At 35.7% G+C, this 235730-nt stretch overlaps 18 protein-coding genes and 1 non-coding gene across 27 annotated transcripts; 9 read left to right on the top strand and 10 right to left on the bottom strand.

Moving 5' to 3' along the window:
* Nucleotides 1-1722: 1722 nt before the first annotated feature.
* LOC131928896 (GMP reductase 2) lies at nt 1723-6290 on the top strand. The gene is made up of 7 exons (XM_059285057.1): nt 1723-1838; nt 2323-2442; nt 2595-2678; nt 3106-3279; nt 3582-3770; nt 3966-4168; nt 4621-6290. Exons 1-7 carry the CDS (start codon nt 1752-1754, stop codon nt 4817-4819), a joined length of 1056 nt encoding a protein of 351 aa, XP_059141040.1. The 5' UTR covers nt 1723-1751; the 3' UTR covers nt 4820-6290.
* Nucleotides 6291-10099: 3809 nt separating this feature from the next.
* LOC131928653 (protein disulfide-isomerase TMX3) lies at nt 10100-71886 on the top strand. The gene is made up of 14 exons (XM_059284731.1): nt 10100-10165; nt 10860-10899; nt 11543-11582; nt 11751-11920; nt 12206-12286; nt 12394-12508; nt 12664-12738; nt 12937-13003; nt 13135-13312; nt 64642-64695; nt 68195-68384; nt 68531-68599; nt 68737-68944; nt 69673-71886. The coding sequence occupies exons 1-14, from the start codon at nt 10126-10128 to the stop codon at nt 69720-69722; spliced, it is 1377 nt and encodes a 458-aa protein (XP_059140714.1). The 5' UTR covers nt 10100-10125; the 3' UTR covers nt 69723-71886.
* LOC131928633 (fibrinogen C domain-containing protein 1) lies at nt 28572-53475 on the bottom strand. 3 transcript variants are annotated; one of them, XM_059284707.1, is made up of 4 exons: nt 53242-53475; nt 41869-42720; nt 30308-30640; nt 28572-30124 (listed from the first exon to the last, which is right to left on the bottom strand). In XM_059284707.1, exons 2-4 carry the CDS (start codon nt 42641-42643, stop codon nt 29805-29807), a joined length of 1428 nt encoding a protein of 475 aa, XP_059140690.1. In that variant the 5' UTR covers nt 42644-42720; nt 53242-53475; the 3' UTR covers nt 28572-29804. The 3 variants fall into 3 exon arrangements, with proteins under 3 accessions (XP_059140690.1, XP_059140704.1, XP_059140695.1); XM_059284721.1 differs by lacking the exon at nt 53242-53475 and adding an exon at nt 51731-51846; XM_059284712.1 differs by lacking the exon at nt 53242-53475 and adding an exon at nt 43287-43419.
* A 1205-nt stretch (nt 71887-73091) lies between the features above and the next one.
* LOC131928698 (putative RNA polymerase II nuclear localization protein SLC7A6OS) lies at nt 73092-76856 on the top strand. The gene is made up of 5 exons (XM_059284789.1): nt 73092-73356; nt 75230-75757; nt 75868-76189; nt 76338-76421; nt 76637-76856. The coding sequence occupies exons 1-5, from the start codon at nt 73213-73215 to the stop codon at nt 76711-76713; spliced, it is 1155 nt and encodes a 384-aa protein (XP_059140772.1). The 5' UTR covers nt 73092-73212; the 3' UTR covers nt 76714-76856.
* A 415-nt stretch (nt 76857-77271) lies between these two features.
* Nucleotides 77272-83399, bottom strand: LOC131928840 (geranylgeranyl transferase type-2 subunit alpha). The gene is made up of 13 exons (XM_059284986.1): nt 83317-83399; nt 81950-82060; nt 81669-81793; nt 81367-81554; nt 81056-81253; nt 80846-80929; nt 80676-80758; nt 80098-80212; nt 79677-79842; nt 78979-79067; nt 78599-78727; nt 78097-78405; nt 77272-77867 (listed from the first exon to the last, which is right to left on the bottom strand). Exons 1-13 carry the CDS (start codon nt 83317-83319, stop codon nt 77656-77658), a joined length of 1812 nt encoding a protein of 603 aa, XP_059140969.1. The 5' UTR covers nt 83320-83399; the 3' UTR covers nt 77272-77655.
* A 259-nt stretch (nt 83400-83658) lies between these two features.
* On the top strand, nt 83659-96287 carry LOC131928709 (deubiquitinase OTUD6B). Its single transcript, XM_059284799.1, has 10 exons — nt 83659-83765; nt 88429-88571; nt 88744-88860; nt 93433-93570; nt 93680-93699; nt 93847-93892; nt 94310-94418; nt 94836-94897; nt 95080-95186; nt 95422-96287. The coding sequence occupies exons 1-10, from the start codon at nt 83666-83668 to the stop codon at nt 95519-95521; spliced, it is 942 nt and encodes a 313-aa protein (XP_059140782.1). The 5' UTR covers nt 83659-83665; the 3' UTR covers nt 95522-96287.
* Nucleotides 96288-96685: 398 nt separating this feature from the next.
* On the bottom strand, nt 96686-104964 carry LOC131928582 (lysine--tRNA ligase). 3 transcript variants are annotated; one of them, XM_059284651.1, is made up of 16 exons: nt 104807-104888; nt 102106-102395; nt 101841-101967; nt 101083-101245; nt 100894-100987; nt 100599-100681; nt 100176-100279; nt 99910-100035; nt 99625-99744; nt 99020-99182; nt 98388-98561; nt 98177-98262; nt 97999-98084; nt 97644-97770; nt 97309-97452; nt 96686-97023 (listed from the first exon to the last, which is right to left on the bottom strand). In XM_059284651.1, exons 2-16 carry the CDS (start codon nt 102255-102257, stop codon nt 96928-96930), a joined length of 1845 nt encoding a protein of 614 aa, XP_059140634.1. In that variant the 5' UTR covers nt 102258-102395; nt 104807-104888; the 3' UTR covers nt 96686-96927. The 3 variants fall into 3 exon arrangements, with proteins under 3 accessions (XP_059140634.1, XP_059140639.1, XP_059140648.1); XM_059284656.1 differs by lacking the exon at nt 102106-102395 and having other exon boundaries at nt 104807-104964; XM_059284665.1 differs by lacking the exons at nt 102106-102395; nt 104807-104888 and adding an exon at nt 102673-102715.
* A 5315-nt stretch (nt 104965-110279) lies between these two features.
* On the bottom strand, nt 110280-124769 carry LOC131928562 (methyltransferase-like protein 17, mitochondrial). Its single transcript, XM_059284633.1, has 15 exons — nt 124619-124769; nt 116221-116419; nt 115985-116116; nt 115642-115756; nt 115138-115219; nt 114805-114878; nt 114616-114707; nt 114459-114532; nt 114060-114167; nt 113700-113768; nt 113527-113574; nt 111307-111402; nt 110976-111042; nt 110752-110869; nt 110280-110495 (listed from the first exon to the last, which is right to left on the bottom strand). The coding sequence occupies exons 1-15, from the start codon at nt 124751-124753 to the stop codon at nt 110330-110332; spliced, it is 1575 nt and encodes a 524-aa protein (XP_059140616.1). The 5' UTR covers nt 124754-124769; the 3' UTR covers nt 110280-110329.
* LOC131928571 (uncharacterized) lies at nt 121778-123437 on the top strand. The gene is made up of 3 exons (XM_059284644.1): nt 121778-122003; nt 122191-122296; nt 123315-123437. The coding sequence occupies exons 1-3, from the start codon at nt 121828-121830 to the stop codon at nt 123336-123338; spliced, it is 306 nt and encodes a 101-aa protein (XP_059140627.1). The 5' UTR covers nt 121778-121827; the 3' UTR covers nt 123339-123437.
* Nucleotides 124770-125050: 281 nt separating the features above from the next.
* Nucleotides 125051-135104, top strand: LOC131928899 (DNA replication complex GINS protein PSF3). The gene is made up of 3 exons (XM_059285071.1): nt 125051-125176; nt 132755-133029; nt 134428-135104. The coding sequence occupies exons 1-3, from the start codon at nt 125062-125064 to the stop codon at nt 134665-134667; spliced, it is 630 nt and encodes a 209-aa protein (XP_059141054.1). The 5' UTR covers nt 125051-125061; the 3' UTR covers nt 134668-135104.
* Nucleotides 135105-136558: 1454 nt separating this feature from the next.
* On the top strand, nt 136559-142014 carry LOC131928671 (tetratricopeptide repeat protein 5). The gene is made up of 10 exons (XM_059284754.1): nt 136559-136617; nt 137474-137606; nt 137738-137949; nt 138172-138319; nt 138438-138529; nt 138659-138712; nt 139227-139373; nt 139509-139723; nt 139864-140008; nt 140739-142014. Exons 1-10 carry the CDS (start codon nt 136573-136575, stop codon nt 140856-140858), a joined length of 1311 nt encoding a protein of 436 aa, XP_059140737.1. The 5' UTR covers nt 136559-136572; the 3' UTR covers nt 140859-142014.
* A 578-nt stretch (nt 142015-142592) lies between these two features.
* LOC131928680 (regulator of microtubule dynamics protein 1) lies at nt 142593-157995 on the bottom strand. The gene is made up of 9 exons (XM_059284766.1): nt 157836-157995; nt 150867-150957; nt 150317-150564; nt 150130-150219; nt 149960-150015; nt 144364-144451; nt 143989-144019; nt 143311-143444; nt 142593-142731 (listed from the first exon to the last, which is right to left on the bottom strand). The coding sequence occupies exons 1-9, from the start codon at nt 157953-157955 to the stop codon at nt 142681-142683; spliced, it is 909 nt and encodes a 302-aa protein (XP_059140749.1). The 5' UTR covers nt 157956-157995; the 3' UTR covers nt 142593-142680.
* Nucleotides 154253-155912, bottom strand: LOC131928688 (uncharacterized). The gene is made up of 3 exons (XM_059284778.1): nt 155687-155912; nt 155394-155499; nt 154253-154375 (listed from the first exon to the last, which is right to left on the bottom strand). Exons 1-3 carry the CDS (start codon nt 155860-155862, stop codon nt 154352-154354), a joined length of 306 nt encoding a protein of 101 aa, XP_059140761.1. The 5' UTR covers nt 155863-155912; the 3' UTR covers nt 154253-154351.
* A 1666-nt stretch (nt 157996-159661) lies between the features above and the next one.
* On the bottom strand, nt 159662-176863 carry LOC131928624 (protein LSM14 homolog B). 2 transcript variants are annotated; one of them, XM_059284694.1, is made up of 10 exons: nt 176573-176863; nt 171681-171850; nt 170180-170342; nt 169843-169932; nt 165522-165824; nt 165191-165379; nt 164920-165070; nt 164620-164810; nt 162508-162581; nt 159662-161840 (listed from the first exon to the last, which is right to left on the bottom strand). In XM_059284694.1, the coding sequence occupies exons 1-10, from the start codon at nt 176733-176735 to the stop codon at nt 161817-161819; spliced, it is 1518 nt and encodes a 505-aa protein (XP_059140677.1). In that variant the 5' UTR covers nt 176736-176863; the 3' UTR covers nt 159662-161816. The 2 variants fall into 2 exon arrangements, with proteins under 2 accessions (XP_059140677.1, XP_059140685.1); XM_059284702.1 differs by lacking the exon at nt 169843-169932.
* Nucleotides 176864-176929: 66 nt separating this feature from the next.
* LOC131928770 (transcription initiation factor TFIID subunit 4) lies at nt 176930-193495 on the top strand. Of its 3 annotated transcripts, none has more exons than XM_059284908.1 (15): nt 176930-177000; nt 177491-178156; nt 179677-179835; nt 179928-180165; nt 180371-180492; nt 180951-181040; nt 183951-184175; nt 184343-184632; nt 184870-185045; nt 186829-186959; nt 187127-187252; nt 187400-187456; nt 187682-187798; nt 187914-187961; nt 188050-193495. In XM_059284908.1, exons 2-15 carry the CDS (start codon nt 177608-177610, stop codon nt 188158-188160), a joined length of 2439 nt encoding a protein of 812 aa, XP_059140891.1. In that variant the 5' UTR covers nt 176930-177000; nt 177491-177607; the 3' UTR covers nt 188161-193495. The 3 variants fall into 3 exon arrangements, with proteins under 3 accessions (XP_059140891.1, XP_059140883.1, XP_059140875.1); XM_059284900.1 differs by having other exon boundaries at nt 176936-177202; XM_059284892.1 differs by having other exon boundaries at nt 176936-178156.
* Nucleotides 193496-194577: 1082 nt separating this feature from the next.
* Nucleotides 194578-205790, bottom strand: LOC131928553 (BTB/POZ domain-containing protein kctd15-like). Its single transcript, XM_059284621.1, has 4 exons — nt 205653-205790; nt 204171-204642; nt 196016-196204; nt 194578-195614 (listed from the first exon to the last, which is right to left on the bottom strand). Exons 2-4 carry the CDS (start codon nt 204338-204340, stop codon nt 195182-195184), a joined length of 792 nt encoding a protein of 263 aa, XP_059140604.1. The 5' UTR covers nt 204341-204642; nt 205653-205790; the 3' UTR covers nt 194578-195181.
* Nucleotides 205791-209214: 3424 nt separating this feature from the next.
* Nucleotides 209215-217900, bottom strand: LOC131928543 (small nuclear ribonucleoprotein-associated protein B'). The gene is made up of 5 exons (XM_059284610.1): nt 217770-217900; nt 214585-214848; nt 214004-214196; nt 212016-212105; nt 209215-209687 (listed from the first exon to the last, which is right to left on the bottom strand). The coding sequence occupies exons 1-5, from the start codon at nt 217770-217772 to the stop codon at nt 209641-209643; spliced, it is 597 nt and encodes a 198-aa protein (XP_059140593.1). The 5' UTR covers nt 217773-217900; the 3' UTR covers nt 209215-209640.
* A 2102-nt stretch (nt 217901-220002) lies between these two features.
* Nucleotides 220003-234374, top strand: LOC131928525 (ADP-ribosylation factor-like protein 2-binding protein). 2 transcript variants are annotated; one of them, XM_059284604.1, is made up of 7 exons: nt 220003-220166; nt 229365-229440; nt 229786-229844; nt 230277-230383; nt 230858-230943; nt 232269-232365; nt 232708-234374. In XM_059284604.1, exons 1-7 carry the CDS (start codon nt 220148-220150, stop codon nt 232828-232830), a joined length of 567 nt encoding a protein of 188 aa, XP_059140587.1. In that variant the 5' UTR covers nt 220003-220147; the 3' UTR covers nt 232831-234374. The 2 variants fall into 2 exon arrangements, with proteins under 2 accessions (XP_059140587.1, XP_059140580.1); XM_059284597.1 differs by lacking the exon at nt 220003-220166 and adding an exon at nt 224129-224181.
* Trnag-ucc (transfer RNA glycine (anticodon UCC)) lies at nt 223381-223452 on the bottom strand. Its single transcript has one exon. It is a non-coding gene; the product is annotated as a tRNA-Gly (tRNA).
* Nucleotides 234375-235730: the final 1356 nt, after the last annotated feature.

The following is a 235730-nucleotide window of genomic DNA, read 5'->3' as shown; positions in this document are numbered from 1 at the left end:
TCAGTTTAAAGTTCACCACAAAAACCAGTTTTGATACATGCCAACAACTTGCCATGTTGTTTCTAATCTTTATTTAAACCAATAGCTGTAATCCCTGTTTGTCTTCTGAGCAGTATCTATTAAATTATATAGCAAACTGCATGTGTTTGGATACATTTTTAAATTCAAGATCATTCAAACTAAACCTTGCGCTAATTTACCTGTTTTATAGGACTTTGCGCTTAGCTGACTTTTATAGGCCAACTACTAAATTAAAACTGAGGAGCATCTCTAAAATTTAAATACTATAACTATTAGAGATAACAAGCTATTTGCTTCATAATGGTGTAGCAATGTATGAGGAAACAATTGTTTATGACACACGTGAAAATATAACCAGTTAAACATATTTTACACGGAGTGGGCTAGCGGTAGAGAGCTGGACTGCTAACCAATAAGTCTCGAGTTGAAATCCGGGTTCAAGTCAGTAGACCGTCCTTGAGTCCACCCAACTCTGATGGGTACCTAACTCACATTAGGGAAAGTAAAGGCGGCTAGGCATAGTGCTGACCACACAATCTCTTCATATGCCGAGGTCACAGAAACAAGTGAACTCTACTTCAATTGCCCTATAGACCGTCAGGTTTGAAAGGGAACTTTACTTGTTTTACTTTACACAAATTAGTTTAAACCTTAACTTAAATATTAATGCTGAGTTACAATTAATTTTAAGTTCTAACAGTTGCCTAGTTTTTTTCAGATTTTTATAGGTTACAAAAAACTTCATAAGATACTAATTGCATAGACTTTATAATTTTCATAAATTTATGAAAAACAAGATTATTTTGGTTTCAGTTGTGGTTATTTTATGGGGTGTGTAAATCCATTTTGACATTTTAGGGCTGATCTGACTGTGAAGATGTGGGTGGGGATGACAATCAGCTAAATATGGACAACACATTTTGCCTATATTACCATACCTTTTTTTAGTAGTAGCAATAAAAAAGAATGTAAGATTGCTAAAAATACAAAGTAGGCCTACAAAACATGCGAAAAAAGCAAACATTTTTGCAGACTTTTATTTAACTTGCTTCCTCGGTTATCCATCATGGATCAAAACTGCCGAGCTAAACTTCTATCACTTCTAACAAGACTCGATGACAATGCAATCTGACATCAAATTTAACTTAATTGGATGCCTAATTTATATTGTATGAATTAATTAAAATTTCCTATATAAAGTAATATTTAAGGCAATAGTTTTTAATCAAGCAACTCTATTGTAGCTCTATTAAAAAATTTAAAGTAGGGCCTACTGAAAACAAAATGCATTGAAAAATGTTTAAATAACAATTTTAAGTATGTATTAAAAAGGAGAACATAAATTATTTTCTATAGAGATATAATTTAAATTATATTTAAATAGCTAAAGAAAAGTGTGGGTCCCTACTAATACCACTATATTATCTTTACTAAAATTTAAGAAGCAACCCACGCTTTTCTTTACTAATTTGAATAGTAGTATATTTTATTTATCTAAAGAAAACAATTTATTTTCTCCTTTTTTTGTGCATAATTATATAAAAGCATGTTATTTAAACGTTTTTATGCATTTTTTAAAAAGTTGTAATAATGCGGTCTAACTAATTCTATGTTAGATTCTAGTACTTAGCACACTTTTACTTTGTAGTTTGGCCTGATACACAGCTTTTTATCTGGCAACTAGAATCTAAGAATCTTGTACTAAGAATCGAGTAAGAGAATCATCAAAAATGCCGCATATAGATAACGACGTCAAGCTCGATTTCAAAGATGTCCTTGTTCGACCAAAGCGTAGTACTCTTAAAAGTCGGGCAGATGTAAGTAAAACTGCTACTAGATCTATCTAAATTGTATTTTATTTTAGATTGCGCAGTGACTAAACTGTAAATGCCACTGGGCAGCGTTGCCAAGTTTAGTTTACTGTTTAGAAATTGTGAAATTCTAATAGAATTAAGTCTAAGATTCACTTAATGATGAAACTAAGACTTGACTAAGAGTTAAGACGTGTTAAAAAATGACAAATATTTATTAAGAACTGGATAGACTAAAGATTACAACATATTGTGGAATTTAATAAAGTTAATAAAGACAAAAATGACTAGATCTAAATGTGGTTAGTTAATGTCATTCACCTCAAGTAGCCTAAATGTTTGTTTATTTTACTTTTTTTGATGCCATATTAAAATTAATTGACTAATTATACTAATTGCTAATTGGTGATATTTTATTTCAACATTTACATACTTCTGAGATTGCTACTTACTACTTACTCTTAATATTGTGAATGCTTATTTTTTCTAGGTTGACCTCACACGATCTTTTATTTTCCGAAACTCAAAAAAGACTTACACTGGTATACCTGTCATTGCTGCTAACATGGATACAGTGGGTACCTTTGAAATGGCCCAAAGGATGGCTTCGGTAAAGTAGAATTTAAGTTAACCATTTCTGTCTTTCTCATTTTTTATTTTATAAAATGTTATATCATAATGATCTGATTAGTAAATAATTTCTTTCCAAATTTGTTGATTCCACCTTTTCATATTTAATACTAAATTGTTTACTCATTTCAGCACCTAATGTTTACCACTATACATAAGCATTACACAATAGAAGAGTGGAAAGAATTTGCTGAAAAAAATAAAAGCTGTCTACCGGTAAGGGCCTTATTTCTGTGGCTAGTTTCTGAGCAACCAATGAAAGTAATTTAAATATGATAAGAAAATTAAAAATAATTGAACATTCTGTTGTTTTATTCAAAAATAAGTTGGAAGAAACTGCATAGTAATAAAAATGAAAATACTTATTTTCATATTACAATTTGTTATTACTAAAATATTCCAAAAATGAAGCACACTTAGATTCATTTAGGGTCCTGTTGACCATCTTTGATGGCACTCTTTTTTTTTTTAAATTTAAAAGTATAGGCCCTATTTTTTGTTTATAACAAAAAATGTAACAACTAAAAAGGCATTTTTTAAAAAGGAAGCAAGGATTGCAACAACAAAAACTAATTCAATTAGCAGTCTTTCCTGTAAGATTAAATATGCTGGGAACAACCTTCTTTGCTTTGCTTGCTTTTAGTTTGTGGCAGCAAGCTCTGGTATTGGTGATAGAGACTTGGAGAAGTTAAGTGCCATTTTGAGTGCTGTTCCTGATATCACCTACATTTGTATTGATGTTGCTAATGGCTACTCAGAACATTTTGTTCAGTTTGTTCGAGATGTTAGAAGAAAATATCCAGAGCATACTATAATGGTGAGAATATTTTAATTAATTTTTTTTTATAACTAAGCAACATGTTGTTTTTGGTTTCATTTACATGCCTTTATTTCAATCTTTACTTTTGTATATAAAGGATTAAGTCAAGTAAGTCATATGTTTCCTAAATATTGAAAAAAATATTGAATCCTATTTTAAAACTTAGAATTTTCTGACTAAACTATTTTTTTTTACTGTTAATGTTATTAACCATGTTTTATCTCCACTTTCATTAAGATTGGTATTTTTCACAAATTGTAATCTAATCTGTTCATGTTTTTTAATTGATGACACTTTAGGCTGGTAATGTTGTGACAGGTGAGATGGTTGAAGAGTTGCTCTTGTCTGGAGCAGATATTATCAAAGTGGGCATTGGTCCTGGCTCAGTGTGCACTACCCGTAAAAAGACTGGGGTTGGCTACCCACAAATTAGTGCTGTTCTTGAATGTGCTGATGCTGCACATGGACTAGGAGGACACATAATCTCTGTAAATTTTATTAGAACTTTAGTATTCATTGAATAAAGGTCCATACTCTTGCACAATAATTTAAAGTTAAAAAAAAAGTTTGGGTTACTGTGTTTAATTAAAGAAAAGTAATTTTCATACCAGATAAATAATTAAATTTTAACAGTGTTATTAAAAAATTATTATTTCAAACAGTTATTTTCATATTTCATTCAGGATGGGGGCTGCACATGTCCAGGTGATGTGTCTAAGGCCTTTGGTGCTGGAGCTGATTTTGTAATGTTGGGCGGAATGCTAGCCGGCCATACAGAATCAGGAGGAGAAATTATTGAAAAGGATGGCAAAAAATTCAAATTGTTTTATGGGATGAGCTCAGCAACTGCTATGAAAAAACATGCGGGTGGTGTGGCAGAATATCGGTATGATAATATTGTGGGGAACAGGTCATTACACCCTCCAAAAAAAAATATTCAAGGAGGTTAGGTTTAAATTAGTAAATGTATGGATGGGGATATGCTTTTCTTTACCCTCAGCTAATTTCAGGCATTTTATAAAATGCAGGGACTTCTCTTACCAATATCACATATAATAATTATTCTCAGAGGGGTGGGTATTATCCCAGACCCAGTATTATGGTTGTGACCAGTTTAGCTACTATAGAAGAGTTAAAGTTTTTGAAAATATAAAAGGTAATAGGGCAGTTTTGTACAGTGTTTAAAATCCATTAAATTTAATTTAAAGAATTTGTTAACATTTAACTCTGGACCATGTTGTTTGACAGGTAAAATTACAAAAAATATTTACATAACAAGCTTCACTTTTATTGTAAGAAAATACTTTCAAATATCTTTTAAATTTTTTTTATTTTCAGAGCATCTGAAGGCAAAACGGTAACAATTCCTTATAGAGGAGATGTTGAAAACACTATACAAGATATTTTGGGTGGTGTTCGCTCAACATGTACCTATGTGGGAGCATCTAAGCTTAAAGAACTTAGTAGGAGAACAACCTTCATAAGAGTGACTCAACAGCTAAATGAGGTCTTTACTCCTATAACTACTGAGCATTGAATCTACCAAACATTACTTTCTCAAAATGAGTAGACTAGTTGATTGAGTAAAATAGAGAAGGTTTGCTTGTGTTTTACGAAAAAGATTTGCCCTCTCCCTTGATGACTTAACTTTTCAATCTGTTTTACTAATTTTTCCCTATGAAAAATATTGATGTTTTGTAATTCAATAGTTTTGGGGCATTAATATTGAGCATTATTGTAAACCTTTAAGTACTGTAGCAGATGGGGCATTAAATCAATCTGTAGCCAAGCAATATATTTCTAATTATGTAGGAATGTTACATTAAGCAAAATGGCAAATTCTTACATCATCATAGAAGCAAAATTGCTCATTTTTTAAAATTATTATTAAAACTGAAAACAGGTAGGGTGGTTTCTTAAGGCATTTTAACATTTTATTTAGCATTTTTTCAGCATTTAACCTACTGCTGAAAGTACAAACAAAACAATTTGAATAAAGAATTTTTTTGCTAAACTTCAAAGATTGTAATGTCTGAACAGAAAAGTTTCAATTTTTAACTTTACAGCATAATTTTAAAAATTGAAACTGCTTACAATTCATTGCTTTTTTTACTGTATCAAAAATATTAAAATTGTTTGAGATTCAAAAGTGTAAAAAAAAAAACCCACTACAGCTGGAATGATTTTTTCCTCTTTAGTGGTTGTGTGTCTTTTTTTTTTCAAAATGTTCTTCAAACATGTAAACGGTTGATTAATAATCTGATGGGTTTCTTTTTCCATTAGAAATTCTTTTTAAAAAGAACACCATTTGTGTTTGGTTTCTGTGTGCCATTAACTTATTTCATAGTAACTTCTTTTCTTTGTTTTTGTTAATTGAACAAATTTGCTTTTTAAACAAATTATATAGATTAAACATAAGCAATTGTCTTGTATTAAAAACAGACATTCCTTGCTATCCTGGAAAGTTAGAACAAATGATACTTGGCTCATTTGTAGGTAGAGTAATGGTTAATTTGTGCTAAAGCATTTTTGGACAAGTTTGTTTTTGTAAAATATTTTTTCAAATGTTATTCCCGGTTGCTTATACAAGAAATCTAAGAAATGTGATATATTATTACCATCATTAATAACTTTATTAAATTTATTTGTGGTTTATAAATTTGAACCATCTGATATGAGTAGCAGCGTTTCATTATTTTAAATAAATGCTGTTTCTTGTTTACTGTAAACCTTACATCACTTGTGTAAAGACTAGTTTAACTAATTACTTAGTTCCGACCATTTCTAAGCTGTGCCAGCTATTGTTTATACATGTTCATTTGTTTTTCACTGGTAGTGTTTTTAATTTAATCTAGTTTTCTCTGTTAAAGATACTTCATACTTGGTAATAAAGGAATATGGTAATTAAATACCATTTTAAAGCTAAGCTTATCAAACAAAATTTGAAATTTTAAAATTATATATTTGTCTGCATATATTTTCCCTTACAATAAATTCTTTACCATCAAGCAGCCGTTTCATTTTTTCAAAAACAAGTATAAATTAAGCAAAAATGTTAGTTTTTCCACGAATACATACAAATGACATCCTAGGCTATATGGTTCCTTTAGTGGTCATGATCATATTCCATTTTAGTCCTTGTACAGAAAAAAGTCCATGGAATAACGTGACTCTGAAATTGGAATATAGGGTGTTATGTTCTGTTGAATAACTCTTCCTGAACAAAATTAATCTCTCTAAAAGTCAACTCTAATATTCAAGGTTCTACATGTTATAATTACAGACAAGACAAAACACATGAGTGGTGCATAAAAAAAAATTCATAAAAAACGTTTTAATAACAAGCTTTTATGTAATGATGCACTAAAAAGTAGAAAATAAATTATAGACTACTATTTAAATAACTATAAAGAAAAGCGTGGGTCACTTTTGTATCTATTGGATACCTTTACTAATGTTAAGGAAGACACCCACGCTTTTCTTTATAGTTATTTAAATAGTCTATAATTTATTTTCTACTTTTTAGTGCATCATTACATAAAAGCTTGTTATTAAAACGTTTTTTATGAATTTTTTTTCAGTACTTTACATGTTTTATTTACAATAGAGTTACATGACTAAAAACCATTGCGCGCCTACTGAACATCACGTTCAGTAGGCGCGCAATGGTTTTTGAACGCAGCCATTACGTGATGGCGCAGCTATTGAAGGTGATGACGCGTGTGGTGTGGTTGGCTAGACATGCCTACTAATTCGGTCCAAATTTTTATTAATTCATAAAAAATTAATTAGGCATCCAATTAAGTCAAATTTAGTTTCAGATTGCATTGTCTTCATTTCTTGACCCACGTGCCAACTGTGAATCGTATCGGTCAAGTAGAATTGTCCGAATTTTCACTCCTGCGTTTCCGTCAAGACAGACAGAGGAAGTGAGTTAAATAAAAGCTTGTAATAATAAAAAAGCTACAGACCTTTACCAATGTCCCACCTTAGCCAAACAACAGATCATGTTGTTAATCTGTTTCAGTATATCAAGTTAATATTGAGGATTGTGTAGTCACAACAACATTTGCCACATAACACAGCATGTAGTTTTAGTCATTTACTTCTTTCACACTTTCCCCAACTCAGCAATGGGGGGGGGCAGTGTTTCTTCCAGACTTTTTTCTACGGGGGGGGGGGGGCAGACTTTCTTCGGCGGGGGGGGGGGGGGGACACTGTTAAAAGTATATATTTTCTACATAAGTTATATAAATTTCATTTCGGGGGGGGGGGGGGGGGGGGGGGCGGGTGAGTAGAATTTTTTTGCCTCCCCCGCCCGAAGAGATGCCTGGAAGAAACTCTGGGGGGGGGGGGGGGAGGGGAGTCCGTTCAAGGGGCTTACAGCCGACCATAATCAATTTTTTTTTAACGTTAAAAAAAAAAAAATCCCGAGTCCTCTTTCTCTTACAATCAAACGGGATCCGGACAAAAGGCCGACGTGGACAAAAGGCCGACACGGGCAAAAGGCCGACACGGACAAAAGGGCGACATGACAAAAGGCCGACAAGACAAAAGGCCGACATCCAAAAGGCCGACAAGACAAAAGGCCGACAAGACAAAAGGCCGACAAAAGGCCGTATTTTTCTTTTACAAAAAAAAAGTGTTAGTAAACGTGTATAAATTGAATTCGCTCCCTTGAGCGTTTGGAAAAAATAGTTGAGACCATCCCAGCTTCGGTACTGATGGATAGAAGCACATGGCGCTTTGTTGTCCCTTTTAAGTTCCTTTCTCAGCCCACCCCTCTCCCCTCTCTTAGTCTTACAATTAGCTAATAGGTAAATTAATTAATCGTTTGCGAACTTCCTAGCTATATATTCTCAACTTCTCGCATTTTATCAGACACTAGTCAGCGAATATTACTTTAATAGCATATTATTAATTAGTTTGATGAAGCTTATTCATAAAACAAGGAAAAGACTATTTTTTAATCGTATTAGTACATGAATTAATTGAACTTTTATAATCAATTAATATTAATAAAAGACGACATTTAGGGATGAGGGTCTAGTTGTGAGTCGTCAAAAAAAAAGCATGATGTCATTTATGAACAGAGGCGTAGCGACCCTTCCCAGCGCCCGGGGACAACTTTTCGATTTGCACCCCCCTCAAGATTTCGATTTGCACCCCCCCCCCCCCCCCGCTCAAACTTTCGATTTGCACCCTTCCCCCCCTCAAACTTTCAATTTCTCAACATTTCAATTTATTTTTCAAACCCATTTTGGCGCCCCCTAAGGTCGGCGCCCGGGGACATATGTCCCCCCCCCCCCTCGCTACGCTACTGTTTATGAATGCCCCTTAATAAATCAGAGGGTTTTCCTCTGTGTGAGCTGTGCAAATACAGCTGTATTATGAACATCGTGTGTCTGTCTTTTATGCATTACTACACCCTTCATGCTTTCGCAATAAAAATTTTGGAAGTTTTTGAGTACACTCCCGCAAAGGTTTCTATCATAGACCTAACATTTTTTTTAAAAATATTGAAGTGACGGCTTCCTACGAAAATGTGCAGTTGAGCGCTGCGAGATCTCCAGTGGCTATCTTAGCACCAGTGGTCCGCTTATATAATTCAAAGTTTGTCGGTATTAAACATGTAGTCCAGTCAAGGCACGTAATCGTTCTACTTCATTTGGTTTCTTTGATTTCTTTGCGACATATGGTGGTAACACCACCTTTCTGGTTATCCTTTATACACTCCCGTCATCTCCAGTCGCATGGGCCCCATTGTTCACCTTATAAGGATAGCAACTTATTGCATGTGGGCGATGATCATATGATGCAACGGCTTTTGACTTGGTTCTTTGATGATTGTCTCACCTCGTTGACATAGAAGGAGCTATAAAGGACACAGTGTTTCTTCCAGACTTTTTTCTTCGGGGGAGCACTTGAAATTTTCGGGGGGGGGGGGGGGCTTCGCCCCCCCCCCCCCCCCGAAGAGATGCCTGGAAGAAACTCTGAAAGGACGAGTAGTGACCGCATTTCGCAACATTTAGGCGTTGATCCTTTGTGTTTAAGACACTCCCGTAATTTTCAGTCGGTTGGACCCGATAGTTCACCTTATAAGGATAGCAACTAAATAAAAGTTTGTAAAAGGAGTAAATGTTAAACAAACATTAAGAGAAAAGCAGAGTGAAGAGAGAAACTTCTCAAGAAACTTGGAGACAAAACATTAGAATTCTCAAAGTCAAAGCTCTCTAACGAGGCAATCATGCCAGCTGCAATTTGGCTCCTGACAATAGAGCTTTCTCAAAACAGCTCTAGATCTAGTTAATATAACACCCGTCAAACAATAGTGACAACGGGGGAGGGGGGGAAGGAGAATGTAGAAGGGGCAGTGGACACTGGTTAAAGTAAATATTTTGTTTGGAGAAGGGGGTAAACGTACTTTTTTTGGGGGGGGGGGGGGTAGCAGAAGAAATGCATGAATGAAACTCTGAAGCTCTCTTCAAGTATGGTAAGTAGTACTAAGTCTTACTCTTAAGGAGGGCTCCTAACGGGTCCTGTCATTTGGGTTACTGATAAAGCTTCGTTAACATAGTTTAAGACTCTAGATCTAAATCTAGATTAAAAAAAAACAACAAACTAAAACTTCTGTGCTAGGCCTGAGTTAAGCTAACCACAGGTTTAGTTCTAGAATCTAGATCTAGGGGCTTATACTTATAGACATAGTTAGGCCGGTCTAGATCTCGATTCACTTTCACTCGAAACTCTCTTAGTGTTAGGGTAAGAAATAAAACAAAACCCGGTAGGCTTACCCAATCGTTTTACACCGAATTATCTTCTGCTTGACAGCGATGTTTAAATATGGCTGCCTACACAACAGTTTTTCTCATCTTGATTTTTTGTAATTAAAAATAATTATCTTATATATAGAGTCTAGACAATAATTGTCTGCAATGCTTATCACTTAAAACAGATGTATAAGATTCTAGTACCCCATTCATTTCAGTTGCAGATCATCATTCTCAATATAAATAACTTGTTGGAATGAAAACTGTATGGACTGATGAACTCATCAGTCACATCAGTGAATTCAGTGACATCAGAACTCTGATGATCTGATTCTGAACTCTGAACTGATGTCAAACAAAATTTTCATTTTGTCATTGTCTCATTGATCAGTGATGACTGAACAGTGACAGAATGGGATGAATGACTGACTGCACGGTTGAGGAAGTGATGCTAAGAGAAGAATAAAAATTCCATTTAGATCTAGATTTTTTAGATTAATCAAATCTAATTCTAATCTAGGCTTGTATGAGAAGAATCAGATCGATGTAGATCTAGAAGTGGGTTGAAGAGGAATGGAAATTGTTCACCACGAAGTCTAGAATAGTCTAGATTCTACCTAGGTTCTAGAATCTAGATTAATCTAGATCTAGACTAGATTCACTAGATTGTCACTGTGCATAAGACTGTTAAGATTTAATTTATTATATAGGCCCTATATAATGTATATATATATATATATATATATATATATATATATATATATATATATATATATATATAGTATGTATACATTTTCTGAATTTTAGATATTGCTGTCTGCAAGTCTCAATTTGAGCTGGATGAAAGGTATTCATTACTTTTCCCTTTAAATATGTTGTACTTAGATTAACATATTTATCATAACAAAATAACACCTTAAATCTCATTCTTTATGTAATGTGAACTCAAACTCCATAATAACACAAACATAGCATAATTAACACTATACCTACACTCAACAGCAAACACAATCCTTAAAGAATCTATAAACCTGAAGCTAATCTGAAACCTTGCATGTCACTAACTATAACCGTATTTGTGTTTTTCAAGAAATTATCAATATTAAAAAGAGATTTGCTTCTATTGATTTTTTTTATGTAGGTTGCATTGTAAACAAAACATGAAGGATAGGCTAAAACAATGCAGATTACACAGCTTGCTAAATTATTACTTTTAAATACTAATACATATATTTCAATATAATAATATTTGGTTGAAAATAGGTGCTATATGTATAATTTATGGTAACACAAATATATATTAAAGGCATGCACATAAACATTCTGAACCAAAGATGTTATCAGAGAAGGCATCTCTTCAGGGGGCGGTAGTGTCCCCCAAAACACATCTACCACCCCAGAATGAAATATAATTTATATACATTAGCCCCCCTATATATACTTCAACTAGTGAAGTATTTGAATTATTTGCATTTTTAAAATATTTTCAGATTTTTAGAGTACCGTAAACATGGCATGTGGCTTGTTGAGGTAATGATCTGAGATACCATATTTACACTGTTAGCCATCTTGATATAATGTTTGATTATTGAGGCTTTCTTATTATTTCAATAAATAAGAAATACAAAAAGAAAAAGAAAAGGATCGCAGTATTCTCAGTGTTTGTCCTAGGCTAATTCTTGATAACTTTTTCCATAGTTTTATGCACCTTGGTGTGGCCACTGTAAAAAGCTGGAACCAGTTTACAGGGAAGTTGCTAAAGAGCTTACACAGACAAACAGTGAAGTTAAAGTTGGAAAACTGGACTGCACTAGATATTCTCAAATAGCATCTGAATTTTCAGTAAAAGGTTTCCCAACTATTATGTTGTGAGTATCATTCCTCTTAGTTAGTACTTTTAAGGCCATATGTCTAGATCATACAGTAGTTTAGTGACTAAACTGATAGAATAGTTAATAAGATTTATTTATACTAGTTTTTTAAAACACTTGTTCCAAATCGGACTAATGTCTAGTAACAAAATTTGAAATAAAAATCCCAGTGATTAAAGATGAGTTGAAAACCTAAACTTTTATCCCTTGATAATATAAGAGTAAATAAACATTGTTTTCTTTTTTGTTCTCTAATGTATGTATTGCTACATAATTTGACAGCATCCATGGAGAAAGAGTGTTCACACATAGAGGAGACAGAACTAAAGAGGACATCTTAGAATTTGTTTTACGAGCTCAGGGGTAAATGAAACAATTGCTGTAGTTAATAAATAAAACATTATAAATATACATAGAAATTCATTTTAAAAATGTATGATATTCTGTAAAAAAATTCCTTTATTTACCAGACCAACTGTTCGTAAACTAAGCAGTGTTGGAAAGTTTAATGAAGCTTTAAGTCAACACAGCGGCTCAGTCTTTTTCCTCTATATTGGTGATGATGACGAACATGAGGATCTTTACGTAAATATTTTAATTTTCTAAAGTTTTTAGCTTACATATTTCATTCACCAAAGCTAGAGTAAAGATTTAAGAGAATTTTCTATTGGATGATTTAAATATTGGCAAGTATATAGAGTTTGTTTCAACTAAAAAGGTTTACATTTTAAATTTTTCAGAAAAAGTATGTACATGCAGCAGATGTTTATGCTATTCACTCCTACTTTTTTTATGGAAAGAAGCATATTTTAGAAGTGAGTTGTTGAACTTTAATTAAGATTTAAATGAAAATGTAATAATTAATTACATTTTAAAAAGTAGGTTATTAATTATTAACTTTTTCATTTTTAAAACATTATTAAAATTTAAATGCACAACTGTTACATTTCTATGGGCTAAAGCTTATGATTAGAACAAACATAATTAATGATTTCTATTTTTTCTCCATACAGAATGTTAATTTAAAAAAGCACCCAACATTGGTAGTTTTCAAAGACAGCAGACACTATGAATTTGACCGTAAGTATGGAAATTAATGTTTACATATTTAATGGACCATTTTTTTAATATACTGTTAAGAATATTGCTAGGGAAAATAATCCAACAGAAAATGTTAATAGCACATATTTTACTCCCTTCACATTGCTCAGCACCTGATGGGATAGCAACTGCAGCTTCTATTCAACAATGGATTAATCGTGAGCGGTATCCGGCCTTCCCAAAAATGTCTGGACCTGGGCTGAATGAGATGGCCAGTGTGGCCAGGTTTCTGGTCATCTTAGCAACAGAACAAGAGGACTTAAATAACCCCAGCTCTAGCTCCTCAAGGTAGGACATTGCCTGTTAACAAGCATTTTTGTGTGTGTATCAGCAGCCATAACAGAATAACTGGCATGGTATGAATTATCTAGGCCTTATCTCTTTCAAAAGTTCATTCAAGTTTTTGTGTTGCAATAAAATAGATTTTTGAACAGTTAAAGAATCTTAATCTGCAAAAATAATAATTTAAAAAAAAAAATGTAATATGTTTGCCAACTCTGTCCTGATCTCTGCAGCTGTTGTTGTTAATGCACCTGTTTGATGATACAAAAAGGGAGGTGAATAATAAAAAAGTAATAATACATTTTTAAAAATAGGTTTAAGTCCCCTGTTTAAATATAAGTGACCAGTTTAAAAGTGTAATATTATTAAAGTACTTAGTTTTGTGAGATACTTAGCTAGAACTACCAGTTAATAGCTGTTGCAGAATCCACCTCCTTAAGCACAACCCCCACCACCTTTATGTATGAGCTTATCTTTCCAGTAGTTACATGGCTATTGACATACATCTTAGGTAGAACTAATGCTAGCGCTTACCTGCTGAGTTAAAATTACTAAATATCTTTCATAGGTGTATGAAAAATATTGACAAATAACATACATATTTATTGGGAACTATGTGTTGGTAAACAAGTTACTTTAGTTACTCATTTTTTTTCAGTTCTTCTCTACTTTGTATTTGGGGATTACATTATTACAATCTATAGGAGTATGAAATGGTGTTTGCATTTCTTCATTAAGCTACCAAATTAAGTAGTTTATTGTATTTAATAACAAAGGCTCTTCACTGAAAACGGGATTCAGATTTTAGAAATATTACCACTAACTTAGTTATTACCACTGACTTTGATATTACCACTGACTTTGATATTACCACTGATTCAGATATTACCATTGATTACAACTGACTCAGATATTACCACTGATTCAGATATTACCTCTGATTCAGATATTACCACTTAGTTAATATTACCACTGATTCAGATATTACAACTGACTCAGATATTACCACTTTGTTATTACCACTGATTCATATATTACCCCTGACTAATGATATTATTACTAATTTACATTGTGTTAATAAAATGTCCAAACATTTTTGATTGGGAAATTACAACTGTTATGTAGTAACCTACGTAAAGAGCTGACTTTAATATCATGTAGCATTAGTCAGACTGGTATTGGTTAATGTAAGGTTATGTCCAGAGTTACCTGGTGAATAAACTATGTGGTGTAGTTTCATTGAGATGTATCTCCTCATGCCTGTACCACTGGCTCTGGTCCAGCTTGTGCCCTACAACAGTACCACTGGCTCTGGTCCAGCTTGTGTCCTACAACAGTACCACTGGCTCTGGTCCAGCTTGTGCCCTAAAACAGTACCACTGGCTCTGGTCCAGCTTGTACCTTACAACAGTACCACTGGCTCTGGTCCAGCTAGTGCCCTACAACAGTACCACTGGCTCTGTATAATCTGGTCCAGCTTGTGCCCTACAACAGTACCACTGGCTCTGGTCCAGCTTGTGCCCTACAACAGTACCACTGGCTCTGGTCCAGCTTGTGCCCTACAACAGTACCACTGGCTCTGTATAATCTGGTCCAGCTTGTGCCCTACAACAGTACCACTGGCCCTGGTCCAGCTTGTGCCCTACAACAGTACCACTGGCTCTGGTCCAGCTAGTGCCCTACAACAGTACCACTGGCTCTGGTCCAGCTTGTGCCCTACAACAGTACCACTGGCTCTGGTCCAGCTTGTGCCCTACAACAGTACCACTGGCTCTGGTCCAGCTTGTGCCCTACAACAGTACCACTGGCTCTGGTCCAGCTTGTGCCCTACAACAGTACCACTGGCTCTGTATAATCTGGTCCAGCTTGTGCCCTACAACAGTACCACTGGCCCTGGTCCAGCTTGTGCCCTACAACAGTACCACTGGCTCTGGTCCAGCTTGTGCCCTACAACAGTACCACTGGCCCTGGTTCAGCTTGTGCCCTACAACAGTACCACTGGCTCTGGTCCAGCTTGTGCCCTGCAACAGTACCACTGGCTCAGGTCCAGCTTGTGCCCTACAACAGTACCACTGGCTCTGGCCCAGCTTGTGCCCTACAACAGTACCACTGGCTCTGGCCCAGCTAGTGCCCTACAACAGTACCACTGGCTCTGGTCCAGCTAGTGCCCTACAACAGTACCACTGGCTCTGGTCCAGCTTGTGCCCTACAACAGTACCACTGGCTCTGGTCCAGCTTGTGCCCTACAACAGTACCACTGGCTCTGGTCCAGCTTGTGCCCTACAACAGTACCACTGGCTCTGGTCCAGCTTGTGCCCTACAACAGTACCACTGGCTCTGGTCCAGCTTGTGCCCTACAACAGTACCACTGGCTCTGTATAATCTGGTCCAGCTTGTGCCCTACAACAGTACCACTGGCTCTGTATAATCTGGTCCAGCTTGTGCCCTACAACAGTACCACTGGCTCTGGTCCAGCTTGTGCCCTACAACAGTACCACTGGCTCTGTATAATCTGGTCCAGCTTGTGTCCTACAACAGTACCACTGGCTCTGGTCCATCTTGTGCCCTACAACAGTACCACTGGCTCTGGTCCAGCTTGTGCCCTACAACAGTACCACTGGCTCTGTATAATCTGGTCCAGCTTGTGCCCTACAACAGTACCACTGGCTCTGGTCCAGCTAGTGCCCTACAACAGTACCACTGGCTCTGTATAATCTGGTCCAGCTTGTGCCCTACAACAGTACCACTGGCTCTGTATAATCTGGTCCAGCTTGTGTCCTACAACAGTACCACTGGCTCTGGTCCATCTTGTGCCCTACAACAGTACCACTGGCTCTGGTCCAGCTTGTGCCCTACAACAGTACCACTGGCTCTGTATAATCTGGTCCAGCTTGTGCCCTACAACAGTACCACTGGCTCTGGTCCAGCTTGTACCTTACAACAGTACCACTGGCTCTGGTCCAGCTAGTGCCCTACAACAGTACCACTGGCTCTGTATAATCTGGTCCAGCTTGTGCCCTACAACAGTACCACTGGCTCTGGTCCAGCTAGTGCCCTACAACAGTACCACTGGCTCTGTATAATCTGGTCCAGCTTGTGCCCTACAACAGTACCACTGGCTCTGGTCCAGCTAGTGCCCTACAACAGTACCACTGGCTCTGGTCCAGCTTGTGCCCTACAACAGTACCACTGGCTCTGGTCCAGCTTGTGCCCTACAACAGTACCACTGGCTCTGGTCCAGCTTGTGCCCTACAACAGTACCACTGGCTCTGGTCCAGCTTGTGCCCTACAACAGTACCACTGGCTCTGGTCCAGCTTGTGCCCTACAACAGTACCACTGGCTCTGGTCCAGCTAGTGCCCTACAACAGTACCACTGGCTCTGGTCCAGCTAGTGCCCTACAACAGTACCACTGGCTCTGTATAATCTGGTCCAGCTTGTGCCTTACAACAGTACCACTGGCTCTGGTCCAGCTTGTGCCCTACAACAGTACCACTGGCTCTGGTCCAGCTAGTGCCCTACAACAGTACCACTGGCTCTGGTCCAGCTTGTGCCCTACAACAGTACCACTGGCTCTGTATAATCTGGTCCAGCTTGTGCCCTACAACAGTACCACTGGCTCTGTATAATCTGGTCCAGCTTGTGCCCTACAACAGTACCACTGGCTCTGGTCCAGCTTGTGCCCTACAACAGTACCACTGGCTCTGTATAATCTGGTCCAGCTTGTGTCCTACAACAGTACCACTGGCTCTGGTCCATCTTGTGCCCTACAACAGTACCACTGGCTCTGGTCCAGCTTGTGCCCTACAACAGTACCACTGGCTCTGTATAATCTGGTCCAGCTTGTGCCCTACAACAGTACCACTGGCTCTGGTCCAGCTAGTGCCCTACAACAGTACCACTGGCTCTGTATAATCTGGTCCAGCTTGTGCCCTACAACAGTACCACTGGCTCTGGTCCAGCTAGTGCCCTACAACAGTACCACTGGCTCTGGTCCAGCTTGTGCCCTACAACAGTACCACTGGCTCTGTATAATCTGGTCCAGCTTGTGCCCTACAACAGTACCACTGGCTCTGGTCCAGCTTGTGCCCTACAACAGTACCACTGGCTCTGGTCCAGCTTGTGCCCTACAACAGTACCACTGGCTCTGGTCCAGCTTGTGCCCTACAACAGTACCACTGGCTCTGGTCCAGCTTGTGCCCTACAACAGTACCACTGGCTCTGTATAATCTGGTCCAGCTTGTGCCTTACAATAGTACCACTTGCTCTGGTCCAGCTTGTGCCCTACAACAGTACCACTGGCTCTGGTCCAGCTTGTGCCCTACAACAGTACCACTGGCTCTGTATAATCTGGTCCAGCTTGTGCCCTACAACAGTACCACTGGCTCTGGTCCAGCTTGTGCCCTACAACAGTACCACTGGCTCTGGTCCAGCTTGTGCCCTACAACAGTACCACTGGCTCTGGTCCAGCTAGTGCCCTACAACAGTACCACTGGCTCTGGTCCAGCTTGTGCCCTACAACAGTACCACTGGCTCTGGTCCAGCTTGTGCCCTACAACAGTACCACTGGCTCTGGTCCAGCTTGTGCCCTACAACAGTACCACTGGCTCTGTATAATCTGGTCCAGCTAGTGCCTTTCACATCTTGTGTGATTAACACAGGCCACAAGCTGGAGGAACAGAATAAACAATTGTTAAAAAGTTGTGTTTAGGTATACTTTCTTGGTCTAATGTAAGATACAATGTTGATTTGCAGTTTTATTTCTGTCATTCAAATGGCAATTCTCTTTCAAATGTTGTGCCTTTCTTAAGGCAATACGTAAATGACTTACAGTTTACTGCCCCTTGTAACATATTGTCACTCATTAACTTTGAATTGCACTTTACATCTTTCACTGTTATCTTAGTATATATTTTAAAATGTTTCTGTCATACATAGGGAAATATAATGTGAAAATTTTGTGTACAAAAAAACAACAACAAACAACTTCTCTTTGTGAACATATAAACTTGATTATCCATTTAATAGGTGATACATACAGTAGCGTATAGCCTTTACATTGTAATGACTATAGCAACACATAGTCATTACATAATTTGTGATGAATATAGCCACAAATAGCCATTACTTAATTGGTTATGAATACAGTCACTTATAGCCATGAAATAATTGGTGATGAATACAGCCACCAAATGGGATAGCCATGTGTGAATAACCATGATTTGCTTAAACAATCTTTAGGAATGTTTTTGTGTGTGTGGAAGTTGATCAAGTATTGTTGTATTTGTTGACCCTGGAGTTTCCTACAACAAAAAGTTGTTTCATGGAAACAAAATGTTGTTTTGGATGGTGTGTGTGTGTGTGGGGGGGGGGGGGGGGGAAGCTGTGGGAGCCGAGGGGTTAAAAAAAGATTTATAGACAAAGATGGAAAAAACACATTTCAGCGGTATAAGAAACACAACTTTCTACTTGGAAAAAGTAAAAACTCAAGGATTATTTAATGGATTATTTGCCAGGAGTATGCAGCGAAGAAGGAAAGTTTTTAGGTAACCTGTCAGTAAATTTGTTTACCGACCCAGCCTGAAATAAGAAAGAACTGTTGCCAGTAGCTTTATCTGTAGGTTTTTTTTTGTTAAAAAAATCTTTTCAAAGGTGTATTCTGTTTCTACTGAGCACTTTCGAATTGGCTATTAGGGAGCCGGAATCGCCTTGCTCTTACCGAATTATTTGACAGTATTACGGGATCACCGATTTTGTTTTTTTCACGCCTGTCTGTGTTATGATTGGACAGCACTCAATATGACGGGGAAAACCCGACTCAGAAGTACAGGGGGGTAAAAACGTCGCGACCTGTTTTTATCATCCCAGGGCGTCACGCGGTTCATGTTTTCACGTTTTATAGCCCTCCCCCCTCCTCCTCCCTACACCCCTCCCCAGCCAATTTAGAACACTCACACGCTCTTTCTGTACTTGTTTTATTGTTATATGGTCATATGTGCTGTCGTATTCAGTGCAAGAGAATGTAAACTGTAGTGTGAGACACTGTATTTCGCGTTGTCCCACACAAACATTGAGTTTATGGTCTAACACCATCACACCATATAAAGAAGTGCCAACTCGTATGGCAACTTGTAGCCTCTTCTATGTTTAGGAAGCCGGTCTACAGGTGTGTGTGTGTGGGAGAGGATTGGGGGGTGGGGGTGGGGGTAAAGCTTTAGCACTAACGTAATCGAGAAAAGCAAGGTGAAAAACTAGTCTGGAAAGTGAAAGAAGTCGGTGACCCTAATAAAACAATATTTGTTGTCGAGGCTGCCAGGTAGCCCAACAACAATTCCCTCTCGACGCTGATGGCGCACTCTGCTTTTGATTATGTCGCTTGATGTTTATTGTGGTATGCAGCATTTATAGCTGAACGCGTTTCTTGGGTACACCAATATTGAAAATAGCTTTCTCAGTCTAATGTAAGATACAATACAATGTGACAATCATAGCTGTTGTTCAAATCATGTTCTTATAAATGGTCTGCACTTCTGGGGGTAGTTCTTAAATACATCATATCTCCACACATCACTGTATAACAGTTTTAAAAAAATCAAGTTTTCGTTATCCCCCCCCCCCCCAAGAAGTACAAAACGCCCGTTTACTTGACGTCGCATGTCCTTGATGTCCTTGTTAACCCTACCGCTTCTTGTAACTTATCGTCACAAAGACCTCCCGCCCCTCCTTGCCACCTGGGTGCGTGACGTCATTAATGGTCAACCCTAGTTATCATCTGTAAAATAAATGTCAGGTCTGATAGACCAATGTATATTGAATTCCGTTGGTCAGTAATAATTACCAGTGCCAAATCGGTATATATTGTACACAAACTTAAACAGCAGTATAGGCTTTTTTTACTTATAATTAAAAAAATTGTTACAATGTAGTGGTTTCAAACTAGCTGTCCCAAATATTTTCTAGTATATGGATTGATTAACTTGAGGCAATTATCAGCCAAAAGTTGTTAACATGTTTTTAGTTTGAGTTAGCACTGTAGGGGGCCACATGATTCACATATCTGGGGATTTTTGTAGGCAGCCCATTTTCTCTACAGTAATATTCATAAGACAAAAACCTTCCGAAAAACCCCGAGGAATGCTTGTTTGTTTAGATATGCTCTCACACAAAGATCGGTTCTCTCCTCCAATGCCAACAACAACAGCAATTGTGTAACGACTCTAGTAACGGCCGCCATTAAAACAAATAGTTTGAGGTTGTTAATTTTTATTTAAAAAAAACCCAGGAAATTAGTAGATGCAAATGACTCGATCAAATCAGATTTTATTTTCGTAATAGGTGTAGTTTTTTTAAAGTGTATTATTTAGCCAATATTATAATTATATGCGTAAAATGTTTAATTTGAATTGTACAAAACCTATCCACTATTAAATTGGTTTATTTTGAAATACTTTCTAAATAAATCTGTCTCTAAACTGGTAAGCTTAAAGGAAGTTTGCTGAAAAGAGTGTAGAACAGATGTGTTTCACCTTAGCGACCTGTATTGTTTTTATTTTTTTATTGCGTAAATAACTCCAGATAATTCGTTTCTAAAACTGTCGCGTGTTTTTGTTTTTTGCCTGAAGGATATTTCTTCGTGGCTTCTGTCGTTTCTTTGGACGGGCAAAAATGTCTGCTATGTCAGCTCAGTCCAAAAACCGGTATTTAAAGTTGGACAAAAAAAATTATGGTTCATAATTAAAATTAATCACCCGGAGTCTATTTCCTTTCAATTTTGCCTTACTTTTCGTTTTTGTAGCGACATGTAAAAAAAAAAAAAACTAGGTAAAACTGAAGAGCCGGAGTTAGCGGATAGAACGAGCGCAACATTAGCACGCCAGGACAAAAAGTTCCCAACATTTTATGGTGCGTTGCTTCACAAACAAATGCTGGGTAACGTGGGTAACAGAGTTCAACCTAGCCAGCGTTGCTGCTTTCTTGTAACAGCTGACCACTTGACCACTAACACGGCGTGACTGGTTGTCTCTGTTCTGTCATTTGGGAAAACCTTAGTGCTCCACAAAGTGTACTCCCCTATACCTTAGTGCTCCACAAAGTGTACTAACCTATACTTTAGTGCTCCACAAAGTGTACTCCCCTATACTTTAGTGCTCCACAAAGTCTACTCCCCTATACTTTAGTGCTCCACAAAGTGTACTCCCCTATACCATAGTGCTCCACAAAGTGTACTAACCTATACTTTAGTGCTCCACAAAGTGTACTCTCCTATACCATAGTGCTCCACAAAGTGTACTAACCTATACTTTAGTGCTCCACAAAGTGTACTAACCTATACTTTAGTGCTCCACAAAGTGTACTAACCTATACTTTAGTGCTCCACAAAGTGTACTAACTTATACTTTAATGCTCAACAAAGTGTACTAACCTATCTTTTAGTGCTCAACAAAGTGTGCTAACCTATACCTTAGTGCTCAACAAAGTGTACTAACCTATACCTTAGTGCTCAACAAAGTGTACTAACCTATACCTTAGTGCTCCACAAAGTGTACTAACCTATACTTTAGTGCTACACAAAGTGTACTAACCTATACCTTAGTGCTCCACAAAGTGTACTAACCTATACTTTAGTGCTACACAAAGTGTACTAACCTATACCTTAGTACTCCACAAAGTCTACTCCCCTATACCATAGTGCTCCACAAAGTGTACTAACCTATACTTTAGTGCTCCACAAAGTGTACTAACCTATACTTTAGTGCTACACAAAGTGTACTAACCTATACCTTAGTGCTCCACAAAGTGTACTAACCTATACTTTAGTGCTACACAAAGTGTACTAACCTATACCTTAGTACTCCACAAAGTGTACTAACCTATTCCCTATTGCTCCACCAGTCTACACCACCTTAATGCTCCACCGGTCTACTCCACCGTAGTGCCCCACAAAGTCTACTCCACCTTAGTGCTCCACCGGTCTACTCCACCTTAGTGCTGCACCAGACTATTCCATCATAGAGCCCCACAAAGTTTACTCCACAAAGTCTACTCCACCTTGTCTACTCCCCATACGGTCTCCACTAATGATCCTATAGTGGAGCAGCCACGACGTACATCTCTAGTTACCGAGTTCTGGGCAAAACCTTACAACCACATGACTAATTACCGTGGGACGGAAGGAACACAATCTTTTGTTGCTAGTTGAGAAAATCAAAATATAATTTAGGGTGTAAATAATACCCCTAAGCTAGTCTGCAGATGGCAGCCCAATCGGGAAAAGCGATACCAATTAGTGCACAGCTTACCGCGGACTTTGTTTGCCTTATTGTGGGGGTGGCTAATGCTTTCTCAAGGTGACTTGTTTACTTGAAAGAAATGTCGATTACTTCTAGCGAAATGAAATTCTAGGAATTCTAGTTTCTAGTCAATCGTGGCATATGCCCTATTTCCCGTCATCAGTCGAGTGATAGATTTATCGAGTAGTTGTGTTGTGATCCACAAATAAACCTGACACCCAACATTTTGCGCTACCCCCGTGTACTTGCACCGTATGACGCGGCTATCTGCCCGACTGTCTTGTCAGAGAACTGGCTCAGTCATGTTTGTTGCAACTCACGATATACACGTGGAACCCAGACCAGTAGCTGAGCTTGTCAGCCAACACTTGGAAGTTTGTACCCATCCCACAGAAATGTACAGCTTGCAAAAAAGTTCACTGCTGTTAAAAATACATTTTAGTCACATTTAAAAACATCAACGATAACATTTGAAATAGGTGAGAAATTGGCTTATTTTTACATTTCCACCACTTTTTTTTAAAAAACTTCAGAGCAATACCTTCCGCATTTGCCCTACTCTGTCTTGATTAGCCCCCCGTCTTTCAGAAAATATGTTGTATTTTGTAATTAGATATAGGGATATTGCTTTAAATCTCCTGCTGGAATTTCGCAAGGCAATTTAGCTAATTATGCAAAGAAAAAACTCAGTTATAAAAAATTCTTTTTTGTTTGTCGTGAATAAGAATGATAAACTGAGTTAATACTAAAAATAAGTTTCTAAATTTGGAATAGAAGGCTGGGGAAAACCCTGGTTAGAAACACGATCTTCTGTCGAACTGTCGATGTCAACTGGAAAGCTGAAATAATAAACATGATGTTTTTATGCTTGTCAAAACACAGCTCTGGGGAGGGGGTGTAGAGTTTCAATGAGAGTCCCATCTCCCTGACAGTCTCCTCGTAAATCACCGGCACTCTACCACCCATGGTTAGTCGAGTGCTCAAGGGTGAGTCTTGTACACAACTCACGGAGAAAACTTCTATAGAAGGCAGACATTTTAGTGGGTTAGGCCAACAACACATCTATTGGTGTCAGCATGCCAACAACACATCTATTAGTGTCATCATGCCAACAACACATCTATTGGTGTCATCATGCCAACAACACATCTATTGGTGTCATCATGCCAACAACACATCTATTGGTGTCATCATGCCAACAACACATCTATTGGTGTCATCATGCCAGCTACACATCTATTGGTGTCATCATGCCAACAACACATCTTTTGGTGTCATCATGCCAACAACACATCTATTGGTGTCATCATGCCAACAACACATCTATTGGTGTCATCATGCCAACAACACATCTATTGGTGTCATCATGCCAACAACACATCTATTGGTGTCATCATGCCAACAACACATTTATTAGTGTCATCATGCCAACAACACATTTATTAGTGTCATCATGCCAACAACACATCTATTGGTGTCATCATGCCAACAACACATCTATTGGTGTTTTTTAATGTTTTATTTTTTTTTCTTAGTTTTAGTGAGACTGAGACCATGTTTTGGCCGTTGGTTTAAATAAAGCAAAGACGATATTGTCTGTGCCTGGGTTGAACAAGGCGCTATCGCAACTGAGACCATAACGTTTATGTAACTGCCGTAAACGTTTGACAGTACAAAAAGCTCCGTGTCAGTCTGACATGGTAAACATGTCAGACTTTTTGCAGACTTGTTGCTTGCTATGTAAGGCACGGACAGACTGATGGTTGTACTGACATGTTCTAAAATCATTTTCAATGCCAGTTTTTGTACATCTGGCAGTTGTCTCCCGACACCCCGACCTCAGCCTGGGGCATTTTTATTGGCTCGTTATAGGGTTACCGCTGGGAACCGAAGTGCAACCCATCAGGGCTGTGGTGCAACCCATAGCATCAATTAAGGTTGTGGTAGCCTTAATGAAATCCTTAGCGTCTATCAAGATTATTGTTGGATAGAGCTATCTCAGTATTGCTTATCCATTGGATAGAGCTACCCCAGTGGTGCTTGTCCATTGGATAGAGCTACCCCAGTGGTGCTTGTCTATTGGATAGAGCTACCTCAGTATTGCTTGTCCATTGGATAGAGATACATCAGTATTGCTTGTCCATTGGATAGAGCTACCCCAGTGGTGCTTGTCTATTGGATAGAGCTACCTCAGTATTGCTTGTCCATTGGATAGAGATACATCAGTATTGCTTGTCCATTGGATAGAGCTACCTCAGTATTGCTTGTCCATTGGATAGAGCTACCCCAGTGGTGCTTGTCTATTGGATAGAGCTACCTCAGTATGGCTTGATAATTGGATAGAGCTACCTCAGTATTGCTTGTCCTTTATCTAATCCTACCTTTGGATGTATAGAGAGCTACCTCAGTATTGCTTCAAGTGCAGAATTTTTAACTTAAAAAGCCAATGTTTGTCTAGGGATAATTAGATTTTAAAAGGTTTATTGGCCGCGAACTCGTTTAAAATAAATTGACGTACAGTATTGCTCATTAGCTTTTTACCTATAACAAGGTGAGTTTTAGACACGTTTTTTTTAACTCTATTTTGTTTATATTTCACTAGACTAGTGCACTCTATTTTCTTTATACTAGACTAAACACGTGCACTCTATTTTCTTCTTTTATGTTTGGCTAGCTTAGTGCACTCTATTTCCTTTTGTATGTTTGACTAGACTAGTGCACTTTATTTTCTTCTTTATGTTTGGCTAGCCTAGTGCGCTCTATTTTCTTCTTTATGTTTGGCTAGCCTAGTGCGCTCTATTTCCTTCTTTATGTTTGGCTGGACTAGTGCACTCTATTTCCTTCTTTATGTTTGGCTGGACTAGTGCACTCTATTTTCTTCTTTATGTTTGGATATAAAGCAAATGTACTGATGGCTTATTTATGTGACCAAGTGAATGTAAAAGCTAAGGTTCCGTTATGTTTTTTATGAAGAAATTACAGGGTGGTGTAGTTAGCACCACTCTTCCTTAACAGTACAATTCAGTTGACCTGGAAACAAGTTTCAGTTGTAACAAGGACTTGACACTTACAGCCCCAGCTAGTCATAACGATAGAAACAAGTTGACCTGGGAACAAGTTTCAGTTGTAACAAGGACTTGACACTTACAACCCCAGCTAGTCACAACGATAGAAACAAGTTGACCTGGGAACACGTTTCAGTTGTAACAAGGACTTGACATTTACAGCCCCAGCTAGTCATAACGATAGAAACAAGTTGACTTGGGAACAAGTTTCAGTTGTAACAAGGACTTGACACTTACAGCCCCAGCTAGTCATAACGATAGAAACAAGTTGACCTGGGAACAAGTTTCAGTTGTAACAAGGACTTGACACTTGCAGCCCCAGCTAGTCATAACGATAGAAACAAGGTGAACGATGGGGAAACTTGCGGGCCATTTATTTCCAAGAACTTAGTATTTTAAAAGCTCTACACAGTCAGCTATTGTACACAAGTCAACTCAAGCATTGATTCAACTAGCACATTACCTAGTTATTCAGGCACATCTTTAACAAATAGAAGTTTACCTTGTCAATCATCCACATCTGTAACACCCATTCATATAGAAGCCAATCTCACCAGTCACAGAGACACATAAATGTGAGAGCAGATGACAAAATGTTGGCTGTGTCTGCACCATTTCATACCGTTATAAAGGCACTCAAATCTTCAAGCCGTCCACACGATGAGGTGTCCATGGGCTGACAATGATGGCTCGTTAAGTTAAACATTTAAAGCTCCTGACACCTGAACACGACATTAAGTAGAAACATAAAAGGCCAAGTGTAAACGAAGGCCAGTCACTGACGTAAAGGGCGTGTTCAGTTGACTGCCAACTGCACTGTTTGCCACCAGACTTATCTAGCTCCTTTATGACGCTCATCCACAGAATACATATTTGCATGGTGCATTCAAAAGTCTACATTCATCGTACACATGCTACATTCATTCACTACTTATTATTACTGTACCACAATATATATATATATATATATATATATATATATATATATATATATATATATATATATATATATATATATATATATATGTATATATATAATTAGTCAATACATAACAGATGACCTGATTACAGATATTTTATTTATCAACAAATGTCATAATAGCTGTAGAGAAAAGGCAGCAGTTAACTCAATAAATATAAAGCCACGTTTCTTACTTTGTTCATATATTTATATATCTTATTTATAAATTCAGTTTATTCTAATTTAGTCGACCAACTCACAACTTAAAATATTGGTTTTGTCTAATCGACAATTATCTACACCTACTAGTCAGTGAGCAGCATTCTTGAATGAATAATTCCGTAAATACAGCTCACCCGACTGACTTGCACAATTAATTTAGATTGAAAATGAGATATTTTTGCATTGTCATTTGAAACAAATGTTTCTGAAATGCTACAACGAAATCGCTGCATTAGAAGTGGGCTAAATTGAGTTAAAAGATTACCCGCAAATAGATGGAGAGGCCGACATTGTGAACTAATTAAAAGCTTTTAGTTATAACATCTAGTTTTATCTTCCAATCGTTTGACGTTTAAACGTATTTAATTTCACGCCCAGTGCAACATAAAGACAAGCAGTGTACCGCCTCGGTTTCACAATTGTCTTATCATTTCTTTACAAAGACCTGATTGAGAAAAACATAGCATAGACGCCTGTTTTACAATTGAAAGTCTTATCAATTAGCACTTCTTTCTGGTCAAACCTCGACAGGCATTGGCTGGTGGTCTGTGCTAGCTCGAGTCAGCTGACTCTTCTGTCTCATAGGTGGGTGGTCTGTACTAGCCCGAGTCAGCTGACTCTTCTGTCTCATAGGTGGGTGGTCTATGCTAGCCCGAGTCAGCTGACTCTTTATTGTCTCATAGTTGGGTGGTCTATGCTAGCCCGAGTCAGCTGACTCTTAATTGTCTCATAGTTGGGTGGTCTATGCTAGCCCGAGTCAGCTGACTCTTTATTGTCTCATAGGTGGGTGGTCTATGCTAGCCCGAGTCAGCTGACTCTTGATTGTCTCATAGGTGGGTGGTCTATGCTAGCCCGAGTCAGCTGACTCTTGATTGTCTCATTAGTTTGAACACGAGATGAAGGCGTCTTGTGTTCCCCGTACAACCCTTCTGCCCTGTGTCGGCATCCCAAGTGACTTCTCGAGAACCGTCGCTTTTATCACCACTTGAATTACTTCAATTATTTCACCTGGAAATACGGCGTTCAGTGCTCCAACAGCTGTGTATAGGCGATTTATCAGTGCCTTATGTAAATAAACAAGTGAATGTTGGGAGTTTTAAAGTCAAGTTGAAACCTTTGTCCATGTTCTATTGCACATTGCAAGTCAACTCCACCATTGCAAGCCAACTCCACCCTCATTCAAGCCACCCAACCACAATATAACCTACCCCCACCCCACCCCACGCAAGCCATCCCCACCCCCATGTGAGCCACCCAACCCCCATATAACCTACCCCCACCCAATCCTCTGCAAACCAACTTCCCCCTTAATTAAGTCACCCCCACCCTCATGTGAGCCACCCAACCACCATATAACCCACCCCACCCACCCTCATTCAAGCCATCCCCACCCCCATGTAAGTCCTCCCCAAAGCAAGCCATCCCCACCCTTAAGCAAGCCCCCCCCCCCCGCATCATCTCTATTTACACGAACCACCTGCTAGTCTCCATTCTTTGGTCTCCATTCTATCTTCTGCTCTATTTGTTTGACAACACCTCGTGCCTCACCTACAAAACACAAGCCCCCATAAATAAACCATGGAGTTAAAGTGCAGCGCATGGAAGCCCGCGCGTGTAAGCCCCGCGCAGTAAGCCCCACACATGTAAGCCCCAAGCGTGTAAGCCCCGTAGGTTAAGCCCCATACCCTAAGCCTCAAGTGTGCAAGCCCACACCCCCTTGTGTGGTGTAATGATGTTCCCTAAGAACTACATCCAGACAACTCGTTCTACTGGATGGGTTCAGTAGCGTCCTGAATAGCAACATCCGAACGTCTAAAAACAGGTTTTTAAAAGTTCAAGTGTATTGTAAGAAATGAACAATGTCAAATGTATTCAAATACTTTGACCCAGATGGTTGCAGGAAAAACATATTAAAAGTCGGGAGGGGAAGTCATCCAAGAAATTTACCTACCGAAAGGGAAGCCACCCATGGTCATAGACAGTTTGACATAAAAATATGTGCATATTCACAATATTTAATGAGCTAGCATTACACAAGACTTGTAACGACAGGACACCTGTCTTTTAATGCAGATTCTAATTTAATATAAAGCTGCATAATGGCCAAAAACTGCGTGGATTCGGCTTTGTAGAAAGAAACATTTTTCACTAAACTGGTATCATGGAAGAACTACACACAGTTGAACGGTTGATGAGTGATCCATACACAATGAAGTACGAGTGTCGTGAGCATTTCATGTCACGTGTTGTCTTCACCTTTCATGTCCACAGATTCTCTTCATAACACAAATGCTGTCCACGCACACCCGTCCTATGGCCATTTCACACACAATAGATGTACTCTACATCATAGAGCACCATAGCGTACTGTACATTTGTTATATAAACAGTCTAAAAGCGCACTTTACATTCTTACTTTTGTAGCCTAAAAGCGTACATTTTTTTTACTACAGCTGTTATATGATGCACGAGCAGTAGAATCAAACAACCAATCAGCCATTCGTTTGCTAGTCTAGTCACACGAGCGGAACACTCGCGGCCACTGAGTACATTGACAGGGTCTGCCGTCAGCTGACCACGTCCTATCTTTAGTTTCTATAGCAACAGGTCGACGGCTCTCTGAGATCATTTGGCAAGATGGGCTAGTCTAATTATCTCTTACCTATTGGAAACATGTGTAATGACTAAGTCTAAGAATTATAATTCAGCTGATTGCACTGTAACAAACACATTAGCTGACATAAGCGTCTAACTTCTGCAAGTCTTACACGAATACTCGTCTTCTAAAGACAAACATCGTCGAGATGGTAGATGAATATGTAAGCTTAATTTAGTGTACAAATACCCAAAGTATCTCTGTTTAATAAACTCATGCCTGTAGATGTTCAACTAAGCTAAGCATATGAGAGCTCGACTTGCTAGCAGTTTAAAACCTAGTGTACATGTCATTCGGGAATTCTTCTAATCGTCAGGATCAGGCTGTCCGACTTCTAGCGGACGAATTTTCATTTCCGATGCCTTGAGCTGCTCCCTCTTCCAGTGGTTCCAGGCCAGGCCCCTCCAGGAGACGTCGCTCCTGTTGTGGTAGGGTCCGTTGAGCAGGGCGAACCAGCAGTTGTCGAACCACCAGCCGGCCTCCCACTCCTGGGCACAGCTGGCCTCCCGCCGGGCGTCGTTGTCGCGGTCCGTGGTGGAGAACTTCTTGTTGTTGTGGTTGTGCAGGGAGTCCTGGGCGCTGCCGCTGAACCCTGAGATGTGGAGCCGGTACCCGTCTCTCTCACCTGCCGGACACAAGGTTTACACTGTTATAAATGGGTACATGATACAATCTGGCGTCATTAAGTCAGTGACAGAATTACTTTAAAAAATGTTAATTGCCCCATCGACGACTAAAATGTAATATCATTAATCAATTAACTAGTTGCACTTTTAGACTATTTCACTACCAACCGTCATTGACTCACCATCAATTTTAAAACTCGAGTAGATGGCGTAGACCCTGTTCCCTGAGAAGTCCCACAGGTCCACTCGCAGCTGGTACCGCCCCTGGTTGGTGAGCAGGAAAATGTTGTCATTGCCTAGCCAGTGCTCACCACTGACGTCACCAAAACCGGCCCTGTACTTGTCCCAGAGCTGGCGGAAGTCGACCGTCCCGTCCTTGCGCCGCTGTATGACCAGCCAGCCGGCGTTGGGCGAGTCCATGTCGCACCAGACGGGGATGGGGCAGCCCGTGTACAGGGGCTTGATGTAGTAGACGTCACTGCGCCGGTGGCCGGCCTCGTAGATCTCCAGGCAGTCTGTAAGGTCAAAGGTCTAAAGGTTAATTCTCTGCCCTCTCTATGGAAGTTGTTTACTACCATACACCTCGATATAAATACACAACAAAACATGTAAACATCACGTATGTGACGGGTACTGATACGTCAACATTACAAATACATTGCAAATAGTGGACACATACTCTGATACCAATCTTTAAAGACAGGTAGAATCTGACAGGTAAGCGTTAGTCTGGAGTTCCCTTAGATGCTTTATTTTTCTTTGCCTGGTTGGAATACGAGCATTGACGACTGTTACAGACAATTTAGTTCTGTTCCGCTCTATCACCGCGTTCAGTTTCTATTTTTAGAAAATCCTTGAGGATATAGATATATCTCGATCTCCCGATTGTTAAAGTGCACGAGTACCTGATTTGTGGGTATTATTCTTGGACAAGGGTGTAGGAAGTTGGAAGGTGCAGGCAGTGTAGACAACTAGATTAAAAAGTTTCTCAACTGGCGTATGGTTTCAGTTAGAAATCCCGTGAAGGAAAGTTAGACACGAAATGATGAAGGTATTTGATCACTCAAGTCGCATTAAGATAGAAGCGAGGAACATATGGCCAGGGGGATAGGATTACAGTTTCTTTCGGGCATATCTTCGGGTTGGGGGGTGGAGGGGGATGGAGGCACTGCTCATCCGAAACACGCCCCCCACCCCTCAAACGAATGAGAAAAATAAATAATTTCTACACCGCTGAAATATAAATGTTTAAATGCGCCCCCCCCCCCCCCCGAAAGTTTCAAGTTCCCCCCACCCCCCTAAGTAAAAATGTCTGAAAGAAACACTGAATATAAATTAGAAATAGTATTACCAAGAGACACTGAAGATAAGCAACTGCTCTAGCATATTATTTTTAGAATATGGTCAACACTAGATCAAATTACCTATGCTCTAAAGCCGTTTAAAGGAAATATGTTGAAGTTAATGTTTTAAGTCGGTAAAGGCACTTGTATATCCATTACACCGTTAATCTTCCCGGAGTTGGTTCATTGCTTCTAGTCAGCACCTTAATTAAGACGGCGAGAAGCTTGTAATAGACTTTCTCCGTCAGTCCTGTCCCCCCCCCCCCTCTCTCTCGTGAAGGCTGAGCCACACATGTGACGTACAGTGATGATTAACTTAAGGATTGGTTCAATCACTTGGGGGTATTGGCAATACCGACATTAACAACATTTTAAACCAGCTCGATAGGATTGTCATGAGTAAACAGGATGGATGTACATACACTCAAACATGTATATGTAATGTATTTGTTGTATGAAACATTTCCCTGAACATATCCAGCCCCTCCCTAGTTGCACAGTTTCCGAGTTCGGTCAACGTCAGCAGTTGTGGTCGACGATTAAACCTGGCGACTGTAATTCTCGTCTAGACGGTTTAATGATAGGACTGATTAGCGGTTCATGGGTTAGCCCCAACCATACTCCGCCTAATGCCGGTCTGTGGCCTCCTACACTTGTGCCATGAGTTGCTGTTGTTGTTGGCATAACTAACCTGCCAGGCTCAATGAAGGTTGTTGTTACAGTAGGTGTGTGTCATGTTCAGTCAAATGTCTGTCACTTGATTGTGTAGCCAAACACACGGTCACTTGTATTGAGACATTTCATTGGGTACGCTCTAGCACGTGACCGAGTCTACCTGTCACGTCTTGCAGTGAACTCTAGCACCGTATCACCGTATCACGTGACCAAGTCCTGTAGAGGTGGGTGGTGTACTCAGGGCAACCTTTCCTTCCGTGCACCGACGTTATTCCACCTGTGCTTACAATTAGCCAGGATGCACCAACTGTTGGTGGTTACTGCAGGCTTTGTCTTCTAATACAATCCCTGCCATCTACAGCAGGCTTTGTCTTCTAATACAATCCCTTCCCTCGCCAGGAACAAAAGGCCAGTTATACGACATGGTGCCCGCCTCAGTGGATGCTAGTTGTTAGGTTCTCCCTCCGTCAGTTTTATACCAGACCGGGGAGCTTTTGAATCTCTGAGCTTTTCAAAACCTGTTTAGGTGGAGGGAGAAACCTATTTTAGCAAACCATGGGTTAAATAACTGGAATTTGTCTAGCTTGTGAGAATGTATGAAATGGTCGCTATGCGAGGCACGTGATCCAGTTTCTATCAATGAAGTTAGACTAGACAAAACCTTTCCATTCACTGGCAACATTAGGCTAACGTCCCATCAAACTTCAGTGGTAGGTTGTGGCGACAAGGTGCAGAGGTTATGGCAGAGTTATGCTTCTGCCGCTGCCATCTAGAGGGGAGATAGCAGAGGTCTGACGGGATTAGCAAATACAGAATCCAATGGTGAGACAGATTGTAAGAGGGGCCACGCCAGATCCTGGATTTAAACCAGACATTTGGCTTATTGTGAGACTGGAGAATTGCTTTGGCTCAAGTCGGTCGCTTGCTTTAATAGTGCCACACTATATCCATAACGCTGAATGCTATATCTGACTCTGAACGCTGAATAGTTGCCTTGGCTAGTAGCTAGCCTGAGCTGGGCCACGCTATATCTGACTCCATAAGATGAGAACTCACTACAAAAAATGACTCGTTTATTGCTTAGAGCTATTTAACAAGCATACGGGGTTGTCATAACCCGCCCGGAACAAGTTGCTGACCTTGCATATGAGCGTATGATCTGAACCCACACAACCTCGCTAGATTCACGAGTTATTCAAATCGTGATCTGCATCTTCCAACGAGGATTTAAAAAAAAACAAGGACTGGAACATAACCAAAATTCTTGCCCCCATGGGGGTGGCTGATACGTTTCTCGCTTGGTGAGCCGTGTCCTTGGCTGAAATGTAAACACACACGCACCAACTACAAACCTTTGATACTTAATGGAGGTTTATCTCACGTTTTTTCAAACATTTGCTTTTACCGAATTATAGATTTTAATGGCGCGAATGTACTTTAAACACCCGCACGCATATACACACAAATAGAGAGAGAATTCAGAAGGGATAATGTAAGTAAAATAAGTCGATACTATAAGTCACGTGGTGTTGTAGATGTGAACATGACATTGTCTAGGCCAGTGGCTAGCATTTGTGGTAAGCTAGAGACGATTTACCGTCAAGTTGATTCATATTTTGGTGAGGTTGAGCAGAACTCACCGCCGCTACAAGTTGTGAAACCAGAGCTGTGGGTGGGGCCTGTTATCTGCCTCTAGCACCCAGGGAAATTATTTTTCCTGACCTCGCGGTTCGTTTTTTTTAAAATTTCCCCCTCTAATCCAGCAATAATATTTTGCATGCCTGGTTTCATACCATGACCTTGGGTTGTGCTATTTAAGACGAGCTATTTGCGTCTTTATGCTTTGAATTATTTTTTTTAAAGATGAGAACATTAATTTTGTTCCGAATGCAGGTATGGCAGCTAGATAAATGTCAAGGTCAGGCTGAATCTAGGGTGCTGGCAGTGACACGTGGTTGCACGTTTGCTGGTGTAGTCAACTTCATCATACAATCTCTAGCATCAACAGACGTTAATTTCTCACGTTAATCATCCTCTGGTGTGTGAGTCAGTTTTGTCAATCATCCTCTGGTGTGTGAGTCGGCACCGTGTCAAGCTTGAATTTAACCTGCGGATCCCCTTGGCATGACGTACACGACAACATAGGTTGGTTGAGCTGTTAGCGTGCACGGGCAATCTAGCGGGCATTGACATTTGGTCGCGTCTCCCCGGTTATGGTGACATTAGTACACCCGTCATTAGTGAGTCTAGAGCCATACAGAGCCGACTGTATAACAATGACCAGCATATGATTAACTTGTATACTTGAATGTGGATGAACAAGCTTTGATTCGTGTGGTCAGTGTATTAGCCTAAGGAACCTGGTACGTGACTCATATAGAAGACAATCAAGTACAGACGGAGGTCTTTGAACAGCCTGAACCCGTGCAGGGGACCAGCAGACCATCTAAAGACCAGTTTAAATTACAAACATGCCGCACGTGCATCGCGCGATGCTCACACAAAACTCGCTTTCTTTTGTTTACAGGTGACATATAAGCGTTTGCAGGTGAGCTGCTCGCCCAGCCAGGCTCAGTGACGTAGCTATATTTAGATGTGACCTGGGACATTACAGGACTCATGTTGGTACTTGGCCTAGTTTCTTGGTGTCTGGTTTATGTCGTACATCGAGAGAGCACCAGTTTACAGGGCATTTTTCATATCATAGCACAACTTTGTCAGAGGTCAGAGTTCATGTTCAAGTGATGTTTACAGAAGGTCAAATCGCTTTCCTGTTTCACGTTTAATGGCGATTGTCGATTTCAATGTTGCTTTCCCCCCACTCGATTCAAAATTGTCTTTGCTGCTTGTGATCGATGGTTCTTGGAGCCAACAACTTGAGCCCACGAGCACGTTCGTTCTTTCTTTGATATAACGAAATGGCTAGGTTTGCCTGTCGTCCCTCCTGGGACATAGGCCGCTGACAAGAGCTTTCCAGGCGTCTCTGTCCTGGGCTTGTCTCTCCAACTGTCCCCAGGTGTATCCAATCTTCTTGGTGTCATCTTCCAGGTCATTAACGAAATAAAGACGGATATAATGAAATTAAGACTGATACAACGAAAGAAAGACTGATAAAACGCAATCAATGCTGATTTTACGAAATAAAGACGGATACTAACAGGATAAAGACAGATACAACGCAGTGAAGACAGATAAGAGATTATTGGCTACAACTACCGCCTTACAATTTTATGCAGTCATACTTTAAAAATTCCAGCAGCAACGTCTTGCTTTAGTCACCGCCAGAACAGCAACGTCTAGCTTTAGTCACCGCCAGAACAGCAACGTCTAGCTTTAGTCACCGCCAGAACAGCAACGTCTAGCTTTAGTCACCGCCAGAACAGCTACGTCTTGCTTTAGTCACCGCCAGAACAGCTACGTCTTGCTTTAGTCACCGCCAGAACAGCTACGTCTTGCTTTAGTCACCGCCAGAACATCAACGTCTAGCTTTAGTCACCGCCAGAACATCTACGTCTTGCTTTAGTCACCGCCAGAACAGCTACGTCTTGCTTTAGTCACCGCCAGAACATCTACGTCTAGCTTTAGTCACCGCCAGAAGCCCTGGTCACGTGATGACATCTAGTACACAGAGGTTGGGGTGTAACCCAGTGGAAATGAACGTGGATTACACCCATGCTGACGACGTGGTATACATGCATGGTTCAACTCTAAGGGAAAAACTTGTGTTTATCAATACAGTTATTCCCCTGCTGAAAAACGGTGCGAAAAATCAAATACAAGTGTCTTTGTTAATAATGTTTTTTGAAGTGCTAAGATGTTGTAGGTGGTCCTATAAAGACGCCTTCAGAGAATTACGTTGCCGTCTGTTTTTCAATACCTGCTGCTGATTTATGCTTTTAGAGTGGCGTGGATGCCGGTATTTTTACGACCTGCACAGGGAACTAGTAGGCTGACATCAGCAGCAAGAGGGCGGGTAGTAGCTACCCGAGTGGCCTCGCTTTTCGCTCTGTTTAGCTCTATCGGCGGAACTCTTTTGTAAGCCGGACATGGTTTTACAGCTTGTTTACCTCGCGATATTACAGCTCAAAAGAAATTTCTTGTAATATCTCGAAATACGTTGCCATAACCAGCTTTGTGCAATGTAGGACCAAAAACGAGCTCTGTTTCTTGTATACCGCGCATTGGGCTGACAAGGTTACGTCCCCAACTCGTCCAAGAAGCGCTCCAGCTTCACACCTTTCTATTAAAGGTCACCTGAAGTTGAAGTGCTGTAAAAATATTTTGTTTAGACGGCTTTAGTGACTCTTTCAAACTTTGCTAATGAAGTAATGCACAATGACACCCCGTAGTTTACCTTGTGGTTAGTTGGGGGGAGGAAGACTGCACCGGCCAGACCAGACGACTGTACAAACATATCTCTGTTTGACAGTCAACATGCTCGCCTGCTAGGTTAGGCCGACCTTGTGGCATAACCGTTTTGTTCTCTCACTGGGGATATCTTTTCTCGGTTAGCTTTTCTTGCCTAGATATTTAGACAGCTCGAAAGCTGTTTTGTTTGGTAGATAGACGCGCTGTTCAAAAGCTTTTCTGTTTGATAGATAGACGCGCTGTTTAAAAGCTGTTTTGTCTGGTAGATATTCAGATGTGTTAAAGCTTTAATTACAAAAAGGGATATGCTTCTGTTGTCGCTCATTTTTTAAGCTGTAATTTTTTTCACGTCACTTGCCGTGTGTGAAGTCTAATGCACCTTAGCACAGTCTAGGTCTGGTATCAGCTCAAGTTTCCTGTCTGAATACCTGCATGATTCAATTGTCTGTGACTGCTGGGGGGGGGGGGGGTGAGTGGCGGGTGGGGCAAGGTTTAACCGTCAGGTAACACTACGTACAGTCTAAACAAGAGTATTGTACGGCAAAAACAACCCGAAATCACACAACCCCTACATAACCTGAAATTACACAACCACCACACAACCCCCACACAACCCGAAATCCTACAACCACCACACAACCCCCACACAACCCGAAATCCTACAACCACCACACAACCCCCACACAACCCGAAATCCTACAACCACCCAACTCGAGATCTCCCAACCACAGCCCCATTAAAGACCTATTTAAACCCCCAATGTGTTTGCATTGAGCGCTGTTAGCGACGACCTTGATGTTGAGCTACAGAAACCCGAGCTATTGAAATAACATTGGCCGTCCAGCTGTTGTTGGGAGGTCATCCTGCAAGGATGTAATGATCGCACACACCCCCTCTAATCATCTCTCACACCACTTCTTAAATGATAGATCTATGCTAGTTCAGACAATTTATCTAATTTTTTGTTTTATATGGGTTTTTTCCGCATCTAAAACTTAATTAACTTAAATTCTAAAACACAATGTGTGTACAATGTTAGTTGATCCTTCACTGTACCACAGCATTCGTACACTGTACCACAGCATTCGTACACTGTACCACAGCACTCGTATACTGTACCACAATGTTCGTACACTGTACCACAGTACCCGTACATTGTACCACATCACTGGTACACTGTACCACAATGTTCGTACACTGTACCACAGTACTCGTACATTGTACCACAGCACTCGCACACTGTACCACAGCACTCGTACACTGTACCACAGTACTCGTACACTGTACCACAGTACTCGTACACTGTACCACAGCGTATTATGTAGTACTAGAGCCCTTTTGGGAATAGGCATGGCCTGTTTCAACTGAGCCCACTAGCTCTGTGTATTGGTTCGTTCAGGTCGGCAGGTAACAAAGCCTGGTTGGCATGTATTAAAGCCTGGTTGGCAGGTAACAAAGCCTGGTTGGCATGTATTAAAGCCTGGTTGGCATGTAACAAAGCCTGGTTGGCATGTATTAAAGCCTGGTTGGCATGTAACAAAGCCTGGTTGGCATGTAACAAAGCCTGGTTGGCATGTATTAAAGCCTGGTTGGCATGTAACAAAGCCTGGTTGGCATGTATTAAAGCCTGGTTGGCATGTATTAAAGCCTGGTCGGCATGTAACAAAGCCTGGTTGGCATGTAACAAAGCCTGGTTGGCATGTAACAAAGCCTGGTTGGCATGTAACAAAGCCTGGTCGGCATGTAACAAAGCCTGGTTGGCTTGTATTAAAGCCTGGTTGGCATGTAACAAAGCCTGGTTGGCATGTATTAAAGCCTGGTTGGCATGTAACAAAGCCTGGTCGGCATGTAACAAAGCCTGGTTGGCATGTAACAAAGCCTGGTTGGCATGTAACAAAGCCTGGTTGGCATGTAACACAGCCTGGTTGGCATGTAACAAAGCCTGGTTGGCATGTAACAAAGCCTGGTTGGCATGTAACAAAGCCTGGTTGGCATGTAACATAAGATTGATTGCCCTGGTGACAGAACTTGCCTGTGACCTTTAGAGCTGGGACAATTGTCCATGACAGTCCTATTGTAGCCTCATATGGGGGATGGGGGGGGGGGGGGGTCGGTACTGACTGGGTAAGTTTATTATCGTGTGAAATGTCTTCTCTTGTTTCAAATTCTATTTTTATGTTGCTAATTTTTTGTCTAGTTTTAATTACATATTCAAATATTAAAAGTGTCTTTGGTAACTAAATAACATTGTCACCGTCTGATATTTGCTACCTGTAAATAACATTGTCACCGGTTGACGTTTGCTATTTTAAACCCAGAGGCATCTCGACACGGCAGCCTTTCGTTTCCCCCACCTCCTAACCAGATATATTTCTTTTAATTTTCAATGACATAAGCTACAAGCTTTAAATGGACTTCTTTTTTTCCCTCTGTTTCTGCGGCCCAGCTACTTGAGGTAGCCCCCCCCCCCCGATGTTACCCCCCCCCCCCGGATGTTACCCCGCCTCATACCTTGACCACTAGTACTTCTATCAACTCGCTGTTATCTCTCAGTAGAACGAGTAGAAGTAACATCAAATTGTGTCCCGTTGAAGTTTATTCAACTTGCCATATTTATTATTTGCTTTTAAGTCCGCTTCGTGCAGATTTGTCAAATGTTGGGCTTGGTGAAGTGAAGTAGTTCCCTCTAGGGGAGACAGGAGCAGCCCTATCACGTGACTAAACATTTGAAAACAAGATGATCTCCCCGCGAGCCTGGGCTCGAGTACCCACATGTGACATAACACGGTCTACATTGTTCTCCAACATGGCCGCCATCTTTCTAGACATGTCCGAGTGCTCGTCCGGCATAAGACTTTTAATTGGCTCTGATCATTAAGGTAATGATCAAAACAAATGTCTCGTGATGTAGACTATGTTTGTTGACGATGTACCGACTTTCTAATAATAGCGCCCCTTTTGACTGACGGCGGGAATGCAGACGTCATAATGTAGACGTCACCGAACTACAGAGAGATAACCATCTCGCCTAGCGGGGAACTGATACTCTCATCTTACGGTTGTCCTGTGAAGAAAGGAGTGCTTTCCCCGTAACAATATGTAGAATAACCTTTTAGAGCTGTTTCAAGCACGTTTTAGTGACGAAAATAATATGTTACTGGATGTTTCTAAGTCTTTTAACCACCGACACGTTATTTATTTGTTGTTTAAATTAACTATACACATTTACAATTGAAGTAATGCTATTTTAGGAATCAAGTAAGTGGGTATTACTCGTGTCAATATTGGCACACGGCATTGGGCCTCAAGTTACAAACGTGAAATACCAAGCTCGTGTTTACAACTATTTGGTACGTGAAACGTGCCACGGTGCTCAACAGGTGTTAAGTCAGGTAAGCCAACACTTGTTGGCACTGGCGAAAACAGGTACGGCGGTAATGGGAGAGGTGAACATTGGCTCCAAACACAACCCACCGCCGACAGGACAGCAAACCCAACCCACCGCCGACAAGACAGCAAACCCAACCCACCGCCGACAAGACAGCAAGCCCAACCCACCGCCGACAAGACAGCAAGCCCAACCCACCGCCGACAGGACAGCAAATCCAACACACCGCCGACAGGACAGCAAACCCAACCCACCGCCGACAGGACAGCTAACCCAACCCATCGCCGACAGGACAGCAAACCCAACCCACCGCCGACAGGACAGCAAACCCAACCCACCGCCGACAGGACAGCAAACCCAACCTACCGCCGACAGGACAGCAAACCCAACCAACTGAGGACGGAAACCAATGCGCGTCATCTTATACAGTTATAGGCTTGACAGTTAAACTACATCATCAACCAGTACAAGATTCTACTTGCTTTCCTTCTCTAAACGGCTTACGTTTTGGCGATGGGACGTCGTTGTTATATTGCACAATCTAGGTATCTTCACTGAGCTGTAACACGGCAACAACAGCCAGCCTACCTAGTTAGCTGGGATTAGATGAAGTATCTCGTCAGGCTACATCTTGCACCATTCATGTCTATATAATAAGACCGCACAATTTATGTCTAAGGCTACGCTCTATTGACTTACATTTACAGATCTAAAGCGACAGCGTATTGACATCATCCTAACTGCTAGAGGGGATTAATAATAATAGACTTCTAAAATTCACTTAAGTAGACGGCCGTAAAATTAAGTCATGGGTATTAAATGTGGCTTTCTCGAATAGTTTGGACGTAACAAAGCGAGACGTACATTATAACGTAATGTAAAACATGAGCTACACAGTGTAAAACATGAGCCACACAGTGTTAAACATGAGCCACACAGTGTAAAACATGAGCCACACAGTGTAAAACATCAACCACACAGTGTAAAACATGAGCCACACAGTGTAAAACATGAGCCACACAACGTTAAACATCAACCACACAGTGTAAAACATGAGCCATACAGTGTAAAACATGAGCCATACAGTGTAAAAACATGAGCCACACAGTGTAAAACATGAGCCACACTATAAAACATGAGCCACACAGTGTAAAACATGAGCCACACTATAAAACATGAGCCACACAGTGTAAAACATGAGCCACACAACGTTAAACATCAACCACACAGTGTAAAACATGAGCCATACAGTGTAAAACATGAGCCACACAACGTTAAACATCAACCGCACAGTGTAAAACATGAGCCACTGAAAGCGCTGTAATTGCTGTCTAAGAAGAAGATATCAAAGTTGGACTCACCTTTGTTGGGACCATAAAGTTTGACTCACCTGTTTACTGTTGGGACCACAAAGTTTGACTCACCTTTGTTGGGACCACGAAAGTTTGACTCACCTTTGTAGTGTTGGGACCACAAAGTTTGACTCACCTTTGTTGGGACCACAAAGCTTGACTCACCATGTTGGGACCACGAAAGTTTGACTCACCTTTGTAGTGTTGGGACCACAAAGTTTGACTCACCTTTGTACTGGTGGGACCACAAAGTTTGACTCACCTTTGTACTGGTGGGACCACGAAAGTTCGACTCACCTTTGTTGGGACCACGGAAGTTCGACTCACCTTTGTTGGGACCACGGAAGTTCGACTCACCTTTGTTGGGACCACGGAAGTTCGACTCACCTTTGTTGGGACCACGGAAGTTTGACTCACCTTTTTTGGGACCACAAAAGTTTGACTCACCTTTGTACTGTTGGGACCACAAAAGTTTGACTCACCTTTGTACTGTTGGGACCACAAAAGTTTGACTCACCTTTGTACTGTTGGGACCACAAAAGTTTGACTCACCTTTGTACTGTTGGGACCACAAAAGTTTGACTCACCTTTGTTGGGACCACGAAAGTTTGACTCACCTTTGTACTGTTTGGCCCCCTCCGTTATCCCGGGACACGACCTGCTGCCTGCACTGCTCTCTACCGCGAACTTCTTGCTGCTCTTGGTGGCGTCCCCTGTGGGCAGCTTGTGTGTGAGGACGTTGTTGACCTCGACCACGTCGAGTATGACGTTGGCCAGCTTCTTGTTCAGCGACTTGTTGATCTTGCGCTGTTGCTGCAGCTTCCTCTCCATCTGCATCATAGTCCTGAACACGCTGCTGAAGTTGGCCTTGTACGACTCGAGCATCTTTTCAGCGCTGCTCAGCATGGCTTCGTGTCGCGAGATGGTTGAGTTGAGCTCTCTGCTGCGAACCATCTCGTCCAACAGTTTGGCTTCCATATCTTTAACCAACAGACTTAAGTTCGATGCGTCTTGACTGTCGCTAGTTCTGCCGCTGCTGCTACGCGCGTTATCTGTCCTATAATCCGATTTCTTGTCGTGGTATAAATTATGTTGAATATTACTAAAAACTTGAGCATTTGGGTTTTGGAGATCTTTTTTGCTTCCGGTTTCCGACTTCCGGGACTGGAACTCGACGCCGTCGGCCTGAGCGGTGTCGCTGAGTGTTGGACACTTGGACACGTCAAACTCGTTGACGATGACAGTGTATGAGCAGAGGCTGGTCTGGGTGCTGGCCGACACGGTTCTCTCCCCTGAGCCAAGGGCCAGTACCCATCCTGAGAGAACTAGGCACATGGACATACATATATGCCTCCATCCTGGTAAAGTTGAGCTGTCCGCTGAATGTTCCATGGCTGAGGAATGGTTGATGATCCTGTACACAAACGTTCACCTCTCCAGGTCCTCTATTTACTCGCCTTCTATACCATCTGATCAAACGGGAACAAAACACAGTTTTAATAATTTACTGCAGTAAATGATTTTGTAAGTTTTGATTACATAAGAATATGTGCTTTTCAATCTATTGACATATTTAATTAGTCGTTAAAATTGAAGAAGATCGAAGATTACGGTAGCGATCACTCGATCAATTGGGTGAGCTGGGCTCACGGATGTTTGCAAAACGCCGAGTCTAAAAGGGAGCAATTGTTGTCAGTTAAGAGTTATCATAGGAAGCTTCTGATAGATTATTAAGCAGGTTCTTGTAATTCTTTAGGGTGTTGACTTAATACGCACAACAAAACAATTGAAATAATAATTCGGTTACTGGTTGTTTTTTACATTTAGATATTGAATAAATTTTTTTTTAACTTCACAGTATCTAAATACTAAAATCTAGGGAGAAAAAAAAAGTAACTATATGATGCTATCAAATATCAAGCTTTGAAATGCACACAAAAAATAGAAAATAAACATTTTCTCTAGTTATAAAACGAAAAATAAAAGCGATGTTCATAAAATGTATTGATATGATTTCTAGAGCGACCCAACTCACCTAGTTTAGTAGTATGTAATCTTTGAAATACCAAGTATGTAGCATAGATTACAGTAAATCGGTGGGATGGTGTATCAAGCTAGAAAGTGGTTGCACCAGTACACAAACTGATGATGAAAGTGGTTACACCAGTACACAAACTGATGATAAAAGTGGTTGCACCAGTACACAAACTGATGATAAAAGTGGTTGCACCAGTACACAAACTGATGATAAAAGTGGTTGCACTAGTACACAAACTGATGATAAAAGTGGTTGCACCAGTACACAAATTGATGAGGAAAGTGGTTGCACCAGTACACAAACTGATGATGAAAGTGGTTGCACCAGTATACAAACTGATGATAAAAGTGGTTGCACTAGTCTACAGCTATCAGCTAACGAGAGCAGTGAGGTATGACCCTAATCTGGTCGTGTGTTGGCTGTGTCTGAAGCAGCATGAAGATCTGCCCAGATACAGATCCTTGTGTGGAGCTGAAGCAGCATGAAGATCTGCCCAGATACAGATCCTTGTGTGGAGCCGCTCTGTCACTCGCTCAGTGACTATAGAGATGTTGTCATGCGCATCGTCCTGCTGTGACAGATGGCGTCACGTGGCTTTATACTGTCTGACATTGTCAGTTCACTGTCATTTGATGACTTATTCCTCGGGTAGATGTCACGTATAGTTGGGACCCTTTACTTATAAGCTAACCTCTCCCTAACAGATTTGGCTGTATACAGGCGATGCATACAGTTTGTTTTAAAGATTCTGGTGATGTAACAATGTTATTTATACAATAGTTATTCCTACACAATCACGATATTTTACGTGCATTATCTCACATAATACAACAGTTCTATTCCTCATCATATTTATACCAGAAATTTTACACCACATTGCAGTAAAACACAATTAAAACTCTACATCTGAACACAGCACACACACGCTAACCTATCACACACCCCTGCAGAACACGCTTTCAAAACACAGAACACATAATGCATTTTTATGTCAATTATAGGGTTAACGTTTTAAGGCCCCTTGATATCTTTACCAATGTATGACGCGAGCTTTAGAACATGCAAGTTATGACATTGATTTAATGGACACTTGATATCTTTACCAATGTATGACGCCAGCTTTACAATATGCAAGTTATGACATTGATTTAATGGACACTTGATATCTTTACCAATGTATGGCGCCAGCTTTAGAACATGCAAGTTATGACATTGATTTAATGGACTCTTGATATCTTTACCAATGTATGACGCCAGCTTTACAATATGCAAGTTATGACATTGATTTAATGGACACTTGATATCTTTACCAATGTATGACGCGAGCTTTAGAACATGCAAGTTATGACATTGATTTAATGGCCTCTTGATATCTTTACCAATGTATGACGCGAGCTTTAGAACATGCAAGTTATGACATTGATTTAATGGCCTCTTGATATCTTTACCAATGTATGACACGAGCTTTAGAACATGCAAGTTATGACATTGATTTAATGGCCTCTTGATATCTTTACCAATGTATGACGCGAGCTTTAGAACATGCAAGTTATGACATTGATTTAATGGACTCGACCTAATTGTTTTCCTTCTGTCTCGCCAAATTCCTCCAGGTATTTAGCAGGTATTTAGAGCAAGATAAAAACGTTGGTGGCCGATTCATATTTCAGTTTTTAAAACGTTGGTTTATTCAAGTCGGCCATAGAGAAGCCAACCCTTGAAGCCGTTACGTCACTATTTGATCGGCCCGCCCTAGACAACCCTGTGTTGTTTGATAGTTGCATAACGAGATCAACCCGGCTCTGGAATGTCTTGAAATTCCTCCCCTCTGTGGTGAATACTTGACTTATTGGGCCGGGACAAGATACACTTCTCGCTCGGATAGGAATAGGGAATGGATGGCCGTGATTGATATCAGTGGCGGAATGACAGTCTAGGTCAGACATCAGTGGCGGAATGACAGCCTAGGTCAGACATCAGTGGCGGAATGACACAGACATCAGTGGCGGAATGACAGTCTAGGTCAGACATCAGTGGCGGAATGACACAGACATCAGTGGCGGAATGACAGTCTAGGTCAGACATAAGTGGCGGAATGACAGTCTAGGTCAGACATCAGTGGCGGAATGGCAGTCTAGGTCAGACATCAGTGGCGGAATGACAGTCTAGGTCAGACATCAGTGGCGGAATGACAGTCTAGGTCAGACATCAGTGGCGGAATGACAGCCTAGGTCAGACATCAGTGGCGGAATGACACAGACATCAGTGGCGGAATGACAGTCTAGGTCAGACATCAGAGGCGGAATGACAGCCTAGGTCAGACATCAGTGGCGGAATGACAGCCTAGGTCAGACATCAGTGGCGGAATGACACAGACATCAGTGGCGGAATGACAGTCTAGGTCAGACATCAGTAGCGGAATGACAGTCTAGGTCAGACATCAGTGGCGGAATGACAGTCTAGGTCAGACATCAGTGGCGGAATGAGAGTCTAGGTCAGACATCAGTGGCGGAATGACAGTCTAGGTCAGACATCAGTGGCGGAATGACAGTCTAGGTCAGACATCAGTGGCGGAATGACAGCCTAGGTCAGACATCAGTGGCGGAATGACACAGACATCAGTGGCGGAATGACAGCCTAGGTCAGACATCAGTGGCGGAATGACACAGACATCAGTGGCGGAATGACAGTCTAGGTCAGACATCAGTGGCGGAATGACAGTCTAGGTCAGACATCAGTGGCGGAATGACAGTCTAGGTCAGACATCAGTGGCGGAATGACAGTCTAGGTCAGACATCAGTGGCGGAATGACAGTCTAGGTCAGACATCAGTGGCGGAATGACAGTCTAGTTCAGACATCAGTGGCGGAATGACAGTCTAGGTCAGACATCAGTGGCGGAATCACACAGACATCAGTGGCGGAATGACAGTCTAGGTCAGACATCAGTGGCGGAATGACAGTCTAGTTCAGACATCAGTGGCGGAATGACATTCTAGTTCAGACATCAGTGGCGGAATGACACAGACATCAATGGCGGAATGACAGTCTAGTTCAGACATCAGTGGCGGAATGACAGTCTAGGTCAGACATCAGTGGCGGAATGACAGTCTAGGTCAGACATCAGTGGCGGAATGACAGCCTAGGTCAGACATCAGAGGCGGAATGACAGTCTAGTTCAGACATCAGTGGCGGAATGACAGTCTAGTTCAGACATCAGTGGCGGAATGACAGTCTAGGTCAGACATCAGTGGCGGAATGACAGTCTAGGTCAGACATCAGTGGCGGAATGACAGCCTAGGTCAGACATCAGTGGCGGAATGACAGCCTAGGTCAGACATCAGTGGCGGAATGACACAGACATCAGTGGCGGAATGACAGTCTAGGTCAGACATCAGAGGCGGAATGACAGTCTAGGTCAGACATCAGTGGCGGAATGACAGTCTAGTTCAGACATCAGTGGCGGAATGACAGTCTAGGTCAGACATCAGTGGCGGAATGACACAGACATCAGTGGCGGAATGACAGTCTAGGTCAGACATCAGTGGCGGAATGACAGTCTAGGTCAGACATCAGTGGCGGAATGACAGTCTAGGTCAGACATCAGTGGCGGAATGAGAGTCTAGGTCAGACATCAGTGGCGGAATGACAGTCTAGGTCAGACATCAGTGGCGGAATGACAGTCTAGGTCAGACATCAGTGGCGGAATGACAGCCTAGGTCAGACATCAGTGGCGGAATGACACAGACATCAGTGGCGGAATGACAGCCTAGGTCAGACATCAGTGGCGGAATGACACAGACATCAGTGGCGGAATGACAGTCTAGGTCAGACATCAGTGGCGGAATGACAGTCTAGGTCAGACATCAGTGGCGGAATGACAGTCTAGGTCAGACATCAGTGGCGGAATGACAGTCTAGGTCAGACATCAGTGGCGGAATGACAGTCTAGGTCAGACATCAGTGGCGGAATGACAGTCTAGGTCAGACATCAGTGGCGGAATGACAGTCTAGGTCAGACATCAGTGGCGGAATGACAGTCTAGGTCAGACATCAGTGGCGGAATGACAGTCTAGGTCAGACATCAGTGGCGGAATGACAGTCTAGGTCAGACATCAGTGGCGGAATGACAGTCTAGTTCAGACATCAGTGGCGGAATGACAGTCTAGGTCAGACATCAGTGGCGGAATCACACAGACATCAGTGGCGGAATGACAGTCTAGGTCAGACATCAGTGGCGGAATGATAGTCTAGGTCAGACATCAGTGGCGGAATGACAGTCTAGGTCAGACATCAGTGGCGGAATGACAGTCTAGGTCAGACATCAGTGGCGGAATGACAGTCTAGTTCAGACATCAGTGGCGGAATGACAGTCTAGGTCAGACATCAGTGGCGGAATGACAGTCTAGTTCAGACATCAGTGGCGGAATGACATTCTAGTTCAGACATCAGTGGCGGAATGACACAGACATCAATGGCGGAATGACAGTCTAGTTCAGACATCAGTGGCGGAATGACAGTCTAGGTCAGACATCAGTGGCGGAATGACAGTCTAGGTCAGACATCAGTGGCGGAATGACAGCCTAGGTCAGACATCAGAGGCGGAATGACAGTCTAGTTCAGACATCAGTGGCGGAATGACAGTCTAGTTCAGACATCAGTGGCGGAATGACAGTCTAGGTCAGACATCAGTGGCGGAATGACAGTCTAGGTCAGACATCAGTGGCGGAATGACAGCCTAGGTCAGACATCAGTGGCGGAATGACAGTCTAGGTCAGACATCAGTGGCGGAATGACAGTCTAGGTCAGACATCAGTGGCGGAATGACAGCCTAGGTCAGACATCAGTGGCGGAATGACACAGACATCAGTGGCGGAATGACAGTCTAGTTCAGACATCAGTGGCGGAATGATAGCCTAGGTCAGACATCAGTTTTCTATACTGTAAGCTGTCATTAGCTGAGTTTGAAGATGTTTTATGAGTTGAACCTACCACTAACTGCCATAACCACTCTAGCCATAAACAAATTTCAAGATAAACAAATCAAGTCTGTCACATAGAAATGTTAACATTCCCCCGAAAAATAAAGTTATTAAACACAAATCGAGAACGGAAGTTATTTTTCTTCTGACAAGCTCACAAAGATGGGTCTACCTGTGACAGTGGCGTGGACAGGAGGGCTACAAAGGATGGTATAGTTCTACATGGTAGTGTCGTGCTACACTCTTAGTGCCCTGGTACACAGGTAGTGCCGTGCTACACAGGTAGTGTCGTTCTACAGTGGTAGTGTCGTGCTACACTGGTAGTGCCGTGCTACACTGGTAGCGTGCTACACTGGTAGTGTCGTGCTACACAGGTAGTGTCGTGCTACACAGGTAGTGTCGTGCTACACTGGTAGTGTCGTGCTACACTGGTAGTGTCGTGCTACACTGGTAGTGCCGTGCTACAGTGGTAGTGTCGTGCTACACTGGTAGTGCCGTGCTACACTGGTAGTGCCTTGCTACACTGGTCGTGCCTTGCTACACTGGTAGTGTCGTGCTACACTGGTAGTGTCGTGCTACACAGGTAGTGTCGTGCTACACTGGTAGTGTCGTGCTGCACTGGTAGTGCCTTGCTACACTGGTCGTGCCTTGCTACACTGGTAGTGTCGTGCTACACAGGTAGTGTCGTGCTACACTGGTAGTGTCGTGCTACACTGGTAGTGTCGTGCTACACTGGTAGTGTCGTGCTACACTGGTAGTGTCGTGCTACACTGGTAGTGCCGTGCTACAGTGGTAGTGTCGTGCTACACTGGTAGTGCCGTGCTACACTGGTAGTGCCTTGCTACACTGGTCGTGCCTTGCTACACTGGTAGTGTCGTGCTACACTGGTAGTGTCGTGCTACACTGGTAGTGTCGTGCTACACAGGTAGTGTCGTGCTACACTGGTAGTGTCGTGCTGCACTGGTAGTGCCGTGCTACACTGGTAGTGCCTTGCTACACTGGTCGTGCCTTGCTACACTGGTAGTGTCGTGCTACACTGGTAGTGCCTTGCTACACTGGTAGTGTCGTGCTACACTGGTCGTGCCTTGCTACACTGGTAGAGCTGGTTCATCCACTCACTCTGTTTGTTTTCAGACATCTCTCTTAAGGGGGGGGGGGGGGGAGGGATGATAGCCTCAGGACATGTCCACAGTCATCTCGGACCAAAATAAAATAGTATATACAATATATATTTTAACTATCCCCCCCCCCATTGTTTTTTAAGTCTCACCCCCCCCCCCTTGAAAACATTTTTGAGACGAAATTAGATCGATATAGGTTGACTGGGAAGGCCACACATCTTTGACAATAAACTAGATCTGGGGTCTCCAAACTACGGCCCGCGGGCCGGATGCGGCCCGCGAGATCATTTCATCCGACCCTCGACGATATTTTTGTCCACTGAATAAATGTTGTTAGAGGTGACTGAGGAGCTTTGCACAGAAAATTCAAAACAATTTGAAAATGTAGCTTTGGTTGCAAATACCATTGCCCGCCGTGTTGCAGACATTGGTGAAAACATCGTGACTCAAATAGCGAAATATGCAAGCAAGCTTCGCCATTTTTCAATTGCAATGGATGAGTCGCTGGACAGTTGTTCCACCTCAACTTCTTGTGTTCATTTAAATGGGGTATAGAAATTGGCCTCTGCTGCAGACATAACTAGTCATTTAAATTTTCTGAACATAAAACGGCAAGAGAGGGAAATCTAGTTTCTTATCTATACACCCACCTAAAGGCCTTCAGATTCAAACTTGTCATGTATTTGGAACAAGTACAGGCCAACAACTTGACGCACTTTCAGCAGTGCAAGTTATTTACGGCTGAAGCAACCAATAAATTTCCCACGTCATTTACATATGATCATCAAAGACCTCCAGCTGCAGTTTCAGTAGGTTCTCTGACTTGGATTCAAAGGCAGAAGAAGTGAGACTGCTTCAAAGCCCATTTGAAGCAAATGTGGCCAGTTGCAAAGATGAACTGCAGCTGGAGGTCATTGAATTGCAAGAAAATGACTTCCTTAGAGACACGTTCAAAGAAGGGCAGATTAATTTTCATAAGTTTTTGCACAAGGAAGACTTTCCTAATAATAAAAGTTCTGCATCAAAGTACCTTTCAAGTTTTGAAACAACATACCTGTGTGAACAAACATTTTCAAGAATGAAATACGTGAAGAACAATTTTAGAGCAAACTTGGACCTCGAGTGTGTTATCGACCCCCGAAAGCGTTTCTTCCAGACTTTTTCTCCGTGGGGGTGGGGTGGGGGGTAGGGGTGGACACTTGAAATTTGTAAATATATCTATATAAATTATATTTCGTGGGGGGGGGGGTAGACGTTCTTCGGGAGGGTGGGGGCGCCCCCTCCCCGAAGAGATGTCTTAAAGAAACTCTGGCCCCCGAACTGATATTTCATAGTTAATGCGGCCCTCGGACTGAAAAGTTTGGAGACCCCCTGAACTAGATCTACTTTCTATCTACACAGACATCACACTGCGTACTTCTGAGAAGTCAAAACAATTAAAATTAATGCCAATATAGTGGATATGGTAATGTAAATCTTAAACAGTTGTTCCAGCGTCTAAATAGATTTTTCAGTGTGAAAATAGATTCAATTGTCGAGACAGTGGAGGGTAGACAGAAGCAATTTATTACGACAAAAGTTGTCTTAACTGTAACTTAAATAACTTGCTATTTATCAGAAAAGGTATACATTTTAAAAACAGCGCATTACGACGAGCAAAAGTAAATTGTGGCATGTATGTTTAAATTGTTTCTCGTGTTTGTTTCACGTTGTCTTACCTTACAGTGACATTTATAATTACCTTTGAGAAATGTGCCTTGTTGTGTCTAGTCTTATGCGTGTGTGTCGTTTGTTGATTGCTTGTTGTTTTTGAGAAATGTGCCTTGTTTTATCTAGACTTGCCTTACAGTTGATCCCCATATATTTGAGTGAGTAAGGGAAACAATCAGGTGTAGACTTGATGTAGAACATGAGCAGTGGAGGGCGGCAGGTGAGTTGTTGCACTTTACAGAGAGGGGTGGGTGGAATGCGGAAGTGGTTTTTGTGAATGATTCAACAGTGATTCACGTTCTTCTACGTTTCGACAATTATACATAGCACAATTGCAACATTTATTTAGTCCATTCCTCTGTCCGTTTGTGTTTTACAGCAAATGTGTATTTTGCCAATTCCTTTATCTTTTTGTGTTATTAATTCTTAATAACATTTTTAAAAAGTCGAACAGCTGAATTTTGTAAATCAAATTTCTTATCTAACTAACCTAAGATTTTGACGCTGAAAACTGTGATCGTGATTACCAAATGTCATTATTGACACAGAATCGAAGGGTTTAAGACAAGTCCACCCATAGATCCCATCCCTGGCGCCTGCCTCTCGTGGTTTGATCTCAGCGCCTGCTCACCTGTTCCACGAACAATAGCACCATTTTTCCACCACTCATTGAGTGCACGTCTCTTGATGTTTCTTAAACCTCATGTTGCCCTAGACCGCACGTCTTGTAAACATTCCTTCTTTACCTGTGTCAGCGGCTACTGCCGTCAGTATACACAGGTTTGGGACGCCAACAAGAAACAATGCTATACACTTGACTTCTAGGGGGTAGGTCGGCTGTTACAGCAGGGTGATGGGACAATTAGAGACGTTTGGTGGCTCATGGGGAGTTGGGACATGCTGCATTCGTTTGTATAGAGGCTGTCAGTTGTTCGTTAATTAATTTGTGGGGAGGGTGTAATTTGTTCGTTAATTAATTTATGGGATGGTGTTTTTGTTCGTTAATTATTTATGGAGAGGGTGTCACTTGTTCTTTAATTAATTTATGGGATGGTGTTTTTGTTCGTTAATTAATTAGTGGGGTGGGTGTCATTTGTTCTTTAATTAATTTGTGAGGAGGGTGTCAGGTTTTCGTTAATTATTTGTGCGGAGTGTGACAGTTGTTAATTAATTTGTAAGGAAAGTTTGATTTGTTAATTAATTTGTGGGGAAAGTGTGATTTGTTATCTAAATGTGTATAGAAACTGGAATTTGTTATCTTAATGTGTATGAAAACTGATTTGTTATCTAAATGTGTATGGAAGATGTGATTTGTTATCTAAATGTGTATGGAAGATGTGATTTGTTATCTAAATGTGTATGGAAGATGTGATTTGTTATCTAAATGTGTATGAAAGATGTGATTTGTTATCTAAATGCGTATGGAAGATGTGATTTGTTATCTAAATGTGTATGGAAGATGTGATTTGTTATCTAAATGTGTATGGAAGATGTGATTTGTCATCTAAATGTGTATAGAAGATGTGATTTGTTATCTAAATGCGTATGGAAGATGTGATTTGTTATCTAAATGTACACAGTGGCGTGCTATGACAGTGGGTAAAAGCGGGCCTACAATTTGTTATTGGAGAGTTCTGCTGTGTTGATGTTACAAACTGATGCTGTCTTGTTTTGACGGACAGCACAGTCGATGCGGTACAGTCAGTGACGTTTAAGTGTTTACAATGACGGTACAAACTACAACGTTTGATTGTGGAACAACAGGAGAAAATTGTGCGATAGCTGCACAATGCTAACACCTATAACTCACACGACATGCCACGTGTAATTTTTGTCCCGGCATTAAAAAGTCTGGTTTGGAGCTGTGTACTTGTAACATCAGAACTAGCAAATACGTGACTGGTGTGGCACTCTGAATTAGCACACACAAAACTGACTGGTGTATAGCTAACACTTGTAACATCAGAACTAGCAAAAACGTGTCTGGTATATAGATTTAGCTAACACTTGTAACATCAGAAGTAGCAAAAAGTGACTAGTATATAGGTCTAGCTAACACTTGTAACAGAACTAGAATTAAAGCCGTCCTACTTGTGGCAAGTTTATAAACATAGAAGTTGTAAAGAAAAAAGAAAATATTACCAGCAATGCCGTCCTCCCGTGGTCGGTCTGTGGTGTTATCCAGTCAGCACTGAGCCAGTGGATGAATGGAGCCGATGCCATGACAGAAAGAAACGCTGATGGCAGCGAAAAAGCGCGTGAACCCACTGGGTGCACTGTCACCGCGCGCTGGCGGACACGCGCCCTGTCCGGCATTTGATACGTCAGCCCGCCCTCGCACGTTCGCCTCCCCCTCCCAGCGCCGTCTGGGCCGGGGAACTTGCAGTTTGCTGGCTCAGCTAAGTGGGGCTAAAGCAGGCAAATCTTAGCCCAGCAGGTAAACAGCGAGGGGTGAAGCCGTGGACAGGTGAAACTAAAATTGTCGGATCTGTCGCATGGTCCAATTCTTGCGTCATAGCCTCTGTGTCTTACGTCATCAAGACTAGTGTAAAAAAGACACGTTGATGTTCTTTACGAGAGTAGCGCACTATGGAAAGAATAGGAAGGCTGTATAGGCCTACTGGTCTAAATCTATTATCTTCAAACTATTTGATCACACCCTCACCTAAACTACCTTATCGTATTTGTGTGTGGCTAGCGTTGATTACACTTTCCGACATGCCGAAATGTCCACATCCGAGTACCTTTGCTGTCTCCATTACATGTAGCGTAGAATACTTTAGTTTTAATCAATCCACTTTCTAATGGACACGCCATCTGCTAACGCCTAACTAATTCAAATGAAAGATGCTGCCCTGGAGTTATTTATAGCCTCACAGAATTTAACTAAAATTAAAGTGCTTTTTAATTAGGCTGAGATAGCAACCTCCCCCATCACCCCTTCTCCTGTGCGTATCCCGTCTTCCCCGTGTTTAGCCTAGCTAGCCTGTTTTATTTAGCTACTAATTGGGACAAACATTTGGGGCAAACGTTTCAAGAATGTTGTTGTTGACACGTCTAAGTTATTGGTGGCTTGGGTGGAGCTGAAATATATCTGATACATCTAAAGTATCAGAGGGTTGGTGTGTGGGTTGAGCAGTAATATATCTGATACATCTAAAGTATCATTGGGCTGGTGTGTGTATAAAGTATCATTGGGCTGGTGTGTGGGTATTGCTAAAATATGGCATGAGTTTAGGACGGTGAACGGAAAAAAAAGTCACAGGAAAAAAAACAGAAAAAAGTCAGTTTTTGCTAGGAAATAAACCGGGAGTGATCTCCCCTAAACTTTCTCGAATATTCTTATATAACTTGGAACATAGACATGATTTTTAATTATTTAAACTTTTAAAAATAGAATAGAATCTCATAGAAAAAAGAATTGCACACCAAGCGAAAGCCAAAACAATATGTGCATAATAGTGCGCAATATTATTAGTACTTTATAAATTTACATGCGTTTTTTGCGAAATCGGAAATAGCGTAAATTAGTACTTCCGGTCAACGGAAATTACTCCAAATTTGATAGAAGGTAGAGAATTAGATCTTTTACTTACATGTGAAATTTCATTTATCTATCTGAAATAGTACTCAAGTTATAAGCTTTTGAAAAATTCAAAATAGAAAAAGTACCACTTCCGGTTTTCGGAAATCGCTCAAAAGTTGATCAGGATTACGATTTTGATAAAATACTTATATATGAAATTTCATCAACCTAGCTGTAACGGTACTCAAGTTATCGTGTTTACACACAGACAGACACACAGACAGACACACAGACATACGGACAAGATTGCAAAATTATGTTTTTCCGTATCAGTGAGGTGTAAAACGTCGATTTTATTTTTGCACGATTACAAGACTTTCTCTATACTTCGTATATACGAGAAAGTAAAAAGTTTACAGAAAAAAGTCACCAAGGACAAATTTTATAGGGAAAAAAGTCACAGAAATAAAGTCACAGAAATAAAGTCACAGAAAAAAAGTCACAAAAATCTTTTAAAAAATATTATGATTTAATTGTTGAGAATTATAAAATTTTGGATGTTTATTGTTGTGGGTTGCAGTTTTGGTAGCATATTTTTAAAGTTAAATGGCATTATGGTTTATGTGTTGTTGACGTTTTGCGTCAATGACAGTATTTGAACATTGTCCGCTTTCTGTTGTGGTCCTATGCTTTTTATGTAATGAGTGTTATAAATGTTGGTAGTAAAGGAAGTTAAAACTACTCATAACTATTGTGGCCGAGGGTAGCAAGTCAGATGAACTACGTTTTTTTTTCTCCTTACAATCGTTTAGGACATTATCCCCGCCATTACCCATCCCCTCGCTTTACCCATGTTAACTGCTGTTGAAAACATTACTACACATACTATCGGTACAGTGAGAAACCATGTCTGGGCCTTCGATGGCATACTAAACAGATAAATGAGCCAAATGCTGAATATGATTTGTTCCAGAATCTTATCCTCAAAAATATGCTTACCCGTATTTAGATTAGTTTTAGGATATATCAATAATCGACAATAGGTTAATATTCTAGTGCTGTTTGGGTTTTTTTTTTTGGGGGGGGGGGGTTAATTGATTTGAGGGGTACTTGATCTCTACTTAGAAAACATATTTTCAAAGACTAAATGACGAAAACGTGTTCGTCTGATTTTTGGTGACGTATTAAAGACCAACTGAAATAGTTTGTCGTCATGATCAAATGATTATTGACGAGCCTAGGTCATCGGGTGCAGCAGTGACGGCAGTGTGAGGACAGTAAACCAGTAGAGTGGTGCAGCAGTCAGTTGATTAGAGCCGGGGTTATCAGACGTGGAATTTGGCGCTTGGCTGAGAAACGTTGGGTGTTTACCTTTCTTCTACTGCCGCGGTACCAGCGTTAGTCAAGGCTCGGATTCCTCGGCTAATTGACGCGTCACGTGACATCATACATGCGATTACCTGGCTCATCCGGCAAGAACCTTTTTTATAGGTTCGTTTCAGTGCAGCCCCCTCCCCCGTCCCGCCCCCACCACATGTCCCGAAACTACAAAGAGACTATGAACGGATTATTCTATTTCTCCCTCACAAGTTTCACTATTGCTGCAGTTTTTTTTCTTGTCTGATATTTGCGCCTGCACACATACCAAAGTTTATTGGATCATGGTCTCGATAGTCTAACGTTGCTCCAGTCTTGGAATAGCCCATTGGTCGATGTATTAACCACAGTGATGTTACGTTTTTCCTCAGTGAATCAGTTTTTTCCCTTCGGCTTGTTTTAATAGTCTAGAAATTGGATTGGGGGCGGAATAGATTGCTGTCTTGAAGATAGAAATTCTTTCTACTGGGAAAACTGTTTTTAACACCGACCTTGAGATTGTAAAATGATATATGTTCTGTTCTCCCGTATAGCAGCTGGTAGCTTAGTTATACACATTTTTTTTTCCACTTATCTATCAAGCCTTTAATAAACTATGACCAAACTAAAATTAAATAAAAATTTATCTAAACTTTACCTTATTCATTATATTTAAGGTTTACTTAGCTCACTATAACCAAACTACACCAAACGTAACTTAAAACCTAAACCAAATTTCACATATCAAGACTTTAACAAACTAAAATATAACCTAGATACACGAAACCACATTAGACCAAAGTTAACAAAGATGATCAAAATTGATGGAGTCACCCTAGCAACATCCACACAACTGTAGAACGAACAACCCCGCCTCATAACCTTTTCAAATGTGACGGAAATAAAACAATTGCTGCAATCTTGTAATAAATATTTAATGCTCTGGCTGAAAGAAGATTACCTGACTCCCCCTCCATAATTTACATTCCGGACTGTCGAGAATTCCACATCTATCTTTATTAAAGCGCGTGGGCTAGTTGTAATGAAGGGAGGGAAGGGTCGCCACATCATCGTGAGCTTGATGTGTCAGCTGGTATTACCGACCCTTACGTTGGCTGCCCACGCCACACACTCACTCCACACAACCACCCACCACACACACACACAGAGCTATATTCTATCCTATACACATACCTAACACAACCATATCATTTACACTCTACACACACTCCCCACCTCCCAATCATGTACTATCCCCCCCCCCCCATTTTCCCATATGTTTAGCACATCCCCTTACATCCCCACTATCAGTGTTGTGGTCAAGTTTAGCGTTGTATCAGTAATAACATAGAAATTAAGCTTATGGTTAGGTTGGGGGTAGGGTGGCGTTGTATCCTTCATTAGATGACCCAGTCAGTCCATGCTGGGGTGTGTTAGGGTGGCGGTGTATGCTGGGGGTAGGGTGGCGGTGTATGCTGGGGGTAGGGTGGCGGTGTATCCTTCATTAGATGACCCAGTCAGTCCATGCTGGGGGTAGGGTGGCGGTGTATCCTTCATTTAGATGACCCAGTCAGTCCATGCTGGGGGTAGGGTGGCGGTGTATCCTTCATTTAGATGACCCAGTCAGTCCATGCTGGGGTGTGTTAGGGTGGCGGTGTATGCTGGGGGTAGGGTGGCGGTGTATGCTTCATTAGATGACCCAGCCACGGTATGCTAACACATATTTATAAACATGCGCATCGTCTCTAAACCAGATGTCTTGGATTATTTTAAACGGATCTGCACTTTGCTGTGGATGGGAGTGAAAAACTGATATCTTACGGCCAGACGTGTCTGCTTGCGTGTCTTACGGCCAGACGTGTCTTACAGTCAGACGTGTCTGCTTGTGTCTTACGGCCAGACGTGTCTTACAGTCAGACGTGTCTGCTTGCGTGTCTTACGGTCAGACGTGTCTGCTTGCGTGTCTTACGGTCAGACGTGTCTGCTTGTGTGTCTTACGGTCAGACGTGTCTGCTTGTGTGTCTTACGGTCAGACGTGTCTGCTTGCGTGTCTTACGGTCAGACGTGTCTGCTTGTGTGTCTTACGGTCAGACGTGTCTGCTTGTGTGTCTTACGGTCAGACGTGTCTGCTTGTGTGTCTTACGGTCAGACGTGTCTGCTTGTGTGTCTTACGGTCAAACGCGTCTGGTTGTGTGTCTTACGGTCAGACGTGTCTTACGGTCAGACGTGTCTTACGGTCAGACGTGTCTTACGGTCAGACGTGTCTTACGGTCAGACGTGTCTGCTTGTGTGTCTTACGGTCAGACGTGTCTGCTTGTGTGTCTTACGGTCAGACGTGTCTTACGGTCAGACGTGTCTTACGGTCAGACGTGTCTGCTTGCGGTCAGACGTGTCTGCTTACGGTCAGACGTGTCTGCTTGTGTGTCTTACGGTCAGACGTGTCTTACGGTCAGACGTGTCTGCTTGCGGTCAGACGTGTCTGCTTGTGTGTCTTACGGTCAGACGTGTCTGCTTACGATCAGACGTGTCTGCTTACGGTCAGACGTGTCTGCTTGTGTGTCTTACGGTCAGACGTGTCTTACGGTCAGACGTGTCTGCTTGCGGTCAGACGTGTCTGCTTGCGTGTCTTATAGTCAGACGTGTCTTACGGTCAGACGTGTCTTACGGTCAGACGTGTCTGCTTGCGTGTCTTACGATCTCTTGACCGACTGGTGCACCAACCCTGTAGTGGGTATCTTCCTTAGGGAGTACCTCTCCGTAGTGGATACCCTCCATAGGGCTCCATGGTGGTCAGTCACTTTTGTGGGTACCCTCCATCGTGGTCGGTCACCTTTGTGGGTACCCCTTCATAGCAAAGAACCTTTAAATTTAATATTGTATCTACCAGCTGATGTGTCGCAATGGCATACACGTCATATATCACCACCGATATATATTTTAACAAGGGGTCATCCATAAATGACGTCACGCTTTTTTAACGATTTTTACCTCCCCCTCCCCTCCGTCACACGTCGTCACAAAAAGCCCGACCCCCTAAAATGACGTCACACCTCAACCTACAACCCCCCCCCCCCCTCAAAATTGCAGTTGAGTTTTTTTTTAAACATCGATATGTTTCTAAAACCTTGTCTGAACTCTGTCAAAATAGAGTATTTTAATCAATTCCTATTACAATTTATTAAAACAGTTTTCTAAAACGCGAAATAACGTCTAAAGTTCGTTTTCTAACATTGCTTTTTTATAATGCAAAAGTGTGACGTCGCACCATCTGAAATCCCCCCTCCCCCTCATCACACAATGTCACAAAATTAAGGACCCCCCTCCCCCCTACGAGTGTGACGTCATTTATAAACGACCCCAAACCTTTATATATCTTAACCACCGCCAAACTTTGTTGAAACAGAATGTCTGGAAAGAGATTTTTCAAATGAGAATTTCAAAACTGAAATTCTTTTTTTAAAGATTTTTTGTTTTGTTTTTATCGGGTCTATTAGCTATTTTTCTATGCAATTTTTTGTCATTTCCTGCATTTCCCTGTACATTTTGTTTTGTTTTTGACACTGATATATTTTCTTGTGGTGGCTGAGTGGAGATTTACCATTCTCTGTGTGTGTGTCACAGAGAAATTGTCAAATATTTGCATTTCTAATTCGAACGGTTGTTGATGTAGAATTCTCCAACATTTCTATCTCTGCTTATCTCTCCCGCCTGAAGCAATTCTATTCCTGTGCCCGCATATGCTGCGATTATCAAACGCATAGTGTGGATATTAATAATCTTCAAGGATGTGGCTTCTCTCAAATTGTGTCCTAGAGCCTATCTGTGCCCCTGCCATAGATTTTAGGATATGGGATTAACATGTGTGTTAGTCTAAACTTTGTCTTATTTCATACAAACATCTTTAGTCTAACTTATTGTCTTATTTCATACAAACAACTTTAGTCTAACTTATTGTCTTATTTCATACAAACATCTTTAGTCTAACTTATTGTCTTATTTCATACAAACATCTTTAGTCTAACTTATTGTCTTATTTCATACAAACATCTTTAGTCTAACTTATTGTCTTATTTCATACAAACATCTTTAGTCTAACTTATTGTCTTATTTCATACAAACATCTTTAGTCTAACTTATTGTCTTATTTCATACAAACATCTTTAGTCTAAACTTTGTCTTATTTCATACAAACATCATTAGTCTAACTTATTGTCTTATTTCATACAAATATTTTTAGACTATGGCCTTGATCTCCCCTTTACATTAGGTCTGGGTTACCATAGTAACAAACTACTCAATCACCGCCCATAAAGCACATTCCAAGCAGCCAATCCTTAACTGACGATTGCCCTGTCTATTCGGCTCATTACGTTAGCTAGTACAAATGTTACCGAGCGGAAATGAGCAGATCACATGTGGTGTGTTGCCGTGCTAAATATGCTAGCACATTCTACGCCGTCCATGTTAAGACTTGTTTTTTTTTTTTTTACAGAAGTAACGTTTTAGTCATTGATAAACAAATGTTGTACACAGAATGAACGTTTATACAGGTAGTTATATCTGGTTATACACAGAGGTAGTGATAGTAAGTTTACACAGAGGTAGTGAAAGAGAGCTTACACAGAGGTAGTGATAGTAAGTTTACAGAGGTAGTGATAGAAAGTTTACACAGAGGTAGTGATAGTAAGTTTACACAGAGGTAGTGATATTAAGTTTACACAGAGATAGTGATAGTAAGTTTACACAGAGGTAGTCATAGAAAGTTTACACAGAGGTAGTGATAGTAAGTTTACACAGAGGTAGTCATAGAAAGTTTACACAGAGGTAGTGATATAAAGTTTACACAGAGGTAGTCATAGAAAGTTTACACAGAGGTAGTGATAGTAATTTTACACAGAGATAGTGATAGAAAGATTACACAGAGGTAGTGATAGTAAGTTTACACAGAGGTAGTGATAGTAAGTTTACTCAGAGGTAGTGATAGTAAGTTTACACAGAGGTAGTGATAGAAAGTTTACACAGAGGTAATGATAGAAAGTTTACACAGAGGTAGTGATAGAAAGTTTACACAGAGGTAGTGATAGAAAGTTTACACAGAGGTAGTGATAGAAAGTTTACACAGAGGTAGTCATACCTAGACGAGAGTAAGTGCGTGTTCTAGAGACTTGAGAGCCCAGATTGTGTCGCTTATAAGAATGTCTATGATAAGACTATTAAAATAATGTGTGGCTTCATTCATCTTAAAGTTATGTCAGTCTCGTGTTGATACCTTGTTTTAGATTGGTGTTTGACAGTCATGGCATTTTTTTTTTTGTTCTTAGCAAGCTGTCAACTTGCAAATGACATGAAATAGTATAGCCCGTAGTGTGTGGTTGTGTGTGTGTGTGTGTGCTGGGGTGTGTGTGTGTGTGTGCAGGGTTGTGTAGGTTATGTCATATAGGGAGTAGATGTTTCTTAGGGTGACGATAAAATTCTCATGAGCCTAAAGAGCCTCACAATGCGCCCACATAAAACCACATAAAAACCGCCACATGATGCCAGATTTCAATTAGAACCGAGTGGACTCAGTGATGATCAATGGTTTTGGTAGAATTTTAGTTTTCGTGTTTTCATCAACTTTACCGTGAGTTTGTCTCCCAACCCTGAGCCCTGCTGTCTGAACTGCTTCACCAGAGTTGCTGGCCCTACCGGAAACATTGTCGAGACGGTCGACGCTCTCTGCCCTGACGTAACCACGTCCAAGTAACTCCACCGCCAGCTGGGTGATGACAAAAATATTTCCTACAACTTGCACCTGCTGTCTAACGTCTCTCTGAAGGTCTGGCTGTGAAGGTGTTTGTTGTAGTGTAACTTAGGAATTTACGTGCCGTATTCTAAATCTCAATGTGTCGACAAAAAAAAAAAGCCATTTTTCGATTCCATGTGAAATAAATCTTTCTCGAATATTCTTATAGAACACTACGGGGGATGGCAACTCGGGATATAGATATGATTTTTAATCCATTTTTAATTACTTAAACCTTTTAAAATAGAATAAAAGCCTCGTAGAAAAAAAGTATTGCTCACCAAATAAGCTGTGTATAATAATGCTGAATTTTATTAGTACTTTATAAATTCACATGCGTTTTTTGAGAAATCGGAAATAACGTACATTTCTACTCCCGGTCGACGGAAATTACTCAAAATTTGACAATAGGCCGAGAATCAGGTATTTTACTTATATTTGAAATTTCGTTCATCTATCTGTAAAAGTAGTCAAGTTATAGGCTTTGAAACACCAAAAGTAGAATAAGTTCCACTTCCGGTTACCGGAAATCGCTAAAAAGTTGGTACAGAACTACAAATTTGATATAATACTTGTATATGAAATTTATCAACCTAGCTGTAACAGTACTCAAGTAATCGTGTTCACAGACACACACAGACATACGGACAGAATTGCAAAGCCCAGTTTTTTCCGCCTCGATTACGCATAGAACGCTGAAATTTTGATAAATCTGCATTCATTGTTTTTGCCCGATTAAAATAAGTCCCTTATGCTCCGTGGTGAACGGAAAAAAGTCACAGGGAAAAAAAAAACAGAAAAAAAGTCAGTTTTTGCTAGGGAAAAAAGTCACAGAAAAAAAAAAGTGGATGTGCCTGATTGCTCCTACCACAGTAATCCCCCCTTACGAACTAGTTGTATAATCCTGTCCCACCCAGCCTTACCCCAGCAACAATGTGCAGCCCGCGGCGGGAGAACTAACTTGCCAGCTTGCCACTCTGATGAAATGTAACTACGGAGAAAACATGGCACCCGATACTGTTGACCTTTGCGTAGCAAGTCATTCTCACCTGACGGCTTGAAATTGCTAGACTATCACGGGGAGCTTTTGGCCCCGGTACCTCGGCGCAGCAGGCGACAGGGAGCAGGCTCTGTTACACGCCATCACCAGATATTTGTCGGCATCTGCTACTGGACTAGTGGGTAACCCAGTACATTGGTGGGTACAACCCCCCCCCCGACTGAATCTTAGTCTTTTATTTTATTGGTAAATATTTGAGGACTGTCCACTACAGTTGGGTACCGGGATACCTTAAATTATTGTTGGTACCTGGATACCTTAAATTATTGTTGGGTACCGGGATACCTTAAATTATTGTTAGGTACCTGGATACCTTAAATTATTGTTGGTACCTGGATACCTTAAATTATTGTTGGGTACCGGGATACCTTAAATTATTGTTAGGTACCTGGATACCTTAAATTATTGTTAGGTACCTGGATACCTTAAATTATTGTTAGGTACCTGGATACCTTAAATTATTGTCGGTACCTGGATACCTTAAATTATTGTTGGCACCTGGATACCTTAAATTATTGTTGGGTACCGGGATACCTTAAATTATTGTTAGGTACCTGGATACCTTAAATTATTGTTGGGTACCGTGATACCTTAAATTATTGTTGCTACCTGGATACCTTAAATTATTGTTGGGTACCGGGATACCTTAAATTATTGTTAGGTACCTGGATACCTTAAATTATTGTTGGGTACCGTGATACCTTAAATTATTGTTGGGTACTGGGATACCTTAAATTATTGTTGCTACCTGGATACCTTAAATTATTGTTGGGTACCTGGATACCTTAAATTATTGTTGGGTACCTGGATACCTTAAATTATTGTTGGGTACCTGGACACGTGATTGTAGGGTAGCTAGCTATCTAGAATAGTTGTCATCTGTGCAGGGAATCGATGTAAGCCAGCCAGTGGTGTAGCGAGCTGCTAATGTGGCTGGCTGCTAGTTTTAATGGACCACCCAGAGTTGGCAACACTTGACTTTATGTGCTGAGAAATAAAAGTATTTGATGCAGTGAAGCATAGGCCTGGGTATACAGTTCATGTCTTTTTATTATATTTTTATTGTCTGATTTCATTTTAAACACAACATAATGAACTTCGATTCATTTAAATGGTCTGTATAAAGAATTAGATAACATTTTATTTGAACCAGACTAGCACAGTTTTTGTTGGCGGTTTTCTCCCCTCACCTGACAGCAAGCCCCCACCCAACCTTATCAACATGTTTGCAAGCATGCGATTCTACACCTCTTTAAATTACCATGTTTTCAAAATATTAGATAATGAATGCACGTAACTTACATGTGTGCATGTGTGCAGAGGGGATGGGAAGGGGGGGGGGGGGGGGTTCACGTAACGAAAGTCAGGCCAGGCGTGCTTCACATTTTTGTCGCGTTTTCTTCACGAACGTTGCTTCACAGGGCGTCATGATTTGTGCTACACAGCATGGCTGAAGGTAGTCTAACTACCACAGGACAACACGAGGTAGTCGTATTATCTTTTGTTTTTGTTGACACTAACACATTCCCTTGAAACAAATGGCCGACACTGATGTTTAGAACAATGTTCTAACACGACTTTCGTTTTACTTTGATAGTTGGTAGCGAAATCTCGAGGTGACCTAGGGTCATCTATTAGAACAACCAGCTCCTGAATGTGACAACATTAATGGTTCCGTCTATCTGGTGCTGGCCAAACTTCCTGCTTGTGTTGCTGGCTAGGTCGAGTGCTGGTTTTTTGCACGGTGACATTAGGCTGTTGTCACACGACACGTTCATCACAACTAACGCCGTCATTTCCGTTGTGTCATTTCAGGTTGTACAGCATAATGAAAGAGTTGGCCTTTGGACAGAAGGACAAGTTCCACAGGTTTGTCTACACATGTCTTTCTTGTTTAACTGGGCTTAACTTGATGTATGAAAGGCACGGTGACCTGCGCAGGCGTGTTGGTGTGTCAGGCATCTTGTCCAACATTCTACTGCACTTGTCCAACATTCCACTGTACTTGTCCAACATTCCACTGTACTTGTCTAACATTCAACTGCACTTGTCAAACATTACACTGTACTTGTCCAACATTCCACTGTACTTGTCCAACATTCCACTGTACTTGTCAAACATTACACTGTACTTATCCAACATTCCACTGTACTTGTCCAACATTCTACTGTACTTGTCCAACATTCCACTGTCCAACATTCTACTGTACTTGTCCAACATTCAACTGTACTTATCCAACATTCCACTGTACTTGTCCAACATTCCACTGTACTTGTCAAACATTACACTGTACTTGTCAAACATTCCACTGTACTTGTCCAACATTCTACTGCACTTGTCCAACATTCCACTGTACTTGTCCAACATTCCACTGTACTTGTCTAACATTCAACTGCACTTGTCAAACATTACACTGTACTTGTCCAACATTCCACTGTACTTGTCCAACATTCCACTGTACTTGTCAAACATTACACTGTACTTGTCCAACATTCCACTGTACTTGTCCAACATTCTACTGTACTTGTCCAACATTCTACTGTACCTGTCCAACATTCCACTGTCCAACATTCTACTGTACTTGTCCAACATTCAACTGTACTTATCCAACATTCCACTGTACTTGTCCAACATTCCACTGTACTTATCAAACATTACACTGTACTTGTCCAACATTCCACTGTACTTGTCCAACATTCCACTGTACTTGTCAAACATTACACTGCACTTGTCAAACATTACACTGTACTTATCCAACATTCCACTGTACTTGTCCAACATTTCACTGTACTTGTCCAACATTCCACTGTACTTGTCCAACATTTCACTGTACTTGTCCAACATTTCACTGTACTTGTCCAACATTCCACTGTACTTGTCCAACATTCTACTGTACTTGTCCAACATTCTACTGTACCTGTCCAACATTCCACTGTCCAACATTCTACTGTACTTGTCCAACATTCAACTGTACTTATCCAACATTCCACTGTACTTGTCCAACATTCCACTGTACTTGTCAAACATTACACTGTACTTGTCCAACATTCCACTGTACTTGTCCAACATTCCACTGTACTTGTCAAACATTACACTGTACTTATCCAACATTCCACTGTACTTGTCCAACATTTCGCTGTACTTGTCCAACATTCCACTGCACTTGTCCAACATTTCACTGTACTTGTCCAACATTCCACTGTACTTGTCCAACATTTCACTGTACTTGTCCAACATTCCACTGTACTTGTCCAACATTTCACTGTACTTGTCCAACATTCCACTGTACTTGTCCAACATTCTACTGTACTTGTCCAACATTCCACTGTACTTATCCAACATTCCACTTTACTTGTCCAACATTACACTGTGCTTGTCCAACATTTCACTGTACTTGTCCAACATTCTACTGTACTTGTCCAACATTCCACTGTACTTATCCAACATTCCACTTTACTTGTCCAACATTACACTGTGCTTGTCCAACATTTCACTGTACTTGTCCAACATTCCACTGTACTTGTCCAACATTACACTGTACTTGTCCAACATTCCACTGTACTTGTCAAACATTACACTGTACTTATCCAACATTCCACTGTACTTGTCCAACATTCTACTGTACTTGTCCAACATTCTACTGTACATGTGCAACATTCCACTGTCCAACATTCTACTGTACTTGTCCAACATTCCACTGTACTTATCCAACATTCCACTGTACTTGTCCAACATTCAACTGTACTTGTCCAACATTCCACTGTACTTGTCCAACATTTCACTGTACTTGTCCAACATTTCACTGTACTTGTCCAACATTCCACTGTACTTGTCCAACATTCTACTGTACTTGTCCAACATTCCACTGTACTTGTCCAACATTTCACTGTACTTGTCCAACATTACACTGTACTTGTCCAACATTCCACTGTACTTGTCAAACATTACACTGCACTTGTCAAACATTACACTGTACTTATCCAACATTCTACTGTACTTGTCCAACATTCCACTGTACTTGTCCAACATTTCACTGTACTTGTCCAACATTCCACTGTACTTGTCCAACATTTCACTGTACTTGTCCAACATTCCACTGTACTTGTCCAACATTTCACTGTACTTGTCCAACATTCCACTGTACTTGTCCAACATTCCACTGTACTTGTCCAACATTCCACTGTACTTGTCCAACATTTCACTGTACTTGTCCAACATTCCACTGTACTTGTCCAACATTTCACTGTACTTGTCCAACATTTCACTGTACTTGTCCAACATTACACTGTACTTGTCCAACATTCCACTGTACTTGTCAAACATTACACTGCACTTGTCAAACATTACACTGTACTTATCCAACATTCTACTGTACTTGTCCAACATTCCACTGTACTTGTCCAACATTTCACTGTACTTGTCCAACATTCCACTGTACTTGTCCAACATTTCACTGTACTTGTCCAACATTCCACTGTACTTGTCCAACATTTCACTGTACTTGTCCAACATTCCACTGTACTTGTCCAACATTCCACTGTACTTGTCCAACATTCCACTGTACTCGTCCAACATTCCACTGTACTTGTCCAACATTTCACTGTACTTGTCCAACATTCCACTGTACTTGTCCAACATTCCACTGTACTTGTCCAACATTACATTGTACTTATCCAACATTCAACTGCACTGAAGAACTCTGACTATGAGGTGATGTTAAGACCTTATAGTCTGATCACATCTGTCCGTTGATCAGGAAAGAGGGGAGACCACTTAGTTGGTATCCACCAAAACAAACATAACCTATCTCATTGAAATAAATCAATATTGGGGGTCGGGGGGGGGGGAGGAAGAGTTAAAGTTAAAGCAAATATTTTCAGTAGAATTTAATATAATTTTAAAAATGTCCTCGCTTGTGGGGGAGGGGGGGGGGAGGAGATGTCCGGGAGAGGGTGTCGCCCTCGGAGAGATGCCTGAAAGAAACCCTGTTCAGTACTAAGTCGGCAGTTTTGGAGCGAGAAAGTTTTGATGACATAATAAAGGATTAAAGGTATCCTTCAAAGAAAGCCCCACCTGCAGTTTATTAATAGAAACAAAATGGTTGTCTGACTCGTCAGACAGCACACTGACAATAAATACAATACAAACAGCCCTCCTGTATAGACGCTACACTTGTACATTGAGATAACATACAGTCGTTAAGTTTGCAGAAAAATGTTACGAAAACAGCTCAGTGCTGTGTTTATTGTAGTTGGTAATGCCTATCAGCTGGTCACGTGATTCATGCCACGTTTGGTGAAACCAGTCGCGTGGCAAGGGACGTAACGCGCTTTTTTTTAAAAATAATTATTTTTATCTCCCTTTGCAGCAGGTTTCAGTTCTTGTTTATGCTGGAAACCGAGACGGTCAACAGTATCGCCATGTCTTTCTTGCCCGTGCCAGTCCTGATGGTCATGGACACCACTGACCATATGTACTACATGACCCCGGCTGTTGAAAACCTGACTATCGCCACAATGGGAGATTTTCTAATCAGGGTAGCTGAGGGTAGAGAACAGGTTAGATAGATAAAATGCACCCTTAACAACATTAGAGTCAAAGTATCAAATGTAGCCCTAACCACATTTCATGTCTAGAGTCAAAGTATCAAATGTAGCCCTCACAATATATATTTTTTAATAACTTTAAAATAATACATTTCCAGGCATATGGTGGGACTGGCTTTTTGATGAGTTTAAGGAGAGTTGTGTTTGACATCGCATCACTGATTGTGGTAACCAGTTTATTATAGTCAAATTATTTAAAAGTCATGAAGCTAGAACTAATGTTGAAAAAGTTACATGTAAAAGTCCCTTCATTCTGTTTATATTTTGTGTTGCAAGTATTGAATGTTGTCCACTTGCTCCCCAGAGTATCTGGCAAGCCTCCCGCTGGCTGTTCCTGCTGATGTTTGGCCTGCCCACCCTGATCATCTCATTCATCTGCTACAGTCTGTGCTGTATGGAGGCTATTGATGACCTGCCTGATGAGGATGAGGATGGTGAAGAGAGAGACCAGCTTTACGATGCACCTCCTCCCCCTTTAACCTCAGGACCTGACACCCAGCCTCCCCCTTATGGTAACATTCACAGGCCTAAAATATGGGACCCTCCAGCAGAGTGCCTAAGCCCTTATGGCTGAAGTTTTATATCTAGTCATGAAGGGCCTTAACGCTGTAGACTTGAAACATCTTAGATATCATTTCTAATGATCCAAGTTTTATATCTAGTCATGAAGGGCCTTAATGCTGTAGACTTGAAACATCTTAGATATCATATCTAATGATCCATATTGTAATTTTGAGAAATTTTAATTTGAAAATGTCAAAATTATTGGTTTTCTACTTTTAAAAGAAATTATTTTTAAAAAGTTATAGTTATATAATGGGTAACTAATTAGAACTGGCAAACAGCCCAAAATTAATGTCCTACATTCCCTCATGTTATGTTGGGCCTTAAGTACAAAACTGAGGCGAAAAGCAACTAATTGAAACAACTCTTTTTGTCATGGTAGATCATATGCATTAAAATGTTGTTTTAAACCTAGAAAGATGTTTATTTTAACTAAATAATAGCACAGCAATTTTTATGGTCCTTAACATTACAGACAAAATTTGTAAATTCTGTTCATAAATTTTGAACTTTAGTTCAAGTAAATATAACATTGGTAATTTATAAATATGTCATTCTCAGTTATAAATCTATTTCTAACTATCTCAGTTTTCTTTCTAGAGCATTTGTTTTCATATCATTTATGCTTAACATTGGATATATATGAGCCGAATAAATCATTTTCAATAATTTACAGAAGCTATAGACTGCCCACCCAAAACTGAAGAGGAGAAAAAGAAAGAATAAATCCATGGATGAAAAGTGTGATCAGAATAGATGATGCTTTGATTCTCTCCCAGAACTTGACGCTATGGACTACAAGGCTTTTTTTCTATTGTAGAATTGTTAGGTACCATAGTCTTACAAATAGTCAAAAATTAAATCTTTTTTCATTGAGTAAATTTCATAGTGCCATTTCAAAATCCTATCTTGTACTTTGTTGGACAGAAATATTACTATTCTTCTGTAAATGCTGTTATTAAAAATATAGGCCCTATTTCTATTTTAACCACAGTGTAATGATCAGCTTTATGAATGAAAAATGTATAATTTTACTCCCATTATATTCCACAGTGTAATGATTAGCTTAATGAATGACAAATGTTAATTTTACCTGGGACAAAGATTTACTCATGTATAAGTCATTTTAAGAAATGTGCAATGCATTTAAATTATGATGCCAGCTCAACTACTGGCATAATATGCATCTGTGTTCATTCCATTATTTTTAGTGTTCATATTAATTGTATAAATCTAGACGTTTAAAATCTGTTTCCTCTTACTTTTTGTTTAATTTTTATCATATAAATGTATAGAATAAAACTTCCCATATATAACGGAGAAACTCATTTTTATCAATTATGCAGTATAAAAAAAGTACCAAAAAAAACTGCACTGGTCCTAAAATTAGAATGCTCATGTTTTTTTATATCTATTCAATGATTCCTTATTTATAAGCCAAAGAAAACTTGCCTCTAAAATATTTGACTGAAATATTTGTTCAAATTCTGCATTTGATATGATATCTTCTTGTGATGTATGAACCTACATATCCAACACTTTGTTTACAGGACTGTGATAGCTTCTGTAGTTAACACAGGGAATCCTGCAACAAAATAACTCTGAGAATCCTATCAATAGATATTTATTACAACAAAGAAACAAAATAGTATAACATGGGAAAACTTTTATACTTTTGGTAACAAGAATGTGTGCAGTTGAAACATTTTTGCTATCAAATGACGATAAGATTGAGAGGGTAAATGATTAAATTATTGAATTCTAGTGATGCGTACACGTCAGGTATCAAGTGAGATATAATATATGGATATTAAATGAAATATTAAAATTGTAATATCGAATTATCTTCTTGCAAATTCAAATAATAAATATTTTATTTTAACTTATATTATAATTAAGAAGAAAAGCAGAAAGCATAAATATAGTTTTGAAATGCATTTATAATCTAATTTAGAGTTAATTTTTATTTTTCAAGTTATGTTCTTAAGCTATTCAAAAGAGAACATCTACATATTTCATGTGTATTATTGTTTACAAACTTTGATTGGTCTGTTAAACGTGTCTGTTTTTCATGCAACCTTGTCCACTGTCCTCACCTGGTAAACTGCAATATTTTCATGTACAAGTGTGTCACATATCCATAGTTTTTCTTTACTCTGTAAGATGTTTCACTTCATTGGAGCAACTTTTAATCTATTTGATGCAAATTAAGGACAGCTGGAAGCAGGTTAAATATTTTACAACCACTCATATTTTTCTGGTAACTGAACTTTGGTAAAATTGGCATTTCTTTTCCGTTGCATGAAAATTAAGCAATATTTGAAGAAAAAACACAATAAACATGTTTTTAAAAATACTTTTGAGATTTAACTGTAATGCTATTTAAAAGTAACTAAAAATAATTGTAAAGCATGTTATGGCTACAAATATGAACCATTTTCTATTTAAAAAGAAAAAATGCTGATTTATGAGTATATAGACATTACTATTGTTGTTTCCAAAATTTTCAAAGCAATGAACAACTGTTTAGAAATATATGGAAATTTGATGATGCTCTACTCATTTACTTTATTTTATATTTAGGCAAGCAAATTTGTAATCAATCTATCATTATCTTTGACAGTGACAAATTCAAATAGTCATCCAATATTACATATGTTTCAAAAATGTTTAATGTTTTGCCAGATTTAGTTCATTGTGATTACTTTCTAACTCAATTAATTGTTACATGTAAGTGGCCTTCATTGCTTTAGAAATAATGTGTTATCTAATAGAATAGCACATAGAACAAGATTGTTGGAAACTATGATACATCTTTTTAAAAGACTGTTCCATATTCACATCTTAACGCACCTTTTTAATGTAACAGCGCATATATAAAAATAAAATTTTTAAAAATGTATTTGATACAACGCAACCCTGCAACTTTATTTTTAAACATTCTGTGCCAAACAGTTGTAGAATTCAGTGTTCAGTAGACAGTATTATAAATACATCTTACCTTTATTATTTTTAAACTAGATTGACTGAAAAATTGTACTCTTTTTTTTAAATATTTTCTTTACTATAGCCTTAACTTTTGCCTTTTGTGTTGTATTTTATGTTGATTTAGAAACTTCACTGACCAACAGTATTTAGATTGAGCATTAGATTGACAAATTGACTCCTAAAATGAGTACCTGGCTAAATGCTGACCATGCTATCCCATCATATGCCATGGCCACTGAAACAGGTGAAGTCTGTTTCCTTTGCCCCGAATAGGTACCTTACTTTACTAATAAATGCCAATTGATTAAAATATTTCAACATGTATATTTTTGTCTAAAAGCCTGCATACATTTTATGCAAAGCAGAATCATTTGTTTTTTAAAGGTTATCAGACAAGCAGATTTAAAAGAACATTTATAATGTAAAATTAAACAATTGTAAACAAATTATCTGTTTTAGATAGTTTAGTTTTAATGCATTTTATTTATAACAGTTCTCTTGTATTTTTTCAAAATTTGCATCTAATCATTAAATTATTGAATGTTAAATGTTCAAAAATGGTTTTTTTTTTTATCTCTCAGAAAAGTTCTTGTTTATAACAACTTCTTTTTTAAAAAGTCCCTTCAGTTGATTTAGTATTTTAACTTAAAATTTCTGGTAAGAAGGAGACATAAATGTATATGGCGTTTTTATCTTCTGAGTAAACTTTTTAAAACATTGAAACTAAAGCTTTAAAATTACTGATTGTTAATAATCTAAATCAAATTTACAAAAGTATAGAACTAAATTAAAACTAACCAAATTAAATAATAGAATTAATTATAAATTGTTTTTAAACTTAAATATTGACTTTCTCTTGCATCTTTACCATATCTACTAGTAGATCTACATAGATCTACTAAAAAGTGAAAAATAAAAAAAAGTGATTGAGATATGGATCAATTTTAAAGAAAAATATAAGCTTTGTTAAATGCACTGTGAAATCAGAAATAAAATAAAAACTTTCTTCTGTTATATGTCACTAAAAATTGCGTAAGGAATGTAATAAGCGACAAATGGTTTTTACTAAACGCTGTTAGCGTTATTCGGTTATTAGTTTTCTTCCGGTATTTAGTACAGCCATAGTATTTATTTATTGTGACAAAAAGTTTAACTTACTTTAGCCTAAATTTAATCATTAGATAGATCTAGATCTAGACGTCTATCTAAATCTAGACTCCACAAAAAGATGACTTCAGTTTTGCGAGTTAAACGAAGGATAGACGAAGATCCTGTCGAGGCTTTAATTGTTTCTTGTAAACGATTTCGTCATATTGAAGATCAAAATTTAGAGAAAAGTATTTTTTCGTTTGCTGGTACAATTTCTTCAAAGGTAACAATTACAAACAAAAACATTCATTTTTTTTAAAAACAATAGTTAAGTAAGTAAGACAAGACTAAGAGTAGTCTAGAATACTTGATCTAGATATAGATATTACTAGATAATGATAATATTCTAGATCCTTTACTAACTTAACAAACAGACTCATAACTTCATAACTTATGATGAGTCATAGTGAGGCCTATTCTTAACAATTAACAAAACAATCTAGTTCTAGAATCTAGAATTTTAATCTAAATTTATAATATTAGGTTAGGCCTAGGATCTCTTGGGTAATCTATCGTTTTAGGTAGATTCTACGTAAAATCGCCTGCGACTAGTAATGTGAAAAACAGGTGACTACTTAAATTTTAATAATTATTTCACATTTTTAGGAGGATTTATATTTTGAAAAATACAAAAATGTTTCCTCATTTCATAGGGTTGATTCTAAATATCATCCAAACTTTTCAGTAATAAATGAAGACTATCGATGTTTCCGACAGATGCAACCATGCTCATTTACTATAGCAGCCATCTTGCTTAAGTTCATTTTTTGTAAACTTATAGCGCGAGATTCAGGGGAAGGCAACTCTATTTTACAAATGGTTGCTGTTTATATAGGAAATCTTGCTTGCAAACACTGCTGTTTAAAGTTAATTTCTGGCCTATATTGATATATTTAGACATTCATTTAGGTTTATTATTCATGTATCTATAATATTTGACACAAATATATCACAATATACTTCTATTAAAACCTTGACAGTGAGGTAACTTTTTCGTACATTTATAGCCGCGGGGGATTTTATGTACCTAAAACGATAGATTACCGGATCTTGATCTAAAATAAATGAAATTTAATAAATAGAGTAGTGAGTAGAGTGTTATACATATATTTTATCTATCTTCTAGCAAAGTTCAGCTAATGTGTCAACACAAACTTTTGTTCTTTTAATATTAAGAATGAGGAAATGCAGACAAGATTTGTCTGTATTAATACTTTTAAAGTAAGGTCAAACAATACTGCAATTACTAGATCTAGTGAACTCTGAAACAGTGTAGACATCTTCTTAAACATTTATTTAAACTATTTTAAACATTAACAACTACCAAAATATTTGTTAATAGGCCTATATATATATAATTATATATATATATATATATAATATAGGCCTATATTTTTTTTAAAATACATGTTTAGGGTCAGGTGCTGGCCAGGGTAAAACTCCATTTTAGCGTATTTTATTCCCCGTTTCACGTTCGCCTTCAGTTGAGCGTATTTTTTTTAATAAATACAACCGAAACGCACAAAAACGTTAGGAAATCACTCTGCCTATTTGGAATATTGAATTTGTACTATTTAGATCTAGATTCTAGAAGAAACTGCATGATACTATAAATTAAATTACTTGAACTCACAATGACTTTAATTGCCCTAAGCTATGGCGTATGCTGATTATTTAAGTCAATGTGAACTCATGGTGAACCCTTGCCTTGACCATGTAGGGATTTTTCTCCCACCGACGATCACGCGCCATTTAATTAAACAGTAGGCCTATTGCTTATTTATAACATTTTTTTACCTTTTCTAATTAAAACACTTTCATTAAAAAATAAGTAGATCTATATCTATCTTTTAATGATTGTAATCCTTGTGTTTTCCTAATGTTTTTGTGTTTTGGTTTTATAATAAAATACGCTCAACCGGAGGTGAACACAAATAAAATACGCTAAAATGGAGTTTTACCCTGGCCAGTAATACTTATTAGTAGGCCTGTATAAAATGTCATTGTCAACCATTTTAATTTAAGATATAGTTTCTAACCCAAATGTAACAAAACAATCTTTTACTTTTAAACTCTTAATTTCCTTGGGTGATTAGGATGAACCAGTGTCAAGGCACATCAAAGAAGCAATCAGAAAGACCAAACTACATCAGCACAACAAAGATTTCAGACATACTCATCACAGACCTCAGTCAATTAATGACATTCGTTTACAGAAAGAACAAGCATCTAAGGCCTCACGGTTTCGGGTAACTTGTAGTAAAAGAGCATTAGATTTGGAGCTGTTGGATAAGGATCTTAACACAGCCTCCGCTGATGTAGATGTAGCAGGTGCTGTAGGAGAACTTTGTAGAGATTCTTTAGAACACAAATGTCCAGAGGTGGATAAAGAAAATAACAAAGATGATGGAAAAATCAAATGTGATAAAGATAATTGTAAAATAGACAAGTCTTCAATTTTAAACCCTACAACAAAGGTGCTATGTTCTAAAAACACTCATATTTTACCAAAGCATGAAGCGGGTGAAGGTGATAAATGTTCTTCCGACAAAGAAAATAATGTTATATGTATGTATGATGTGGAGAATGAAGAGGAGGATGACCTTCTTAATGCAAAAATACAGGTTAGTTGTTATCTTTTTTCTCTTAAGCTAAAATATTTGTGTTATAAATATTCACTCATGATCTTATAAAATTTGAGTGTAAAAACTTCATATTACAATTCACATTTCAGGAATGTTCTAGTGGGATAACACTAAATAATGTCTCTCTGGTGACTAAAAGAGTTATGTCCCCTCCTAAAAGTGAATCTCAGTTTGTATATGACCTCTACTATACACACCATGACCTGAGTCACTTTGACCCAGAAGCGGTTTTAACTGTAGAAGCTTTATGTGAGGAGTATGTCAATGATGAAAACCATGGACGTGTGGATCATGAGTTTGACAATAATGAAAGTGATGACAGCAATGATGAAAACAACTGGAGAAATGATTACCCTGATGAGGATCCACACTTTTTTGAGAATGAGGATACTGAATATGGGTATGCAGAAGGTGAGTGTGTTAAAACAATTCTTGATAATGATTTTATATATTATTATTTTATATTATTTCATAAATAATTGTAGGTTTAAATTTCTAACATTTAAGTATGTAGTTCCCTAGCAGTATTGTCTAAATGTGTGATCATTTTCTTGAGCAGACATGGTTGAGACCAACTTCTTGTGTGAAGATGACAGCGACCTCTTGACCTACTGGATGAGTACTAGATGTAGAGTGTCAGCTGGTCAGTATACCTTTGTTTACATTTCCTTTTAACTGTCATTTTGATGTTAATTGTTTGCCTTTTACATTTACTATTGTTAGCAATAGCATGCCTGATAAAATGGGTTGTTGAAACTAAAATCTTTTCTTTAGTTGACAGCGTAAGTACTTAAACCCAATATTCCATAACAGTTGTATCATGCACATTTTTTGATAATTAACATTATTATATTGTAGATGGGGAATCTGATAATGGTGAAGATGAATATGAAGATGACCATCAAGATGACTGTGCCTCCAGTGAAGAAACTTGAGCTGTTTGGATGACATAATAGTTTCTCGTCTTTTTTTCTTATTTTCTCTCAGTCTTTTCTATTTCTCTATGCAGATCTAATCACTGCTTTAAGTGTGGGCATAAATTATTAATGCTTTTTTAAACAATAAAAACTATGCATCTTATCTCCTTGTTTATAATCTTTTTATCCTATCACAAAAAATTTCTTCAATTTATCACTAGGGTGATAATATGTTTTGCATTTTAGTTTTAAAAATAGCATGAGCTAGTAAAAATAACTCTGAAATTTTTTTTTAAATAAATACTGAAATACAAGCATTCCAACATTTATTTATTTGATTACCTGGTTTAAATTATTCATCTTACATTTAATGGATAATATTGCACTATCCACTTTGACAGTTTGCACAAATAATACATATCTCTAAAAAAAAAGATTATAAAAAGCACAATTACATTTTGAAAAATGAAAATATGGTTTAAAACATGAATTCTGGTATCACTTTACCAAATTAAAAAATTAATTTTTATTCGTAAGGTATAAATAAAATACATGCAATAGGAATGGTTCTGTTCCACATACAATTGATTACTCATTTAAGCTCAACTATAAATATATATATATATATGAGCAGTTGTAATATTTCATAGTTTAATTCTCAATATTTATTTTGTATTGGTCAAGTTTGTTTACTAATTGAACTTTTAATTGATTACTGCATGCATGTAATTTGTAACTTAGGGTCTCAAGCTCACATACAAAATAACAATAGAAACATAATTTGAAATGCAAAGAAAATTCTTTGAAATATGCATAGACATGTGATAAAAATTTATTTTATACAAAACCAATTGTGTATGTATGATAAGTTTTCAGCATACAATCTATGACACAGCCATACTTTGTTCAGCTGAGACAAAAATTTAGTATATCTCCTTTACTAGTTAGCCAACAAATGGATTATGGTATTTCCTTAAAAGTAATAACAACAGAAGGTAGCATTTCTCTGATCCCTTCTATACTGAGATCGCTGTCACAGACAGGGTTGCCAGATAAATCTAAAAATGTTAGACCCAGGCAGGTCTTCAGTTGCTGGAGGCTCTCAGCTGTTGAGATATCTGACAGTTGGTTAAGAACTCTGACCATTGGTAATGGGGGTGGGTGGGTATCAACTGACCACACAGAAATTAGGCCATAGATTCAATCCAATGTTAATTTTTCAACTGATTGCGTGAAACCAGAGGACATTTGAAGTCAAGTAATAATTCAAATTTTCTCAAGTCTTAAAATAGTGGAAATAAGAAATCTATTTTTAAAACTTAAATATTACCTAAATAATTAAAAGATATTTAAATTATTATTATATTTAATCTAAGTGATTTGATCACACATTTATGAGCTAAACAAACAAAAAGCATTTGTTAAAAAGGATACAGTTATTTCTAAGAATCAGCTTCTCTAGTTTGCTCAGACTTTGCAGGCCTACACAGCTGTCAATGCAGTTGCTGGAAAGGTCCAAGCAGGTCAAGCCCTGTAAGAAGCTGAAGTTTTTTAAATCCCTCAAACTGTTGTTGGAAAGGTCCAGAGTGGAAACAAAAGGCAGCAGTTCTGTGTGGTAAAACTTTGTTAGCTTTTGGTTGTTCAGGATTATGGTGGCCGATGAGTCTGGAGCCAGTGAATCAATACATCTCTCCACAGCAAACTTGCTCCCTTTACACAATAAAAGAAATATATAATTTTTAATGAAAAAGTTAAACTATTTTATTTAAGAAGTATTAACTATGAACAAAGATTGATGGAACAAATGAAGAGACTTTCTTTGTGTTTGTTGCGTGGTGAGCCATATAAAAGCTATCATTGACACTATCCTGATAGCTGAGCTTTCCCTGTGACTTTAACTTACTCAAATCCTTATAATAGTTCATCCTTTTTGGATCAAGAGTTTGCAGTCTGTCTGTTTGGTTCATGATCTCATCATTGTACTTGACAGGGTCCAGAGACTTCATTAACAAGACACTTGTCAACAGTGCCCCTGTCAAAATTCAACGGTTTTAAAAATAAGAGGGATAATTGGAGAAATTTGTTTCTTTCTTTTTTTTTTACACTAATCTGTTCATTGACAAACAAATTAAAATTTAGTTTAAAAAGGATAAATTTAAATAATATTGTGACCGAAGCAATATGTTAAAAAGTTTCATACGCTGTCACCATTTACACTGGGAATGATGAATACATAGGTAGGAAGACATTTAAACCTGGATAGGTAAACCAATGCAGACTTACATTTATTGTCTGTTTCCAGCTCCATCAATTGGCGTACTGACTCTAATTCTTGTTGCAGAGTCTCAGCTTTCACAGCACTCAGCTCCTGACTAGATCATTTCAGAAAAAATTAATATAGTGTTACCTCGCTACGGGAAACATGTTTTATATACTATACTCGACTATTGATGGTCAAAAAACTGGAGAGCTGACCAAGTTACCAAGTGAAGAAGAGGGGGTAGGCTTAACACTTGAATGTTTCCCAGGGGTTAAGAACTTCATCTACTTGCTGAAGATTGGGATTTGAGTATAGTTTGAAGTTTAAAATTCAATTAACAGTTCCATGCCAGTGTACTAAACAAAATCCAACCAGGCTAAGATGCAGCAACTCCTCATAACTACATTCATAACTTGCATGTTTTGTTACACCTATGCCTCAAACAGAAGTACTAGATGTTCTGTCTAGTGTAAAAAATACTGCAACACCTGATGAAAGATACTGCAACACCTGATGCATTCATCATACATCTTCAGTGTCATCATTACTGCACAGCTAATTCAGTCATCTCTCTAGTTGATGATGTGTAACTACTAAAATAAGTAAAGCATCCCTACGTTGCAGATGCTAATTAACACCTGTCATAAGTGAGGGAGCAATGTAAATTGTTATCTTAACTTTTATTTTTCATGTGTGGTATAAAAATGTTACATTTCTTTACCTAAATCTACTTGTTTCCGAGCTATTTAAACTTAATATTTGATTAGTGCAGTCATTCTGTTTGAGTTGAAGGGAAGATGAGCAGACAGCAGAATCACAGTCAAATAAAGTCAGCTTTATACAGCAATCTGTCTTCTCTGGGAGAGTAACATTTTCAGCTATGTGATTTGGTTAAAGAAAACATTGAACCACTTCCTTCATCACATTGTTTGTTTTATCTAGTGGAATGTTTTATTTTCATGTTTACTCGATCTTTACTCAAGTAAAAATGTTTAAATTATGGTGGATAAAACAGACCTAAAGGTTTTAACTTTACTCACAAAAAAGGAACTTTGAGAACAGATATATCTATTTTATATTTTTAAAAAAAATTAAAGTAACTAAAAATTTCTTAAAAAAGAAAATAAAGATGATCAAATTGCAATGAAAGGATATCCACATGGTAGAGAACATATTGTTTCCCTCCTGGTTGTGCCAAGAAAGGTTTTCTAAATTTGACTCGTTACATTCCAGCAAAATATGTTCTTTCTTCCCAACCTAAGGAAAAAATGGAAATACAAGAATATAGTAGAACTATAGTAGCACTAAATGAAAAGTTTTATTATGGAGATATTTTTGCTTCACTTAAAGTTAAAGAACCTGTTATTAAATACTTCAAATTTGCAAACTTACCGACATCAATCCACTCAATTTAATATTTGTGTAAGAAGCACCTATTCCTATCTACCAAGCTGCTACTACACCAACACTAAATTCTTCAACTAACAGCAGCATCATGTCTACTGCTAGCGCCCTCTAGCCACATCTTATGTTTCCCTTGTTGCTTTATATACCCTATGACATATCTTTAGTGTCTGCCTGTTGGCCTGCGCTGACCTTAATTAACCTAGCCTTGTATGATCACAATACCTGAGTTAACAACCCCACAAATGGTACTGACCTGTACATGTTTAACAAATGACACAATACCTGAGTTAACAAGCCCACAAATGGTACTGACCTGTACATGTTTAACAAATGACACAAGAACCCTTTTCTCAGACCTTGACATCATAAAATAGTTCACCGCCTGTTTCTGTTCACCTGAATAGAGACCAAATTAAGACAATTTATAATAAACTACATACACTAGTTTTTAGGTTTTTTTTAATAGTTTTTTAAAAAGCTGACCTCTGCCCATCAACCAACGGTGATAAAACCAGTTGCTCTGATCATCAGGATCTGTAAAAAATCCGTTCTGGACAAGCTCATATTCTATAAGATGAAAACAGAAGAAGCGTATTAGATTATTGTGGTGACTGAAGGTATTTTATAGCTCAAGTTATGATAGAGTAGTCCACATTTCTAAAGAGCATGATCTTCATTCTTTTACCACTTTACCTTTAAGTAAGGCTTCTTCACTCACACCCATAGGCTGTGAAGGATCAGGGAAGAGGATTGGTAACAGTTTACTTCTGTAATGCCAAGATGAGTAGTTTGAAAAATTATTACTTATTTTGCTCATAGAAAATTCAAATTCAGCTTCTGGTGAAACATTGGATCTTTTGACAACAAATCTACGATAATCCCAGCAGTGAACTGTTAAAGAAAAAAAGTATACAATTATTAAGTTAAAGTTAATCTCAATAACAAAGTATTAAACATATTAGCAAAGGATTAAAAATATATTAGCTATTACTTTAGTGTCTTACAATTTCTCTCATCATACTGGAGGAACTGGTTACAGAGTTCAAGTTCTCTATTCCAGTCAGGGTCTGGCATGTTGTCCATCACAAAACATCGCTGATGCCAAGAGCCATAAGATTTTGGATTGATTTTCAAGCAAGTTTCTAAAAACTGAAGCTCAGATGAAAATATTTTCTGCAGCTCCTCATTGGACCTTTATAAAAATATACTTTTAATGTGCTGAATATGGTTTTATTTTAAAAGTCAACAATATGTAATGATTTTTTAATTAATTTGGAACAATCATTGAAATAAGCTTGATACTTACTTTGTTTTTTGGAACTCTAAAAATGTTTCTTTTCTATAATTCCAAAGTGTATAAAAATCTGGATTCACAACTAGAACCTCACCAGTTAGTAAAAGTAGCTCTTCATCCAGTTCCTTATTTTTTTTCTATAAGAAAAAGACATACTGATAATATTAATGTTAAAGCAAAGAATCAATAGAATATGGGTTCTTTCTTTTTCATAAAAAATACTTAGAAAATCTGGAACAAGTTTTTTAGATTTGTATTAGATTTTAGATTTATTATACAAGTTGCACCATCACCTTTTCAAATATTTTTGTTATTGCACCATTATATAATTGCAACTTCTTTTCTCTTTCTTTTTTCTTAGCTTCCAATTGCTCAGCTGTAGATTTTACTTTGAGTCTCCCATGCTGTAAAGTAATATAATTTAATTTGATGAATAATTGAAATTAAACAGCATTTAATAATTTGTAGTTTAAAATATAGGACTATAAGTAAGTAAAAACCATAGGTTAATAAAAAATGTATTCCTTTTATTTGCATTAACTTTAAAATATTGATTACAATTTTTTTTAAAAGTGGGATTATAACTTTGGGGAGTAGTGGGTAAAAAAATCTGATTTACCCAGCATGTATTTAGCCACAAAAGTAAATGAATTATTTCTGCTAGTCAACGGTATCCCCATGTTTAAGTTATTATCAGATAATATTCACCAAAAAGTTAATTTCCATGTCAAGCTTTCATAGCTATTATGATACATAAATTGGCAGAAATTAGTACTACCTACTTTAACTTTAGAGTAGCTTTAGTAAGAATTTAGGATACAAAAATAACAACACTAATGAAATGTCACACACAAACGATGTAGCCTTGGCTTATCTATATATGGGGACCATGCGAGGCACCACGTAAACACACGCCGTTACTCCCCCGCTCTCTAGGCATATAGCTACCACCCCCACCAGTCTGGTGAGCTGTGGTTAACACTAAATGTTTACAATCGTAGAGCCGGGTGATGGCTAATTAGTGATGGCTATTAGGGGCAGATAATTTAGTTTGTAAACTATTTGAAAATAAGGGGAGGTAATAACAAGTTCTGCTTGGTCTTTTCATTGTAGTCTGTAAACTGTCACGGACGGCTGCTTTTGTGAGGGCGGGGGGGGGGGGGGGTAATCAGCATTTACGAGCGACCAATAGTGTTTTAAAGTAAAAGATTTTCAGTCGCAACATTTGTAGTGTTGAATTCACAAATTATGAATTACTGACAAGTAGAAAATAAAACAACTAAATAGCGGTGTATGCTTTTACGGCATGGGTCAGCTCGTAAATAATATAACCGTATGTTAAGCATGTAGGCTATATACTACTATTAGATAACTACTATAATATATATTTCGAAGTGACTAGTCGGAAAAGCTTTTACCCCTAGCCTAGGCTGGCCGAGGCAAAGACAGATACTGGATACTAATAACTATCATACTAGAACTAATAAACTAATAACTAATAAGTTAATAATTTTTTTTTTTAAATTTATTTATTATTTTATTATGCCTACTAAACTACTAATCAGTGTTTTTGGTTTTCTCAAATGGAATTGTTTTACAACATCTGATAATATATCATTTATCTAATTATAGTGAAATACAAGGCGAATATTTCTAATACCATATTTAATTGAACTTGTTTTCAAGTTAATAAAAAGTCTCAGACTGCCAACTTGAGTAATAATGCGAACTTCTGATGTTTACGGAAGTGATTAAGCAGTACGGTGTCTATACTAGTTGAGTCATTAGTGTATACTATATTATATGAACAAAACCTAATACTTACATTTATACAATAAGAATAAGAATATATATAAAAATATAATCATTATAATTAGATAAGCTAAAAATTGTGATTCGGCGACAAAGCTTCTTATTTATTTATTTAATGTTGTATTTGTAAAATAAAAAACAAATGGTAATCACAATAGTTTTAAACACCGCAGAAAGGAAATACTTCCGGTTCAAACATGGCTACCTGCGAAGAGTCTTTAACTCAGCGGCTAGTAAATATACATACAGAGGATGACTTGCTAACGAAACATAAAAAGGAACGAAGGGATTTACAAGGTACATAAAACGACACATTTAACTCACACTAGTAGATCTATTCGGCTCTTCTACATGAACATCCACGGGGAAAATTACTAGGCCTTTAATAAACTTCTTAAATTTTAAACTGTAACGCAGTGTGTGTAACTGTAACGGTAAACTGTACTGTAACGTATCAGTCGTATCTTATTCGCCCCTTCACGTTCACCTCCAGGTGAGCGTATTTTAAAAGTAATTGCACCAGGTTATAGCTGAAACTCAGCAGATTTTGAAAATGTGGTTGCTTTGTGAAGTGTGTGTATTGAAATTAATATGGCAGGAAACAGATTCAACCCTCAAGCATCTACTTTTAGGGTCGATTTTCGCCAATTTTCAAAGTAACAAATATTGACATATTATATATCAATTTTGTTGCTTAACAATCGAGGAATTCAAAAATATAAAAATTAATAGCACTAGACATTTACATCACGTTCAAAATGTAGATTAACCACACTCACTCAACTGAGATTTTTTTTTACATCTAAATGTAGTGAGGTCCAAAAATCCACGAAATTCACAAAATTAACGATATAATTACACAGAAATGTCACTTAGGCATACATTTATTTGTAATTATGTCAAATTTTACAAAATATACCAGTTTATAGCTTATTTCTATAATTATTCTTGAGAAAAAAAACGACCGCCCTCCCCTTTAAAATTCTGGCTTTTAGAAACACTCTGGGGAAGAAAAAAATAACAGAGTTAAATATAGAAGGTCTATATAAAAAACATAATTAATAAAATATGTCTATATGCCAATTTTTAATATAGTTGCAGCATTTACATGGCTAATTATAATTGTTTAGTACTTTGAACATTAATTTAAAGTTACGACTGTCTGTGGCGTCATTCAAGTGTAGTGTCAGTGAACAGGGTGTTAGTTAGGGCCTGATACGATTTCATTAGAATTGGTAATGAACAGAATGTATAATTAGAACTGGCATATAAAAACAATGTTGATAATAAATGCAGTTGTTTTAATGCTACTTATAATAGATCAAAATGACAAACATAATTAAAACCTAAGAATCTGGAAGCGGTGACCTCATTTTACTGACACGGTTGTCAAATAGTAAGTGAATAGATCTAGATTTAGAATCTACGTAATTTTGAAAATACGCTAGTTCTAGAAGCAAAATCACTTTTAAAAACTGAAGTTAGTGATTAGATCTATAATGAAATTGAAATCAACAACTGATATGTAAGTATCTTTTGATTTAAAAAAAAAATACGCTTAGTTCTAAGAAAAAAAAATTCTATGGTGTACTCGATCCCTATCCCAAAACGTGCCAGCCATATCGCATGCGTAGTCAGCTACTCAGCTGCTTATCAAATTCATGAATTTTAAACTTATATAATAAAAGTAGGTCACCCTAAAAAAAAGAGTAAAATGGCTCCCGTTTTCACGACAGCCGTCACTCGATTCATAATTTACAGAGTTATAAAGTTCTACTTTCTTTTGGCTATAGATTTAAAGAAATATTAATTTGTTATTTCTCATGCGTTCCAACAATTGTACCTAATTTTAATAAACATTAGATTAGTAAGGACTCGATTCTTTTTAGAATTAGCCCTCGACACTATACAGACTATTGCGAAGAAACAGACTCGCGCGAATGTCGTGCGTAGGCTGGTTCAGTGGCGAAGGTTAGAAGCCAATTTGCGACGGAAAATTTTTACTTTGAAATAATTACATTATCAATTAATTTCGATTTAAAACAAATGGCTTAAAGTCAAAAGTAAACTAAAATTTAAAAACTTTGTTATTCGCAGTGTACTCAAGATTCTCGTGTTTTAAAGATAAGTCTAGTTTTACTACGTGTGCGTGCATGGTGCGAATACCGATTTTCCGCGACAGAAAATCATTAAAAATATAAAAAAAAGTATCTACGGCAAAATAATAATTATATTTTACAGAATTAAATAGATTTAACTTAACTGTTATTTAAATACATGCTTCGGAGTAAAAAATACAATTTTATATCCGTAAAAAATTAACTGAAATTCCCGCTTTCAGCGACGCCGATGTGTCGTAATTTTTGGCAGTCATTTTGTTCAAATTAAAGTAAAAAACGCATTCAAATATACTTTTTTTTACTTTTATAATTTACAGCAATCATTTCTAATGAAAAATCAATAAAAAAATAATAGTTATTTTTACAAAATATTATTTCTTACCTCATTAGTGCAGTACACGTACTTTCCAAGTAGATCCATTCCATCTAGATTTGCATACTTCGCATCCTTCGCCGCGGCACAAAATGTCATAAAAAACGAATTCCACAAAAATGTTGCTAACGAAGCTTGTAAAAACCTTGCTCTATTTATCAGTATAAACAAAATCCCCGAACGATGTCTGGTTAGAAAGTTTATGAACGGCGAAGACCGAATATGCATTTTGCGGTACCAATCTGTTTCCTGCCATATCATATTAATTTTAAATTAATAAGAGACAGTGGTAAAAACAAAATGTGAAAAATCACTCAAGAGCTCTGGGCAGGTTTTAGTATAAAAATTATCTCCCTTTATCCAAATGATACATCCTAATTAAACTATATTTCATTTCTTGTCACTTGAAGAAGTTTTAGTTAGTGTAATCTATTGTTTAGATACGTAAAATCGCCTGAGGCTAGTAATGTGAAAGACAGACGACTCATTACATTTTGGTAATAATTTCAGATTTTTAGGAGGATTTATGTTTTAAAAGTTACAAAAATGTTTCATGCACCTGTTTTTGAACAATTTTATTGAAACTTTTCAGTTTTAAATAAAAAACGATTAGCCATGTTTTAAACAGATGCAACCAAGCCGTTTACTTTAACCACTCTAATTTACAGGTGGCCACTGTTTTTATAGCAAAACTTGCTCTCAAACACTGCTGTTTAAAGTTAATTTCTGGCCTATATTGATAGATTTAGACATTGCTTTTGGTTTATTATTCAATTATCTATTATATTTGACACAAATATATCTGTATTAAAGCCATATTAATGAGTCACCTTTCTTTCACATTTCCAGCCTCTGCCTATTTTACGTACTTAAAACCATAGATTACCAAAGTTTGTTACTTGGTAGTTTTAGAAAGTTTAGGTAGACTCATTAGGTTGCCTACTTTAAACGAACATTTAATTTTATCCATATATGATGTCACATTCTTTTCCTTAATCCCCCACCATCATCACGATAATAAGATGATCATTAAGCTTGGTCAAGATAAGGTATACAAAACTATAGACTATTATTTTGATAAAGTATTATCACAATTTACTCCCCCTAAAAAAATTGAATTGCTGAAATAGTTGTATAGTTTAAGAATTATTTTTCAGAATGTTATCAAAAGCATGATCTCTTACTAAATTAATTTTTTTTTAAGTTTTTTTTTTTTAAAATCCAAAGTATCTATAATAATAGTTATGCTATTCTGTCACACTGTCACTCTATTGTTGGGAACGCTTTTACTATAGAAAAAACACAAGCAAAGTAAAAACTTTCACAGTAATACAGAAAATGAAACATATGTCACATGGAACATATAGGTAGAAAATAGTCTCTAAAGCCGGAAAAGTACACACAATAATATGACATCATTGATTCTCGAGTAAACATGCAATTAAAAACCATTAGTGTAATCATTAGAAGAATTAAATCCGAACACCCCCCCTCCCATGTATAGTGCCTCCCTCCCACAGAGAAAAAAGTCTGAAAGAAACACTTTCTCCATGATTGAGATTTAGCGGCCAAAAGTAGGAAACCGGTCTATATTATAGAAGTAGGCTCTACCTTTAGTCTGTATGTTTTACAAATGTGGCCAGTGTTCCTTTCAGACTTTTTCCTCCTTGGGGTACTTGAAATTTTCGTAGGGGGGTTGGTGGACTAAATTTTCTGGGGTGGGGTCGGACACTGGTAAAAGTATAATTTCTTTATAAATGCTATTTTGTTGAAGGGGACTGTAAACATGTTTCGGGGTGGGTGGTGTGGACTGAGCCCAACCCCCAGTAGAGTCGCCTGAAAGAAACTCTAAATGCGTCTTTTTGTCCTAGTTGAGCTTAGGTGCAAGGTTTAGGGGTATGACTAAGATTATATTTAGTACCAATGTGCAGTAACTACGTGTAGAATAAGCTTAAATACGGTTAAATGCAGATTCTGGATAAAAATCCGTTTTCAATTACATTTTTCTTTTCTGGTTAAATTTGAAGTTTAGGTGGTGATTTTGGTTTTGGTTTAGAGAAAAGAGACAACACTATCAACCTAGCACCTGTTGTATCTCTCCCTCAACGGGCCATTTATCTCGTAATAAATATTTAGAATCAAAACTTCTCACAAAACATAAAAACAGAACTTTAAGCAAAACAGCAATACCCAGAAATATCCATTAGCTGATATTTAAAAGGATGACACTTATAAGGATTTTTTATTTGCAGCTTAAATCTGGAACACACATCACAGCAGTTGATGTTGGTAGTTTGAACTAACTAAGGCAATCAGTAGCTATATATTTTTTATTGTTAATTTATGTCTTTCAAAATACCTCAATTTTAACACATACAAAAATGTTTAAATTACAGGGCATATAACTTATAAGCAGGTGTTTATACAATTTTGATTTTAAAATTTGGTGTATTTGTACATTTTTCAGCTCAGATTCAAAAGATCAAAAATGCTGTTCCAAAAGGTGACAAAAAGAAAAAAAAAGAATCAGTTGAACAAATTGCAAAGCTTGAGGCAGAAATGGATGCTAAACAAGATGAAGAGACCACCTACTTCAATTCAAGAGAAAGGGTCTGTTTTTATTTCCTGCTTTTGTGATTTTTATTGATAGCTTTAATGTTTTCTCTAAGATCTCAGAGGAAACAGCTAGAAAACAGTTAGAAATAGCTTAATATTATAGTTTTATTAACATCAACTTTGTCAAATGAATTAAGCTCAGGCAATTTTTTTTTTGTTATTTCAGACAGATCCAGTTGAGAATGAAACAACTAACCAAAATGATAATGAATTGTCAAATTCTGCTGATGATAAATCAGCAGATACAGTTCAAGGGAAAAAATCTAAAGCTCAAAAACGAAGGGTAAGTCAATGACTATGCACATAGGACAGTGCTAGTACAAATAAGTGCACAAAACATTTTTGTTTTGAATATAAAAATGTGCACATAAGATGTTTTTGTAAAAATATGAGTGGAGGATGGAAAGATGTTCTTGTTGATATAAATGTCTACCGATATAGTCCTACACTTTTGAAAACATCCTCCTTTAAAACCAGAGAACCCTAGTGCTACAGAATTATTATAAGACTAACAGTTTACTTGCTAATTGTTTTAAGATTTGATTGATACCTTTCATTTTTTATTATTTTCTTGTGTAGAGGGGAGACAAACCCACTAGATTTATAACTCTCTTGACTGACTATAGTGCATGCAGTTAATTCAAGAAGCTATTTCTTCTATGTCTAATCTTTTATTAACAGATGAATTAAAATATCCTGTAGATATAAGTGCCCCACATTTTAAAGATTGTGGGAAAAAGAGACATCTAAGTTTTTAAATGTTGAAAATTCTTGCATGTTAGTTGTTTTATTTTATTTGGTTTTACATAAAAGATAAGTAATTTTGATGTAGTCCCAGACTAATTTATCTCAGTATTTTATATCCTCTAAATATTTAATCCACTGGTACTACTTTATTTACTTATGTAAGCTTGGGACCAAGACAAAAATACCAACCATACAAAATGTGGAGCTAAGTTCTGACATTCCTTTTTATATTTTATGCTGATACAACCTCTACATTATAGCTGGCCTATAATTCTTGTACTCAGTTTATACAATAATTTTTGTGCAAGATATTGCTATCAGCGTTTCTTCCACTTTTTTTCTCGGGGGGGGGGGGACGACTCTCCCAAAATTATTTTGGATAATATTTAGAATCGTCCCCCTTGAATCCCTAGCAAAACAAAACCCCATGGCTCAGTCACCTGTTGGACTTGATGTGTTGTGTTTAATATAAACCCTCACTAATAATAAAGACAATCTCACTGTACTTGCTTGTTTTCATCATCTTTAGTCAGTGTTTATTTGTGGATGTAGCACTCATGATTGTGGCTTTAAAATCTTAAATCTTGTTGCTGTACACTACAATCTTTGATGCTTCCATGTTCTGGGCTTGACCCTTTGCTTACTTAAGTTTCTTAAATTTGATGACAAATTCATTTCTGCCATTGGTGATTGGGTTCATTTAATGTCAAAATATTGTTACGGAGGTGCATGTTTCTGTCCTAGATGGTAAATTAATAAACATCTGTGTGTACAGCTAAGTTTGGATTTAGCTGATTACTTTAATGCATCGACCAGAAAATCGTTCCAACCTGTTTAAATTTCCTGCACCCATATATGACCAACACTCAAGCATAATCTACACATGTCAGATACGATGCTTTGTTATGTATACTCTACTATAAGAGAACGTATAAATACCACTGGATTAATTTGAAAGACGTGTCCATTATCCAGATAATTTATGCCGGGTGTTAATGGCGTTACAACGGGTATGGGAGGGGGGGGGGAGATGGAGAATGTGACAAGAAAATTATTTTTTTATTTTAACAAGCTGGATTTTGTGAAATTACATTTTCCGGAAGGCGGGCAATTTTGTGACGTCAGATTAAGAGGGGGAACAGAGAGATGTAATTAATACAAATGTAAATGATTTTCTTGGCTGGTGACTCCTATCGAGGGAAAAGCAAAATGGGTTAATGACTAGTTAAAATTGTGAGCACAAACTTTTTAGTGCTGGAATAAATAAGGCATATACTGCAGGTAGTGTTTCTTTCTTTCAAACTGCAGGCTTCTCTTTCCCCCCCCCCCCCCCCTACACGCATTAGAGGACAAATCTGTTAAAAATCAGCGCTGAGCTCGGCCTGTGAGCTGTTCTATGTTTGAAGCATGATTGGACTGATTGAAGCCTGCGCTGTTACCACAATTTTTCAGGTTGCCATTTCCTGCTTAACAGCTGATATTGTGATCATTCGTTTGTGGTCGATGGTCTAACCCGTGTGGTTAGGTTTGGGATAGAAATATCGTTATCGGACTTAAATGCCGCCCTCTCAACTTGAAGGACACCAGAATGTTTCATAGTGCGAACTGGTACTAATGGTGTAGTTAGTAGTCACAGTAGTCACAGGGGAATAACTCTCATCTAGTGCCCTGTCTGCTCAAGCTTGATCCCCACCCCTATGGTTTCAATGAAAGAGTTAAGATCACTTTACAAATTGGAAAGAACGTAACCTATCAATGCAGATATGGGCAATTAAGTCTTGTACTCTTGTCACTGACGGCGCCTCTCCGTCCTGTGTCGGCTACACATAGAGGTACCGTACTCACGTGTTCTCTAGAAGCTAGCCATTGCTTGTATGGCTTGTCCAGTTCCAGCTCTATCTTTCTCAGTATGTAACGCAGGTCGGTAAACTCTAGCCCGACATGTTGCTGCGAGGGGTTTGGTGAACTCATTCTTTGGCGTCTAGGGGGGGACGTTACAACTGCAAGTTAAATCACAGTCCTCTTGACTTCTTGTGTGTTGGGGTTGTGTGTATGGCTAGTGGCTGTCAGTGTTGTGTGTGGCTGAATGTTGTCTTTTAGTGTTGTGTGTATGGCTGGCAGTGGTGTGTGTGTGGCTGGTATCTGTCAGTGGTGTGTGTGTGGCTGAATGTTGTGTGTGGTGTCTGTTTTTCGTGTGGCTGGTATCTGTCAGTGGTGTGTCAGTGTAGCTGTCAGTGATTGTGTGGTTGGCTGTCAGGGTTGTGTATGGTAGTTATCCACTATCTATATTTTTGTCCGCTAGTTTGTACAGGCAAGCAAACGTACTCAATCTTTACTCCAACTGACTATTGAGAGTTTGATGAGATTTACATACAAAATCTTAGATCATGTAGAAACCTTACTTCAGTAAGCTGCCGTATCTCATACACAATCATGTAGAAACCTTACTTCAGTAAGCTGGCATGTAAATGCCATACTTGACAAGTTGACATGTGTAGGCTATAAACAACAAATGTATTCTTACCCTCCTGCTCTGAGGACTAGTCCATTATCGTCCTGTCATTCGGTGATTAACGGCCGTCTAACCCCATTAGTGTCCGCCTGCCCGTGTGTCCAGAGCTTCTTTATTGGCACCGGTTAGCTGGCCAGTGCCAGACTAGCTAGGTAGACGAGATCGTTAATCCACGGCTCAATCGGTCAATGGAAGGGGGAGGGGGTGTAGTCGGGATATGCTAATCTAAAACCTATATCAGGTAAACACGTAAGGGGGTGGGTGGGATAGTTTACCAGTGTTATTACTTTCCAGAACTATCTACGTAATTGGGTAGATCTAAACGGTATTTGTGTTTGCAGACTTTTTTTAAAAACACTTTTTTTTTTCGATTTTAATTCTTTAGACTCGTATTCTCATAGAAACCTTCAACATGGATTTTATTTTTATTCGAAAGGGCGTCGTAGCATACTATTTCTGTGTTTTATTTGGTACTTAATTTCCACAACTATTTTTAGAATGAACACTTGCGTAAACAAAGTGTTTATTGTGTGGATGTTTGACAGCATTGACCGGCCAGGTTCAAGTTTGTCTGTCAGACAATCTGTGGACTTTAGCCAAGCAGTCGATTAATCTGATCATGTTTTTTGTTAATAATGTTTTTTTGTTTTATTACTAGATTTCTATACAATATGCCTCCCATAACTTGTGCGACTTCGCTTGTTGTGACTTTGTTGTCGGCTGCTAATGTGACCTGTCAAAGGGGTGTGGTGATAAACTTCGTACAAGATTTTAGCGCGTGCAACATTAAAACACAAACTTCGTTCAAGATTTAGTGCATGCAACATTAAAACACAAACTTCGTACAAGATTTAGTGCGTGCAACATTAAAACACTAACTTCGTACAAGATTTAGTACCTGCAACATTAAAACACAAACTTCGTACAAGATTTAGTGCCTGCAACATTAAAACACAAACTTCGTACAAGATTTAGCGCGTGCAACATTAGCACACAAACTTTGTACAAGATTTAGTGCGTGCAACATTAAAACACAAACTTGGTACAAGATTTAGCGCGTGCAACATTAAAACACTAACTTCGTACAAGATTTAGCGCGTGCAACATTAAAACACAAACTTGGTACAAGATTTAGCGCGTGCAACATTAAAACACAAACTTGGTACAAGATTTAGCGCGTGCAACATCAAAACTGCGTGTACTCTCGTCTTGTTGACAGTCGCTTCACGCGATTTGTCTTAGAGCAGATTGTTTCCGACCAGTATGGACAGTACAGTTGTTAAAATCTTTAAATAATCTTTTCTTTGGTAGTGACGTCGAACATTTCCTGATCTGCTGGAGTTGTTACGATGCCATTGAGAGACTCGCTTTGGTTACATCAAAACAAAAATCTCTAGATTCTAGATAGTTATAATAAGTAAAGTGGGAACCGCAATATAGAGTTTCATTCGAATGAGATTTGGTCCCCCCCCCCCCCCCCCCCGCAAATATCTTTGAAGGCCCATGGTTGTATGTGGACTTGTTACGTTTGTTTGTTTTATCAGCCTGCATCATTCACATTAAATGTGTTAGATTTTATATTATGATCCAATGAAGGACAAAAAACAAGCTAAAGGAAAAGAAAGAGAAGAAAGAATAAAGGAACAAGATGAAGAAAATAAACTTGGACCAAGGCAACAAGAGATGATGAAAATAAAAGCAATTTTAAAGACTAAAGGGCTGGTACTCCATGAGGTAAGCGGCTTGAAAAATGTGCCAGATTTTTTTTTCAACTTGAGATTATTGTGGGCATAAACTTTGGTTTTTACAAAACTAACAATTACGATTATTTTCAAACTAACAGATCCCTGCTGATGGCAACTGGTGAGTCCAAAAACAAGTTTTTTTTTTAATTTTTAAATTTTTTATCAGAAGAAAAAATATATGAAAATATTTGTGCTTTTTTAGTATGATTGACATTTCTGCCTCTCTCGCCTTGGCAACATAATATTTCTATTTTTTTTGTCATAGTTTATACAATGCTGTAAGTCATCAACTGCTGAGTCTTAAAATAAAGGTAAAACTTATTTACATTTCAAAAAAATTTCTTTACATGGATAAAAAAAAATATATATATATAATTATAATGATGAATTAATTGGGGGGGGGGGGGGGGTTGTCATGGTTGAGTGATAGAGCACATGGCTACTGACCCTAAAGTCTTGGGTTTGGTTCACTTTCTGGAGTCTGTAGGATGTTCCTAAGTCTACCCAGCTTAGTTGGGTAACTGACTAGCACTAACCTTCTTAGCTAAGTACTGACCACACTCCCTACATATGCTGAAGAAACTGATTGATTGAATGATTCTTTTTTAACTGCACTATGTGGTTGTTCAAATGTTTACACCTTTTAACAGATAGAGGAATCACTTTGTAATTTGTAAAAATGTATATGTTGAAAAAAACTAATGTTTAAGTTAATAAATTTTTTATAGTATAGCAATGAGGAGTTACGGCATAAAACAGCTGAATATATGAGATCTAACAAAGATGATTTTCTTCCATTCCTGACCCACCCTGACACAGGAGACATGCTGACACCAGGCAAGCCTTTCTTGATTCAGTATTTAAAGACTTTCTTACTGTAAAAGGGACGGTTGGTCAAATGGTTGAGCTTTTGACTGCTAACCCAAAAGTCTTGTGTTAGTATCCCACTGTATGGCATCCTTGAGTCCACCCAGCTTTGATGGGTACCTGACTCACGTTAGAGAAAGTAAAGGTGGCCGGACATACTGCTGACCACACTATCCCTTTTTTGCTAATGTCACTGAAACAATTAAACTCTACTTCACCTGCAACATGACCTGTATGGTTCAAAAGGGTATTTTACTTTTTTTTTAAACTATGCAATGAATGTCATTTAATATTTTTGAAAACATGTTTTTCTTTCATTAGTAGATATTTTCAACTATTTTTTGGTTTTCCTATAACTAATGAACCTGTCTAAAATATTTTTTACAGAAGAGTTTGAGAAATATTGTGATAAAACAGCAAACTCTCCCATGTGGGGAGGGCAGATAGAAGTAGGTTTTGTTCCTTTTTTTTTTGGTAACAGTGGTCATTGATAAGCATTTTATGAATTGATAAAATTAATACAATTCTTCAAAAGAAATTGTTTAAAATTTTAATATAATTTATTAGTTAGTTACAGGCCGATACTTTCCTAAATCCAAATAAATATTTTCTTTTCCCCATTTTATTTCAGTTAAGAGCTCTGTCTGAGGTGTTAAAAGTTCCTATTGTAGTCATACAGGCAGACATGCAACCACTAGTTATAGGTGAAGGCATGGAAGGAAATCCTGTTACTGTTGTGTAAGTTCTTTTTCTGCCTCTAACTTCAGTGGCTTGGTAAAGATGTCATTGTAAAACATTTTAGGAATGCAAGCTGTTTAAGGTAGTGCTTGTTTAAAATATTAAAGATGTATACTTGCCTGCACTGAACCCAACCATCTACTCAGTTGTTCCCCTATTATTTTTTTATAGTTTTTGGTATGATTCCAACCATGGCAACCGTATTATCATACATTTTTGTCTTATTTATTCACAGGTACCATCGCCATGTGTATCGTCTAGGAGAACATTATAATTCTGTTGCTGTGGCTTCTCAAAATGAGGATGATGACGAAGAAAACAGTGTATTAAAGTAAAATTGGTTCAGCAATTTAAAAAAAAACATATATCTTTCTGTGGAATATTGTTACATAGAATTCTTCAATTGACATCAGCCAAGTAGGCAACAGTCCACACGATTCTTTTAAAACTGGAAGGATGTTTTTACAAGTATGTAACAAAAAAATGATCCAGCTGTTGTACTTTGTAGATGAAAGTTTTTTTTACTATCTATACTGTAAGAAAAATATTGACATCCTGAAATAACTATGGATAGGAGAAGTAATGTTTGTTACTTCCTTATTTACCCAACTGTCTGTAAAATAATTAAAATTACATTTCAAAAAATTGTACTGGTCTACTGAAATACATTTAAAACTTCTAATTGTAATGCCACTAATTATTTTCACAGTGGAATGGAAGACTTATATAGTATTTTATAGTTTATAGTATTTTATTAAAAGCAGATGTAACGATTATCATTAATGTTGATGGCAACTGTAATCAAATTCAGGATTAGACTAGCAATTTCTCACTGATAAACAGCTATGGTTGCCATTGTTAAGGCGCACCAAATACAAGACAAAATATCTGTATATTTTATGAACAGTATTAACCATAGTTGAAAGAACGAAGTGTGGCAGTCACTCAATCTTGTAAAGCCCATTTTTATTTGTCAAGAGACTGTGTGCAGTCATAAGACATGTATACAAGGGCATGATGTGGACTAACTGTTGAGTTGGGACAAAAATATGTAATTGTATTCTGTTGTTTTATGTGAGTTAATACATTATTTTAACATTTCTCTTCTGAAAAAGATTTTGTTCAAATTTTTTAGAGTAACAAGCTCCTTTAAAAAATGCTGTACTTGATATTTCACAAGTACACATATGTTGTCATGACATGTAACAAAAATAAACAAACACAAATATTACAGGAGTTAAATATATCTTAAGATGGCTGTAGTGAACATATTTTTTAATCTAACAAAACTTGCATGATCTGTGGCCCAAGACATCTGTCAGTTCTTTGACTTAAAAGAATACATCTGTTTAACAGGTATGTCAATCTTATAGCAAGATTTGATGGATTAGCTGGGTACATAACTTGAGGTGAGTAATGAGAAAATCTGAGTTGAAAATTCATACTATTGGTAATTAGGTTTAGATGTCTAATAAAAAACCATATAAACAAGGCAGATGTGTGGTTTAAACATTAGGTTTATTAGATGTACATGGAAAACCAATTATGAAATTTAAAACTGATCTGCTAATATTCAATATGCTTCATTATCTTTAATTCATCAAGGAAAGCTATTAAAACATGTTTAACTTGTTCAAATACATTACAGAAAACTTGTGAAACAAAATTAGTACAAGCAACTTTTAAATAACATCTAAATAAACAAGACAAAAATGTGAGCATCTATGCATCTAGCAGTGCACTATGATTTGGCTGGGGTTGCTTCCCCTGAAGCATCATTGACAGTTCGTGGTTGGGTGTTCTCCTCTGGTCTCATGGCAGGGAAAAACAAAACTTCCTGTGAAAGCATTCAATCATTTCTGGTCAATTGTTTCATTTTTTTTACAAAACAAGAGGTGTTCTTTAAGCTAGCTATGGTCTGGTTCAAAAGCAGCATGTGAGTTTAAAGCTAAACTAATAGTAAGAAGTTTATGGTAGGACTTAAGCTAGGTGGAAATGCCTAGAGGGAAAATGTGGCCATAAGTAAGAAGAAATGCTTTTTCTCTGCTTGACATAGGAGCACTGCTCAAAATAGATTCCTGTATACAAGTGAAGAAATATGTAGGTCCCTTAAAGAATTTACCTTAATATTATTTTGGTCTGTTAAAAACATGGTCAGTCTATCAACACCAAGTCCAAGACCACCAGTTGGGGGGAGACCATACTCCAAGGCTACACAGAAGTTTTCATCAACGAACATAGCCTCATCATCCCCAGCAGCTTTATCCTGGTAGAAATAAAAATGTCTATTTATTTGTGAACTCGTTAAAAATAATGACTGTCACTTTAATAACCTTTGTTACTGTATGAAATCAAGTAATAAAACATTTGATATGATTGAATGTCATTAATGTTATGAGATGTCAGTGAGAAGCTTGACCAAAAGTGAATGTGTAAACAATGGTTGCCGACACTTACCTTTGCCTGCTGTTGGAAGCGATCTCTTTGTATAACTGGATCATTTAATTCTGTAAAGGCATTTACAATTTCTCTGTGCATCACAAAGCACTCAAAGCGTTCCGTTAACCCTGGAACTGACCTGTGCCTGTTTATAGAAACAAAATAGTACCTTTAGTGCTGTAATAAGAATTTTATTAATAGCTCCAACTTAATAAAATGATGGCCAAAAGTTTTTCTTTTCTTTAAAAAACTGCATTGAACACAACTGTTTTTCAACCAGTTAGCATTATTAATTTAAAAATCTGTTTTACGAAGTAATTAAAATGTTTATGGCCCCAAAACCAAATAATAATAATAAAAAAAAAAAACATACCACTTTGAAAGGGGGCTCATAATTTCTGGGTGCTCTATAATAAATGTTGGGCTGATTATTTTGTCTTCAATGAAGTGACCAACCATCTGATTTAAAGGTAAGAATATTTTTAAAATATTAATACAATTAAATGCTGAAATGTTAAATAAAATTGAGATATGAAAAAAAAGCCAAATACCTTGTCCAACAATCTTGCAGTAGTTCTCGGTGGAGGACACTCAACACCATTCTTAATAGCAAGTTCATCAAAAAATTTGCGAGCAGCTGGGGTGGGGTAGGAAAGAATGTCAAAGTTAGATTATGCTTTAACAAAATAAAAAACTGTAAAGCAACCTATACAGTATAAAAGTGTCTCCTAGTCCTGAGTAAATTATTAAAAAAAAACTTACATTCTGTTTGCAGCTCAGTAGCTGGAGGAAATTTAACATTCATGGCTTCCTCAAGGGCAGGGATCATTGGAATTCTTTTAAATGGAGGAGTAAAATCTATTTCATAGCCTTCTGTATCTGGTCCATCAGGGTGGTAGGTTATTTTGTACCCACCTGTCAACTGCTTTACCATCCCTGTTTACAAATATCAAAAGCAAACATTTCAAAGTTCCTAATTAAAAAATGTATCTGATACTTAAATTAACCTTATGTTATTTATGGTTTCCCACTTAAATTACTCATTAACTAAGGGATAATTCATAAATAAAATCACTTTTTTATTATTGTAACTTAACCCCTTCATTACAGAAAATTCCCCTGCAATGGTGTAACAATTCAGCCAACTCATCCCATTAGCTGAACTTTCTAACAGCATTTTTTTCTCTAACAATTGAGCTGGGTCAGCTTTATGTTTAATGAGCAATTTTATTACAATATGCAAAAGTCTTAAAGTCTTTTTAAAAATTTGAAACAGCAACAAAACAAAAAAAGTACTTTAACACACCAAAGTGTGAAATTACAAAAATGTCTATAAATAACTGTCAAATATAATTTTTTTTTGTATGATTTAAACATGACTAAATTTCACCAACCAGAGAGCATGCTTTCACAAAGTGTCATCAAATCATTGTAGTCAGCATATGCCATGTAGAACTCTAATGTTGTAAACTCTGGATTGTGTGTCAGGTCTATGCCTTCATTTCTGAACTGTTTTCCTATCTCATAGACCCTGTCAATACCTCCAATAACTAACATCTGCCAAGCAAAGAAAGAAACTTTGTAATAAAATTTGATTTGTTCACAAACTCTATTAAAACACATTACACAGAACTATGAACTAGAAAAAGTACAAAACATTTAATCTCATAAAAAATGTTTCAATTTTACTAGCAGCGCTTGAGTTTTAAAAAAACAACTCAGCAGGTAAATAAATCTTGGCATCTATCTTTATAAAATTCATAGTTCCACTGCGAATAACAATAGAAACAGAAGGTGGTCATAAAACTTAAAATACTCCACATCACAACGGTTGAAATGATAAAAATATACAAAAACAACCAAACACTTATCTTATAAAGAAATATATAGACATTGCTTTTAAAATGTTATATCTATTTTAGACAATGTATTCTAGATTCTATTTTTAATACGAATAACAGACATAACTATAACACAAGTGTCCAAAATTTTTAATTACCTTAAGATACAACTCAGGAGCGATTCGCATGTATAAATCTTGATTCAGATCATTATGATGTGTGATAAAAGGTTTGGCTACTGCACCACCTGGTATTAAACTCATCATTGGAGTTTCAACCTGAAAGGTATAAAATTTGTGTCGTTTTTAATACTAGAATATAAATAACTTAATCTAGAAGAATACCAAATGATGTTCATTAAAAAAAAATTGCTTATGGACAGTTGAACAGTGCTGAAAAAAACAATTGTAACAACACAATTAAGAAACCACAGTACTAATTACCTCTAGAAAACCTAATTCATCAAAAAACCTGCGTAAATAATTAATGATCTTTGCTCTAGTGATGAAGATGTTCCGCACAGGCTCATTAATCATAAGATCCAAATATCGTTGACGAAACCTTGTTTCCTAAAATATTTAATATATATATACCTATATATGCATCCAATTTTCACTAAAAAAGGGTTCATTTTTATTAACAACTGTGTTTAAAAGTAATCTAGCTCTTTTAAGACTAAATAAAGTTTATATCCCTTCCTTGAAGATACCTTATCTTTCACACCATAATAAAGATGGGGCAGCTGCCTTAAACAAGGAGCAAGAAGGGTCACTGTGGTTGGAACAATGCTCAATTCTCCTTTCTTTGTTTTTCCTACAAAAAATTGATTTTTTTTAGAAGTGATAATGTATATTATTGAATTTTATTTTTTACATAAAAGATGTAGCGATAATAAATCCAAGTCAGATACCATTTGTAAAAGGATGGATTAGTTTGTTTTTAATAATGGTATGTTATAATAAATATTATGGAAATATAATAATAATTATATAAGAACATATTTATTTATAAATAATGTATATTTTGAAATTTATGACTGCTTTAAGAAGAAAAATGCATGGAAATCTGTGAAATAACATTACTATCTAACAATTTCATTGCCAAATGTAGCAGATTCTATAATATAACTGACCTGGCTTTCCCTTAACACCAACAATATCACCTCGTTTGATTTTTTCAACCATCTTTTCATAAGCTTCTGGGCTTTCATAGTATCTACAATACAAGGTTCAGACGCAATTTTGTTTTTATAAAGTAAAATTTAAAAGTTTCAACTTTATAAGGTTTTATTTTGTGTAAAATAGAAATCACCAATTTAAACATAATAAATAAATAACTTTTAAAATACACAACAAGCCTAACATTCTAAATTGACTTGTATGACAATCACCTTAACAACAAATATACTTCCATTTAAAAGAACTTACTTGGCATTAGCCATGATTTGAATCTTCACACTTTCCCCTCTCAAATCATAGAATATCAACTTTGCACCAGATAACCTTTTAGCATGAATCCTTCCTAATAAAAAGTGCAAATAAGTGTTTAAAAGTTGAAATTGATTGGCAAAAAAAAAAAAGTTAACACAAATTTTTTAAAAGTCCAAATTTAATCACCTGCTACAGTTACAACCTCATCTAAAATTTCCCCAGAATCTATGTGATTGAATCTTTCAATAAACTCCTGAAGAGACATTCCAACATGGAATTTATGTGGGTATGGTGGCTCATTTGATTCTTTGAGAAGAGATACAGCAAGCGATCGCATATTGAAGTATTCCTGTAAAAAAATTAAACCAGATTTTTATAATATTTCTATAAAACATCTTTTGATTAAGGTTCTTTTTTTTACACCATAACCATCTATTTGTTGTTTCCTTTGCTAAACATTAAAACATGTATTAATATTTCTTCAATTAAAAAAAAATTTAAATGCTTAAAGTCGCTGGAACTTTTTTACCCCCAATAAAATTAAATTATAATCAAAGCCAAATTTAACAATTTTAATTAGTTAGTATTTCAGTTATATTTATAAAGTTCTTTCATTTAAAAAAATTAGCTGATTGTGATATAATAAAAAGAAAACTATTTAAACTTTTTCCGCTTCTGCAAGTATTTTCAAAATCTTATTACCAATGAGACTTCTGTTACCAGTGTAAATAATACATTAGTATTATACATTGTTGGGATGCATCAGAATGTAACACTAAGAAAACTTCAGACACACAGGACTGTAAGGGTTAATTAATTTAAAACTGAATGCAACACTAGACATTAAAGAAATATACAGTTTCAATATTTTGCATCTAAAGTTGCAACAGCAACAACTTTAAATGACTTAACATAAGTGTGAAGTGAATTAAATATTTACTCACTGTGGGGTCACATGTTTCTTCATCTTGATCTCCTTTAGCCTCTTTATTTTCAGCCACTGGTTCAGTTGCTAGTTTCTCTGTTTTCTTTTTGGCCTGCTTCTCAGCCTTTAACCTCCTCTTCAGTTCACTGATCAAAAAGTGAATTATATTTCATTATTCAATGAAGTTCAAAGTAAATACATGCATTTGAATATTTAGTACAGATAAAACCTAACCATGCAATTTTATTTTATTTAAAAGAGACTGAACTATGAAACAGCATTACCTAGGTTTGTTAATCTCATGGTGACAAAAAGCTATAGACTGTGATGAGAAATCTAATTTCCTGTATGCTGCAAACGCAGCAACATTTTTTAGCTGTGCCAATACAATATTATGATTGTGTAAAAAGGTTGTTAACAACTTTGAGCTCCACATTGGTAAAGATGTTATGGCAACAGGACAGAGAAAACTTTATTCACAACAGCTCTCAGTGTATTGGTAATGTTAAAACCAAAGAAGAGCATCGAAGTTCAGAATTCTTCTTTCAATAGAAAATGATGGCTTTGAAAAGTCCTGCCAAAATAGATACAAAATAGATCATTTGGACTATGAACTTTTTAAAAGTAATTCACAGATTAAGAAATAGTTCTTACTTTCCATGTAGGCTACAGTAAATACAAATTACTTTCATGTTTCATGTAATAAATGTAGTTGGGTCTATTATTTTTAATTAAATATTTAGATCTAGCTACTATTAATCCTTGCAACAACAAAAAAATGCATTCATTTTTCAGTCTCTTTCATAGTGATGTAAAGTAAATAAAGGTGAAGCTTTACAAAAGTTTACTACCATTTAGTATCACACATTTTTTTTAAATAACAAGTATAATGAGTAATAAGTTAAATGTGAATGTAATTAATGTTCTTAACCTATTTATACACAACTTGGACTATTGCCCTAAAATTGCAAAGCCTATTCTTGTTACAAAAAGTTGCATCATTTTCTTATAATCCTTAAAACAATTTGAAGTTAAACAATGTACCTAGGCCTACTTTGTCTTATATTTATATGTAGTACTTCCCTGTTATTAGAATATGGCCACACAATAAAAAGTCATAATTTATTCCATCTCAGGTTAATAAACAGCAAAGTGGCTTATTACTATACTATTCACAGCATAAAGTTGATTATAGCCTATTAAATCAAATTATAATAATAATATTTTTATAAATTTTTAGGCCCAATTTTACTATATTAAAGCAAGACTGTTGCCTTGGTATTGATCGCTGCCAGAAAGGGTCAAACCACTTTTTTAGGCCTACAAAATTGAGTTGTCATTTCATTAATTTCAAAGCTATGGGCTTATATTGTATTTAGTTTTATAGAGACAATTCTACAACTAAACTGATTAGATTATAACAATGAACCTTTAGTGTTTGCCATGTACTTTTTATCTGATGTATTTGTTCATTACACTGAGTATAAGTGGGTGGAGAGTAATTTAAGAACTAACGTCTTCTTAAATTTGATCTGTGATAGAAAATTAAATGCCCTGTAATAAATTAATATTAGGCCCTAATCATTAAAAATATTTCTGACACTGAAGAAAAATTTACAAAAATACCTAGGCCTAAATAATAACTTGATCGAGGCAACACCCAACTAAGACCCCCTCCAGAATAGGAAAAGTCTAAAAGTACAGTGAACTGAGTCTAAATAATAACTTGATCGAGGCAACACCCAACTAAGACCCCTCCAGAATAGGAAAAGTCTAAAAGTAAAAAGTACAGAGAACTGAATCACAACAACACTCCTTAAAATGCCTTAAATTATGTTACGTTAACCCACTGTAACAGTTAGGCCTATAGCCCTATAGATCTAACATCCTATTTTAATAAACATATTTTCAAAAAGCCTTTTGTAGGCTACTGATTTATTTTGATCACTAAAATTGGTATGAAATTAATGTTAAATAAATAGACAGGCCTTGGCCTATAGAATCTAATCTAGAATCTAGTGTCCTATTTACTACTTATTAATAGGAGACTAAGCAGAGGCATAGCCATAGCGACTTGAACCGGTGCCCAGGGCAGACTATCATTTTTGCCCCCCCCCATTTCTATATATATTTATTCCTGTCTGTGAACCCCCCCCCCTCATCCCCCCACCTGTCAGGTGAGCTGTGGTTCACCCCGAATGTTTAGTGACGGATATTAGGGGCAGATAATTTAGTACTAAACGATTTGAAATGACGGGGAGGTAACAATTTCTGGTTGATCTTTTCTTTGTCTGTAAATGGCTGCTTTCAATGTGCGGGAGGGGGAGGGGAAGAGGGGGGGGGGGAAGGACGGGGGGGGGGGGAAGGACGGGGGGGGAGGGATGGGGAAAGGGAGGGGGAAAGGGAGGGGAGGGAGGGGGAAAGGGAGAGAGGGAGGGGGAAAGGGAGGGAGAAAAGGGAGGGAGGGGAGGGAGGGAGGAAAGGGAGGGGGGAGGGGAGGGAGGGGGGAAAGGAAGGGAGAGAGGGAGGGGGGAAAGGGAGGGGGAGGGAGGGAGGGGGAAAAGGGAGGGAGGGGTGGAGGTGGTAGTGTTGAATTCAGGAATTATGAATAGCTGATAAGCAGAAAATTAAACGTAACCAATAAAACTAGATCTAGATCTAGATGACGGCGGCGTATACTACGTCGCGGGTCAGCTCGTTATTATTAATTAGACTAAGAGGAGCTTAAGAGAGAGTTGAGTTATTGCAGGAACGTTGCATCATCACTAGACTTAGACTTCTCTTAACGTTGAACTTGTTAGTTATTAGTTAAAAAATCTAGAAAATCTAGACCTCTACTTTTATTCTAGATTTCTAGATTATATCTTAGGTGACTAGTTTATCAAGTCCAAATTAAGTCACTCATTTAAGAATTTGAGGCTTTCATTAGAATCTAGATCTAGGTATTTAGATCTAGAATTATACAGTCCTATTCCCTCAACTTACTTTTTGCTGATAGATTTAGAATCTGTTGATTCCGCCATGATTACACGTGCAAGCGGGACAACCGGGTGTTAGTTTAGGCCCCAAGAAATCAAGTTAGAAGCAACGTAGGCTAGCCTAGCCTAGACCAACCTAGTAGATCTAGTAGGATGTATGAGATAGATCTAGATCTTGGCCTATAATGACGCTGGGCCCAGCTAGATGCAAGTTTACTAGACTCTAATATTTAATATTATTAATATTTTTTGTTGTAAAAAAATAAAAAACTGTTTCTAAATAATTGTTTTACTTTAAAACCATTTTCCCCGGGCAATTATGTACGACTGATCTAGAATTCCATTTTGTAGACTAGATCTACGAAATATTCTATTGGATTAGTTTTAGAGTAGATTCTAGATCAATCTGACTTTTGATTTCTCTAGCCAGTAAATTAGGCCTACTAACTAGATCTAGATATAAATCGAGTATTATGAAGCTTTTTATGCGTGTAGGTTAGGCTTAACTAAAGAAGGCACACCGTAAAACACGATACAGTAAACATCGATACTGTATTCGTTATGCCACATTATTTAAAACTGCGATACTTAATTTTTTCTCGGCAGACCTAGATCTAGATTCTAAATTTTAACTCAGCCCCGAGAACACGAGGAAGTCCACAAATCTGAATCTAGATCTAGAGTAGTTCTAGAACAGGCCTACTAGATCCATAATAATTCTCTAGATTTTAATCTATAATTTAAACAAAAATGTCTCTGTTACTGATGTTCTACATGAATGACGCAGGAGATAGAGTTTATACTTTAAAAGTAAGGAAGATCAAGATTTTATTTATTGGTAATCTATCGTTTTAGGTACGTAAAATCGGCCGCGACTAGTAATGTGAAAAACAGGTGACTCCTTACATTTTAATAATTATTTCACATTTTGATGAGGATTTATGTTTTGAAAAATACAAAAATGTTTCCTTGTTTCATTTATGTACCTGTTTTTAAACAATTGAATTAAAACTTTTCAGTAATAAATGAACACCAGCGATGTTTCCAACAGATGCAACCACGCTCATTTACTATAGCAGCCATCTTGTTTAAGTTTTATTTTTATAGACATATAGCGCGAGATTCAGGCGGAAGTCATTCTATTTTACAAATGGCTGCTGTTTATATAGCAAATCTTGCTTGCAGACACAGCTGTTTAAAGTTAATTTCTGGCCTATATTGATATATTTAGCCATTGATTTAGGTTTATTATTCATTTATCTATAATATTTGACACAAACATATCACAATTGTGACAATATACTTCTATTACAGCCTTGACAATGAGGTAACGTTTTCGTACATTAATAGCCGCGGGCGATTTTACGTACCCAAAACGATAGATTACCTATTTATTTAATATGGTAATCTATCGTTTTAGGTAGGCTACGTAAAATCGCCCGCGACAGTAATGTGAATGTGAAAAACAGATGACTCCTTAAATTTTAATAATTATTTCACATTTTGAGGAGGATTTATGTTTTGAAAAATACAAAATTGTTTCACTTAGAAATAGATGTAGGCCTACAAATGGCCTACATGTTTTTAAACAATTGAATTAAAACTTTTCAGTAGGCCTAATAAATGAAGACTAGCGATGTTTCCAACAGATGCAACCATGCTCATTTACTATAGCATCCATCTTGCTTAAGTTCCTATCCCTAATCCTACCCCTAACCCTCATTCTAGCCATAGGTCACTGCGCATGCGCAGAGCTATCTTTTGCCGACTAAGTGGAGACATTGGGGAGAAAAATCTTCTTCCGACTAGTCACTTCGAATATATTTATTATTTAGCCATTGATTTAGGTTTATTATTCATTTATCTATAATATGTTTGACACAAATATATCACAATAGGCCTATACTTCTTCTATTAAAGCTTTGACAATGAGGTAACTTTTTTGTACATTACTAGCCGCGGGCAATTTTACGTACCTAAAACGATAGATTACCTTTAATTTAATTAGATCTATTTATTCAACATTTTAGACTAGATCTAGATGATACTACTATTACTAATCTAGATTTAACTAGATCTAGATCTGGTAATCTATCGTTTTGGGTACGTAAAATCGCCCGCGGCTATTAATGTACGAAAACGTTACCTCATTGCCAAGGCTGTAATAGAAGTTTATTGTGATATGTTTGTGTCAAATATTATAGATAAATGAATAATAAACCTAAATCGATGGCTAAATATATCAATACAGGCCAGAAATTAACTTTAAACAGCAGTGTCTGCAAGCAAGATTTACTATATAAATAGCAGCCATTTGTAAAATAGAGTGACTTCCGCCTGAATCTCGCGCTATAAGTCTATAAAAATAAAACTTTAACAAGATGGCTGCTATAGTAAATGAGCATGGTTGCATCTGTTGGAAACATCGCTGGTGCTCATTTATTACTGAAAAGTTTTAATTCAATTGTTTAAAAACAGGTACATAAATGAATCAAGGAAACATTTTTGTATTTTTCTAAAACATAAATCATCTTAAAATGTAAATAATTATTAAAATGTAAGGAGTCACCTGTTTTTCACATTACTAGTCGCGGGCGATTTTACGTACCTAAAACGATAGATTACCCTAGATCTAGACTTTACTTAAACTTACTCTACTCTAGACGTCTAGTTTTAAGTCTCGTTACTAGATCTAGATTAGATTCTAGAATCTAGCTTAGAATCTAGAATAGATCTAGAATTCTAGATCCTAGCTAGCTAGAACCTAGATCTAGTACTAAATCTAGATCTAGAAAGGTACAATTACCATCTAATTGAATCTATCTAGATACACTAGAACTAGAATAGATCTAGATTATTTTATCTAGAAAGTTTAGCCTAGATTTAACTTAATCATTCACTTCATCTAAAGTAAGAGTATTCTAGAGTACATTATTTGTAGACCCTAAGAAAGCCTAATGACTCATGAGATGAGGGACTAATGATAATGCAATGGCTAATGTATTTTTGTTATTAACTACCAGATTTAACTGGGCCTAAATCTGAATTAGATAGCCTATCTAGAATCTAGTAACTATGGAATATGGATGTTGGTATATTGCATAAGGTGAGCCGGTAAGTTGAAAGAAGGGTGCAAAAACTGCCAGTCACATGAGATTTTGGATGATATTTCGAATTGTCAGGCCACATACCACGACGCACAGTGTTGTGTGTCGTGCCTTAACCAAAACAATCTCCCTTCGTATCACCAGCGATATTTAGGTTGATAATGCTATTTTCTCTAAACCAAAATCACCACCTTAATTCAATTTAACCGGAAACGAAAAATGACATTGAAAACAGATTTTTATCCAGAATCGGTACAATAATTTATACAAAATATAGTCATAGGCATATCCCTAAACCATGCACCTAATCTCATTCATGACAAAAGTCGCGTTTATAGTTTCTTTCAGGCAACTCTACTTGGGAGGAGGGGGCTCCGCCCCCCCCCCCCCCCCCCCCCCCCCAAAAACCGTGTCTACCGTCTCATTCAACAAAACATAATTATATACTTTTTCAGTGTCCGCCACCTCCCAGAAAATTCTACCCCCGTCCCCCAAAAAATTCAAGTACCCCCACCCCTCGCCGGGGAGGAAAAATTCTGAAAGAAACACTGGTGTTGCGCTTAGCCACTACCTGAAGAATTGCATGAAAGAAACTCTACACGCAAAACTACACTGAGGTGGGGCTTCGCCCCTACCCGTAAAATTGCATGAAAGAATTTCTGCACGCAAGCCACTTTTAAGATTGAACAAAATTGGCTTTTTAATTCAATGTTTACTCGAATCAATGACGTCATACTATTTTATGCATTTTCCCGGCTTGAGACAATTTTTTGCTATATACTCAATGTGACGCCATGTTTCGTTTCTGTTTTACTCAAATTTACTGTGCATGTTTTTATTTTGCTTGTTTTCTCTATAGCGTTCTTGTCAGATAGATACATAGACAGACAGCGAAACTATTAGTATTAATTAAAGAGACAATTTTACCTTGCATTGGGTGGGGGTAACATTCGAAATTCATCAAATTGGAGACCATCCAAATTAAATAATACCGGTGTTGCATGTGCTAAGCCTTACTTGTTGTATTTTTTCAAACATTTTGTTTTAGTTAGATCCTTAAATAAATAATGGCCAAAATAAAATAGTAACCAGAGCTTCTCGAACATTGATCATCAGAATTTAACACTCCTTACATAGTGGTGACTCATCTCTCCATAATACTTACTCCTTTACATATTTTTCAGAAAATGTGATTCAAAAAGAGTAAAAACATGGCAATGGTTTATTATGCTAATGAATAAGATTCTGCTTTTGTCGAGCAGCAATAAACCTCATCTCTTTTTTATTCCAACAACTTTCGGCTTTCATTTCAGAAAACAGATCCAGAAGGGAAGCCAAGTTTATCAGCACATCCAGCAAGGTTCTCCCCTGAGGATAAATACTCGAGACACAGAATCATTACTAAGAAACGTTTTGGGCTTCTTCCCACGCAACAGCCAAAAACGGTTTTATAATAGTAGAAGAGCACTGGTATTCAACTTCCTTTGACATTCAAGAATGTACATATATTAACATGGTCATGTAAATATTCAGCATTTCAACTTGTGGTATTCCATGTCAATAGATTAAATGTTCTGCAAAAGCATTTTTAATTTGGTTTGTTTTCTGGTTTGATTATATGTAATAAATCTGAGTGATCCAGAATAAGCCTAATTATAATCCGCAGAGGCACATCTGCTTAATTTAAGGTTGTTGGCACACAAAACTACAATAGTTCTAATAGTTGGCATGTCAGATTTTTAGCGCAATTTCCATTCTGGAGAATTGCGTTTATTAATCCGTCATTTCTGGATGTATGAATGGATGTGTGTCCGCAGCTGCTTTAAGTCGTATCTCCTCAACGAAGCAATATCGAGGACTAATTCCAAAAGCAATTATGTTAAGCAAGTTACGAGAATGAACATAGGCCAAAAAAATTCCGGGTTTCTTTCATGGATTTCCCGGAAAAGCCAAAAAACCTCGAAAAAATGCTTTTGGCCCATATCTCGGCAACCAGACCACTTAGCGACTTGAAACATGTACCAATCGATTCCTGCCATAATTTAGAACAATATTGCCGATGAAAGTTTTCAAAAATATTAATTAAAATTTGGACAGAATTAGTAGGCATTTTTATCCAACCACACCACACGCGTCATAGCGCTATGTCAAGAACTCAGGATTCTAAGATAATGGATACAAATTTGTTAAACCAATCTCACGTAGTTAAAAAGTTGGCGTTTTGAAATCGTGGTTTTTCTAAAAAGTGCAATGTTTGGGGGATTATCTGTAAAAGTATATGGCATTGACAAACTTAATCTTTTGAATTCAACACAAAGGCACAAGAGAACAGACTTTTTTTTCAAACCTCAAAAATAAGTACATAATTTTTTTTTGGAGCATGGTACATTTATTTTTAAATAATTCAAAAGGAATATCACATGTTAGGTAATAACCTTACTGGTATCATTGCTATTTGCTTCATCTATCTCATCATTGCTAATTTCTTCTATGTTCTCATTTTTGTCGGAAGGCTTGAGGGGTTCGTTGGATAGGCTAACTGGTAATAAATCACCTTGATCAACATTTCGACTACAACTGTAGAGATGCCTGGGGAAAAAATTTAAGTTTAGGCCAAAAAGCATATGTAATGAACTCCTACTGGTATGATGGTAACGTTGGCTGCAAAAAATATCCCTGGCCAGTTTGGTTGTTTTAAAATTGTTTGATTAAAATGTTCTACTTCTACTAGCCTATATAGGAAAAAAGTTTCATTGATTTGTGGAAATAATTTATCTCAGATGGGTGGGTTTTAGCAGTTGATCAAATGTGCCAGATTTTTAATAAATGTTATAAAGCTGCCTACTTTTCAAATTTCCCTCGAGTCACAACAACATGTTGCAAGTCCCCACATGGAAGACACAGGTGGAGATGTGTGTGTTTTGATGCTTTACTCTCTTGTATTACTCTTGGCCATGTTGTAGCTTCAATAGTAAATAATGCAATTTTCAAAAGTAGGCAATTTTGAGTTCTTGACATTCTAGGAATAATTTTTAAATTCCATTGTTATCACTCATAACCTAAACATACCTTTCTCTCTTGGTCCTCGCTTAAAAATCAGATATGAATATCTTGCAGTTTTTTTGGGATTTTCAGTCTAAATTAAAAAAAATTAAAATATTTAAAAACTTGGATCAATAAGATCAAATGCACAAAATTAATTAAATTATTAACCTGAGACCAATTTTGTCAGAATTGATTACTGAGCAAGTTACATTATCAAGCAAGTACGATCTCATCAAATTACATTAGTTAACTTTGGGACATGGACATCTTTCAATTACAATATAGAAAAAATTATATTGGAACTATGTTGGGAGTTCAAGCTAAAAAGGGCCACAAAAACCTGCTCAAAACTGACCAGTTTTATTGGGGTCAATGGCTGATCATGCAGAGTACATTGTGCTAGACACAGCTGCTGCCTAGCATTTTTAGGGCATGGTCTGTCATGTGGACACTGTTGAATAAATAGAATCACAACATTTTATAGCTGAGGCATTATTTTTAACTTAAATTTTAAATAACTAAACTAAACTTGAAGCAATAAATTGTATGGTAATCAGTAGCAGCCACTCCCCCAGGACCATTTTCAGGATAGTGGTGCCTTTTTCTGCGATTAATTAAAAAAACAAACAAAGTTCCAACTGCTAAATAGAAAAATTGCAAACTTGAAATTGTCAACAAATATTTTCCAAGGACAAGATTATTCCAAGTTCTGATGACTAAAGTTAGTTATAGAGGTCAAGTAGAAGATAGCAAAAACAGAGCATAGCGTAGACCAGTAGATTTGAAGGAGATGACCAATTAGGTAGCTCTAGGGGAAAGATGTAGAGTTAGGGATGATCATGGGAGCGTGTAGGGAGAAGTGAAGTGTTAATTGCAGTTAGATAGTGTTAGTAGAAATGGTAGGAGTCAATTTGATGTGTAAATAAAGAACTGTATTATTTATATTCCATTGGGCCATTCCATACTAACAGGCGTACACAAGAAGAGGTTATTCCCGCAGGAAGAATATATACCATATGCTCATTACGGAGCATTATAGTTATATATAGAATCAAACTTTCTACTGGTAGAACTGCCACTATCACATTTGGTACAGCAGCGGTTTCTTCAACTTGCACCCTCAGAGTTTGGGCTTTCTTCAACCTCACACAAGTAAGGGGTCATCCATTTATGACATCCACACAAAATTTTGGAATTTTAGACCCCCGTCCACAGGCGTCCTCTTTTGACGAAATACCACACCCCTCTCCCCTCATTGTGGACGTCCACAACAAATTAGACCTCTCAAAACATGCTAAAAATTACTTATTTATTTACATGCAATGTCGCGCTAACCGTTAGACCTACACACCTGACCAAGTGAGCACATACACGCCCTGGTATTTAAATATGTAATTGTAACATGGTTATTTTGAGTTTTTTACTTGAAAAAAAAATTGACTACATCATCTTGGGCTTGACACAAAAAAAATAATGATGTAGGCCTACTATGATATGGTTGCAATTGTTTGATATGTTTAAAAATAAACTTGAAATATCATGAATTGTTTTAAAAAATTGCCCCTATCACTGCCCCAAAAAAAATTAATTTTGCACGGGTGGCACCCTGCAGGGTGTGATGTGGCGCCTCGGTCTTCCCGTGAGTGCTATGGTGCCTACGTTCATTTTAAACAGTGAGATAGACTATGGATAAAATGGGGCATTAATCGTTCAATAACTTGAATCAGGCAATTGTGCCGGCCCTCCTGCAGAGTTCAATTTGCCCCCCCCCCCCCCCCCCCCCCCCCGACTATGCCTATGTCCATTTTTAACATTGTGAAAGACTATGCATAAGATTGGGTTTTAGAGTCGTTCACTAAATATTATCAGGCGCGTCCGTTGGCGCCCCAGGCTTTTTTGGGCGGTAGTGTAGGTAAACCCATGCCCCAACAAACATGATTCAAACGCAGGCATTGTTAACATCTAAATAACTCAGTTTTAGGAAACAAGGTCAAGCATGTAAGAATATAGGATAGGTAGAGCATTGATGAAACCCTCTTAATATATTTCGTCAGATTTTATTTGTCTTTTATGCATTGCTACACCTTTCATCTGATCGCCATGAAACTTTGGGAAGTGTTGAGAATATTCCAGGGGAGGTTTCTGCAGGAAAAAATTTAATTTCGCAGGGGCAGCTCCCCAGCAGGATGCAATTTGGTGCCCTATGTTATCCCGTTAGCGCTATAGCGCCTACATTAGTTTAAAACAGTTCGATAGACTATGGATAAGATGGGCCGTTTAGTCGTTAACTAAATTGAATCAGAAGTGTTTGCTGGTGCCAGACAGGTTGCAATTTGGCGCCCTGGGCTATCCCAGTAGTGCCATGGCACATACGCTCGTTCTTAAGAATATGTATAAGAAGTAGTATTATAGTCGTTCACTAAACTGAATCAGGCTCATTCGATCACGTCCCAGTAGGGTGCTATTAGCCCCGGGCTATCCTGGGACGCTAGTATACATATATTAAGAGAATAATTATTTGAATAAAAAATTTCAGAAGCTTAGCATAGAACTCAGTCAGGTATCAAATACTTACTGGTGCAAAAGCATGACCTTCAAAATCTTCAGGTTGGTCTGCTGACAGCTGTAAAAAAAAAGGTAGTTTGTTAAGAAGTTATATTTAACTTCAACACTAGGTGACTACTAGCAACAAAAGATGTTTTGCATATTTTTACCCAAATAGTGAGCTAAGCGGTTAGTAAAGCTTACCCATATCAGGTAATCTCTGGCTTCATTTATCAAGGTGAAGCCAGCGGTTGTGCCATACTCAATCAGAATCTATGAACAAAGAATTAGCATTGTGTTTATGTGATTATTTTGTTTTGCCAAATATAAAATCTGTGTTGTATTGCAGTTTTAGCTTATTTGAATATAAAAATAGATTAACCACTATCTGTTCAAGATGATAACTTAAAAAAAAAGATGGATTCTGTTGTGCATTCCTGTAGTGGTAGCAAACAACCAGATATAAGAACAAAATTTAATGAAAAACAGCTCTTCACCATGTCATGGTGAAGTTGAACTAATATCTTTTTGCTTTACATAAATGGAAAAAAGTAAAAGACAAACAAGATAGTTCTGTGTTCTCTCCCATAAATCTTGAACCAGTTTAAGTCTCTCCTGTTGTGAAGGCTGTTCTATAAGAATGTTTGTGCTGACAACCAAGGGATGTTTGTGCTGAAACATTTTGTGTAATTTCATCAATATAAAAAGTTATATTACATTTTAAAAAAACATGTATCTTCAAAAACTTCTTTAACTAGAATGGTGCAACAGAAATACTTTTAATAATATACATAAAATCTATTTTAAAAAAAAACTTTTTTTAAAGAAAATATCTACATTTCTTTCCAGAGAAGGAAAGCCCATCTCATCTCATATTTAGTCATACATAGGCAGTGATATTTCAGAGTTGTAATTTGAAATTCCTATCAATGTATTTTAGGGCGATAAAAAAAATTTAATAACCTCTTTTGCACTCGGTTCAAACTGCCTGAAATATACACCTGGAATACTCTGGACATGTAACTGTTCGTTACCATCTAAAAAAAAATATTTATATAAATGACTATCAATTTAAATAGTTTATAAATAATTTAAAATAAGAAATGCTGAATGTTAATACCTTGTAATAGCAACTGAGCTATGGTATTCATATGAGGAGATGAATCAATACAGTAATGTTCTCCAATAGTTCTCCATGCTTTGTCTGCAGCCCTTTAAATTAAATGACAAGAAAATTAGTTAAAATATAAGTTAATTTAAAAAATTAATGGATTTGCCAGGAGTACAAATACATAAGTTAAAAACTTACCAGATGCCTGCTCCAACCTTAGAGCCAAGATGATAGACAGATAAGGGTTTGAAATCTGGATCTCGCTTTGTTATCTGAAATTTTTAAAATTAACAACTTTGTATTTCTAAGTAATCAGTTTTGCAAATAAACTGTGACAATTGGGAAATAATTAGAGATGGTAAGGCAATCAAGCCTGAAACCAAAATTTTTCATACAAATCTCTGCAGTTAATTATGTTAAAAATTTGTTATTTAAGACTCAATGATTCAGTTTTCTTTTTATGCTATCAGCGAATAAAAATCTTGTTTGACTTGGTATTGTGACTAATGAGAAAGATTTTATTTTAATTACCTCAGTAAAACATTGTGATGCAGCAGCAAAATCTAATGTGATGGAAGACACCAAATATACATATGATGTAAAGGCATCATATCTGTAAGATTATGTATATAAACATTTAATATTGACATTTTGTGGCAAGCTAATTACAATCTAAATGCTTAAACATGACTACCATTTTTTTTTTAAAATCACTCCCATGTATGAATGATATCCCTTATCAAAACAAACTTTGAGACAAGTCACTGATCATTAGTTGCTTCCCTAAATTAATTCTATATAGTAACTGTATAGCAACTTTGAATGAATATTATAAAATTAATTTAACATTTAATTATATCACAACTATGGAATTCTGCATTATTATCAAAGATGCACACAATTCAAGGCCTGAAACAAGTAAATTTTAAAGAATTGGTCAAAATTTGATTGCTATATTCCACTCAGGCATACATAACTGACAGAGGAACCAATTTATAAAAAAAAAAAGCGGATTAAATAGTATGTTAGACTTACTGCATTGGTTTCCAATGATAAACAGTTTTTTTTAATCTTAAAAAAATCTTTCTTTTGTGGGCCTCTATAGCTTCTTTTAAAGAACTGCCAGATAACCCCTCAAATATGTTGCCGTCTAAAACATTGCCCATGAATAAGTTAATATAACAGTATAAAATAAAATGCTCAAAAGAAAATTGTTAAATTTAATTTTTAAATAGAATAAACAGGGTAATTAAATACAGATATCACTTTCTTTACATTAGATGTTTATGTTAAGAATGATATTCAAAGATTTGCAAAGATTTAATGAGAAAATTGAAAAATACAGTCATTATTAAAACTACAAACTGAGGAACTGCACCTTTTTCAAGTATTTTGCTCTCAATTTCCCTTGCTTTATCAGTTAGAACAGAATCACTAGGGGGAATCCGTCTGTGTTGTAAATACCTCAGTAGTTTCTCTGTTTGCACTGCAAGTGCTTTTACTGGATATTCTGAAAATGTAAATATGCTCTACTATTGTCTAGCAATGTGCTAACTATTTTACAACCTATCCTATTATTAATTTAAAACACTTAGTATACACAAGTTTACTCACTTTCTATTAATATTTTTATAGCTTTGACAAGTCTTGATGGTAAATTAGATTTTTTGCGGTTTATGACTCCTGGGTGAGATCTATAGTTAATATGGCCTGATTTGCCAACACTTTGCTGTTCCAGGTGTTCTGCTACTGATTTGTCAACTTTAGAATCTTTTGTTATCAGATTGCTCATGTACGTTCCATTAGACTGATTCTAGAAAATCAAGCAGTTTTGATTTAGATAGACTGAGACTAAAACAATACTTTTTAAAATGATACTTCTTTTATGACATCTTTTCATATTACATCAGGTATTGGAGGTCTAACACTAAAATTAAGTAACAAACTATTTTTGAAGGTACTTTGCTTGTAAGCACTTTGTTAAAATGACAATTTATTATCATAATTTTATAAAACAACGTGGGAAAGTCATCTCATAAACTTTCTCAAATATTCGTATATGACACTAAGGGGGATGGCAACTCCAGTTTAATCGGGGTATAGACAGGTAATTTTTAAATAAAACATTATCTCAAAAAAAAAAAGAATTACGCACTAAATGAACAGCAAACAATGTGTGTATAATATTGTGGAAAATTAGTACATTATAAAGAAAACCTTGATTAATTTTTCACATATATATATAACTTATAGGGTCTATATATACAGTGGCATAGCGAGGTCGGGTGTCACCCCCTCAGAGGCGTAGCGACTCTTCCCAGGGATAAACTTTCAGTTTTCGATTTGCACCCCCCCGTCAAACTTTCAATTTGCACCCCCCCCTCAAACGTTCGATTTGCATGTACTCTCGTCTTGTTGACAGTCGCTTCACACGATTTGTGTTAGAGCAGATTGTTTCCGACCAGTATGGACAATACAATTGTTAAAATCTTTAAATCTTCTTTTCTTTGGTGGTGTTGTCTTCTCCTTTCGAACATTTTTTGATCTGCTGGAATTGTTACGAGTTTCTTACATCAAAACAAATATCTTTAGATTCTAGATAGTTAGAATTGGAGTTTCATTCACATGACATTTGTCGTCCCCCCCCCCCCCCAACAAAAAAACCCACATTTCTTTAAAGGCCCATGGTTGTATGTGGACTCAGTGGCGTAGCGAGGTCGGGTGTCACCCGGTGCGGCACTTAATGGTAGCGACTCAGAGGCATAGCGACCCTTCCCGGCGCCCGAGGACAAACTTTCAATTTGCACCCCCTCCTCAAACTTGTCGGGATTTGCCAAATTTGCTCTTAAAAGACTATTTAACACTCGAATTAATCACTTAATTAAGAGGAATTATCATTTTTCTCTATATATTTTACTATTTTTGCCTTGGTGTCACCCCCCTAAATGGTGTCATCCGGTGCGGTACGCACCCCCCCCGGCCTCTGTATATATACATACTAGCTGCATCCCGTGCTCCGCCACGGTAAATCTTTTTTAAATGTACCAGCTTGGGAACAGGACAAAACTAAACACAACACAAACGAACGCAAAAAAAAAAAAAAAAACACAAACGAAAAAACAAACACAACACTCATAACATAAACACAATTTAAATGCAATCATAAAGGCATATTGCTCACAGTCTAGCCCGTAGCGCCAAATCGCGCCCTTTCCGGTGATTTGCACCCCCCTCAAACTTTTGATTTGCACCCCTGTCCCCCCCTCCCCCGCCCTAAAACTTTCGATTTCCACCACCCCCCCCCCCTCGCAAATTTTTTCCAACCCACTTTGGCGCCCCCTAAGGTTGGCACCCGGGGACATATGCCCCCCCCCCCCCTCGCTACGCCTCTACTATAAAACCCCTAGCTTGTTCGCAAACCGAAAGATAGAATAATAATTAGTAAACAGTATAAATAATAGGCAATATTTAAAATATCCGTGTTTTACCTACAATATTTCACTTTATCCATTCACGCATTTTTTCCCAGTACTTTAAATTTTAAAAATTTACAATAGAGTTTCATAACTAAAACCATTGCGCACCGAATGAACGTGATGACGCGTCTATAATAGTGCTTAATAGTTGATTAAAAATTATAAGTAGTAAACATTACATTCAGTGAATAAAATAAATAAAAAATAGCCTTTTATCAATCAATGCTAATTATAATATTCCAACAATAATGTACTCTTACACGTCTGCATAATTTGCATTCACATTTTGCTAATTATATTATTCCAACAATTATTCCGTCTTGCAGATTTTGCATTCACATTTTTAGCGTGAGTTCAATTTATTTTTAAAATACCTCCCTTGGCAAAATTACTAAACAGTTTAATTAGATTTTTCTAACCTACAGCTATTATGTTATTAAAATGTATCCACTTTCTCTAGGAATATTAACGAAAACGATATTTGACAATGATCCTTTTAATATGTTTTAGCAATGTGCATGTATTTAATATTCTCTTTACGTTATGCAAAATTGTACAAACAGTGGAAATTATAAAATAGCTCTATGTCGTTATATAAACAAACCCTACTCTAATACTTATAATAAGACACTGTGGTGCACTCAAAAGCACTGCATGGTGCATAGTTTACTTTTATGGTTCCAAAATCTATAGCGATGATGGACGGACAGACACAGCCCGCTTATATTATAGATATATATAACCTATAGGCCTATATATACACATATATATAGGTCTATATAAATATATATGTGTGTGTGCGCTAATGGGGCTTGAGCAAAAGAATGTATACACATTTAGAGTTTGTATTAGGTGACTCTTTCAGTATAACCTATGCGACTAAAGCTTGGATATTCGCAAAAACATGTGAAAAAATAAACTAGCCCAAATCTATCACACTTTAGTACACTTTAGAATATTATGGTACAAGCGGTAGGTGAAGTAGAGTTCACCTGTTTCATTGACCTTGGCATATGGAGAGAGAGCAAAGCTGGAATTATGTGATCATGCTGCTGGGTACAATATAACAAATTTAGCTTTGAAATAGCATTGTAAAATCTTAGGAGAACATAAAAAAACAGTTGACAACAAGATATGGGGTGGTGGACCACTATCCTGAATATCGCCAGGTATGAAGTCCTTTCATATGTAGTGTGTTACTGTAGTGTAGTAGAACCATGGCAGCAAGTGCAAGGCTTCAAAATACCCATTCATAAGAGTTAGACAGTGAGCAGGTGCAGCAGAGTTATGTAACTCTATGCCTGAGCTACTAAACTATAGTTTTCATTAATTTTACAAGTGAGTCTACATCTCCTTGCATGTCCATATGTTTAGTTTGTGAAACACACGTTTCAGTAAAAATAGTACAAATGACCCGGACTAATTTTTTTTTTATTACTGTTTGGCAGTGTTTGATCCATTAGTGCCTGATGACCTCGAATTTGCAACATACCGACATATAATATTAATAAATAATTATAAGCCCTATACCTCAAATTCATTGTCATTATGATGAGAGAAAATCAGTACAAATAATTTTGTACACGCTTGGAACATAATTCAGGCATTAAGTTTAGTTCAGGGTTAGGTTAATACTAAGATTAAGAAGAATTAGTGTTTTTCATTCATTCATTATTAGAAGCTAAATTATTAAAATGAAACTAAATTTTTATGTAAATTTTATAGGTAATCTATCGTTTTGGGTACGTAAAATCACGCGCGGCTATTAATGTACGAAAACGTTACCTCATCGTCAAGGCTTTAATAGAAGTATATTGTCATATGTTTGTGTCAAATCTTATAGATAAATGAATAATAAATCTAAATCAATGGCTAAATATATCAATATAGGCCAGAAATTAACTTTAAACAGCAGTGTCTGAGAGCAAGATTTGCTATATAAATATGAACAGCAACCATTTGTAAAATAGAGTGGCTTCCCCCTGAATCTCCCACTATAAGCTTATAAAAATAAAACTTAAACAAGATGGCTGCTATAGTAAATGAGCATGGTTGCATCTGTTGGAAACATCGCTAGTCTTCATTTATTACGGAAAAGTTTTAATTCAATTGTTTAAAAACAGGTTTATAAATTATGAAACAAGGAAACATTTTTGTATTTTAAAAAACATAAATCCTCCTCAAAATATGAAATAATTATTAAAATTTAGGGAGTTCACCTGTTTTTCACATTACAAGTCGCGGGCGATTTTAAGTAAAACGATTTTTATAAATTTATTAGCGTGTATTACGGCATCGTAATTTCTAAGGGCAACCATTTTGGAAATGGCGCTGACTTCCCTTTTCGCTTTTTGTCCCAGGCTTCCGCCACCGCCGCGCGTGAGTCTAAAAATAGACTAACGGCTTGTTCCAACCGGCATTTCGTTGACGCTCTCTGCCTTTCGGGTTTACTTGACATATTGGAAAATTTTTTGGCGGACGATATTTATTAATTTAGTTTTTCTTTCTTCGGAATATTGCTGTCAAAAATAGAGGTAATTTCATCATTTTTTTTCTATTTGAATTAGATTCCAGTTCTTTTTAAAATTTTGGTAGTTCGACAGAGTTTTGCAAATTTTCTTTAAATTAAGTCTGAAAACGGCTAATTTCCCACCAACAAGTCGTTTAAATGTACCTGCAAAGTCTGAATCGATAGCTTTGTAGCCGCCATTATTTTAAAAAGATTTCAAAAATATTGTATATTTAATAAGTTTTTTAAAAATAGCATTATTAAAAAAAACTATTTTACGAAAAAAAGTAATAAGGTTTAATAGTGTCATTAGGTAGATCTAGATTTAGCTAGACTAGACCTAGAATTTCTAGATCTAGATTCTAGATTATCTAGACTCTAGTCTAGAATCTAGATCTAGATCTAGAGATCTAGAAATCTAAATCCAGATCTAGATCTACGACTAGAGATTCTATCATTCTAATCTAGATCTAGAGTCTAGTCTAGATTCTTAGAATTAGATTCTAGATTAGATCCAGATGATCGTCAAGCTAGACTCTAGACTAGATCACTAGGAGAGGCTAGATCACTATCACTAGATCTAGATCAATTTATCATGAAACCTAGAATCTCTAGATTTCTAGATCTAGATTCTAGATGATGTAGATTCTTTATTCTATACATATTCTATAGTACAATTAAGTATAAGCCTAATCTAAATTATTTTAGAAGATCTAGATCTCTATTAAAAAATTAATCTAATTTTCTAGATATAGACTCTAGATTCTAGAATCTCTAATCAACTCTAATCTACTTTTTTTTTTCAGTCTGGTCTTGCAGCGCTTTGATAGAAATCTGAGTGAGAAATCATTCAGCCATCGGAATCACGGTTAGTCTTTCTGATAAGTGACAGTACTTTAAGTGATCATAATTATTTACCTAATTATTAATTATAGACTACTTTTAATTATAGATCTACCTATTTAGTGTTAAGTAATTAAATCTAGATCTAGTTCTAACTTACCTCTACTCTAAACTCTAAACAATAGTAACTTTTTACTAGACTCACAATTTTAAAAACAAATGGTTTTTTTTGTGTGTGAAATAAACCTAGTAGGCCTAGTCTATTTATTTTAAAAAACCTTATGCTTAGATATCTATATCTAAATTTTCCAAATGCATTTTCAGAAGTTCGAACGAGGAGATGGAGATGGCTGGGCCATGTCCTACGCATGAGCAAAAGATGACTCCCCCAACATGGCACTGGAAAACGAAAGAGGGGAAGACCACTGGGAACATGGAGGAGAGAGATGGAAGAAGAAGTGCAAGCTGCTGGCAAGACTTGGCATGAACACAAGTGGCTCGCCCAGGACAGAGTGGAATGGCAGGGATTTGTTGCTGCCCTATAGTCCACAGGGAGTGATGAGGATTAAGTAAGTAATTTGTAATAGACTACTAATGTAACAGACTTTTTTCTAACACTAATTGTTTATTTTAGTATACTAAGTCATGACTTGATTCATCAACTTACAGCTATAAAATACAGTTGCACAGAACTTCCTTTATAATTCATATTTTTCTACAATAAGTAAACTAAGAAAAGATACTAAATCATTGCAGAGAAAGCAGACACAGATCCAGTGTTGGAAGAGGAAGTATTTTACATAAAAGAAAAAAAAACAGATGTCAAAGCAGGTATTGGCTGGTGCAGAAACAGCATGAAAGGGTAAGTTATTGATGATTTCAAACATAAAATATGCTAAATTGCAGGTTAGGTTTCAAAGAACAACTGGACATCTTCAGCAAGAGAATTGAGAACCAAGATTGATAGTGTTAAATGGGAGATGGATTTGCTGACAATGACAGAGTATTGAAGGAGATAGATGATGCTTTAAGAGGAGAAAGGGTCAAGATCTCAGTAAAGAATGACATTGTTCATGCAGAGAATCTCAAACTGATTGAGGAGTTTGACAGGGTCATCGACACAAACCAGTTACAGCACAAAATAGACACAGACATTCAATCTCGAATAAAGCAGATGAAGAAAAAGTTGGAAGCTATGGAACGCAGAGATACTGAAAATTCCATCTATGATGTGTTGTCTGGATCGAATGTCTCAGTAAACCATCCCCTATTTCGTGGTGTTGACAGAAGCTGAAACCCTCTTTGTCAAGAATTGTGGGTGGTAAAGACCTGGTTGGTGTCCAGCTGACTGACAAGTGGGAGCTAGATGATCAGAAAGTGCATCGCTATTATGTGAGGATTATTAACAGAGTACTAGCTAAAAAGAACAAGTCTGTTGTCTACACTGTATGCTACTGGGCACCGGATGAGGATGAAGCTGAGGACTTTTGCCTACCTGCTGAATCACTAATAGCTGACTAGATTAGTAGTATCTCTGCTTTACATCCTAATCTGCTGTTAATCCTTGGACAGCATGATTATTAAAAATTTGAGCTTTAAAAAATAATTAATGTTTCATTTTAAATTTGCTTTGTTCCTTTGTTATATATTTTTATGTTTACAGTTACATGCAATGATTGCAATATTTATGTCTTTACAATATGTATATAATTTCTATTTTTTCAAAAGTGCACTAAATTTTTTGTTAAAAAATAAAGGTTGGTATGTAATGACATGGTATTATGTTTTTAATCTTTTTTTTTTATATTTTACTTATGGTATTCTAATTTGATACACAGTATAGTGTAAACAAATCAAATAACTTTTTTTTTTCTTTGCAGATTTTTGTATCTTTCCTGGACTGATGACTTTCATTCAACCTGATCATTTTTTAATTTGCATCAACTAAAACATGTTATATAAATCACTTTGTTGTACTCACACCTTAAACTTAAACCCATTATTACTTTGTTCTTTTCATTGATAATTGAAATTTATATGATTGCGTCTAAATCTAATAAATAAATATTTTTTGGAAAGCAAACCATTTTGGTTCTTTTTATTTTTATCTTTTGTTTTAATTTGAAACCAGGTCTTGTATAAGAAATTATACTGGTGGATCTGTCAGAGTAACACCATGTTTGCACTTACCACATGAATACTATACATGTCTAGAAAAAAACAACTTGCAATGAGTAAGCCTTCATATACATGTTCTGATAAAATAAGCTTATGCTGAAGTTTTTTCTCTAGACTTGCGCAATTCACAGTGCAACAACAGTTATTGGAAGTAAGCAGTCAATAAATAAATATATTTATTAGACACCAAATTACATATTAAATATTTAGAATGAATAAATAATCATAGTGAGAGATAATGGTTCCATTAATTAGTATCACTAGCTTAACTGATGAATTTTTATAACTTACTATAATGTGTTCAAGCAAGGTTAATAATATTGATAATCTATAGGCCTAACTATAAGAAGCAGCTGAATACCTTTGTAGAGGGCCTATATAAACTATATTATAACATTTTCACTATTTTAGATAATGGTATTGGTATGAAATTGTTGGTCATGTAGGGCCTTACACAAATGTTAAAATCTAATAATAAAAAAAAAAATATTTTGCTACTACTACATGGTGGTAATTCAAGTTTTCAGTAGGCCTATGCCTAATAATTTATTCAAATATTAATAGGCCTAGCTGTGTATAGTAAATATAATTTTGATAAGTCTAACTCATAATAAAATACTACATTAACAATTTATAGTAAAATGACGAAAAGTCCGAAAATATAATTTGACGCGTATGACGTCATCAAGTTGTGTACTACCAATATCGGAGACACTTTTTTTTTTAATGTAAGAGGAAAAATAATGGTGGCAGGTTAATCCAAATTTTTTATAAACACAAAAATTTTAAAATCGAAATAGGCTAAATAAACTTTTGCTAGACACACACAGAGTATAAAAAGTAGTTTCAGTAAAAAATTACGCGTCGATCGGTATCTTTTCCTCCAGAAAATAACGAATTTTTCAATTTTCGAAATACACGCTAAATTTATTTTATTTTATACTTTTATTTATTTTTATACTTATACTAAATAATATAAATATATAGATCTAGTATATCTATATACCCTTAATATGAAACATCTGTTTAATACACTCCTTAGACAACGAGTGTATGTTATGCATTGAGAACCTTGTTGAACAAAATAAGAAGGATGGCAACAAGAATTATTATACAAAGTTCGTCGCAAGGAGGCGGCCATTTTGCTAAAGGGAGGCTATTATAAATATTTGTAATTAAATAATCGACTACTCCAGCCCGGTAACCACTGCAGCACACTGGGCCTTTTAGTACTATCTTGATCTCTACATCTAGATCTAAATAAATCAGAAATATTTCGAAATTCAATCATCGTCTATCCAGAACTATATATATTTTATACACCATTAACTATATAACTATTTCATTTTAAATTATTAAATAGGAAAATTACATTTTATTTATGTTCATTTTATTCATGGTAGATCTTGATAATTTTGGACGAGTATTACTCCTCGATACCAAGTGAACATGGCGGCATATTCAGTTCATTCAGCCACCACAAACAATTATTTTAGTTTAGATGATATTTTGGCTAGTCAAGAAAAAATACCATGCACATTTAACATCGAAGTAGCATCCATGGGTAATTTTAATTTAAATCAAAATCTTTTAACATTCAAAAATTAAATTCTAGATCTAGATTTTAGATCTATTTTCTAGAGTGACAATCTGAATCTCTGAACCTGCGAACAACACACATCACATAATTTACAATAATTTTAAATTAGGTAAAATCTTAGTTTAGCGTCGTAAATTCGGCCAAAACTAGTAATGTGGGAGAGAGTGAATTAATGAATATGTCATTAAATATGAGTATATTTTCGTATATTTTAATAAAATATTATAAATAATTGAATAATAGATCACCATTGATGGTTAAATCAATTTAAATATCCTGAAATTAATTTTTATCAACCCTGTTCGAGATAGTAAATTTGCTATTAAAAACAGCAGCCATCTTAAGAAAATGTTATTGAGAGTAGCTTCCCTTTCATTTCTATTCATATGAAAATGTATTTAAATATGATCGTCTTGTTGTATAGTCCGTATTACAAAGCATTTTTTTAAATGTGAATTTCCTAACAAACAACTTTATTAATTCTAGAAGCATTGTGAGATGCAACTTGTATCCATGTATTAAATCACGTGTTTTCTTACTCAGAGGCGTAGCGACCCTTCCCGGGACAAACTTTTCGATTTGCACCCCCCCTCGAGATTTCGATTTGCACCCCCACCCCCCTCGAGATTTCCATTTGCACCCCCCCCCCCCCTCAAACTTTCGATTTGCACTCCCCTCAACCTTTCAATTTATTTTTCCAACCCATTTTGGCGCCCCCTAAGGTCGGCGCCCGGGGACATATGTCCCCCCCCCCCCGTCCCCCTCGCTACGCTACTGATCTTACTATTACTAAATAGTTGTGAGTTTTTTCTTATTGTTTGAATGTTCACTATTTTCATTTCAGGTTTTTCTTTTCATCAGTTAGTAATTCTATCGTAACTTATGACATTTTTTTTTTACTTCTCTTTACCTTAATTAAACCCCAACCTCCGTCATATTTTTGTCGTCAATGTCACAACAAGTCATAATGTAAAAAATTACGCTTCACTCTGCCTTATCTAAGATCTCTAACCATAATTTTGACAACATTAAATGTTTGTCATCATTTACATATACAAAGAGACCAAATGTATTATCCACCAACTTCCCTCGTAAAACATCATCTAAAACAATGAGCCCGTCCACCCCTTAAGCGCGTGTTGTCATTATGGTCGATCCCAAGTCTCCACCTGCCAGACACATTTTGGTTATCCTTTCTTGTCAAATCGTCAATATCAAGTACACAAGTGAGTGATATGGGGTTGTCCATAAATGATGTCACAATGATGTCACATATGATTTGCTACGGGAGTGAGTGAAGATTTGTGACGTCAACTCAGGCGGCTTTGCAATTTATGACGTGTCGGTCTCATGAAAGGAGGTGAACGGGGAAAAATACCTAGGTGATTGATGGAGAACCTCTATAATGCTTTGTTCAATCAAAATAACGATAAATAAGCATTAGTATACGTATACCTTGCTTAAAACACAAATGTCGCAAGCCTGCTAGTTTAAGACATTCGGCAAAACGTCCGCAACACATTATCCCCGTCAAAAAGGCTTGCCACCAAATGCCTGCCGACGAATAAGCCGTGTCTAATGCGGGGCGTTAGGAATACGGCCATTAGCATGGGCCACGTTAGAGCACCAGTAAGCTATCGCGCTTTGTAAGATGACGTAAATACTTAAATTCAATTTCGCTAAACTGCGCGAAAATTTAGTAATGTTCCATCGTTTGAGGAAATTTATTTTCTTGGACTTAAATTGAAATATGTTGACTCTTAATTTCCGAATATCACTTTTAATGTATCAAGATTCAGAACTATAATTTACTTTAATATAAGTGTCATCTTATCGTTTATTGTGGTTTTTAAAAAGCGCAGAGCAGCTACAAAATCGGACGGCCATCCTGTTTTCACCAAGCTTCTTTTGGAGCTTAATATGGGTAGTCTAGTTCTATACGGTGTGAGCTTAGTACATTTTTAAAGGGCCGAAAGTCTCAAGACAGCAAGCTTGCAGAAATAACTACGTACGTTTAAATGGACGAGTGATAGATGTGTTAGGGGCTGTTTAATGAACACCAACTTATGTAATCAAACTAAACGTCGCGAAAGCGTCAAAAAGGCAGTGCTTATTGTTTTTTTTTTCTATAAAATTAGCCTAACGGTCGGCGGTACCGCTACATGACGTCACGTGCGAGCGTTAACTCGGTGACGATGTGCTAAGTGGGGGAATGAAAAAGGTAGGGTTCAAGAAATGCGACTCGGCAAGCTTTTGACATTTCTTGACCTTTCTTAATAGTTTTTCGTCCCCACTGAGAAAATGGATCACCAATGAATGACGCGTCATACTTCTACAGCTGGTCTTTCTCCCACAACCATCCCGTTTTCACGAGAAAAAAAAACTGACCAGTCTCCAAAATCACATCCCTGAGTTCTACTCAACCTCTCCCCACCACAAATCACAATTTCTATCTGAAACAATATGTTCATATGTTTGCTCTGTAATAATGCACGCTGTCATTACTATCTTAAGAGCGACGTCATTTATGAGCGATCTAATATTGATTTGCTTACTGCAAATAAAGTGTTAAAAAGTTCGACCTCCCAACAATTGTTGTGGTCTTGGATGCACACTATTAAGTCTGATATGGTCTATTAGTCATTCATGTCAACTATATTTTAAAAAAAAGAAAAATTACTATACAGGGGGTCATCCATAAATGATGTCACGCTTTTTTTGACGATTTTTACCTCCCCTCCCCTCCGTCAAACGTAGTCACAAAAAGCCAGACCCCCCCCCTAAAATGACGTCACACCTCAGCCTACACCCCCCCCCCCCCCCTCAAAATTGCAGTTGAATTTTTTTTTAACAGCTATATTTTTTTTGTCTGAACTCTGTCAAAATAGAGTATTTTAATCAATTGTTATTACAATGTATTAAAACAGTTTTTTAAAACGCAAAATAACGTCTAAAATTCGTTTTGTAACATTGCTTTTTTAAATTGCAAAAGTGTGATGTCGCACCGTCTGAACCCCTCCCCCTCCCCCACAACGTCACAAAATTACGGGCCCCCTCCCCCCTACGAGTGTGACGTCATTTATGGACGACCCCCGGCATATATTAAAACAATACAAAACAATCATATTAAACCACAAAATCAACACAAAAGACATGCGAATAGACAATTTATTGTTTTTAAAACATGGCCGCTGCTTGTATTTACTCATTGTTGTCTCGAACGGGGTAGTTTAAAGTTTATTCCAGGATATTTATGACTGGTTTGGTCTTGGATTGTGATTTGGTATTCAATTATCTGTTATATTATGTAAAATATGACATAAATATGGCCAAATGAAAGAAATATTCATTAGTTACCTTCATCGCACATTACTAGCTAAGTTGGAATTTACGACGCTAAACTAAGATTTTACCTTAAATTATACTCATAGAGTCAATACTCACATGTCACATAGATCTAGAAACATACTGATACTCACACATAGCAAACAATTAGAGATTACATCTAGAATCTAGATCTACTGTAGTCCAGCGACTAGTCTAACTACTAGCTAGAGCTAAATCTAGAGTAGATTTCCTAACGCGGTCACACATAGCAAAAAAATCCGAACTCCCGATTTTCATCGGGCGCTATTTTGTACCCGTTTCACACAGAAACAAACTGAAAGTACCGTGTTATTCCGCTGCCATTCTACTCTAATATTTATAAGTCATTTTGTACTCCTACGCATAGTATTTGAGATATTCATGTTTTAGTGACGTGCCTGCTGCGATCTTTTTTTCCCCTTTTTTTCTTGCCGGCGGTCACATTTTCCTGTTGCGTAACAAGCGTAGTTTTTTACGTTTTGATCCAATTTTAATAGCTAAAATAAATAATTTACACCTTCAAACGTGTTGTTGATTGTATTATTAATTAATAGACTGCAAAACCAAATAAAAAACACTTTAATTAAATTTATTAACAACACATCACGGATGACCCAGTCATAACTCAAGGGACGCAATTTTAATAATCATAACAAAGGGACGTAACAATTACTAACAAGACAAAACCTAACATTTGCTTAGATATGCTTGTATATGGAGACACAAACTAGTTCTAGAAGAAGTAGATGATCGAAATAATTTAAAACCACAGAATAATGTATAAACTATACAGATTCTAGACTTAGCCTGAAATATAGAGCATCTAGATCTAGGCTAGTCTAGCTCAAGTCATTGGTTACGCAGCGAGGAAAACGACCCGAATCCTCAGCCCAGCTGCGATCACCCCCATTTGACCTCTCAGGTTGCTTTAGTAGCCTTAGCTATAGTATTTACAGTGTCCCACACATATGTAGAAGCTATTTATAGTTAACCTAATTATAAACAGCTTTGATTGGTTGGTTTTATTCGTCTCATCCCGGACCTAGTGCTTTCATCCGGGGGAACTGGGATCACCGGCTGACGTCATACCTCAACTTAAAAATTTAAAAACTTGTCTTCCAGAAGGAGAAAACAAAAGAATTTGACCTGGATATATTTAGAAATGGACATGCGTACAGCAGATACCGATAGTTTCGTATAAAGCATCCAAACAATTATTATACGAAGCGAAAAACGGGAATGTGATCGCAATATGGCTTTGACCGCGTGAGGAAATCTACTCTAGAATCCGACTTCAATTTGTTTTCATTCAGTAACTATTTGACATAAAAAAAAAAAGAAGAAATTATCATAATACTATTCTATATGATAATACTTTGAACTTTGCAACCATTCTACTATAATAATATTAGTAGGGTTATCGGTATCGGCCGAGTTCGTGGTAAAAACATGACCCGAAATCTCCCATTACTTTCTGATACCGGACGCACGAGATTTGGTTTTGCATACTAATAAGTTTTTAATTTATGGTAGGTAATAAATTAAGTTTATAAGGTCATTTCCTAATGTTAAATGAAAAGTAGAATGGTTTTCCAGTTGTTTTGATGGCTTAGCGATCTGATTGCATGCTGTCTCTGCTTTGGTCTTACAGCTGTATAAAGGTTAGCTTTAAATGCGTTAAAAATGCGATTTTTTTGACAAATTTCCATTTAGATATAGCAAGTTTCCAAAGCAGATACAGCTCTTTTTTATAGATATGATACTTGTTTTTGGATATTTTGACTGACATTAGTAAATACTCATTTGAAAGTAGTCACCGTATGTAGGTCACATTGCCCCCATTGACGCCAATGTTATATTTCTTCATCCCGATCTGCCGGCTTTTAGTTTTGATACACTAACAACAGCGTTCTTATGTAATGTACAAACAAATCTCCTACTTGTTGTTTTAAAAATATTTTAATATACCTGTCTTTCATTATTTCAACTCTAATTCTTCTAGTTTTGCTTGAGTAAAATTTTGCCGGCCATACTAAACAAGAGTCAGACATAGGTTAACTGTCTGTTGCTATACACTAGCTATGTGCTAACTGTAACTTTAAGTATTCAAGTTCTACTTACCCTTATTTATAGTTTTATATGCTGAAAATCAGAATTCATAAACAATAAACACATAAAAACATTGATCTGATAACTTCAGTTCACTTTTAACAAAATGGCTTAAAGATGGACCCTACTTCACCTGCCCAAAATAATAAGGCAATTATATGCACATTACAGTGTTCAAGTAATTTACTTTAGATTTCTGATTATGTAGCTCTTTCATTCACTGTATTTGTAGAAAACATTGCTTTAGAAACATTTTCATATTAGCACAGCAGTTTTATAACAAAATAGCTTAAAGATGGACTCTACTTCACATTGGTTTGTCTATTATATTTGACAAAAATATATCACAATATACTTATTTTGCTGGTATTAAAGTCACCTTTTTCACATTGCTAGCCTAGGACGATTTTACATACCTAAAATGATAGATTACCATTATTCTAAATCACTAATTTAAACTAAGTCGATGACAATGGTCAATAGACACAACCGAATATAGCAGAATCTGAAAATAGTCTCAAAATTATTCGAAAGGCCCATATATTTTAAAAATCATACACGATGTATTAAAAAAATATGGTTATAAAAATCTGTTTGATTTTTGTTGGACTTTTATTTGCACATTTTTTTTTTATTATTCAACTACATCTACTTATTTAAATTTTCAAAGTTTTTTTTTTTTTGTATCTTTTAGTTTAAAACTAATAATATCATGTTTCTCTTCTTTATCATCAAAGATGAAATTAGAATGTCATTCCAACTTTGTAGAATTGTTTGATTGTACTAATGAATTATTAATATTTTATTTATAAACAAGTTTGACTTGATGTATGAAAATGCAATTATCCTTTTTTTGTTGCAAAGATTGCCATGCATGACATTGAATTCTATTATTTTCAAAAATGGTAGTCAAAGATTATTTACATTTATTATTTAAGTTTGCTCAATGATACTGATGAATAAAAGAACCATTTTAGAACTGGGGCATTACCCCTGTACACTACACCCTCCCCAAAAAGCCATAGTATGAGATAATCCTTGTCAGTAATTGGTTCAAAACCTACACCCACCTCTCTGGATGTTATCCACTTTTCCAACAGCCGCTCTTTCTCTCTTACAAACTCTACTTGAGTTTGTTCCTTTTGTTTCTTTAAGTCCCGAAACTTTCTCCGATACGCTTCAGGCACCAATTCTTACGCTTTTAAGATCATAGAATTCATTAGCTGATAGTCCCTTTGTTGTTCCTTGGCCAGTGAGGTGAACATCTCAGCTGCTCTCCCAGTTAGTGCTGGTTGTATCATCATTGGCATTGTTCTGGGAAGTTATAATGGTAAGCTGTAACTTCAAATTGCGTAAAATATTGGTCGATATTTTTTCTTCGAACTTGGGGGTTAATTTGGCAACTTAACTGCCTCATAGTTCTGATTGTTTTCCCTTGGTGAATTGCCTTCCCTCTCAAGCCTTGCCAACTGTATTTCCTTTTCTGCCTCTATTTGTTTGATCTTTACTTCTCTATCCTTCAGTTCCAATTCTTTCTCTATCTTCATTCTTTCAAGTTCCCTCTCTGCTTCAATTTCCATTTGTTTTAATTTTATTTGTAGCTCGGCATCTACTGACTTTCTGATGTTGTCAGTCCGCTTTTTCTCCACCATTTTTTTTACGTTCTTTGCCAAGTGGTCAAAGCTCGAATCTTGTGTTGTGTGTGTTCAAATCCCTACGGGCCCCTAATTTGTTACTCTCTGCTTCTTATGCATTGTAGCTCGTTTGGGCCAGGTGTAACAATATAAATAAATACAATCCACAACGAGAATCTGTATCATAGGTGTATAATTATCATCAATCACAAGAAGAAAAACTGACAAGTAGGTACACAATGTTGACGCCACACCACATTGCTTCACACACTGCCTCGTTCACACACCCCAGTCATTTAGAGAAATGGATTGGGATAAATTAGCTGTAATATAAACCAAGGGTTGTTTTTTTTGTGATTCAGTCAAAATGAAATATTTAGATATTTCATTAAAAATAAATTTAAATTATATAACAGTCAGTTATCCTTTACAGGCTATCTGGATCAAAGTACAAAAGATGCAGACATTAGTGCTGGTACCAAGCTGGAACTTCCATTCTGGCTGGCTCGTTACTTGAACAGAGGGACAAGAAGCATTGTAGATTTAGAAACTCCCAAGACATATAGAGAGGGCTATAGACATATTTTTACAGCTGACCCTAATGTTGTCGATTTACACAGACTTGGACCTTATTTTTATTTGTTTGGAGGAAAATTACTTTCCTTAAACTTAGCAGATGCTGATGATATTGCTAATGTTCTCTTAAAGGTATTATATTTCACTAATCTTCTCGGATATTTTAATTTATTTTGACACAAGAAACATTAATAAATATAGAACTATTAATAATAAATAATTAAATAAACAATGTTCATGTTGCCGTTGCTCATTCTATTCTTTGAATTATTCAACTACTTATTTAAATTTTAAAAGCTTTTTTAAAAAGTATCATTTACTTTAAAACATGTTTCTCTTCTTTATCATCAAACATGAAACATGAATGTCATTCCAACTTTGCAGAACTGTTTGATTGTATTTATCTGTTAATTTAATTAAATGTAAGAAGAGATTTATTTTCTAACTACCGTGCCCGAAAGTATGAAGTAATATTTTAAGAGGGTTTCATCATTGCATTACTAATATAATAAATTATATTCTTAGATGTGTGACCTTGTTTTCTAAAATTGAGTTATTTAAATATGAACAATGCCTGCGCTTGGATCATATTTATCAGGGCATAGGTTGATCTACGCTACCACATGAAATCCTTGAGTGTACTTTAATCACTAACTGTAATAGGTAGAAGCAGAACACACTTCCCAGGTGTAAGAGACGTAGAGGGGTGCTTTCTGGAGCCCCCAATTACACTACTGCAGGGGCGCCGCATACGGCCCCTGGCTGCTTAGAACTAATGTAGTCGCCATGGTGCTCGCAGGATAACCTAGGGCGCCTAATAGCAGCCTGCCAGGGGCGCCGGCAAACACGCTTGATTCAATTTGGTGAATGACTATATCGCCCCATCTTATCCATAGTCTATTACACTGTTTAAAATGAACGTAAGTGTTATAGAGCTCATGGGTTAGCCCGGGGCGCCAAATTGCACCCTGCCGGAACTCAGGTAACCGCGCCTGATTCATTTTAGTGAGCTACTATAATGCCACATCTTATCCATTGTCTATCTCGTTGTTTAGAACAAACGTAGGCATAATTTGCTCACATGCAAGCCCAAGACACCAAATTTAATCCTGCAGGGGCGCAGGGGGGCGTGCCTGATTCGATATAGTCATGTCTTGAGTGTATAGCCTTTTTTTAAGCAAACGTAGGTGCCATAGTGATCGCAAAGGAGCCCGGGGTGCTTCAAGTTCAAGTCGCACAATTGATGGGGCGCCGGCGGTTGCACCTGTTGCAGTTTTACCGCTCAATAAAGTAGTACCCCTTAACCGCTGTACAGGATGCCAATTATCGGATGCCAAGTGCTAACATAGCCGCTCTGGAACTCTATATGCCAAACATGTATTGACAAAAATCTCACCCTCCCGGGCACCGCCCATAAGAAATTTAAATTTTTTTTTTCTGATGAAAAGTGTAGTAATGCATAAAAGACAGACGACTGACAGACATTGCTTTTTATATATATAGACGAGCATGTTGATTATATTTACACAGACATTCCAAGGCCGGTTTCGGCGCATTATGGATGGCTCACAAAATGCATTGCACACAGATATTACGACCCAAACAAGCTTACTTGATGAACAGGAACGGCAAATTTTTGCAGCTGGACAGCTGAGTTTCCATGATTTTCAAAAGTGGGAGAGTAGAGAATCTGAAAAGCTATGTACTTCTGTTATGGTTGCTAACCATAGAAAAAGGAAACGTATTGGCTTTATTTCACAATCAACATAAATGTTATCTTTAGTTAAATATTAAATTTCTTTAAAAATAAATCATTTTCATGAAATAAAAACAAGATTTGTAAATATTTTTGTATATAAATATAAAAGAATTTGAAAAAGAATTAATGTATTGATAATAATTATAAACAAATTGTGTTTTTAATAAAAATGTTCATAAATTGGTTAATAGAATTACAAAATATGTAAAGGGTTCTGTGGACTCTTTGCATGGGAAAAGTTAACCAACCAGTTTTATACTTATGCACATGCTTGTAACAATTCATAATGAATAATTACACTGTATGTTTTGTAGCAAGAAATGAGATGTTAATGTATCAAATACCTGTAAATTGTGTTCTTAATTAATTTACTCACTATTTTTCTGAGACAGGCAAGTAAATTGCATATAAATGAATGTTGCTTTATAAATAAAAGCAGTAATTTCAAGACATTCTATGAATTCTTTATTAAAGTAAGAGAGTTGAATTCCCACTTTATAAAACATGCTACTGATGACAAAGAGCTTCTTGATTCTTAACTATAGTGTAATGTTGGATGGGATTTCCTTCTACACAATAAAGTATTACGGGTCATCCTGTTATGCACCACATAGGCCTGCTTTTCTTTTTGAATTTTGCTTCCTTAGCCTTAGTCTATCCAAGAACAAATTACAAGGTATAAGTTTTCTCTCCTAGATGGGTTGCTATCCCCAGCAACCGAGTCTAATCTACCCTGGGAGGTACAAACTCAGGACTCTTCGGTTAAGCAACCATGAGCTCTACCAAACCGACGACACCAACAAAGAGCTTTTACTCTTAATTTATTTTGAATGTGAAAAACCTCTGTTGCCTAAAACTAAAAGATAAATCAAATAAATACTAAATGAAATGGTAGGACGTACATGGTTTTGATAGCAGTATACATTCAGTTATGAGTTATGCTGTGAAATCCAGCATTTGGAATACCGTTTTCTGCTTTATCTATGGGCAACCTTCCAGGATACTTGCATTATTACTGGAGCTTGACCTAAGAAATAGATAAATAGAAACAGATTTTGGACTAGGCCTCAGATCACCATCCTCACTTTTGATTGGTTATGTTTAGTAATCACCAGCTTACTAAGTTAGAAAAGCAATGGCTGCATTTAATTTGCTTAACATTACAAAGGAAATCAGTTGCATCATGTCTCATTCTGCTTATAATCTATCTGTAGGGCATAATATATATATACACAGTGTACAAATCAATTTTGTAAAAAGTGTTCAGGAGGCTTCAATTTTTTTTCCTTAACATTTTCTTGGTATAATGAATATGTGGAGCAATCTTATCAGATAATGGCCAGTGATGTCTTGGTGGACTTAGAACTAAATGGTATATAAAGTTAAATATGGGGGGGGGGGACATAAAGTTTGAGTTGTTCAGGAGAAGGGAATACCCAGTAGGCCTACATTTTAAAAAATGTGCCCAGGGTAGACAACCCGTTTTTATGTTTAGCCTAGACGCCAGTCAGCAAAGCACTGGATTGCTAACTCAAGTTCGGATCTCTGACTCGAGTTCGTAGCTCATCCCTGAGTCCACCAAGCTATGTTGGGTACCTGGCTCGACTCGTGTTAAGTAAAAATAGCTGGGCATTGTGCTGACCACATGAACACCATCCCTTGACTTGTGGTCAAGAAGCATGAAATCTACTCCATTTGTATATTTTACGTAATTTAATTCATTCATTAGGTATAGTTATGTCAATTAAATCAATAAAATATTTGGAGCTACAAACAATACAAACATTTTTATTTAGATATATTTAATAGGCCTAGATCTAGTAATATATAGCAACATCGACTTTACCAAACACTAAAATAGATCTTGAATCTAGCGTACGTGAGAAATCTGGCACTAGCTTACACATTGTTTAGAAATGGCTGCCAGTGAACGGGTTTCTAGCCCGACAGATACGGCCGGGGTAAGTTTTAAAATATTAAAATGAAATCGATATTATCTAGATCTAGATTATTTTTCGAATTAGCTACTTCATATAAAATTAATTTTTCGTTTTCTAATGTTAGCTGTTTAATTAGATCAAGTCATTAAGGTTACTGATAGGGTAGAGTACCGACAATCGGTAGATTCAGTCTTTCTTTGACTCTTTGAGTAAAATAAGTAAAGTTAAGTTCCCTTTCAAACCTTACGGTCTATGGGGCAAGTGGGTAGAGTTCACTTGTTTCTGTGACCTCGGCATATGATTATGAAGAGATAGTGTGGTCAGCACTATGCCCAGCCGCCTTTACTCTCCCTAATGTGAGTTAGGTACCCATCAGAGTTGGGTGGACTCAGGGACAGTCTACTGACTTGAACCCTGATTCGAACTCGAGACATACGGGTTAGCAGTCCAGCTCTCTACAGCTAGACCACTCCATCCTCTTTGAGTGTGTGGTGTACTTATATTTAACTGAATTCAAGAAGTCAACAGATAGATCTAGATCTAGTGATTCTCATTTGGAAAGTCAGAATTTTATCAATACAGATATTTAAAATAGTGAAAGCCTGAGGATTTGATCTTAACATATTGAAATAAATGTCCTTAACACAATTGAATTTGATCTACAAAAGAGATGCATACATTAAGTGCATCACTAATCATTTTCCTAGGAATTTATATGCCTACCTCAACTGAAATCTTAAAATTTTTTCTAATAAAAAAAAGTACACTAATTCTTAAAACAAGATTCTGCTTTGATTATCATGTAATATTAACTACTTTACTCTTGTTTATTTTTTACAGTAAATTTTCAAATGATTTCATTCTTTTGAATCTTTAGTCTTTAGTTGATGAACTTTACACATTTCGAGATCATTATATTGAAAACTTTGGACTTGATAAAGCTGGCTCAAAAGAAGAAGATGTTCGTAAAAAAATGGAAGAATGTCTTCAAACAATAGAAAAATTGCAAGGTGATCATTAACATCTGTCGAACTCATAAGTTTACTTTAAAATTTTGTGTCTGCAACTATAACCCGAAAAGTAATTTGCTACATTATGAATAAAAATATATGTATCTTCAAAAAGTTTTTTTTTGTAACAGGTGATATTAAAAACAAAGCACAGTTCTACTTGTTAAAAGGTAGAATTTTAAATGTTACTTCAAAATTCAGCCAAGAAGCTGAGGATGCTTTAAGTAAAGCTGTGAAACTGGATCCAAAATTAGTAGAAGCTTGGAACCATCTGGGTGAATGCTATTGGAAGAAGGAAGATATCTCTGCAGCAAAAAATTGCTTTACTGGTGCTCTTAACCATGTAAGTGTTAGCATTTAAAACTAGCTGTTATTTTAAAATAATTATATTGCTTATGTATTATGCTTACATTGTAGGGCTACATTTCACATGGGTTATATTAACTTCTCTTACAAATTTTTTTTTTTATTGTTTAATCTTACTAGTTTGAGATTAAGTTTAGGCCAAGAGTTTTTTAAGTTTGAAAAAATGTGTTCCCATAATATTTTTTTTGCTTTTACAAAGACAAAGAACAAGGTATCTTTAAGAAACTTATCAATGGTGCTTAGACAGTTAAGTGGACCTCCTTTTGAAAAAATAAAATTGATTGAAGAAAGTGTGGATAGAGCTAAAGAAGCTGTTCAGCTTGACATTACAGATGGAACATCTTGGTGTAAGAACACATTTTCTTTGCTGGTAGGCTCTATATATATATACATATGTAAGCTTTCAATTTTTCATGTTTTTTTTAAAAATATTTTAAATGCTTAGTTTTTCCTGTTTGTTTTCAGTGATACTAGGAAATGCTTACTTGTGTCAGTTTTTTAGTGCTGGTCAAAATCCAAAAGTTTTTAAACAGTGTATGCAAGCTTATAGTCAAGCTGTAAGTCTTATAATTAAATTAATATGTATTGTGATAATTACATTTCAATAAACTTATGTTCAATTAAATAAAGATTACATTTTGTAAATATAAATTAAGATCTAGTATAATTACACTTATTGAATCTAGGAAAAAGATCCAGTCACCAGAGGAAATCCAGATTTACATTTTAACAGAGCAGTGGTAAATAAAATGTGCTGTTCAAAGAAATAAGTGTTATTTGTATCTATACCTAAGGGATATGCATTTTCTATCATCAAAATTGTACTTACTACTAGTGTGTTGTTGGATTAACCATTCTGCTGCTGTTAGCTCTTATGTTGCCAACATATGAAAAATGGATTTAGAATTTTATGATGTGTCGATGTAAAGTTGTTGAAATAAATAGAATGTTGCAAAATGTTTTTTTTATCATTAGTAATATTAAAAACCGCAAGAAAAGTTCATCTATTTGTTGACTTTGCTTGAAAGAAAATTATTGCTACAAAATATAATGTAGTGAATACTCAGAAAAAACTTGCTAAGCATTTGCAAAAATGCTATACATTTAGTAATTGAGATTAAAAAATAATAATTTTTTTAAAACTAATTTTATATATATATATATATATATATATATATATATATATATATATATATATATATATATATATATATATATATATATATATATATATATATATATATATAATTACAGACTTATAAATATCAAGAGGATTACCAAAATGCATTAACTGGATTTAGTACTGCTGCACAGTTGGACCCCAGCTGGGTTGAAGCAAGGACTAAAGAGACAGAATTGCTTAACTTTCTTTGTGATATTCAAAGGATGATAGACCTTAAAGTAAATTGCTTGCACTATTATTTTGATTTGTTATTTATATTGTTTAGAAATCATTTTTTTAAAAGAATTTTAAAATAGAAAGTGTTTATGTCTGTGTATAAAGTTATAAAATAGCAGTTTTAAAATTTTGAACAGGGTAAAATGAGAGCAAAGAAAATGGATTCACTGGTTAAAAGTTTGGTTGACAGGGAGGTGGCTCAATATCAGTCATGCCAGTATATAAATACTAGTGGTAAAACAGTTGCTTTGACTTACTGCAAACTGTCGGATCTTCAACCTAAGGTTAATGAAGGGAAGATTGTCCTGGGCAAAGTTGTGTGTTCAATCAATTCTAATGACCCTGTGCCTTTGTATGTATTATTCTTAATTTTGTATTTGAAACTTAAATAAAAAGTAGTTTAGATTTTTTAAAAATTACTTTGTTACTTAAAAGAATTTTTTTCTATGCAATTATTCTTATGTCAGGTGTGACATGGTTTTTTTTTTCCAGCTCATTTTGCATGATAGATGAAGAACAAACATGTATTTGTGTAATGGTATATAATCTGGCTCAAGGTGCTGGCATGAAAATTGGTGATTCTGTAGCAATACCTGAACCACAGCTGAAGAAAATTAAGTTATCTCATAAAGAAAAAGTAAGAACTATTTTTTTAGGTTCATTTATTTCTAGTCATCCTATTCTGCTGTGATTACTTTTCTTCTACCTGGTTTTTTTCTATCTCCACCCACTCACCCTCTGTAGTTGCATAGAGAATGAGGATGAACTAACTTAACTAACTTAAAGACTGGAATAATACTCCTTTGCTGAACCATAATGACACTCACATAGTTCATTTATATCTTCTCCTTTAACTCATTTGTTTTGCAGAATCCAAATTATTTATAATATACATAGGTCATAATATTAATGGAGTGGCCATTTATGGTTGTGTATATTTTTTGTAGTATTTCTCCATTGCTGATTTTGTACTTATTAGAATATCTTTTTGTAAAAGCCCAAACAACTGCGTCTGAATAGCTATGCCAGTGCATTAAAAAATTTACCCAAAAAATGTATTAATTTTCCCAACATAAAGAAAAATGTTGCTGTAAAAAGTTACTTTTTTTTATATAAGTACTGTTTAGGTTTCATTTTAAATTAATGGGGGAAAGATAACTCTTTGTGGAAGAAGTATTAAAAAAAAAACTAGGATAGAAATAGAATAAGAAAATTTGTTTATAATGTATTCATTCTAAATTTCTTTTGTTTTAAATCAAATAAGTAACATAATTTTGAAATTCTTTTTTTTAATTAAGATGTATTTATTTATATTATGTTAAATTATTGGCATTTACCCCATCAAGGATTTTCTTTTACTTTTTCAGGAAGTTTACTTTAACTGTCTTCATGTGGATACTCCGAGATCCATCGTAGTTAATGGCAGAAAGCTTGGTATCAACAAGGAAGCTTTGCCGGTTTTATCAGTTAGTGCTGTATCAGAATAAGCCAGAGAGGAATGAATAGAAATGTACATAGCCCTCCAATTCTGTTTTAAATTTCTTGGCATTGAATAAAATGTGAAGTTACGTTTAGTTTTCAGTTAGAAACTCATATTTTTATACCATGTGAAGGGTGTAGTTACCTTGTTCTGTAATTATGTATTCTACATTTTCCCCAGGGTCTTTTCTACAGTTATATTTTAAAGTTTTACCCTACTATTCACTATCTTCTCTGGATGTTCTGTGGGCATTACTGAGTAAAAGCTGCAAGTGATACATTTGTATAGGTAATAAATGAGCCATATTTTGGGTTTAAATTATTTTCATCTTAGGAAATAGATATAAGACAGTTTACCTCTTCAAAGCAGGTATATATAAAATATCTTAAAGTATAACATTTTGAACTCACTAAACCCTTGCTTAATAAAAAAAAACTATTAGCAACACTGTTATTGTTTTAATGTAAATTTTCATCTTGTCTTTCTATTTCTTGATAGTTTTCCACATATTTTGTGTCTCTGGTACCTGTATCTAAACTAGGTGCCATCAGCTTCTATTTTTTACATCCACTTACCCTCTATAGTTCTAAATTTATTCTTTACAGTTATTGGGCTAAATATACATTTCAGTATCATATAAATTGTTTCATGCTTATCTGCAAGGTTATAGTTTCAATGGTAATGGACTGATTCATGTGTAAACACTTGTTTTTAAAAGTGGTTTACTTTTTGACCCAACCACATTTTATGAAGAGTGATATGAAATTTTTTACTTCATATATGAATGTCAAAACACATTGAATACTCATATGTAGATTTTGTTATTAGATCTTACAGAATGTAGTAATTTTAATGTTTATATATTTCATTTAATGTGAATTTTATGCTTTGATATATTAAAGTAGCTCTCAGTTTTGTAACAACGTAAAAATAAAAATATTTTTAAAAAAAATCACTTTGTTGAACATCTACACACAAAAAACACAAGGAAAAAGTTGAACATCTAAAGTTACCTTGTGTTGGGTCATCATAATGAAGTTTGTAAAAGAATGTAGTCAAACTAAAGTGCCAGCATGTATTATATATTAAACAATGTTAAAATGCTCCATCAATGAGGTTTCATAAAATACAAAATGGAATTAACAAACATGTTCTTTTTTTCTTTCTTTTATTGCATACAATTTTAAATTTGTTAGGAAAAAAGTGTACATTTTAAATTGATGTTCATTACATAAAAATAAATATGGTAAATAAAACATTTAAAATATTGCATTTAGTAAACAGAAATGTTTATGTTCTTTTTCATTAGAGGAAGAGATGTAAAGTACAATAATTTTATAACAAAAATGTTTATTCAACGCAGGTAAAAATGGTCCTTTAATTTGGCTTACTGAAAAATGTTTTCTTTTAGGAATGTTAACCAGTATTAACACCATCCAGCAACACTTTCACCTGCTTGTATTAACGTTCATAAGTTTTTATATGCAGCCAAATGTTCAAAATTGTATATAAACCAAGCAACACAAACATGCATGTTAAATCATTAAAGTTTTAAATTGTTTTACCCCATTCAGCAGTGCCATTCAATGTAAAAATTACACTGTAATGGTATTTATAGTAAGTTGCAACACTTACATAAACTTTAAAGAAGTACACCAAAGCCCTCACAATAACAACTGAAATTTGTTTGGGAAAAAATGTGTAAAGTACAAAAATATTCTTTTTTAATAAAAATAATACTAGTGAATGTGTAGCTCTTGTTAAAAAGGTGAGTTTGTTTAAATAAAATATAGCTACACTTTGACTGATAGCTATAATTTGACTCCTAGCTAAACTTTGACACCTAGCTCCTTTAGCAAGTCCAAAGCTTCCTTTCTGGCCTGCCAATATCAAGAATAAAAATGTGTTATTTACTTGTAAATAACAAAACTAATTGGTCAACGTTAATTGCTTATAAAATCTATGTAACTGCCATTATGAAAAATTGTTGTCACAAAAGTGGAAGTATCAGTTTAAAAGAAACATCCTGATTCCTGAAAAGATGCAGGGTTTCAGTAACCAATGAAAAAGCTTAATTTATTAATTGGTCATTTGCAGGAAAAATATTAGAAAACCCTGTTTTTCATTGTTTGATCTTAATTCTAATTAATTACCATTGCAAAATTCTAAAACTGGAAAAAAATATTTTAAATGTTACTAATATGTTTACTCTGGGTGATCAGATACTGTTTAAGTAAATATGAAGTATTTTATAATAAAAAATTTGCTTAAAAAGGGCAGATAGGTTCAGAAAAATGATTTTAAAACAACTTTGTTTAGAAAAAAAGTACTTTTTATATTTTTCCATTACAGAAAGAGAAAGGGTTCACACATTAAAAGTTTTAAAATGCTGTAATGTTAATTTAAAAAATCCAGATATCTTCCCATTAAGAAAAATGAAATGATTAATATCCTCCTACCTTAGCATCATCAGTAGTTTTGTCAGTATGTTCTAATGCTTTCATCAAATGTGTTTTAGCAGTTTCCTTATCTTTTAGCCTCATATATGTCTTCCCCATCATTACTTTATTTTGATTATAGAAACCTGGCTCAGCTTAAATGATACAAAGTGTAAATTTCAACAACAAAAAAACCTGTATTATTATTTATTAATATTAAAAAGTTGTATTGAGAATACTTGTTTTTGAGCGACAAGATGTTTTTAAAATAGAAACAGGTGAACTCTACCTGTGGCTCATCATATAAGATGATAAAAGAACCATACATTATATCTATTATACTTAACAAGCTCAACTCACTAACACCCATATTGTTGTAAGACAGATGTGTAAGGAACAATTATTTATGTCTAGACTTTTTAGCATTATATATAATTGTATTCCATAGTGTTCCATTTAATCATATTTACTATGTCTATATTGGTACTAGTAGTAAAAAAGATGTAATGTTCATTTTTGTAAAAGCCATTAGTACAATTAGGTTTTCTTAATGTTTTTTTTATACGTTCAACTGCTGGTTCATTAGCCTTTGCTACTTTACAGTTTAAGCTAATACTTCATTTACATAACTGCTATAATATTTTAGACTGTAAACCTGCAACAGTTAATAAAATATTTTGTATAAAAATACTTAATTACCTTCTTCTGCTTTCTTGAAATAATCAAGGGCCTATTAAAAAAAAAAAAGGTCTTGTATATAAACAAGAATTTATCACAAAATAGTATACACAAAATATGTAAATGGTTTGATTTTACAAGCTCTTTAACTTTTATTCCTAATTCTATCTTAGTTCAAATTTTCACCCATTTCTTTCAGACATTTTGCAATTGAAAACACAATAGTCTGTTAATTATTAAAAACTAATAAACAGATTATACAAAGGTCAAAAGGTAGATAAGCAGTAGACAGTGAGAGTAAATAGGATACTTTTAAAAACTAAATATTACTCTTTATTGAAATCATAAATTCTATGTATCCACAATAAAGTAATGGGAATAATTTTAAGAACTTACTTCTTCGTACGAAGATGTTGGGGGTGAAGCAAATATAACAGAGGCTATTTTGCGCTGGTACCAAGCCATATCAGCGAATAAAAAACACCTGTCAATTAATGTGGAAAATAAAAATATAATCCTAGTTACATGTGTGTGTGTATATACATGTGTGAGTGTTTATTCATGGGTCTGCCAAAAACAGCAAACAATATTAATATTTCTCAAGTTCACCAAATGGTCAGAGGGTGTTATAACTGAGTCAATGAACTTTTCTAAAGAACATGCTTGTTGGATATTAAAACAAGATGTAGGCATGAGAAAGCTGAGTACATTAATTTTTCTCACTCAGGAACAAAAATGTTAGAACATTTGGTCTGCTCTGTTTGGATGGGTTGGAGATGGTGGGAGAAGTGCATACATCTAAAAGATTATGTAGAGAAATAAAAATTTATTTGAAGATAATAAACATTTAATTGTTATAAAAAATGTTTTTACTAATCTGCTTTCCAAAACATTAAAACATCTCGGATAAGAAATTGAAACAACATACATTTTTAAATTTTGTTTTTAAAATGTTTTTTCAACTTGTAGTTAAACAAATAACAACCAACCCTTCAATTTGTGTAAGAGAAATAATTTTTTCTACTAGATCTAAGAGTAAAATAATCAAACAAAAATCATTCATATTTTGACCTACTAAAACAGCTTGAAACCTAACTCGGGTGTCCAGTCAAAAAACCCCTGGACATAAAACCTTCAACATAACCCCCTGGACATAAACCACCGCAACATAAACCCCATGGACAAAACCTCCCCGCGATATAAACCCCTTGGACAAAAACCCCCCAATGGTGGTTTATATAAGGAAAATCCAAGGATGATGAGAACCAAAATCATTAATTAAAAACAAAACAAAAATTAGAAAAAACAGTATTTTTTTATTATAACTTTAATTAGAGAGATTGTGAGCGATGAATCGCAAATACTCTATAATGGTGGGCTCATTAAAACTTTTAACATCAGTTGAAATTCAAGCGCTACTATCAATATATATTTTTTTCCTGTTTTCGTAAACAGTGTCCTGAATTTATCTGTACAATAAATTAATAAATAAACCTCTTGTAGCGATTGTTCCTTTTTAATAAAGTCAATGAATTTCTAAATATTTGGGTGGCAACATCCCATATTTGACTGGAAACTTCTGTGCCAGCCTTGAACAATGTTTGTTTTTGGCATATGGTCTTTGCATGTGTGTGCATGTTCCACATATCAAGTGGAAACATAGGTTGTCTCTGACCTCGACGTTGTGGTCTGCCAATATAGTAGTCCTCGAAATAGTCTGAAATCGGCATTGCTTCTTGATATTTCAGATAATTGTTCAAAGGCATAACTAATGTGTTCAGTTGGCAAAAACCAAGGCAGATAGCATTCTGCCCTTGAGAGCAAATTCACTATCAAGTTGGTAACGTTGTTGAAGGCCAGAGTCCTGTATTTTGGCTAAGATGAAGAAAACTATCCTTCTACCTCACAGTCTGGAAATACCCTTTCAACACTTTTATCAAAGCCATTTCAAAGTCAATCATGATTTAAATCGGTTGCAGGTTTGTATTCAAGAACATTAGTTGTTGTAAGGGTGCTGTATATGTTTTCTGTGTTTTGTTTTGGAGTAAAGCATAAACACATGGAACAGTCCGTCCATTGACCAATGCATGGACTGTATAGTTGTGAAAACAATGCAGGATCTGTTTTGAATGTGTGCCATCCATAAACCAGTGCTGATTAACCTGCAATAACCTAAGGTTGTCCTTAGTTCCAAACAAAAACATCCTACCTTTTGACTTGGCACCAGAATCAAATTGAAGAAATTGTTGTCTATCTTGTGTCATTTTATATTGATCAGGAATAGTTATGTCATCAGTAACAATCCTTGGATCAGACAGGGGATGTTTTAAAGTTTGACATCTTATGTTATGTCGTATGGGCTGAACCGAGGGCAGCTTGGCTTTTGCATCTCCACTAATAGTAGTAATGGAGTGAGTGATGATCTGCTGGGGTGTTGCTTCAGTTTCTTCTGCCAGTTGTTTCATCTGCTGCACTACTTTACACATGTCTAGTTGAGATGTATTGGGTCCATGCGAATGTTCATTACAACTTCCAACAAACTGTTCACCATGAATTTTTATCTTAGCTTTGCATTCTGCCTTGTTCCTTCTTTTCGCACACTCAAATGACACAACACAGTTCGACAAATCTATTTGCTTGACCTAAACATAGCCTTAAAAAAAATCACCTTTAAATTGCCTTTATAAGATTGAACTAACTCCGTTCCTGAAATTATTATAAGATTTGTGGAGAAATAAATTTGATGTGTATATTTTTATAATGCTTCTGTGTGCCAATGTGGATATGAACCAAGCTTCCGCTGGTGATTCTTTCACATCTTTTGTATTGTTAAAAAAATGTGTTGCTTTGATCCGCACGGCTCCCACATGTGGATGACCTATATCTAAGGTGTTGTCGGTGACCTATCTTTGATCAAATACAACCAAGGTCAGTACTTGACTTTTGAATAGCATGCTTTTAAGGTAGAAACTCTTTTGTTAGTCATTAAAAATTACATTAATTTAATTTAATTTTGTATTATTTTTTGGTTCTCATCAATATGTATAAACCTCAGTCAGGGAGTAATTATACAGTGGGCTTATGTGGCGGGGGGGGGGGGTGTTATGTCGGGGGGTGGGGGGTTATGTCCAGAGGGTTTTTGACCGGGAGCCCTTAACTCACGGGTATTACTTGAAAAATATTTTTAACTTGTAGTTATCGGCTTAGCCTTGCTAAAGCCATAAGTATCCATGTCAAATTTAAAATGTTAACTAACATTTCCGTGAGTTTTAGAAAATAAAAATTAAAATGTTCAACAAAACTTAAAAATCATAACTCGGCTCCCAATGAAACCTCAATTCAAAAGATTCTCTCAAAACATAATTGGAACCTAAAACTAAAATAAACCCTTATATTTGTGGGGGGGGGGGGGGGGGGGGGGGGGGGCAGAGGGGAGGGGTTTGTTGTATTGGGTATATTACTATTAGTGCTTTGATTTTTTTTTAAATGTCTTTATTTACTCAACCCTTCCTATTTGTTATTTTGTAGGCAGTCGTCAGGCTTCAATTTTAAAAATGCACTATGAAAATTTTAATTAGGAAGGGATGGCTTTTATTTATTTCCTAGGCCGCTTTGTTACAACCAGCCCACCCATGCGTACATCCACCCTTTCAAACAATTAAACTGGAAACAAGTACAAAAATTAATTTAACTTAGAGAACTCAGAAACCAAAGTTTATTATTTAAACTGAACAAAAACTTGTGTTGAAATAATTAAAACCCAAGCCAAATTTAAAAACGGCAATTGTTTCCCTTGACCTTACAGCATTATCTAAACAAACAAAATCTGTACCCAATGTAACAGATTAAAGAAACAAAGCTATGAGCATCACTTAGTTAACAAAATAATGTAATCAACTTACAAAGACAGGTTAGTGAAGCAGTTTCTCTTTGATTTAAGACTTTTTTTCAACCATCTAATTTGTGTGAGGTATAAAATAAATTCTCACTGAGCTATTCAAAAGTTAACAACATATACATTGGACTATTAGATGCTTAAATACAGTATAGGTGCATTTGCAAGTTTTACTATGAAATAAAGCAAGTATTTAATATTAGTCATTATTTATAATTTTTTGACAGCTATTTGAAAACCATTTTTTACTTTCTCGTATATACAAAATATAGAGAAAGTTTTACAGTTCCCTGAGTCGGAAAAAACATAGTTTTTCAATCTTGTCCATATGTCTGTATGTGTGTGTCTGTGTGTGTGTGTGTGTGTGTGTGTGTGTGTGTCTGTTAACACGATAACTTGAGTACCGTTACAGCTAGGTTGATGAAATTTCATATGTAAGTATTATATCAAAATGGTAGATCCGTTTCAACTTTTGAGCGATTTCCGATAACCGGAACTTATTCTACTTTGAATTTTTCAAAAGCCAAAACTTGAGTACTATTTCAGATAGATAAATGAAATTTCACATGTAAGGAAAAGATCTAATTCTCTGCCTTCTGTCAAATTAGGAGTAATTTCCATTGATGGGAAGTAATAATTTTCGCTATTTCCGATTTCTAAAAAAAACGCATGTGAATTTATAAAGTACTAATAATATTCCGCACTATTATGCACATTTTATTTGGCGTTCACTCGGTGTGCAATTCTTTTTCTACCAGATTTTATTCTATTTTTAAAAGTTTAAGTATTTAAAATGGATTAAAAATCATGTCTATATCCCGAGTTGCCATCCCCTGTTGTTTCATATAAGAATATTTGAGAAAGTTTAAGGGAGATCACTCCCGATTTATTATTTCTAAAATGTGTTCATTAATTCTTGTGTGTGTGTAGTCAAAGCATGAGGGAAAAGTTATAATTCTTGAGGCAGTTGCGCCCCTTTAAGAGGAAAAATAGAGCCCTCAAGTGTGTCCATGTTCAACCCCTTAATATTCTGACAATCAGAAATGTTTTTCAGGTGCACTGGGCAACAGAACTATCTCCTAATCTAATATCAGTCTAGGTCAGTTTTCGGTCACTTTAAACACAATTATTGAGATGACTATAGATTTAGTGTTGGAATAATAGAGAACTGCAAACTTTGCTAAGAAAAAATCCACTAATCTTTTTTTTGCAGGTACCTGATCTAACATGTGTGATTTACAGCCCAACCATGCCTACTCATGTGACCAAAAGTAGGAACAGACACACAAAAAAAGAGGATGCTACTTTGCAAAGCCAAAAATTAAAATGAGCTTTATACACAGTAGATATAAGCTCATGTATAGAGTTTATTGGGCCTATAGTTATATAGCTAGTTGTGTTCATTTTAAAGACCCCTAATCTGGGCAATTAGGAAACTCCCCCCCCCCCTCACATTATCTACATATTGTAAGTAAACAAGGAAACCCAAAGGAATGCCAAGGGGAATATGGTTTTCTACTCTCTTTTTTTATACATTTTATTAGTTGTTTTTTTTTAATTTTACATTTCAAATTAGTTTTTTTTATTTAGCAGCACAAAGTCGGAATAATGGAACCAGACTTGGTTTTGTAAATTAGTAGAACAACTGCGCTTTAATATTATACACGAGCCGACCTGCGGCGTATAATACGCCGCTATTTAGTTGTTTTTTCTACTTTTCAGTAATTCATAATATGTGAATTCGACAGCACCAATGCTGCCACTGAAAATATTTGCTTTAAAACACTAAACCCCCATCCCCCCCCCCGTGAAAGCAGCCTCCTCTTAGTTACCTCCTCTAAGTTTAAAATAGTTTCAAACTGAATTATCTGCCCCTAATAGCCGTCACCAAACCCTGCTCTACGATTGTTTTGTAAACATTTAATTTTAGCGTGAACTACAGCTCACCTGACAATGTGAGGGGGGGGGGGGTGGTAGCGATAGAGAGGAAGAGAGGGGACTGCAAGGCGCGAGCTTGCAGCTTGTTTTCTAACGGATCCCAGAAGAGAATTATATATATATAGATAATTTATTTATTTTAAAAAAAACATCACATACCAATATCCTAGACAATATAAAGTAGTGGCATCATTAGGGTTTAAGTCAATAGCTTTCTGGGGAAAAATAAGTAAATATCATACAAAAGTTAAAAAAAAAAACATTATGTGACACTACTTATCAATGTATTATGTAGCATATATAGGCAGAGTAATCATTGTTTAACCAACCTGAAAATGTTCTTTGACCTTAAATGCATTTTCAATTCTTTTCTTAGTTCCTTCATACTCTGCTGTGTAGTCCAACAATATTCCATACCACTGAAGATAACACATTTTTACAGTTTCAAAAACCATTTTTGTTAGTATTACACACAACCTACCAACTTCACACACATAGATTAATTGAACTACTTACTTTATGACAAGCAAAATTTGTATCATCCAATTGAAGAGCTTTTTCAATATAACCCCAGGCTTCATAAATAAGCTTCTTTCTTTTATCTCCTTCCCCTCCCATTTTCCCTTTTTCTGTGGCAGCTCTTGCTAGCCGCCATAGCACATTAGCATCTTGTGAATCTTTGTGTGCTACCATCAAATCATACAAGGCTGGGAAATCCTTTTTCTCATAAAGAACTTCAGATTCTTCAATGAGTTTCTGATTTTCTAACAAAAGAGATGCATGATAAATGCATATTTTTCAAGTGAAACTTCAATGGTCGAATTCAGAAAAATCAAAATACAAAATTTTAACACAAGCTATTAGGTAATTGTTTCTATTATGAGGTTACACAATTTAAAATTTGTAAAAAATTATATTGAATTAATTAAAATACAAGATATATAATTTATCTTCTGAATGATAAATGTGCAGTTCATACATTTATTTTTAAATATTAATTAATAATTAATTATAATTACACTATTGTGTTAGAATATTTTGCTAGTTATTTTATTAAGTAACTCACCAAGGCTACTTGCTGAGGCTGCTGCCATGATACCAATGGGAATCAATAAAGAAAACTTAACTTTGCAGAGCTGCTTTACAAAATATAGTCTCTGGTGAATAAAAATAAAATAAACAACACTCATAGCTGGAAAAAAAAAAGAAACAATGTGAACATTAGGGATCATCCATGATCTTGTGACACTACTTTAGATGTAAAGTCACATAAGGTGACATCGCTGAGTTACATTGAGCTCTCCCCCCCCCCTCCCCCCCATGCATCAATAGAGATTAAATTATAATGAAAATTAACATTGTTTAGCATCTAAATTTTCCTTGCCCCATATTGTGCTTAACATGAAATGAAAGAAAAATGGAAAAAATGTCACCTCTCAATACTTTTTTAATGACATTGGAATTACCAAATTCTTTAAGAAGTCTGGAGCTTAAAAGCAGACAAATGTTTATTTATTCAAATGATACAAGCTGCTCCTCAAGTATATTAACAAGCAATGTAGCAGCATATCTTCTAAGCCGCTTATGACTAAAAAAAACTCACATAAAAACATTGTAATAAAACATTCTTCTCCACCCAAGTGATGAATATTATTTTTTAATTTTTAAATGTCTTCTATGTCTTTAAATTTCTTCTATAAGAGCCTGAATTACAGACTGACACATGTTGAGTAATATTAAATTTAGAAATTTTGAGAGGGTAGGCCTACATTAACTCCGCTAAAGTATAAATCTGTCTATTAATCTATAATAATAGTTTTGCTGTCTGTCACTGCCTGCCTGCCTACTTATCTAATCTAATCTAATCTAATCTAATCTAATCTAATCTAATCTAATCTAATCTAATCTATCGATCTATCGATTTATCGATCTGTCTGTCTGTCTATCCTTTGGGAACGCTATAGAGAAAACACAAGGAAAGGAAAAACTTTCACAGTCATACGGAAAACGAAACTTGAAGTCAAATGGAACATATAGTGGGACTATAGTGGGAAATAGTCTAAAGCCGGGAAAGAACACACAATAATATGATGTCATTGATTCTAGAGTGGGACGGAGTGGTCCAGCGGTAGAGAGCTGGACTGCTAACCCGTAAGTCTCGAGTTCGAATCCGGGTTCAAGTCAGTAGACTGTCCCTGAGTCCATCCAACTCTGATGGGTACCTTTCTTCTTCTTTCTTCTTCATTCTTAATTAAGTATATGATGGAGGATTTAAACAACAAGCCCCATATAGTTTTTCCTTGAGTGGGGTGTGTAGGCTATATAATGAACATTCTTGAAGGACGTGCTCTGTATTCTCTGGGTTTTGCCACAAGGGCATATTTCGCCACACCCAATTTTTAGCTTTTTATGCTTGTGCTGTTTTAGTCTGTAGTGGCCTGTTCTGAGTCTAAAGATTATGCATTGTTGGGTTCGTGTCAAATTGTAATATCCATCGTCTTTTCTGTAGTGAGGGTGTGTGTCAGACCACATTTGTGTTTATTTGTTTTTTATGATTCTTTTGATTTCTTTGATGGGTACCTAATTCACGTTAGGGAAAGTAAAGGCGGCTGTGCATAGTGTTGACTACACTATCTCTTCATATGCCGAGATCAAAGAAACAAGAAAACTCTACTTCATTTGCACTATAGACCGTCAGGTTTGAAAAGGGAACTTTACTTTTGCTTTTATTGATTCTAGAGTAAACATTGAATTAAAAAAGCCAATGGCTAAAAAATACACAATAGTAATGATGTCATCGATACTCTATAATATAAACACTGACATTACCACCTAATTAATTTGTCTAATCATAAAAGTGATTTGCGTGCAGTGTTTCTTTCATGCATATCTTTGATAACGTCTTCTCCCCCCCCCTCCCCCAAATTTTTTATTTATATAGAAAATATATACTTTTCTCAGTGTCTGCCTACCCCGCCCCGGAGAATTTTGTTTGCCCCTGCAAAAATTCAAGTGCCCCACCCCCTGAAAAAGTCTGAAAGAAACAGTGTCTGCATGAGTGAGGTTTATCGACCAATAGTAGTAGGCAACGGGTCTATAGTATAGAAGTAGGCTCTACCTTTATTCTGTATGATCTACAAATGAGACCAGTGTTTCTTTCAGACTTTTTCCTCCCCGGAGGAAGGGTACTTGAAATTTTCGGGGGTGGGGGTGGACTAAACTTTCTGGGAGGGGGCGTACACTAGTAAAAGTATATTTTTTTATAAATTGTATTTTGTTGAATGGGACGGTAGACGTACTTTGGGGTGGCTGTGCCTGAAAGAAACTCTAACTGCGACTCTTGTTAAAAGTTTTAGCGTGTATTTCGAAAATTGAAAAATTCGTTATTTTCTGGAGGAAAAGATACCGATCGACGCGTAATTTTTTACTGAAACTACTTTTTATACTCTGTGTGTGTCTAGCAAAAGTTTATTTAGCCTATTTCGATTTTAAAATTTTTGTGTTTATAAAAAATTTGGATTAACCTGCCACCATTATTTTTCCTCTTACATTAAAAAAAAAAGTGTCTCCGATATTGGTAGTACACAACTTGATGACGTCATACGCGTCAAATTATATTTTCGGACTTTTCGTCATTTTACTATAAATTGTTAATGTAGTATTTTATTATGAGTTAGACTTATCAAAATTATATTTACTATACACAGCTAGGCCTATTAATATTTGAATAAATTATTAGGCATAGGCCTACTGAAAACTTGAATTACCACCATGTAGTAGTAGCAAAATATTTTTTTTTTTATTATTAGATTTTAACATTTGTGTAAGGCCCTACATGACCAACAATTTCATACCAATACCATTATCTAAAATAGTGAAAATGTTATAATATAGTTTATATAGGCCCTCTACAAAGGTATTCAGCTGCTTCTTATAGTTAGGCCTATAGATTATCAATATTATTAACCTTGCTTGAACACATTATAGTAAGTTATAAAAATTCATCAGTTAAGCTAGTGATACTAATTAATGGAACCATTATCTCTCACTATGATTATTTATTCATTCTAAATATTTAATATGTAATTTGGTGTCTAATAAATATATTTATTTATTGACTGCTTACTTCCAATAACTGTTGTTGCACTGTGAATTGCGCAAGTCTAGAGAAAAAACTTCAGCATAAGCTTATTTTATCAGAACATGTATATGAAGGCTTACTCATTGCAAGTTGTTTTTTTCTAGACATGTATAGTATTCATGTGGTAAGTGCAAACATGGTGTTACTCTGACAGATCCACCAGTATAATTTCTTATACAAGACCTGGTTTCAAATTAAAACAAAAGATAAAAATAAAAAGAACCAAAATGGTTTGCTTTCCAAAAAATATTTATTTATTAGATTTAGACGCAATCATATAAATTTCAATTATCAATGAAAAGAACAAAGTAATAATGGGTTTAAGTTTAAGGTGTGAGTACAACAAAGTGATTTATATAACATGTTTTAGTTGATGCAAATTAAAAAATGATCAGGTTGAATGAAAGTCATCAGTCCAGGAAAGATACAAAAATCTGCAAAGAAAAAAAAAAGTTATTTGATTTGTTTACACTATACTGTGTATCAAATTAGAATACCATAAGTAAAATATAAAAAAAAAAGATTAAAAACATAATACCATGTCATTACATACCAACCTTTATTTTTTAACAAAAAATTTAGTGCACTTTTGAAAAAATAGAAATTATATACATATTGTAAAGACATAAATATTGCAATCATTGCATGTAACTGTAAACATAAAAATATATAACAAAGGAACAAAGCAAATTTAAAATGAAACATTAATTATTTTTTAAAGCTCAAATTTTTAATAATCATGCTGTCCAAGGATTAACAGCAGATTAGGATGTAAAGCAGAGATACTACTAATCTAGTCAGCTATTAGTGATTCAGCAGGTAGGCAAAAGTCCTCAGCTTCATCCTCATCCGGTGCCCAGTAGCATACAGTGTAGACAACAGACTTGTTCTTTTTAGCTAGTACTCTGTTAATAATCCTCACATAATAGCGATGCACTTTCTGATCATCTAGCTCCCACTTGTCAGTCAGCTGGACACCAACCAGGTCTTTACCACCCACAATTCTTGACAAAGAGGGTTTCAGCTTCTGTCAACACCACGAAATAGGGGATGGTTTACTGAGACATTCGATCCAGACAACACATCATAGATGGAATTTTCAGTATCTCTGCGTTCCATAGCTTCCAACTTTTTCTTCATCTGCTTTATTCGAGATTGAATGTCTGTGTCTATTTTGTGCTGTAACTGGTTTGTGTCGATGACCCTGTCAAACTCCTCAATCAGTTTGAGATTCTCTGCATGAACAATGTCATTCTTTACTGAGATCTTGACCCTTTCTCCTCTTAAAGCATCATCTATCTCCTTCAATACTCTGTCATTGTCAGCAAATCCATCTCCCATTTAACACTATCAATCTTGGTTCTCAATTCTCTTGCTGAAGATGTCCAGTTGTTCTTTGAAACCTAACCTGCAATTTAGCATATTTTATGTTTGAAATCATCAATAACTTACCCTTTCATGCTGTTTCTGCACCAGCCAATACCTGCTTTGACATCTGTTTTTTTTTCTTTTATGTAAAATACTTCCTCTTCCAACACTGGATCTGTGTCTGCTTTCTCTGCAATGATTTAGTATCTTTTCTTAGTTTACTTATTGTAGAAAAATATGAATTATAAAGGAAGTTCTGTGCAACTGTATTTTATAGCTGTAAGTTGATGAATCAAGTCATGACTTAGTATACTAAAATAAACAATTAGTGTTAGAAAAAAGTCTGTTACATTAGTAGTCTATTACAAATTACTTACTTAATCCTCATCACTCCCTGTGGACTATAGGGCAGCAACAAATCCCTGCCATTCCACTCTGTCCTGGGCGAGCCACTTGTGTTCATGCCAAGTCTTGCCAGCAGCTTGCACTTCTTCTTCCATCTCTCTCCTCCATGTTCCCAGTGGTCTTCCCCTCTTTCGTTTTCCAGTGCCATGTTGGGGGAGTCATCTTTTGCTCATGCGTAGGACATGGCCCAGCCATCTCCATCTCCTCGTTCGAACTTCTGAAAATGCATTTGGAAAATTTAGATATAGATATCTAAGCATAAGGTTTTTTAAAATAAATAGACTAGGCCTACTAGGTTTATTTCACACACAAAAAAAACCATTTGTTTTTAAAATTGTGAGTCTAGTAAAAAGTTACTATTGTTTAGAGTTTAGAGTAGAGGTAAGTTAGAACTAGATCTAGATTTAATTACTTAACACTAAATAGGTAGATCTATAATTAAAAGTAGTCTATAATTAATAATTAGGTAAATAATTATGATCACTTAAAGTACTGTCACTTATCAGAAAGACTAACCGTGATTCCGATGGCTGAATGATTTCTCACTCAGATTTCTATCAAAGCGCTGCAAGACCAGACTGAAAAAAAAAAGTAGATTAGAGTTGATTAGAGATTCTAGAATCTAGAGTCTATATCTAGAAAATTAGATTAATTTTTTAATAGAGATCTAGATCTTCTAAAATAATTTAGATTAGGCTTATACTTAATTGTACTATAGAATATGTATAGAATAAAGAATCTACATCATCTAGAATCTAGATCTAGAAATCTAGAGATTCTAGGTTTCATGATAAATTGATCTAGATCTAGTGATAGTGATCTAGCCTCTCCTAGTGATCTAGTCTAGAGTCTAGCTTGACGATCATCTGGATCTAATCTAGAATCTAATTCTAAGAATCTAGACTAGACTCTAGATCTAGATTAGAATGATAGAATCTCTAGTCGTAGATCTAGATCTGGATTTAGATTTCTAGATCTCTAGATCTAGATCTAGATTCTAGACTAGAGTCTAGATAATCTAGAATCTAGATCTAGAAATTCTAGGTCTAGTCTAGCTAAATCTAGATCTAGATCTACCTAATGACACTATTAAACCTTATTACTTTTTTTCGTAAAATAGTTTTTTTTAATAATGCTATTTTTAAAAAACTTATTAAATATACAATATTTTTGAAATCTTTTTAAAATAATGGCGGCTACAAAGCTATCGATTCAGACTTTGCAGGTACATTTAAACGACTTGTTGGTGGGAAATTAGCCGTTTTCAGACTTAATTTAAAGAAAATTTGCAAAACTCTGTCGAACTACCAAAATTTTAAAAAGAACTGGAATCTAATTCAAATAGAAAAAAAATGATGAAATTACCTCTATTTTTGACAGCAATATTCCGAAGAAAGAAAAACTAAATTAATAAATATCGTCCGCCAAAAAATTTTCCAATATGTCAAGTAAACCCGAAAGGCAGAGAGCGTCAACGAAATGCCGGTTGGAACAAGCCGTTAGTCTATTTTTAGACTCACGCGCGGCGGTGGCGGAAGCCTGGGACAAAAAGCGAAAAGGGAAGTCAGCGCCATTTCCAAAATGGTTGCCCTTAGAAATTACGATGCCGTAATACACGCTATTAAATAAATGTTATGTCTGAGATTATGGTGCAAGGTTTAATGGTAATGGTATGGCTACAACTAGATCTATATTTAACTTATTATCAATGTGCAGTAACTACGTGTAGGTAGATCAAGCTTAAAAATAAATTCCATTAAAATGCCGCTTCTGGATAAAAATCAGTTTTCAATGAAAAGAGACCTAGCACCTGTAATTGTAACCTGTTGTATATCGGTTCAACTGGCCATTATTAATCATTATTTGTCTCGTACTATACTACTAGAATTACTAGAGTCTAGATTCTAAGTAAAATTGGATCTAGATTCTAGAATCTAGATATCTAGATTTTCTAAATTTAAAATTAAATTAATAAATTAAATTTGAATCAATTTGGAATTAATTCTCGCTATTGAGTCAAGTCATGTCCATTCAAGACAATTCAAGTCAAGTAATTGACTGTAATTCTCAATCTAATTCCACTAGGCCTAAATTTCAAATAATAAATTAAAAAGTTTGTACCTTCTGAATTTGATGAGTATGTCTGGAAACCACCTGTTTCAGTATTTGTTGAGCGTTATTTTTAGACAGTAGTCGTCGGTAGGTATTTATTATTATAGGGTAGCGACTAAGCAAAGCCATCACCTATAGATCTAGTCTAGATCAGGGGATACCACCCAAAAAAATCCAAAGTCCAAGATTCGTGGGATATCTCAGATCTGTAAAACTACACATATTCTTGAGTCTAGATTTAGTACAGCCAAACCTAAAAGAGCTGATCAGTGATACCGTGATACACATTGATAGGGCATCTAGAATATATATATATATATATATAGCCTATATATATATAGCCTATATATATATATATATATATATATATATATATATATATATATATATATATATATATATATATCAATAGATACGCCGTTATTGATAAATATTAAATGACACATAAAAAAAGATTTTTATTTCCTTCATATGAATGTGTGATAAGATGCATATTCCTTTTTCATTTCGGTTAATTTATGACACACAGAATAGAAGTTTACTAAATTATAAGTAGATCTATATTATATCATCACTTATTTTGATTCCGTGTTGCCGTTCTTACTTTTATTTGGCCATAGATCAACTTTGCATTAAAAATTAAAGACATGTAAACAGCTTATGTGTGTCACAGTGTGTAGGATGTTTCTGCGATATTCTGGTTGGGTTGCGTGTAACTCCTCGTTGTGTTTTAAACATACTCTGTAGCAAACAAAACACCATGTAGGCCGACACAACACAATTTATCACTACATATAATTTGGCGCCCCCCCCCCCGCGTATATATATATATATAGGCAATATATATAATTATATATGGAGGGCGCCAAATTTAAAGTTTGCCACGGGAGCTCTACGCCTCTCCACTGGCGTATCCAGAGAAAGCACACTTAATTTAAGATTAAATTAATTTTATTAGATCTGAAAATCATTGTTCCATAAGAATAACACAAAAAAGTAGGCCTACATACTACCACAGGTTCGAAAACTCTGATGTAGGCCTACTTCTTTTAGATGTTTAAAGATTGGTCATTCTGTGTGGAGTTAAAATACAAAAGTTTAAAAAAAAAAAAAAATTTTAGGTTTAAAAAAACATTTTATATAGGGCCTACCCTAATCATCGCATTTTTATTTTTTTACTATTTGAAATACTGATATAATTTACCTTTGTTCATTAATTGTTATGTTAAGGTTATTTCCTCAAAATCAATTAAGTATTACTATGCGCCACAGAGGCCGCTAACTTTGATTTCAGCCTGCGTTTCTTTTCGGATTTGCTTTCCAAATACCATACAAGAAACAAAAAAGGCAGCAATTATCTCATTTTGGAGTTATTTGCTGTCCCCCGTCTATCGAGCCTCATCTGCCTAGGGGTTAGAACTCAGTGCTTTGCGGTATAGCAACAATGAGCTTTACCGACCGATTGATATTTGAAAGTTTGGTGTTCAAGTTATTTAAAATCTCGAGTTCTTGACCTAGCACTATCTCAAAGGTAGATGTACAGTTTTTAACACAATGAACTTAATGACAGACTCATACTTGAAGATATAAATCTGAATGTAGATCTAATCAGAAAAATAATGTGTCAACACAGTGTAACTGATTTTATGCAGACTATTCTGCATCCTATTATTTCTAGGCATTTAATTTAAATTAGCACTTCATTGCCATTTCAGAACTTTCTTCTACATTTTTACACCAAAGAATCCATAACTAATATGGAGCACAATGTTTAAACATTAAAAAAAAAAGAACTTAATCTTATTAAGAGGGAAGAACAAGGAACAAAAAAAAACTGAAAATCAACAATATAAAGTTTATTTGACAAGGTTTGATCATGACCTGCACACACCTGCAGGTATCTAGTAACTGAATATTTGCTTTGTTCATGTTGCAAATACAACAGCTGTAAGAAATATGGGTCACTAGCGGCTCTCATACCAAACTAGCTATTATCACAAAACATCTACTATAGCCCTTACTAAATCAGCTAATAAACTAAGTTACTTATTTTTTTTCAGGAAATGACAAAAACAATAAAACAACAAAATAAAACCATTTTTATATGAACAACAACCATTCATTTATTCTGAAGGGATATGTGTTGCAGTAACTCAAACCCTAATGTTATTAGGTGTGGGGGAAACCTATTACAAGAGTTTTGGAAGTAGGTTGTTTTACATCATCTGGAACTCAATAAAAATTGTCTACCCATAAGTTTAATAATAGACATTTCATCAGTAGGATTATCTATCAATTGTTATGGGTTGGGTTAAAGCTAACACTGATAAACCATGCATAAAATCGATCAAATTCCTATTACTACCTACTATAATTTAAACTTTTTGACATTTTCAACCAGATTTTATTTTAAAAATTCCATTGCATGTTTATTACTTCTACTAGAATCAATGAACAATTACCAGAGTTATACTAAGAGCAAATAATTTTTATATGGAGCCCATTGTTTCTAATTTAGATGATGGTAGACTACCAATAGCATTTGTATTACAGGTTCACGGTACTAAAATATGACTTGCAGCCCTTTAGGGTTGAAATTCTTGCATAGTAACCAATATTTCTAAATGCTTTAACATTTTCACTCTTGTATAAGATAAAGATATGTACATACTTTTATGTATGTGAATTTTTGAGAATTAACTTCCAACTTTAAGATTGTCAAATGACCACAAGAAAAGAAAAAACTAAATGAGTTGTATAAAAAATAGTTATCACAAGAGAATGATGCCTAAAAATTGTGCATTTATCATAACACATTGCCGTTAGTGTTTCTTCATGTATGTTAATATTGAACTACAAGTAAGAATTATTGTATGCAAGCTTATGTTATAGAAAGTTTAATTTCAATTTGCTAAAAAATAAAAAAAATTGGCACCACACAAACCGCAATACATGATCTTAAATCATAAATAAATGGTATACCTCTGCCATCGCAATCCAAATTTTAAACTCAAAATAACATTTAAATAAACTGCACATTCCTATCATATTCCTTGCTTAAAACAAGAAATTAATTGGACCTTATCTACAAATAATACTAGCATAGCTTTCCAAACCAGTTTAGGGTTACAGCAGTAAGTCTTTCTTTTGTTATGCCTCGTATATAACATGCTAATAACACACAAAAGCCATCAGGACCATTGCAAACACTTAAACTTAAATACATCTATTTTCTTTTTAAAAAATCCCGTTTACTAATGGTTTTGCTAAAAAAAATAATTCATGTACTAATTGAGTGAATATTAGCCCAAAATATCAGTAGTTCAAAATTTTTCATTAAAGTTAAATACAATAGTTATGGGACATAGTGGATGGTGCCTTAATTTTTTGCTTGTTACTAAATAGGATCACCATAAACATTCAGAAAGTGTATATTTATCTTCTTTAAAAAGAATAATAAAAGAAACAATTTGAATTATATAACAAAATGTAGAGCCAACTAAAATATGCTCCTTTTTTATCATGAAAAACCCAGCAGGAAGCAAATATTTAAACGAAATGAACACAATTTTGCGTTTGTTTAAATATACATGAACCAGTTGCACTTACTAGAACTAAGGCTGCTTCAGGCAACTGGTTCAATTAGACCTTAAATATTTTGTACATAAAATCATTGTCAATTTAGAAAAAAAAAAGACCATGTAACAAAAGTATACATTAGCATTCAGTCCTTTATACACAACAATTCCATCATTGCAGCACAAGATGGTCTCCAGCTTAGTAGTGCAAACTACTTGACAACCAGTGATATTGATAAATACATTTCAATTGCTGCCTTAAATCATTCAAAGTTGTCAGCAGAGCTTAAATTAAGCCAGAGAACTGTCAACTATCAACACTAATATCTCTGAATTTAACAGCTTGTCAAAACCATCTAATATTCATGTGTTGTGCAGATACTGTTCACACCTATAAATTATTTTAAGTCGGCTAAGATTTGACTTCAACCCTTTGCTGAAAAAGAAAAGTACATTTAGTCAATTTTTTTTTAGTCAGACATTTTTTTTACTGAACTCATACTGAAGCATGTAAATTTTAGTTGTAAATTAAATATTCATAGAAAGTTTGTTTGATGAAGAAATGATGTCAAGTGTATAGAGGATAAAAGCACTATATCCACTTTGTTCTTGAAATCGATGTACTTTTTCTACTTGTATTCTTAATAATACAAGCAACAAGAACACTCACGTACAATGTCAGAAAAGTAGAATGCAAATATTTTATGGCTATTAAAACAATGTTTTGCACTATTTTAATATAGGAATGAGATTTATACTCATTTTGTTTTTGCAAGATTACATTTTTTTCCTCTATACACTTGATGTTTGCAGCTTTTATAAATAGTTAAGAGCTAAATTAGATAGACAAAGTGACAAAAGAGGCTCTCATAAGGAGCACTGATGTTAAATAGGTGGAGAAAAGAGTGTAATGTGAAAAGGGTTGTAAAATACTCTCAAAACAAGGATTTTAAATAAAGGCAGTCCATAAATTAATACACAGGAGCATTGGCATATAGAAAAAAAAACAGAATTGTAGTTTTTGAGAGTATAAAGTTGACCAAAAGCAAAAGGAATAAGAAACAAATTGTTAACTATCTCTAATAAAAATTATTACTACATACAGGACCATCATTTCGCCGTCTGTCATCGTAGTCCCAATTCCTTCTACCTCTCCCTCCACTTCCTCTATTGTTACCTTTAAAGTAGTGAAGCAATTAGAAAATAAACACTAATGACTTTAAAAATTTGATGATGTTAAGATATTTTTGAAAATAACATTTTTATAGTCAATGTGCCATCTACATACATTAAATATGGTTGAGAAATTTTTAAAGATTTTTATGGGCAATAGTATCAACTCATCAACTGTTCTAACACTAGAAGGAGCTGCCGCTTTGTCAAAAAAAAAAAAAAACCAAGTTCAAACACCACTGCATTGCACTATTATGTTTCATGACATGAACCATGATTTATTAAACAAACTTTGAACATAGCATTTTATGATGTCACTCGTCGATTTTTCTCTCTAAAATATTGACTGAGCTTGATCAACAGAGTATTCTAATCAATTTTTATTACAATATTTTAAACAGTTTTCTAAACCGTGTAATTGTGAGAGTTTGACGTTATTTATGGAAGATCCCTTATATAATAAAAACAGCCAGTATTATAATTTTTTTCTTCCACAAACAAGAACGGTCAGAGTCAGATTGAGTTAAGTTTTTTTTTAATCTGTAGGCCTATTGTAATAGCCTATAGCAAACATATAGCAGGAACACTATTTGAAATTGACTGTGAGGTGATTTATCCCAAACAAGCAGTACCAAACATGTACTTAGGGTCATGCGAGGTCACAAGAGCCACCGTTAATACGAGGGGGGTGGGTTTGTCTGATCCCCATAGTCACCTTTTGCATAGATTTCAATATTATTTTGAGATTGCGAAATATAACAGAATCAGAGAGAAGCTGTAGACTTGGGCTGGTAGAAAAATTAGGCTATATCCATAGCTAGAATACCAGGCTTGGGAGATGCAAGTTGCAGTTGAAGAACGTCATTATTTTAGATTTTTTTCCATAAATATATTTAACGAGAAAAATGGCCCGTTGAGGAAGGATACAACGGGCGCTAGGCTGATAGTGCTGTCTCTTTTCTCTAAACTAAAACCACCCCCCCACCCCCAAAAAACATGTCTACCGTCCCATTCAACGAAATATAATTATATACTTTTTCCAGTGTCCGCCCCCTCCTCGAAAATTCTACCTCCGCCACCGAAAATTTCAAGTACCCCCACCCCTCTCCGGGGAGGAAAAAGTCTGAAAGAAACACTGGTGTCGCGCTTAGCCACTACCAGAAGAATTGCATTAAAGAAATTGCAAGAAAACCACTTTTTAGATTAGACACATTAATTAGGCGGTATTTTTTATTATTTTATTATAGAGTATCGATGAAGAAATTTCTTTTGAGTTGGGGGGGGGGGGGGCCTCAGACGTTCTTAAGCGGGGATGGGGCTTCGCCCCTACCCGAAGAATTGTATGAATGAAACTTCACTCAAACCACTTTCAAGATTAGACAAAATTGCCTTTTTATTCAATGTTTACTCGAGAATCAATGACGTCATATTACTGTGTGCACTCTCCGGCTTGAGATTATTTTCTACTCTATGCTAAATGTCACGTCATACTTCGTTCTTCGAATTACTATGCATGTTTTTAATTTGCTTGTGTTTTCTCTAGAGCGTTCTTGTCAGATAGATACATAGATACACAGACAGCGAAACTATTATTATAGATAGCAGATTTAGGACTAAAAAATGTGCATTTTGAAAAATTCGGAAATTTGCAGAAATTCTGAATTTTGACCTACAATTAACCTTAATCTAGCACCGTCAGACCTAGCAAAATTGTCAATTTGTAAAGCACTGCGTATATTATAGTGTATGTTTGACCCAAGTACTTTAATTCTTGATTTAAGTACGGATATCTGGAATGCGCATGTCAGCAATTTCAGTAGTTTTGTCTTTGCTGTTTGGATTGGGAAAATAAGTGCAACCTAGGACTTAAATATAGGCCATAGTTTTACATTGAGCGTTATCAAATTTTTCAAAAGGTCTGGTATTTGGTTTATTATGTTTCAAAACTTGTAATATAACATGACAACTCAGTTATTCTTTAAGTTTTTCATGAGTAGGCTAGTAAAAAAAAGTAACTATTTAAAAAAAAAAAGATGACTAACCTCCATAATATCCACCATCTCTATTACTGTAGGAACTACCCCCACCACCTCGTCCACGGCCACCTCTCCACCCCCCTCTCATATTTCCTCCTCTCCAGTTATGACGACCTCTATAATTACGACGAAAGTTTTCAGAAATACCAAATGTTTCACTATTCAATTTTCTCTCTTCTCTCCATGAGTGTCTTTGCCTAAATAAAATTTTAAAAAATAAAGACATGCATGTCAATAAATATACAATTTTATGAAATGATACAATCAGCTGTAAAGAAATATGTGGCTACCCAAGTAAATGCATACCCCTTATTCCTCTCAGTTGCTTCACAGCTGATATTGTCGAAGAAGGATTTCTTTTGGTCATAATACACTGGTTCCTCTTCTTCTTCTTCTCCTTCATCATCTTCAATTTCTGGCTCTTCCTCTCCTTTGTCACCATTTACAGATTTGTCACCTGAGTTAGATTTTAAGCTTGTTAAATTTCTGTAACATTGAGGTCTACTACAAATTGAAACAAAATAGTATAGAGCCAAGAAAGTACTAATCAAATTAATTTGCTTTTGAATTAACATACTTAATGAAAGATTTTTCAACTCCTTTTCAATATCATCTTTAGCAAATTGAGCATTTGAGGTCTCAAAGTCAAAGTCTGTATCAAATTTCAAGGGTTCAGAAGACCGGCCCCCACGCTGACCTTGACCCCTAGGAGCTCCTCGGGGACCACCCCGAGGTGGGCCACCTCTCATCTGACCTGAAAGGGCACCTTCAAAAAAAAAAAAAAAAAAAAAAAAAAAAATAAGGTTAAGACAAGTATTCTTTAACTGAAATAAAGTTGTGTCTAACATGTTGAAAATTATTATGATAAGAATGAATTACTATATGTGATGTAAGAGTAGAAAATATACCTCTATTATTGCTTCTACCCCTGGAATAAGAACCTGACTGTCCAACTTCCCCCCGATCACGATTGTTTTCCATACGCTCTCGATTATTTTCCATTCGATGAACTCCTGCGCTACCATTTCCACTACTTCCACCACCACCACGTCTTAAACCTTGACCACGATATTGCTGTGGGGGATGGTGTTGGTTTTTATTGTATTGCTGTTGGCCATCTGATGTTTTTTCTGGACTACTTGGTTGAACTTGAACACCTTGATCTGATGTTGGAGACTTCCTATTTAGTGGAGGGGTAGAGCTTTGTGACCCTTTAGAAAAAAAAGGAAGTTTTTCAGATAATTTTGGAAGAAATGTTACATTAAAAAGAATTATCTACATACAAGGGAAATCAATTATTAGTTTACTGCTCTTTTCTTTTATGCACTTGAAGACAATGGATGCCACCAGAGTAGGGAAATTTTCATGGCACATACCAAGGCATTAGATGAAAGGACAATGCGTTGCTCATGATCCCTCTCTGCCACAGGAATTACAATTTCATGTTTAAACTAAGAATTCAACTTTAATTATATATATACAAGGACAGGGGTCAGCAACCTGCGGCTCGCGAGCGCCTTTCACAAATCTTAATAGCTAAATAATATTTTTATTTGAAGGTGGGGTACGACTTTATCCTGCGTTCAGTAGGTTGGAATGTAAGCCTGGTGAGAACCAAAGGATAGAAGCGAACGATGCAGAGGCGTAACGAAGGGGGTGTGTGGACCACACCAGTGACACCAAGGCAAAAAGTAGCAAAATATGTAGAGAAAAATGATAATTCCACTTAAGTAAGTGATTAATTCGAGTGTTAAATAGTGTTTTAAGAGGTGCAAATCGAAAATTTGTCCCCGGGAAGGGTCGCTACGCCTCTGGTGGGTGACACCATTAAGTGCAGCACCGGGTGACACCAGACCTCGCTACGCCACTGGAACAATGCAATTTATTCAAACCGATATCCAAGCCAGTTTGTCGGTGCTTGTCGTATTGCGGCCTAACTGGCCTGAGCCGGTGATATCCGTAAAGAAAAAATAACAGCTTCTTAAGTAAATTAAGATAGTCCTAGAATAATATTATTTGATTACTAATTTTACTATTCTTCAAAACATGTCTATGTTATTATATGAATAAATATTATTTCATAGTTAAAGCTATTTATTTTAAATAACAAATCAACTTTATTTACAAAATCCTAATCAAATACCGAATATTGAACTAAAAATGTTGTGGCTCTTTAAAAACTGGGAAAGTTTGTAAATTGTAACTTTTGGCTCTTGCCTATCAAAGGGTTGCAGACCCCTGTTCTAGGCCTATAAAAACAATAAATAATTAGCTTTCTATTTATAGTTCCAACACTATGATCAATTATCTAATTCGAGTATTGTTGGTCGTTATCTAATTCGAGATTACCCAATAAAAAATTGAATTTTATAGTTAACTATTTCAGGCCTTAAACATGTCACATTAATTTTTGTTTCCTAAAATTGGAATAGGTTAAATTAGGATATAATCTTATGATTATGGACAAAATGGTAAATACTACAAAATATTTTCACCAATAGATATGAGAGATCCTAGCCAAGATGATAACCAGTTAGCTAATCACTCAGGTGGCATAAATATAGAACCTAAGCAGTCATTGTCAATTTTTTTTTCAGTTTAAATGTTCCCAACCCAGGGATGTGACCAGACCAGGGAAAAAAATTAGGAAATTTTCTTCGGACAAGAACTCAATATGTTTTATCTATTTTTTAATCGCAGTTAAAACAGTCTCACGCCATTACTGTTCTAATTAATCGTTTAATATAGCTAATATTATAAATAAAAGAAGTTTATGTTACTCTAAAATGACATTGAAAGTCTTGTCTAATTGCAATTTAATTTTTAACTTATAAACAACTCTTAAAAAAAAATTACAATTACAATGTAACAAAAGTGGCAATTAAGTTCAACATTTAGCTAATTTATCAAAGTGTACTAATCTAGTCTAGTTACACTTTTGTTTTCAATTTTAAATTATGCCTTATATTCTTTTAAAGATTGGCATGGTAAAAATGTCAGTCTTCAACTGTAAAATGCCTAGATCTAGATTCAGATTAATTGTTTTTTGAAAGTTTTGGGTTAATATGATGGAAAATGAAATTGACCAGTTTAGCTGAAATTAGAAAGGGTCTGATATGTGAACCAAAGTTAACCATTTCGATAGCCAAACCACATCGTTATTTTTGTTTTTGGAATGGCTGTTTGAGGTCATCCATAAATGACGTCACGGGTTGTTTTTTTTACGATTTTTACCTGCCCTCTCCTCTCAAAAGACAGACCCCCCCCCCCTAAAATTACGTCACACTCAGCCAACAACCGCTCCCCCCTCCTCAAAATTGAATTTGATTTTATTTATTTTTTAAACATCGATTTTTTTTTCTAAAACATTGACTGAGCTGGACCAACGTAGGGTATTTCAATTAATTTATATTACAATTTTTAAAAAGTTTTCTAAAAATTCAGTTTCTAACATTACTTTTTTAAAATAAAAAAATACGACGTCACACTATCTGACCCCCTCCCCCCTCATTACACGTCACAAAATGACGGATTCCCCCCCCCCCCCCCCGAGTGTGACGTTATTTATGGAAGACCCCTTATTAAAAACAGTCCATATCGTATTTTTTTCTTTGGAGTCACGTTGAGTTCATTTTTTTTTTAATCTGTAGGCCTATAGCATATGTATTGCAGGAACAGCTATTTGAAATTACTGTGACGTCATTTTTTTTTTTTTCTCCACAAGCAGTACCAAACACGTACTTGGGGGTCAAGGTGAGGTCACAAGAGCCACGGTTGCTACAAGGGGTGGGGTAGTCTAGTCCTCATAGTCACCTTTTGCAAGGATTTTAATATTAATTTTAGATAGCTAAATAAAATAAAATCAGAGAGAAACTGTAGTCTACTGTAGATTTGGGTGGGTTAAAATACCGAAAGATAAATTAGGCTATATCGATAGCTAGATTACCAGGCTTGGGAGATGTAAGTTTCATTTGAAGAAAGGCATTATTTTAGATTACTTTTCCCGTGTTTTTGATAAATATTCAACTGATATCAGCGGAAAATTTGGACCAAAAAATTGCGTTCTGAAAAATACTGAAATTCGCAGAAATTCTGAATCTTGACCTAGATCTATGTTTCATCTTAATCTAGCACCGCCAGACCTAGCGCAATCGTCTAATTAAAAAGAAATGTGCATATTTGACCTAAGTACTCTAATTCTCGATTTAAATACGAATATATGGAATGCGCAAGTCGGCCGTTTCCGTAGATGTCATTTTTGTTTTTTTTTCCTAATTTTTAAAACTTCGGCAAAAATCGAAGATCGGCGGAAAAATTCGGCAAAAATGAAATCAGCGGAGGAAAATTGCAGCTGAAACGGAAAAATCGGATTTCCGCTAAAATTCGGAAAAGTCACATCCCTGCCAACCAGAAGGTGGCTCTAAATCATTGGTAATTTTGAAGCTTGGTTTATTTATTTATTTATTAAAGCAATTTTTAAAAAATTTATATTTAAAGGACTATACATATAAAATACTTTAAAATAGTAGACCTATCTTCATCCCATTATGTAATATTACATTTCTAGAGCCTAACACAAAACAACTGTTTATGTTAATACAATATCAATATATTGAGTTAAGCTGATAGTCACACTTTGAGACTTACTCTGTAGATCAACAGAAAAGAAATCCTTTAAAAAAACGTAGAAATGTTCACTTAAGGCCAGACATCATGTTTCAACTACTAATTTTTCTTACGCTTTGCTCCAACTCATTTTAAGTTAATTACCTTGTAGAATTTATATGCCTTTTTAAGGCATGATTTTCAAAGACAGCATACCACCATCCTTACATATTACAAAGAAAATTTTACAAGCAGGCAACCCTGTGTAGTCTTTTAAGAATTAGTAAAGAAATGTAAAAAAAACCCACTCAGCTGTTTTAAATTTACAATACACAAAAAAAAAAAAAAAAAAAAAAAAAACAAATACAAAGCATATAAACTATTATGAAGCCTAAAAATTAAGTGGTTGCTTATGATCAATTTGTTAATATGTATTTGCAAGTAAAAACATGAAATTAAGAGGGTATTATCCAAAATAAAGTTTAAATTTTGAAAATGAAGCTTAAGGCAACTTTGGGAGATTGTTCTAAAGAAAGACTCATGCATGGAAATTATGCAAAACCAATCAAAAGTATTAACTTCTAAATAATACTCAAGGTGCACAAAAAGTTTATCACACTTCACCAGCAAATGATCTTGTGCCAATGGCAGGTACACCTCTATTCATCTGCTCTCCAGACTGGTCTACTCCAGGTGATGAGTCTCTTGTGGAGCCTACACAATACAAGTTTAACAACAACCACCATAGCCAAAACTTTATAAATTAGCTTGTGAAATGTTATTGAACTAGAGTACTGTTTACCAGAAAAACGACAAAGACAAAAGGGGAAAAATTCACACTATTGCTTAAAAATAAGCACACACAAAAAAATGAAATGCATAAATCATGCAAAAATGAAACAAAATATTAGTCAAGCAAAAGGTAATTCAAGCACATATTACGTAAAAAAAAACAACTTACCAGGATGATGTGTTTGCGACTGTGGTACGCTAAACCCTGGTGCATGCTGCCCCTGACTAAAATACATAGGCTGACCAAAAGGCTGATACATCTGTCCTGGCGGAAAGCTGGTTGATGCACTAGGGAAGGCAGCCCCAGCAGGACCAGGAGGGGGTTGAGATGACTAAAAAAAAAAAAAAAAAATTTATGATGATTAGACAACATACAGGTTTTCCCAGTTTGGAAACTGTCCGGCAAAATGTGATATTCAAACAGAAAAATCTTACCAGGAATAAAATTAGTCTTATAATAATTTTTGCTGTATAACCATATTACTATAAGCTTTTCCCCCAGGAACAATCTCCGATGGATGCGAGTTTCAATATCTAATTAAGCAAATTCACAAAAAATATGCACTAAAAAAAAAAAAAAAAATCAGCACGTATCTAAACTTTTAACAGAACATTTTTAAAAAAAACTTAATCAGATGCATTAACCATACCATTTATTTTAAGGCATTAAATAAATTGCTCATAGGCAAAGAATTATAGAAATATTTTACATGATAATTTTAATAACTATTATGACTGGTACTTTGACTGGTTATGTTATCTTAAAAAAAAGAGTAGATATTAAGAAAGTTTAAAGAAAATATTTTATTTAAGTGAATTCTATATCAATAACCACAGTTAATTCACATAAGCAATGAAAATTAACAACATGGACCCAAGACTTCTGCCCACCTTAATAAAGGAGGAAAGGAGTTTTTACATAAATCAGCTGTAAACAAGATGTAGACCTACCCAAAACAGGCCTATTGCTGAAACTTAAACCAGCTGAATAAACTGATTGAGCATTTACTGAAGGCATAATCCTACAACAGTAACGTGTCAAAAGTGTAAAATATCAGGCAACACAGTACAAGAAGACATCCTTTGATATTCCACTCTTTCATCATAACTTTGTTCAATGAAAGAATATATATTAGCCAATGGTAACTTTAAAGCAATAGCTAGACTAAGCATACCACTTTCCCATTGTGTGAACAATTTACTAACATAATGACACCCCCCCTGCACAAAGTGTGGCATTTATAAAGTTGTGTAAAGCATTTAAACCACTGCTATAGATGTACCTCAACTGTGTCGTCAATTTTAGTTTTTAATAAAAGATTTGTTATTTTTATGAATACATTTTAGATATTAAAAGAAAGAAAAAGAAACAGCAATTGCATTATGGGGGCTAAATAATATTAATGGGGGGGGGGGGGGGGGGGGGAGAGAAATTGCTTTGAGATACTAGCAAGGTTGTGGAATGAATTAAATTTCTTGCTGTATGACTGTATGCAGGTATTTTAAAGTTAATTTTTCAAAGTGACTAAGTTGAAAAATGCTTTTTCTTTTGTGTGGAAAGTAGTTGTGCCCAGACTGCAAAGATCAATGTATACCCATTTCAAAGTAAAGATTACTAGGGAATATAAATAAACTCTAAGCCATAATAATTTAAAATGTTTCATCAATACCTTAACAATAGCAGGGTCAAGAGGAACTCCTTCTGTGGGCTGTGGCTTTGGAGGCTCACAAACATGCAGATCTTTAATGTCATGGCCACGAAATATTATGTATTCAAAAATTTCACTCCTAGCTGGTAAAGGTCTATCTGTAGGACGATCTTCTGTTCCAAAAGATCTAACTGAAGAATTAAATTATTGGTTACAAATTATACCAATAAACTCTCAGTGATCCATAACAAAAACAGACTTGTATCTCTTTAAGTAATATAACAATTCCCTGACAGTCAAAAGATTATAAAGATGTCAAGCTTCTCTGACCTTTATTCTAGTGTTTGAAGGGATAATGTTCGTTGTTAAAAAAAGATTCTTCTATAAAAACCAGAGTTAATTAAAAACTCAATAGTTGCAAGTTTTCTGACACAACATGGACAATCATTAATTTATTATCTTTTGCCGATTAAGTGGAGACGCTGGGGCGAAAAATCGTTTTCCAAGTAGTCACTTCATTTTTATTTTTGCAGTAAGTGTTAGCTATATTTGCCTTTTATTTTTTTAGGCCTACATATTCTTTTAGTTAGACACAAAAAATTAAGATGGTATGGCCCTAAATGTTGTACATCTAGATCTAGTAGGCCTACTGAAATATTAGACTGTATGACATTGTCTTTGAACATCTTTTCGGTCATACTTAATAGGCCAGCTCATTGCTTAGATGGCTGGATTGACCTCTGACCCTGAAAAGTCACGCATCGTTTTCTGACGTTTTTTACGTTTATTTTAGGGGTCCTATCCAGGACAAATTAAAAAACTGTTAATCTCGCAAATTCTTATCATTATTTTAACACAAGATGCTAATAAAATGGATAATATGCATTAGAATGCCAGAAAAAAAATCGCGAGAATTGTGGTTGTAAATAATGAGAGGATTTCTAGTGGAGCATTATCCCTATAAACTGAACAGCGGCTAAAAATGAGCGTATAACGGCCAAAACAGCCTGTATAACAGTAGATTAATATATAATTGAGATATTTACCATGCATATTTACAGTATTATTGATTCTCTTTTCAAAAAATCCAATTACCCCGTAAGTAACCATGCGACAATTTCTCTCTGCTATTGTTAGTAACGTTGCGTCATTGTTACGCTAGTTGCCAGACAGAAACAACTAGTTTTTGTTTTTCTGCGGAATGAACTGTTAAGTCTAGTATTTTAATTATAATTCAATTGTAGCATGTGTGGAAAAAGTAAAATTATGGACATTATTATTGTATTAGTAATTTTATTAGTATATTGATTTTTTTCTTCTCTGTGGGCCGACAGTAGCTGCATTGAATTTAATTCGTGACCGTTGGTTAACCTCGTCAACGCTGCGTGGCCTATTCGTTTATAGAATTAGTGATGCTTGTTCAGTAGCCTTTTTCAGAGCTAGGCCTAATTACGGGCGATTTTTACACTTTAATTGATCGGCCCATGTATGAACCTCAGCTGCCACACTGTTGACTCAATATAATGTGAATTGAGTGTAAAATGTATTTGTATTTATAAACTATCATAACTATTACTATCATATTATTTTAAGCATATTTATTATGGTCAATTGATTTATGCAGGTGTTCATTACTTCATAAAATGGTATGAATAACATGTAGAGTAGAATTTAATAAATAATAAAATAACTAGATCTAGTTTTATTATCAACCAGTTGCTTTTTGTTATTTTCCGGTGAGTAAATAACCTAAGCTAACGCTATTACCATGGCGGGAATTAAAAGCTCGTGTACACAAGTCCATGACGTCATGTTATGCCGGTCGAGGGAAAAGAACTAGGTTTTCACGTTCATTTTCCATTCTAGATTTCAAATTCTCTCTTTTCTCGTCAACCGAGTAAGCTAGATATTTAAATGTGGTGTCAAATGTTCTCTTAAGGGGTAAGGAACTTAATGGTGTATTTGAAATAACAGAATATTTTATTTTTAAAAATCCATAATTTAACCTAATACTTAGGCCTATTGCCTCTCAGATTATATTATTATATCCAGCAAAGGTAAAAAACAAGCAGTAGGCCTATGTCTATGCTTAACTAAAAAAAACGAATGCAATGGTTTCATACAAAACATGCGGATGATATTTCGAGTCGTCCCTTTGAATCCCGGTCAGAACGTCCCCCCGTCGTGGCCTCAACCAACCGGCGGGCTTGTTGCATTGAGTTAAATATAAACTCAAAACAATAAAAACAATCTCCTTTTATGTCGGTCAGGCCACATACCAGGCACGCACAGTGTTGTGTGTCGTGCCTTAACCAAAATAAACTATCTCCCTTCATTATCATTAGATATATTTAATTAGTTAATTAATTTGCTAATTTATAAAATTATGTATGATGCTATAGCAGTAGGTAGGTTACGGTAAGTATATTTTTTTAACTAAGTATTAGTACTATTAAAAAAACAGTTTCGTTGTTTCAATACCACCCTCTCCCCTTCTTGAACTCAAAGTTAAACTTTTAACCCTGTTTGTAAAGACAAGCGGTATGCTGTAAGGCGGTGGGTGGGTAGGGTATATACTCATTGAAAAAAAAAAATCCACCGTGGTGCGTGTTATTGGCCTTGGGCCTTTGGTGATGTTGTTGGCGCTGTGAGGGGGAGAGTTATACTCAAGTTATAGCTATACTCGTAATAAAAAATGCAACGTGGTATTGGCCTATGATGACGTTGTCGGCGCAAGCGGGGAGGGGGGGGGGAAGACACTTTTTTTTAAAGAACTAGGCGTTTAAAGGCTGTGATGCTTGATGGGTCTATCATACGATTGCTTGGCGATGGGAATCTCGTCAAGCTCAGTTTACATATCAGTGAACTATAGGGATGCTGTCATGCACAAAGTAACAGCTACCGAATGTAGCACTTAAAACATCGAGTGCATCCCGCTCATTATAAGTCTTTGAAATACAAGTTATGGATTGTCCAAAAACTTGAAGGACTGTCAGAATATATGCATTGTATTATAACATTAATCATTACAACATAAATAAAATTTGTATCCAAATATTTTTAGGCTAACGGGATCTGCATTTTAAATAAACAAGACCTATTAGGCTACTTTTGTATGGTAGCACAACTACATTTTAAGATTTCATGAGTAACCTAGTCGTGCATTAAAGGGCTGTACTCAATAACAATGAAAAAAAAATGAAATGCCGGCTTCAAACTTCAAGCTATGAATTCCCCGTATTCTTCTACTAGAAATATAGCTCCGTTGTTTAAATGACCTCACCCTCCTCTCTCGCCTAGTTCAATTTAAAGCTACACTTTCAACCCCGTTAGGATGCGTGAACTACTGATGACCTAACTATTGAAAAAAAAACTGTTCTGGTGTTAAATTGCCCTCCCCTACTCGCAGCACTTAACTTTGGGGCCATACACATCAGGAAGGTCTAGGTCGGTGTTGTATCTCGTGCAAATTTACTCACAACCCGACTACACACTATGGTGGTATACAGGACTAAAGCTGCGACACTCGCATAGAGTTGGATTTATTCGTTAGATCATTGTGCTTCAAATTCTGTTTCAATATTTGGATTAGATGGCTATAATGTTGGAATTCAGTTAGTTTGTTATATTATATTGATATAAATGTCGTGTACCATCAGAAACTAAATTGGTTGACAAGATACATGTGTAGGCTAAAGAATTACCTCTAGATCGAGCCAAAGATGGCTGGTTGGTTAAGGTTGACAAACAAATTTTATGGTGATGCTTTTCTAAAGGATTTTATTTTGTGCTTTCTTTAAGATTATTTTGTGTGATGTGAATATTCAAAAGTAATTTGTAAGTAGTATACTTTTCACATTCAACCATTTTAACAGTTTGCGATTGATCTGCGGCCGGGCTGATTAATTTACATTTAGCGAAACTACACATACACGGCGCCCTCAGGCCGTTGTTTCAGCATGCCCTACTAGTCAATTATAGACAACTTTAGAATCAATACATGTAGCCAACACACCGATTTTTATTTAATAATCTTCAAAAGCCATTCCTCTAGGGTCGTTATTTTCACGAAATGGTCGTTTTCCATTTTGTTGTCAAGAAACTGGTATTTAGTTCACAAGAACGTATGAAAACCACTCATGCGTGACCGAAATCGTCAATTGGGTGCCTTCACATGGTTTGACACGTGCTGACCTAGGCCGTTGTTTACATCCAAAAATCACCCAAAATGGCCTTTTTTTCGAAAAAATTGTTTGAAAAAATAGCTCATCCAATTTTAAAAAGTGTCATTTTCGGGTCCATTTTAAAAAACTTAAAAAAATCCGAACTACACATAGAAAAAATGGCTTTTTCTGCCCTTTTTAGCTCCAAAAACGCGACACGTGACGTCAGCTGCCAACCAAAACGCGGAGAAAGCGCGCGTTTGATTGGTTGGCGGCTGACACTATGAAATCCTCTAGGGACGATTCGAATGGTATACCAAACATGCAAATAACAGCCATCACTTAACTTGCGAAAGTGGTGTTTTGTGCAAAGTAGGCAAGATCTAGCTAGATTAGATCTTACACTGTCTGTAGATGTAAGTTTGCAACACATTTTTCCTAAATACTAAACGTTCTAGTGTAGGAGTGCAACGTAGGTAAACTTCTTAAGATTACGGCAGTTTTTTAGTAAAATAAAGAGGGAGAGTCTGGATCTTAAAATCATTAAAAATGAATCTCGGAACTCCAGAATCTAGGATTCTAAATCTATTGATTGTGTAGTGTAAAGATTTGTGGATTCTAGAGTTATCTAATCTACATTTTACATCTAATCGTTTGTGTCGTGTTAGATATTTAATATTACGAGAAACAGTATTTATGATATAGCTTAGATCTAGGACATTAAGAGTCACCATAAATAAACTTTCAAACCTTTTGCTAAAGCTACTGTTGCTTCTACCGGGTCGATTGTATATAGAGTTCCTTCATATCGGATCTCTGCTTTGGATATTAGACTGATTTTGCTTCCCAGATAAGGGACTCCAGTGGGGGCTGGGACTCCTGTAGGTCCCGGTACTCCTTGGCCTTGGCTCATTCTAAATGTATCCTTTTACCGAAACTCAACAGAGATGTCGGTGGATTTAAAATCGTAGCCTATTCAAATCTCTTTTATTAAAAGATGGCGATCATTTTGGTTAGAAATTGACCGGAAGTGAAGATGGCGCGGATGTTGAAATCCCATAGTTCATATTTTGGACATGCGCAATGTCATTTGAAATTTGTTAAGCCACTGAAATGGCGGATCAAGGATCTATGGATGAGTTTCTATCGAAAGAAATAGATCAAAACAAAGTATCAGCGTTAGTAGGGTCTCTGGAATCACAGTTAGCGTCTTCTACAAACAAAGAATCTCACAAGACTGTTCCAGGGGCTACATATAACAATAATCATATTTCTGGGAATGCATCTTTAGTGAATGCATCCAATCCTAACACAGCAAGTGTGACTGTGAGGCCACAACAAACTGTTGTGAGCATGCAGGGCCTTGGCTTACAGTCCCAGGCAATAATTTCTAATAAAAATTTATCCCAGAATGCTGCAATAATTAACTCAAATATTAGTAATCCACAAATAATTGGCATTTCTTCCATCATAAATGCCAACTCCCAAAACAGAACAAATTCGAACTCAAGCACAACATTGCTTCCACTTACAAATTCTTTTTCTTCAATTTCAAACACATCTCTTTCCTCAGCAAATAAGTTATTAAATAGTACTCCATCTATACGTATTGTTACAAATAATAATACCAAACCTCAAAATTCTGTTTTGCATAATTCTCCTGTTCAGGTGTCAAAGCCACAATTTATAAACAGTGCAATAGCTCAAAGTGTTACGACTGTCCGGCCGACCCAGCCTATTACGAGTACAAGAGTAAATATTACTGCTTCTGGTGCCAGTACTGCTATGCATAACTTAGCTACTATTGCTGCTGAACAAAAACCATTAACAGTTTTACCTAACGGAAGTACACATTTGCAAAGTCTGCAACATAAAGATGGATCTGTGATACCTCAACAAATTATTGTGAAAAGTGATTCAAATCATTCAGTGGTGAAAAGAGAGTTGAACTTAAGTCCTCTGATAAAAAGTGATATTTCAATGTCAAATTCTGTGATACAAGGTTTGCCGCAAAACATGCGGCAGCCTACACCTATTCTAGCTGGACCTCAACAAATAATGAAAGGGATACCTACAGGTAATAATCCAGCGCTCGTCACATTAAGGACTCACACGCCTAATTCTCAGCAGCATGTGGTTGTAAGAGCCAGTGTGGCAACAACTTTAGCAAACTCTTCTCCTTCAGTGCAAGTAGTAAATGCATCAGCAGCTGGCACACCTACAATCAGACCAGCAGTTACACAACAAATACGACCAGGACAAGTACGTATTACAAATCCAGTAAGAATTGGCACTCAGCCCAATATAGCACCAAGGCAGCAGAATGCTCAGGCGGTAAGTTATTTTTCTTGCTTAAAAATAGTAAATTTCTTAGGATAGCATAACTGCTGGGATGATAAAAAGTAATGCACATTTTTTATCTTAAGTAAAAAATTTGATAGGCCCTGTTATAGCCCCAATTTATTTTTTCATATTCATTTATATTAGGCCTATAGCATAAAACTGACTACTTTGCCATGTCAGTATTTGATTTTTTGATATGAAATAATTGTTTTTAAATAGGCTACTTATTACTTTTTTGCCTATATAAATAAATGAATTGTTATGCTGCTTGAAATCTATTGGTTGATAATAGTGACAATACATTTCTCTCTAAGGCCTAATGGTAATATGGTCGATTCTAGCCAGAAGAAGATGCCCATGTGAATGTTTGTTGTTTAGGCCTACGTGTTGTCTTGATAGGACAGGGATTTACACAATAAAAACTTAAATAGTAGAATAAAATATGTAATTGAAGTAGGTCTTCACTTTTTAAATAAAAATATTTTATTGGCGTACTTTAATTACAGACTAGATATCTTTACTAAATATACTATATAGGCCTGTAACTACACCATCGTCATCTTTTCCTCCGCTTTAGTCAGTCACCGTCAATTTTTCTGGCAGTTCCCCATGACAGTCCTGCCTCTGCCAGCTGCATCCCCGCCATGTGCCTTGTCTCCCTTGGGCTTCCCTGCTTTCTTTTTCCTTGAGGCGTCCAGTTTAGCGCCATTCTTGCGATGTCATCTGGATTCATTCTCAGGACGTGCCCCATCCATTGGCATCTTCTTTTTTCGATTATTTTGGAAACTGCTTCCATTTCCATCTCTCCTAATAGTCTAACTATACCACACTTTACGAGAATCTATTCAACCCTCAACTCCTAACATTGATATCTCTAGTAGAAGTAATATATTATCTCATGAGCATTTTAAGAAGAAGAAATTAAATAATTGCAGAGAGTGAGGAGTTGAATGGTTCTATTTGAAAAATACTACTTGAAATAAGATAAATAACCTATTATATTTACTTTAACTTAGGTCTTTACTTCCATGTGTCTGTCTGTGGCATGTGTTGTAACTCAATTTAAATCCACAATTTTATTCAAACTTTTCAAATAATTTTTGATCTCATGACAGCTTATGAATATCTAAATTCCATACATTACATTAAATTAAAATTAATTTATAGATGGCTACATTAATGGTCTCTCATGAGATCTCTCACCCATTGATTATTTTTACTAAGGGCTAAATAGAGGTTTGTTTTATTTTTTTATTTACAATGCATTAAAAAGCTCATTATTATAGTTTTTTTATACCTGTTTTCTTCCCTTTTTCTTCTAGATGTTTATATTTATTTAAATAATAAGTTAACCCAATGTTGGCAGCTTTATATTCTTAAAAAAATTGTGATTGTTAATTGTGAAAAGTTTATTTATTTTGGAAGTAGCTCTGTTGTAAATACAAGAATGATCTATTTTTAATTGGTTATTTGTTGGTCATTTAATAATAACATCTACTTTATTCACGTAGAACACCCTAACCATTCCTCATGGCGCCCTTTTAATGCGAAATGAAAGCGGACAGTTGGTTCTCGTATCAGCTTCTCAGACTGTTCTTCAGCAAACGCCTAGCAGTAACAGTGTAATAACAACAATGGCACCAAGTGGCTATCGGATACCAAATGTTAGGGTAATTATTAATTTATTTATATTAGAAGCTTTAAAAGTTTGAGTGTAGGCACTAAGTTTTGGATAAAAATAACTGGTTTGAATTTCTTAAAGCCTCTGACATCACAAGCACCAGTACGGACAGCAAGTGGTGGGCAGACTATTGTTACCATTCAGCCTCAAGCTACACCACAGCAGCAGTCTATTCAAGTTCGTGGGCCAACGATAGCTACCGTTGTACCAACATCTACTTTACAGCGTCCAGCTGGTCAAACATCAAACATTATTGGTCAACCTACAACTACTGTTGGTCAGACTAATATAACCACTTTTGCTGCTACTGGGGAGATGAGTAAGTTTTATACAATTTTAGAGCTAACCATTGTTAAACAAAATTTATTTTCTATTAGCAAGAGCTGACTGAATGTTGATTACAATTTTTTTATTGCATTATGTTGTAAATCTTTGCAAACCTAAATCTGTTTAGTATCTCTTTTTCAAATCGCTGTTTCGTATGATCTATGCTTGGTGAAATGTTATTTGTTCAATAACTGCAGATCAAGCTATGCTTGAGAATGTGAAAAAGTGCAAGAATTTTTTGTCTACGTTAATCAAGCTGGCCTACAGTCAACCACCAGAAACTGTGAAAAACGTTAAAGCACTTATTCAGGGCCTTATAGTAAGTATTAAATTAGATAATTGCAAGCGAGTTAGTGAAATTTAAATACAGCTTTAAAATGAGCTGCTCACCTCGTTTCAGTTGTATAGACTCAGCATGCTGAAAAATAAAGGGAAATTACTCAATTTGTATTAAACAGTGTTTTTACCTTGAAATGTGTCTTCTAATTTTTATTACCCTTTTTAACTGAAGTATATTTACATTCTCATTAATTACTCAGTAGGTTTCTAATGCTATACTTATTATAAATATGCTGATATATATATATATAAATTATCAAAAATTTTGGCTTTGAAAGTATGTTATGTAGATTTTCAGACTTCTAGATTAGTTCCCAAGGATAACAAAATAATTTTGAAGAAATAAGACCTAGTGCTTTTTTTATGCCTGTTGTTTGACAGGCTTTACAGCTACTTTTAATTAGATATAAACTTGCATCCTTCATCTTATCATTTAAGGATGGTAAAGTTGAACCAGAAATGTTTACAGAACGTTTGCAGCATGAACTTCAGTCATCTCCTCAGCCATATCTTGTCCCATTTTTAAAGGTAAGAATTTTTTATAATCAGTTTTGCAAATTTTTAATTAACATTCTCTTTTTAATCAAACTACATAAACATCTTCCATGTCAACTACAATTATTATTTTATTTTTTTGTGCACTTCACTGCATTACTTCTTGTTACCTCATAGTTATACAGAGAGATGAAAGCTATAAAATAATTTAACATGCTTGAAATACTCAACCTGCTAACTTTTTTTTATTTGATAGCCAATACAATCCAGTATTTCTCAAAAAGTTATATGAAGAATTTATTAGTAAATTTAGTCTTCATAGATCTAGTAAAAATTCCAACAACAAAATTATTTGTTAATTGTAAGAGTAAAAAGTGTATAAAAAGAAGAAATACGACCACTGAAACACAATTTATAATATTTAGTAGTTTTACAGAAGTTTAATAATTATGTATTAAAAAATTACACTAAAATAATACTAGTTGCAAAGCAAAAAAATATTGTATTTGCATAATACATTACAAGTAATCTGAAAAACTCAGAAAACAAAAGGAAATAACAGCAATTTAAAAAAAAAATGAAATAAATTCAGTTTGATAGAAATATATTACCTCATTACTAATACTGTTATACTCGCATGATTCTTTAATATTATTACAATTGTGTGTGCCAATAGAACGCAGCTTTATTTACTAATATTTTGACATAGACTCTTATGTAGAATTTAGAATTTTTCATGTAAAATGTAGATTTCTGTCAGCATTTTTTATTCATTTTTACTTTTAAAAACTTTTAATGATCATAATGGCTTTGTTTTAACATGCATGAATATTTGTTTTAATGAAATCTATTTTTGAGTTTGATTTTTTAAAAAATATATTTTGTTTTTATTTAGAGCTGTGCTCTGACTCCTCTTGTGGTAACTTAACAACATTTGTTGTTGTACCTTCAGTATTTGATAAGGGAATATGTAATAATACCTTGCTCTCTGCAGTCAAAAAGTTCATCAAGATACAGACTTAAATGTTTAAAATACAAGTAAAAGCAACACAATCTCTTCAGATTTTTATTTTTCATTGCTATAGTAATTTTATTCTTAAAAAAAAATAACATTGAGTTATACATTTGAGTCTGTGTCATTTAAAATATTGCTGCAAGTATTCTATTCTCAGTATTCATTGTATTCACATGCTTTCATTTGTCATTCTTTGGCAAAATCAAAGTTGTCCATAATTATTATTGCTAAATAATCACTGCTTTAACTTCTTAAAATTGTTGTCAAATATCTTTTTTTAAACTTAGATTTTATACAATTCTTAAACAGATTATGCTAATAAATTATATTAATAAAAGTACCTTCAAATCTTCATTTATAAAATTAATGCAGTTTTCAATTCTAAAATAGATTTGATGCACTGATTTTATTAAATGTTGTTATAAACCTCCGTCAAACGCCAGTGTTCTAAAAATCAGTCTCCATATAAGGTTTTTTTTAAATAAAATTGTTTATTGTTGGTTAGTTTATGTTATTTTTTAATTTTTTTTTTGGAAATTGGTGCATATTTTAAAAAGTATGTTGTAATGAAATTAAAATGTCAGCAGTTTAAAGCATTTTATATAATTATGTATAAAATATAATAAAACATACTTTTAGGATAGATGTGTTAATATTATATTTAAAAATGTAATGCTGAGGGGTCAGTTAATGCATCCACAAAGGTTTACCTCCCAAACAACAAGGCAGAGGGGTCAGTTAATGCATCCACAAATGTTTAACTTTCATCTCCAAGGAAAGTACATTTTTAATAAAGGGGTTCAAATTGGTCTTGACTGATATCTACTTATAATCCGTTTATTTTAGAATTGCTAAAATTAAATCAATCACAACAGGGCACAACACAATATGAAATTTGAAAATTTATTAAATGCAGAAACCTAATCAGTACACTTACAAATTCTCAAATTAAATAAAGTGATAATATGAACAATGCCACTTAAATACTTTAACATTATTGAGGAGCAACTGGATATTTTCCATTCTTTCTTACATAAAGATATGTTATGGCTTGTTAAAATAATTTCTTTACAATTTTTAATCAAACACTTTTTGAACGGCAATAAATATTAGTTGAAATAACTTGAAGATCAAATAACTTTGTGATTTTTCCTTTGTTCTGTTTTTATGGAAATTGCGTAATTTGAAACAGATTTTAAAAAAAATAATGAAATAATGAATGGATGCAAATATTTACAAAACAGCAACTTTTTTGAGATCTAAAATTTACATATTAAAAAAAAATTATTAAAATGTTTAATTTTTTTTAGAAAAGATGATTTTGTAGTTGTAAATGTAAAATTTTACTTTTAATTTCTCTATAGGAAAATTGTTGATTAAGTAATTTATTGTAAAGTATAATAAACATGATTTAACATTGTTAGTAAATTAGCAACCTTTTAAAAAAACCACAGTTCATTGATATAGGGTACAATGGAAATGGAGAGGCATGATAGGTATTTGACAGTTTATCTATAGCACTAATGTAGCTATTGTAAAGCTTAGGTGGCAGCAAGACCACAGATCTTTAGAAGTATTGATGTGTTGTTTCTTTTAATGAAAAAGTAGAAATGTAGATATTTTTTCAGCAATAGTTATACATTTAAATTGAATTAACATAAAGATTCTGATTAAGAAATATTGTATATTTGAAAGCTAAGTGGAACTACTAGTTTCTCTGTGTATATGGTTGTGTGTGTCTATTGTCCTTATTTATAATTTTGCTATTGTGTTGTCATGTTATTTTAATTTGAGGTAGTTATTTATTTTTTACAATTCATACACAATGAAACAAACCTTTTCATTTTATTTAATATCCTGAATTTGTGAAGTTTTCATCAAGTTTCTTTTTAAATGTTAAATTGATAATGTTATTGTACTTTCTACAGAAAAGCCTTCCACTTCTACGGCAGTCAATGTTAAAGGGTAGAATGGTTATTGATGGTGTTAAGCCACCGCCTGCAGAAGTAGCTGGACAGTCCCAATCTATCACAGTTTCACAGTCACCTGCTACAACCATTGTAAGTCAGCAAGTTATTACAGCAAGTGGCACTTTAACACAGAGACCTGTTGTGGCACCCAGGCCTACCATGGCTCCATTACAGCAACAACAGGTTGGACTTTGGTTGCTTAACTATTGCTGTTGTCATATTTTTTTAAATTGATTATGTGACATTGATTTTAATTCTGACCACTTAAAAGTTTTTACTGTAATAAAAAGAATATTATTTCTTATATTAAAATAATTGTTCTATAATTAGAATATTACTTTCAATAATAGATCCGCTCATCACTTGGTCCTGCCAGCAGTAAAGTAGCTCCTATTCGACAAACAATGCCTCAAGTAGCCATAGCTCCTGGTGGAAACAAAGTTGTACTTCAAGCATCTCAGATTCGTCAGCAAATGCCTAATCAAGTTTTAAATCAAGTTCGTCCTAAAATGACAGTTGCACGTCCATCTTCTCAATTTATCCGAGCCACCAATAAACCCATCACAACAGCTGTAGTCAAAGCTGAACCATCTAGCCCTGCTGCTGGACACAGGGAAAAAAGAAAATTTGAATCTCTAAAGTTTGTAAAAAAAGTTTCACTTTTTATTTTGCTCCTTTTTATTTCAGATTTCGATTCTAGTTATTGTAAACTATATTCAGAATAAATGCAAGTGAAGATATTAAATGGTTCTGACACATTATTATGAAATTAAATGGGGGTGGGGATAACAATTGTTCAAATTTAACACAATTAGCACTATATTTCACAAATGCTACAAGTTTAAATCTTACAAAAATTGATAATTCTCTTTCTCAGAGATGGTGATGATGATATCAATGATGTTGCGACCATGGGAGGTGTCAACTTATCAGAAGAGTCAAAAAACATACTAGCCACTACCAATGCTGATTTTATAGGAGCTCAGATGAGATCTTGTAAAGATGAAATATTTCTTGCAGCTTCACCTCTACATAAAAAAATCAGCACCATTGGTAAATCAATTTTATTTCAAAGTTTTTGTTACTTAAATAAATTGCATTTTTTTTTAAAGATAATTGATTCATACTTTTATAGTATCTAGTTTAAAAGTGTTTTCTTAAAATGTATAGTCTTGTCAGAAGAGTTAGAAATGTTATAATTTTTTACATTCCAATGTTGAAACAGTTATCCATAGTCTCTAATTATCTATGTTAATCCATAGCTCCCCTGGCATTAAAAACATTTTTACTTCCCATCCTGTCATGTGAAATAACAATGTATTTGTTTTAAAATATGCATGTGTATTAAAAATTTAACCCTTTGAGCCCTGGCCTCCCTGACCTAATTTCTCCCATTTCCTGAGCTCCCAGTCCCAAACCAATTTTCACTTATCTGCTTCTAACTTTGCCTATAATTTTTTAACTGTTTGATATTTCGATCTTTTGCTTCATCTTTTGCACCAGCTTTATGTACTGAAGTAGATGGCTGTCCGCCGCTAATTATATGTAATAAGACTATGATGCTAGATCATCTGGCCGGACATTTTTCGGACATATATGCCTAATTTTGAAGCCGGTTTTCCGGCTTTTCGGGCTCAAAAGGTTAAAACAAAAACACGAAAGTTCATAGTTTATAATATTTGAGTCTAAAAAGCTTAATAATTTACTAATGATAAAAAAATAATAATGGATTTTAAAAAAATAAATTCAATTAAAGAATTATTTTAAATGATAACAAATGTCACCATAGTCACTAGATCTCATATTTTTATCACTATATTTCTTAACCATGTGAAAAATGAATATACTTAAACATACTTATTGGGCCAGTGGTTCTTCACAGTTTTTACCATTTTGGAGGTACCGAACCCCACCATCTTCATGTGCACATTCACCAAACCCTTCTTGATCAGAGAAATAAAATATGATTTTTTGAAAATTTAAAACATATAAGGAACTGCATCAACATCACTGTGTACAAAGACTAAAACCATAAAAATATTTTCACACAAAACAATGAATAGTTACTGCATATCAATTTCTGCTGTTGCCTATCTGGCACCAGTTCAGAAATGTGCTGCTACACCTTGAATTCAGCTAGCATTGTAACCTTTTATTTTTCCATCTTCAACTTAAGGAATTGTCCTCTTAGTTTTTCTGGTGCTAGACTAGAATTTCTTAACTTGCCCGTTGCAAACCTTGACGCCTATTAAATTTTGTTATTATACATGTGACTTTGTGCATGCACATCCCGCTACTTTTTTTTTTTTTTTTTTTTTTTTTTTGCTGGACAAAGTTAGTATAAAGGGATTAAAATATTAAGAAAGAAATCACTGGACATACTTTCACAACAGTCATAAGTTGACGACTGGGTCTACAATATAGAAATACAAAGTAGGTTCATCACAACATGTGTATACACAATCACGGGGTGCCTGTATATGAGGTATTGACACGATTCATGACATTTTTGTTATAACATCATGGGTTCTACGATATAGAAATATCACAATACTGATAATCCTATCTTGCTGTCATATATGAACTGTCATCAGCTGCGGATGCTATTTCTGTCATCCTCACTGACAAAATCCAATCCTCCTAACCCTGAGACTGATTTACTTAATCCTTGGGATTCAAACCACTGCTGTTTGGAACAGTACCGGAAAATCACTAGTGCTTAGGGCAGTAAAGAGTTGATGAAATAAGTTTTTAATTAGAAAATGCATAAAGCAAAGTTTTGTGCTTTAAGTGATAATACATTAATATTTTAAAAATGTGTTGTAATTTCTTACAGCTAAAAAGTATGGAATAGAAGATATAAGCCCAGCTGTGGTTAATATAGTTTCTCATGCTACTCAGGAAAGGCTTAGAGATATGGTCTCAAAATTATCAACCATAGCTGAACACAGGGTTGAGATTTACAAGGTGAGCAGAGTTGAACTGTGGATTAATTACATATAACACTCTAGTGATTTACATTTGCTTATTTTTCACTAGGTATGGTAAGTTTTAATCATGATTGATACTAACAATGCTTTTACAAGAAAACTTGGCCCATCATTGATCTTGTAAAATATCTGTTGTTTCCTCAGATGGACAGTCGGTATGAGGTGGAGTCAGAAACAAAGTTAAAGCTCAAATTCCTGGAGGAGTTGGATAAATTAGAGAAAAAAAGGCATGAAGAGCAAGAAAGAGAAAAGTTGTTAAGGGCAATCAAGGTAAAGTTTTAAAAAATACAATGTTAATTATATAGCTTTTCTAAAGCTTCAAATGATAAAGTGACTTTTTTTTTTACTTGACATTTATTATCAGTTAAAAGCAAACCTTTTTTACTATAGTATTATATTGATTATTTATTTCTCTAGAGTCGTTCTAAGAATGAAGATCCTGAGCAGCTTAAACTTAAACAGAAAGCCAAAGAGGTAAAACAAATTTTTAAGTTTTAGTTAATGCAACCATTTTTAAAATATAAAATACTACCTATTAATATTGACTATTTAAATGTTCTGGTAAAATTGATTTTGACTTGCACAATTCAATATGACAATTTCTATAGCACCTGAATTATTTCATCTTTCTTATAATTTAAGCTAGGATATTAATTTTTCAAATATTAAGACTTCATTTACAAATTTCTTTTTAAACAGCTGCAACAAGCAGAAGCAGAGGAACTTAGGCAGAGAGAAGCAAATCTTACAGCTTTGGCAGCTATAGGTCCTCGAAAGAAACGACGGTTGGACTTTGCAGATGCAACAAAATCTGGGGTATGCAAACTATTTTTTAATCTTTCTTTTAGCAGTCGTTTTTTATAACTAATTATGACATAATCATTTAAAACATTTCTTCTGAATTAAAATGTCTTAATCTTTTTTTTTTCAGTCAAGTACAAATAACAATTCATTCAATTCCAATTCATCGCTTGCAAGTGTAAGTTTAGGTTTATTTCTTGTATTACCAGTAAAGTTTAGAAAATAACTATTTTGCAATTTTTAAAAATAAATCTTGTTACTTGCAGGTTATTCGGCCAAGAACTAAGAGAGTTAACCTCAGAGATGTACAATTTTTGTTGGAAAGTGAGCGATCTACAAGGAAATCAGAACTACTTTACAAAACATTCTTAAAATGATAAGGTTTAAAATAACTATACGTTAAGGAGTGTAAAAATCTGTAGATTCTTTGTGGGTAGCCTTCTGGAAAGAAATACATCAAAATGGTGATACTTATGAATAGCAATCAAGTGGATGGTTCATGTCTTCTTGACAAATGGTATTAACCAGCAGCTCAATGCTTTGGCTTCCACTGTGGGCATTGATAAAGTGTCTGTCATCATGCTGAAGAATCACCTATAATCTTGATCATAATGATCAATCTAAACTAAAACGATATGTAAACTAGCATCTTCAGCCAAGAAGTATGGCAATCTGGTTTTAGGACTAAATACAGGTTCCTTTTTTATAACATTGCACCATCATTCAGTGATTAAGTTTGAGAGGAACTATAGGTTACATTGATGCTTGTTCTTTAAGCTCAAATGGCATCAATCAATTCTTCACTAAAATGACACACCTGGTGCTTTAAGCAGGAACAGATCACTTTCAACAAAGTGAATAAAATTGAAAGTCATGACGTGACACACTTCTAAAACCCTTATATGGAAGTATTGAAATGTGGAGGATGAACTGCACATAACTGGTGTTATTAATTGAAAATACGTCAGCCATAACAACCAATTGGGTCTGATACCAAATAAACCTAGACAGTTTGGTATTACAGAAAGGAATGTGACATCAGCATGTTTATTCTATTTTCTGAACGGAGGGAGCTTGATGCTTTCTAAGTAATGTGGCCTTTATCAAACTTTTGACTGAATAGAAAGTTGTTGTAACTTCAAAACATCTCAAGTTAAAGTAAGTCCATGGTTAAACTAGTACATGGGTACTATTCAACAGCTGTGATGATCTCCAGCTTAATTATGTTTGCTGTAAGTAGTGTTCTTGCCTTGATACTGAGTACTTGTATTGCCTATGTATTGTATTATGTATGAAACACATTTTAAATGTGAAAGGGTTTAGTTTTTATATTAAAAATTGTTTGGACATAATCATGACTGCTTAAATATGTTGGTACAATATTCTCACTGCTTAACAAAAGTACTCATTTAAACTGAGTTCTTGTGATGAGGCTGACAAGTATACAACTGATGATGCTTCAGCATCACAAATGCACTATCCAGCCTCATTTTAAAAAACATTTTTCTTTGTAAAATCACCTTGCACACAGTTGTGCCTGTTCTGTTAGTGGTGTCACCGACTATGTACAGTTGTCCAATTTCTTGGAAATGTTGGCTTTAAACATTCCAATATCTCCTAAATTTAAATATTGCATAAGGAAAAGGTTTCAGCTGCTCCTCTAACATTGTATTTGATTTTGTTTAGTGCTGGTTAACTTAGAGGGATAAATATTTAACTAAACAAACTAATCTTTTATTTTACAAGCAAGTTCTGTGTATTTTAGGATGTTACTAAAAACAAAACAAGAACTTGGCTACTTACACTTCTCCAAATTCTTTTTATCTCAGTAAAATTTTTGAAATCTTCACGAGTTTTGCAAGCCTTTATAAATGCTTATGGAAACCATAATTACAAAGTTTTATTCTGCTTAGTAAACATAAAAATTTAATGTGTTAATCATTTATTATTAAGCTCAATAAAAAATTATATTTATGCAGGTTTCAAGTTGACTAAAGTATTAAATATGTTTAATAAAAATGGTTTTATTAGTGATACAATTTTAATTTTGGAGAGAAATATGATACATTTCTAATATTTAAAACATACAAAAATTTCTGCACCATTATCATTACCTAAAATTTTGTAATAAATTGAAATAAATAAAAATTAAATGCAACATACCACACTACCGGTGATGGATTGTCATAAGGTTTACATTCTGTTACTTGAGAGGGAGGGGTCCATTCTTTAAAATCTTTGAAGTTAGAGACCTTGTCTTTAAGTACTTGATATGCAAATCAGAAGCCAAATATGAAACTGATAGTGCTATGCCAACCTTATTTAACTTCAAAAATAAATACTATGCACACAGACAATCAGTATTTGGCAAGTACTTTTGAAATGTATAAAGTTGTAAATGGTTTGTTTTCAAATCAGTCCATATGTATAGATTTCTCATTTTATTTCCAACTCCTTTGGTTTTTCTTAAGTTAAAAATTGGCGGGGAAAAACATAAGCAAATATGTATAAAGGCAGCTTTTTTCAGTGAATAATTTAGGAGTGTAAATTGAATAAACTACAATTTTTTTTTTCAAGTGTTATTTTCTGTACTGACACCAGCAATTAACAGCTGTGGTAACACTAATCATTATAGTGCTAAGGTGTTTATTTATTTTTGAAATAGAAATGTGCCTTTCAATATTTAAATTATTTCATCTGTATTTACAAACATCATTGATTTGTGTTGATGAGAAAAGAAATGCATTGGTTATTATTTTCATGAGATATTACTTTGACACTTGATTTCTTCAGCAGATTTACAAAAAATTATTTAAATAAGCTGCAGGATCTGAAAATTAAACAAATGCTCTTTCCTTTGTCCAAACTTATATCCATAGGCAACTTAATTTTCTAATAGAATTTCTACTTTTAGAACAAGTGTTATTGAGGGAAACCTGGGCTAGTAATTGCATTTTAGAGTAATTTGTTTTTTTGCTTTCTGTTAAATATTTTTGTATAATACATATTTTTTCTCTTAAATCCGAGGAATACCATTTTATGTGGTAATTTCTATTTCACTAAGTTGTAAAAGCTTTTTTTTTTCACCTTTTTTTAAAAATCAGAATATGTTTTTATAATTTTGATAAATTAAATCAAGCAAATTAAATGACAAAGTCTAGAATTTATGTAGTAGTAAATATTGTATAAATAGCAGCTTTGCATAAGGGAAGGGGATAATGAATGCTTGGAAGCACATATTCTTCAGCTGCTAACAGCATGATCTTTTTTTTTAGTGTAGCTGTTGTTGAATATTGTTCAAATGCTAACACCAATTCAGCTTATTTTTTCCAAGAAGTCAAACTTTGTTTTCTAAAATGACAAGTAACAAATATAAAAAATGTCTTCACTTGTTTAAAAAGAATTTATTGAAATAGTGTGCTTATAAATGGATTAAAAGTTTGTTGTTTCAATATCACTTTGCTATTATTATCTACTTTACCTCATTCAACACATCTCAAGCATTCAGACTTTTGAGTTTTACATTTACAAAAGGAAGCTCTTATTCATCATTTTTCCAAGGTAATAATAGTGTACACTGGGTGACAGCTATTTATGTCGATGTATGTATGATTTTTTAAAAATGTGTCACTACTTGCTCATTAAATCTTAATGTAATTTTTTTGTTTGACTGTAGCATTGTTATGTGTTTCTGTAACTCATTTATGGCTAACTACTTTTAGTGGCTCTTTTTTCTGCTGTATACTGAATTATCAGCTATATTGATATCATAACAATATTTATGGAGCATAGATTCCTTTTGTTATTTTAACTACAGATATTGTATTTTTAGAATTTTATTTAAATTAATTTGTTAAAAGACTGTGGTATGTATCCCATAATTATGAATGAGAAACATGGCCATAACATGAAATATTCAAATAACTTTATGAAATACTGTCTGTTTTATAGACAAATACATCTTGTTATTATAGCTTCCATGGATGAACAGAACATACTTCATTATTTTACATTTTTACTAAAGAGGTTGTATATTAGAACAGTTCTCGTAGATTAAAATCAGAAGTCACTTTTTTTCTATCTTGTTCTTTTTCTAAAGAAATGAAATAATTTGTTATTTAAATTAGCACTCAGTAACTGTATTGCATTACTTTCATAGTTATAGTTGTTCCAATAATAGTGAGTTGACATTATCATAAATATTCAAATAAGTTACCGTTGTTAAATCATAGGCTACACATATTGAGACCGCATTTATTACTCTTATTTTTTTTCTTCTGTATAATTGAATTTTTAAAAATTAGTTTAATATCAGTTTAATGGCACACATTATTTAATATTTCCTTGATAAAAAAAAATTATACAGGGCTGCCTAAATATACACTTTTTTCAGAATTAAGTTTTGACCCATTCGCTAGTTACCTATTATGCATGTGTTGAAATAGTTACAATTGCCTTCCATGAAATGAGAAAAATCATTAGCTACATTGATAAGTCCTGGCCCAGTGTCTTTCATTTAGCTTAAATCTCAGCTCCATCTGCAGTCTCTCATATATAAACATCTCTCTTTACAGGCAGTCACAATATAATTATGCCAATATAAGTTTTATAAGTTGGGGACAATTTTTAAATATAGTAAATACAATTAGGCAATTTCATTAAAATATTGTAGCACAAGTTACAAAGCCATTATCTTCATTAAGCTGAAAAATTGTTGATAATTTATAATTTTTATACTAATTTGTGTGATAAGTGTAGTTCTTTAAAAAGTTGTTTACAGAAGGTCATTAATGTGGAAAAGTGCTTTTATTACTTAAATAATTGATTTAAGATAGGCAGCCCTGTAGATAATAAAAACTTAACTCTTACCAAATACCTTCATATTAACAATTTTTACTGGACAGAAAACAGAATTAAAACAAAGTTTTACCCTTAGGTATATTATGTTTTACTTATATGATTTATTTACAGATTGCTCTCTGTATTATATAAAAATCATTATTTTGCCATAAAACAGTATGACCTAAATTTATCATAATTTCTTCACTCTTTAAGCTTCAAATTATTCTTTTTATTTTATGTTGTTAATGACTTCTTAGGAAGTTTTGAAACTCAGGTTAATCCAAATAGCCAATGCACACAAATTTCCTGCAGAGAATAAAAGTAAACAGGATGATAGTTATAATCATATTTATCGTATGACTCATTATGTAAGAGTTACATCATGTCTCAGTTTTCTTAGTTGTATTTACTCAATTTTCAGAAGTCACTGATGTGGCCTTTAAAACAAAGGTTATGTGTGGGATATTTGTGTGGAAGCTGAGGTGATGTCACAGAAGAAACAGGGGAAATAAGCTGTAAAGGGAAACAATCTTATAAATATATTTACTCATCCCAACAACCTGTGTAATGCTTGTGATAGCACATGTATGGCTAAGTTTTTGTATACCATTTTGTTTTAATACTTGATCTTGTACATGTCGACAAGTAGACTTTTTACTTAGTGTGTGTTGTTGTTGAGGTAATTTATTGATGAGTCTTTGATATAACTCATGCAATACAAGTTATGTAATTAGAATTTTATGTATGCTTTCAACAACACTAGGATTAATTATGATGTTATCAACTTTATAGTGTACATTTCTTTGTAAATAGATTTCATTCAATGACCATGTTTTCAGATTATAGCACATATTAAAATATCATTCTTTATGAACTTGTTGGTTTTGTCTTGCTATAGCGTCTTTGGTACTGTCTATACATGCTGCTAAAACTCTCTACAGACCTTACATTGTATTGGCTATGTTAACTTAAGTATAGTTGCTTTTCTTCAGCTAACCACCTTTTCAAATACCAAAATACTGAGAGAAACAATCTGTTGTTTTTTTATAGAGATAATAATGTAGCATACTCAGGGTGGTGACAAGTTTGCGTGTATATCACATTGTTTTCACATAATGATTTCATGACGTTAGTCCTGACTTAGGCTGTACATTTAGTTAAACAATTTGACAATTCAGGATTGATCTATGCTTTTTTTCCAGGCTTGGTAAAAATGTCTTTAAATTATAACTAGATCCATACTTTTTTTGTGGGCATACATCTGAAATTTGGTGCTGAATGCTATGAATATCAACTAGTTTTTTTTTTTTTTTTAAAGAAATTTATTTTTCTCATCATATAATGTACACAAATCACAATTAATTTTAGTCAATCACTTCATATTAATAGGCGATAAACATTTCAAGCAAAAGGTGAAGGGTCAGGGAACAATGCTATTTATACTGAATTGTAAGGAAAGTCATCCCTAGCAAATAGTCACATTTCAGCTCAACAATGTTGGACTGCAAATTGAATGCCAATTCACAAACTAAACAGCTTTTTTTAAATATATAAAGCAAGCTAACTGTCCTAAATATTTATGAAAATACTTCAAATTGTACAAAAAATAACCTAAAACATGTACTCAAAATAATAATTATTGCACTTGAATATAAACTTAGAGCCAAGTTGTTTCAATCATAAACTGAAAGAAAACTAAGTTCATATAGATTTAATACAGACTAATGTCAATGTAGCTAAGTGCTGTATGTCAAGATAATTGTACTGGATTTGCTGCATGTCAAAACAGTTATTCCAGCAGTACATTAGGACCATTGTACCAGCTGTATTGTACATCAAAACAGTTATACCAGTTGTCCTGTATGTCAAGACAATTATACAAGTTGTGTAACAAGTCAAGACAGTTATACCAGCTGTGCCGTACATCAAGATAGTTATAGCAGTACAAAAAAAAAAAAACAGGAAAGATGTGATACACAAAAGCAAAGGGGTACAAGTTATAAGAAAAAAATAAACACATACTTCTTTTAAAAAGGGGAAATAATTTTTAAGAAAAAGTGTAGCCCATATTTCATAAATCCACTCATTTGCCTGAATGTTCAAGTGAGCTACATATTAATCTCTTTATTTGATAAAGAATTATCCTGTACACATTTGAACGCATTTCTCATGCTCTGGTACGGTTACTGGACAAAAGGATTACAACAGAGGTCAAGAATGTCAGGCATCCCATCATACATTTCTTTGAAACCATCACATATTAAAACAACGAACAAACTAGTCAAGAATCGCCTGCAACTGTTATTAATTAACCAGCGCACACACTTTAAAATGCTACCAGAAACTTTAAAATGGTACCAGTCACTTGAGTTGGAGTTTTTTTCAAAAAGTAAGTCTTTACAAGACCAAAATATACACTTTAAAGTAATAATATACATTTTATTGATAAGGTTAACGTTAAAAGCATGTACATCATTTGTAGGCCTTCATAGATTTCAATCATTGAGATACAAGAGCTTTCGTTTTTGGTCACAGTTCTAAAACAAAATCAGTGCTTCAGTGTGTTGATTTGCAGCTTCTTGTGAACAAATACTCACTGAATTGTTGCCCCTCAACACCCCCTCCTGTTGATGCGGCAATAACGAAGGAATGATTCAACAGTCTCTGAACAACCTGTATAGAATTTAATTTACAAAAACCATTCAGAGGGAACCGGATGACATACAAATTGTCCAGATGCCATCCAGAATTTCTGGTATCCATCAACGCTGTGGTCAGCTCCGGAAAAATTTCCTCAATCAAAGGTCTTTCTGCACTCAGACAAATCCGCTCACCGAGGTCTGGGCTAATGCTGACCGCTATACAGTCAATGAACTCGGAATTAGTGGTTGTAACCCTTTCTGTTTTGATCTCCTTCACCACTTTACTTATGTCCTTAGCTTTTTTTATGTTTTCCAAATCCTTCAGCATCCCAGCAAGTTCGTAATACCTAAGGTAATAAATTTACAAAATAAAAAATGACTTAAAATATTAGGAATATATATATATATATATATATATATATATATATATATATATATATATATATATATATATATATATATATATATATATATATATATATATTTCCAAAAGCAAGCTACACTTTATAAAGTATACTTATTACAAATACAAATACACACACACACACACACATATATATATATATATATATATATATATATATATATATATATATATATATATATATATATATATATATATATATGTGTGTGTGTGTGTGTATGTGTGTATATATATATATATATATATATATATATATATATATATATATATATATATATATATATATACATGTTTGTGTGTGTGTAATAGGAATGCAGGCATTACCTGGCTTCCTCATAAAGCTGCTCAAACTCATCAAATTCTGTGGGAACAACTAGTCGCTGCGTCCTTAGATAGTTGAGTATGTATCTGAACAGCTTCCCATCCCTGTCAATGAAGTAATGTTGTTTGAGGGCATCAAGAACTATGGGGATGCTTCCATTAAACATTCTTGCCAGTTTGGACTCAGGAAACCTGGAGAATAGTGCAGATAACATCTTTCATAGGCAACTAGATATTTTATTATAATTATATAAGCTTATAGGGTGACGACATATAGGCAGAAAAGACACCCCCCCCCCCTCCCCACCACCACCACCCCGAAACACGTCTTCCCCCCAGAGGCGTAGCGACCCCTCCCGGCGCCCGGGGCGAACTTTCAGTCTGGCGCCCCCATATATATATATATATATATATATATATATATATATATATATATATATATATATATATATATATATATATATATATATATATATATGTGTGTGTGTGTGTGTGTGTGTGTGTGTGTGTGTGTGTGTGTGTGTGTGTGTGTGTGCGTGTGCAACAGTCCATGACATTCAGATTAGAATTTTAGCGGCGATAAAATGCGTATATATTAACATTCTAAGTTGATGTGGAATCAAATGCATTGTCAAAACAATTCAATCAGGATCCATAGCTAATATGATATCTATTTTACTGTATGGCTCGGAGCTAGGTTAAAGACAGTGGAGAATGAAAAGGTGGTGGTAAGGGCATAATATGAGAAAGACAAAAAATAACATCACTATGCAGGTGCTTGTGTGAAGTCCAAGGGAAAAGAGGAAGAGGAAAAGACTAAATAAGTCCTGAAGGAAATCGTTTGAAATAGAGATGAGGGAGGCTGGATTATTAGGGTTCGATCTTCATAAAAATCAAGTGAGTTGACGAAGTGTTGCCTACGTTTGTGTTCCTTATGAAGCCAAAACGAATAAAAAGAAGAAAATCAAAAGAGCTTAGAACAGTGGGTTCCATCGAACCCAAGAGGTTAGGTAATTCAATCTCAGGGCTTCCGCGGAGGTCAAGACACACCCGACTCATATGATTCACGATCGGATTTTGTCAATGTGGACGATACAACTATTAAGAAGGGTTCGGTGATTGCGCATATAAAACGGGTGGGGTTCGGTACTCCAAAAAGTTAAGAACCACTGCTTTAGAGTGTACTTTGTAGAAGGTGCAACCCGATTTGGTCTACTTTTGGTCGTGTCTTTAGAACAATTTCGATAATACCTATATTACAATTTTAAATTATCACTTAGGTTAACCAAAGTGTTATGAAAACAAGGTAATTAAAAAGTCTAGTGACAATTTTAGCGCAATTTCCTTATGTTATCTAAAAATAGCTCTGTCGTAGCGTAAATCAAGAGCAGGGTTAGTAAAACCATTGGTTAGTTATTAAAACGTTTTTTTTTCAGTATTTTACATGTTTTATTTACAATAGAGTTACATGACTAAAAACCATTGCGCGCCTAGCTACCGAATGTGATGGCGCAGCTATTGAACGTGATGACGCGTGTGGTGTGGTTGGATAAACATGCCTACTAATTCGGTCCAAATTTTAATTAATTCAAAAAAAATTTTGTGACCGAACGAAAGGATATTTTTTTCTTCGGCAATATTGTTCTAAATTATGGCAGGAATCGATTGGTAAATGTTTCAAGTCGCTAAGTGGTCTGGTTGCCGAGATATGGGCAAAAAACTGCATTTTTTTCGAGGTTTTTTGGCTTTTCCGGGAAATCCATGAAAGAAACCCGGAATTTTTATGGCCTATGTTCATCCTCGTAACTTGCTTAACATAATTGCTTTTGGAACTAGTCCTCGATATTGCTTCGTTGAGGAGGAGATACGACTTAAAGCTGCGGACACACATCCATCCATCCATTCATCCATCCATCAATTCCCAGAAACGTCACTAACTCTTTTTTAGCGCAATTTCCATTCTGGAGAATTGCGTTTATTAACTCGTCTTTTCTGGGAATTGATGGATGGATGAATGGATGGATGGATGTGTGTCCGCAGCTTTAAGTCGTATCTCCTCCTCAACGAAGCAATATCGAGGACTAGTTTCAAAAGCAATTATGTTAAGCAAGTTACCAGGATGAACATAGGCCATAAAAATTCCGGGTTTCTTTCATGGATTTCCCAGAAAAGCCAAAAAACCTCGAAAAAATTCAGTTTTTGGCCCATATCTCGGCAACCAGACCACTTAGCGACTTGAAACATGTACCAATCGATTCCTGCCATAATTTAGAACAATATTGCCGAAGAAAGTTTTCAAAAATATCCTTTCGTTCGGTCACAAAAAAATTTTTGAATTAATTAAAATTTGGACCGAATTAGTAGGCATTTTATGCAACCACACCACACGCGTCATCACGTTCAATAGCTGCGCCATCACGTTCAATGGCTGCGACGTCACGTTCAGTAGCTGGGCGCGCAATGGTTTTTAGTCATGTTACTCTATTGTAAATAAAACATGTAAAATACTGAAAAAAAAAATAATAAAAAACGTTTTAATAACTAACCAATGGTTTTACTAACCCTGCTCTTGATTTACGCTACGACAGAGCTATTTTTAGATAACACAAGGAAATTGCGCTAAAATTGTCACTAGACTTTTTTTAATTACTTGTTTTATGTTACACAATACGCTTTAGTACAATGGGTTTCTTTTTTGAGTCATTCCGGTGTGAATTTTTACGATTTTAGTCTTGGAAAAAGCGCCCCCCCCCCCCCCATCTAGGAAGCTGGAAAGCGGTTTTTCCGGTCACTGTTTCTTAAGGTTATACGTTTTACAGTTACTTAATCAAGGTAGAAAACAGTTAAATCAGTATGTAAAGGCTCACAGCCATTAAATTTCTTTAATTTGACTGTTTATAATTCAAAACTGCACCTTAAAATGAGCTTTTAAAATTATTTTCTACCCCTTTTGGCGCCCCCCGAGGGTCGGCGCCCGGGGCGGCCGCCCTCCCCGCCCTCCCCTAGCTACGCCTCTGCTTCCCCCTCCCCCGAATGAAATATAATTTATTTACAAATATAGGCCTATAGGCTACTTCAACCAGTGTCCGCCCTCTACCTCGAAAATATAAGTCCGCCCCGCCCCCTTCGAACGTTTCTAGTGCCCCTCGGAGAACAATGTTTGAAAGAAACACATCAAATAGGTGCATATGTAGTTATTCAAGGCACCAACAAAAAATTATTAAATAACGAGACTTGTAATAACTTATATAATGAAATGGGGGGGGGGGGGGGTGAAAGTTAAGAGGTCTAGTTTGTTTATATAGAAAAGTTTGAAGCAAAAATTACATGCAGAGAAATCCTTTAAAAAAAAAAGAACGAAATTAGGCTACACATTTTATGTACGGAGATGTGCTGTTCGATTAAAGATGATTTTTGTTTCAATTATTTAATAGTCCTACGCGAAATTGTCCCCGAGGATATGTATTTTCTGTAAATCCACGAGGCGTATTTAATTAGATCTATTTTGAAATTTCGCAGATAGCAACAAATTATCCGTAGCCGGCACGACTTGCAGACGATTAATAATTACAGAAATCTAAGGAGTAAACTTGGTGGTTTAAGGACAAACAACTAGATTTAAAGATCTGTTCAATATAATGTAGGTTGGTATATTGATATTTTAAAATCATTCGCATCGACCAAGATAAATTGCGCACCAGACGGTATCGAACGACTTCTATTCGTCATTCTCATTTACCGAAGCTGTGCCCGAGGACATCTTCTCCGAGCTTCAAATTACGGCGTTCTTTTTCCTGCGCAAACCCTTTCTAGCTTCCCCTCACGCATGAGAGGACCCTGTGTTGTATCCGGTGGGGAGAAAAAGTGCCCCGGGCATCTGCGTGACACGTCCAACAAAAATAGCTTATAGAATAAAGGCTGTTGTTTTTATGTGGAAATTATTTTTTTTAATTAAAAAGTTTTGAAAATGTGCTATTATTTATAAGCAGAAAAAAGCAGAAATGTGTTAACTTGGAAAATAGAAAGCACGAGAGGCGTTTGAGGCTCGATCTTTCTGCACTTTTTATCGAAAATATTCAGATTTAGGACAATGTTCAGATTTAGGACAATGTTCAGATTTAGGACAATGTTCAGATTTAGGACAACGTTCAGATTTAGGACAATGTTCAGATTTAGGACAATGTTCAGATTTAGGACAATGTTCAGATTTAGGACAATGTTCAGATTTAGGACAATGTTCAGATTTAGGACAACGTTCAGATTTAGGACAATGTTCAGATTTAGGACAATGTTCAGATTTAGGACAATGTTCAGATTTAGCACAATGTTTAGATTTAATGCAAAGAAACCAGCTTATGTTTCACTGACAAATTTCACATTGCGAAAAGGTCCCGACAATTTATGTACAAGTCTTTCATATAATTGGTTAATTCAGGACCTCTTTCAGTTCTACAGCACAGACTTTTGCAACAGAAAAATTGCATTTTTGGTGTGTGCATATAATTGTGTCATGCCCTATAGGGGCAGTGATCAGGAACGACATGAGGGCGATTAGACCCGGGGGGGGGGAGGGATTTTAGTTGTCAGCTTATAGTTATATGCAGTAGCGTAGCGGGGGGGGGGGGGCATATGTCCCCGGGTGCCGACCTTAGGGGGCGCCAAAATGGGTTGGCAAAATAAATTGAAAGGTTGAGGGGGTGCAAATCGAAAAGTCTCTCCCCGGGCGCTGGGAAGGGTCGCTACGCCTCTGGTTATATGGAAGTCGCTGTTTTAGGCCTCTATGGGCATCCCTAATGATAAAGGCTGGACGGGTGTAAGACAGTCTTAGCCTGCGGCACAAGGATATTAACCCCGCCCCACGAATTATCGCATACCCCATCCCTTCCCGTCCCAGGGGCATATCTGTGACGTCAATGTATAAACCAAAACACACCAAAAAAAAATATGTTTACAACAAAATATCAATTTGAGCACGTCTTGGCTCTCACTTAGCCCTGCCTCCCCTTCAGGTCAGCTTATCTCAGCTATAACTAAACCTTGCATCCCGCATAGATCAGGTAAGGTTCACATTGGATATATATATATATATATATATATATATATATATATATATATATATATATATATATATATATATATATATATATATGTTTATATATATAGGCCTATATGTCTTTACACATAAATATACATTGGCCGTCGTAGGCGTTTCCCCTTTGTCTGGAGTATTAGCCTATATGTGTAAGTTAAAAGGCAACTGTATTTTACCGACGACATTTTCTTTAATCCCCTTCTCTTTACTAGATTTAAAAACAGAACATTGAATATTGCGAAATGAAATATGAAAAATATATTTAAAATTATTTCAGCCCTGATTATTTTAGGGTTCTGTAGAACAGAAAAGAAGAAGCCCCCGGGGCATAAGGGCATAAACTACAAAATCAATATCGGCACGGCTCATACGCGGTAAAGGTACAACATACAGCGGGGAGGCAACCAGGGGTGGGAGGGGGAAAACGCCGCAAAACTTATCCAAGTATCGCAGAGAAAAATAATCGCCAGGAAAATAGAACGAGCAGCAGTCTGGTGTTTCGCCCGGGGACATATCGATATAAAATTTCATAAGGGAGAACAATGCTTAACTTTTCATTGTCTCCCCTTTCAAACTACTCGTTATTTTTTCTCGAATTAAGTATTTGATTTTACTTGCAATTTTATACTAACAAAAAAAATGAAATTACAACAATAATTATTCAACGGACGATTAGTCTAAATACCACCCCCATATATATATATATATATATATATATATATATATATATATATATATATATATATATATATATATATATATATATATATATATATATGTATATAATGTTTAATGCAGTGTTGCAGTTAGGGTAAAATTCCTCACATACTCGAAGATGAAAATATTGAAAAGTTACCAAGCTCACGAAACCCAGCTCACGTTACAAGATACCCAGCTCACGTGACAAGATACTCAACTCACGTGACAAGATACCCAGCTCACGTGACAAGATACTCAACTCACGTGACAAGATACCCAGCTCACGTGACAAGATACTCAACTCACATGACAAGATACCCAGCTCACGTGACAAGATACTCAACTCACGTGACAAGATACCCAGCTCACGTGACAAGATACTCAACTCACGTGACAAGATACCCATAACCCCGCTCACCAACCTACCTCACCTACCCGTACCCGTTAAATTTCAACCAAACAGCAGACGCCATTACCCAATAGCCATCGATTACATGTCCATGCCTCTAGTGTAAAAACATAAGCAGAAACGTCGTCTTTATTCTCAGTTTTATCATCTAAACTTGAACAAATCTTTTTTTTTAAGTTTTAGTTTAAAAACAAAACAAGGGAAGAAGCGAGTTATATATTATTCGCCCTCGTAGCCCGCGGCCAGTGACGAAATTAAAGCAAAATGAACCGCACTGATAATGTCTCTCGTTAACCATCCAGCTTACAGCCCCGGGCGCCAAACTCAAACCCGTCTTAGATTTCTCTTTCTTCCTCATCATCTCTCCTTTATAATTTTATGAACGTTTTTTTTAGCTTTTGAATTTTAAATATATCTCTGACGTATCATGCCCCCCCCCCCACTACTTACTGGTCAAAAATAGGGAGAAGAGATGACCCTCGTCCCCACACTCCCATTCCCCCGCCCCTCTTCTCTGCATTTAGTCCCTTTATGCCCTAAGGGCAGGGGATTTTAGCATCACAAACAAGCATCAGAGCTGGGAACTTTCTGGGGGTCTTTGATGGCTACAAAGAGACGTATTGTAAGGCCCGGGGTAGACAGCAGCAAGCAGAAGAGATGCACTCTGGGTACAGGAAGTGGAAATAACGTCTGGGTAGGTCTATGTGGGGCACAGGAAGTGGAAATAACGTCTGGGTACGGTCTATATGGGCCACAGGAAGTGGAAATAACGTCTGGGTACGGTCTATATGGGCCAGAAGCGTAGCGAGGGGGGGGGGGGACTTATGTCCTCGGGCGCCGACCTTAGGGGGCGCCAAGATGGGTTGAAAAAATAAATTGAAAGGTTGAGGGGGTGCAAATTGAAAGTTTGAGGGGGGTGCAAATCGAAATCTTGAGGGGGGGGGGGTGCAAATCGAAAAGTTTGTGCCCGGGCGCAGGGAAGGGTCGCTACGCCTCTGGGATACATGTCCCCCCCCCCCGCCCCCTCCTCCTCGCTACGCTACTGCTCCCACCTCCACCAAACAAAATAATCCTAACACAAATTAACACGCTCTCATCAAGGAGCGGGGGCGGTTACACTACCCCAGAGGTCGGGCGGTTACACTACCCCAGGAGAGGGGCGGTTACACTACCCCAGGAGTGGGGCGGTTACACTACCCCGGAGGTGGGGCGGTTACACTACCCCAGGAGAGGGGCGGTTACACTACCCCGGAGGTGGGGCGGTTACACTACCCCAAAGGTGGAGCGGTTACACTACCCCAGGAGAGGGGCGGTTACACTACCCCAGGAGAGGGGCGGTTACACTACCCCAGTGGTGGGGCGGTTACACTACCACATGAGAGGGGCGGTTACACTACCCCAGGAGTGGGGCGGTTACACTACCCCAGGAGAGGGGCGGTTACACTATCGCAGGAGCGGGGCGGTTACACTATCCCAGGAGAGGGGCGGTTACACTGCCGCAGGGGTGCCAGGTGCCATCAATTGCAGTAGCCCATCTTGTCCCCATTGTATTGCGTTATTTGAAACTAATGTAAGCGCCACAGTGCTCGCGGGGGAGCCCGGAGCGCTCAGGGTCACACGACCGCCCAGGCGCCGGAGAACGCCCCAGCCGCAGTTTGGCCGTTCATTAAAGTAGTACCTCTGACCCCTGCGCGAATAACCCTTAATAAGAGGACCCCAGGTGCTACGTTGCCGCGGGGAACTCTGGGCTGGCGCTCAACCCCACACCACCGCCAGAACCCCTCCCTGGAGTGTACTCAACAACATCCCGATGTTTTATAGCGATCGCATTAACGGTGTAATACCGCATAATATATATATATATATATATATATATATATATATATATATATATATATATATATATATATATATATATATGTGTGTGTCTGTTCTTATCCAACTGTGATAATACTGACCTTGTAAGGGTCTCCAGTGACGAGGTGTAGATACTGCCACCAACATCAATATGGACAGGTGCTGTGTAGCGGGTCGGGGTGGCCGGGCATGGCACGCCCGCTATCTTGGCCACGGGAATGTGGCCATTAGGGGTGGCCGAACTTGGCCTGCTGACCGGAGATTGTGACATATAGCCGTCACCGAGAGGGTTGAGCTCCCTGGGTATAATGGTTGCTTGTGGTTGCTGGACCCACCAGGACGGGCTGGAACTGGAACACGTCGAATTCCGTCGGTCTCGGAATCGACAGAACTTGTTTCTCCGTGAACTTGTTTCTTCGAAACTGGTTTGAATTGTCTTGGAAACGTTCACTATTCTGAATGTCAGTTAACTGTGGCGCATGTCTTATGTTTGTCATAAAATGTTTGATGTTCTTTATTCTCTTGACTTATTAACTCGGGTCATTTTTCCTGGGAACTTGCTTCTACGTACAGCTAAAATGTAGTTAAACAGAATGTGTACATTTAAAAAAAAAATAATTTAAAGTATTCCATAACATACAATCTAACTGATTAAAAACTAATCACAAACTCAAACAGAACATGGCCGTGGCCCCAGGCTATGAGTGAAAATTGGCCCGAACTTAACATGGCCGTGGCCCCAGGCTATGAGTGAAAATAGGCCCGAACAGAACATGGCCGTGGCCCCAGGCTATGAGTGAAATTTGGCCCGAACAGAACATGGCCGTGGCCCCAGGCTATAAGAGACCACAAAGGAACCTGACCATTGAGTCAGGTGTGAGCTTCAGTTCAGTGAGAACAAAAATACCACCATACTCCACCCCTCCCGGCAGTACCACTTGGTTTTGAGAAAGTCTAAAAGTGCTACTGGTTTCAAACGAGAAAAGCTAAATGAAAAAATAATTCATTTCACTAATTTACCTTCCAAGTTTTTAATGTACTTTACCGGGAAACAGTCTCACAAACTCCCCCATTGATTTTCGCTTGTCCGCGTGCGTGCTAAATTATTGTATCGCAGACCTCGATGTGGTTGTAAACGTCAATACAAAATTATATTCATTTACATTTTTTTAAAATATTGAAATCGAAATGACTCTTGCCTTCACTGAAATCATCCTAAGCATTTCCTAGAAATAATACATCCTACACAGTACAACTGGGTACCTAACTCACGTTAAGGAAAGTAAAGGCGGCTGGGCATAGTGCTGACCACACTATCTCTTCATATGCCGAGGTCACAGAAACAAGTGAACTCTACTTTACTTGACCTATAGACCGCCAGGTATGAAAGGGAACTTAAGAAGAAGACACAGTACAACATATGAGACATATTAATTCGTAATAAGTCTTGACACACTTACCACTATCTATTTATATGTATTATGTATAATTAATTGCAGCTATCCATTTTCATTCCTAGCGTATTACCTGCCTGTACTAGCGCCATACATCAAAGTGTCGGATGGTTTGAAATACCAACTCACCTGTGACAGAACAATTTCTGGCTCACTCAGCCGACCAACACGCCCACCACTGAATTAAGTCTGGCTAGTCTTGCATCACAAGATTAACATCACACTCAAAACTTGATAAACCTCAAAATTGGGAACTACACACGTTTTGTACGTTTGAGAAAAGTCTCAGTTTAAAATGTTTACACCGATATATTCCAAAAGTCCAATATTGTACAGCTGTTTGTTATATGGCTGTGTGTTTGTCGCTCTAATAATCCACACCTTCATACGTCAGCTGTGGTTTTGCTAAAGATGTTGCATACAACCGAACACAAACTGAAGCCGGTGGTTTCAACTCCCGTCTGTCGCGAGACTATTGAAAAGAAAAGCTACGCTTCCCAAGCCCGCGTTATAAAGTAAACGAATTGCGCCCCGGGCAAATGGAGGTCCAATTTATTCTAACGGCTTTTGCCCCGGGCACCTACTAGGGCTGCCTGGTTGAATGGTAAATTAAAGGGAGGGAATTTTTTAAAGGAAGAATATTATACACCGAGTATTGCGATCACGAAGAGGGAGAGAAAGAAAAGTAGTCAATATAAGTAAACTAGCATTTCAGCAATCTTAATTAAAATTTCCGTTGAACATGCAACTAAAACAATGACGGCTTCATAGAGATAGATCAAAATTTATGTGTATGGAAGAAAAATGTCAAGCCGTGATGATGTTTACACCGTGAGCTTTACTCTGAGGCTTTCATCGAAATGTTTATTTTTACATGTGTGCTGGTGAATTATCGACGCTTACCACTGCCGGTAAATTGCAATAGATTTCAACCGAATGAATGGCAATATTTTATCAAACCTAAAGCAAAATAAATAATTTATATCATTAGATCTAAAGCTAGACAACACTTTGAGATTTCGCTTCGTTTGATGATTGGTTTAAAATTAAATAATTCTCAAACAATATGTTCTATTAAAAAAAACACGATTTTTTTATTTTATAAATTATAGACAAACGTTATATTGAATTAGCCCTGATTATTAATAAAGTCTACAGATGGAGAAACGGCTTTAAATGCTGTTAAGTTTACACGGCGGTGAATAATTTGTGAAATACATATTATGCAATATGCTTCGCATTAAAAGCTGTTTTCTATAACACGTTATATATGTAGAATTGAACTCTAACACTAGATATACCTATAAAGTCGAGTTGTAACACTCTCCAACATAACTTTCACTCTCCGTTCCCGCGAAGGTTGCGACTCTGGTAGAAATGTCGTGGATGCCCAGCCAACATACCATGGGTAGCCTCAGGGGCCTCCCAAGGACAAAACCAGATCAAGAAACAGCAAGAGAATAGAAGCAACGACTGGCTGGTTCGACCCCCCCCCTTCCCCTCCCTGGCCCAGCCGTCCAATCGGGCTTAACGCTAGGCCCGAGGGTATGTTCTTGTATTTGAACAAATTAGAGGACTCAGTCCAGGGACATTTTTTCCCTAGCGACAGCCTGAAATTCGAAGGCGGTGCCCCGAGGCGGTACCAGCAATTATGACCTAAACACGTGAACAAAAGATGTTCTAAGATGTGGATTAAGACGTATGTTCTGTTTGTCAAGTCTAACTATAGGCATATGGCGTGTGGGGTATGCCTAATCTATCCAAAGCATTTGTCAACAGATGAATATATATATATATATATATATATATATATATATATATATATATATATATATATATATATATATATATATATATATATATATTATACTTATACATAGGCATGATATGTATACCTAAATAGGCGCCCCACAGGAAATTAGCCAGAATAGTCACTCTGTAACCCATGACAGTTATATTATCAATGATGTCGTTATACGTAAATGTTTAATTTGCCCGGAGCGGACACTCCCCTGCGTCTATTATTTTCGGACGGGTTTAACAAAAACGTGGTTGTCGATTGTGTGGTTTTGTTCAATTCGCGAGGGCATGGCTTCTAGCTAAGTAGCCTTGTTGAACCAACGAGTAGGAGGACTGAGAAGACACGATTCTATTTATTATTGTTAGAGTTATCGGCAACTTCACAAAGGTTTTCGACTTTAAAGCAGAAAAAAAAAGCATCATCGTTACAAATTAGGCAATGAATTTTACCTGGAAATAATTTCTGCGCCTGAACACTTTTCGCAGTTGTAGAAATTACCTAAAAAAAATATATTAGAAAAGAAAACCTAACAAAAACTATCAGAATGTGCTACACCCCCACTCCTCTTTCTCAGTTATAGTAAAGGGCGGGCCATGAATAAAACGATAATTCTTTCAAATTAAAAAAAAAATATCAGTAAAGCTTTTGTCTTCATCATTCAAACTAAGCAGCTTTCTGAACGAATAAAAATACACCCTGACATTTTTCCCCTGATTAAACTTTCAGTCCCAGGGACAAAGAGACCATGATTTGCATTACTTGGTTTGAAACATGCCCCCGGGCTCTTACTTTCAATGTATTTCTCGATGGCCGAACGTAAATATTCTGGCATGCCTTCCGGGCAAGCTCTTTACTCATGCGCAGAGCCCGCGGCCTGCATACTGAAACGAGACTGAACTCAGCTAGAAGTTTACACGCTGCTGCGGGGGACAGAAGTAATGGCGGGCACGGCAGATAAGGTTCCCATCCTCGGGGAGTAACGTGTTTTAAGATCCTTCTTTGCCCGGGGCGGGAGCAGGCTACATCAGTTATTATGCGCTACGTTTCAGGCTTTCCTAAATAGACTGGGCCAAAGAATGTCGACTATACCAAACAAGATATTTTTGGATTACTTTTTATTGAGTTCCTAACTAGATCTATTGAGCTAATAAATAAGATATAGATCTAGAAATCCAGTGGTTTTGTGATCATAGAAAATGCAGATACATTTAACGCAAACAATTATATGGATTTAAGAATATCGATTTTTTTGTAAACTTTTGGATAATCTGCCATGAGTTACTTCAATTGTATGCTGTTGTACAATCAGTTTCTTCCAGGCATCTCGGGGGGGGGGGGGGGCGGCGGCTCTGCACAAACGAAATTTATATAGAAAACATACTTTTACCAATAGTTCCCCCCACCCCAAAATGAAAGTCTGGAAGAAACACTGCGTACAAATAAAAAGTTAAATGTTCTTTTAAATAAGGCATTGGACAGGTCATTCTAAGTTCGACATAGATGTTTCAAGAAGTAGAGGCACCAAACTGACTTGACTAATGAGGAAGAGTATACCCAAACAACTAAAATAGTCCTTATCAAGACTTCTACTTTATGTTTAGCAGGCGATTTGCTTTTTGGAATCTTAGTGGAAAAGAATGCAACCCCCCCCCTATACAAACTATGACTGAGGGATCTTATACGATCTTTTTGTATGGAAAGAAGTTTCAGCAAAGCTTTACAATATAAATGTATACATGTTTATAGGCCACTTAGTTCAGTCTTATGCAAAGGTAAGAATTTTATTAATACAGCGTAATTTAATTAGGCTGTGATTTAACACAAACATAAATGTTCTGTTGTAATGGTTAAGTTGTTAATGCAGATGGAAATAACAATAAAAACGAATGATTGATTTTAAAACATGGTATTTTAAAAAATTTAATAGAACAGAAATTTCAACTTCCTCATAGCAACTCTTGCATTCAACACAAACCCAACCTGGCATGACATTCTCATTTGTTTTAAAAATGAATACACCAACAAAAACAACTCATAGGCTGCCTAATGTAGTAACATCTCAAAGTTTCTCTCCACCTACTGAACATGTGTGCCTGTCAAAGATAACATTCTTTGCCACAAAGGATTCAGCCTGACAGATCTTAAAACATTTGATACTTAGCACAATAAAAGTCAGCAAACTTACAGTAAACTTGCCTCACACAAATAACTGACAACATAAAATGTAGCAATAATAAAAATATGAATAGATGATGACATGATTTCCATGTACAGATGAAGAATGAATGATGATGAGAACTGATGAGAACTTGTATTTTACATTGGAGGTCCACCCATCCTTGGTGGCTGGCCAGGCATTCCACCTGTAAATTATATAAAGAAATGTGTCTAAATTATCAGTTACAACAGGCATATTACAATTATTATTTACAACCAACAAATAAATGCAACAGTTATTTAATAAAACGAAGTCAAATTTCCCCAGATTTAATCATGTACATCTAAAACCCACCCGGCATATGACAGTTATTTAAAAGCAACATTCTCCATCTCATGCTAGACAATAATCATTATCCATTTGGCAGCAAGAGTGCCTATGGCAAAGTGATTATACCTTCATCAGCACAACTTATATTGATCAAACTCCTGCTTTTAAAATCAGGTAACATAAGTGATGTCAGGTCCTCCAACATGGGAGGTAAACACTAAACATGTAAGCTGTACAAAACAACTAGTAGCCAACACAATTAAAAAGTATTCTACAATGTAAATATAACAATACACATCACACAACAAAATGCAGTTACGTCAACATCTCTTCAGCTCTGCAAAAGATAAATGTATGACATAAATAACATCCAATTTAATTTCTCATCTTATTATTTCAACGTGAATTTCCCCTTGGGCATTTCAATCATTGCATTCATTACTGAATTTTTTTCTGCTTCATAAGCCTGGGGCTAACACAAATTTTTCTAGATTCAAGCCTTAGAAGCCAGTTTTCATCCTCTGTACTCTCTATAACTGCCTGGAGAGTTCCATTCATACAGACTGTCTCTCATGAACCCAGAGGGGCGACATGGTAATAAAGAAAACCTTACAAAAACTAAGTATTTATTATGAAAGAGAAGAAGAATTAAACAAAATCACTTGGCTCTAAAAAAGTAGTCTTTCATGAACATTTATAATTCTAATATTAAATCCCAGTTAATTTAAAAAGAAGTGCAATCTTATTTGCAATAATCTCATTGAATAAAAAAAGGATTAAAAATAACAAACTATATGCTTTTTTTATAACTCCAAGGATGCCAACCCACAAGATATTTCTCAAACACATCAACCCAAATTTAACTCCAACTGTCATGTCTTAATTTTTTTTTATATCAATTTCTTTAAGCACTGAGATTATTTTATGATCAACAACCCCAGCCCAAAGTATTTCCCAAATCTCACTAGGCTTCTATAAAATAAATTCTAGTTTTTTTGTCTGTAACAAATGATAAGACATACATTCATTAAGTTGCAGTTATCAACCACAAAAAATGTTTTAGTTAACATCTACTTCACAAATAAATAGTACTTGCTATGTAACATGTCAGTCCAATTCAGGTTCTAATGTTACCTAAATTAAAATTTGAACTTATTTGTTTACAAGCTTGTATATTGTAACTAATATTGAAATTCCAGAAGGAAATATTACAATACCATTAAACTCTAGGTAAGCCAGAATTACCAAGAAGTGACTGATCCATTTTTAAATTGAAATTGACTTGTACTGCAGTGTTCAGTCAAATGCTTAGTTTTGTGTTAAAATTTTGTAACTTAGTTTAACACCACAAATTAGGTTAAGGAAGGGATTTGGCAGACTGAAGAAAAGTATAAGGGTTAAATCACTTCAGCATCACTTATTCCACTTATGTAAGACCAACTGTGAGTTGTCATTTATAAGGAACGAGCCGGCCCGCGGCATAACATACGCCGCTATTTAGTTGTTTCTAATTTTCAATAATTCATAATTTGTGAATTCGACAGTACCAACGCTGACACTGAAAATATTTCTTTAAAACACTATAAGTAGCTCGTTAAGGACCATAAACCCCCCCCCCCCCTACGTTTAAAATCGTTGGCTCTGCTTGTAAACATTTAGAGTGAACACAGCTCACTAAAACCATGTAGGGGTGGGGAGGTAGGGAGAGCGTTTGCAGCTTGTTTTCTAACGGCTCGAAGAAGAGAATTATATGTATAGATGACCTTTATGTATTCAAATATTTTAATGGCTAGTTATTGAGGGGGTCAATAGTTAAATTGATTTCAAAGCTCCACAAAGTAGTATCTTAGAAGAATGAATGTGTTTCAAGAATGAAGAGAAAACATTCATGGTCAACCGGCCATAGTTAAAACTCTACAGAATCCTAGTCAGGTACAGACAAGCTTCTGGCAGGATGTTGTGAAACACCTGTTTGCAGGGAGACCCATGGAATGGCAAAAAATGCCACTTTCTTGACAATGAAAAATGAGATATGGAAGGGAAACAACAACTCTTTAATCTTGTCAAAAGTGAAAGGTCTGAAGATCTACATTGTGCTGTGATTATTTTTTACCCAATAGAAATTAAATGTTACCAACAAACTATATTAAAAAAGTATTTTTGGCAAAAAAAAAAAAAAAAACAAACAACAAAAAATGTGTACCTCTCATGACAGGCACTGGTCCTGGGGCTCTAGGCATAGCTTGTGGTCTCATATTTCCTTGAGCACCCATCATCATAGGAGGACGAGCACCTAGATGTTGATAAAAACAACTTTAAAGGTACATGTATCAAACTGGTGTCTAGTGTGAAAACCTAATGAAACAGTAGGTACTCCAAACTGCGGAAAATCAAGGTTTCTGCTCATTTTCTTTACTTTTTCACTACTTTCCATCACAAAGTTCCCCCATAAAAATTAAGCGTATACTAATAAAAATGGTATGGTTAGAACGCTTAACTTAAGCTCTACAATAATGTGTTGTTTGTTTTTATATTGGTAAAGGAAGAATACATGTTTTTGTAGCTTGAAAAACATCACCGCAACGATTTTTATCGGCAAAATGACAGACCCGTTTTTACCCCTATCGCATTCTGACGCTTTGCGCTTCGGCGCCATGTGACGTATGAATTCTAAACATAGCTTATCGTACGCAGGATTGAATGACCTTTAGTCTCGTATAAAATGTTAACAAATTATTTTAGTAAAAATGGTTTAATTCTCACATTTTCTACGAAAAATTGAATTTTCACCAAAATCCACTAAAAATACAAATTTTCTACTAGCATGGTTAGAAAGATCGTCCATTTTTCTATTTAAATGCGAAACTATCTTTACAATATCAAAGATGGCGCGAATGGCAAAGCGCGATAACGAAACCATGTGTAACTCCCGTTCGCCGACGCGATCACGAAATTTTTTACAAAGAAAATAAAAGCCCGGCCCGGATCAGACCCCTGACGTGTCTGAATAGAAATCTATTTTTTCTTACGCATTATATCACAATAAAAACAGTTCAATATTAAAAAGAATACAATAAAATATTAAAATATTTAAGTATTTATAATTTAAAACTAAACTTTATCTGTAAAATTTGAATATATTTAGTAAAAGGTCACGCTGACCTAGTTTTTCGACCGGCAACATTTCGAGAGAAAACTACAGAGAATTGCGATAAAAACACTAATAAGAACTGATTATCCGATTTAAAATGTCCAAACTATCTGCTAAATATATAATTCGATTAGTCTTTACAGTTATGGGTATACTTTATCACCCGGTGTTTCTTTTTTCTTCATTTACGGGTCGTAATTTGCTAAAAATAAGTCTAAAATAGGTTGTCTATTTTTAATCTCGGCCCGATTTTAATCCTGAAATTGTGCATTTTTATTAACGTTTTTCAGCGATCTAACACTAAATTATTTCACTGAGAATGTTTCTTTTTAAATGTAGATTAACTGTAGTTACAAATAAATAACTTTTTCTATATATCTGTTAAGTTTTAGTAATTCTTTGTCAATTTAAAAAAACTGACTTAAAGCCGTGTTGAGGTATAAAATGCTCACCCCCACCTTATTTTCTCAAATCTGGACATTTAACTGCATGATTTATAGCACTCAATTTAATTTACATAATTAGGTAACATTTTCCCGTTTAAATCGATATAAAGGTGATTATTGTGCATGCAATAGAAGAATTTTAGTGGTTTTGTGAAAGTTGGTGATTTTTTAGTTTTTTTTCGCCCTGTCAAAATTTTGGTAAATATGGTGTAGTACGATTTTTAAGACAAAAAACGTTTAACTTTAACTTGTTATACTAGTTTGAAAAAAATTGAGACTACAATCTACCTACTCTTTTATTGGAATTAAGTTAGAGAATGGGTATAGCTGCTATAGATTTTGAGATAATCGGTGCCAAAGTCGGGTCCTCATGAGGCCGAAAAAGGTAAAAAAAAAAACGCGTGTTTCTTAAGCGCATAACTTTTTTTCTAATTGTCCTACAGACATAAAGTTGGTATCCATGTTCTTAGAATTATTAGTACTATGCAGAAAAACCAAAGCCATTATTGTGTGACTGATTTGAAAAATCCATTTGGAGTACCTAGAAACAGAAAAGCTATAAAACAGAAAAGCTCAAATGTTTAAAAGACATACCCATTGGTGGAGGGCCACCCATTCGTGGTTGGGGTGTCATCATTTGTGGGGAAGGACCACCAACACCTCGAGCAGGGCCCTGAAGTCCTGGTGCTCCACTTATTCCACCCGCTCCACCCATGCCACGCCCAGCAGCTCTCCCAACACCTGGTCCAGTACTTGCACCAGCTAAAGGTACCCTAGCTACACCTTCCTGTAGAGTAAAGAAAAAGATATTAGAGTTGATTTCTAGTACCTGAGTCCAATAATGGCACTTTAATAGAATCTTCTTAAAAAAAAAGGGTGTTAGGTTACTGGTAGTTAACTAAAGATTAAATACACATAGGGCTTAATTAATAATGCTAACCATATCCCTAACCCCAACCCTAGTCCTACCATATGCCTAACCCTAATTTCTAACCATACAACTAGATTAGATGACAATACTACTAACAATCTCAACACACCTATTTTTGGAAGTCTAATTATTAGACATAAGTATCCTCTACCATTCTATATTAATTTGGATTAAACCCCAATGTATAAGTTCCATAACACTAAAGAAACTATAAAATTCTGATAAACAAATTGTGGTATTTCACCTCAGCAGCAGGGGGTCCCTCTACTGTCATTGATACTAAGTGTTCTCCACGTAAAAGAACCAAACCCAGTACTCTCTTTTCTTCACGTTCATTTGATTTCACATTCTTGGGCTTTATCTTTCTAAATTCATCACAGTCACCCAATATAAGGTTCATATGCTTGTCAAATGCTTTGAATGTACCAATAAATATACGCCCATCTTGCAGTTGGCAGCGCATTCTGTAATTGATGTGCTGCAACATCTTGGAGCTCTTTCCGGTAGACTAAGAATAAACAACATTTTTGTTACAAGAGAATGTTCTAAGAGGACATAGAGTTGCTTCAAAACTGTTATTTTTAGAAAGAAAATACACATTACAGTAATAAGATGTAGGCATAGTAGTAAAAAAGTAGGCCTAATGGACTATTTGCATGGAAATGTATCAGAATCTAATGTGTTTTTTAAACATGAAACAAAGAAATAACTAAAAAGCATCTTAACATCTCAAGGACTAGGTCACTAGATTAAAAAAGATCTAGATCTAGAATCTAGATTTAGATCATAGATGTTAAAACAAAAGTAAAGCTTATGGATGAGTGTACATGGAAAAGTATTGAAGACTGGAAAAGCTTAAGAATAGATTAGAAGTCTGGTAATCTATCGTTTTGGGTACGTAAAATCGCCCGCGACTAGTAATGTGAAAAACAGGTGACTCCTTAAATTTTAATAATTATTTCACATTTTGAGGAGGATTTATGTTTTGAAAAATACAAAAATGTTTCCTTCTTTCATTTATGTACCTGTTTTTAAACAATTGAATTAAAACTTTTCAGTAATAAATGAAGACTAGCGATATTTCCAACAGATGCAACCATGCTCATTTACTATAGCAGCCATCTTGTTTAAGTTTTTTTTATAGCGGATATAGCGCGAGACAGGCGGAAGTCACTCTATTTTACAAATGGCTGCTGTTTATATAGCAAATCTTGCTCGCAAACACTGCTGTTTAAAGTTAATTTCTGGCATATATTGATATATTTAGCCATTGATTTAGGTTTATTATTCATTTATCTATAATATTTGACACAAATATATCACAATATACTTCTACTAAAGCCTTGACAATGAGGTAACTTTTTCGTACATTAATAGCCGCGGGGGTAATCTATCGTTTTGGGTACGTAAAATCGCCCGCGGCTATTAATGTGCGAAAACGTTATCTCATTGTCAAGGCTGTAATAGAAGTATATTGTGATATGTTTGTGTCAAATATTATAGATAAATGAATAATAAACCTAAATCAATGGCTAAATATATCAATATAGGCCAGAAATTAACTTTAAACAGCGGTGTCTGCAAGCAAGATTTGCTATATAAACAGCAGCCATTTGTAAAATAGAGTGACTTCCGCCTGAATCTCGCGCTATATGTCTATAAAAATAAAACTTTAACAAGATGGCTGCTATAGTAAATGAGCGTGGTTGCATCTGTTGGAAACATCGCTGGTGTTCATTTATTACTGAAAAGTTTTAATTCAAATGTTTAAAAACAGGTACATAAATGAAACAAGGAAACATTTTTGTATTTTTCAAAACATAAATCCTCCTCAAAATGTGAAATAATTATTAAAATGTAAGGAGTCACCTGTTTTTCACATTACTAGAGGAGTTTACACTTTTCGGACACACACCAAAAATTACGTAGGACCGAACACTTCGTCGGTTTTTGGCTCATAGAAACTTTAATTAGCATGTCTCACGCGAAACCACGGCGCCTGCACGTAAACTGTTCATTTATGAACACTTCCGTGTCAAGTACTTCCGTTTCCTTTCTCAAGAATTATTTTTAGAAATTTTTTAACGTTGCATGGTACGCACATTTCTATTTTTACACCAGCCGGATGAAGTGACCTAGGGTTGGACTTAGGGGCAAAACTTGAACCAATCACTGCTTAGCTAAAAGGTTACACTATAAATAGCTTATATATATGTATGGAACATCGTAAATGTCAAGGTTAATGGGTTTTTTCGTGCTTGAACAATAAAAAAGGGGTGTTCGCTAACTTATTTGGCCTTACATGGGATCGGACAGCAACACAAAAATATTATTAAATAAGAATTTAGAGCATAAAAGGGGCTGGTTATTGAAGGGAAAGGGTCAAAATAAGGTCAAGAAGGCAGTGGAATGCAAAAGAGGAGGGGGAATCATGTGACCTGGCTGGCTTAGCAGCGTACTGCGCGAGCCGCAATGGCTGAATGGGATGAACTTTGGGAGTGTGGGAAAAAGGTTTTATACTATTAAAATTACCTCACAAACAATCAATAACACAATATAAATGCATATAATATATGTTTTTATTCATTAAATTGACTTTAAATTATTCTAAATGAACAAAAAGTGCTATGTCCGATGACGGGTAAAGGTGTCCGAACACATGTAAAACTGTATTACATGTGTTCGAACACACGTTAAGACCCCCCAGTCACTATAACAAGAATAGCTTAAGTTCTATGCGTATGAATACAAAATGACACACACATTATTAAAGTAGAATGGTTGCGGATAGATATGATACTTTTTTTTGTTTTCTATGTTAAGCGGTTACTGAATGAGACCGCATGGAATTTTTACGTTGCGTTTTTTCGCTATGTGTGTCCGAAAAGTGTAAGCTCCTCTAGTCGCGGCCGATTTTACGTACCTAAAACGATAGATTACCGCCGCGGGCGATTTTACGTACCCAAAACGATAGATTACCAGAAGTCTAGATATTTAGATCTAGAGTTTAGATCTAGAAATTTAGATTTAGATCTAGATCTAGATACTAAATTTTAGTTACTTGGCATTTGAAATTGTTTGGGCAGAGTAGTCGGTGCTTGGCAATCCACCTTCTATTTTAAAATATAGGCTAGTCAAAATGATTTATTTTACTGTTACTCTCGCATAAGAGTACTGTTCAGATATAGATCTACTTGATGTATTGATAAATAAATGGTTATTGTGATATAAAACTGAAAGAAGAATCCACTTTCGATTTCAAATTGGGTCTTATAATTTACTATTTCTATATCTAGATATATGTAAACAAACGGCAGCCGGTTTGAAATATTTTATTCTTATTTAAGCGTACGCTAAATATCATAAATAGTTTTGTTCTTTAACGAGAGCATGTATGATTTTAAATAAATATAGCAGATCAAAGCATACCATCTTGAATAGTGGATGTCTAACGATTCAAAAACATCAGATTTTTTAATAAATTTATTATCCTGACGTAGTGGAATCGCGCTTAGCGTCAACGCAATCTACTTCCGGTTCAGTTACGATTTGCGTTTCCATAAGAAGGGAAATAACATAAAAAAAAATTATAAATGAAACAAACTTACTGAATATTCTCCCATACAGCACATCATTAATTTTTCCAAACTAGAAATTGGTATCCTTTTTTTAGTGCAAAGGTTAATTTATTAATTGTTTTAACTAAGAATATGTATATGGTGAAATAATATTTTAGTTCAAATACAATGCATTTTAAAATATCGTAAAGCAATAAGTTACAATAATACTACCATTTCTTACCTTAGGGGTCATCCATAAATGACGTGACGATTTTTGAACGATTTTTACCTCCCCCCTACCCTCCGTCACACATTGTCACAAAAAGCCAGGACCCCCCCCCCCCTAAATGACGTCGCACCTCAGCCTACACCCCCCCCCCTCAAAATTGCAGTTGAATTTTTTTTAAACATCGATATTTTTTTCCAAAATCTTGTCTGAACTCTGTCAAAATGGAGTATTTGAATCAATTCCTATTACAATTTATTAAAACAGTTTTCTAAAGCGTGAAATAACGTCTAAACTTCGTTTTCTAACATTGCTTTTTTAGAATGCAAAAGTGTGACGTCGCACCATCTGACCCCCCCCCTCCCCCTCATCACACACCGTCACAAAATTACGGACCCCCTCCCCCTACGTCCCCCTGTGACGTCATTTATGGACCACCCCTTATTTTAAGTATATTCTTAGTAATTTTCGGTCTACTAAACCTAGACTCACCCAAAATATTCAAATTTTTCAGAAAACTCTCCACAAATTACTAGTTTATTTTTTTTCCAACCTTTAATTTACAAAATTTAAATTATAACGTGTTATAAAAATAAACTATTGAGTGAAAGTGTGACTAAATCCTAGATCTAAACAGAAGAAATAAGTATTCTGTTACTTTGGCAAAAGTGTGTCAGTCCTCACAAGCAGACAGTGTTTCTTCCAGACTTTTTTCTCCGGGGGGGCACTGGAAATCTTCGGGGGGGCGGTAAACTTTCTTCGGGGGGGCGGACACTGTTAAAAGTATATATTTTCTATATAAATTATATAATTTTCATTTCGTTCGGGGGGGCGGTAAAAAATTTTCGGGGGGGGGCTTCGCCCCCCCGAAGAGATGCCTGGAAGAAACTCTGCAAGCAGATGATGCAAACTGCAACGCTAGAGCCAACACGTCTTAGTTAAAGAAAACAAAAACCCCGACTTTATTAGCCGTGATCGATGCATATGTAACACTATGGACGATACTTCGTACTTCGAACCCCGTCACATGACCAATGGTACTCCACTTGCAATCAAGCATCATTTTCCACAGTAATACTTTAAACCTCAGACTAACTTTACTAACTATTGATTATTTGAGGGAGGGCAAGGACTGAGGAGGGGAAAATTGAGCGGTAAAATTAGGAGGTGACACCAAGGCAAAAAATAGTAAAATATATAGAGAAAAACTTGAGGGGGGGGGGGGGGGTTGCTAATCGAAAGTTTGAGGGGAAGGGGGCAAATCGAAAATTTGAAAGTTTGTCCACGTGAAGGGTCACTATGCCTCTGGGGGGGGGGGGGGTGACGCCATTAAGTGCCGCACCGGGTGACACCCGACCTCGCTACGCCGCTGCTGCAAAGCAATAATTTGTTATAAAGCTATACTATAAATCTGACAAAGAAATTCAGCTTTTACAGTACACTTGGCTTCTTAAGAGGAGGTAATTTTTTCTTTTCTGTCCCCCCCCCCCCCCCCCCCCCACCCCATATTCTCCCTAACATTCAGATGTAAATATCGTTCTCTGAATCTCTGAAGGGATAAGTCGAAGATTTGTGTTAACGCGGTATTTTAATCCCACTGCCAGATGTGTTAATCAATATCAGATTAAAATCGTGTATCAAAAGGAGCTGAGGTAACACGTGTTGTAGTGTAGGAACCATAGGTCACGCAGCTCGGCAGTCACGTGATATCACACACCAGTGCTCATAATCCCATGCAACACTTCACGAACGAGCATGTCTGTCAGGTTGCGTTTCGTTTGTTCAGGTTTTAACTCTTTAAATGTTGCCAGATACTTGATTTCAAAGACATCTGTGCCACATTACTAGGAGTATTGTTGATACCTGTTATTTGTCCAATCATTTTGTTTCTTTATTTATAAGGAACTTGGATTTTTAGCTGTGTGAAAATCACGTTTTATGCAACAATTCTCTTGGATCTGGGAGGCAGGATATGTCGACTCGTTACATACGAGATTTTTAAATGGAAAATACTTTGCTTTATGCAAATCGTGGATGCAGGTAAATCAAATATAGAAATATATGCATTAGGTCTCAATTCTGCTTTTTAAATAAAAAAAAAAAAAATTAAATTAATGCTATAAATAAACTTTAGTTTTAAAAAATATGTTTAAAAAAATTAAGAAGGCGTTTTGATAGTTGTATTTTTGTTCCTAGATATTTTTTACTGTACACAATGAGTGGGCCTAAATAAAAATTCCTCTTCACAGAAGCCTTTTAGTGCCTACTGCTTGATATGTGTTAAGAATTTAATTTTTGGTGCATAGTCTATGTATTTTTGCAGTCTCACTATTACTTTTTGAAATAAAATATCGCGTGTAACCTTCCAGTCTTCCAGTGGCAAGCTGTTATAACGTCTAGAACAATTGTGCCAAACGCTGTTTCCTCAAGTCAGTTTGATAATGCTCTAGACCATTTTAAGGATAGAGTCGCCTATTTCGGAGTTAAATAAAATAAAATTCAAAACAATCCCGCAACACAAAAACAACAACAGCAAACGCATTACTGAAACTACGAACTGTCATGTTATGTATCACAAATATCACATTTTTAACAACTCATGGCAAGTAGACCTATAGCCTACTTCTTGGCTTTCTCTGCGCCTAGCTTAGCGCCAGGCATGTGCAAGGCGCTTTTTTGTCACAAGGTCCGTCAACTTTGGCGCCTGTACATCTGCTGTTTGTCTTATTCCTGCTGGATATAGACCATCAACCACCAACATATCGATCTTAGCTCACAAGTGTAGCTCTGGCTTGAGTTGTCAGGCTTAATTCAGCTATACATCTTTCATACGGGAGGTCTATTAACTTAAGGTTTTTAAGATCAACCTAGAAACGTAGGGAAATTGTCTACCTAAAATGTACCATGTAGAATACGATTTTGCTTATCTTTGATTTGTCAATACTAGCAGAAAGGGAAACTGCAGGCCCCTTGCCTGTCAGCTGATCTAGAACATTTTCCAAAGGCCTTTTGTACAAATGCAATTATTTTTAGATTGATTGTGTTAAAAACTCCATGCAAAAATATGAGAGAGGGTGGGGGAAGCTGAATAAATATATAGAAAAACTAATACATTCTCACAAAACTTCAAGAACGTTAGTATGAGTCAAGGGTTCCCAGAAAGATGCGCAACGGAAAAAAGCGCAACGGAAAAAAAGCGCAACGGAAAAATGCGCAAAAATACTGCGCAATGGAAAAAAGCGCACACAGAAAAAAAAGCACAAACAGAAATTTGCGCACACAGAAAAATTCGCAAAGAGAAATTTTAGCACACAGACATATATGGACTAGATGACACATTTATACATGCCCGGGCATGGTTCGATTTTGCGCGATGGGCCATCCTGTGCGCGCTATGGGTTTGTGTGTTGCTTTGCGTTGTGTTTGTGTTTGTATTTTCTTTTGTGTTTCTGTGTTTCGTTTGTGTTGGTGTTTTTTTGCTTTTGTGTTTGCATTGTGTTTGTGTTTTCTTTTGTGCTGGTTTGTTGTGTTTGTGTTTGCCTTGTTTTTGGGTTTGTGTTTCCTTTTGTTTCTGTGTTTGCGTTACGCTCGTGTTTTCTTTTGAGTTTGTGTTGTGCTTGTTTTTGCGTTGTGTTTGTGTTTTCTTTTGTGTTTGTGTTTGTGTTAAGTTTTGTTCTGTTCTGTTCTGTTCCATAGTTGGTACATTAATACTAATAGTTTCGCTGTCTGTGTATCTATCTGTGTATCTATCTATGTATCTGACAAGAACGCTCTAGAGAAAACACAAGGAAATTAAAAACATGCACAGTAATTCGAAAAACGAAGTATGACGTCGTATAGTAGAAAATAATCTCAAGCCGGAGAGTGCACACAGTAATATGACGTCATTGATTCTCGAGTAAACATTGAATAAAAAGGCAATTTTGTCTAATCTAAGTGGTTTGCGTGAAGAGTTTCTTTCATACAATTCTTCGGGTAGGGGCGAAGCCCCACCCCCGCGTAAGAACGTCTGACCCCCCCCCCTCCCTAACTCAAAAGAAATTTCTTCATCGATACTCTATAATAAAATTACCGCCTAATTAATGTGTCTAATCTAAAAAGTGGTTTTCTTGCAATTTCTTTAATGCAATTCTTCGGGTAGTGGCTAAGCGCGACACCAGTGTTTCTTTCAGACTTTTTCCTCCCCGCAGAGGGGTGGGGGTACTTGAAATTTTCGGGGGCGGGGGTAGAATTTTCGGGGAGGGGGCGGACACTGGAAAAAGTATATAATTATATTTCGTTGAATGGGACGGTAGACATGTTTTTTGGGGGGTGGGGGGGGGGGGGGTGGTGTGTGTGTGTGTGGGGTGGGGTGGGGGTGGGGTGGTTTTAGTTTAGAGAAAAGAGACAGTACTATCAGCCTAGCGCCCGTTGTACCCTTCCTCAACGGGCCATTTTTCTCGTTTTAAAAGATTCCCCGTGGCGGAGCACGGGTATGCAGCTAGTTTAGTATAAGGATCAATTTACTATTGGCAATTATTCAGAATGTTCCACTTAATTATGTAATTTATAAGTGCGCTTTTATACCAAGTCCGCTTTAAAAAAACTTACTTTATGGTGTGTTGTTTTAGCATTTATATTAAAAGTAAATTTAACTCTGATTGCAGACAATTTCGTTTTGTAAAATCGAATAGTAATAAGCTATTGTATCAAATAATAAAATAATTTTTAATCTGATTGAATTTCACAATTACAATTAAATGTGTAGGAGTGTAGGCCTATTAATATCTATATTAAGAGAGTGTTCCCCCACTGTAGTTCTTTTCTCTTAATTAATAATCCATTGTGTCAAATTGTTTTTTTTTACAAGGATTACCACACAGATTGTGAAGCATTTGTTGTTTTTCTCGACTCGCCGCTTCCCCTAGCCCGAAAACCTGTATGCGCCTGAAGAGGAGGTAAAAGAGTTTTAAAAAAACGTAACATCGTCTTTGTGCCCGGCCCAGCTGGTGGGCCTAGCGTTAGTCTAACAAAAATAAATAAGAGTTAGCCAGGAACTGATTGGAGCCATGCTAACCTTCACTCCACCGACGCCTCTTTCTTTAAATTATGAATTTCATTTGTTTATTTTGATGGCATGGATAATACGTTTTAAGTTGTTTCTTTTATTTATTAAAAAGGCTTAGGCACTACACTTAAAGACCGCAAAGACACGCAATGTGAAATATCAAACTATGTTTGTAAAATATAGTGCCACTACTGTAAGAAAAAAAATTGCGTCAGCCGGGAATCGAACCCGGATCGACTGCTTGGAAGGCAACCATGCTAACCTTTACACCACCGACGCCCACATGCTCATACTGTCACTAAAACAAAAAAATTCATTTACTATCATCAAACTAATTGAAACCGGTGCAATGCCATTCACAGGCTTGTTACATTACTTGTTTCTATCTAAGTGTAGAAAAAGTAGATCTAAATCTAGTAGTAAAAAAGTTACACAAAAGTACGTCAAAATGAGGTTATGAGGATAAAATGTTTGAATGGTAGAATTTAGATGCATGATTATTTTTGTACTAAAATTATACTGACCCAGTGCGTTCTGTTAGGCTACTAGCTCTAACTAAACTATTCTAAAATTTCTATTCAGGTAACAGTAAATGAGTTGTCGATAAACATTTGAGAATATACAAAAATAGAAATTACATAATGAGGCAAAAAACTATGCGTCAGCCGGGAATCGAACCCGGATCGGCTGCTTGGAAGGCAACCATGCTAACCTTTACACCACCGACGCCTCTTGATTTGTTGTGCCTAAATAAGGTTACAAAATGTAATTAGTTTATCAATTTTTGGATTACTAAACAGTTTGAGAAATTTGCTTTCTCGTCATTAAAGGAAACCTTATATTATATTTTAAGATCTAGATTCATTCTTTTTTTTCATTTTTAACATAAATTTTATTAATAAGAAATAAAAGAACCTTAACCAAAATCAAGTTAAAAACAAATAGTTGTGTTGTCATTTCCGGAATATTTCAAAATGGCATCTAACTCCAACAACATTTATGATCATGGTAGATCTGCATTTACTTTATTTAACGTGCAACTTATCCTTTAGTGTTTTATTTGAAATAATACTTACCATTTTAATACACGTGTTTTAATACTTACTTAGGTATGGTTTTTTGGTTGTTAATTGAAAACGAATTTCAGTTATTCCGGATTTATCTCGGTATCCAAGAACGCCACCGTTTTTTTCTTGCATTCACATTGAATGAATTATTTATTTTTACAGTAGTTGTAAATAAACTAAATAGCCCAAGTCCTAATGCAAAGGGTAAAACTCCATTTCAACGTATTTTATTCCCTGCTTCACCTAATGTTTTTGTGTGTTTCGGTTGTATTTATAAAAAAATGGGGAATTTTTATACCAGTGATAGAGTATAGTAGTAGGAATGTTGGGATATTTTTCCTAATTACCATAGAATGATAAAATGTACACAGATTAATCCTATAATATACCCCATTGATAAAAATACCAAATTTATCCTTCTAGGCCTAATAGTTTTTTTTATATGAATTTTTAAAGTTATGTATTAAACCTGTTATATATCACTGTAACATCGGATTTAATTGTGTGATTGGCTTTAGGCTTGCATACCACTGCTGCTATTCGAGATATAATTATAAAACTTTGCACATTAGTGCTAGAGAGTGTGGGCAATAGAAATATGAAAGTAAAATCAAAATTTGATGAAGGATAATTAGAACTAATCAAGTCAAATTAAAGTGAGGGGTGCTGTTCTATATAGGTCAATATGCAGACTGAAAGTCTATGTTTTTTTTTTTAATATTAAAACTGAAACTTTGCTAGAGGGTGGGGGAAATAAAAATATAGAAAAAAATTATATTAAGTATGACTGCATATAATTAAAAAGTCCTATGAAAGGGTGTTGCACCCTTTTATAGTAATTATAGTGACTGCAACGGACGTATGTCCAGAATGTTACTATAATAGATAGGATACATTTTGGTTATTGATACTGAAGCATGTAATAAGAAGAATGCTGAAAAATAAAACTAGGGATGGTGTGTTAAAGCACTCAACTACTAACATGCAAGTCTTAAGCTCAGATCTCAGACGAGTCTGTCTGTGCAGCGTGCAGCATCCACCAAGCTCAGATGAGTACCTGACCCAAGGGAAAGTAAAGATAGCTTGGCAGAGAGCTAACCACACCATCACTTCATGTGCATGGGTCAAGAAACAGATAAACTCTACTTCAGCTGCTTTATGGATGATGGATTGACAGGTCCAAAAGGGAAACTACTTTAATATACTAGGGCCTTTATAAGACCCTATTGATATTTTGGTACAACTAAATTACTAATCAATAGAAAAACCTTAAATTCTTGTAAAAGTTTATTAAGCTAAGTGTTAATTTGTACCAAATCAGAAGTTACAGCTTCCCTGTCTATCTGCTTATATGAATATATATATTGGCAACATGCAGTGATTTAAATCTGTATTGTTTGTTGTTATTTGTTTTTTGTTACTTTTTATTATTAAATGTAAAAATTGTATCCTAAATTATTATGAATAATAATTATCATGCCTTTTTCATGTCATTCCAAATTCACTGACTTATTAATTAGTACCCCCCCCCCCCCCCATGTCAATTGCTGCACCTTTTGTTAATTATTTACTAATGTCATAAGCATAATTATTACAAATAATTAAATAAGTTTATCACCAAGCTTCTTTACTTATCATAACCAATAATAGGCCCAGACTTACTTTATCAATTGATACATATAGATCTAGTATATAGCATTAGTTATACTAAGAAATAGGCCTATAACTTATTTATAGTATAAAGTATAATAGTATATTAAAGGCTATTAGTATTAGCCTTAAATGATTTTAAATCTAAGTAGGTATGTGTGAAATGCTTAACACTATTTAATGTAAGCCTAAGCTTCTTGCCTGTCGGTTTTAATAGATAACTTGATCAACGTATTTTATCTAGTTTTAACAGTGCCACCCACAATTTAAATTCTTTCCAACTTCGAAAACTACGTCATTGGCATTAGTGCGCGTATTTTATCGATAATAGGTAATGCGGTGCTAAACCGACGCCATGGCGTTGTCAAGGCCGAAGCGCTAGCTCGGGGATTTGACATGTATGATAACTCGTAAGCAGAAGTAGTAAGTGCCATAAAACCGTTATTATAATAATATTTGTTTATTTAATGGACACTTACAACTAATGGCAAGACACTTATAAAAGGTTTAATACGTAAACTTATTTAAAATGTGACAGCACCGTACGGGACATGTTCACGAGATAAACTCATTAGAATCGTGCGATCGATTTCGGCTTAAAGATTGTCATAATGGCGGTAATTTTCTAATTGAAACATATAATACGACTACACTAGAATATCTATATCGAATATTTCTAAAAACTCGATTCCAACAGTGAGATTCGGCATTCTTCGGAAAAGGGCGAGTTTTTATAAAGACTGCATCGAAAAGTCCGGATGTTGAATACTGAATCGAAACAGCGGAAGTCGGAATGCCTAGTATAGTAGTATAGGTATATAATTAGTATATATATAGTAGGTTGAATTATGGACTTTTTAAAATAAAATATTCTATTATTTTAAATACACCATTAACTTCCTTACCCCTTAAGAGAACATTTGACACCACATTTAAATATCTAGCTTACTCGGTTGACAAGAAAAGAGAGAATTTAAAAATTATCTTAAAATGGAAAATGAACGAGGAAACAGCATTCTTACTCCTCGACCGGCATAACATTACGTCGTGGACTTGTGTCCACGAGCTTTTCATTCCCGCCATGGTAATTGCGTCAGCTTAGGTAAACTAGATCTAGTTATTTTATTATTTATTAAGTTCTACTCTACATGTTATTCATTACATGTTATTCATACCATTTTATGAAATAATGAACACCTGCATAAATCAAATGACCATAATAAATATTTTTATTTCAAATTCTAATTTTCTAATTTTAAATAATAAATATGCTTAAAATGATATGATAGTAATAGTTATGATAGTTTATAAATTAACAGTGTGGCAGCTGAGGTTCATACATGGTATTAGTGTATTTTTTTTTTACATTACATTTTTTTCATCTTGAAAGCATGACGTATGTGGTTTTTTTTAAAAATAAAATCTCCAAACATCGTCACTTGCGTGATTGCTTGTTTACGTTTACTATCCCATGGATGAAAAATCCCACCAGGGTCACGGGGTCACCGTGACTTCAGCAGGCCTATAGTACACGTCATAGAATGAACACGCGTACACGAGATGGTCGGTGTCTTCACTTCTCTCTCTCTTCCCCCCCCCCCCCCCTTCTTCAAGCAAATTGAAAAACAGACCTACTTCCCTACTTGTGGACATTTTTTAAAAAGTTCGGTCATTTTTTTTTTAAAGTTCCATATCAGGCATGCTAGATTATTTTTTTTAACTAGATCTGTCTACGTCTAGCTTAAAAAAATAAATAAATAACGCTTAAAATGCCCGTAAACAGATTATTTAGCGCCAAAAAAAAAAAGGCCGCTGAACGAGCATTTTTTTTTTAAATACGCAGCAATGAAAAAGGCTAACGGCCGATCAATTAAGTCTAAAAATCGCCCGTAATTAGGCCTAGCTCTGAAAAAGGCCACTGAACGAGCATCACTAATTATATAAACGAATAGGCCACGCAGCGTTGACGAGGTTAACCACCGGTCACGAATGCAGCAACTGTCGGCCCACAGTGAAGAAAAAAAAATCAATATACTAACAAAATTACTAATACAATAATAATGTCCATAATTTTACTTTTTCCGCACATGCTACAATTGAATTATAATAAAAATACTAGACTTAACAGTTCATTCCGCAAAAAACAAAAACTAGTTGTTTCTGTCCGGCAACTAGCGTAACAATGACGCAACGTTACCAAAAATAGCAGAGAGAAATTTTCTCATGGTTACTTACGGGGTAATTGGATTTTTGGTAAAGATCATCCATAATACTGTAAATATACATGCTAAATATCTCAATTATATATTAATCTACTGTTATACAGGCCGTTTTCCCGGTTATACGGTCGTTTTTGGCCGCGGTTCAGTTTATACGGAGAGTGCTCCACTAGAAATCCTCTCATTATTTACAACTACAATTCTAGCGATTTTTTTCTGGCATTCTAAGGCATATTATCCATATTATTAGCATCTTGTGTTAAAATAATGATAAGAATTTGCGAGATTAACAGTTTTTTCATTTGTCGTGGATAGGACCCCTAAAATAAACGTAAAAACCGTCAGAAAACGACGCGTGACGTTTCAGGGTCAGAGGTCAATCCAGCCATCTAAGCAATGAGGCGGCCTAGTATATAGAGTATAGAGTATACTCAGTATAGAGATAGATTCTTCTTTAAAAAAGGGGTGTTAAGTAACTGGTAGCTAACTAAAATACACACATTGCTGGCTAATGTCAATGCTTACCCTGTCCTTAACCCCAACCCTAGTCCTACCATACGCCTAACCCTAATTTCTAAACATAAAATAGTCGAGATTACAATACTACTAACAACCCAACACACCTATTTTATGGAAGAGTCTATTATCGGACATCTGTATCTAAAATCATCCATAATAAAATACGCTCAACCTGAGGTGAACGTGAAGCGGTGAATAAAATAAGCTAAAATAGAGTTTTACCAATGCAAAGTAGTGTAGAGCACTAGACTGATAACCTTGAGAGGAAAAGCGCGAGTAAGGATCTTAGGCTCTAGTCTATAGGATGCTCCCAAGTTTATTTCATCTGCCCCATGTTTTTTGGGTAAAGATTGTGATGAGTAGCTTTAGATACTAATTTGAATTAAATCAGAAGTTAAATTTTATAGGCCTATTAGCTTGTAATTGTTAAACATTGCCCACACAGAGAAGTACAGGTTAGGGTTAAGAGTTAAATACTTTTGTCTTCTGTACTGCTGTACCAAATAAATTGCTTGTCATTTCTTTGAATCCAGGAAGCACTGGTATCGAATAGTCTGTTTTTTTTCTGGGCAAGATACTATTATTTTTTATAATTTGAGTTAAATTTTCTAATTCCTTTTTGGGTATTCATTTATTTTCATTTTCTTTACTCCTCAAAATCACAAAAGCTATCATGCTTCTAATTACAATCATTAAATTTTATAAAAGATTCAAAAACATTTCAATTTTATTCCAGGTGATGGTGAAGGTGAAATAGACATGGAACTTTCACATGGCTTAGATATTGAAGATGAAGACCTTGCTACTGGATTGTAAGTTTCCACAATATGTCACATCAAATATAGGCCTATAATAATTTAAGTTACTTAGTTTGTTTTAACTTTATATTTAGTGTCTTATTTTTATGCATTTTTATAATATAATGATATGTCTTCTATCCAAATCAGAGATATTAATTTGCTAAGATAAAATGTCTAGCAGTTGATTTTGCCCAAAGAGTACTATAGCTTTGACTCTAAGATATAAGTAGTTATAAAACATTTTAACTTTAAAAATGAATAGATCTAGATACATATTTTAAAAAGTTAATTAAATTTGAAAAAAAGGACATACATTTTTGTACACCATACGCTATCTTAAACTTTGATTTTCTTCAGATCAACAAGTGATGCTGGTTTTGACACTATCATTGGTCACATAGAAGATATTGTAATGGGTATGGCAATCTTTCACTTTTATTTTACTGAAATATACAGGGTAAATAGAAAACATTTCCCAACATTTTCTAGATAATATAATGCTTTCTTTTTGTTAGTCTAGTTTTGAAGTGTATTGAGATTTGATGTAAAGAATGTTAACAGCCTTTGCCTGCACTAGGAATTCTCAACCCCTATTATTAAGTTGCCTTAGATTTAGGAATAATGGCATATGAAATATGGTCTAAAATAATATGGTACAATAATTTACAGTGATAAACATGTTGTATTATAGTGTGATAGAACCGAAAGGATCACTACCAAAGATGAATAATGACATATTTAAAAGAAAAAAAGGTTACCTATTTAATGATCTATAAATTGGATATAATTGTTTAACAATGTTGTAAAATATATATTGCTTGATATACAAATTATTCTTTTTTTTTCAGAAGAAAAGTTTCAAACAATTCAAAACAGTTTTTTAGATAAATATTATAAAGAGTTTGAAGATACAGAAGAAAATAAATTCTGCTATACTGATATCCATAAAGAATATGTAAGTCAAATTTATTAACTTAAATCATTGTTGTGTATTTTAACATACAATTTTAGTACCTTTTAGTACATTGGAACTATTTATCATAATATTTCTCTAATATTATTTTAAGAATTCTAGATGAATGTATTAACAATAAAATTAGCATGAGTATAAGTACATTGTGGTATTTTAACAAATAATACATTGAAAAGTTAGTAAGAAACTTTGATTTAAAATCTAGTCAAGCTGAATCAATGCTATGATTCTCACACACTGTCTTTGTAATATTTTGTTAACAAACTAATTAACAAAGTAGTTGGTGTTCTAATGATCCAGCAATAGAAATATGTGTAAAATTACAGCATCATTCAATTTAAGTATGATCAGTTTATTACATAAATAAAAACATCTAATGAATCATTTTCTTTGTGTAATATGATCAATTTTTGTTAGATGTCAGCAAAGTGTTTCAAATTTACTTTCTTCTGACAGATATCTATAATAGAATCTTATTTAGAAACAGAACTGAAGAAGAGGATGCCAGAATTTTCCATGTTAGACTTCACTCAACAATTGCAGTGAGTTGGAAACTCATTCAACTGTTTGACTTATTTTAGATTTGTTTGACACATTTTTTTACTGCTAATTTAGCATATAGAAGTCATTCTTATAAAATTGCAATAGCTTAACTTTTTACTTTCTCGTATATACGAAGTATAGAGAAAGTATTGTAATCGTGCACAAAAATCACTTGAAATTTTAACAATTTTCACCGTATTACACCTCAGTCCTTCATCACATCCGAAGTATAGAGGACTTATTTTAATCGGGCAAAAATTATCAATCCAGATGTATCAAAATTAAGAGGTTTTGTGTGTAATCCAGTCTGAAAAACTGGGCTTTGCAACTCTGTCCGTATGTCTGTGTGTCTGTGTGTGTGTGTGTCCGTGTGTAAACACGATTACTTGAGTACCGTTACAGCTAGGCTGATGAAATTTCATATATAAGTATTTTATCAAAATCGTAGATCCGTATCAACTTTTGAGCGATTTCCGATAACCGGAAGTGGTACTTTTTCTACTTTGAATTTTTCAAAAGCCTATAACTTGAGTACTATTTCAGATAGATAAATGAAATTTCACATGTAAGTAAAAGATCTAATTCTCTACCTTCTGTTAAATTTTGAGTAATTTCCGTTGACCGGAAGTAGTAATTTACGCTACTTCCGATTTCTCAAAAAACTAATGTAAATTTTAAAAGTACTAATAATATTGCGCACTATTAAACACTCTTTTATTTAGCGTTCACTTGGTGTGCAATTCATTTGTCTACGAGATTTTATTCTATTTTTAAAACTTTAAGTATTTAAAATTGATTAAAAATCATGTCTATAGCCCGAGTTCCCATCCCCTGTTGTTTTATATAAGAATATTCGAGAAAGTTTAGGGGAGATCACTCCCGGTTTATTATAAAATGGAATGATGCAGGTCTAAACTAAGCAAACTTTATTTTTCAATCAATAAATCATTACTTAAATTGAATATTCATGGACATTCAATTATTGTTATTTTACTTGAATAATGTGCAGGTTTTAATAACTTTGAAAAATGATATGAATCTTTATTCATCTTTATTTATACTGAACAACATTGAGGTGCAAAACTTAATTAAGATGGAACATGAAATTAATTAATTTGATAAAGAGTTGATATGCATAACATTTCTGGGGAAAACTAAAATTAATGAAAACAGTAATTCTTGATAATTTTTTTGTCAAACTAATTACTTTATATGCACACTCTTTATTTATTTTTTTACCTTTTACTTTTATTTTTTTTAAACATTCCTTTATACTTCAGTGTGCAGTTGAATTGGTATTTATTTAAAGTATTGTTTACTTCAGGGTCAGAAAGCAAGAGTTGGAAGGAGAAATTTTTGAAATTCTAATCACCTTCAGTGATTTTATGGCATTTAAAGAAATGTTGCTTGACTATAGGAAAGTAAGTGTGATCTCCTTTTTTAAAATTTATGTATAAATAAAAAGTAAAGTACGTAACAGTTCCTCTTTACACCAAGTGATCCATTGAGCTGATGAAGCTGATTTCATGTTTCTTGACCTTGGCATATAAAGGAATAGGGTGGTAAGCACTATGCCCAGCCCCTTTACTTTCCCCAACGCAAGTCAGATACCCATCTGAGCTGGGTGGACTCAGGGATCCAATACTCAAGACCTTCAAGCTAGCAGCTTAACACTGTTGACCACACCGTCCCATATTTTTGTATAATAAAGATTATTGCAAACTTAAGCCCAGGCAGGTAAAATAATTGTTTTATCTACCCAGGATAAAGAAGGCAACACAATAGATCTCAGTGGTGGCCTGACCATTGTACCTGTTAAAGACAAGACAAATTCTGGAAGTTTCTCAGGACTTTGCATTTCTGGGAAATCTATCAATGGACCATAACTGTGTGAACAGCTTTTTAAAATAGACAATGTATTATATTTTTGTGAACAAGTTCAAGGCAAGTCATTTCATCAATGCAACAGAAGTTTTCAAGAGTTTGCAAGAGTTCCTCATGCTATTGACATTTTTCTATTTTTCTAAACAAGAGATAGTGGATGAAAAAGAGTAAGAGATAATAATTAAAGCTCGCTATTGTCATTATTTAAATCTGTTGTCAAATTGGGTACCAGAGTGCCTTTGATTCACCTAGTCGGCTCCTGCCTGTAGTCATATTGAACATATGTGTACAAATGTGACCATACTAATGTAGTTAAAATACTTCTTAGCTATGATTTTTAAAGTTTATAAAAAGTCTTGTTTATCAATAGATGTTTAGGATAACAATGGTAACTCATTAGGACATGCATTAGATTAGTAATTTGGCTGTTTTGTTACAGCTGATCCAAGCTAATAGAAAATCTTATTTATGGTTGTAAAATGATCAAAATCTTGTTGAGTTATGACTTGATTATTTACATATTATTGATAATGGCTTGCATATTTTTTATTTCAAGTCAATTTAAATGTGATATATATTAAATTGTGCTGACTAACTCATAGTTACACTGTGGACATGTGAAGGTGTCTAACTTAACTAAATGCCAATCTTGTACAGTTCATTTCATTACGTATTTGATTCATTTTATCATTTTGAAAGTATTTTAAGGATCAATGAATGGTGGTTCACAGCTGGATGCCTCTTCTGACAGTTCATTTTATAATATAGTACTTAGTTTTTTATTGTAAATACAAGACCAAAACATTGAGTTGTATCTCTAAGTTGTAACTTTAAAAACCTTCACCTACTGTTTTTATATGATAATAATTGCTCAATAGTGTCGTAGAAACAAATTTAAAGGAAAGAAAGACAAATACTTTTACCTTTGTGACTCAAATTTTTCAACTTATTTTGGGCAGTTATCTGCAAAAAACCTTTAAATTGGTCATTCTATAATTGGTTCACATTGACTTACTGGCCATTTGACATTGATTCAGAAAGTTAAAAATAATATCTGAAAGCTATTAGTTTTATTCCAGTTGTGTTTGTATATTTGAAAAGTTAGAGTAAATTAAAAGAATTTAATAGTCTGTTTATTTATCTAGTTTAGAGAAAAAAAATGTCCCAGTAAAATATGAATGATTAATAAAAGCATTTTATTCTGCTTACAACAGTTTAATTTCAGTTCACGTAATTTTATCTAATGGTCTGCAATCTACTGTGACATTCCATGGTTTTCTTTGTGTGCTCTTATCTTGTTTTTAATGACTGATGAATTTTTTTTACAAATAAGAAGAGTTTCGTGCATGTGTGAAAAGTAAGGTTTTGTTCTGCCATGAATGGTTTGAATCTCTTTTACTTATAGTAAGGCTTTGATGAACAGAGTCATTCTTATAAAACACTAACTTGTTAGTTATTTGACTGTTTACTATCATTTATTCATGTTTGTATGCACAATTAGCTCCTCATAATTGTTAAATAAAATAGTAAAAACATTGTTTTTAACTTTAAAAAGTGCTTTATTTCACTTACATACATTTTGTTACATTTCCTAATTTTGCCAAATTCTTAAAAAGAAATTGAAACAGTTGTTCATAAAATTTACAGCAGTTTTATTTTACTTATTGTTTGTTTCAACATATAAATTGTTTTCTATGGCAAGAAGAATGAAGAATATAGTTAAATTAAATAAATAAGTTTCTAAATGTTGTGATAATTGGTGCATGGTTTCTAGTTTATTAAAAATTGGATCAAGTACAACTAATCAACCACTATTGTTTAATGTACACTGTATAAGGTTAAAAACAAAAATAAATTTCACATTTCATACATGATCATCTATAAGTTGCATAATGATCAAGTTAAAATATTTCTGCTGAGGATTAGCTTGTCTTTGTATTGCATAATAAAATATACAAAAATAATACAGTTGTGCTAGTAGTGTATGACTGTACATTTCACTTAATAAATAAAATAATCCAGTTACATTCACAGATATGCTTTAATAATAATAATAATCAAAGTAAAAAATTTCAGTTTATAATATACTGATTTCAATTACTTGAGATAACTTTTAAAACCACAGTAGAGCTTAGCTAAAGCACATGAAGACAGTAGAAGATGGTCTCAGACAGACTCATCTGCAAAATTGACAAAGTTCAGAACATTGGTTTGAGAATAATGACAGGAGCCATGAAAACAACACCCATAAAAGCTATGGAGAAAATAGCCGCTCTTAGCTCAATAGAAGAAAGAAGAGAATCAAAAATCCTCACTCATTACACAAAGCTAGAGGCACTGGAAAACCATAACCTAAAACAAAAACTCCAGAAACCCAGTCCATCAACCAGACTACAAAGAACAAGTTTCATCAAAGAAGCAAAGAATCTGAAAAAGAAATATGAAATCAAAAATATCATTCCTGAAGCAATAAAAACTCAAAACCTCTCCCCGCCTTGGATCTCCCACTGTCACTTAACCATTATTGACTCAATAGACACCATAGGAAAAAAATCTGACTATGATCTAGAAGAACTTAAGAAAATAACAAATAAACACATTAAGGATCAGTACCCCAGCAATACCTGGATTAGAGTTTTCACAGATGGCTCAGCTGAAGATGCCACAAAAAACGGCGGGGCTGGCATCCTTATTGAATGGCCAAGCGGAAAAAGCCTGGAAAAGGCAATAGCCACAGGCAGCCTATCCGACAATTTTTAGGGCAGAAAAAGAAGCTTTAGAACACGCAGCAAACCTCCTGTCAGAACACCCTGAATCACCGAATAGTCAGATTGTATTTCTTACAGATGCCAAATCAGTCCTGCAATCCCTACAAAATCCGGAGTCCTATATTCAAACACTC

Source organism: Physella acuta, unplaced genomic scaffold (assembly GCF_028476545.2).
Source record: "Physella acuta isolate Inbredline_101_S28 unplaced genomic scaffold, ASM2847654v3 ptg000091l, whole genome shotgun sequence".
NCBI lineage: Eukaryota > Metazoa > Mollusca > Gastropoda > Physidae > Physella > Physella acuta.
Note: the sequence above shows the minus strand (reverse complement) of the source record. Positions and strands in the feature narration are given on the sequence as shown.

What these genes read in the sequence shown, in the direction of transcription:
- LOC131928671 (XM_059284754.1), top strand. Translation starts at nt 136,573, where the DNA reads ATGGCTGCCAGTGAACGGGTTTCTAGCCCGACAGATACGGCCGGG. An exon ending in TACAGATGGAACATCTTGGT is followed by an intron (nt 138,320 to 138,437) that starts GTAAGAACACAT and finishes GTTTGTTTTCAG; the next exon opens with TGATACTAGGAAATGCTTAC. An exon ending in TACATTTTAACAGAGCAGTG is followed by an intron (nt 138,713 to 139,226) that starts GTAAATAAAATG and finishes ATATAATTACAG; the next exon opens with ACTTATAAATATCAAGAGGA.
- LOC131928688 (XM_059284778.1), bottom strand. Translation starts at nt 155,862, where the DNA reads ATGGCACTGGAAAACGAAAGAGGGGAAGACCACTGGGAACATGGAGGA. An exon ending in CAGGGAGTGATGAGGATTAA is followed by an intron (nt 155,500 to 155,686) that starts GTAAGTAATTTG and finishes AAATCATTGCAG; the next exon opens with AGAAAGCAGACACAGATCCA. An exon ending in TGCAGAAACAGCATGAAAGG is followed by an intron (nt 154,376 to 155,393) that starts GTAAGTTATTGA and finishes TTTTCTTTGCAG; the next exon opens with ATTTTTGTATCTTTCCTGGA.
- LOC131928624 (XM_059284694.1), bottom strand. Translation starts at nt 176,735, where the DNA reads ATGAGCCAAGGCCAAGGAGTACCGGGACCTACAGGAGTCCCAGCCCCC. An exon ending in GGGTAGAAGCAATAATAGAG is followed by an intron (nt 165,380 to 165,521) that starts GTATATTTTCTA and finishes TTTTTTTTGAAG; the next exon opens with GTGCCCTTTCAGGTCAGATG. An exon ending in GCAACTGAGAGGAATAAGGG is followed by an intron (nt 164,811 to 164,919) that starts GTATGCATTTAC and finishes AATTTTATTTAG; the next exon opens with GCAAAGACACTCATGGAGAG.
- LOC131928571 (XM_059284644.1), top strand. Translation starts at nt 121,828, where the DNA reads ATGGCACTGGAAAACGAAAGAGGGGAAGACCACTGGGAACATGGAGGA. An exon ending in CAGGGAGTGATGAGGATTAA is followed by an intron (nt 122,004 to 122,190) that starts GTAAGTAATTTG and finishes AAATCATTGCAG; the next exon opens with AGAAAGCAGACACAGATCCA. An exon ending in TGCAGAAACAGCATGAAAGG is followed by an intron (nt 122,297 to 123,314) that starts GTAAGTTATTGA and finishes TTTTCTTTGCAG; the next exon opens with ATTTTTGTATCTTTCCTGGA.
- LOC131928899 (XM_059285071.1), top strand. Translation starts at nt 125,062, where the DNA reads ATGGCGGCATATTCAGTTCATTCAGCCACCACAAACAATTATTTTAGT. An exon ending in CATCGAAGTAGCATCCATGG is followed by an intron (nt 125,177 to 132,754) that starts GTAATTTTAATT and finishes TATCCTTTACAG; the next exon opens with GCTATCTGGATCAAAGTACA. An exon ending in TTGCTAATGTTCTCTTAAAG is followed by an intron (nt 133,030 to 134,427) that starts GTATTATATTTC and finishes ATATTTACACAG; the next exon opens with ACATTCCAAGGCCGGTTTCG.
- LOC131928543 (XM_059284610.1), bottom strand. An exon ending in AGGGACCCCCTGCTGCTGAG is followed by an intron (nt 214,197 to 214,584) that starts GTGAAATACCAC and finishes TTTACTCTACAG; the next exon opens with GAAGGTGTAGCTAGGGTACC. An exon ending in GGGTGGCCCTCCACCAATGG is followed by an intron (nt 212,106 to 214,003) that starts GTATGTCTTTTA and finishes ATCAACATCTAG; the next exon opens with GTGCTCGTCCTCCTATGATG.
- LOC131928698 (XM_059284789.1), top strand. Translation starts at nt 73,213, where the DNA reads ATGACTTCAGTTTTGCGAGTTAAACGAAGGATAGACGAAGATCCTGTC. An exon ending in TTCTTAATGCAAAAATACAG is followed by an intron (nt 75,758 to 75,867) that starts GTTAGTTGTTAT and finishes TTCACATTTCAG; the next exon opens with GAATGTTCTAGTGGGATAAC. An exon ending in TGAATATGGGTATGCAGAAG is followed by an intron (nt 76,190 to 76,337) that starts GTGAGTGTGTTA and finishes TTTCTTGAGCAG; the next exon opens with ACATGGTTGAGACCAACTTC.
- LOC131928562 (XM_059284633.1), bottom strand. Translation starts at nt 124,753, where the DNA reads ATGGCCGCCTCCTTGCGACGAACTTTGTATAATAATTCTTGTTGCCAT. An exon ending in GAGCAAAATACTTGAAAAAG is followed by an intron (nt 115,757 to 115,984) that starts GTGCAGTTCCTC and finishes GCAATGTTTTAG; the next exon opens with ACGGCAACATATTTGAGGGG. An exon ending in TATCATTGGAAACCAATGCA is followed by an intron (nt 115,220 to 115,641) that starts GTAAGTCTAACA and finishes ATAATCTTACAG; the next exon opens with ATATGATGCCTTTACATCAT.
- LOC131928582 (XM_059284651.1), bottom strand. Translation starts at nt 102,257, where the DNA reads ATGTGGAGCTCAAAGTTGTTAACAACCTTTTTACACAATCATAATATT. An exon ending in TACTGAGCTGCAAACAGAAT is followed by an intron (nt 98,263 to 98,387) that starts GTAAGTTTTTTT and finishes ACCCCACCCCAG; the next exon opens with CTGCTCGCAAATTTTTTGAT. An exon ending in CTGCAAGATTGTTGGACAAG is followed by an intron (nt 98,085 to 98,176) that starts GTATTTGGCTTT and finishes CCTTTAAATCAG; the next exon opens with ATGGTTGGTCACTTCATTGA.
- LOC131928840 (XM_059284986.1), bottom strand. An exon ending in TTAGAGTTCCAAAAAACAAA is followed by an intron (nt 81,555 to 81,668) that starts GTAAGTATCAAG and finishes ATTTTTATAAAG; the next exon opens with GTCCAATGAGGAGCTGCAGA. An exon ending in GAACTATTATAAGGATTTGA is followed by an intron (nt 78,406 to 78,598) that starts GTAAGTTAAAGT and finishes TATTGTGTAAAG; the next exon opens with GGAGCAAGTTTGCTGTGGAG.
- LOC131928525 (XM_059284597.1), top strand. Translation starts at nt 224,148, where the DNA reads ATGGCATCTAACTCCAACAACATTTATGATCATG. An exon ending in GAAGACCTTGCTACTGGATT is followed by an intron (nt 229,441 to 229,785) that starts GTAAGTTTCCAC and finishes GATTTTCTTCAG; the next exon opens with ATCAACAAGTGATGCTGGTT. An exon ending in TGTTGCTTGACTATAGGAAA is followed by an intron (nt 232,366 to 232,707) that starts GTAAGTGTGATC and finishes TTATCTACCCAG; the next exon opens with GATAAAGAAGGCAACACAAT.
- LOC131928633 (XM_059284707.1), bottom strand. Translation starts at nt 42,643, where the DNA reads ATGGAACATTCAGCGGACAGCTCAACTTTACCAGGATGGAGGCATATA. An exon ending in GGGGGCCAAACAGTACAAAG is followed by an intron (nt 30,641 to 41,868) that starts GTGAGTCAAACT and finishes TTGACCTTACAG; the next exon opens with ACTGCCTGGAGATCTACGAG. An exon ending in CTCGAGTTTTAAAATTGATG is followed by an intron (nt 30,125 to 30,307) that starts GTGAGTCAATGA and finishes TGTGTCCGGCAG; the next exon opens with GTGAGAGAGACGGGTACCGG.
- LOC131928653 (XM_059284731.1), top strand. Translation starts at nt 10,126, where the DNA reads ATGGCTGCCTACACAACAGTTTTTCTCATCTTGATTTTTT. An exon ending in TTTTCTCATCTTGATTTTTT is followed by an intron (nt 10,166 to 10,859) that starts GTAATTAAAAAT and finishes TCTGAATTTTAG; the next exon opens with ATATTGCTGTCTGCAAGTCT. An exon ending in ATGGCATGTGGCTTGTTGAG is followed by an intron (nt 11,583 to 11,750) that starts GTAATGATCTGA and finishes CTTTTTCCATAG; the next exon opens with TTTTATGCACCTTGGTGTGG.
- LOC131928770 (XM_059284892.1), top strand. Translation starts at nt 176,936, where the DNA reads ATGGCGGATCAAGGATCTATGGATGAGTTTCTATCGAAAGAAATAGAT. An exon ending in CACTTATTCAGGGCCTTATA is followed by an intron (nt 180,493 to 180,950) that starts GTAAGTATTAAA and finishes TTATCATTTAAG; the next exon opens with GATGGTAAAGTTGAACCAGA. An exon ending in CCAATTCATCGCTTGCAAGT is followed by an intron (nt 187,962 to 188,049) that starts GTAAGTTTAGGT and finishes TGTTACTTGCAG; the next exon opens with GTTATTCGGCCAAGAACTAA.
- LOC131928553 (XM_059284621.1), bottom strand. Translation starts at nt 204,340, where the DNA reads ATGTCACAATCTCCGGTCAGCAGGCCAAGTTCGGCCACCCCTAATGGC. An exon ending in TCACTGGAGACCCTTACAAG is followed by an intron (nt 196,205 to 204,170) that starts GTCAGTATTATC and finishes ACTATTCTCCAG; the next exon opens with GTTTCCTGAGTCCAAACTGG. An exon ending in CAGCTTTATGAGGAAGCCAG is followed by an intron (nt 195,615 to 196,015) that starts GTAATGCCTGCA and finishes TTATTACCTTAG; the next exon opens with GTATTACGAACTTGCTGGGA.
- LOC131928709 (XM_059284799.1), top strand. Translation starts at nt 83,666, where the DNA reads ATGGCTACCTGCGAAGAGTCTTTAACTCAGCGGCTAGTAAATATACAT. An exon ending in CTAAAGCTCAAAAACGAAGG is followed by an intron (nt 88,861 to 93,432) that starts GTAAGTCAATGA and finishes GATCCAATGAAG; the next exon opens with GACAAAAAACAAGCTAAAGG. An exon ending in TGCTGAGTCTTAAAATAAAG is followed by an intron (nt 93,893 to 94,309) that starts GTAAAACTTATT and finishes AATTTTTTATAG; the next exon opens with TATAGCAATGAGGAGTTACG.
- LOC131928680 (XM_059284766.1), bottom strand. Translation starts at nt 157,955, where the DNA reads ATGGCTTTGCTTAGTCGCTACCCTATAATAATAAATACCTACCGACGA. An exon ending in ATACTCATCAAATTCAGAAG is followed by an intron (nt 150,958 to 157,835) that starts GTACAAACTTTT and finishes TTTATTCACCAG; the next exon opens with AGACTATATTTTGTAAAGCA. An exon ending in CAACATCTTCGTACGAAGAA is followed by an intron (nt 144,020 to 144,363) that starts GTAAGTTCTTAA and finishes TTTTTTTAATAG; the next exon opens with GCCCTTGATTATTTCAAGAA.
- LOC131928896 (XM_059285057.1), top strand. Translation starts at nt 1,752, where the DNA reads ATGCCGCATATAGATAACGACGTCAAGCTCGATTTCAAAGATGTCCTT. An exon ending in TGGCCCAAAGGATGGCTTCG is followed by an intron (nt 2,443 to 2,594) that starts GTAAAGTAGAAT and finishes TACTCATTTCAG; the next exon opens with CACCTAATGTTTACCACTAT. An exon ending in TAGGAGGACACATAATCTCT is followed by an intron (nt 3,771 to 3,965) that starts GTAAATTTTATT and finishes TATTTCATTCAG; the next exon opens with GATGGGGGCTGCACATGTCC.